Source organism: Macaca fascicularis, chromosome 16 (genome assembly GCF_037993035.2).
Source record: "Macaca fascicularis isolate 582-1 chromosome 16, T2T-MFA8v1.1".
In the NCBI taxonomy this organism is placed as follows: domain Eukaryota; kingdom Metazoa; phylum Chordata; class Mammalia; order Primates; family Cercopithecidae; genus Macaca; species Macaca fascicularis.
In genome coordinates this window covers 87,925,663-88,196,579 of record NC_088390.1, presented here as the reverse complement: position 1 = coordinate 88,196,579, position 270,917 = coordinate 87,925,663, and the positions used below count along the sequence as shown (strand labels likewise).

Sequence of the window (270,917 nt, the reverse complement as noted above, 5' to 3'; positions counted from 1 at the left end):
TCCCCTGGGCTGAGAGGATGTAAATGGGCAGCAGCCCAGGGTCCTGGTCACAGGTCAGGCCCGGCAGCTTCCTCCAGGGTCACCCCCTCTGCCCACCAGGGGAGTTGGAATTTGGTTCCATCTGCAGGGTGCTGATGTGGTTCATGCTCCAGGGAACCAGGAAGCTGAGTCTGGGTAGGTGCTGTGGAGCTGGGATCACCGTTAGGAAGCTCATCCCCATTTTACGGAAAGGAAATCAAGGCTCAGCGGAAGCTGTGTGCCCAGCCCTGCACCAGGGAGAGCAGGGCCAGTTTCCTCAGGTGCTACAGGCGCTCTGCTGCAGTGAGAAGCAGCCAGACATCAGAGATGCTGACGGTCCCACCAGCCCATGGCGGGAGGGGCTGTGGCCACGGTGCTCCCGGTGCTGGGGCTGAGGCCTCCACATCTTGCAGAGCTCAGGCTGCTGAGTGGGCTTGATTGCTTCAAGTCGTGTGTGTGTCTGGCTGGCTCTGGCCAGCTCCCTGATAGCTCCTGGGGTTGCCTGGAGCCCACTGGCTGCCCATGGCTGGACCCCAGCCTGTGGGGGACCCCCTGGTAGGCAGGGAGACTATGCACTTTGTTCACATCTGAAGGGAGGAGGCAGGTGTACCCTGTGCCTCCCCCTCCTCCCATGCTGGAGAGGGTGGCCCTGCGTCCCACTCCTGCGCTGGCTTCTGTTTCAGAGGCTGAGGGGATCTGGCAGTGGAGCGCTAGGATCAGACGCCCCCGCAATGACCAGGTGGGTCTCAGGCAGGTGGGGTGGTCTCCACCGGGGCAGGGGTGTGGGTTCCCACCCTGCTGCGTGCCCTGCCTCATGCGCCAGGCTCCCCCAGCTCCCCCGTCTCCAGAGTCGTGTACAACGGCAAGAGGACCAGCAGCCCCCGCTCCCCACCCAGCAGCAGCGAGATCTTCACCCCAGCCCACGAGGAGAACGTCCGCTTCATTTACGAAGGTGGGTGCGCCTGCCACACCCAGCTCCTGCCCTGTCCTTGACAGAGTCAGCTCTGCCCCCAGCCCAGGACCCAGGTTTCTGAGGAATCTCCTGCAGCCCCTGCCCCTGCTCCTCCATCACTGTGTCCACAGCCTTCAGGGCCCAGGCGGGTGGGGGTGGCCGAGGGGACCCTGTGTGGAGAGGAGACCTGCTTCTGATCATGGGGGAACCCAGGAGGAGGGGCCGGGAGTGGGCCTTGCCCCAGATAGAGGCCGCGTTGGGAGCCAGTCATCCATGCTAGCAGTGCTAAAGGAGCTTGCTGGAGAAAGGGAGGGGCCTTTGAAGACAGATAGGCACGCACCCAGCCATGAATGGGCCAGGAGGTGGTTGTCTGGGATTAGGGGAGTGTGTGATGTGTTGGGGCTGGCGAGGTGTGTGGATGAGGTGGGAAAGGTAGAGGCCTAGCTGAGGAGGTTGTGCTGCCCCCGAGGCGCAGGGAAGCCTGGGGTAGGGTCATAGGGGTCCCTTCGATCACAGTCCTGGTCATCTTGTGGGGAAGGGACAGGCCTGCCGGAGGAGCAGGGATGGGGTCTACAGGTGAGTGAGGCTGGGGTGGGCAGAGGGCTGTGGGGGAGCATGGAGGACACTTCTGAGGGAGAGAAGGGTCTGGGAGGGCAGGAGCTGAGGGTAGGCACTCTCCTGATGTGGACGCCACCCCCTGGGGCAGGGGACTCTGAGCACACTGCCCTCTGCCTCTGCAGCCTGGCAGGGCGTGGAGCGAGACCTGCGAAGCCAGGTGCCGGGCGGCGAGCGGGGTCTGGTGGAGGAGTATGTGGAGAAGGTCCCTAACCCCAGCCTGAAGAGTGAGTGGGGGCTGACCTGGGGGCAGGGCTGGGCTGGCAGGCTGGGCCTCACAGGCAGGGGGGGCCTGTGCCTACCACCTACCGCGTTGTTCCCTGGCAGCCTTCAAGCCCATCGACCTGAGTGACCTGAAGCGCCGGAGCACGCAGGATGCCAAGAAGTCCTAGAGCGCCCAGCGCCCCTCCCCGGCCTCTAGAAGATCAGGGTGCGAGGTGTCGGCTCCCTCCTGTCCTGTGGCCCTGCTCCTGGGATGGGGGTGTCTTGCTCCAGCGGGCTGCAGACCGCAGCACCGGTGTGACTGACGGCTGAGGCCTCCCTCTCCTTCCCAAGTCCCCTCCTTCCTCCTTGGGGGTCTCAGGCTGCCCCCATCATGGGGGTCTGGGCCCTCCCCACCCTCCTGCCCTCCCCCAGCCACCTGGCTGTGTTTTTGAAGCTGCCTGGCCCCCAGGGACCCTGGCCTGCCCTCTTTCCTCTCCCCTCACCCTCCTGTCCTTGGCCACTGCAGAATCAGGAGGGGAGCAGAAGGAGCCTCTGCTGCCCCCCAGGCTGCTGGGACTGGGCTGGTTTTGTCCTTGAAATGGCCAGGATACAGGACAAGGGCAGCCCCACCCCATCCAACCTGGGACCCCCCCACAGACCCTTGCTGCTCCTGTGGCCTGGACACGCTGGGGAGCTTCTCACACCTACCCCTACTGTCCAGCCTGGCCCGTTCCCTGAATCAGCTTCAAGATGGCACCAGCTCTTTGGGCCTAGGATACTGCCGGGCCCCCCAAAGGGGGTCCCCAGCAGCCAGGCCTGGCCTCCTGGTATCTGTGGTCATAGTGGCCCATGGGTAGGGGCACCCAGGCTGACCCTGAGGTGCTGCTGCTGGGTCTGTCTTGGCTCTGGGGTATGCTGGGAGGGTCACCAGGTCCCTTTTTCTTCCTGTGCCCTCTGAAAGCCAAGTGTCTGTGTGGCTGTGGAGCTCCAGGGTCTGTTAATAAAGGCAGCGGCACTGGGCGTGGCCTCTTGGCAGTCTGTCAGGCCTCTGCCCTGCAGCACGCATGCACAGCCAGCTCCTGGGCAGGGCTGGAACCCAGATCATGGTGACGTTCCTCAAGCCCAGAAATTCTCAGTCTAAGCCACTGGGGGTGGTCAGGCCTCCTAGGGCAGGTGGTGGCGGGGAGGGCATTCTGGAGGGAGAGACTGGGCTGCCTGATACCCCCACCCTTGTTCTGCTACAGGGGCTCCCCAGGGGGCCGCAGAGGTAGTAGGCGCCACCCTGAACCCACTCTCTAGGGTACTGTGGGCCCTCCAGGAGCCGGCTCCTCCCCTGACCAGATGAAGGGGGTGCCGCTGGGCTCCTCCCCTGACCAGGTGAAGGGGGTGCCGCTGGGCTCCTCCCCTGACCAGGTGAAGGGGGTGCCTCCCCTGACCAGGTGAAGGGGGTGCCGCTGGGCTCCTCCCCTGACCAGGTGAAGGGGGTGCCGCTGGGCTCCTCCCCTGACCAGGTGAAGGGGGTGCCGCTGGGCTCCTCCCCTGACCAGGTGAAGGGGGTGCCACTGGGCTCCTCCCCTGACCAGGTGAAGGGGGTGCCACGGCCCAGGAGAGAGCTGTGTGCACTTGACCTTCAAACCTGGAAGCCGCCCTGGCAGGCCAGACAGGGAACTCGATTCCTGCTCCTGTTGGAAGCCAAACCAGAATTTATTCCAGGAACACCCTTTCCCAGAAGAGTGTTCGGGGCTTGAGTGGCCCCACAGTCGCCTCCTGGTGGGTGGGCTGGTGCAGGAGATGCTGGCGCAGGGCCGGCCTCCCTGGGGAGGAGGAGCTGGGAAGGGTGTTCCAGTAATAAACCAACCCAGCTTCTGCCGGGCAGCCAGTGTGCACAGCAGTACCCAGCCCCGAGCCAACTCCCTGTAAACACATGGCCTTACCTATCCCCTGTGGGCCTGTGAGTCCTTTGAGGAGCGTTTCCAGTGCCCACCAGGCTAGGGTGACCCAAGCTGCCCACTACTGTCGAGCTGATGCAGCTTGGGGGCCACTACCACGGGGATGAGGGCGGGCAGCTCACAACGGTCCTCATGCCATGTGCCCTCCACTCACTGAGCGTCCTAGGGACCAGGCCCTCCCTGTACGCCTTCTGCACAGTAGCAGCTGCCACGGCCAGCAGGGGTCCCGCAGAGGGGCCCATTCAAACATGGGGTTCCTAGATTCCAGGAGGCTGCCACGGCCAGCAGGGGTCCCGCAGAGGGACCCATTCAAACATGGGGTTCCTAGATTCCAGGAGGCTGCCACGGCCAGCAGGGGTCCCGCAGAGGGACCCATTCAAACATGGGGTTCCTAGATTCCAGGAGGCTGCCACGGCCAGCAGGGGTCCCGCAGAGGGGCCCATTCAAACATGGGGTTCCTAGATTCCAGGAGGCTGCCACGGCCAGCAGGGGTCCCGCAGAGGGGCCCATTCAAACATGGGGTTCCTAGATTCCAGGAGGCTGCCACGGCCAGCAGGGGTCCCGCAGAGGGGCCCATTCAAACATGGGGTTCCTAGATTCCAGGAGGCTGCCACGGCCAGCAGGGGTCCCGCAGAGGGGCCCATTCAAACATGGGGTTCCTAGATTCCAGGAGGCTGCCACGGCCAGCAGGGGTCCCGCAGAGGGGCCCATTCAAACATGGGGTTCCTAGATTCCAGGAGGCTGCCACGGCCAGCAGGGGTCCCGCAGAGGGGCCCATTCAAACATGGGGTTCCTAGATTCCAGGAGGCTGCCACGGCCAGCAGGGGTCCCGCAGAGGGGCCCATTCAAACATGGGGTTCCTAGATTCCAGGAGGCTGCCACGGCCAGCAGGGGTCCCGCAGAGGGGCCCATTCAAACATGGGGTTCCTAGATTCCAGGAGGCTGCCACGGCCAGCAGGGATCCCGCAGAGGGGCCCATTCAAACATGGGGTTCCTAGATTCCAGGAGGCTGCCACGGCCAGCAGGGGTCCCGCAGAGGGGCCCATTCAAACATGGGGTTCCTAGATTCCAGGAGGCTGCCACGGCCAGCAGGGGTCCCGCAGAGGGGCCCATTCAAACATGGGGTTCCTAGATTCCAGGAGGCTGCCACGGCCAGCAGGGGTCCCGCAGAGGGGCCCATTCAAACATGGGGTTCCTAGATTCCAGGAGGCTGCCACGGCCAGCAGGGGTCCCGCAGAGGGGCCCATTCAAACATGGGGTTCCTAGATTCCAGGAGGCTGCCACGGCCAGCAGGGGTCCCGCAGAGGGGCCCATTCAAACATGGGGTTCCTAGATTCCAGGAGGAGGAGGGTGGGCTTGAGCCCTGGCCAGGACATTGCTACGCCATGGCCATGAGCAGGTTGGAGTCTCGGCCTCGGTTTCTTCAGGTGGTGATGACTACCTACATCCTGGGTGACCCGGTGCTCGGTGCTTCTATCCCCGTGAGTCACCTTGTGGGCGCACTTGACAAGGTGCTCAGCCCCACACAGCAAGCGTGACCCTCAGCCTTCGAGTGGGGGAGCCTGGGCTCTGCAGTCCGGGGCCTGGCACGCAGCCAGCCTGCCACAGTTTACCCCTCTGGGTTTTCTGTTTTTTTTATTTTTTTTGTTTTGTTTTTGGGATGGAGTCTTGCTCTGTCACCCAGGCTGGAGTGCAACGGCGTGATCTTGGCTCACTGCAACCTCCACCTCCCAAGTTCAATGATTCTCCTGCGTCAGCCTCCCGAGGAGCTGAGACTGCAGGTGATCGCCACCACGCCCGGCTAATTTTTTGTATTTTTGGTAGAGACGGGGTTTTGCCGTATTAGCCAGGATGGTTGCAAACTTCTGACCTCGTGATCCACCCACCTCAGCCTCCCAAAGTGCTGGGATTATAGACGTGAGCCACTGCGCCTGGCCTTTGGGTTCTTTTTCTTTTTTTTTTTTAAAGCAAGTTTATTAAAGAAAAGGCCAGGCGCGGTGGCTAACGCCTGTAATTCCAGCACTTTGGGAGGCTGTGACGAGTGGATCACAAGGTCAGGAGATTGTGACTATCCTGGCTAACAGTGAAACCCTGTCTCTACTAAAAACACAAAAATTAGCCGGGTGTGGTGGTGGGCGCCTATAATCCCAGCTACTCAGGAGGCTGAGGCAGGAGAATCGCTTGAACCTGGGAGGCAGAGGTTGCAGTGAGCCAAGATTGAGCCACTGCACTCCAGCCTGGGCAACAGAGCAAGACCCCGTCTCAAAAAAAAAAAGGGGGCCGGGCGCGGTGGCTCAAGCCTGTAATCCCAGCACTTTGGGAGGCCGAGACGGGCGGATCACGAGGTCAGGAGATCGAGACCATCCTGGCTAACACGGTGAAACCCCGTCTCTACTAAAAAATACAAAAAACTAGCCGGGCGAGGTGGCGGGCGCCTGTAGTCCCAGCTACTCGGGAGGCTGAGGCAGGAGAACGGGCGTGAACCCGGGAGGCGGAGCTTGCAGTGAGCTGAGATCTGGCCACTGCACTCCAGCCTGGGCGACAGAGCGGGACTCCGTCTCAAAAAAAAAAAAAAGGGCTGGGTGCGGTGGCTCACGCCTGTAATCCCAGCACTTTGGGAGGCCGAGACGGGCGAATCACAAGGTCAGGAGATTGAGACCATCCTGGTTAATACGGTGAAACCCCGTCTCTACTGAAAAGTACACAAAACTAGCCGGGCGAGGTGGCGGGCGCCTGTAGTCCCAGCTACTTGGGAGGCTGAGGCAGGAGAATGGCGTGAACCTGGGAGGCGGAGCTTGCAGTGAGCTGAGATCTGGCCACTGCACTCCGGCCTGGGCGACAGAGTGAGACTCCGTCTCAAAAAATAAAAAAAAACAAAAAAAACAATTTCCTAATAGCCGATATATCCAGCTCACATTTCCCAAATGACTAAATTAGCACGTTCCCGGTGGGTTGTTGACAGCATGGGAAGGCAGAGCCCATGTGTCCCGAGCCTCCATCCATAACATGCCTCTCCTTTTCCGCCATTCGTCTAAGGACCCCTGGGCGTTTGACAGTTGTGTATCCTACATTCTGCCCTTGGCCGGCTGCATCCTTGTGGTGTCAACAAAACCCTGTTTCCCCTGTACTTCTGTAAAGTGAGGTGTGGTGCAAAGGCCTGATTGGATTCCTAGGAGATTTCAGGTGACAAAGCATCTGGCCGCTGTGTGGGTCCGGGGTAGAAGCAGGGGTCCTGTTAGGAGGCTTCTGCAGAGGACAGTGGGAGGAGGAAGCTGGGGGGAGGGTGAGCAGCTCGGTGTGGACGTCCAGCTGGACCTGCCAAGCTGCAAACTGGGTCTAAAGCGTGGATTCAGCAGGACCACAGGCCGGGGAGAAAGAGTTTGCTGAGCACTGCTGATTTTTAAAAATTGATCAAGAAGAAATGAGGGTGGTGCCTGGTTCCTGGACACAACAGGGAGAGGAGAAGGAAAAGGAACAGCGGAGGGCAAGGCCAGAGAAACAGCAGGCAGGGGGAGGACCCGGGGCTGAGTGAATGCAGGGAGAGGACCCGGGGCTGAGTGCTGCCAGGACGTCTAGGGGTACTAGAGATGAGCACTTTGAACTCTACACCTCATTCTTTTTTTTTTTTTTTTTTTTTTTTTTTTTTTTTTGAGACGGAGTCTTGCTCTGTCACCCAGCCTGGAGTGCAGTGGCGCGATCTCGGCTCACTGCAAGCTCCGCCTCCCAGGTTCACGCCATTCTCCTGCCTCAGCCTCCGAGTAGCTGGGACTACAGGCGCCCGCCACCACGCCCGGCTAGTTTTTTGTATTTTTAGTAGAGACGGGGTTTCACCATGTTAGCCAGGATGGTCTCGATTTCCTGACCTCGTGATCCGCCCGCCTCGGCCTCCCAAAGTGCTGGGATTACAGGCTTGAGCCACCGCGTCCGGCTTACACCTCATTCTTTATTTTTAAATTTTGCTCTGTATTTTTATTTCTAACGTGAATTATTCTTGATTTTTCCCATGTTGTTGTCTCCCCCACCCCCAGTACATACGTGATATTCCCGTCTACCACCCTGGCTTGAGTGCAGTGGCGTGATTTTGGCTCACTGCAACCTCTGACTCCCAGGTTCAAGCAACTCTCCTGCCTCAGCCTCCTGAGTAACTGGGATTACAGGTGCCCACCACCATGCCCGGCTAATTTTTGTATTTTTAGTAGAGACGAGGTTTCACCATGTTGGCCAGGCTGGTCTTGAACTCCTGACCTCAGGTGATCTGCCCGCCTTGGCCTCCCAAAGTGCTGGGATGAGCCACCGTGCCCGGCCTCATGTATTTAGTTTTCTATGTACTAGTCACTAATTAAGTCCTGAACTCTCTCCTCTAAATCTTAGTGCATTCAATCACTTTCATCCCCTTGAGGGTCTCTCTCCTGAGCCTTCTGCCTGGCTCAAGTTCCCCTATTCCTGTGACACACCCCTGGCTCTCTTAGATTTGATCCTTGATGTGGTTTATGTCTTCCTTTTTCCTGGTCTCCACTCTCATTTTAGTAGTATTTGTGTGTCCACATACACCAGATTCCAGGAGGTCAAAGTCATCTCCCTCCCAGCCATGCACACACAGCATATAACTTTTGCAGATACTCCTTTGGGACGCCGGGCATCATATACCTGCCCCACTGTGCACACACAGGTGTGTATTTCCCTTCCTCCACATTCACACAGCCTTTCCCATGCAGCATGCTCACACACACACACACACACCCTGCTAGCAACACCCATACATTCCTGTGGGAGAAGGGGCTGAGGCACAGGAGGTAGAGGTGGGAGGGGAGGCAGAGATGGGGAAGGGTCAAAGGGCCCAAGTTGGAGGGAGATGCTGTGTGGAGTGACTTAAAAAAATGGGTCCCGGCTGGGTGTGGTGGCTCATGCCTGTAATCCCAGCATTTTGGGAGGCCAAGGTGGGCAGATCACTTGAGGCCAGGAGTTCAAGACCGGCCTGGCCAACATGGTGAAACCCCATCTCTACTAAAAGTACAAAAATTAGCCGGGCATGGTGGCAGGCGCCTATAATCCCAGCTACTCGGGAGGCTGAGGCAGAGAATCGCTTGAACCTAGGAGGTGGAGTGTGCAGTGAGCCAAGATCATGCCACTGCACTCCAGCCTGGGCAACAGAGTGAGACTCCATCTCCAAAAAAGAAAAAAACAGTCCCTCCACCTACCTGCCTGCAGGGCTGCCTGGTTAGGGCCAGTGTTTATTGCCTGGGTGAGTCCACCCCCTGCAAGTCCCCAACTCCGCCCAACTCCACCAGCCACTCCAGTTCCCTTAGGGATGAGGGCGGGGCAGGGGTGAAAGAGGACAAGGGCAGAGGGACTCGGGAATGGGGAGGGCTGTCAGGAGGCCCCAGGTGAGGGGCATTTCCCTAGGGCAGTCATCGACCCTGAGCTCAGCTGGCGTGAAGGAGAATGTCCACCTCCCTTGTGCTGACTTGGAGCAGCCTTGTGCCCACGCAGGCACCTGGGCATCCAGGGCTCAGAGGAGAGCCAGGACCTGAGGCCGGAGGGCGTAGAGCTGGCCTGAAGTCTTAAGGTCTGAGACCACAGGCCTCCAGCAGGTGCAGCTCAGGGGACTGTCTCCTGGCCTTGCAGCCCCAATCACAGCAACCCCAGGGCCCCAGAAGGGTCCAGCCTTGCCTAATTAGCTGGCTTCCCTCCCTGCTGTCCACAGGCCCTGTGGTGAGTGGCAGGGTGAGGGCCCCCCCAGGAGGGCCCCAGTGCCTGGTGGGTGAGTAATTCTATTTACCTTTCCTCAGAGGCCTCCTGTCCCCTCATTTGCCCCAATTAGTCCGGCTCTGCCTGAGCGGCTCCAGCCCACGTGGCCCAGGCGGGGCCTGTGAGCACCCCTTCCCCCAGGGTCCAGCGGCACCTCCCAGCAGCTCCTCAGAGCAGGGGCACCTGGCTGGCTCCTTCCCCAGCCCATGCACACACCTCAGCCGGTCTCACAGCACCTACCATAGGGACCACCCCGAGGACTGACCACAGGCCCCTCATGGGCTTCCACCCTGGACTTGTCTCCACCCCTGCTGTGTGGTCCCTGGGCCCTTAGATTCAGGGTGTGCCCCAGACAATGGGAGACCCCACCCTCAAGCACCTCCTGTGTCCAACATGCAGGAGGCAGCTCTTTCCTGGTGCTCCCTGGCTGGCAAGCAGGGCACCTACCCACCATGCAGTGGCAGGAGGACTGGCGTAGGCTGGACCTCTCTGTGTGGCACGCCGTGGGTCCTGTGCAGAGTTTGGGCAACTTGCACTGCTTCGTCACCTGGACCCGTGGCAATGTTCAGGCCCATTTCTTCCTGCTTCAGTCTGCTACGTGGCCTGCAAATTGCCCGAGGGGGCTGGAGCTGAGATGAAGCGGAGGCCAGGAGGCTCAGAGGAAGGGCGGGCTGGTGAGCCAGGTACCAGTGTCCTCACGGCCTCCAGGGAGGAGACACCCTCTGGGTGAATCCAGTGCTGATGGGGTGGGTTGGGGGACTGTGATGCCTCATGCTCCCTTAGCCACTGTGCCCCTCACATTTCTGCTGGTGAATGGTGACCCTCTGGTGGCCAAAGCGTCTAGGGGGATGCCCGCCAGAACCAGGATGGGAAGGTGGCCAGGGCCTGCTCAGATGGGCACAGGCTGGCTGCCTTCGGGATCCTCTGGGGTTCCAGTGCCAACTCTCTGTGAACTGGGACAGCAGGGGTCTTTCAACGACCCGCACTGGCGCTGACCACCCACTGCTGTTCCATCCCCACTGCTTCGGCCCGGCATTTCCAGCCCTGCTTTCCAGGACATGCGCGGTGACCACTTGAGCTCTTTATTGTTGGAGGACATCTCCACGCATGTAGCACGTGCCAACATCCATGGGGACACTGGTGAGCAGTTCGCAGCACAGCCCCTACCTCTGCCCTGGACTCCTCAGCTCGCCCCCGCACCAGGGACAGGGCAGGTGCAGGGAGAGGAGGCCCCATCTCTCGGACTGCCACACTGGGGGTAGGGGATAGGCGGGGGCTGCTTTTGGCTCCCCTGCCCCCAGCCTCAGCTGGGCGTCTGGTTCTGGGTTGTCCAGCGATGCCCTCTAGGTGCCTGAGTCCAGCCCTAGCTGGGGTCCCAGCAGAGTTGAGAAGGGGCTCTCAGCCAACCTAGGGAGGCCACCAGCCAAGGGGATCTCCGCAGATGAGTCCTGGCTGCCACCATCCCTCCCAGACTGCAGCTTCTTGCCAGAAAGGCCTTGGCCAGGCGCAGATGGGGCCTTGTGGTTGCTGGTGCCCCGCTCCTCCTGCAGCACTTTGCCCAGGCGCCAGCGGTGCCAATGCCGCCGAAGTTCCGACTGCACCTGGGGCGGGGGGTGGGGCAGGCCAGTCCTGGGGTCTGCCTGTCCTCTCCGCCCCACCGGGACCTGCTGTGGGCCCCGTCAGAGATGCCCGGTCTCCACTCTGAGGGGTGCAGAGCGACACAAGCTCCCTGCTGGGCACAGCTATGCCACCCAGCATCGCCACGGAAAGCACAGTCTGCAGACATCTGGGGACCCCCGCTGTGGACACCCTAGCAATGGGGCTGAGGCCAACCTGTCTTGGGGGCCTGACAGCCAGCGCCACGGCAACGGCACCCCGTAAGAGCATGTGGAGGGAAAGGCTTGGGCCACATGTGTTCCAACCCCTGAGCAGGGGTGGGGCTGGCATCCCTGTGCCACTCTCTGCCCCTGACCCTGACGGCCAGGGCTGATGGTCTCAGATGCCCCCACTGCCACCTACCTCCTTGTTGAGGAAGCAGTAGAGGACAGCCACCAGCAGGCCCTGGAGAGAGACGGTGGTCAGGGGTGGCATGCTGCGCCCCGGGTGGGGGAGCCGCGGGCGGGCAGGCACCTGGAAGGAGCTGAGGAAGAGGTCGAAGAAGAGCTTGGCGAAGCGCAGGGTGCCCTGGGCGTGCTCGTCCGTCACGAAGGCGAAGACCACTTCGTGGACACCCAGCAGGGGGATGAGGGTCAGTGTGGACTTGGCCAGTCTACAGAGGCAGAGCCCGAGTCACACACCACCCTCGCCCTCGGCCCGCACCATCCACGTGGAGCTTGGAGTCCCCCCACCCAGCTGCCCTCTGGCCCTGAGGGTCTCCAGATCCCGAGGCGCCAGCCCGCCGTGGCACCCACCGGAACTTGTAGTCTGTGTGGTGCATCTCCCGCGCCCGCAGCTTGGCCACAAGCAGGTGAACAATGCGGATGAAGATGAAGAAGTTGATCTATGTGAGAAGGGCACGAGTCAGGGGCACCCAGAGCCCCAGGGGACAGCTCTGTGCCCTTGGAAGGCCCCACCTGACCCTCCTGCAGGTGGGTCTGGCAGCCAGATAGGCCCTGGCACAGAGCCCTGGGGCTGTGGGCACCCAGCCAGGGAGGAGCAGCCTGGCTCAGTGCCCAGGGTGCTGGCCAGTGTCCTGGTGTCCTGTCTGGGTGCCAGCTCCCTCCTGGCCCTCCCAGACAGGATGCTGCCTCCTGGGGCAGCCTCAGGACGCCAAGGGAGGAGGGCCCTGGCGTGCGGTCCTTGCTCTTCATTTCCTCACCAGGATGGCCAGGAAGACGGGGAACCGCAGGATCCACCAGAAGCCCATGTTGTCATTGCTGGTCCAGCACCTGCGAGGCCGGGCCACTCACAAACTGGGGCACAGCCCCCGGCCCCTCAGCCCTCAGCACCCCCGTCCCGATCTTGCCAGTATCTAATTCAGGCCTCAGGAAACGAAGGGAGAAGGTCACGAATGACCACCCTCCCCAGGCACCAGGCTCATCCCTGGCCCCTCGCTGCCTCGGGCCAGAGCTCCACACCCCAGCCCCCCAGCCCCTTCCCCGGGCCGTCCAGCCGCTCCTACTCACTGGATGTTCTCGAACAGACACCTGACCACCACCCAGGGGATGATGAACAGCATGGGGGCACCTGTGGGGGGCAGCAGCTGTGGTCTCAAGGCTTGGCCAGCCTGCCCCGACCCCTTCCCGTGCCGGCCCACTCACCCCAGCCGATGCCCAGGTAGAGGCTGAAGAAGCTCCTCTCAGGGAGGGTGGCCAGGCCCAGCAGGTTGTGCAGGTACAGGCCCTCCACCAGCAGCCAGCAGTAGTTGGCCACGACGCCATATTGCATGAACACAGCGGCCACACGGCAGCCGGCCACCGCCTGGCACAGGTGCAGTGTGAGCGTGGCCACGTGGCCACCTGCCTGGCTGCCCGCCCACCCGCCTGTGTGGGGCCGCCTACGGGGGCTCACTCCATCACTGAGCCAGATGCTGACACTGAGGTCGTCGCCAATCTTCTGGCTGTAGCGGGTCCTGAGCAGCCCATCGATGACCAGCACGGAGCTGGCCTTCAGCACGAAGGACACAAACAGGTTCGCGTGGATGGCGTTGCGGGTGCAGTGCAGCTTGCTGTGGGGACAGCCAGTCAGCGACTGCCCTCCTCCCTGCCCTCTGCGGCCGCCCCGGGCACTGGCGGGATCCTACCTGATGCCCCCCAGGATGGCCAAGGCGAGGAGCAGGGCCCCCAGGGACAGGCTGTAGCCCACCGTGTACATCACCTGGAAGCTGCTGTACATCTTAGCCACCTCCTTCTGCGAGTTACAGTGGCCTGTGAGGGCCGGGCGGGGACCCCCGTGCCCATTCCCATCCAGCCCCACCGCGCCCGCCTGCCGCCGGCTGACCTGGACCTCAAGCTCCTCGCCGTCCATCTGGCACTGAGAGGCGTCACGCCAAGGCTGCCCCCGGGGTCCACGCACCCACTGACCATCGGGCCCGCATCTCTTGAACACGAAGCGGTGTTGCACTGCGTGTGTTGGGGGAGGCTGGGGTCAGCGCCACCCCTGGGCCCGCCCCTCCCACTGTTCCTTCCCTCTATGGGTACCTTTGTGGTGCCAAGGCAGGTACCAGGGGCAGGAGATGTTGGCCGTGGTATTGGCGGGGGTGTCTGGCCAGCAGGAATACTTGTCGAAGGTTCTGTTACAGACCAGCTCTGCAGGGCAGGGTGGGAGAAGGGGCTCCCTCAGCAGGCCTCTTACCTCTCTCTGGAGGCCTGAGCTCAGCTGTCACCTCCCCCAGGACATGACCTGGGCTGCTTCCTCCCCCACCTGACCTCCACCTCCCCAATCTGACCTCCACCTTCCTCACCTGACCATCCATCTCCCCTGGGCCAGCCTCCCCTAGCACTCCCAGCCCATCCCTGAGTTCCAGCTCTGCAGGACACCTTCACTCGGAGAACCCCCATCTCAGATGTCCCCCAAACCCACACTGGGGTCCCCCATTCTCCGTGACTTTCTCGCAGTACCTCCCTCTCTGGGGGCTGAACCCCAATGCCATTTTCATCCATCCCAGGTGCACTGCCAAACCTGTGGCTGCCATACCCGCTCCCCTCTGCCCAGTGGAGGCTGCCTCCCTCGTCTGAACCGTGGCACTGCCTCCCAGGTAAGTCCTCCAGCCCTAGCCTCGCCCTGCACCCCAAGTGTCCAGGCCATGATATGCACTCTCCACCCAAGCCTTCCCAGGCCTGTGTCCTCTGCTGACCCTCTGGGTCCCACCTCCCACGCCCTGGCACTGTCTGCCCACTGAAAACTCCATGGGGCTATAGGCGGTATTACGCATCTGGGCCTGGGGGCACGCAGCAATTCCACTGTTCTGTTATTTCTGGCTCTGCAGCCTTAGGCAAGTCCCCAGCTCTGTGGCTCAGCTACCTGGTTACGTCACCTGCCCATGGTGGTGGGGCCTGAGGTGGTGGGGCCCCTTGGCGGGATCCTCAAGGGCTGCATAAGCACCCAGGAACCTTCCCATGAAGAGCTCAGGAAATGCTGAGGCCAGGCACAGGCTGAAAGGCTCTGGGTGGGGGCTCACCCGTGGGAGGGGGCAGCAGGCTCAGGTTGTGGTGACACTGGTCACCGTAGAGTTTCCACTTCTCAAACAGGAAGTCCATCACCTGAGCGGAGGGGGCCTGTGGCTGGGGGACACATGCACAAGCAACCATACAGACAGGCAGGCAGATGGACAGACAGATAGGCAGACAGGCAGATGGACAGACAGACAGACAAGCAGGCAGGCAGACAGGTAGGCAGACAGGCAGACAGATAGGCAGAGAAATAGGCAGACAGGCAGACAGACAGACAAATAGGCAGACAGGCAGACAGGCGGAAAGACAGATAGGCAGACAGACAGGCAGAAAGACAGACAGATAGGCAGACAGACAGGCAGACAGACGGACAGCCAGGCAGGCAGGCAGACAGGCAGACAGATAGGCAGACAGACGGACAGATAGGCAGGCAGGCAGACAGGCAGACAGGCAGACAGACGGACAGATAGGCAGGCAGGCAGACAGGCAGGCAGACAGACAGATAGGCAGACAGACAGATGGACAGGCAGGCAGATGGACAGATAGGCAGACGGACAGCCAGGCAGGCAGGCAGGCAGGCAGAGAACCATCAGTGTGCAGTCCTCAGGAGGGCCCCTGGGTGCTGAGGGTGCTGTGAGTCCTCACCTGGCAGGCCAGCAGCAGCAGCAACAGTAGCAGGGGTCGACGTGGCTGACAGGGGGGCATGCCTCTGGGCAGCTAGCTGCCTCCCACATCTGGCAGGGGCTGCACGGCTGGGGCAATGCAGTTCTGATGGGTGTGCGCGCTCCTCCGAGGGCAGCTGAGTGGCAGAGCAGCAGAGCCTGGGGAGCCCTGGCCAGTGGGGGGGCCCTCCCCTTAAGCTGCCCCTCTCAGCCTCAGAGTCCTACGGATAAAGAGGGAGCTGGGGGCTGGGCATGGTGGCTCACGCCTATAATCCCAGAACTTTGGGAGGTCAAGGCAGGCAGATCACAAGGTCAGGAGATCGAGACCATCCTGGCTAAGATAGTTGAAACCATGTCTCTACTAAAAATAAAAAAATTAGCCGGGCATGGTAGTGGGCGCCTGTAGTCCCAGTTACTCGGGAGTCTGAGGCAGGAGAATGGCGTGAACCCGGGAGGCAGAGCTTGTAATGAGCCAAGACGGAGCCACTGCACTCCAGACTGGCAGACAGAGAGAGACTGTCTCAAAAAAAAAAAAAAAAAAAGAGGGAGCTGGGAGGGAGGAGACCCCAGCAGGAGTCACTCTTTGCCAGTAGGAAGTGGAGCTGGCTTTCCTGCCACCCAGCGCTGGCTGGCTGGCAGCTCTGAGGGTCCCAGAGCCCCTTGTCTCAGTGCTGTTGGCAGCCACCCTCCTGCCGGGTGACCCAATGCTCTTGGCAGGGGACCAGCCTCCCCAGATGCTGACCTCCTCCCTCAGTTGACAGCCCCCGTCGGTTCCGGTCCTCACCCATTCTTAGCCCCTGGGAAAGTTGGCTTGCCAGGCTGACCTGAGCCAACGTGCCGAGCCTGAGGGTGGCGGTGCCCAGACCTTCCATCACTTGGCCCCAGTGCCACGGTGAGCAAAGTGGCTGGGCTGGCTTGCAGCTGTGCCAGGCCAAGTGTGTGGGACCCACACCCGGGGATCTGTGTCACATGCATGCCCCTGCCCAGCACTGTGGTGCCTAGGTGCCCCATGGGTGCCATGCAAGGCTCAGTTGGGCTTCCTGGGTCCCATGGGACACTACAGGCTGGCTGCACATTCCTTTGAGATTAGCACTGCCAGCGCCGGCTCGGAGGAGGAGCTGGCCTAGAGTGGGGGCACAGGGTGGGGAGGACAGCCCCTGTGGTGTCTGCCAGGGCTGCGGGAGTCACAGCACCTGGTCCCAGGCCAGAGCCAGCATCTGAGCTGGGAGTTTGGGGCGGGAACAGCTCCACAAATTGGCCTTTCATTGCTGCAGAGCCTAGTTTCTGCACCAACTGAATTCTGTGGGAGAAGCAGGGAGGGTCTTCCTGTGGGGCCCGTGTGCAAGTGCCGGGGCCCGCGAGTGGCTGGCTGTGAGCCCCCAGGCTGCGATGAGCTCTTCTTTGGGGCACCCTCAAACGGAATAAGAGGTGTGGATGGAGGGCTGGGCAGATGGAGGGCCGGCCAGCTGGAAGGCAGTGCCAGGAAGAAGCCGGGGAGAGGGGCGAGGAGAAGGGCGAAGGCTGCCGCTGGAGCGGAGGATTTCCAGGCCGGGCTGGACAGCTGGCTGCCATGGGACAGCCTGGATTTTAGCTTCCTCCAGGCAGCTGCTGGGTGAGCCTGCGTGGGGCCAGCACCACCTCGGGCTCCTCCTGCTAACAGGGCCTGAGATGCACCAAACAGGGTGACAGCTGAATGATAGGGACAGGCACCTGCGTCACAGCCTGCTAAGGGGCTCCCAACCGCAGCCCTTGGACCCTGGGCTCAGGTAGGGGCCGATGGGAGGCAGGACCCATGCATCACTGATCCCCAGTCCCTGAGCCAGGTGAGCAGCCATGCAGGCTTAGCACTGGGGCGAAGGACCCACGGAGTAGGGAGGGGGCTCTCCCTGGGGAGGAGGAGCAGTTTTGGCGTCCCCAGCTCTGGGGTCACCCAAGGGGCCTTATTTTTCCTGATTCTGATCAAACAGCCCCATCTGCTGCCACTGCCCTGGGCGGCTCTGGCCACTGAGCTGGGCTGGGTGAGGAGCAGCAGGAGCCGCCTCTCCCTGCTGTGTGCACCCCCAACCCCGAGGGGCCCTGGAGGAGGGGCCCTGGAGGAGGGGCACTGCTAGGTGGGCAGGCTCAGGGGTGCAGGGGAGGCCTGGGGCTCTGGGCAGGGGACGGGGAGAAAGACAAACGGCAGCTGGAGCAGGGCGGATGGTGGAGATGCAGGCAGGGGCCAAGGAGGAAGGACACTGGCTGATAAGCTGTTCCCTGCCTGGGGGCCCTGCAGTGGGGGTTAGGGGCATGCGTGCTCACCCTGGGGAGAGGACAGCCCAGCCAGGAGCTCCCTGGGCAAAATGACAGCCCCTTAGAGCCCAGCGTGGCCAAGCCTGGCTCTGCCCCAACTCTGCCAGAGAAACAGGAGCCATTCAATGACTGCCATGTTGACCCGAGAGCCACTGGGAGCACCCCCAAGCCAGTGCGAGAGGAGATGGCGCCTCCACACACAAGGTCCTCGAGTGCCGGGGCCCCACCTTCCAGCCGTGCATGCAGTCTGGAGACCCCAGTGAGCTGAGGGAGGGGCGGGCTGCCCAGTCCCCCAGGCCTTTCTTTGAAGCAGTCAGGGCCCAGGAGTGGGGAGGAAGAGGGAGTGGGGCTCTCTGTGTCCCCCCCAACCTCAACAGAAGGTTGGGAAAGTGGGGCTGGGGATCCTGGAGGATTCCCCTAACAGCTCAGCATCCACAGGCCACAGGTGGGCTCCCCATCAGGGCACCCCTAGTCCTGGATCCTTAGGGGTCAGGGCCTCTGAATACAAGAGGTGGGGTGGGGGGCAATTCTCCACTGGGTCTCTGATAGTGAGGCAGGAGGTGTAGAAGTGTGGGGGTCCTCCGTTCCCTGCGGGCGGTGGGTCCCATGTGGGTAGCGAGACTCCAGCCCCTCATCCCAGCAGGGGTGGGTGAAGCCGGGGGGATGGGCCAATTTCCAGCTGAGCACCCAGGAGACAGCCTGGCCTAGAGAGCAGGGCTGAGACCGCTGTGGTCCTGGGACGGGGATGATGATTTAACTTCCCAAATAGGGACCCTGCCCCGTCACTGAAGGTGACACCAGCCTGAAGGGAAGAAGGGAGGCTCCTCTGATGATCTCACCCAGCCCTCTCCCCTGACAGGAGACACTGACAACCCCGGGCCCCCGTCAGCCCGGGATCAATGTCTGTTGACTGAAGAAGTGGACAGAAACTCCCAGCTGTGGAGGTGCCACCCGGGGCTCCCCATGGCCGCAGTGCCCCTTATTACCCTGCTGGCGACGCTGCTGGTAGGTGGGGCCACCCACCAGAGACCCCACCCTCGGCCTTCACAGTCCAGGTGACCAAGCTCCTTCTCAGGCCTTGGAGTCATAAGAATTAGGGGAGGGGTTCCCGAGGTGCCCAATGCGGGGGGGGGGGTTCCCGAGGTGCCCAATGCGGGGGGGGTTCCCGAGGTGCCCAATGCGGGGGGGGTTCCCGAGGTGCCCAATGCGGGGGGGGGTTCCCGAGGTGCCCAATGCGGGGGGGGTTCCCGAGGTGCCCAATGCGGGGGGTTCCCGAGGTGCCCAATGCCGGGGGGGTTCCCGAGGTGCCCAATGAGGGGGTCTCCTGAGGTGCCCTGCCCGCCTTTCCTAGCCCCTCCACCGCACACCACCCCCTTCCTCCCTCCCACAGCCGCCTGCCGGGCCACACCAGCCACCACCAGGCCTTGGGGCCACCTGAGCTCCACTGCCCTGGCCCCTTTGCAGGGCTGGCACCCCCTGTCCTGTCCCATGTCCGCCCTGGCAGAACACGTGACTCTTGTGTGCTCATGGCTCCCTCAGGCTCCACCAATTCCCACTGGGGGTGGCTGAGGGACTCGCAGACCTGGAGCTGGGCCCCCAGGATGGGTGCAGCGGCCACTGGTTCAGGAAGGCAGCGGGGCTCCCAGGGCGTCCGCAAGGGGCCTCTCAGAAGCTTTGAGGAGCTCCGGCATCGGAGCCGGGATGTTTTTGTGAAACCAGAGAAGGCAGCGGAAGGTCAGGGCACCAGGGCGGGATCAGGGGCCACAGGCTGTTGACAAAGCCCTGAGCCCTCACCCCGTGGGGGCGGGGCAGGCCTGGGTGCCGGCCTGGGTGCGCCCCGACCCCCCAACCCTCATGCGCCCAATAGCAAGGGCAGAAAGCAGCCCTGGCCGGTCCTTGGAGGATGCGGGCGCCGAGAGGGCTGGGTCGGTCGGTTCGGAGTAGGAGCACAAGCCCGGTGGCCGAGTCGGGCCGGTGGTGGGGGCGCCGCAGAGGCCGGAGCCTGGCAGGGCAGTGACCCGCTTGCTGGGGTCAAAGTCGCCAGTGTGGGCCGCGGCAGAGGAGCGGCCAGGTGGGGCGCAGACACCCCTCACCCCATCCCGGGCCGCGTCGGTGCCACCGGGCAGTCCTGGGGGCAGGAGCCCGCCGAGGGGAGCGAGAGCTGGTGAGACCCCGCGCCTCGGGGGCGCGTCCGCGGCGCTTTGTGTGCTCCCAGGGCGGCGGGCCCGGGGCCCAGAGCGGGGAGTGTGGCCGCCGCAGGGCGCCAGGCAGCCAGCGACATCCCCGCCCCCAGCCGCGCCCCCGGGACCAGAGAACGGGGGAGGGGCTGAGACCCCTGGACCTGCCCGACGGTGCGAGACCGGGTGGTGTCCGAGCCGGGGTTGGGAACGGGGGTGTCCGACGGGACCGAGGACCGCACCAGCCCAGGCCCCGGAGACCGCCCGGCCGGCTCCCTCCTCCCCGCGCCCCCCAGCCCCGCCGCGCCAGCCCCGCAGTCTCTGCCCCCACTGGCTCGGCTCCCGAACGTCCCCTCGGGGCCGCGGCCCAGGTGCTCACCGCGAGGCGCTGCTGGGGGCTTGGCTCGGCTCCCCGCCGTCCTCCGGGCGCGCTCGGGTCGGGCGCCGGTGACCGCTCGTCTCCGCGGCGCTGCCGGATCGGGGTCGGTGCAAACTTTCCGGCTGCGACGCAGGGCGAGGGCGGCGGCGGAGGGCGGGCGCGGGGGCGGCCCCGCGGGGGGGGGAGCGATAGCCGAGGGTCCCCGCCCGCCCTCCGCGCAGCCTCCCGGCGAGCTTCGGTCCTGCCCACCCTGCGCGGGGAGCCCGGTGAGCGCCCGATACCCGCGGAGCGGACCCCGCCCCTGGCCATCCGCAGACCCGGCGCCCTGAATTCCACCCCGCGGACCTGCGCCCCACAGACCTTTGTCCCACGGGTCCTGGTTCCGCAGACCCCAATCCTGCAGATCCCGGACCCCGCGGACCCTGGCCCGGCGGGTGGTGGTCGCGATGGGTCCCGGCTCCCGGCGGGGACACCCTGGGACGTGGAGGGGCGCGGCGGGGCGTGGGGGCGGTGGCTCAGCGCCCCTTCCTCTCGCTCCCTCCGCGTCCCTGGGCGCCCCCTCGCCCGCTTTCCCTCGCGGCCCCAGGTTCTCGCTGCTTCTTTCCTACTGCCTTCCTAATTTTCTGGAAGAACCGACACCCCCGCTCGCCCCCACCGCGGCTCCGGGTTCCTTTCCCTGCAGAGCAATGGGGGCTGGAGGGGGGCCGACATGGGTGACATGGGTGGACCGGCAGGGCGGTCCCTGGGGTGCCCTTTAACTTTTTTTGTGCCACATTCCCCGGTCTCTGGCCAGTCCTGTCGCTCTAAGGCACCTCCAGCAGCGCTGACCCTGGTCCCCCACCTGCTGGTCCTGCGGCCGCGGGGCTCTCTCCTCCGTCCCACCCCCTCCTTCCACACCACCTCCTTTCCTGGGAGTGGAGAAGCCCCAGCCAGAACCCCTGCCTTCCCCAAGAGGCACGCTAAGGGGGACATTCTCCCCTTCCTCATTCCTCCTAAAGCCAACCTCACAGCTGGCTTTGGAGCCGCTAGAACCTCAGCCCGCGTCCCTCCCCTTCTACCTCCAGCCGTCCCTGCTCTGTGCCCAGTGATCTTGGGGTCACCACAACCCCATGGACGCCTTGAGACCTCACGTTTCCTGGCCTCTCAGTATCCTGGGACACTGATGGTCATGCCTTCCTTCTGGAAAGTTCTTCCCGAGGCTGTGGGTTCCAGGATGAGCACTCTCCTCCTCCCACTCCACTTCCTCCCCTTCTCCTTCCCCCTCCTCCCTTCTCCCTGGAGAGATCTTCCTCCAAGTCCCAGTCTTCTTCCCCACCCAGAGCCCCTCCCGCTGACACTTGTCTTCAGTGCCTGTCTCTGTCCGGATGGTGCCTCCGCCCCCACTGAGAAGCCTCCCTCTGGCATCTCCACTCCATCTCCGGGTCCCGCTGCTCCTATATTTCCCTGGATCTGTCCTGGCCACCCTCGTCCTGGGACATGCCCTGCCCATGGAGGGCTCCTTTCATAGATGCTGTCCTTGGTCTTGGGGGTCCTTTCTCCTTAATTCTGCTTCTGTTTTTTTTTTTTTTTTTTTTTTTTTTTTTTTTTTTTGAGACGGAGTCTCGCTCTGTCTCCCAGGCTGGAGTGCAGTGGCCGGATCTCAGCTCACTGCAAGCTCCGCCTCCCGGGTTCGGGCCATTCTCCTGCCTCAGCCTCCTGAGTAGCTGGGACTACAGGCGCCCGCCACCTCGCCCGGCTAGTTTTTTGTATTTTTTAGTAGAGACGGGGTTTCACCGTGTTAGCCAGGATGGTCTCGATCTCCTGACCTAGTGATCCGCCCGTCTCGGCCTCCCAAAGTGCTGGGATTACAGGCTTGAGCCACCGCGCCCGGCCCTGCTTCTGTTTTAGGGGGCTTTGGAACCCAGGGTCTTAACCCCAGCCATTCCGCCTCCCAGGGGCCACTTCCCTCTGAAGCTTAGCCCAGCTCTGTGACCCCCACAGGCCTGCCCCCACCTGGTCCTCACTCCCCTACATAGCCACACTGTGGGGGCTCCGTGCTTCCCAGCCCATAGGAAGCCCTGTTCCCGGAGAGGCGCATTCTGTTGTGGTCCGAGCAGTGGCCAGAGGCAAAAGTCAGAAGGCAAAGGTCATAAAAGTCTATCTCTACCTGCCAGCATCTGCCCTTGCTGCCGCATCCTCTCCCCTCTCCACCCAAACCGTCCCTCAGCTCCTGCCCCCACCTCTCCAGAGGCACAGACAACAGGGTTCTGATCTTGGGTAATGGTACGTCCCCCACCAGCCTCAGTCTGAGACCTCTGTGAATGGGGGTGATGGGATGATGGGGACCACCTCCTGGTGGCTGCAGGGACTGGGGTGAGGGTGCTGCAGGCTCTGCCTAAGTCAAGTGCCGTGGGGCTGAGGAGACAGTGCCCTGGCCCTGGAGAGGAGTCCTCCCTGCCCTCCTGTGTCCAGCTTTGTTTCCTGGAGGACAGGTCCCTGCGGGGCAGAGGCCCAGCAGTCCCAGGTAAGCGCTGGGTGGCTGGAGTCTGGTACCCACAGGAAGAGAAGTAGAAGAATAAATTTGGAGTGTGTGAAGGGGGCAAAACTTGAAAGGTTTGGACTCAGTGTGGGGAAGGAGAGGGAACAGATAGGGTGTGGACCCTCCCCTGGGCTGGATGAGCCTAATTTATATGACTGAATCTATGACAAGATTCTTTGCTTGACCAAACTGTAGTCTGGCTTCAGAACCTTCTCGCAGGCTCATCTGCATTCTGCCTTGTAAAATCCAGATTTAGCAAGAACTCTGCTAAGTCAGTTTGGCAAGAAGCCTCCATCCCCCATATCTGATGGGGTCCTCAGCCTCCACCACCCCCAGGCGACGTCTGCTCACCCTGGCTGCCTTCAGCAGGCTTCCTGTTACCTGGGTAGGGTCCTCAGCCTCTGTCACCCCCAGACGATGTCTGCTCACCCTGCCTGCCTCCAGCAAGCTTCCTGTTACCTGGTAGGGTCCTCAGCCTCTGCCACCCCCAGAATCCTCCAGACAGGTGTTTCATCCCAGTAATTTTCCACCCACTGACCCCACCCTGCTCCTGGGATTTAAATCCCACTCGCCCATGCCACATTCAGACTTGAGCCCAGGTCTATACTAAAATCTTTTCTCCCTTATTACAATACTCCTGAACAAAATATGTTTTTCAACTGCTATCCAGTTCTGGTTTCCCTTACATTGGTGAGACATATAAACAGAGGGCAGCTGGGAATGGAGGGGGCGGGGCCTTCCCACGCAGCAGTGGGAGTGGGGGGACCTGCCCTCCATCCAATCCCTAGGGCCCTCCTTATTGCAGGGGGCCCTCTTGGAGGTGTGCTTGGTCCTGTGCTGCCGGGCGCGCTGCAGCAGGACTGGGGGCTGGTCTGCACCCCCAATCCCTGAGATGTGGGTTTGTCTGTCTGCTGGGGATTCTGGAGACGGCACCTGCAGAGCTTAATTTTGGCGTTCAGCGAGACTTCTGGAGCCCATACTGCCTGCAAGGCTCGGTGCCTGCCAGCGAGACTCAGAAGCCCCACCCTGGAGTTCTGAAAGAGGCTGAGGAGGAGGGACGAAAGGGGCAGCCGGAAGCCAGGGCGGAGGGACCAGGGGTGGGAGGGGAGGCTGCATCTGGGTCCAGAAAACGTGGAAATGCAGGAAGGGAAACAGGAGCGTGGTGGGGCCGCCCCTCAGAGAGAACCTCTGTGAGCATTAAAGGGCATTTTCCCCCAGGTGTCTTCACTGTGCATTAATATATTTTTACTTTGATATAGTTTTGTAACCAGTGTTTCTCCCCACAACCTATAACACAAGGCACAAATCTTATGACAAAGTGAATGGACCTGCAGACTGCATCCTAGCACCTTTTGCTCTTAGAAGTGAATGCAAAGCAAGACCTCCAGGTATATGAGAGAGACCAATCATTTGGAAAAGAGGAAATTGGAGGAAACAGAGCTACTGCAGAGAACAGAAGAAAACTTCAAGAATATTTTAACCACTCTGATTATCCTTAGAGATATGAAAGGATGATGACCCCATAAACACTGAACAGAATGCTTTGGAAAACAAGCAGAGGACAGGAGAAGCCCTTGCCAGCTACAAATAGAATATCTGGAATTTTAAAAATTTAGTAGAAAGAGGCCGGGCGCGGTGGCTCACGCCTGTAATCCCAGCACTTTGGGAGGCCGAGGTGGGCGGATCACAAGGTCAGGAGATCGAGACCACGGTGAAACCCCGTCTCTACTAAAATACAAAAAAATTAGCCGGGCGCGGTTGTGGGCGCCTGTAGTCCCAGCTACTCGGGAGGCTGAGGCAGGAGAATGGCGTGAACCCGGGAGGCGGAGCTTGCAGTGAGCCGAGATCGCGCCACTGCACTCCAGCCTGGGCGACAGAGCGAGACTCCGTCTCAAAAAAAAAAAAAAAAAAAAAAAAAAAAAAAAAAAAAAAAAATTTAGTAGAAAGATTGAAAAATTGAGTTGAAGAAATCTCTTGGAAGAAACAACAAAAAGGCCGGGCGCGGTGGCTCACACCTGTAATCCCAGCACTTTGGGAGGCTGAGGCGGGCTGATCACCTGAGGTCAGGAGTTCAAGACCAGCCTGACCAACATGGAGACACTCCATCTCTACTAAAAATACAAAATTCACCAGGCGTAATGGTGCATGCCTGTAATCCCAGCTACTCGGGAGGCTGAGGCAGGAGAATTGCTTGAACCCAGGAGGCGGAGGTTGCAGTGAGCCAAGATCACACCATCGCACCATTGCCTGGGCAACAAGAATGAAACTCCGTCTTAAAAAAAAAAAAGAGAAACAAGAAAAATCCAAGAGTGGAGGGTTCACTAGAAAGTTGAGGCTGGCCGGGCGCGGTGACTCAAGCCTGTAATCCCAGCACTTTGGGAGGCCGAGACGGGCGGATCACAAGGTCAGGAGATCGAGACCACAGTGAAACCCCGTCTCTACTAAAAATACAAAAAATTAGCCGGGCGCGGTGGCGGGCGCCTGTAGTCCCAGCTACTCAGGAGGCTGAGGCAGGAGAATGGCGGGAACCCGGGAGGCAGAGCTTGCAGTGAGCCGAGATCGCGCCACTGCACTCCAGCCTGGGCAACAGCGTAAGACTCCGTCTAAAAAAAAAAAAAAGAAAGTTGAGGCTGGGTGTGGTGGCTCACGCCTGTAATCCCAACACTTTGGGAGGCTGAGGCGGGTGGATCACTTCAGGTCAGGAGTTCGAGACCAGCCCGGCCAACATGGTGAAACCCCATCTCTACTAAAAATACAAAAATTTGCCTGGTGTGGTGGTGGGCTCCTGTAGTCCCAGCTACTTGGGAGGCTGAGGCAGGAGAATCACTTGAATATGGAAGATGGAGGTTGCAGTGAGCTGAGATCGTGGCACTGCACTCCAGCCTGGGCAACAGAGCAACAGCCTTCCAAAATGCTGGGATTACAGGCATGAGCCTTGCACCTGGCTGGTTTGTTTGATGTTTTTTTTGTTTGTTTGAGACGAAGTCCCCCTCTGTGGCCCAGGCTGGAGTACAATGGTGTGATCTTGGCTCACTGCAACCTCCACCTCCCAGGTTCAAGTGATTCTTGTGCCTCAGCCTTCCGAGTAGCTGGGATTACAGGTGTGCACCACCATGTCCAGTTATTTTTGTACTTTTAGTAGAGACGGGGTTTCACCATGTTGGCCAGGCTGGTCTCGAACTCCTGACCCCATTATATGCCCACCTGGGCCTCCCAAACTGCTGGGATTACACGTGTGAGCCACTGCACCCAGCCAGGTAATTTAAACATTCTAGAGAGTCTTTACCAGATTTTTTTTTTTTTTTTGAGACAGAGTTCTGCTATTGTTGCCTAGGCTGGAGTGCAATGGCATGATCTCAGTTCACTGCAACCTCCGCCTCCCGGGTTCAAGCAATTCTCCTGCTTCAGCCTTCTGAGTAGCTGGTATTATAGGCATGCACCACCATGCCTGGCTAATTTTGTATTTTTAGTAGAGACAGCAGGGTTTCTCCATGTTGATCAGGCTGGTCTTGAACTCCCGACCTCAGGTGATCCGCCCGCCTCGGCCTCCCAAAGTGCTTGGATTACAAGCATGAGCCACTATGCCAGGCCTTTTTTTTTTTTTTTTTTTTTTTTTGAGACGGAGTCTCACTGTGTCGCCCAGGCTGGAGTGCAGTGGCCGGATCTCAGCTCACTGCAAGCTCCGCCTCCCGGGTTCACGCCATTCTCCTGCCTCAGCCTCCCGAGTAGCTGGGACTACAGGCGCCCGCCACCTCGCCCGGCTAGTTTTTTGTACTTTTTAGTAGAGACGGGGTTTCACCGTGTTAGCCAGGATGGTCTCGATCTCCCGACCTCGTGATCCGCCCGTCTCGGCCTCCCAAAGTGCTGGGATTACAGGCTTGAGCCACCGCGCCCGGCCTACCAGGCCTGTCTTTTACCAGATATTTGTTTCATAAATATTTTCTTCGGCTCAATGGCTTGCTCTTTTCTTTTTTTGAAACGGAGTCTTGCTCTGTCGCCCAGGCTGGAGTGCAGTGGCACAATCTCGGCTCACTGCCTCAAGTAGCTGGGACTACAGGCGCCCGCCACCACGCCCAGCTAATTTTTTGTATTTTTTTAGTAGAAATGGGGTTTCACCGTGTTAGCCAGGATGGTCTCGATCTCCTGACCTCGTGATCCACCTACCTCGGCCTCCCAAAGTGCTGGGATTACAGGCGTGAGCCACCGTGCCCGGCCCCCCTTTTTTTTTTTTTTTTAAGACTGAGTTTCGCTCTTGTTGTGAAACTCCACACCTGGCCATTCTTTCATTTTCTGAATCATTTTACACAGGGAAGTTTTTAATTTTGATAAAGCCCAAATATAAAATTTTTTCTCGGCCAGGTGCAGTGGCTCATGCCTGTAATCCCAGCACTTTGGGAGGCCGAGGCAGGCGGATCACAAGGTCAGGAGTGCGAGACCAGCCTGGCCAATATGGTGAAACCCTCTCTCTACTAAAAAAAAATATAAAAATTAGCCAGGCATGGTGGTGCATGCCTGTAATCCTGGCTACTAGGGAGGCTGAGGCACAAGAATCACTAGAACCCAGGAGGCAGAGGCTGTAGTGAGCCAAGATTGTGCCATTGCACTCCAGCCTAGGTGACAGAGGGAGACTCCGTCTCAAAAAAAAAAAAAAAAAAAAAGATTTCAATTGAGATTCAGTTGAATCTATAGGTGAGTTTAGAAAGCACGAACGTCTTCACAACACTGAATCTTCCAGTCCATGAGCGTGATATATCTCTCAATTTATTTGGATCTTCTTTAATTTCAGCAATGTTTTCTAGTTTTCAGTAAGCCAAACTTGTACATTTCTTGTTAGATTCTTCCCTTAATATTTTAGGATGTTTAAAGCTATTATAAATTTTAATTTTGGCCAGGTGTGGGGGCTCGTGCTTGTAATCCCAGCACTTTGGGAGGCCGAGACAGGCAGATCACGAGGTCAGGAGATCGAGACCATCCTGGCTAACATGGTGAAACCCCGTCTCTACTAAAAAAATACAAAAAACTAGCTGGGCGAGGTGGCGAGTGCCTATAGTCCCAGCTACTTGGGAGGCTGAGGCAGGAGAATGGCGTAAACCCGGGAGGTGGAGCTTGCAGTGAGCTGAGATCTGGCCACTGCACTCCAGCCTGGGCGACAGAGCGAGACTCCGTCTCAAAAAAAAAAAAAAAAAAATTTAGTAAGGTGTGATGGCATGTGCCTGTGGTCCCAGCTACTTGGGAGGCTGAGCTAGGAGGATCCCTGAGCCTGGGAGGTCGAGGCTGCAGTGAGCTATGATCACACCACTGCACTCCAGCCTGGGTGACAGAGAGAGAACCTGTCTTCAAAAAAAAAAAAAAAAAGAAGTGAAAAGAAAAGGAAGAGAGACGAGGACACAGAAGATACACACAGAGGGATGCCCCTGTGTGGGACTCAGGAGAAGGGGGCCATCTACAAGCCAGGGAGAGAGGCCTCAGGAGGAACCAACTCTGCAGACACCTCGGTCTCGAACTTCCAGCCTCCAGGCCTGTGGGAGAATGGGCTCCTGCTGTTGGAGCCCTGTTCTGCGGCACCTTGTTACAGAAGCGCCAGAAACGAATGCAGCACCCCAGCAGCATGGACAGCGAGCCTCGTTCCCAAAGCCAGAGTGCAGACGGGGCCAACACTCGGGCCCAAGCTTTGATCCCAGGGTGATGGAGCCTGGTCTGCCTCCCGTGTTGGAGTCAGGGCCCTGGTGGCAGCGAGTGGGTGGGATGCTATGACCTGGTGTTGGGTAGAAGCCTCTTAGATCCCTGCCCTCTGTTCCCTCCGAAGTGGCGGGAGTGGTTCCCACTGCCAGGACCTTGCAAAGGTCTCCCCCAAGGCAGGTGTCCTCCTTAGGGTCTGCCCTGTCTCCCGCAAAATTCTAGGCCAGTAACTAGGACGTTCTGTCCCTGTGACTGGAGGGTGTGGGTCATTCTGCAAGGAGCCGCAGCCTGGCAGGACGGGGCGGACCGGTGGAAATGGAAATGGAGGATGGTGGAGGGGAGGGTGGCAGAAGGCCCGAGTGGGGCCTTTATTGATTGATAGGAGCATTTTCCAAATCCTGGTAAGGATGCTGGGAACCAGGCTGAATCCACTGCCAGGTCAGCTCCTGGGAGCTTGGGGCAGGTGCACAGGCTGCCTCGGCCCAGTGTCGAGGGAAGGCCGGGAGACGGAGGAACAGGAGTGCTGGGTTGGGTGTTTTTGAGCTGGGAGGTGCTAGTATTGGAAGAGGACCTGGAGGACACTCTGGTCGCCAGGCAATAAGGAACCACTGGCCCTCAGCATCAAGGAGGAGCTCAGTGTTCCCCTGAGCCAGGATTGATGGCAGGAGAGCCTCCCTTGGAACTGGCTCCCAGTGTATTGGGGTGAGGGGACCCCGGAATGGCAGCAACAAGGAACGCGTGGCCCTTCAACAGGCGGCAAGTCAGGCGTGGCTCCCAGGGTCTTGGGCCCGCAAGAGATGAGGACTTGGTATCCTAAGGGCAGGCATTAGCTATCTACTGCCCATAACAAATCACTCAACACTCAGTGCCGTAGAAGAGTACGCATTTATTTATTTATTTATTTTGAGACAGAGTCTTGCTTTGTCGCCCAGACTGGAGTGCAGTGGTGCGATCTCGGCTCACTGCAAGCTCCGCCTCCCGGGTTCACGCCATTCTCCTGCCTCAGCCTCCCGAGTAGCTGGGACTACAGGCGCCGCCACCACGCCCAGCTAATTTTTTGTATTTTTAGTAGAGACGGGGTTTCACCGTGTTAGCCAGGATGGTCTCGATCTCCTGACCTCAGAGCACACATTTATTATCTCCAAGTTACTGTGGGACAGAAGTCTGGGTCCCCTGCTCAGGGACTTTCACAAGGCTGCAGCCGAGGTGTTGGCCGGGCCTGTGGGCATCTCAAGGCCCGACTGTGGGGTCCCTTTCCAAGCTCACCTTCTGCCATCTCAGGTCTCGGGTCCCTGACTGCTGGCTGGAGACATCAGTTTCTTGCCATGGGGGCTTTTTCTCGGGGCAGCTCGGTACCTGGCAGCCGGCTCTGCTCGGAACGTGTAAGACAGACAGAGAGGAAAACAGAAGCCCAGTGCTGGCGTGACCTCCCCTTGGAAGGGAAGCCTGTCACTTTGGCCACATCCTATTCATAGAAGCGAGCCTGCTCCCACTCACGCTCAAGGTGGGGGCAACTCACTGGGGCACCAACACGAGTGGGCTCATGGGGCCACCCTAGAGGCCGTGATGGATACAGGAAGCGATGGATGGGCAGCTGGGAGTGCCACAAAAGAGACAAGAGTGGGTGACCTGCCGGGCACAGCAGCTCATACCTGTAATCCCAGCACTTTGGGAGGCTGAGGCGGGTAGATCACCTGAGGCTGAGAGTTCGAGACCAGCCTGACCAACATGGAGAAACCCGTCTCTACTAAAACACAAAATTAGCTGGGCATGGTGGCGCACGCCTGTAATCCCATCTACTTGGGAGGCTGAGGCAGGAGAATCAGATTAACTCGGTAGGCAGTGGTTGTGGTGAGCCGAGATTGCACCATTGCACTCCAGTCTGGGTGACAAGAGCAAAACTCCATCTCAAAAGAAGAAGAAGAAGAAGAGCGGGTGGCCCCTTGCTGACATTCCAGACCTGAGCCACACAAGGAGAGAGGAATCCACACGGGTCACTTGTGAGCTGCGATTATAGGCCCGGCACAGCGGCTCGCATGTGCTATCCCAGCACTTTGGGAGGCCAAAACAGGAGGACAGCTTGAGACCAGGAGTTTGAGACCAGCCTGGGCAACATAGTGAGACTCTGTCTCTACAAAAAAATTTTAAAATTAGGCCAAGGTGTGGTGGCTCACGCCTATAATCCCAGTACTTTGGGAGGTCGAGGCGGGCGGATCATGAGGTCAGGAGATCAAGACCATCCTGGTTAACATGGTGAAACCCCGTCTCTACTAAAAAATAGAAAAAATTAGCCGGGCATGGTGGCAGGCGCCTGTAGTCCCAGCTACTCAGGAGGCTGAGGCAGGAGAATGGCGTCAACCCGGGAGGCAGAGCTTGCAGTGAGCTGAGATCACATCATTGCACTCCAGCCTGGGCGACAGAGCGAGACTCGTTTCAAAAAAAATAAAAAATAAAAAATTAGTCAGGTGCAGTGGCACATGCTTGTGGTCCCAGCTACTCAGGATGCTGAGGTGGGAGAATCGTTTGAACCTGGGAGGCGAAGGTTGCAGCAAGCCGTGATCGCGCCACTGCACTCCAGCCTGGGCAACAAAGCGAGACTCCATCTCTAAAAAAGTATTAAACATAGGCCAGGTGTGGTGGCTCACACCTGTAATCTCTGCACTTTGGGAGGCTGAGGTGGGTGGATCACCTGAGGTCAGGAGTTCAAGACCAGCCTGGCTAAGATGGTGAAACCCCGTCTCTACTAAAAATACAAAAATTAGCCGAGCGTGGTGGTGGGTGCCTGTAATCCCAGCTACTCAGGAGGCTGAGACAGGAGAATCGCTTGAACCCGGGAGGCAGAGGTTGCAGTGAGCCAAACTCGCACCACTGCACTCCAGCCTGGGCGACAGAGTGAGACTCCATGTCAAAAAAAAAAAAAAAAAAGGCCGGGCACGGTGGCTCAAGCCTGTAATCCCAGCACTTTGGGAGGCCGAGATGGGCGGATCGCTAGGTCAGGAGATCAAGACCATCCTGGCTAACACGGTGAAACCCCGTCTCTACTAAAAAATACAAAAAAAAAAAAACTAGCCGGGCGCGGTGGTGGGCACCTGTAGTCCCAGCTACTCGGGAGGCTGAGGCAGGAGAATGGCGTGAACCCAGGAGGCAGAGCTTGCAGTGAGCTGAGATCCGGCCACTGCACTCCAGCCTGGGTGACAGAGCCAGACTCCGTCTCAAAAAAAAAAAAAAAAAAAAAAGACAAGACGGCAGTGCCCATCTTATCCCTGTTAAATTCATGGGCACGATTCCCACAAAAACCAGATGGGCCCTGGCAGATGCCATGGACGACCATAAACTCAATAGAGCAGCAGCCACACAGCAGTGGCTGAGTCAACTTGCTGTCTCCCCTGGAGTGAGCCCCACAGCGCTGGCCCACGGTACGTGGAGACGGACCTAGTGAGCGTGTCCGTCCTGGCCCGGCTCAGCAGGGAGGCAGCTTGCATTCCCCTGGAGCCCGCTCAGTCCGCAGTCCCTGTCCCGCCCCAGAGCGTGTTAACGCTCCTGCCGTCACCAGCAATTCTAGTGCTTGAAAAGCCCAAATGTCAGTTGAGACATTGTTGGTTGTAAGTCCCTGGAAACTCAACTGAAATGGGCTGGAAGGACAAACAGTCACATCACCAGATGATGTGGGGAGCACCCCCAGGAGCAGCTGACTCGGGGCCGGCTCCCTCTCCGGAGTTCCCTGTGCTCCGCCCACCGCTGCGTTGGTTTCAGCCCCAGGCAATGGCCACTGTCTTGTCATCTGCACCTCCTGCCACTCACACCCCTGGAAGTTAGGAAAGCCTCCCCCCCACCAACCGTCAAACCAAAGTCCCCAGTTGCCAAAGCCCAGCTCAGCCCAGGTCACGCACCCTCTGCGGCTCAGCCTGTGTGACCGAGAAGTCCCAGGAGGAGGAAGGGGAAGTGACTGTCTCCAGGCATCACGAAACCTGCTCTGCGGGGCTGCGTGTGTGGACACAGGCTGCTGGAACGCCTTGCCGGAGAGCGGGGTGGATCCAGGGAGGTTCCCAGGTCCCGGCCGCACTCCTGGCTGGAGAAGCTAGGAAGATGCCCTCCTGCCTGCAGGGTGGCGGGCGTGACTCAGCAGGGACAGAGCTGCCTTTCCGGGTGCCTGGTCCCACAGGGAAAGCCCCGGAGTCTCCCCGGGGAAGGGACTGCAGCGAGGTGCCAGTAAAGCTCAGACCCCTTGGGAAGCAGTGAGCCTTCCCAGCAGGGTGAGCGTGCCCTCTGCGTCACACAGGGAACTCCCCCAGGAGGTCCTGAGCCATCAGGAGGGGACGGTGGGCCCTGGGTTCTGCCTGACCTGGACCGGGGGCTGAAAAGGTGGCCTGCAGAGCCCCCAGTGACCGGGACTCTGGAGACTGCAGGGGCTGGGGCTGAGCTGCAGCCGAGAGACCTGCTGTGGGAGGTGGGACCCCTTGCAGAGGACGCATCAGCACCTCGTTCCTGCCTCCAGGTGCAGCCTCGGTGTTGCTCCTGGGTTGGGGGCGGTGGTGACCGCTGCATCAGCTCCCTCACTGGGGGATCTTGGGGTTGGGCGCTGGGATAAAGGCAGGCCCCGAGCTTCCGGGATCATGGGTCTGGAATTGTCCCTGGAAAACACAGCTAGACTCCGTTTGTGCCCTGAGGGCAGGTGACCACACATGGTCACAGGACAGGAGAGTAGATTGCAAGCTGGAGTGGGTTGGAGAGACCCTGGGGTCCCACGCGGGAAACTCAGCTGGGCCTCCTCTGCAACCTGCCTGCAGCTGCTTCCCCTGCAGTGCCCACCCCCGAGCCCTGCCAAGTCCCAACCCAGCCCCACAATCATGCCCCCAAGTGACTCACCTCAGGCAGCCAGAATCTCCCCTCCACACTCGGAGATGCCGGGGTCTCCCTGCTGCAGACTCTCCCCCAGCAGGGACCCAGACAGACAGACACTGGTGGCTGGACAGATGGGCTCCCAGGTCTAGGATGACCAGCCCAGCCCCTCTGTCTGCAGCGTGGAGTCAGACCCCGGGGAAGGATGCTGTGGCTGCCATCCTCTGTTGCCAGACCATTCATGTCCCAAGCAAACTGGAAAACACCACCTTTGCCAGCTCCTCCGCAGACGGCCTGCAGCAGGCTGGGGTGGGGTGAGGAGGACCCTCCGCCAGGACAGGCCGCCCCCGCAAGCTGAGCCTGATCACCCTGAGCCTGTTTCACCCTCAGTCAGCAAGTTGAGGCCTCACCCAGGGCCGGCTGGGCATAAAGGAGCCCCCATCACAGTCCTGCTGTCCAGCACCCCATCTGTCCAGGCAGCACTGGGCGCTGCCACCCTCCTCACCCTGCCTGGCTGGTCCAGTCCCAGCCCCATCCCAGCCCCACTCCAGCCCCATCCCAGCCCCACTCCAGCCCCAAGCCCTCCTGAGCCAACAGCGCCACGTGGCTGCCACCCAGAGGTCACTCAGGGAGTGACAGGCCGCTGGCCAGCTGGGTGGACCACCCGCCCCACTGCCTCTGCCGGCTTCTCACTCACCTGTTCACACGCTTATTCATTTGCTCAATGATTCGTTCATCCATCCTTCACAAGGCTGGGTCCTTGGCAGGCTTGGCACAGAGGAAGAACAGGCCTCGTGGCTGCAGGGACACAGCCAGAGAAGACACAGCCAGCCCTGCTCCTCTCTGGCTTGCTAGTGGGGACACAGCCGATGGCTGTAGTTCTTTTGGTTTTTTTGGTTTTTTTGAGACGGAGTCTCGCTCTGTCGCCCAGGCTGGAGTGCACTGGCATGATCTAGGCTCACTGCAACCTCCACCTCCCAGGTGCAAGCGATTCTTGTGCTTCATTTCAGCCTCCCGCGTAGCTGAGGTTACAGGCTCGCACCGTCACGGCCAGCTAACGTTTTGTATTTTTGGTAGAGATAGGGTTTCATCATGTTGGCCAGGCTGGTTTCGAACTCCTGAGCTCAAGTGATCGATCTGCCCGCCTCGGCCTCCCAAAGTGCTGGGATTACAGGCCTGGGCCAGTGCGCCCGGCTTAGATGCCTGAAGTTTGTAAAAACAGATGTCACAGAGAGGGGAGGTCAATGGAGGAAGCAAACTGCCCCTGGATGTGTGGGGGGCCAGGGCAGACAGGAGGGGCCATGAGGGGCAGGAGGAGGGAAGAGCGTGGGACCCTGAGCAAGGCAAGGGCCGACGGGCAGGGGCAGGTGGAGATGCACAGAGCGATTTCACATCCACTTCGCAGGTGGAGGGCTGGGGGCTGGGTAGAAGGTGGAGCCTGCATCTTCAGAGACCTCCTGGGCTGCAAGGAGGAGGGGCAACAGGTGAGGATGTGGGCGTGGCCCGGGCAACAGGTGAGGGTGTGGTATGGCCTGAGTGGCAGGTGAGGTGTAGCCCTGGCCTGGGTGGCAGATGACAGGTGCGGCATGGCCTGGGAGGAGGGTGACGGGGCAAGGCGCTCTGCACATCTTTCCTGGGTTCACCCAGCCTTCCCCTGCCCCATGACCCGGCCCCAGGGTTCCCAGGAGTCTCTGGAACTCACGCAGGAGACTCAGGACTCTGGCTTTTCCAGGCAGGCTCCCATCCTCTGAGGGCTTCCCAGGGGAGGGGCAACTGGTGTTACCGGAGGGAAGGGCGCCACTGCGAGTTGTTCAGGTTCTTGTGCGCAGAACAAAGAACTGAACAGGCACAAAGAAAGCAACAAAAGAATGAAGCAACAAAAGGCAAACAAAACAACCAAAAAACGGAGTAACGAAGGCGCAGAGTCACTGAAGACAACAAAGTGCAATTCACAGAGAGGCAGTGGGCGGAGCAGGCGGCTCCAGAGCGCTCCCCGGGGTTTTTAGGAAGCCGGGAGAATTTGGTAACACCCCAGGTGCCCTTTAGAGGCCTCCAATTGGTGACTCCTTATGAAGGATTGGCTCACAGCCAATCAGAGGCTGAAGTGGAAACTCTTGTTACCACGGGAGTGAGGCCCAGCCTTACCCAGAACCGGCTGCCCCTGCCGTTCTCTTGCTCACGTCTCAACCCTGAGTCACCCCAATTATTCCCTCCTCTCCTGCCTCACTGCGAGAGAACAAATCAGCCAATGCTTCAAACTGCGTCTCCCCTGCAGAGGGCTCCCCAAGGCGCTCATCCTTCCCGGCAGCCCTGCCCTCTTGTCCTGCCTGGCTCCGACCGCGCCCCAGTGCACCCCCGAACCCCCATGTTCTCCTTTGTCTCCTGGGTCTGGGCCCATGGGGAGCGCCCGGGCAGCCGGCAGGTTGCGGGGAGGGCGCGATTCTGCGTCAGGCCCCGCGGATTCTCCTCTGCCCCAGCGGGCGCACATTTGGGCACCAAGACCCTAATTCCGCGGGGCGTGGATCCCCCGGGGAGGGCACGTGTCTCTGTAGGCCTCAAATCCAGGCCAGGAGCAGGGGGTGGCTGGGCTGGGAGGGGGGAGCACCGCCCGGGGCACCAGCAGACAGTGGGCGTCCCCAACTGTCACCCCTCCCTCCATTGCCTACTTGGTTGACCGGGTGTTTTGTTTTTCTTGTTGTTGTTGTTGTTTGTTTTGAGACGACGTCTCACTCTGTCGCCCAGGATGGAGTGCAGAGGCGCGATCTCGGCTCACTGCAACCTCCCGTTCCCAGGTTCAAGCAATTCTCCTGCCTCAGCCTCCCCAGTAGCCAGGATTAAAGGTGCCCACCACCACGCCCGGCTAATTTTTGTATTTTAGTAGAGACGGGGTTACACCATGTTGGCCAGGCTGGTCTCCAACTCCTGACCTCAGGTGATCTCCCCGCCTTCGCCTCCCAAAGTGCTGGGATTACAGGCGTGAGCCACTGCGCCCGGCCCCTGGGTGTTTTTTTTTAACGGCTTTACTGAGACATAATTCACATACCACACAATTCAGAATGCGTCCAGCTCAGCCAGTTTCTGCGTCTTCTGCCACAGGCGGTTTTAGATCATTTCCTCATCTCAGAAAGAGCCCTCCACCCTCCAGCTCCCGCCCCCTTCCCACATCCCTCCCTCCCCAGCCCTAAGACCTGCTGATGTGCTTCTGTCTCCATAAACTTGCTCCGTAAAAATGCCCCTGTAAGTGCTGCCACACAGCGTCTGTCCTTCCGTGCCTGCTTATTTCACGCAGCACAGTGCCCAAGGTCCGTCGGTGCCGCCGCATGGATCAGAACGTCATTCTTTTTTTTTTTTTTTTTTTTTTGAGACGGAGTCTCGCTCTGTCACCCAGGCTGGAGTGCAGTGGCCGGATCTCAGCTCACTGCAAGCTCCGCCTCCCGGGTTTACGCCATTCTCCTGCCTCAGCCTCCCGAGCAGCTGGGACTACAGGCGCCCGCCACCTCGCCCGGCTAAGTTTTTTTGTATTTTTAGTAGAGACGGGGTTTCTTTTTTTTTTTTTTTTTTTTTTGAGACGGAGTCTCACGCTGTCGCCCAGGCTGGAGTGCAGTGGCGCGATCTCGGCTCACTGCAAGCTCCGCCTCCCGGGTTCCCGCCATTCTCCTGCCTCAGCCTCCTGAGTAGCTGGGACTACAGGCGCCCGCCACCGCGCCCGGCTAATTTTTTGTATTTTTAGTAGAGACGGGGTTTCACTGTGGTCTCGATCTCCTGACCTTGTGATCCGCCCGCCTCGGCCTCCCAAAGTGCTGGGATTACAGGCTTGAGCCACCGCGCCCGGCGAGACGGGGTTTCACTGTGTTAGCCAGAATGGTCTCGATCTCCTGACCTCGTGATCCACCCGTCTCGGCCTCCCAAAGTGCTGGGATTACAGGCGTGAGCCACCGCGCCCGGCCAGAACGTCATTCTAAGGCCAAAGAGTCCACTGCATGGACACAGGACACCCTGTGTGGCCATCCTCTGTTGATGGACACAGCTGTTTCCGCCTCTCTGTGATTGTGGATGTGCTGGTATGCACAGGCGCACACAACATTTTATGTAGACTTGTTTTTTTTTTTTGATACAGAGTCTCACTCTGTCACCCAAGCTGGAGTGCAGTGGCATGATCTTGGCTCACTGCCACCTCTGCTTCAGTGGGCACAAATGATTCTCCAATCTCAGCCTCCAGAATAGCTGAGACCGCAGGCACAAGACAACGCCCAGCTAATTTTTTTTTTTTTTTTTGAGACAAAGTTTCGTCTTGTCGCCCACGCTAGAGTGCGACGGCGAGATCTCGGCTCACTGCAACCTCCGCTCCCAGGTTCAAGTGCTTCTCCTGCCTCAGCCTCCTGAGTAGCTGGGATTACAGGCATTAGTCACCACGCCCACCTAATTTTTGTATTTTTAGTAGAGACGGGGTTTCACCATGTTCGTCAGGCTCGTCTCAAACTACTGACCTCAGGTGATCCGCCCGCCTCGGCCTCCCAAAATGCTGGGATTACAGGCATGAGCCACCACGCCTGGCAATTTTTGTATTTTTTAAAGAGACAGGGTCTCCCTGTGTTGCCCAGGCTGATCTTTAACTCCTGAGCTCGAAGTGATCCATCTGTCTCAGGCTCCCAAAGTGCTGGGATTACAGGTGTGAGCCAATGCGCCTGGCGGGACGTCTTCATTTCTCTTGGGTACTCACCTGGGAGTGGCATTCCCAGGTCGCATGGCCACTCTCCGTTTAATTGTTTGAAGAACCACCAGCTGGGACGTCTTCTTTATGCCCAAACCTGACCCACTGCTGCCCTGTCAAGGCCCCTCCCAGCTCCTCACTGCGTGACCTGGCTCTGCCAAGGACTTAGACATGGCCCCGGCCGATACCCCCCACCATGGCTTCCATCGTGTATATTTGTTTATAGAGTTTTGTGCCGTGCATATTTTTAAAAATATTATATAATCAAATGTATATCTTTTCTATAATTCATGGGTTTTTAATTGTGCTATATCTTGTTAAGGAAATGCTCTTCATCAGATCAAGGAATTGTTCTTCTACTCCCAGGTTGCAAAGCGATTTTTAAAAATTGCAAATAAGGCTGGGCACGGTGGCTCACTCCTGTAACCCCAGCACTTTGGGAGGCCGAGGTGGGTGGATCACGAGGTCAGGAGTTCGAGACCAGTCTGGCCAACATGGTGAATCCCCGTCTCTCCTAAAAATACAAAAACAAAATTAGCCGAGCATGGTAGCGGACACCTGTAGTCCCAGCTACTCAGGAGGCTGAGACGGAAGAATGGCCTGAACCCGGGAGGTGGAGCTTGCAGTGAGCTGAGATTATACCACTGCACTCCAGCCTGGGCAACAGAGCGAGACTCTGTCTCAAAAAAAAAAAAAAAAAAAAGGCACTATTTCATTATTTAGTTAGGCCGGTTACAGTGACTCACACCTGTAATCCCAGCACTTTGGGAGGCTAAGGCAGGCGGATCACAAGGTCAGGAGTTCAAGACCAGCCTGGCCAACATGGCAAAACCTCGTCTCTACTGAAAGTATAAAAATCCACCCTGGCAGGCGCCTGTGCCTGCAGTCCCAGCTACTCGGGAGGCTGAGGCAGAAGAATCACTTGAACCCCGGTGGCAGAGGTTGCACTGAGCCAAGATCAGGTCACTGCACTCCGGCCTGGGTGACAGTGTGAGACTCTGTCCCCGCCAAAAACAAAGGAAAAAAAGAAAAAATCGCAGACACCCAAGAGTCAACAAACCCAGGAGCAAAACCAGCTCCACAAAACAGGCACACACAATACATCCAGGAAGTAAAACTCGGGCCCAAAGCCAGCAGAGCAAGCAAGAGAAGATACCAGGAAGAGTATCATGAACCCGGTCTCCAGAGAGGCGGCAGCATGTCACCGCTGATACACACCAACGATCAGCTCTTTCTCCCTCTCCTCATTATCTTCCTGTCGTCGGCTTCGGCCGAGGCTGACTTGCCTCATGGTCACAAAATGGCTGCCAGCAGCCTCCAAGGCCATTTGCTATGTGGTTCACACATGACAGGAGCAGAGCTTCCACCGGTAGGGCTGGGACTGTCGTCCTTGCCCAACCGACAGCTGAGAAGCTTGCATCCCAGAAGCTACAATAAACATCTTCTTACATATCATTGGCCCAGCTTGGGTGACAGGCCCATGCCTAAACCAATCACTGTGGGCCATGCCGACTGGTTTAAACCAACCCCATTCATGCTGGGAGCTGGGGTCGGGCCCTGGTGTCCCTGAGGCCCAAGGACTGGGGTGGGGTGGTGACTGCTCCAACAAAATAGCAGGCATTTTACTAAGTGGGGGGGACAGGACGTCAAATGGCCTAAAGCATCATATGACTATTTATTTTATTATTTTATTTATTATGTATTTATTTTTGAGATGGAGTTTAGCTCTGTAGCCCAGGCTGGAATACAGTGGCGCAATCTTGGCTCACTGCAGTCTCAGCCTCCCGAGTAGCTGGGACTACAGGTGCGCGTCACCACACACAGCTAATTTTTGATTTTTTAGGAGAGATGGGGTTTCACCATGTTGGCCAGGCTGGTCTTGAACTCCTGACCTCAAGTGATCCACCTGCTTCGGCCCCCCAAAGTGCTGGGATTACAGGTGTGAGCCACTGCGTTCAGCCTGAATCGCCACATGAGTATTTATGCACACCCAAACCAAAATGACCCAGAAAGGCAGAGCACAAGGCAGCAGGTGCGGTGATATTAACATCAGACAAAATAGAAGTGAAGACAACGATGATTACATAGGACCTAGAAAGAATATTCCATTACTGAAAAAAAGAACGGTCTGCCTTATGTAACTGTGTGACCATCAGAAGTGTGTCCACAGAGCCTCAATTGCATCGGGGCTCCCAAGGCACCTCCCCTCATGTCTTGCCATCAGAACTGGGTCACATGGAGGCTGGGCACGGTGACCCATACCTGTAATCCCAGCACTTTGGGAGGCCGAGGTGGGCAGATCATTTGAGGCCAGGAGTTCAAGACCAGCCTGGCCAACATGGTGAAATGCCATCTCTACTAAAAATACAAAATTAGCCGGGCATGGTGGTGCATGCCTGTAATCCCAGCTACTTGGGAGGCTGAGGCGGGAGAATCATTTGAACCAGGAGGTGGAGATTGCAGTGAGTCAAGATGATGCCACTGCACTCCAGCCTGGGCAGCAGGAGCGAAACTCCATCTCAAGAAAAAAGAAAAAAAAAGAACTGGGTCACATGGTTTGCCACCACTCACCCACCTCTCCCGTCTGGGCAGACTGGTGGGCTCTGTGTCACTAAGATGTTTACCTGAGACTAAAGCAGCAAGCGTAGACACGGGGCTGGATCACGTCAGGAAGGACTGAGGTACACAGAGGTTGGACAGATCCAGAAATACAGGGAGAGACCTTCACATGCAATCTCAGAATTTACAAGGTTGGCTCAACACAACCAAACAAGGACATATAAGATTTAAACATTACGGCTGGGCCCGGTGGTTCATGCCTGTCATCCCAGCACTCTGGGAGGCCAAGGCAGGCAGATCACCTGAGGTCAGGAGTTCGAGACCAGCTGGCCAACACAGTGAAACCCTGTCTCTACTAAAAATACAAAAATTAGCCAGGCGTGGTGGTGGGTGCCTGTAATCCCAGCTACACGGGAGGCTGAGGCAGGAGAGTCACTTGAACCTGGGAGGCGGAGGCTGCAGTGAGCCTAGACTGAGCCATTGCACTCCAGCCTGGGCAACAAGAGTGAAAACTTGTCTCAAAAAAAAAAAAAAAAAAAAAAAAAAAGATTTGCACATTACAATTAGCATGCCTCATCAAAAAGTCATGAATACCTAAATTAAACTGTGTAACCGAGAGGCAACACGTGTTCTCAGACGTTCATGCAGCGGTTCACAAAAGTGCAGCAGTTATGAGACTGCAATAGAAATCTCCATAACTTCAGAAAACTAGCTGGGCCGTGGCTCATGCCTGCTGCCCCAGGGCTATGGGAGGCCAAGGCCAGAGGATCACTTGAGCCTAGAAGTTCCAGCTGCAGGGAGCTATTATTGTGCCATCTCACTCCAGCCTGGGTAACAAAGTGAGACCCCATCTCAAAAAAAATTATTATTATTATTTTTTGTTGTTGTTTTTGAGATGGAGTTTCGCTCTTGTTCCCTAGGCTGGAGTGCAGTAGCGTGATCTTGGCTCACTGTAACCTCCGCCTCCTGAGTTCAAGTGATTCTCCTGCCTCAGCCTCCCAAGTAGCTGGGATTACAGGCACGCACCACCACACCCAGCTAATTTTGTATTTTTAGTAGAGACAAGGTTTCTCCATGTTGGTCAGGTTGGTCTCGAACTTCTGACCTCAGGTGATCCGCCCGAAGCAGCCTCCCAAAGTGCTGGGATTACAGGCGTGAGTTACTGCACCAGTCACACACAAAAAATAGTTTTAAGGTATGAGGTTCAGGCCGGGCGCAGTGGCTCACACCTATAATCCCAGCACTTTGGGAGGCCAAGGCAGGTCGATCACCTGAGGTCAGGAGTTCGAGACCAGCCTGGCCAACATGGCAAAACCCTGTCTCTACTAAAAATACAAAAATTAGCTGGGCGTGGTGGCAGGCGCCTATAATCCCAGTTACTCGGGAGGCTGAGGCAAGAGAATTGCTTGGACCCGGGAGGCGAAGGTTGCAGTGAGCCGAGATCGCACCACTGCACTCCAGCCTGGGCAACAAGAGTGAAACTTCTTCTCAAAAAAAAAAAAAAAGGAAATACGGAGAGTCAAGTGATTGGTGATGCCCAGGCCATGGTGGGGAGCAGAGCCAGATTCCAGAAGCTTTCAGAAACCACTGGTGCCACCTCCCAGTTACAGGTTTTCCAGCCCACACCCTCTGACTTTATGGGAATTTTTCCGCCTTTTTTGTTTTACCACCTCAGTATGTGTCCTAAACGCTACATTTTCTTTTTTTTTTTTTTTTTGGAGATGGAGTCTCGCACTGTCACCCAGGCTAAACTGCAGTGGTGCGATCTTGGCTCACTGTAACCTCCGCCTCCCGGGTTCAAGCGATTCTCCCGCCTCAGCCTTAGCTGGGATTACAGGTGCCCACTACCACACCCAGCTAATTTTTTGTGTTTTTAGTAGAGACAAGGTTTCACCATGTTGGTCAGGCTGGTCTTGAACTCCTAACCTCAGGATTCGCCCGCTTCAGGCTCCCAAAATGCTGGGATTACAGGTGTGAGCCACTGCGCCCGACCCTATAGTTTCATTGTGCTTCTTTGTTTATTTATTTATTTATTTTGAGACGGAGTCTTGCTCTGTCGCCCAGGCTGGAGTGCAGTGGCCGGATCTCAGCTCACTGTAAGCTCCGCCTCCCGGGTTCACGCCATTCTCCTGCCTCCGTCTCCCGAGTAGCTGGGACTACAGGCGCCCGCCACCTTGCCCGGCTAGTTTTTTTTTTTAATTTTTTTTTTTTTTTTGAGACGGAGTCTCACTCTGTTGCCCAGGCTGGAGTGCGGTGGCGCGATCTCGGCTCACTGCAAGCTCCGCCTCCCGGGTTCACGCCATTCTCCTGCCTCAGCCTCCCGAGTAGCTGGGACTACAGGCGCCCACAACCGCGCCCGGCTAATTTTTTGTATTTTTAGTAGAGACGGGGTTTCACCGTGTTAGCCAGGATGGTCTCGATCTCCTGACCTTGTGATCCGCCCGCCTCGGCCTCCCAAAGTGCTGGGATTACAGGCGTGAGCCACCGCGCCCGGCTTTTTTTAAATTTTTTTAGTAGAGACGGGGTTTCACCGTGTTAGCCAGGATGGTCTCGATCTCCTGACCTCGTGATCCGCCCGTCTCGGCCTCCCAAAGTGCTGGGATTACAGGCTTGAGCCACTGCGTCCGGCCTCTTCTTTGTTTATTGAGACAGAGTCTCACTCTGCTGCCCAGGCTGGAGTGCAGTGGTGCAATCTCAGCTCATTGCAGCCTCCACCTTCCGGGCTCAAGCGATCCTCCCACCTCAGCCTCCCAAACAGCACAGGCGTGTGCTTCCACGCCCAGCTAATTTTTAAAAAAATTGTTGTAGAGATGGAGTCTCACTAACTTGCCCAGGCTAGTCTTGAACTACTGGGCTCAAGCGATCTTTCCACCTTAGACTCCCGGCTAGCTGGGGCTACATGCACGCACCGCTACGCCCATCTCCATTGGTGTCCAAGTTTCTATAAATACATTTTCTTTCCTCTTTGTACATACAGAGACATGGAATTATTGGGTTAGATGGCAACTCTATGTTTAACGCTTTGAAGAACTGCCAAATTCTTTTCCACAGCGGCCACACCACCTTCCATTCCCAGCAGTGCTGGATGGTTCCAATTTCTCCACAGCCTCACTAACACTTGCCAACGTCTGTCCTTTTGATTTTAGCCTAGTGGATGTTACGGCATCTCATGGTGGTTTTGATTTGCATTCCCTTAATAACTGATAATGCTGAGTGGTTTCTCATGTGTTTATTGGCCATTTGTATACCTTCGTTCCCATCCTGTGTCAATAACAAAATTCTTTCTTGTAAGAGTTTTCTTAAATATTCTAGACCATAGTCCCTTATCTGATATGATTTACAGAGATTTCCTCCCATTACGCAGGCTGTCTCCCTCTTTCCTGATAGTGTCCTTTAAAGTTTTTTTTTTTTTTTTTTTTTTTTGAGACAGTTTTGCTCTCGTTGCCCAGGGCTGGAGTGCAGTGGTGCAATCTTGATTCACTGCAACCTCTGCCTTGCGGGTTCAAGCGATTCTCCTGCCTCAGCCTCCCGAGTAGCTGGGACTGGTGTGCTCCACCATGCTTGGGCAATTTTTTGCTATTTTTAGTAGAGACGGGTGTTCACCATGTTGGCCAGGCTGGTCTCAAACTCCCGACCTTAGATGATCCACCTGCCTCGGACTCCCAAAGTGCTGGGATTACAGGCGTGAGCCCCTGCACTGGGAGAAGAGACTTTTCTTTCCCCACTGAATTGTCTTGGCATCCTTGTTGAAATTTTTTGACAATAAATGATTATTGTGTAACTTTCTGTAAACTAGGAAGTCACTTAAAAAAAAATGCATGGAGGCCGGGTGTGGTGGCTCATGCCTGTAATCCCAGCACTTTTGGGGAGGCTGAGGGGGGCGGATAACTTGAGGTCAGGAGCTCGAGACCAGCCTGGCCAACATGGTGAAACCTTGTCTCTACTAACAATACAAAAAGGAGCCAGGCTTGGTGGTGTGCACCTGTAGTCCCAGCTAGTCAAGAGGCTGAGAAATGAAAATCACCTGAACCCGGTAGGTGGAGGTTGCAGTGAGCCGAGACCTCACCACTGCACTCCAGCCTGGGCGACAAAGCAAAACTCCATCCAAAAGGAGGAAAGGAAAAAAAAAAAAAAAAAGGCACAGAGGTGACTGCTGACTCAGCAGGTGACTGCTGAAATGCTGACTCAGCAGGTGACTGCTGAAATGCTGACTCAGCTGGGTCCAGCTCTGTCCCTGGCGCCCAAGCGTGAAACTGACCGGCTTCTGGCCTTCGCACCAGGTAGTCTGCAGGGCCTGTGGGGTAAGGGCCGTGAAACCCCAGGACTGACATTCCCTCTGACCTACCCCTACCCTGGGCCTGTACCCTGGCCCTGGGGAGCTGGGGCTTCTGTGGAGGGTGGGTAGGGAGCTCTGCCCACTGGCCTTCTCTCCCGCCCCACCCTCTGCACCCTGCCCTGCGGTGGTCCACTGCCAGGCCTGGCCCTGCCAAACCAGACTGGGAACTTTCATCCCCTGACTGGCACTGTCCCAGTGGGGCTGACAGCAGGGAAGGGCTGCGGGTGATGCCAGCCTCCGGGGTGACCCTGGTAGGACGGCCACTTCCTCCAGTGCTCCCATCAAAGCAGCTCTGAGAATGTGGTCCCTGCATCTGCAGTTTTTGGCATTTGCTGGCCAGAGCTGCCTTTCTGAACCACCTGGTTTCTCAGGAAGCAGCAGCCGTCCCCCTGAACCTACCCACCCCGTCCCTGGCTGTGAATTTCCAACCTGGGCACTGGGTACCATGTACAAACCTCAGACCTCCCGCTGATCTCCAGTTCAAACAAAACCAGCTCTTCACAAAATGCACATGGCGGTCAGAGAAATTTGAGCACTGAATGGGTATTTGGGAATATCAAAGTTTTTTTTTTTTTTCTGAGACAGGGTCTTGCTCTGTTGTCCAGGCTGGAGTGCAGTGGCACAATCATGGCTGACTGTGGCCTAAATCTCCTGGGCTCAAGTAATCCTCTCACCTCAGCCTCTCAAGTAGCTGGGACTACAAGTGCGTGCCATGACGCCCAGCTAAGTTTTAAATTTTCTGTACAGATGGGGGTCTCACCATATTGTCCAAGCTAGTCTCGAATTCCTGGGCTCAAGAGATCTTGCCTCAGCCTCCCACAGTGCTGGGATTACAAGTCTGAGAGACCACACCCAGCCCACCATTACATTCTTTTTTTGAAATGGGGTCTCATTCTGTCACCCAGGTTGGAGTGCGGTGCTGCGATCACAGCTCACTGCAGCCTTGAACCTGCAGGCTTAAGCGATCCCACCTCAGCCTTCCAAGTAGCTGGGACTACAGGCTATTTGCACCACTGCACTCCAGCCTGAGCAACACAGTAAGACCCTGTCTTAAAAAAAAAAGGGCATCTTTGGGAGGCCCAGGTAGGCAGATCCCCTGAGCTCAGGAGTTTGGGATCAGCCTGGGTAACACAGTGAGACCCCAATTCTACAAAAACATACAAAAATTAGCCACGTGTGGTGGCACACACCCATAGCACCACCTATTTAGAAGGCTGAGGTAGAAGACTGGTTTGAGCCCAGGGGGCCCAGGTTAGTAAGCCAAGATTGTGCCACTGCACTGCAGCCTGAATGACAGAGCCAGATCCTGTCTCAAAAAAACAATTAGTGCTTGCTGTTGGTGGGGTGGCCCCATGCAGTCCAGTCTCTACACTGCCTGAGACCCCTCAACCCCAGACTCCTTGTCTCGTTCCCTTCCCCCCAACACCAGTTTTGGTTCCTCCTACTTAAACAATTCCTTCGCCCAAAGGCCTCCCAAATGCACAGCGAGGACCCTGGCTCCTCCCCAAAAGGCCGTGGCCTTGTCCTCCTTACGGGGTGCAGGGGGTCCTGCTGGTCTGGACAGCAAGGCAGCCGGCAGGCGGGCGGGGCAGGCAGGAACAGACGCGGCAGCTCCCGGCATTTATTGACTGCAGCCCCCCCCAGAGCACACTGCCCTTCCCAGGTGGGGCGAAGCCCAGCGACTAGGGAAGCAGAGAATGCAGCAGCCACCCGGGGGACTCCTTGTCGGGAGAAGACCCTGAGGAGGAACTGCAGCCCGCCTGGGCCATTCCCCCAGGGAGCCAAGCGGGACACCGGCACAATCCCTGAAGACGAGACCGCCTGCTGGTGAGTGGAGAGGCTTTGGCAAAACTGTTAAAGCCACTGTGGGGTGGATGGGGGTGCGCGGGACCTCGGTGGCCCTTCACCCTCACCCGTGATGGCTCCAAAACCTCTCTGGGCCCCTCCCTCCCAGGCACTCGCTCGTGGTCTGCGTTGTTTGTTCCTCCCACCCAGCCGCGGGGTCTTGGGGGGAGTTGCAGCTGCCCGAGGACACGGAAGGTCTGGTCGCTCTCAGCGGACACAAAGTGCACAGCTAGCGCTTGGGTGAGCAACAGCCAGGCTGCACCCACACTCTGCCACCCGAGTCCTCGATGGAAAGTGCTGGAAGATGCTGCTTTGGGCCTCAGAGGCAGGAGGCAGGGAAAATACCCTCCCCCGGCCCAGGAGAGGGGAGAAATGAGCCTCTGGTGGCCCCTGTTCCCCTGAGGAGCTGCCAGCGGGAGGGGCAAGGCCACGCAGCGCCCAGCCGGGAGAGCCTGGGAGCCAGAGCAGGGGTGGGGGTGCAGCTACAGCTGAGAGGGGACGAGGCCAGGAGGAGCTCAGCCAGCAGGTGGGGGGACAGCAGGGGCCTGCTGGGGAGGACGGGTGGCCATGGCCAGCGAGGTTGTGGCCCCAGAAGCAGGTGCTGGGCTTGGGACTCTTTGGAAGAACTTAGCGCAGCTGGCCTGGCAGCCCAGCCATTCCCACGGCCGGTCAGGATGGCACTTTGATGCCAAAGTTTTTGCGTAGCTGTTCCAGAAACACAAAAGTGAGCACGGTGTGGGGGATGAGGCGGATGCCAGCTGGGACGAGGCCCTGGAGGGAGACAGGGAAAGTGAGAGACAGAGTCCGAAGGGACTGGCTCCCCATTGCCCGAGCCGCCACCGCCGCCACCACTGCACCTTGTAAAAGGCCAGAGGCCCGAGCTTCGCTGTCTCCACGGCGCAGTGGAAAACGCCCTGCAGAAAACGCAGTGAAACAATCAAAAAGGCTGCTTCTCACCCACAAGGCAATGAAAATCCCCTCCCAGGCACCAGCCAGGCACGGTGGCCTGGGGACTCTCAACGTGGGTTGTGGGTGTGAGTGGCAGCTGCTGGCTGGTAACAGGTAACCACAGGTCTGCAGGCACTGGCCAGGTCAATGGCCGCCCTGCTTGCTTATGCAGTACAACCAGGGCCCAAGGGTGCAGCCCAGGGTCCAGCGGGCGGAGGGGGCTGTGAACAGAACCATGAGAACCAGGGACGCAGCACGGCAGGGTCAAGGAGAAGAGCAGGGACAGAGCCATGGGCTCTGCAAACGTGGAAGCCCCATGGAGCTGGCGGGGGCCCGAGGGAGGAGAACCAGAGCATTGACGAGGCACAAACTGCCATGAGCAGCACCACCTCCGTTAATCTGTGAAAGAAATGCTTTGGCTGGGCAGAGTGGCTCACGCCTGTAATCCCAGCACTGTGGGAGGCTGAGGCGGGCGGATCACTTCAGGCCAGGAGTTCAAAACCAGCCTGGCAAACATGGCGAAACCTTGTCTCTACTAAAAATAGAAAACTTCACCGGGCACCGTGCCATGTGCCTTTAATCCCAGCTACTCGGGAGGCTGAGGCAGGAGAATCATCTTGATCCCAGGAGGCAGAGGTTGCAGTGAGGGGGAAAAAAAAAAGAAAAGAAAGGGTTTTTTTTGTTGTTGTTTTGAGACAGAGTCTCGCTCTGTCGCCTAGGCTGGAGTGCAGTGGCGCAATCTCGGCTCACTGCAACCTTCGCCTCCCAAGTTCAAGCAATTCTCCTGCCTCAGCCTCCCGAGTAGCTGGGACTACAGGCGCCTGCCACCTTGCCCGGCTAATTTTTGTATTTTTAGTAGAGACAGGGTTTCACCATGTTGGTCAGGCTGGTCTCCAACTCCTGACCTTGTGATCTGCCCGCCTCGGCCTCCCAAAGTGTTAGGATTACAGGCATAAGCCACCATGCCTGGCCAAAAATAAACGTTTTACAACAGAGTCTCACTCTGTCACCCAGGCTGGAATGCAGTGGTACAATCTTGGCTCACTGTCACCTGGACCTCCTGGGCTCAAGGGATTATCCCACTTCAGCCTCCTGTGTAGCTGGGAGGCACATGCCACCGAGCCTGACTAATTTTTGTTTGTTTGTTTTTGAGACGGAGTTTCATTCTTGTTGCCCAGGCTGGGGTGCAATGGTGTGATCTCAGCTCACTGCAACCTCCGCCTCCCAGGTTCAAGCGATTCTTCTGCCTCGGCCTCCTGAGTAGCTGGGATTACAGGCGCCCAACACCACGCCCAGCTAATTTTTTGTATTTTTAGTAGAGATGGGATTTCACCATGTTGGCCAGGCTGGTCTTGAACTCCTGACCTCAGGTGATCCACTCGCCTCGGCCTCCCAAAGTGCTGGGATTATAAGCGTGAGCCACCACACCGGGCCCCTAATTTTTGTATTTTTGGTAGAGATGGGGTTTCAGTATATTGCCCAGGTGGGTCTTGAACTCCTAGACTCAAGTGGTCTGCCCGCGTCAGGCTCCCAAAGTGTGGGGTTACAGGCGTGAGCCACTGCGCTGGGCCAAGAAATCTTCAAAAACAAAAACAAGGCAAAGGCACTCAAAGGCGCGACTCCTCTTCCGAGGCCTAGTGCTGTGCAGAGATAGGCAACTGGAAGCGAGGGGGACCCTCCCTGGGTTCCCAGTGCGAGTGTCCGCGTCCCGGAGAGGTGAGGGGCCTCGCTGGGCTGCACAGCCTGACTGCACAGGCCCCACTCACCTGATACTCCCCCTTGGAGTTCATCAGACGGGTCTTCAGCACATCCAGGGGCTGACACAGGAACGTGGCACATCCACCCTGGGGAGAGGGCTCGTCACCAGCGGCCTGCCAGGTACCCCTGGCACCACTGCCGAATCCCACCCGCATGCCAGTCCAGAAAGAGCCCCTCAACCTGACTCCCGGGGAGGCCAGGAGCATGCTGGCGGGGGCACCCGGCTGACCCATGAGCTCTGAAAGCCCCAGCACCCACTTATGAGCCCCAGGGGGGGACTGCCAGATGCCCGAGGCCCCCGCCTCCCCCAGCGCTCGCCCCATCCTGGGTGCCCTCAGCTCCCAAGGCCGGCCCAGGGACACCCACCCTAGCCACGCCAGCCACTTACCGCAATAAAGCTGGCAACAAAGTGAGTAAAGATGTTGTCAGACAGGTAGCCGGTGCTAAGGACCAGCTGCTTGGCCTGGTCGTAGCAGGACAGCTGCAGGGGAACAAGGGCGGTCAGGGCTGCAGCGGGGGGCCCAGCTCAGGGAAAGCACACAGTGCCCCAAGCAACACCACCTGGCAATGGCCAAGCACCTGCTCCGTCCATCCGTGAGGCCCAGAAAGGGGAGGCACCTGCCCGAGGTCCTTCACAGGCTGCAGCCCTGACCCACCCATGCCCCCAATCCCGCCCCACCAAGGCCACAGCTGGTGGTTCCCCAGGAGGGTCTTGGTGCCCAGTGCCTTGTTCTATGGCCTCTCTCAAGATGGAGGTCAGAGGTCGCAGGCACTGCCCACACCCACCCCACGCAGGAGGCCTACCTGGCCCACGGTGACTAAGGCCCCTCGGCTGGACGCCATGGTCGCACCTGAGAACAGTCTCCTCAAACCCTCTGCACAAGCAAGGCGTGAGGCAAGGGGTGAGGCCAGGCACCTGGCCCAAATCCCTCGGTGCCCAGCGCTGCCCACCCTGCCTGCAACCCCAGACCCTCGCCTGTGCGCAGCACCTGCCCCTCACCTTCACGAGCCACGCGGTACAGGCCATCCAGCGCGTGGGCGTAGCTGCCGGGGACACGGAATGACCACATGAGACTCCCCCGGCCACTGGCTCCCACAGAGGGTCCTCCCAGGCCCTGTTGCAGGCCGGGGGTTCTTGAGGAAGCAGAGGCCTCATGGGCCTGAAGGTCTCTCCCTGGGAACATCTGAGGCTGGTCCTACCGTCCCACAGCCACTCCGTCCACCCCGCCTGGCCCTCAGGGAGGAGGTTCCGTCTTTTCCAACAGAGCCCCTGGATGGGCACCGCTCCTCAAACACAGGCCTCCTGCCTGCCAGCCCCCGGGAGTCCTGAGGGAACACAGTCTGTGTGCAGAGCTAGAAGCCAGAACTCCCCAGGGGTCCTCGGAAGCGGCGGGGAAATGGCTCACGCTACAGTTGGAGCGGACCCCAGGCCCTAGAAAGGCCCCGGGCCATGGCAGGAGGGTACCGCTGCCCTGAGCTGGGCAGGGAGGCAGTGCCTCCTTCAGGTGTTTCTGTTGCATGAGCTCTGTCCATACCTGCGGCCTTCACCTCCGCACTCAACGCCCTAGGTGCAAGCAGGCCCAGCCCGCAATCCAACCAGGCTCTCCCCGCAGGAAGAACCCAAAGGTCCTGGGGGGCGGAGTGACACCCCTGAGTCCAGAACAGCCGTCAGGACCCTCCATGGACCACACAGGCACCACAGCCTGCTGGAGTCCTGGCTAGGTCACGGCACAGCAGCTGGGGGTCTGCTCCCGCCCAAGCCTCCTGCACCCCAACCACCCCGAGAAGGCAGGGCTGCCCATGACTCACTTGCGTCGCTGACCCTGGGGCAGCTTCACGTCATTCTGCATCCTGAAACAGAAGCAGGTGGCGGGAGGGGCAGGCAGGCTGAGGGGCCTGGGCAGCCCTGGCAGAGCCCCACGGGCAGCAGGGGAGCTTATGTTGGTCAGCGGGGCCCACAGGACAAGGCACGCCAGGGCTCAGGGACACCCACCCTCCTATGCCCAGGACACCAGGGTCTGAGTGGCTTGTTCCAGGCTGACCCCACCCTGCGAGCAGCCCTGGCAGGCCCTAGCCTTGCAGGTAGGGTGGAGGGGACACCAACCTGACGTTGACCAAGTCCGCGGGCGTCCCCACGAAGCCTCCAGCTAAACCTGCGGTGACACAAACCCCAGAGACGAGCAGAATGACACGTGGCATCCTCAGCCCACCTGGCCGCCCCGTGCCCCTCCCACCCGGCAGCTCACCGCTGATGGAGCCCAGCAACACCTTCTGGTGGAAGGGGAGGGGCCCCTGGCTGCCCTTGGCCACGCGGTCCCGCACAGTCTCGTAGATGGCGAACCGAGTCAGGGAGTAGGTCATCTGGGAGAGAAGGGCCCAGCTTGGAGGGGTAGGCACGCCCCACACCCCTCAGCCTCACCACCCTGGCCCAGCCAGGCCCCCCTCAGCCCAAGGGTCCACAGGGACCCTGAGGGGCCATTGGGCCAGCATGCAGCTGAGCCAGTTCACAAATCTAGAGCTGCACCCTGCTTTCTCCCTCCCTGGGCCTCAGTTTCCCCACCGGTAAGTGACGGCCTCAGGCCCAGCCCTGAGAACTGGGTGGCTGCCCATGGAAGGCCCACCCTGGGGTCACCAACTCTCGGCCTGGTAGGTCCTTCCTTGCACAAAGTCTTGAAACAGAGATGGAAACAGCTTGGATGCCCACTGCAGGACTGAGCCCGTATGGGAGCCCCGAGGGGTCGTGGGGAGTCCGAGACTGGCACCCACCGCACACCTGTCTGCACAGCGAGGCGCTCAGGCCGCTGTAGAGCGCCAGGATGCCGTCGGTGCGCACCACCCTCAGTGCCATGCCCGTCATGCGCAGCTTCACCTCCTGCTGCGTCTGCAGATGCACCTGTGGGAGCGAGTGTTCTCAGACCCCACAGCGACCCCAAGGGATCGGTGCCAGGTCCATCCAGAGAGGCGGAAAGTGAGGCAGGAGACAGTGATAAGGCCGCCCACGGCCCTGCCCAGGGACTCCACACCCCCGCTTGGAACCAGCTCACACCATTGCTTTCCAACAGCAACCACATCAGCGGACATGGAGCCAGAGGCCATGGAACTGAGAGTGCCCGTGAGCCCCGCGGGCGCCCGCACTGCACCTGAGTCCTGGCTGCACTGGCCTCAGGGGCTTGCCATTCTCCTTCTGCAGATGAGGAAACTGAGGCACGGAGCGGTAACGCACTCGCTGGCGCCATCAGGATTTGGGCCCAGCGAGGAGACCCCAGAGCCCTCCTTTTTATCCACCACACCATGTCTCAAGAGGGACAAACGTTTACGGGGACTCAGAAACGGCCAGGGAGCCTGCAGGACCATGGGAGACTGAGGAGGTAGCCAGAAGGCCTTGAAAGGCAGCAAGAGCTCAGCAGCGGACAAGGGGATGATGCAGCTGGCCGCAGGGCATAGCAGCCTCCTCCGCAAAGCACCTAGGAGCTGCGGGCAGGCACTCGGGGGCCATCAGCCTGACAACCTCCCATTCCGTTGGCCTCCACCACTCATAGGACCTCTGCCTCCTGGCCTGGCCAGCTGAGAGCTCCAGGCAGAAGCGGGGTGGGCCAGGGCCAGAAAGGAAGGCCAGCATCTGGCCCAGGATCCCAGCTCCTGGGTCCCACTCCCAGCACTGACCCCAAAGAAACCCATCCACTGCTCAGTGTGACCTGCACACACGCGGCCCCTGTCACGCACACCCAGGGGGGCGGCAAAATGGGTGGGGACAGAGATGGGCCTCCCGTTGTGCTAGCCCAGCAGAACAGAGGGACTGGGCCACACAGGCAGTAGCCCCTGTCCAGGCCAGATGCCACAGTAGGGATTGTAGGGACATGGGACAGAGTGATCAAGAAGCTTTAAAACGATCTTTCCGCAGCCAGAGAGCCCTGGTGAGCAGTCCTCAGGGGCACACCCTGACCACAGCCCCATATGCTGCCAGCAGCTGGCTTCTTCCACCCTCCCAGGCCAGAGGGCAGTCCCGCCTCCACACGGGCTGCCTTCCCTGCCTCCCCCAGAGTGTTCTGCAGCCAAAGAGTGCCTGATGGGGCGGGGCCAAGAGGCAGTGAGGCTCAGAGGGCCTTCAACACCCAGAGGGCCCGTGGGAGAGGCCCTGGGGGGAGGGGCACCTGTGCGGCACCCAGGAGGAAAGGAAGAGCCAGATGCCAAGGAGGGGCTCCTCCTGCCCACGCCAGTGCCTTCCTGTCGCTGGGACTGCATCTCACTGGCCCTGGCTGCCTGTGGCCTGGGAGTTCTGCAGGCCTCTCCCAGGACCAGCGAGGTCTCAGGTACCCCAAGACGCCCACATCTGCTCACCTGGCCTTCACACAGTGGCCAGCAATGTTGCTCGTTAGTAAAGCCAGTCCCCTCAAAAGCTGCTGGAATACAAGTCCCCTGGGCAGGCTGCTAAAATAAAGGTCCCCCAGACGGGTGGCTGCCCAGTGACCACAGCCAGGTTCACAGGGCAGGGCCCGCTGGGCAGACTGTGCAATGCCTTAGGCCCTTTCTTCTTTGTTCTCTGTGGCAAGACAGGGTCAGAAAACAACGCCCCTTGGCTGTCCCTGGGAAACAAGGAGAGCTCTGTCTTATTTTGCCCCATAAGCTTTAAAAAAAAAAAAAAAGTAAAAGAACTGTGGCTGCTTCTCGTGCTGAGAAATGCCCACTCTCATAGAGCCAGGACCACACGCATGCGGTGTCTCCCGCATCTCTCCTGGGGGTGTGCTGGTCCTAACATTGCTTCCAGTGCCCACCCAGCTTTCTCCGGAGGAAGCAGCCCAAAGCCGGGGCGCAGGGTCACCCCACTTGCCCAGGGCCACGTCCGGCGGTGTGCTAAGCACCCCTGGGTGGGGGGCGGCTTGGCCCATGCCCTGGGTCTGCTACAGCCAGCACGCCTCCAGATGCCAACACCTGTGCACCTCACAGAACTCCCCCCACAACTTCCAACTGGGCGGAAAGAGTGTTCTTCAATGTATGGGGGTGGGTAGCTCAGACAGGCCAAGTGACTTGCCGAAGGTCACCAGATATTAAAGTGCAGAGCCGGGGCTGGATCGTCACCTGCTGAGAATTGGGAAGCCGGCCGGGAAGCTGGGGAGCCCGGCTGCGCCCTGCAGACCTCGAGCTCGGCGGCCAACAGCCGAGGGACACCCGGGATCGGCCACCCGGGCGTCGGGGGCCTCCTCGGTGTCTCCAGGAGGGGGCCCCGGGCGCAGCGATCCGCGGGTGCGTGGGGCCGGGCTGCTGCCGTTGCAGGCGTCTGGGCGGCGCCAAGGTCCCATCCTCCCCGCGTTCCGGGGCCCGGCCTCACCTTGAGCAGGTCCAGCGGGTGCGTGCAGCAGGCGGCCCCGCAGGAGGCCAGCCCCCCGAAGTACCAGCGCGACACGCGCGCCTCGGCCGCCATGGCCCAGAAGAGCCCAACTCCAGCCCGACCCCGGCCCGACCCCGGCGTGTACTGACCCGCAGCGCCCCGCGCCCCGCGCGCGGTTCAAAGCGCCGCCCGCGCGCCCGCACCCCGCACAGCCAATGCGCGCGCGCGCCCCGGGGGCGGGACCTCTAGGCCACGCCCCCAGCGATGGAGGCGTGCCCGGCGCCTTAAAGCGGCCGCAGAGGGGCGCCGAGCGCGGTGGGCCCAGCCTGGGGACGCGCGGGTGCTCTGGGGCTGCTGCGTGGCGTCCTCCCCTCCCCGGGCTGGAGCGCGGCGCTGAAGGCCACCGCCCGGGAACCGGCCCCAGGCTCACGGGACCGCGGCGGGCGCCCTGCCAATCCCCAAGAGGCCCGGCCCCTGGCCCTGAACCTGCCCCCCGCCGTGGCCAACCCGCCGCGCAGGCGCTGGCTCGTGAGTCATCCGGCGGGGGCCACGTGTGTGCGGCGTGAGCCCTGCGTCCACTGGTCTGCAACCCCTGCCCCCACGAGGGCTCAGCCCCGGCCCAACTGCAAGAGAGCAGAAAACCGGCTTCGGGAGCCGGGCGCGGTGGCTCACTGCTGCAATCCCAGCTACTCAGGAAGCTCAAGCAGTAGAATCGCTTGAATCCGGGAGAGGAGGTTGCAGTAAGCTGAGATCGCGCCACTGCACTCCAGCCTGGGCGACAGAGCGAGACTCCATCTCGGAAAAAAAGAACCTGCTTGGGGCCAGATTGAATGAAAACTGGGAGAAAATGGCGGTTACGAAGGACTTGCCTCCTTTCCCACACACAGATGACCGGGAGCTCCCGCTCAGTTCTGGTCTGGCTCTGACCAGACGCCCCAGGGAACCACCCTGGAAGTGGGGCCCCGGGGTGGGTCCTGGGGCTCCCGTTCCCAGGAGATGCCTGCCTGCATCTGGGCCCCTGCTTGGATTCTATTTCCCTGCGAAGAACAAGGAGGTACTGGTGTGTTCTTGGCCCAGGTGCACCTGCTGGGGAAAATGAAATTTAAGTCCCCAAGGCTGCTTTGGGGCTGGGCCACAGGGATGAAGAAGCTGCAGCTCCAGCTTAGTCACTGCTGTCTGGCTTCCCCCACCCTCCAGGGCGAAAGGTGAGGGGCACTGGAAAAACCCCTCAAGCACCAGAACGTGTCCAGCTCTGTATCCGCGCATCCAGCGATGCCCTGGATGCCCTGGCTGTGTCGGAGGCGCAAGACACATAGGATTTTCAGCTTGGCTGTGGGTTTATTGGGCCGTAACCCCGACATAGGCAGGCAGGCTCTGTATTTGTCTTCATTGGCCAACTGGAGGAGACTGTTTTCTAGACCCTTAGGTGGCCTCTGACCCCGTAAGTCATCAGCGGAAGATTTGGGCTGGCGAGTGAGCAGCTGACCAGAGGCGGTCCCCCTGCCCGGAAGTGTGCTGTGGTCCTTGGTTTGGTTGTGACCCTCAGGTGTCGCCCACACAGACCGTAACTACCTGGCGATGGGGAAGGGTGCCAGGTGGACACGGGTGAAAACACAGCCACACCTGGTGGGGAAGCAGGTGGAGGTGCTCAGGAGGCAGCCAGGAGAGTGTGGCATAGCGCTGCCCACACCAAGCCTGGGCTGGGGCTCCACATGTGGAGATGGCGCAAATGCACTGCAGGGACTCAGAGGGATCACGCCAGGCTTAAAAGGCCCAGAGCAAACAGACTCAACAGTTAGGAAGTGGCCTGATCTCAGTGTAAACCATGATGAGTTGCATCCGTCGGCTCCCAATTACTAAGAATCAGAGGCGATGGAAACCTTGAGGGAAGCAGGGCCTGGAGGGCCAGTGTCCCCTGAGTCTGAGACACTCCAGGAAGGAGCGGGGCGGGCCTGGGCTGCAACCTGTCCCTCCCAAGGCCACCTGCAAGACAGGGCTGGAACAGGCTGCGGGCAGAGACCCCCAACGCACAGAACACTGGCTCCCGGCTGGAGCAGGAACCGCTCCAAAGCAGAAAGAGCAGGGCCCTGAGGCTAAGGAGCGGGAACTGAAGAGATTTTTTTTTTTTTTTTTTTGAGACGGAGTCTCGCTCTGTCGCCCGGGCTAGAGTGCAGTGGCCGGATCTCAGCTCACTGCAAGCTCCGCCTCCCAGGTTTACGCCATTCTCCTGCCTCAGCCTCCCGAGTAGCTGGGACTACAGGCGCCCGCCACCTCGCCCGGCTAGTTTTTTGTATTTTTTATTAGAGACGGGGTTTCCCGGTGTTAGCCAGGATGGTCTCGATCTCCTGACCTCGTGATCCGCCCGTCTCGGCCTCCCAAAGTGCTGGGATTACAGGCTTGAGCCACCACGCCCGGCCAGAGATTTACAAAGAACAAAAAAGGCTGGGCATGGCAGCTCTCACCTGTAATCCCAGCACTTTGGGAGGCCAAGGTGGGAGGATCTCTTGAGGCCAGGAGTTTCAGAGCAGACTGGGCAACACAGTGAGACCCCATCTCCACAAAAAATCAAAAGATTAGCCAGGCATGATGGCATGTGCCTGTAGTCCCAGCTACCTGGGAGGCTGAGGTGGAAGGATTGCTTGCACACAGGAGGCCGAGGCTGCAGTGAGCCTTGATCAAGCCACTGCACTCCAGCTCGGGTGACAGAGTGAGATTCTATCTATATTAAAAAACAAAAATAGGCTGGATGTGGTGGCTCATGCCTGTAATCCCAGCACTTTGGGAGGCTGAAGTGGGCAGATCACCTGAGGTTAGGAATTCGAGACCAGCCTGGTCAACGTGGTGAAACCCCCCCTCTACTAAAAATAGAAAAATTAACTGGATGTGGTGGTGGGCGCCTGTAATCCCAGCTACTTGGGAGGCTAAGGCAGGAGAAACGCTTGAACCCGGGAGGTGAAGGTTGCAGTGAGCCGAGATCGTGCCATTGCACTCCAGCCTGGGTGACAAGTGCAAAACTCGGTCTCAAAAAAAAAAAAAGAAATTAAAAAAAATTAAAATAAGGCTGGGCACATTGGCACACACCTGTAATCTCAGCACTTTGGGAGGCCAAGACAGGTGATTGTTTGAGGGAGTTCAAGACCAGCCTCGCCAACATGGTGAAACCCTGTCTCTAATAAAAACACAAAATTAGCTAGGCGTGGTGGCGCATGCCTATAATTCCAGCTTCTTGGGAAATTGAGGCAGGAGAATTGCTTGAACCCGGCAGGTGGAGGCTGCAGTGAGCCAAGACTGCACCACCAGCCCGGGTGACAGAGTGAGACCCTGTTTCAAAACAATCAATCAATAAATAAGTAAACAAATAAAACATTAAAAAAATAGAACAAAAGCGCAAGGAGCTGCAGGGGACTGAAGTTTGTGAACTCTGTGAGCTGGAGATGCCAGGAGGGCAGTCAGAAGGTGAGGAATCCTGGAAAACAGGAAATGCATCCAAGGCCAGACTTTTCCAAACGGTGAATTTAGAACTGTAGGGCAGGGACTCACGAAGATCCCTGGTTGATTCTCAGACGGATCGTAAGTTATATCAGTAGGCCCAAGGGGGTGGTTGGGGCAGACCGAGCTAGTTCATGGGACAGGGCTTCCCGTCTAGCCTCCGACTGTGGCCTGGCATCCACGGGTTACCTTGGGGGTCCCCCGGCAGGGAAGACAGCCTCTCGGTGGCTCCTGCGAGTGACCTGGCAGATGCCTGAGCCAGGGCAGGCAGTGAGGAGTCACCAGCGGAGGCTTTGCTGGTCTATCTGATCTGGTTGCAGCCTGGATGAACACAGCATGCCTGTCTGACCCCAAGCAGGGCTCGTCCGAGCTCAGATATTTGCTGCCTTCCAGACGGGAAAGGCAGTTGGGGTCAGGTCAGCAGGGCACCAGGCAGAATGCACCCAGCCCCAGGTGGCAGTGTCACCTCCTGAGGGAAGAATCGTTAACCCCTCAAAACAGCTACCATGGGCAATAGGGACTTCCAGGCTTGGGACACAGCCTTTCCTGGGGACAGCAGGTTAGTCAGACAAACTCTACCAGAAGGCCCTGGAAGAGGACCTGGGCCAGGCAGGGCATGTGCGCCCAGTGAGCCTAAAACTCCCTGCTGCTCCCGCTCCCCCAGGAGTCCCAGTCAGTGGGCAGCTCCCAGATGCACAGTGCCCCTTTCTGGTCCCATGCCAAGGCATCCTTCCAGCAGGAACACTGAGGCCGGAGGGCACGCAGCCCACGGGGCCGCCACACAGGGCATGTTTCCCGAAGCAGGTGCGGAACGTGCCGTGTCTGGCCTCACGGTGGGCCCACAGCCTGGGGCTGGCCTTGGTCATGGGCCAGCTGAGACAGAAATCCTGATTCTCTCCCAGGTTTGGCTGAAAACAGGCGTGCCCAAGAAAAGGAGGCCACGGGTCCTCAGAGTAAGGCCCTGGCCGTTCCAGCCAGTTTATGGGGCCACACCCCCTGCACTCAGCAGTGGCACCAAGGGGTCTGCAGCCTGAGGGTGGCTGCCAAGGGCTGCCCAGCACTGGGCCACACCTCACCAAGAGCAGTGACCAGTGCTCCAAGCTGGCCCCGGCACTCCCAGTCCCCAGGTCCACAAGCCCCTCCTGCCACTCTGCCCAGGTCCCAGGATACCCCACTTAAGAACCCCAGAGGAACAGCTGACACCCCAACCCTGCAGATGCCAGGTGCATCCCACACCCCTCCCCACTACCCCCGACGCAGCCCCCTGGCCGGGCTTAGGTTCAGGGGTACTTGCAACGTGAGCCAGGGGTGGCATTGCTGGCTCCAAGGCTCCCTCGGTTTCTCATGCAAGTGCTGAATTTCCTGCTGTCTTAAAAGAGGGCCAACACTGAAAACGGGCAGGGTTCACACTCCAAACCCACCCCTCTAAACAGGACGGGCCCCAGTCCTCCATACCACTGCCGTCCACCAGGCCTGGTGTGGGGTCTCAGGACAGGGCCCTGCACCCAGGGGACCCGCTGAATGTCTGTAGACTCTCAGATGTCTGCTGAGGGGGCAGAACAAGCCTCCCATCCCATCCCAACCCGGATCCCCACACTGGCTCCGCAGCCCGGCCTGCGCACGACACTCCACACGCTGCCTGGATCCCCCCGCTGGCCCCGCAGCCCGGCCTGAGCACGACACTCCACACACTGCCCGGATCCCCGCGCTGGCCCCGCAGCCCGGCCTGTGCACGACACTCCACACGCTGCCTGGATCCCCCCGCTGGCCCTGCAGCCCGGCCTGCGCACGACACTCCACACGCTGCCTGGATCCCCCCGCTGGCCCCGCAGCCCGGCCTGCTCACGACACTCCACACACTGAACTGCACAGTGTATTTTTCTCAGCAGCCACCAGAGGCACATTCACTGGTGGCACGTCCTGGTGGGCCTCCTGGTGCCGTCACCAGGCAGCAGCCGCCCCTCCCGCCCGCCACAGTAGGTCTGTGCGGCCTGTCTGGCCCTGCTGCATGGCGCAGGAGGTTCTCCCAAACGGCTCCAGTGGGCGCCTGGTGCTGGGGGTGGTGCCAGTGGCCACAGGAGGGCGGGACCTCGCCAGGGTCCCAGGGACCCCTGAATACAAGTCCTCTGAGCTGGAGCTACTCCAGAACCACCGTGCCGCCCACCGCTTCCAGGGCCGCCTTGATCTTCTCTGCCTCGGCTTTGGCGACATTGGCTTTGATTTCCTGGGGCAGGGACTCCACCAGCTTCTTTGCCTGCCAGAGAGAGCCAAGTCAGGGACTGGGGGCCCTGGGCCGCCACAACGGAACCTGCCTCAGAACCCCCAACGCGGTGCAGACCTGGACGAGGTTGATGCCCTGGACGTAGTTCTTGATTTCCTTGATCAGCTTCACTTTGTCCACGGGGTTCGCCTCAGTCAGGCGGACGGTGAAATGTGTCCGTTCTTTCGCTCTGGGGATCTCTTCTTCCACCACCTTCGGGAGCAGGAAAGAAGGAGGGCTAGGTGAGAAAGGATTGGGGGGAGCTAGCCCCTCCACTGCTGGGCCACCCCATTCTAAAGCCCCAAAGGGAGGTGCAGGGGAGGCCCCAGCAAAGCCTGGAGTTAGAAGTCATGTCTCCCAACTCGTCAATCTTTTTTTTTTTTTTTTTTTTTGAGACAGAGTCTCGCTCTGCCGCCCAGGCTGGAGTGCAGTGGCCGGATCTCAGCTCACTGCAAGCTCCGCCTCCCGGGTTCACGCCATTCTCCTGCCTCAGCCTCCCAAGTAGCTGGGACTACAGGCGCCCGCCACCGCGCCCGGCTAGTTTTTTGTATTTTTTTAGTAGAGACGGGGTTTCACCGTGTTAGCCAGGATGGTCTCGATCTCCTGACCTCATGATCCGCCCGTCTCGGCCTCCCAAAGTGCTGGGATTACAGGCTTGAGCCACCGCGCCCGGCCCCAACTCGTCAATCTTTAACCAGCTGGTGCTTTTTCTTTTCTTTTTTTTTTTGGACGGAGTATCACTCTGTCATCCAGGCTGGAGTGCAGTGGTGCCACCTCAGCTCACGGCAACCTCCACCTCCCGGGTTCAAGCGAGTCTCCTGCCTCAGCCTCCCAAGTCCAGCTGGTGCTCTTCTCTTTCTCATAGCTAGTCAGAGGCAGATCTGCCCAATAACACTTTGTAAACATGCCTCGGCCGGGAGTGGTGGCTCACGCTTGTAATCCTAGCGCTTTGGGAGGCCAAGGCGGGTGGATACTTGAGGTCGAGTTTGAAACCAGCTTGGCCAACGTGGTGAAACCCTGTCTCTAGTGGTGGGCGCCTGTAATCCCAGCTACTCAGGAGGCTGAGGCATGAGAATTGCTTGAACCTGGGAGGCGGGGGCTGCCGTGAGCCGAGATTGCGCCATTGCACTCCAGCCTGGGTGATAGAGTGGGACTCAGTTTCATGAATAAATAAATAAAAACATGCTTCACAGTCCTTCCCTCAATACTCTACTCCTGTCTCCCTTAGAAAGCATAACTTATGAGACAGGAAAAAATGACATCAAAGTGCTTTGTAGATAAAAGGAGCGTCACTCCTTTCTCAGCCACGCCACAGTGCACATGTAACGACAAACTGACAACCCGCCATGGACTGATGGGCACACTGCACTTCTGACATGGCGCATGGAGACCCAGCACCACCCGGGGATGGGGGGGCTGCGTGTCCCCATGGCCTGAGAAGGCTATTATAACATCTCCTCCATCCTCAAAAGCAATCCAGTTTATACAATAGGCTCTACAGTAATCCCAGCTATTCTTACCCAAACGCTCGGCCTGAATCTAATCGGCCTTTAAACTACCTTCCAGTTCTCAGGCATGAGAGTGATGATGCCCCATGGGCACCCCACGCATCTGGAACGTGGGACACTCTACAGGACACGACCTGGTTCCCCAGTGGGGGAAAGGGGCTGAGAGGAGGGCTCTGGCGGAGAGGTTTACACAACCCAATGACCAAATGCAATGGGTGGCTTCAAGTTCACTGGTTTCCCTGCAGAGACTCAAGGACAGAGCTGCCTATTACACCCCTTCGCCTGCGCCAGCCCCTACCCTGCTGCTGCTCCCTGAACTGTCACACACCCTCTTGCCTGGTGGCCCTGGTGCCACCCCTTCCTCTCCCAGGAAGGCCGTGCTCTCTTCTGCAATGTCTGCCTCCTCTTTGAAGCCCACCTTGAACTTGGAACTCTCCCTCCCACTTGAGCTTCTTTGTGGAGAAAGGGTTGGGGGGGAGCTAGCACCTCCACTGCTGGCCCACCCCATTCTAAAGCCCCAAAGGGAGGTGCAGGGGAGGCCCCTCCTTTTCTCCACAATGCTTTCAACGTTCTATTTGGTATAGTTTCTTCCTTTTTCCTTTTTTTGTTTTTTGAGACAGGGTCTTGCTCTGTTGCCAAGTTGGAGTGCAGTAGTGTGATCTTGGCTCACTGCAACCTCTGCCTCCCTGGTTCAAACAATTCTCTTGACTCAGCCTCCTAAGTAGCTGGGATTACAGGCGCCTGCCACCACACCCAGCTAATTTTTGTATTCTTATTTGCTTATTTATATTTATTTATTTAGTTTGTTCGTTTGAGACAGTCTCCTGGGTTCAAGCTATTCTCCTGCCTCAGCCTCCTGAGTAGCTGGGATTACAGGCACATGCCACCAGGCCCAGCTACTTTTTTTATTTTGCATTTTTAGTAGAGACGGGGTCTCACCATGTTGGCCAGGCTGGCCTCGAACTCCTGACCTCAAGTGAATCCACCCATTTCGGCCTCCCAAAGCGCTGGGATTACAGGCGTGAGCCACCACGCCCAGCCTTTTTCCTCTCTTAGCTTAGTGTCTGTTTCCCTCCATTAGAAACATGGCCTCCACATGCAAAGACTTGTACATCCATGGAAGGGGGTAGGTCCCAGGAGGCTGCAGGAGGCCGGCACAGGTGTGCAGGCTGCAGACAATGACGGCAGCTGCAGAACCTGAGATACCGAACCATGGCACATGAGGCCATAGGCGAACTAGGCACCACAGAAATGCCTCTTTCTGCCCAGGACTCACCTCCTGGGCTGCTGCAGCAGGGACAGCCCCAGGCATCACACCACCCATCGGCACAAGCCCAACATCCTGGATCTTCAACGTTTTCTGCAGAGATAGAGAACAGTGTCCACAGCTGGCCCTCACACCAGCCGGAACCTACTGAGGAGGGGCAACTAGCCTGGTATGGACCTTGCACCTGGACAAACACACTTCTGACAATTTGCTAAACTCCCAAAATACACCAGGAACAAAACACAGGGGCTCCCAAACTTCCAGCCCCTGGGTCTGTGCCACCCTCTCATGATACCTTCAGGAGCTCGTTGAGGTCTGAGATTTCCAGGAGAGTGAGGCTGGCGATGTCCTGGACCAGTTGCTGAATCTTGGGGGGGTACTCCTTGGGGGCGTTATCCAGGGGTGCACCAGCAAGGGCCTCACACCTCCGATGGCCGCTACTCCTCATATGTCGCATGGCACAGACGCATGGCACCTGTCGCCTAGCCCCCACCCCCAATTCAAACAGACCTGTCAGTCCTGGAATGGAAGGGGCTGCAGAGACCAGGGGGACAGGACAGAACTGGGGGACTGATGGGTGCCATAAGCTCAGGCTGATAATCACTAGGGCCAGAAATTACCTAGCTCCTTGGTCCCAGTCCAGGGTTCTCAGATCTCAAGGGGTCCGTATTGGTAAGATTTGCAAGTTACTTTAAATTCTTCAAAGAGCCTTAGAAAGCCACGTGTTTACTTGCAGCTATACCACTCAAACCTCAAGCTTCTGGTGTGAATGAACTACATCAACCCAGCGGTGGTGAAACTATTACTTAGGTGCATCTTCCTGAGCAAAGCCTCCCAAAACGTGGGGCCCCCTGGCCGCAAAACGCCGCACCCATGGATGGGCCTTTGCTGCGGAGATGGCTGAGGCCGGGGGAGGAGCAGGGAATCGTCCAAGGTCATCTGGGGCCGACCCTGGCGCTTTCCACGGCCCAGGAAGGAAGGGACTTGCGCACCGGGAGGCCTCCTCCCCAGCCCCCAGTAGGACCCCCAAGCCCGGCCTGGCCGCTGTAGGGAGGCCGGCCCCGCTGCCCGCCTCCGCCCGGATCGACCCCTCAGTGCCCGCCCGTCCCCTACCCTGCCCACCGGCCCAGTCCTGGCGCCCCAGGATCCCGCGTACCTAGCAAGGCGGAACGCAGCAGCCCGAAGCCCAAGGCAAGGCCCCCACAGGGGGCGAGCGGCCGCCGGCAGCATCGGTCCGCGGGTTGGAAGGTCACACGCGGTTCCCCGGGAGGAGGCGACGCTCTAGCCGCCTCGGCCGCCGGGGATTCGAGCTGAGGAGCGACGCTCTAGCCGCCACAGCCGCCGGGCATTCGAACTGGGGAGGGACGCTCTAGCCGCCACAGCCGCTGGGCATTCGAGCCGGCAATGGCGCTCTAGCCGCACCTCGCGCTAGCCTCGTCTCATCCTGAGATTACCCACAAGGCGGCGCGCCGCGCAGACGCAAAATCGTCGTTTGTCGCGGCAGGTGGGCAGCGGGCTGCTCTCTTCCTGTCGGGTTTTGGGGTCGCGCAAAGGAGCGACGGGGACTGGGGGCTGCGGGTTCACGTGTTCTTTCTCCAGGGCTCACGGGTTTCTGTCCGTGCGCGATACGAGCGAACGTCGCGGCCGAGGCTGGGCCCCGAAGCCGGCAGTAACCCGCGTCTCCAGCCCGCTCGGGGCCACCAGTGCCGCCGTCGCGGGCGGAGGCGCGAGCTCTGGGCCTTGGCGCCTTCGCAGCCGCAAGCGACGTCTTCTTTCCTAGCTAAAGCCCCAAACGCCCAGGTGGCTTCCTGGGAGAGCGCGGCTGAGCCTCCGCCTTCACATCAGAACAGGCGGAGCCTCCAGAGGCGGCCTGGGCCCAGTGCCTGCTTATCCTGCCGGCCTCTCCACACCTCCGCTTTCCCTCTCCGTTCGAGTCCATTCCTTCCTGGAAAAGCCAAAGCCGCGCCCCCCTAAGAGGCCCGGATGTGAAGGTGCGTGAGACGCCCTGGCCTCTGGGTGCAAAGGCCGGCGCCTGCCGCTTTCAACACTCGGGAGGCGGGTTTCAGCCCTGCCAGCCCCCGGCCGCGGACTCGGAGCGCTGAGCCCCCACCCTTCCCATTATCCGGCTCCCTTCCCAGGAATGAGGAGCACTCGGGAAGCTTCAGCCACTATACGGAGGCGGCGCCAAGCCCAAACTCCTCACCAGCCACCGGCGGTGTAGAGCCGCGCAGGGCACAGGTGACCCCTGGCACGCAGCCTCAGGGAGGGACAGGCTGGACAGGACCCTGCCCGCAGCTGGGCCGTCAGCCGGACCACCCGCCCCCTGAGCAAACGCTGATGCAGGCCGGGCGCAGTGGCTCACGCCTGTAATCCCAGAGGCAGGTGGATCACCTGAGGTTAGGCGTTCACGACCAGCCTGGCCAACATGGTGAAACACCGTCGCTACTAAAAAATACAAAAACTAGACAGGCATGGTAATGGAGTGCACCTGTAGTCCCAGCTACTTGGGAGGCTGAGGCTCAAGAATCGCTTGAATCCGGGAGGCAGAGCTTGCAGTGAGTGGAGATCACCACCTCACTCCAGCCTGGGTGACAGAGTGAGACTCCATCTCAAAAAAATTAGTAAAAAAAAAAAAAAAAAAAAACGCTGATGCTTTCTGAAATAGATTTTATTATCGCTGTACCATTCTGGGGCACTGGAGATGACAGCTGAGAAGCAGAGAAGCTGGAGACCTGAAGCCTCCACCCTTGGCTGTGGCTGCCGAGAGGCCCCTGGAGAGGGAGCCCCAGGCCACACCCAGACACCACAGCCAGCTCACAGTGGGGCCAGAGGGCACAGGCTGCTCGGGGTGAGGGTCCCCATTCCTGCCACTTCTCACAGACCATAACCCACAGGGCTGGGGGCTTCCCCTGGGAGAAGGTCCTTCCCTCCCACCTTCCCTCCCCGTGGCCCAGCCTTGGGGAAAGAAAGCAGAGACCAACTCAGGGACTGCAGCGGGCTGAGGACAAGAAGGAAGGTGGGCTTGGGGTGAAAGCCCCCCCTCACTCGCAGAGAAGGGACACTACCAGCAGTAGAGGACAGGGAGGCGGGATGATGGCAGTTAGAGACGAGGCGTTTCGGGTGAACTGTAGTGTTACTCCGGACGTGAGCACGGCCTGGGTCAGTCGAATGAGATGAGCTGGGCCTCGCTGCCCTGTGCCGGCGGCCCCTGCGCCTGCGGCTGCTGGGCCACAGGGGGCTGCTGCTGGGGGGGACCGCCAGAGGATGCCATCTGTGCAGGAGGAAAGCAGGAATGGCCCTGGGAGGAAGGCTTTTGTCCCAGCAGAGCCACAGACCCACAAGAGCTGCTAATCCATGTCCACCGAGTGCAGCTTACATGGCCTTTGGCTTTCGAGTAAATTAACGGTTTTTCTGTCTACACTTGTGGACATGCATGTCTGCCCTAAGACTTGCGTCCTCGTTCTGTCTGCTGAGAAGGGGCCTTGGGTATGCGTCTCCCCATGTGAGCAGGCGCACAGGACAATCCCCACTGGGGCCAGAGGACCCATGCTAAACCACGAAGGCGGAGGCTGCCCCGTGGGTGCTGCTGTGAGGCCCCGGGCATGGCTCACCTGCTGGTACATGGGCTGCTGCCCTGCGATGTAGGGCTGCTGGGGTGGCAGAGACGCGTCCTGGCTCGGGAGGGTGGTCATGAGATTCTGTCGCGAGAGGATGCCAGATGTGAGAAAGCGGCCCTGTGGCCAGGCAGGCAGGGGTGCTTCTGGCTTGCAGCAATCCAGAGGTGACCACAAGGAGCGCCCAGAGTGGAGGGCGAGGAGCAGAAGGAGTGGAGCCCACCCAGTGCCCGCCAGCCTCACCAAGGGACCCTCAGCATCATCAACTGCTCCCCCACCCCAGCCCCAGCAGAGCCTGGAGGCCGCTGTACCTGCATGTTGTAAGGCTGGTAGCCCATGGAGACCGACTGGCTCCCCATGTAGCCCATGGTGCTGGACTGCGGAGGCTGAGAGATGGTGGGGAGGCTCTGCGGGGCCTGGGAGGCCACGTTCTGCGGAGGGAAGGGGTGCCGTGGGAGAAGGGGCTGGCGCTGGGGCTGGCCCTGGCAGGAGGGAAGAGGCCTTCCTGTATACCTGGTAGCCCGCTGTGGGAGTAGGCTGGTAGGACGAGTAGGCGGGGCTGGCGGTGGGTCCGGCCTGGGCCTGGGGAGCCGCCTGCGCCCCAGTGGCCCCTGCTGGGTACATGTAGGCGCTCACCATGCTGGGATCTGTGACAAACAAGACAGGGGAGATGGTTCAGCCAGGGCAATGCGGAGGGGAGTAAGGGACGCCCTACTCTTCAGTTTTACTTTTTTTTTTGAGAGTCTCCCTCTGTTGTGCAAGCTGGAGTGCAGTGGCGTGATCTTGGCTCACTGTAACCTCTGCCTCCTGGGTTGAAGCGATTCTCCTGCCTCCGCCTCCCAAGCAGCTGGGAATACAGGTGTACACCACCACACCCGGCTAAGTTTTTGTATTTTTAGGAGAGACGGGGTTTCGCCATGTTTGTCAGGCTAGTGTCGAACTCCTGACCTCAAGATGATTGGCCTGCCGTGGCTTCCCAAAGTGCTAGGATTACAGGCATGAGCCACCGCCCAGCCAGGAGTTTTCCTTTTTGTTGTGACTTTTGGAACCAAGTTCAGATTTCATGTTTTTAAAAAAAGGAACATCGGCCGGGTGTGGTGGCTCATACTTGTACTTCCAGCACTTTGGGAGGCCGAGGTGGGCAGATCACGAGGGCAGAAGTTCAAGACCAGCCTGTCTAACACAGTAAAACCCTGTCTCTAAAAAAAATACAAAAACTAGCTGGGCATGGTGGCGAGTGCCTGTAATCCCAGCTATGCAGAAGGCTGATGCAGGAGAACTGCTTGAACCTGGGAGGCAGAGGTTACAGTGAGCTGAGATAGCACCATTGCACTCCAGCCTGGGCAACAGAGCAAGACTTGGTCTCAAAAAAAATAAAACCAACAAGGATGGGAGAAAAATCCTAGAATGGAATGAAATCAGAAGAAACGAACCAAACTGTATTTGAAATAAGTGACATGGTCTGACCGATAGGATGGGAGAGTGAATCCTAGTAACTTCTGAACCGAGAATCTGGACTCCACGGCCTCAGGCTACAAATGACAGGAACTACACAGAAATGTTACACTCCAGTTATGAGGCATCGTCAGGCCGGGTTGGCATTCTTTTTTTTTTTTTTTTTTTTTTGAGACGGAGTCTCGCTCTGTCACCCAGGCTGGAGTGCAGTGGCCGGATCTCAGCTCACTGCAAGCTCCGCCTCCCGGGTTTACGCCATTCTCCTGCCTCAGCCTCCCGAGTAGCTGGGACTACAGGCGCCCGCCACCTCGCCCGGCTAGTTTTTTGTATTTTTTAGTAGAGACGGGGTTTCACCGTGTTAGCCACAATGGTCTCGATCTCCTGACCTCGTGATCCGCCCGTCTCGGCCTCCCAAAGTGCTGGGATTACAGGCTTGAGCCACCGCGCCCGGCCCAGGTTGGCATTCTTAAAACCACTTTTTGTGTACTCTAGGGCTGAGCAAGTAAGTATATTGAAAACAATGCAAAAGAAAACTGTGCTATTGGATTAAAATTGCAAGTACTGGAATTAACTCATGGATTTATTTATTTTTTTTTTTGAGACGGAGTCTTGCTCTGTTGCCCAGGCTGGAGGGCAATGGCATGATCTTGGCTCACTGCAACCTCCGCCTCCCAGGTTCCAGTGATTCTCCTGTCTCAGCCTCCCAAGTAGCTGGGGCTATAGGTGTGCACCACCACGCCCGGCTAACTTTGTATTTTTAGTAGAGATGGAGTTTCACCATGTTGGTCAGGCTGGTCTTGAACTCCTGATCTCTGCCTCAGCCTCCCAAAGCGTTGGGATTACAAGCATGAGCCACTGCACCTGGCTGCACTCATGGTTTTTATAATACACAAAGATGCATGTATTCACACATGCACAGACACACCCATGACTGTGCACTTGGATAAATATACACACTTTCCAGCTCTGCTAACAACCTAGAGCTGTGGGCACACCCAGAATATCGATCTTGGCTTCTAACCAAGATCCAGACCACCCTCCACTAAAGGGAACTAGGGCTCCTTGAAGAACTGGCTGGGTCCAGGGCTGGGCATGTACAAGACGAACACAGAGTATCTAGCAACAGAAACTCGGAAGCATCTGAAACTGAAGGCCCTACGCAACAGAGAGCCACTGACGCCTCCCATGGCCACACCTGGGACACTTTGAGCATCAAAGTACCGGGGCTGGACACGGTGGCTCATGCCTGTAATCCTAGCACTTTGGGAGGCCGAGAAGGGCGGATCACTCGAGGTCAGGAGTTTGAGGTCAGCTTGGGCAACACAGAAAGCCCTCATTTCTACATTTTTTTTTGAGACAGAGTTTCTGTTGCTCAGGCTGGAGTGCAGAGGATAATCTCAGCTCACTGCAACCTCTGCCTCCCGGGTTCAACTGACTCTCTGCCTCTGCCTCCAGAATAGCTGGGATTACAGACACCTGCCACCATGCCCACCTAACGTTTGTATGTTTAGTGGAGACGAGGTTTCACCCTCTTGGCAGGCTGGTCTTGAACTCCTGACCTCATGATCTACCCGCCTCAGCCTCCCAACGTGCTGGGACAACAGGCATGAGCCACCACACCCAGCCTTTTTTTTTTTTTTTTTTTTTTTTTTTTTTTTTTTGAGACGGAGTCTCGCTCTGTCGCCCAGGCTGGAGTGCAGTGGCCGGATCTCAGCTCACTGCAAGCTCCACCTCCCAGGTTTACACCATTCTCCTGCCTCAGCCTCCCGAGTAGCTGGGACTACAGGCGCCCGCCACCTCGCCCGGCTAGTTTTTTCTATTTTTTAGTAGAGACGGGGTTTCACCGTGTTAGCCAGGATGGTCTCGATCTCCTGACCTCATGATCCGCCCGTCTCGGCCTCCCAAAGTGCTGGGATTACAGGCTTGAGCCACCGCGCCCGCCCTTTTTTTTTTTTTAATTAGCCAGGCATGGTGACGTAATCCTGTAGTCCCAGCTACTCAAGAGGCTGAGGCGGGAGGATTGCTTGAGCCCAGGCGGTGGAGGCTGCAGTGAACCAGGATCGTGGCACTGCATTCCAGCCTGGGTGACAGCAAGACTCTAAGAATAAACAGTGATGACAGAGGAGCGTCACCTTTGAAAGAAAAAACAAACACATCTCCATGCTGCTGTGACTGACAATAAGTAGGAGAGCGGGCAGAGCACCTCCCGCCAGTGGAAAGACAACAGCAGAATTAGAAAGCGCTATTTGGCAAACACTGTCATAAACACAGGCAACATTAGCAAAACAATGCTAGACGTTGAGGAGTCCCAGAGTATTTGAAAAGCCTCCCCAAAGAGAGATCTGATTACAAAGGGCAAGACAGTCACTTCACAGTGAAAATCCCTGGCAGACTCCGTCTCAGCCGAATGGCCAAGAACGGGACTGACAGGACGCATGTCACCTTCTGTGCCACTCTGAGGAAAAGCACAGCCTTACGGTCACCGCATGGAGACACCAGACAAACCTAAGCTGAGGACAGTCTGCCGAACGACAGGCCAGTGCTCTTGGGACAGTCGATGTCACAAAACACAAAGGCTGACTGGGAAACACTCTAGATTAAAGGCAAGTGGACGGAGGGCTGAATCCACGCAGCAGCGGGCGTGCTGTTTACAGGACACCACTGGGACAGTCCGTGAGGGCTGAGCCTGCTATGGACGAGGATCTTCCTGCTGGTTTCAGGAAATGCTCGCTGTCGCATTCAGGGGAGAGGGCAGCACCTGCCATGCATGGACTGAAACACGGCTCCAGCAGGAAAGCCTGTGTGAGTGCATTTGCGTGAAAACAGGAGAAAGCAGGGATAACATTCACATCGGGGCAATTGGGAAAACCCTTTGCACCATTCTTACTGCTTTTCTGTAAATTCATTTAAAATAAAGACGAGAGAAAAAAGCGTGCTCTCTGCCCCGACCCGTCCTTACCAGCTGCGGTGCCCGGCATGCTGGCGTAGGGGCCTGCGGCAGGGGCCGGCTGGCTCATGTACACGCCATGCATGGGGGAGCCCTCCACCGAGCCAGCGGGGCTGAAGGTGCTGGGGAAGCTGGCTGGTCCCGAGGGCTGGTAGAGCACGCCTCCGGCCGCGGGCATGGCCTGGAGCTGGGGACGAAGGAGACAGTGGTGAGAGCTGGTCCTCAGCCCACAAGCCCCTGGGTGGAAAGAGGATGGCACCTACCTGGGCGTAGGGCAGGGGGAAGGCGGGCATCTGCGCACGCATCTGGACCGTCTGCTTCTGCTGCTCCAGCCGCAGCTGCCGCTCCTTCTCCTGCTCCTGCAGGCGCTGGATGGCCAGCTGCCTCTGCACCTCCAGGTACTCCTGTGCGGCAGAAAGGCGGTGGTTACGCTGGGGGCTCCCCAGCCCACCCCGGCCCGTGGCTGGGCAGCCACTGCACCTGCTTCTTCTGCCGCATTATCTCCAGCTTCTGGGCTAGCTGGATCTGGCGCTGGCGCTCTGCCTCCTCGGCTGCCCGGCGAAGCTTCTCCCGGTGCTCTTCGCGCAGGGCACTCAGCGCCCCCCGGGCATCACGGATCTGTGCCAGCTTGTCCTGCAGCCCCTCATAGTACACTGTGGGCAGACGACAGAGCAACCCTGACCGCTCCGGCACAGTGCCGAGAAGCTCCTGGGTGGAACAGACACGCAGACAGGCTGCCCTGTGCCCAATCTTCTGCAGAGGGCTCTGAAGGCACTGGGCTCTAGGGGAGGCAGGCAGAGGGTTCTGGGCAGGGCAGGGCACGGCATGGTCATCACTGAGACCACCTCCCACTGAGACCCTCAGAGGAGGCCACAGCCCCAGTGAAGGACTCACAAGAGCCCAGCGTCCTCCGGGGAGGCCCTGGCCCAGGACGGCACTCACAACACCCGCTGCCCCCCAGCCAAGGACCCGTGGCACGGGCACCTACGCCTGCGCTCGTCCAGCTGGTTGAGCAACTCCAGCAGCTGCGGGTGCATGCCGTTGATGGACTGGAAGAGCGAGAGCACCGCCGAGTCGTTGGTGATGCTGCGGCCCCGCATGTGGTTACTCTTCATGCGGTTCACGAAGGTGGTGACGGCGTTCTGCAGCGCCTTCAGGAACTGCTCGTGGCTCTCCTCGGACTCGCCGTTGTGGAACGGTGGCTGTGGGCAGGGCAGGGTTCTGGATGAGTGCGGCCACGCCCGAGCCAGCCTCCCCGGTGGGGCCTGGGACGGAGGCGCCTGCTGCACGCAGGCCTGGAGCACAGTCCATCTGCTCCTTATGGAAGCAACCCCTTCTGCAGCCGAGGAAGGCGAGGCCCCGGAGGCAGGCCCTTGTCCAGCAGCAGGCCCTGCTCAGGACGGAGCGGGCTCAGGGCCCCATGCCAGCTGCCTCCCTCTCCAAGGCCCTGTGCTCTGACAGCCAGCCAGCCCAGAAGCCCCAGGTAAGGCCAAGGCCTCATCTGGTGGTTCTAGACTGCTCTGGAATATTCAGGTCCACGTTAGGTCCACAGAGTGGCCCCAGCTCTGGACCACAGCCTGGTGCAGTTTCCATTGGGAAAGGCCACTAAGGGCGGGGCTGGGGCAGACACCCTTGCTCTGGCACAGCCCTCTGGTTAGGGCAGGCACCTGTGCCATGTGCCTGGTGCTATGGGGCCTGGAGGCCGTATTTTGCCCTGGCCCGTGGAGGGAGCCACAGCTTACCTCACTAAAGGGGCCACCAGAGGGAGGAATGGGCTGAGAGTCTGTCTCCGGGAGGGGGTTCTGGAAGAGAGAGAATGAGTGGGGCCTCCGACCTGTCCCACATCCACCCCTTCCAAGGGACCCTGCCACTAGGAACGCCGGGAGCAGCCCCTCACCTCCACCACAGTGGCGGGGGCTGCGTGCCCCTCCCCAGGCTGTGCAGCCGGCTCTGTCAGGGGCACAGGCGCTGACGGCGTGGGGCTCTTACGAGCCTCCTCCTGCTTCTTCTCCCAGTAGTTCCGGTTGAGATACCGCGCGAGCTGCAGGCAACAAGGGGGTCACTCCCAAGGCCAGAAACCGTGAGAGGACACACCTCACACCGGGCCTTACCTCAGGGTCGATGTCCTCAGCCAGAGGCGCCGACGAGTTCTGGGGAGAAAGGGGCATCTGAGTGTCACAGGCGACAGGACAGTTGCTCGGGCAGGGACAGGGATGGCCCCAGTGCGGCAGATCCTGGAGACCGGAGCTGCAGCCTGGGCCCTCCCTCCGTGCCCTCCTCTGATTCCTGGCATCTCAGTGGCCATCTTTTCTCCTCTTCCAGATGCTCAGAACTCCACAGAGGCAGGCAGCACTGCCGTCCTATGAGACTCCTAACCTTGCTATGGGAGGAACAGGGCAGCACCAGGCCAGCCCTGGGGCCTCAAGGTGGACACTGGACAGCCCCCATGGTCCTGCATGTGGGGCCCCGGCCAACAGCCTGGGAAGGAGGGGAAGAAGGGAAGGGGTGGCTCACCGGGGCAGAGCTGTTCTGAGCCCCTGGGCCTGCAGCGGCCTGGCCACTCCACAGAACCTACAAAATTACTTTCTCAACCTGCTGTCCCTGACCCAACCCCCTGCAACACAGGCGGCCTCTTCACCCCCCACTGAGAGCAGGGCTGAGGCCAGGGAGAGGCCATGTGGATGCCCAGAAAGCAAGTCTTCCAGTTCCTGTGGGGCGGGAGGGTGTGGAAGAGATGGCGTCTCACCAGCAAGGCGCCCTCCCCACAGCCTGTCCCATGTCCTCAGTCCCAAGGGCCAGACCAGGGACCCAGAGGAACGGGGGCCTGGAGCCCTGGGGCTCTGCCCTGATGTCTGTCCGTGTGCTAGGGCTGTCCTCTCTGGGAAGCCCGGGGACCCGCATCCCCCGCCAGCTCCACTGTATCAGCCCGGGGACCCGCGTCCCCTATCAACCCTACTGCCTTCCGGGAGAGGCAGCTCCAGCCCGAGGGCCACTCACCACAGGTGAAGAGTACAGGCTGCTGGCGGGGGGCGCAGAGGAGGCCGAGGGCGTGGGCTCTGCCTTGGGGTACGAAGTGTACGTGGACTTCTGTCTCTGAGCCAGAATTAGGAGGGGCATCACTCGGGTGTACGAGATGCCCCTCTGGTCCCACCGCAGCACATCCAGGGCAGCTGGGCCCTTCCTGAGGCTGCCCCGCCCCACCCGGCTTACCAGCCTCTCCTTCTCCTCTGCCTCCGACTGTGACAGCGCCAGGGCCAGCTGCAGCTCCTCCTCCTCCTGCAGGGCCGTCTCATCCCTCTTGGGAGGCAGCTGAGGACAAGTGGGGAGGGTGAGGGGGGCCCCAGGGAAGATGTGCCCACGGGACGGACGGGGTTGAGTACCTGGGACTGCTGAGACAGGGGGCTGGTCAGGTACTCGGGGGGCAGCTCAGTGGTGGATGTGGCCTTTCCTTCCGCTTTCCTGTGGGCACAAGGGATGCTGCAGGTGACCATGCGCTGACGCCACCCTGCCCCCGCCAAAGCTCTCAACTGCACTCCATGGGCTCCTCTAAGTGTCCCCACAGAGCGATGACAGTGGTCAAACAGTCACAGAGTCCCAATGGCCACATGCTAGAGCAGAGCAGGGCAGGACTCGAGGGCATCACAGCAGCCACAAGGGCTTGGGGGAGTCCCTCAGGGTAAGCCCCAGTTCCTCTCCTGAAAATGGACATTCGGGACACCAGCCAGGCCTGCGAAGACCTTCCTACGGCGCTCGGGAAACCAAACACAGCACTGCCACTGTGGGATGGGCCCCACCCAAGAAGGGGCAGACAGGGCAGCACCTGTCATGCCCAGTAAGCTCTTCTGGGGCACCCCAGGCAGTCCAGGGACCACAGGCTCACAGCATGGTCGCCAATTTCAAAGCACGCACGCTGACCTTCGATCTAGGGCTCTTTTCTTTTTTATTTTGTTTTTTGAGGTAGTCTTGCTCCGTCGCCCAGGATGGAGTGCAGTGACGCGATCTCGGCTCACTGTAACCTCCACCTCCTGAGTTCAAGCAATTCTCCTGCCTCAGCCTCCCGCGCAGCTGGGACTATAGGCGCCCGCCACCACACCCAACTAATTTTTGTATTTTAAGTAGAGACAGGATTTCACCATGTTGGCCAGGATGGTTTTGATCTCTTGGTCTCATGATCTGCCCACCTCGGCCTCCCAAAGTGCTGGGATTTACGGGCGTGAGCCACCGCGCCTGGCCGGCCTGGGGCTCTCTTCTAAAAGAAAAGTCCGCGTGAGGCAGACTCGCACAGCCCCCGGGCAGGGACACACCGGCCAGTGTGTGTGTGTGAAGGCAGCAGTGGCGCTGGGATACCCTGCCATGGAGCCGCTGGGTCAAAGCAGACTCACGCATGTGCGCAGTGGCTGCAACAGACGGGACACTGATGTGGCTCAAGGCAAGTTCGTTCGTTCTTTTTTTTTTTTTTTGAGACGGAGTCTTGCTCTGTCACCCAGGCTGGAGCGCAGTGGCGCGATCTCAGCTCACCGCAAGCTCAGTGGCGCGATCTCAGCTCACCGCAAGCTCCGCCTCCTGGGTTTACGCCATTCTCCTGCCTCAGCCTCCCGAGGAGCTGGGACTACAAGTGCTCGCCACCACGCCCGGCTAATTTTTTTTGTATTTTTAGTAGAGATGGGGTTTCACCGTGTTAGCGAGGATGGTCTTGATCTCCTGACCTTGTGATCCACCTGCCTCGGCCTCCCAAAGTGCTGGGATTACAGGCGTGAGCCACCGCGCCCGGCCAAGTTCTTCTTAGTTACAGGAAGAAAAAGGAAGTTGGCCGGGCGCGGTGGCTCAAGCCTGTAATCCCAGCACTTTGGGAGGCCGAGACGGGTGGATCACGAGGTCAGGAGATCGAGACCATCCTGGCTAACACGGTGAAACCCCGTCTCTACTAAAAAAATACAAAAAAACTAGCCGGGCGCGGTGGCGGGCGCCTGTAGTCCCAGCTACTCGGGAGGCTGAGGCAGGAGAATGGCGTGAACCCGGGAGGCGGAGCTTGCAGTGAGCTGAGATCCGGCCACTGCACTCCAGCCTGGGCGGCAGAGCAAGACTCCGTCTCAAAAAAAAAAAAAAAAAAAAAAAAGAAAAAAAAAAAAAAAAGAAAAAGGAAGTTCTCGGGCAGCAGCAGCTCATCACCAGACATGGCTGGCTGGGATGGGACGCTATGAGAGGGGCATGGCCTCACTCCTGGGCTTCCCGAACCTAAGCAGGTGGAAGCCTCAGACCTGAACAGAGGGCCAAGGGGCCACGGCCTGACTTTCCAGAAATGTCCACAGCACGACACAGGGAGGTAATGACATGGTCCAGAAAAAGGGAACTAAGGAGGGAGTGCAGCCCACACAAAAAACACACGCGACCCAGCGATGCTGCTGGGACCATGGCAGAAATGGAACGTGGCCCACAGAGCAGAAGCCAATGCTGGGGGCAGCACAGTCCTGAGCAACCACTGTGGCCATGAGAGCACTGTCCCTCTCAGGGATCGCCACGTGAAGATCTGGGTGCCAAGGGGCATGACGTCTGCACTCATGCAAATTCAGGATAAAACTTGTGTGAAAGGCCGGGCGCGGTGGCTCAAGCCTGTAATCCCAGCACTTTGGGAGGCTGAGACGGGCGGATCACGAGGTCAGGAGATCGAGACCATCCTGGCTGACATGGTGAAACCCCGTCTCTACTAAAAAGAATACAAAAAACTAGCCGGGCGCGGTGGCGGGTGCCTGTAGTCCCAGCTACTCGGGAGGCTGAGGCAGGAGAATGGCGTGAACCAGGGAGGCGGAGGTTGCAGTGAGCCCAGATTGCGCCACTGCACTCCAGCCTGGGTGACAGAGCGAGACTCCGTCTCAAAAAAAACACAAAAAAACAAAAAACCTGTGTGAACACGCGCACACGCAGGAGAGGGGAGGCAGAGCAAACTCTGCCGCAAAACACCGACTGCTGAGGCACTGGCCACGGCCCCGCAGCTTCTCTGTGCTACTCTTGCAACTTTTCTGTAAGTTTTATTCCAAACGTTGAAATGCAAACGAATCCAAACCCGAACCCAAGCAACAGGTCTGTCGGGGCAGCCTTGGTCCCTGGAGCCGCAGCGCCCAGTCTCGCACACCCACCTGCCCTAGTGTGGGGCAGGGTCCGAGGGCATGCGGCCGCCCTGGGTTTCCCTTGACCTTCCAGCTGCTGTGCTGTGAGGGCCCTCTGGGGTCTGCAGGCCTCGGGCACCATGGCCAAGAGGGACAGGAAGGCCAGCCTGGAGATCCTGCCCTGCCTGCAGCCCAAGCGGGGGCGGGGACCCACCTGTTCAGCTGCTCGTAGCAGGGCTCACACACGCGCACCTCCTTCTCGATGCCGAACTTGGGGATGGTGGAGTACTTGGAGGAACACTTTCCACAGAAGATCTGGCCACACGCCCGGCAGTGGTGCTGCAAGATGGGGGGGCTGGTCACAGGCACTGGGGACCCTGATGTGCCACCCGGCCCAGAACTGCTCCGTACACCGCTGAAGCTGAGCCTCACAGGTCGGGGAAGGCGGGGGACAAGCAGAACAATGCCTGGGAGGACACTAAGGCCAAGGAACCTGGACATGCTCCCAGGAATCTCAACACCAGCCACCGTTTTGGGGAAATATAAGTTAAAAAGAAAAGCAAAAACAAAATATATATCAATTGTGCTGACAAAACAAGAGCTTTTGTGAATGCAGTGGGTGCTGGAAGCTGCTGACACCCCAAACCCCAAGCATTCCCGGTTGCCATCCTGGAGGGGGCTTTGGTGTGAAGATGGCTCGAGGGGTCAGAATCCAGATGGGCTACGCCACACAGAGAAGGGGACCACATGGCCCTGGCAAGCAGGAGAGTGACTGTGGCAAGGCCTGTAGTCCTTGTTTTAAGACATTATAATTCCAGAGTGAGGCTGGGCCTGGCCCAGGCAGCGGCATCAGGCCCTCATGTGGGCCTCACTGTCCCCTCCTGACACCCCACTGCCACCCATGCGAGCTGCACTCGCCTCCTGAACCACCCACCAGGAAGGAAAGGCCCAGCCGGGACGGTGGCCTTGCACATGGCAGGGGACCTGGTGTCTGGCCGGGGCTGTAGACAGAGCCCCCCAGGTGGGAACTCACCTTACGGGTCATCACCCCGAACTGCACCCTGCAGCGGTGGCATTCCTCAGCGTCCACCCAGTCCGGAGCCTGAGGAGGGGAGGCAGTCAGGACCACACGCTCCCCTCCCCACCAGCTCCAGAGGCACAGAGTCCCCTGCCCCAAAGAAGGGAACGGACCCAGAGAGGATCCTAGCACGAGCGAGAGCAATGCCCCGGGCCACCCTTCCCGGAGGCGTGGCCTGGGGTGAAGCTGCTAAGGCCTGAGGAAGGGACTTCCTCATCAAAGGTGCTTGTTTTTCTTTCCTGAGCCCCCCAGCCACGCTAAAGGCCCTCAAGCCACATCTCCACCTCGCCCTCCAGAGACGGCTGCTACGCCTCGGCCCAGGACACACAGGCATCCTCAGCTCCCAGACAGATGGGAGCTCAGCCACCAACCCGGGTACAAGCAAGCCGGACTCCCAGCGCTCCCCACTTCACGCTTCCTGAGCAGCCCAACTCCAGGACCCCCAGCGGCCGCCCACACTCACTCTCTCGGCAGCAAACATGGCATCGCTCTCTTTGAATTCCGGGAAGACGTGTCCTGGAGAGAGGAGGCATAGTCACCGTCCGCGCCTGCCTGGCCTGCAAGACCTCCCGAAGCCCCTTCCTCACTCCTGGCAGCTGTGACATAGCAGTGACTGTGCACCCAAGTGAGGGCGTCTGGGGGCACCGAGACAGCCTCCTGCCCGCAAGGCTGGTGTCTCCACGGAGCCTCCGTCCTTGCTGTGGCGGCACACGAGAGCCAGGCCCTGCTGCCCCGTCCTGAGACACCGCTCCCACCCCATCAGGGCATCAGGCCCCTGCGCGGCCCCGCCTGCTGAGTGGCTCCCTTACCCTCTGCTCTCTGGCCAGGGCTCCCACTGTTCCTGAGGACAAGGCCTCGAGCTATTCTTTTTTTTCTGAGACAGAGTCTCGCTCTGTCGCCCAGGCTGGAGTGCAGTGGCGCGATCTCGGCTCACTGCAAGTTCCGCTTCCTGGGTTCAAGAAATTCTCCTGCCAAGAATGGCATGAACCCGGGAGGCGGAGCTTGCAGTGAGCCGAGATCGTGCCACTGCACTCCAGCCTGGGTGACAGAGCGAGACTCCGTCTCGGAAAAAAAAAAAAAGAAATTCTCCTGCCTCAGCCTCCCGAGTAGCTGGGACTACAGGTGCCCACCACCACGCCTGGTTAATTTTTGTATTTTTAGTAGAGACGGCGTTTCACCATGTTGGCCAGGCTGGTCTCGATCTCCTGACCTCAAGTGATCCGCCTGCCTCTGCCTCCCAAAGTTCTGGGATTACAGGCGTGAGCCACCGCGCCCGGCCGGCCTCGAGCTATTCTTGAGACACAAGACCCCAGAGAAAATCCAGGAAAGCTCCCACCCCAGGAAGGAGACATGAGCACAGACCACCAGCGTCCACTACCCCGAAGTTGAGAGCCCAAGACAGCTCGTGCAGCGCCCCCTGCATTGTCCACACTGGTCCTGCCCACCCTGCAGCCACAGGGCAAGCATCCAACTCCTGCAGAGGGGACACACCAGCCCTGGAGCCCGCCCCATTCCCCACACTCCCGGCCTCGTCTTCAGCAGAGCTCAGGGCCACACAGGGCCTGCACGGACGGGAGCAGCCATGCCCACCTCTCTCTCACTGAGCGGGCCCCGAGCACCCGCCAAGACCTCCAAATGCATCCTGAAACCCCCACCTCTCTCCGCACAATCCCCGGTTCTCCGCAGCCACAGCGGCCCCGAGGGACCCTCGAGAAACACACCTCGGTCGCCACAGCCGAGACAAAACCACCAGAGGCCTCCTGCTGCGCCGAGAGCAACGCTGAGCTCCAGCCCACAGCCCGGAGCCCATCACTGTGCAGGCCCGGCCGCGCTCTCCTCTGGGCACCTGGCCACCTTTCTGCCCCGGGGCCTCAACCCTGAGTGTCCGCCCACGTGTGCTGTCTGCCCGCTCATGCCAGCTCTGACTTCTGTTCCAGTCTCGACACTCGGGACAGCTCTTCCAGAGGCCTTCCCTGACAGCACAGCCAACCCGGCGCCAGGAGTCCTGCCCCTCTGAAACAGACTGTCCGCTGCCTTTCCACCTGCGTGCTGTCTAACATCACTGCCTGCCTCTGCCCGTGGGTCATGGGTCCAGAAAGGCAGGAGCCGGTCTGAGCCCGCCCTCACACACACGGTCTTTCTTCCCTGGCTCCAGACCACAGCCCTCCTCCCTCCCACCACGGGGAGCAGCCCATCTTCCCAGGCTCCTCGCCACTGTGCCCGTTGGGCCTGACTGTCCAACAGTTCCAAGCCTTGGCCTGGTCCCAACCTCGGTCCTGACTCACCCTCCACCTTCATGATCTGGTAGGTGTCCTGGACCACCTTGTACTTAGGCTCATTCCGGAAGGCATGCGCCCAGGCCTGGATCAGGTACAGGATCTTGTTACGGACGTTTACCTCCACTTGTCTCTGCAGGCAGGGAAGAGGGGGTGAGGGTCGCAGGAGACTCCAGGCGCCAGAGGCCTCGGTGTGAGGAAGCAGCTGGCAGACCTCAGCCTCTGAGGAGACGGAGCTGACATGGAGGCCAGGGAGGGCCCCCCGAGTGGGGCGTGGGGGCCATGCACCAACCTGTTCCCAGACCCTGACTTCAAACCTCATGCCTGCTTCTACTTGCTCAAGACTATGGCTCTTCGGCCGGGCGCGGTGGCTCAAGCCTGTAATCCCAGCACTTTGGGAGGCCGAGACGGGCAGATCATGAGGTCAGGAGTTCGAGACCATCCTGGCTAACACGGTGAAACCCCGTCTCTACTAAAAAATACAAAAAAAAAAACTAGCCGGGCGAGGTGGCGGGCGCCTGTAGTCCCGGCTACTCGGGAGGCTGAGGCAGGAGAATGGCGTAAAAACCCGGGAGGCAGAGCTTGCAGTGAGCTGAGATCCGGCCACTGCACTCCAGCCTGGGCGACACAGCGAGACTCCGTCTCAAAAAAAAAAAAAAAAAAAAAAAAAAAAAAAAGACTATGGCTCTTCTCTAACCACTGCCAAAAACCAGGAGGCTCACTGGAGTCAAACGATACCGCGTCTCTGCGCTCCTGACCATCTGTCTCTCCCTTTCCCCGCGGGACCCGCCCAGCCCACGATCCCCGGTTCCCGTCAGGCTCCAACAGGCAGGGCCCAGCAGGCCTGACGGTGGCAGCATGGTGCTGGGGCTGAGAACACAGGGGCACTGCGGGACTCCGGCTATGCCCCTCCTTCCAGTCACAGCCGGGGAGACGCCAGGGGGCAACTGCTCCAGAAACACCCCCAAGTTCAGAGCGGGCTCCGAGCCCCCTGCTGCCACCCTTCCCCCAGGTTAAAGCGCACCCTGGCCTTGCACCTAAGGCCCTCTCAAGGACGCCGTCCCAGTGTGACGTGCAGAATGGCGTGCGATCAGAGGCTGCTTCAAGGAAGCTCTGGGGCACCTGCACCGCGGCCTGAGCTCCTTTCCAGAACCTCTCGGCATCCTCAGCGGCGCCTCCCTCCACAGCTCTGCCCCACCCCATAGAGGAGTGAACCAGCTCAGGATCTGCAGCCTGACTGAAGGAGCTCGGGGGCACCAGGGTCAGGCAGGGCCAGACTCTGGCACCTTCTGCCTCTCAGCCAGGACAGGACGGGACAGGAAGCCAGCCAAGGTGGCCAGTGAGGGCTTTGGGAGGCCTGGCTGTTCACTGGGATCCCGGGCAGGTTCTCAGCTGTGTGGGTCCAGGGAGTCCCCTATGAGACACAGGCCCGGCCCACAGGTCGGGACGGAGTGGGATCAGCCTGACCACACGGGACACCCTTTCTCCCCGACACCGGCGGCAGCACCCCCACTGCATCACAGTCCACATCACAATCCCTGCAAGTGTCCCCGGCACAATCTCCTGGGGATCTGGAGGGCTTTTCCTCCTCCGCCCAGGAAAGCATGAAGCCCCCACTCTCCAAAACAGCTCCTACCCCCGCCAGACACATCCGATCTTACAAGCCGCCACTCACAGCCCTCCCAGGCTGGCCTGTGGGATGTGGCCAGCCTGCCCTCCAGACCACAGCCACTCACACAGGATAGCCAGCGACTGCCCTGCCCACCCAGCAGCATCTACTCACCTTCCTGAGGACAGCAGGTGCCCCAGCCCTGCCTCCCAGAAGCTTCCCCCAGGCCTCAGGGTTGCTGTCACCTCGGTGCTCCAGACACAGCACCCCAGGCCGGCTCCTGCTAAACCTGGGCCTCCCAGTTGTGAGTGCGAGCTTGTGCAGCGCAGGGACCACCGATCCGCACCTGCACATTTTCCGCCACACCTGGTGCTGTTCTGTCATCGGTGCCCGGTAAACACCCGGAGAAGCAAAGGTGCCAGCCTGGGTGATCACCCACTTGCCCCCGTCTCACCCACCTTCAGCAGGTCCTTCAGCTCCTCCATGGTCTGCTTGTTGGCCACCTCGTCATGAACTGTCTGGCCACAGTTCTTCACCACAGACTCCATGACCTGCAGATGCCCAGGAAGGGAAGGGTGGGGCCAGTGATCAGGGCAGGGGCCCCTCGTCCTCCTCGACGGACCCACCTCCCTGTGGGACAGCAGAGCCCTTCAACAGGCCCATCAGGCCACTGGGCCGGTGGGGAACCTGGTGGGACAGCAGAGCCCTTCAACAGGCCCGACAGGCCACTGGGCCAGTGGGGAACCCCAAGCAGCAGCATCTGAGACTCAGTGGCCTGCACGGCACCGCTCCCTGTGATGCCAAGTCTCACTGCCAAGCACAGCGACAAGATCCGCCTTCTGGTGTTTAGTGTTTACTCACGCAGGACCGGCTGAAGAAGTGGTGCTCACTCCCTCCCCCATCTCCCATCTGTCCCTCAGCGTGACCCCTCCTAGGTGGCACTGTTCACACAGGCACTCAAGGATGAGTGGTAACTCTCCTGCTTGATGTATGCCCAGGGAGGTGGGCAAGGCCACAGGACAAACTCTTCTCATGCTGTCCTGACTAGTGGGGGGTGGGGGGTGAGGGGTGGGGCCCCTGGGGGCCACTGAGGCAAGGCAGTCTACTTACCTCCAGGGCATACAAGGCCACGTGTGGGTTCTTGTCATTGACTTTCTTCTTGATGGAATTCACAGCATATTTTGCTCTGGAAGGGAAATGACGTTGGTAAAAGCAGAGAGAAAGGGGAAGAAAATAGTCTCAGCAACCAAGATGAGAAAAGTTCATCTGCTGCCAGGTGCAGCGGCTCACGCCTGTAATCCCAGTGCTTTGGGAGGCCAAGGCAGCAGGACTGCTTGAGCCTAAGAGTCTGAGACCAGCCTGTGCATTATGGCAAAAACCCATTTCTACCAAAATACAAAAAATTAGCCGGGTGTGATGGTGAACGCCTGTAGTCCCATCTACTCGGGAGGCTGAGGTGGGAGGATCGCTTGAGCTTGGGAGGCAGGGGCTGCAGTGAGCTGAGATCATGCCACTGCACTTCAGCCTGGGTGACAAAGAAAGGCCCTGTCTCAAAAAAAAAAAAAAAAGTCTGTCTACCGTCTTAAGTCTTTGAGAACCCCAAAGCAAATACAAACATAACCAGGTCATCTGCAAGCTATGCAGAGAAAACCCCTTAATTGTCCAAGATATCAAAAAATCCTAGCACGTAGACCATGCAGTTCTCTACAAAACAACCTAACATGGTCAGCTACATTGTGGAGAATCAACGGGAACCAAGCAAGCCCAGCTTAGTGCACGGCCGCTCCCCTGCTTCGCGACACAGGTCCCGCGAACTCACTGTGTGTCCCCTTGGCGGATCAGGTCGCAGATCTGCAGAATGGACTCCCAATCCGTCTCTAGCAGGAGCTGGCTGGTCGCCTTGTCTGAGTGAGAAAATGCCATGAGAGGGGGGGTCATCCTGCTGGACTCCCCACACAGCACCCCAGCTTGGCAGCAGCATGGGGGACTCCCTACTTCCCCTTTAGACATTTGGACCACATGAAAAACCAGGAGAGAATCCTCCTGAGCACGCTGATGGGAAGGGAAGTGCCATCAGTCTCAGGGAAACAGCAAACAGCGTGAGAACAGCACACCAGGTGCTGGTCCAAGCCCTCCCACAACCTGTGAGCGAGGTAAAGACACTCAGCAGAGAGGCGAGGGCACTGCCATGAGTCACACAGCTCACCAGAGACACAGACTGATTCACTCTTAAACATCAGGCTCAGCTGCTTCTCAACAAAGAACTCTATCACCCGTCCCTTGGAGTTGCCATTTGCCCAGATGCTCCCCATTTCAATGGGATCTTAGCTTGGGCAAGAGCTAGAGAAGCCTGCAGGGTAGACTCCAGGCCCCTCGCTCCAAGTGCTTTGGGAATAAGGGCAGAACGGCGCTCCAAGGAAGACTAGCCAGCTAATACCTGTCATCATACCACATCACTGCTGTCTCCAACAACTGGTCCCTCTGAGGAGCAGCTCCAGCTCTGCCCACACCGCCTTCCCCGGATACAGAAACGATCTAACAAATCAAGCCACGTCCACTTTCTATACTGATTCAGTAGTTAACCTCTGGATTTATCCCTGAAGCACTGAACTACCTGTGTGGCTGAGATACTCAGTCTGCTTGCAGGTTCCCTGGGCAAGGAAGGTGTCTCATTTGAAGTCTCCTTGAAAACCATACTTAACAAAAAGGCAGGCTTGGGGCAGCCCATCTGAGCACCCAAGGGCCTAACCTGAAACACAAGACTCATTTTCCCTACAGGGCACGTGCACATCAACATTCCTTTTCCCTCCTAAAACGTGTCACCTCCAGGAGGCTCAGATAGGATTAGCTTTCACCTCCAAAAACGTGAGAAAACGCCTTCCTAAACCATTAGGAGCTTCCCGAAGCCAGTGTGGGAACAAAAAGTGGGTCTGGGACTCACAGCCCCCAAGAGAGCTCGAAGGTCCCAGAGAGGACACTGCTGGCTCTACCATTCGAGACCCAATGTTTTGGGTCAGAAGCCCAAGTGCGAGCCTAACATCCGACTGAGTCACCCACTTTCATGACTCAGGCCTTGTGGCCCACTCGGCCGGGTGCTCGTCGGTCAAGGGGAAATCGGCCAAATGTCCGGGCCCGCAAAGGAGCGAGAACGCCGAGCGCCGCCGGCGCCCTGCGCGGACCCTCACAGAGCCCAGGTTCGCCAACGCCCGACGGACGTAGACCCCACAGTTGCGCCGAGGGTCCACGATCGGCCTCTCCGCGCCCAGGAGGACAGTGGGCCGGGGACAGGCGGGTAGGGCGGCCGGTCCGCGCCCCTCGGGCCCTCGGGGCCGCGCTGACTCAGCGCCGGGCGGGGGCTACGGGCTGACAATGGTCGGGCCGTCGGGTGGGGATGCGTTACCTAGAAGACGCTCGAAGGTGCCGCTACCTCGCCCCATGGCGACCTCCAGCACAGACCCGTCGCCGCGGGCGCTCCCCTGATCCCAGCTGGCGCGCCCCCCGACTTCCGCTTCCGCCTTTTCCCTCCAGTGCGCGCACGCGCACGTCACCGCGCCGTTCCTAGAGCCGCGAGGAGGCGGAGTCTTCCGCTCTCCCGCTAACGCTGCCCGCTAATTGGGCTCACCCTTAGAACCTGATCCCTAAGAACCAATGAGTAGTCCGGGGGTGAGAACTATCCAATGAGAGTGGGCGGTGGGCGGGCCTTGCTCCGCGGGCCGAGCTACGGGTGCCGGGTGGAGCGAAGCACGGAATGTGTCTCCTGCTGGGGGCCACGGGCGTCGGGAAGACGCTGCTGGTGAAACGACTGCAGGATATCCTTCCGCGCGGGGACGGGACCGGGGTGCGGGGGTCACCGGACGGGGGCGGGTACTCACCCCTTAACTGCTCGGATCCTTGACCGCTCTGTACAGGTGAGCTCCCGGGATGGGAAGGGCGACCTGGGGGAGCCGCCCCCGACACGGCCCACGGTAGGTGTCCGCTCCCGCGGGTGGAGTTGCGCGGGGTCCGCTCTGCGCTTGGTGAAGACCTCCGGGCTCCTCTAAGTGCACGCCGAGGCGCAGCGGGTCAGGTCTTGACTTAAGGCCAGCCTGCGGGAGCGTGGAGGAGGCCCGAGCTGAGGATACCTGGCGCGGGATGCGGGGGCCTGCCGCCCTCCACGGGCACTTCCTCTCCCCTCGCAACGGGCTCCTGTGGCTGGTCACCCCCACAGCGAATGCAACTACTGATGGGCGTCGGTCCCTGCTCGCCGTTACTGCTTTAGGGACTGAGCCCTTGGAGAATGGGTCTGCGGGGTTCAGGCCACCGCGTTAGGTGTGGGCACGGTGCTCTTCAGGACTTCACAACGGTACAGTGCTTGTATTGTCTGCATCGTGGTTTTTCCTATAGGTGGGCACCAATCTTACTGACATCGTGGCACAGAGAAAGATCACCATCCGGGAGCTGGGGGGGTGCATGGGCCCCATCTGGTCCAGTTACTATGGAAACTGCCGTTCTCTCCTGGTAGGTTCTCTCCTGGGCTTTCTTTAGGGACCTGTGTCTACATTTCTGTGATGTCCAGTCCCCAACCTTGCTGTGTGTAGAACGGGGTTTGGGTTACTTAGTGACTATACTGGTCATGGAAACAGGTCCTAACGGTAGTGTTGTTTCCTGCTGGGCACCACGTCTGGTTTCTGGTGCTTGCGCTCCCGGGCCCGGGTAGGAGTTCACAGAGGCCTTGCTGAGGGCAGGGCTGCTGCTCCGCAGAGAACAGACTTAACCCTCTGTGTCGCTCCCTGGTACGTCTGTGTTTATGTTGGAGTTATACGTGCCTCTGGTTGGTCCCAATTGAACAAGGCCTGTGCCCCAGATTCCAGTATGGAGAACTGATGGCCACATGAGGACAGACGAGTGTCACCAGATCATCCTCATAAAACTCGATTCCCTCTGCTTCTGCCTGTTCCCAAAGCTTTGTTTAAAGCTGTTTTGGGCTGGCCGCAGTGGCTTACTCCTATAATCCTAGCACTTTGGGAGGCCGAGGTGGGCGAATCACAAGGTCAGGAGATGGAGCCATCCTGGCTAATATAGTGAAACACCGTCTCTACTAAAAGTACAAAAAATTAGCCGGGCATGGTGGCAGGTGTCTGTAGTCCCAGCTACTGGGGAGGCTGAGGCAGGAGAATCACTTGAACACAGGAGGCGGAGGTTTCAGTGAGCCGAGATGGTGCTCCGTCTCAAAAACAAACAAACAAAAAAATGCAGTTTTGCTCTCCCAGTGCCAGGTCTGTGAGGCCCAGGGGAGGAAGTTTGGCAGCAGGGCGTTGCTGCCATCTGTTTCTTTTTCCCCAGTTCATGATGGACGCCTCTGACCCCACCCAGCTCTCCGCATCCTGTGTGCAGCTCTTAGGTCTCCTTTCTTCAGAACAGCTCGCAGAAGCATCGGTGCTGATACTCTTCAATAAAATGTACGCGTCCCTGAGCTGAGAGGCAGCACAGCAGGGGCAGGGGCTCCCTGGGAGTACAGCCGGGAGCATGGCTGGGTAGGGAGGTGGTGCGGCTGGGGGTCCGGGGCAGGTGTCCCTGAGCTGAGAGGCAGCACAGCAGGGGCAGGGGCTCCCGGGGACTACAGCCGGGAGCATGGCTGGGTAGGGAGGTGGTGCGGCTGGGGGTCCGGGGCAGGTGTCCCTGATCTGAGAGGCAGCACAGCAGGGGCAGGGGCTCCCGGGGACTACAGCCAGGAGCATGGCTGGGTAGGGAGGTGGTGCGGCTGGGGGTCCGGGGCAGGTGTGTGGCAGCCACTACTCTGATGGGCTGCTTCTTTCACTCCAGCGACCTACCCTGTTACATGGCCATGGAGGAGATGAAGTCATTAATCAGGCTTCCAGACATCATTGCTTGTGCCAAGCAGGACATCACCACGGCAGAAATCAGCGCCCGTGAAGGCACTGGCTTGGCAGAGGTGCTGGCCTGGCTCCAGGCCACCCACAGAGCCAACGGTTGACTGCACCGCAGAGGCGCGGCTGACCTGCGCTGGGGAGAGGTGGCAGGGGCAGTATGGCTTCGCTGCCAATAGTTTCTTCTCACGGGCAGAATAACCCGAAGTAACTCTACATGATGGGGCTCTGTGCCGAGATGCAATGATGGGAAAACTGAGGCATGCGGAGATGGAAGTTGACATCTGGCCTCTGAAAAAACTGTCTCCAGGGGCCAGGCATGGTGGCTCATGCCTGTAATCCCAGCACTTTGGTAGGCCAAGGCGGGCTGATCATCTGAAGTTAGGAGTTCGAGACCAGCCTGACCAACATGGAGAAACCGTCTCTACTAAAAATACAAAATTAGCTGGGTGTGGTGGCACATGCCTGTAATCCCACCTACTTGGGAGGCTGAGGCAGGAGAATCCCTTGAACCCGGGAGGCGGAGGTTGCAGTGAGCCGAGATCACGCCATTGCACTCCAGCCTGGGCAACAAGATGAAACTCCGTCTTAAATAAGAAATAAAAATATAAAAGCCTGTCCCCAGACTGGGTGAGCAGGGCCTGCACGTGGCCAAGTGTTCTGTGTCCTGGAGTGGTGCTATAGGGGTTGGCTGCCCTCCTTCCTAGAGACCTGCTGGACTGCCCCCGAGGCGTATGGAATGCACAGTGCCACTGAGACCTGGCCTCTTGCTGTAGCACAAGCTTCAACCTGCTGAGCCACTGGCACCCTGACCCCACGTCCATCACAGACAGCATGAGGCCAGTGAACTGAGTGTGGTCGTAAGAGCCAGGCCTCGAGTTAGAAATGAGCTTGTGGCCGGGCGCGGCACTTTGGGAGGCTGAGGCAGGCAGATCACGAGGTCCGGAGTTCGAGACCAGCCTGGCCAACATGGTGAAACTCTGTCTCTACTAAAGATACAAAAAATTAGCTGGGCATGGTGGCTTTTGCCTGTAATCTCAGCTACTCAGGAGGCTGAGGCAGGAGAATCGCTTAAACCTAGGAGACAGAGGTTGCAGTGAGCCTAGATCGCACCACTGCGCTCCAGCCTGGCTGAGGAGCGAAACAGTCTCGGAAAGAAAAAAACAAAACGAACCAAGAGCCAGCATTCTCACTTGTTCAGTAAACAGGTATTGCCCTGAAATGCCCACAGGTGTGCCAGGAGGGGCTCAGATGAAGCACAGAAAGTGGCCATGCCACCTGCGGTTCCGCAGCGGCCTGCCTTGACTGGTTCTCAGCTGTGGCCGCATGTGGGAGTGTTGATTTGACGGGTCAGTGTCCTGCGGCTGCTGAAACAACAGAAATTTGCTCTCGTGGTTCCGGAGGCTTTCACCAGGGTGGTTTCCTTCCAGAGGCTCCGAGGGAGCATCTGTGCCTTGCCTGTGTAGCGGCTGCAGTGCTCCTCGGCATGCCTGGGCTGTGGCCTGCAGAGCCTGTTTTCGCCCCCATCTTCACGCAGCTTCTCTCCTGTGCCTCTGTTCTCTCCTCTTACAAGGACATCTGTCATTGGAAATCCAGGATGATTCCTCATTATATCTGTAAATGCTCTTCCAAACAAGGTCACCCTTACTTGTTCCAGGGGTTATAACTTGGACACACCTTTTGGGGACCATCATTTGACTACAACGATTGAATAAGAAACCCTATAGTCCTGAGAATACATGGAAATTTTCTACAAATGTTTTTGCAGCTGGAAGCCTAGGCTCCTTCGATCATGGAAGGAGCTTCGCACCCACCACCCTCCTCCATGTCACAAACCTGCTGTACTTTGCTTGTGGGGAAAGGGGTCTTTATTCCCATGGAGGGCTGTGTGCGATGCCTGGGAAAAGCTCAGCACGGCGTGCTTCAGGGTGGCTCAGGCTCCAATCTCTGCTTTCCAGTGTGTCATGGGCTCTCAACTGTACACAGACTGTGCCCTGTTGGATGCCACCTTTTTTTTTTTTTTGGAGACGAGTATCGCCCAGGTTGGAGTGCAGTGGTGCAATCTCGGTGGCTCACTGTAACCTCTGCCTCCCAGATTCAAGCAATTCTCCTGCCTCAGCCTCCTGAGTAGCTGGGATTACAGGCACCCGCCACCACGCCCAGCTAATTTTTGTATTTTTAGTAGAGATGAGGTTTCACCATCTTGGCCAGGCTGGTCTTGAACTCCTGACCTTGTGATCACCCGCCTCGGCCTCCCAAAGTGCTGAGATTACAGGCATGAGCCACTGTGCCTGGCCTTCATGCCACCTTCTTAGACACCACGTGAATCTCCATGCACTGCTCCCCCTGCCCCTTACCACCACCAAGCAGCTACTGGACACCTGAAGTATCTGTCCTGTTAGTACTGTGGGGTGGAAAGATATACCTTTTATCACCCATAAGGGTGACAGCCAACACTTCTAACAAAATACAGGTGAGCAAGAGAAAAGCATTAACAAATTTACTTAATTATTTGAGATAAGCTCTCTGTCTCTGAGACTAGAGCACAGTGGTGGGATCACAGCTCACTACAGCCTCAAACTCCCAAGCTCGGTCAGTCTTCCCACCTCAGCCTCCTGGGTAGCTGGGATTACAGGCTAATTTTTTGTATTTTTGGTAGAGACGGGGTCTTGCTGTGTTGCCCAGGCTGGTCTTGAGCTTCTGGCCTCAAGTGATCCTTCTGCCTCAGCCTCCCAAAATGCTGGGATTACAGGCATGAGCCACCATGCCTGGCCTAAAAGCATAACAAATGCATTAGTTTGACATGACAGCCGGGCACAGTGGCTCACACCTGTAATCCTAACAACTTGGGCGGCCAAGGTGGGCAGATAGCTTGAGGCCAGAAGATTGAGAGAGACCAGCCTGAGCAACATGGTGAAACCCCTTCTTGACTAAAAATACAGAAATTAACCCAGCGTGTTGGCGCCTGCCTGTAATCCCAGCTACTTGGGAGGCTGAGGCAGGAAAATCGCTTCAGCCCAGAAGGTGGAGGTTGCAGTGAGCTAAGATCACGCCACTGCACTCCAGCCTGGGTGACAGATTGAGGCTCCATCTAAAAAAAATAAGTAAATAAAGTTTTACATGACACAGGAGCCTTCATCTATAAAGACCCAGGAAAACCTTTATTTACTTATTTTTGAGATCGAGGCTCCCTCTGTCATCCAGGCTGGAGTGTAGTGGCACAATCTTTGCTCACTGTAACCTCCGCCTCCCAGGTTCAAGCGATTCTCCTGCCTCAGCCTCCCAAGTAGCTGGGATTACACGTGTGTGCCACTACGCCGGGCTAATTTTAGTATTTTTAGTAGAGACAGGGTTTCACATGTTGGCCAGGCTGGTCACGAACCCTTGACCTCAAGTGATCCGCCCGCCTGGGCCTCCCAAAGTGCTGAGATTATAGGCGTGAGCCACTGTGCCTGGCATGAAAATCTTGATATTTAGGTTTGACGAATGAGCAGGCATGCAGAAATGTGATTGGACACACAGGATCTGGCGTAACATCCGTTTAACTGGGGAAACCCAGCAAGGCCGCACTGTACAATTCCCCTTCCCCTGGGGATGGGGCAGGAACCCTCGGGAATGAGGATCTTCCAGGGAGAACGGAGAGAGCGACCTTGCTAGGTTTTATGGCTGGCTTTGGGGGAGAGGAGTTCTAGTTTCTATGACCTGCCGTGGGGAAAAAGAATGGTGGTTTCTGGGACTCACTTTGGGGGAGAAAAATGGGCAGGAACCAGGAGGGAAAGACAAAGACCTGGCTTCTGAGGCCTTCCAGTCTCCTCTGGGTCAGAGCACTCTGCATGCCAAGGTGCCATACTTTGGGGTTTAATGAGCCCTAACAGCAGGTCCTTGCAGATGTCACAGGCAACTTGTGATCCAAGTAATTGCCTTTCAGTCCCCCAATTTTAGAGGACTTTAGCAAAGTCTGGTTGAAACGGCCAAGTGTTGGCCAGGCGCTGTGGCTCAAGCCTGTAATCCCAGCACTTTGGGAGGCCGAGGTGGGTGGATCACGAGGTCAGCAGATCGAGACCATCTTGGCTAACACGGTGAAACCCCGTCTCTACTAAAAATACCAAAAATTAGCTGGGCGTGGTGGTGGGCACCTGTGGTCCCAGCTACGCGGGAGGCTGAGGCAGGAGAATGATGTAAAACCGGGAGGCAGAGCTTGCAGTGAGCTGAGATTGCACCACTGCACTCCAGCCTGGGCGACAGAGTGAGACTCCATCTCAAAAAAAAAAAAAAGAAAAAGAAGGCCGGGTGCGGTGGCTCACGCCTGTAATCCCAGCACTTTGGGAGGCGGAGACAGGCGGATCACAAGGTCAGGACATCAAGACCATCCTGGCTAACACAGTGAAACCCCGTCTCTACTAAAAATACAAAAAATTAGCCGGGTGTGGTGGTGGGTGCCTGTAGTCCAGCAACTCGGGAGGCTGAGCTTGCAGTGAACCAAGATCGCGCCACTGCACTCAAGCATGGGCGACAGAGTGAGACTCCATCTCAAAAAAAAGAAAAAGAAATGGCCAAGTGTTAGAAGAACCTCTTCAAAGCTGAAATTCATTGAGTTCTTCAGCTGAGGGTGTAAGAATCCCAGATGTAAGGTTAGCAAGAGTTAGGAGTTCTGGAGTCTTCCCTGAACGCCCAGGCTCTTGACCATCAACAGCCAGATGCTCACAGTATCTGCTCCTCCTGTGGCTCAGCAGGGCTGTGTGTTAGAGCAGCATGTTCAGAATGAAACCGGCGCACTTCCGCCTCGAGGACCTTTGGAAGTCGTGTGGCCCACGTGGCCTTGCGGGAACACAGATGCTCTGGCACCCGATGTGTTCAGGACTGGGTGGGGGAAGCTTCAACCCTGGAAACATCCCCCTGCTGTGTAGACCAGCCTGCCCCGTGGCCAAGGGCAGGCAGCGAGAACCCCGACCACCCCTCGGGTTGCACGACTGTCTGTGCTAGAATTTTGCCCTTCCTGGGCAGAAAAGCTCAACATTTGGCTCAGGGCATAACTGGGAAGAAATATCCACCAAGGGGCCGGGCACAGTGGCTCATGCCTGTAATCCCAGCACTTTGGGAGGCCGAGGTGGGTGGATCATGAGGTCAGGCAATCGAGACCTGGCTAACACGGTGAAACCCCGTCTCTACTAAAAATACAAAAGAATTAGCCGGACATGGTGGTGGGCGCCTGTAGTCCCAGCTACTCGGGAGGCTGAGGCAGCAGAATGGCGTGAACCCAGGAGGCGGAGCTTGCAGTGAGCTGAGATAGAGCCACTGCACTCCAGCCTGGGCGACAGAGCGAGACTCAGTCGCTAAAAAAAAAAATTGAAAAGAAATAACCCACCGTGATTTTTGCTGTGAGGCATGAAAACACAAGGTGGCAGCCTGAGGTGCTTGTGGCCACCCAGCTGGAGGCCGGTGGGCTGCGCTTCCCAGCTTGCTTGGAGGAACGTTGTTAGTTGGGAGGAGGTACCTTTTCTGAAGAAATCCTTGGTGCTGGACATGCTGATCCTGAATGAGTCCTAAGGGTACAGATTTCCAAGACCCGGAGGAGACCACAAGCCTATGTTCCCAGCCAGCGCTGGTGGTAGCTGGGTTCCAGGCAGGTGGAGCCAACGTGGTCTGGAGCTGGCAGCCACACTCTGGCACCTCCTCAGGTGGTTTTCAAGGGTGGGTTCCAGCCAGGGAGCCCTACGCAGGCGTGGCATGACGCCACGGGAGGACAGTCTCGGGATGGGCGGATAAGGACCCTCCTTGCCTGCTCCTGGCAGGCCGGGTGCTGCAGGCCACTTTGAATGACCCACGTTCCCAAAACCATCAGGTCCCCACTTTGCTGGCACACAGTGTCAATTGGGGTGTCCTGTGGGGTGGATGAGGGGTGCTGGGGACTCCCCTGGCCTTGTCACCCAGACCCCCACCCGACTTTAGGGTCCCTGCACTCAGCAGCTGTTCTGGGCCCAGGCACGCTGGACCCCCCATCAGTGCACATGCCGAGCCCACTTCACTCCTGAGTCTGGGAAAACTGATGCTGTTGAGGACCCCACTGTTGTGAGTCATCTCTGCCTGTGGGCTCTTCTCAGCACAGATGTAGCACCTGCATATGAATTGTTTTTCTTTTCTGTTTTAGAGTTGGGGGTCTTGCTCTGTTACAGCCCAGGCTGGAGTGCAGAGGTACAATCACAGCTCACAGGCCCATACGGTGCAGCGGCCAGGCAGAGGCACTCCTCCCTTCCCAGACGGTGGGGTGGCCTTGACCTCTCAGGTTTGAATGATCCTCTCATTTCAGCCTCCCGAGTAGCTGGGACCACAGGCACGGTGCCACCACAGCTGGCCTGAATTGTCTTTAACGGTTTGGAGTTCCCATGAAACTAAATGCTAATCAAAGGATAGCTGTGGGGAAAAGAGATCAGACTGTTACTGTGTCTATGCAGAAAGTAGACATAAGAAACTCCATTTTGTTCTGTACTAAGAGAAATTCTTCTGCCTTGAGATGCCGTTAATCTGTAACCCTAGCCCCAACCCTGTGCTTGCAGACACATGCTGTGTTGACTCAGGGTTTAATGGATTTAGGGCTGTGCAGGATGTGCTTTGTGTTTTTTTTGTTTTTTTGTTTTTTGAGACAGAGTCTCGCTCTGTCACCCAGGCTGGATGGAGTGCAGTGGCCAGATCTCAGCTCACTACAAGCTCCGCCTCCCGGGTTTACGCCATTCTCCTGCCTCAGCCTCCCGAGTAGCTGGGACTACAGGTGCCCGCCACCTCGCCCGGCTAGTTTTTTTGTATTTTTTTTTTTTTTTTGAGATGGAGTCTGGCTCTGTCGCCCAGGCTGGAGTGCAGTGGCGCGATCTCAGCTCACTGCAAGCTCTGCCTCCCGGGTTCCCGCCATTCTCCTGCCTCAGCCTCCCGAGTAGCTGGGACTACAGGCGCCCGCCACCTCGCCCGGCTAGTTTTTTTGTATTTTTTAGTAGAGACGGGGTTTCACCGTGTTCACCAGGATGGTCTCGATCTCCTGACCTCGTGATCCGCCCGTCTCGGCCTCCCAAAGTGCTGGGATTACAGGCTTGAGCCACCGCGCCCGGCTAGGATGTGCTTTGTTAAAAAAGTGCTTGAAGGCCGTATGCTTGCTCAAAGTCATTGCCATTCTCTAAACTCAGTACCCAGAGACACAATGCACTGCGGAAGGAAGGCCGCAGGGACCTCTGCCCAGGAAAGCCGGGTATTGTCCCAGATTTCTCCCCATATGATAGCCTGAGATATGGCCTCGTGGGAAGGGAAAGACCTGACCGTCCCCCAGCCCGACACCCATAAAGGGTCTGTGCTGAGGAGGATGAGTGAAAGAGGAAGGCATCTGTCTCCTGCTCATCCCTGGGAATGGAATGTCTTGGTGTAAAACCCGATTGTATGTTCTATTTACTGAGATATGAGAAAACTGCCTTACGGCTGGAGGTGAGACATGCTAGCGGCAATACTGCTCTTTAATGCACCAAGATGTTTGTGTACCTGCACATCAAAGCACAGCACTTTTCCTTAAACTTATTTATGACACAGAGATCTTTGCTCACATGTTTTCCTGCTGACCCTCTCCCCACTATTACCCTATTGTCCTGCCACATCCCCCTCTCTGAGATGGTAAAGAGAGTGATCAATAAATACTGAGGGAACTCAGAGACCAGTGCCAGCACTGTCCTCTGTCCTCCATATGCTGAGTGCCGTTCCCCTGGGCCCACTGTTCTTTCTCTATACTTTGTCTCTGTCTCTTATTTATTTTCTCAATCTCTCGTCCCACCTGACAAGAAACACCCACAGGTGTGGAGGGGCTGGCCCCCTTCAGATAGTATTATATAGTATGTGAAATTACATCATTAATATTTTTTCCTCAAAAAAAAATCACATTAATAAATGTGTGATAAGGTTGGCTGCTGGGAAGCAGAGGTTGTGGTGAGCCAAGATCGTGCCATTGCACTCCCACCTGGGCAACAAGAACAAAACTCCATCTCAAAAAAAAAAAAGAAAAGCAGGAGGGGTGAGCTGGCCTCTCCTGAAACCCCAGCACTGACGGAAGTCAAGGCAGGCTAACCTCTTAAGCCCAGGACTTTGAGACCAGCATGCCACTGCATTCCTGCCAAGGTGACAGCAAGGCCCTGCCTCAAAAAAAAAAAAAAAAAGAAAAAAAAAACGCCAAGTACAGTGGCTCACGCCTGTAACCCCAGCACTTTGGGCAGCCAAACCAGGTGGATCCCTTGAGTCCATAAGTTCGAGACCAGCCTGGGCAATGTGCCAAAACCCCATCTATACAAAAAGCACAAAAAATTATTTGGGTGTTTTGGTAAGTACCTGTTGTCCCAAGTACTTGGGAGGCTGAGGTGGGAGGATCACCTGAGCCCCGGCTTGAGACTGCAGTGTGCTTATGCCACTGCACCCCAGCCTGGGCAACAAAGAGGCCCTAAAAACCACCAGGGGTTTCCCTCCCAGCAGCTGAAATCTGAGAATCGTGGATGCAGTGGAGAGCATGAGCGCTCTCCCAGCCCTGTGGGACGCCTTCACTTAGCCACACAGGGGCCGACACACGCCCAAAACCAAACGCACCGAGCGAGTGGGAGTGCCGCCCGCTGCCGCCCCAGCCCTTTCCCAGGGAAAGGCCACCCCCTTCCAGCTGCTGCATGTGCTCTAGGGCTGAGTTCTGGCTGCTGCAAAACCAACATGCCAACGCCAGGGCTGGGGCCACCCGGTACATCACAAGGTGGGAAAACCATTCATCCGACAGAAACACGTCCATAAGAGGAAAACAGCCCTGACTTTAAATATCTATTCTCCACATTAAAACTAACTAAAAGGTAAACTTTAATGTCGAAAATGCAAACTTGGGGAAGACAGAAAAGATCACATACAAGGCTGTCACTTCACAGTTGGAAGGTTGCACAGCGGCCGGGCAGAGGCGCTCCTCACTTCCCAGACAGTGGGGCAGCAGCCGGGCAGAGGCGCTCCTCACTTCCCAGACAGTTGGCGGCCGGGCAGAGGCGCTCCTCATTTCCCAGACAGTTGGTGGCCGGGCAGAGGCGCTCCTCATTTCCCAGACAGTTGGTGGCCGGGCAGAGGCACTCCTCATTTCCCAGACAGTTGGTGGCCGGGCAGAGGCACTCCTCATTTCCCAGACAGTTGGTGGCCGGGCAGAGGCGCTCCTCACTTCCCAGACAGTTGGTGGCCGGGCAGAGGTGCTCCTCATTTCCCAGACAGTTGGCGGCCCGGCAGAGGCACTCCTCATTTCCCAGATGGTTGGCGGTGGATGGACCCAGGCAATCCTCACTTCCCAGATGGTTGGCTGACAGCCAGGCAGAGGCGCTCCTCACTCCCTAGACGGTGCTGGGCAGTCGGACTCCATTGCTGGATGTGTGACTTGGGTTTAAGCCTCTCCCTTCTGCCCTCATCTGGAAATGCTGACAGCCTGGGCCTCCCTCCTTTGGCACTGGATGGAGACTGAAGCCTGGCAAGGCCCTGCCCTCAGCAGGAACTCCCCTGGGCCCCACTCTGTGACCCCGAGCTCAGGCCAGGATTTTTCCTTTACTTTCTCCAGCCACTTTGGGCCTCCCGGCTCTCTGAGCCCTCTGAGGTAGGTGACAGCCCTGTTCCCACTGTTTGTTTTTTTTTTCTCTTTTCGTGTATTTTTAGTAGAGATGTGGTTTCACCGTGTTGGCCAGGCTGGTTTGAACTCCTGACCTCAGGTGATCCACTTGCCTCGGCTGCCCAAAGTGCTGGGATTATAGGTGTGAGCCACCGTGCCCAGTCCCCAGGTCCCACCTTAGTGTATGTGTTGTCATCACGTTTCACCCCAAGCAGACCTTGGGTGGGCAGCCTCTGTGGGGACCACTCACAACTGACCTGTAGTCATGGTCGCCTGCAGAGCCCTTGCAGGTGGTCCAGATGTGCCCAGTGGCCCTGCCCCGAAGCGTCTTCCCTGCCCGTGGCCTGCTCTGCCTGATGTGCACTGTGCGCTCGGCTCTGCTGACTCCCAGGGCCTCCGTCACACACCGAGCCAGCCTCATCAGCTGTCTCACTAGTTGGTGTTCAGGGACAGGGACCCAGCCCTTCCTAAGGTGCACCTGGGCTGAGACTCAGAATGGACGTTCAAAACAAAGACATGGCGCTGTGAGTGACACCGGGCCCCACGGGCCGTCTGTCAACCAGGCCTTGGCCCTCGTCCATTGGACACTCACCCCTTGCAGGATGTGGACCCGCTAGTGCCCAACGTATAAACAAGTAGCTGGAGGCCCCACCCCACACTGCTGGCATGGCCTGCCTCTCCCCTACCCAGGTGTGGCAGCTCCTGGTGCCAGTTTCCCAGGAGCATGGCCAGGCCCCGGGTGTCTCTCCATCACGGCCGCGGCTCTGGCTTCTTCCGGGAAGTGAGGTGGGGTCGCTCCCCGTGCAGCAGCCGCCGCCGCTGCTTCAACACCCTGTAGGCCTGCACGGCCCGCTCTCTTTCCTCCCCCACAATCCGCTGGCGGGCCAAGGAGGCGGTCAGGGGCTGGGACACACCGCTGGGGCTCAGAAGCATCCTCAGCATCTGCGATCTCCTGCCAGGCTGCGGGAAAGAGGGGAGGGTGAGGCACAGGCTGGGAAAGGAGGGGACGCCACAGAAAGCCTCACAGCACCAACAGCTCTCTGGCCAGCGAGAATGCTGCACTCTCAGGCCACACACCAGACAGCGCACACGGTGGCTGAGGATTTTTTTTTTTTTCTTGACAAAGGATCTCACTATGTTGTCCAGGCTGGTATCAACTCCTGGGCTCAAGCGATCCACCTGCCTTGGCCTCCCAATGTGCTGGGATTACAGGTGTGACCCACTGTATCCAGCCTGTCCAAGGCTTCTGTTCCCTGGCAGCACTGGGGGACAGACTCAGTTGTCCCCATGCCCCACTTACCTGGTCCTTGCTTACACTCCTCCGGGGCCTGACAGTCAGCTCTGGGGGCTGCAGGACAACCTCTCCAAACGTCACCGTGTCTGGAAGGGCAGAGTACAACTGAGGACCACTGCCCACAGCCACTGCACCCGACACCCAGTGCCACCACCCGCCCACCTCCCTCCCATAGGGCTGGGACAGAACACCAACTCATCCAGTGGTCTAATGGCTGTGGACCCCAGGTGCAGCCAGGGCTGGTGGGGAACAGAAGGCCTGTGCCCAGGCCCTGCCCGGACCACTGCTGACACCATCGCTTTGGGAGGAGCTACCTCGGAGCAACTCCTGCTCCAGCCTGTCGGCCGCCTTTTCCTCCTTCTTCCGTTGGACTTTATCTAGTCGCCGCTTCTGGAACCTGAGGAAGAAAGCACATGTCACTCGGATTCCTAAATTCTCTTTCCACCCAGGGAGGAGGCAGAGGCCGCCCCACCCACAAGGATCCTCTGTGGCAGAGCAGGGACCCGAGAACAGGCGGCTGCCTCCAAGTCCCTGCTCCCCTCACTGCCCCAAACCCACTCCAAGTCCCGGCTCCCCTGACTGCCCCCACCCACTCCAAGTCCCCGCTCCCCTCACTGCCCCAAACCATAGCTGCCACCAAAGGAGGCTCTGAGCCCAGCAGGCCCCTCAGGGGTCCCCTCAGTGATTCTCAGCCGGGGACGGCTGCCTCCCAGGGAGCATCTGACAATGTGTGCAGACACGCAGGCGGTCTCATGGGCAGGGGCTACTGGCACCTGGTGCGTGAAGGCTGGGAATGCTGCCAAAGACCCCCTACAGAGACTCATCCAGCCCACCCGGTGCTGCTGTGTCTAAAGGGCCTGACACGTATCGTGTGTCACATCTCCCTCACTGTGAATCTGGAAGCTTCACCTTCAGCGACAGCTCTGGAGATCACTGTGGTGCTAAGCTGTGTCTGGGACACGTTCTCTGGGATGAACTTTCATTGGCTAAGGTAATTGTAAGTAATACAACAGCCCAGAAACAGGGAATCTACAGAGCTGAAAGCAACCTCTCTAAACTTCAAAGTTTTTTTTTTTCCTTTTTTTTTTTTTTTGAGATGGAGTCTCGTGCTCTGTCACCAGACTGGAGCACGGTGGCGCGATCTCAGCTCACTGCAACCTCTACCTCCTGGATTCAAGCGATTCCCCTGCCTCAGGCTCCCAGGTAGCTGGAATTACAGGCACGCACCACCACATCTGGCTAATTTTTGTGTGTGTGTTTTAGTAGAGACAGGGTTTCATCATGTTGGCCAGGATGGTTTCGATCTCCTGACCTTGTGATCCACCTGCCTCGGCCTCCCAAAGTGCTGGGATTACAGGTGTGAGCTACTGCACTTGGTCAAAGCATTTAGAGAATTAGAAAGGTGTGGCCAGGCGCACCTTTTGTTTCAACAAAGCTTTTGTTGAAACTGCCTCCCCATCCTGCCTACAGGGATGGGCAGAGGAGCTAATGCTTGTGGTGGGCTTACTACTCCTGCCAGCCACCATCCTTAGGAACGGAATGAGAAATCCATCTGAACCTTGTGGCCACTCTACAGTCGAGGAAGGCCAGGCTGAGGAGATGCCACAGAGCGGCAGGGACAGCAGAGCCAGTACAGCCAGAGCTCTCGAGTCTCTTGGACCAGGAAGGGCCCCAATGGAAACAGAACCCCCGGGCACGTCGCCCTCAGACCGACCCCCCAAGGGCGGATTTCCACAGGGCCAGGGCTTTCTGGAGCTTTTCCTGTGAAAAGCAAGGACCAAGCGAGGTCTCCGCAGAGTCCTCAGTTCCACAGCCTCCTGGAGGCCACACCCTCGCTAGCTCCCAGCTGGACGATCTGACTCGCCAACTCCCAGGGCTCCAGCTTGGTTTCCCTGAATCCGGGCTGCCCCATAGCTACGAAACAGGGTCCCTGCAGGGGGCCATCATGGGAACCCAATGTCCTCCCGCCGGCTCCGGGGGCAGGCCCCGACCCCTCCTGCCTCCACTCACGCTTTTTTTGCTTTTTTCTGCTCAGACCTCTCCGTGGGAGCCGCCTGTACCTCTGGCTGCCGGGGGACCTGGTTCTTGCTGAGGAACAGCACGTGCTGGGCCTCTTGATGCATGCGCTGCATATAGGCCCCATCGGACTCCCCCTTCCTCTGTTTGAACTTGGGGACGGCAATGTCGGGCTCCACTCCCTTTGCCTCCTTCTCCAATGTCTTTCTGAAGGTCACCTGGGCTGAGGACAAAGGGAGGCCTCAGAGGAGACACGAGGCAGACAGTGGCAGGCAGGTGGCCCATGCTCATTTCCCCTCCCGAAGCCTAAAGAAGGGAAGACCAGGTTGGCTGGAAGCAGCCCAACGATAGCAGCTGAAGAGGACCTAGAATGTCCAGCCTGGCATCCCCAGGGATGCACAGCTGTGCTGAAAAAGGAAAGCAGAAACAACCTAAATGTCCACCCCTAGGTGGCTGGTTGAATGAATTCTCCTCTGAGCACCCACAGACTCCACCACACAGCTGCTGAAGGAAGCCCAGCGGAGCTACACATAGAAACGTGGGCAGACCTACGACACCACTGTGAACACAAGCGCAGGACCCGAGGCGAGTGTAGAACACAGGAGTGGACAGTGCCGTGTAGAACAGGACAGGCGAGTGTAGAACACAGGAGTGGACAGTGCCGTGTAGAACGGGCCAGGCGAGTGTAGAACACAGGAGTGGACAGTGCCGTGTAGAACGGGCCAGGCGAGTGTAGAACACAGGAGTGGACAGTGCCGTGTAGAACGGGCCAGGCGAGTGTAGAACACAGGAGTGGACAGTGCCGTGTAGAACGGGCCAGGCGAGTGTAGAACACAGGAGTGGACAGTGCCGTGTAGAACGGGCCAGGAGAGTGTAGAACACAGGAGTGGACAATGCCAGGCAGGGGGTTGTGTTCATAAATATATGAAGACATGCATATTACCGGGCATAGTGGTTCACACCTATAATCCCAGCACTTTGGAAGGCTGAGGTGGACGGATCACTTGAGGCCAGAGTTTGAAACCAGACTGGCCAACATGGCAAAACTCAGCCTTTACTAAAAATACAAAAACTAGCCAGGTGTGGTGGCACAGGCCTGTAATCCCAGCTACTCGGGGCGCTGAGGCACAAGACTCACTTGAACTCGGGAGGTGGAGGTTGCAGTGAGCCAAGATTCTGTCTCCCAAAAAAAAAAAAGGCCAGGCACAGTGGCTCACGCGTGTAATCCCAGCACTTTGGGAGGCTGAGGTGGGGAAATCACTTGAGGTCAGGAATTCAAAACCAGCCTAGCTAACATGGTGAAACCCCGTCTCTACTACAAATACAAAAATTAGATGGGCTTGGTGGTGTGTGCCTGTAATCCCAGCTACTTGGGAGGTTGAGGCAGGAGAATTGCTTGAACTGGGATCTCGAAGGCAGAGGTAGCAGCGAGCTGAGATTGTGCCACTGCACTCCAGCCTGAGCTAGACCAAGACTCTGTCTAAAAAAAAAAAGAAAAAAAAAACACGCAAAAAAATGTAGCCAGGTGTGGTGGTGCGCAGCTGTAATCCCAGCTACTCAGGCAGCTGAGGCACGAGAGTTGCTTAAACCCAGGAGGTGGAGGTTGCAGTGAGCCCAGATCATGCTACTGTACTCCAGCCTGGGCGACAAAGCAAGACTCCATCTCAATAAATAAATAAATAAACAAAGGTGCCAGTGCAACGCAGCACGGTTCAGAATATGCCATCTGCTACCCAGGCCAGTGCGCCTCCTCCCTGCACCTTCCTCACCTCTATCTCACCATCCCGTTGGCAGCCATATAACCCCCAACGAGAAGCCTACAGTTTATACACAAATTATAAAACAGCTTTGCTGTAAAATCAGTCCCACGTCTGGGAAGAGAAATGTGTCTATATCCAAAATATACACACAATGGACACCGTTTCCCAACGTGCCCAGAGTGGTTACCTCTGGGTTGCAATGGTGGGACATGTGGCCACCCTACCCAGACTTGGGGGAGGAAGGCAGACTTCTCAGAGGGGCCTGATCGAATTTCCTCCTTCGGCTCCAGACTCCACCCACTTCTCTCTACCATGGCTTCAGCACTCTTGTCCGAAGAACCATGGCTTCTCCCTGGCAGCAGTGCTGACACCTGCCAAGTCCACTCTTGCTCGCTGCATCGCCACTCGGTGACCTTGTTTTGCTTACAGTAAACATGAATTGGCCATGCCCTGCTAAAAACTCTGATGGATCTTCGCAACTTTTGGGGGGAAAAAAACGCCACTCCTTAGCCTGGCTCCTGAGGCCCCGTAACGGGTGCTCCCCGCCCACCCCACAGCCTCCTTCCAAGCCTCCTCTGGAACCACAGCGCCACCCGCTGCCAGCCACTACTTTGGTTTTGTCCACACTCCCCCCACCTTCTGAGCACTGGGTCTTGGCATATTTCCTCTGCCTGAAACGTTCTGAAGTATTTGGGCGATTGGGCGGGTTGAGACACACAAAGCTTCACTGCCGCCCAGTATGGGCCTGCACACACCTGCTTTCTTCCTCTTCTTGTTACTGATCGGGTTTTTCATCTCCTGGCGGCTCCTCATAATCTCCCGGAGACGGAAAGGGATCTCCTGTTCATCCTGGTTCTTGGGCTTGCAGTTCACTTTCTTCTTCTCTTTGCTGGGAGGAAGAACACGTGAGTGAGACCCGTTGCAAGTAAAGCATAAGCAGAATCAATAAGAGAAACAATAATTGGGTCTGGCAATAGAATTTACAGGGGTGGGCGGGGCGTGGTGGCTCACGCCTGTAATCCCAGCACTTTGGGAGGCCGAGGCGGGCGGATCACGAGGTCAGGAGATCGAGACCATCCTGGCTAACGCAGTAAAACCCCATCTGTACTAAAAATACAAAAAAATTAGCCGGACGTGGTGGCGGGTGACTGTAGTCCCAGCTACTCGGGAGGCTGAGGCAGGAGAATGGCGCGAACCCAGAAGGCGGAGCTTGCAGTGAGCTGAGATGGCGCCATTGCACTCCAGCCTGGGGGACAGAGCGAGACTCCTGTCTCAAAAAAAAAAAAAGGAATCTACAAGGCCACATCTGGCTTCTGTGGTGCGAGCCAGTCCAGGGAGCAGGGATCTTTCCTCTCGGTCTCACTCAGTGGCTGTCCCTGAACCGCTTCCTCACAGGACGCGAGGCTGAAAGGCACTCCGAAAGCCCAGGAGGCCTTTCTGCCCTGACCTCTGTCAGGCCTCTGAGCCCAAGCCAAGTCACTGTATCACCTGTGACCTGCACGTATCCATCTGGATGGCCTGAAGTAACTGAAGAATCACAAAACAAATGAAATTTAAATGGCCTGTTCCTGCCTTAGCTGATGACATTCCACCACAAAAGAGGTGAAAATGGCCGGTCCTTGCCTTAACTGTTGACATTACCTTGTGAAATTCCTTCTCCTGGCTCAAAAAGCTCCCCCACTGAGCACCTTGTGACCCCCAGCCCTGCCCGCCAGAGGACAACTCCCTTTGACTATAATTTTCCTTTAGCTACCCAAATCCTATAAAACGGTCCCACCCCTATCTTCCTTCGCTGACTCTCTTTTCGGACTCAGCCCGCCTGCACCCAGGTGATAAAAAGCTTTATTTCTCACACAAAGCCTGTTTGGTGGTCTCTTCATACGGACACGCGTGAAAACCTCGTCCAGAACCGCAAAGACGGGACAGTGGGACGCGGTAAAGGCAAAACCTGGGACTCCCTCGCGCCTCCATTCATTCAACCGATCCTGGTGGGGCGCGGGCGCAGAGGACAGCACTGAGCCCCGCCTGGGAAAGGCGTCAGAGCGAATGCTCCCTAGGGTGTCCGGGAGGGAGCCTTCTAGGCGTCTCCTTCCTAGGGGAAGTGCAGCGGCCTCGCGGGGCAGCGCACTCACCTGCGAAGCCCGGGCCACGGGGCTGGGCGCTGCTTCCCCAGCGGCTGCACTTGCTGCCGCCGCCGTGCCCGCCGGGGACTCCCAGGACCCGCCTGCGCCCTGGGCACCGCTGCACCGCGTCCAGCTCGCGCCATCTCCACTCCGGGAACTTCCCTAGGGAAGCCACTTCCGCCTTCCTGCACGGTTCCGCCACCGATGGGCACTTCCGCTTCCTGCGCTCAGCCCCTCGCTCGCTGGAGCGGCGCGACTTCCTGAAGGTCCGGGATTGGCTGGAACGCCCGCCGCTCACTGTCAGGGCGATGCTGCTGCGGAGCGTAGTCCGGGGAGGCCGGGCGGTAGCCGCCGCGGCCCGTGGCTCGGCAAGTACCGGGAGGGGTCCGGGGAGCACTGAAGGGTACATCCAAGAGGCCGCTGTCCAGCGGCCCGCACGTGCTGGAAGGAGCCCCCCTCCCTTCCCCTCCCCTCCGCTGCCCTTCCCTCCCCTCCGCTGCCCTTCCCTCCCCTCCGCTGCCCTTCCCTCCCCTCCGCTGCCCTTCCCTCCCCTCCGCTGCCCTTCCCTCCCCTCCGCTGCCCTTCCCTCCCCTCCCCTGCCCTTCCCTCCCCTCCCCTGCCCTTCCCTCCCCTCCCCTCATCTGTGGAGGGGCCGCTTAGTCCCGGGAGGGGAAGCAGCCCGGTGAACGGCCACTTTCCTGTTTATCAGTATCTGCCGAGCTCCTACTGTGTGCGAGTCCTGGGCTGTGGGGACTGGCCGTGGACACGGAGCTGATGATGCTCCTCGCAGGACTAGTTAGAGAAATAAGTGAAGTTGGTAGCGTGTCGGTCCGTGATCCTGGGTAGACAGAGCAGGGGAGCGAGGGAAGGCTGCCTATAGGACCTTCACGCTGGGATGACAGGGACCTGAGAGGCCTGGGCTTTGTGACAGGGAAACTTGGATAAAGGGTGGTGTGATTCTTCTGGTTGGTCTCTCAGAGGAGGGTGGCGGGGCTTGATTATACTGGTAGAGAGGTGCTGGGCTGGCCAGGAGCTTACAGGGTTATACCTCCCCCGTGCTCCTGTCCACAGAGCAGTCGTCTTAGCTGGAGGTGGCAAGTGCCTCCCCCACCCCCACCATCTGCTGGAGTGCACACCCGGCGCCGTGCCCTGATCCTGGCACTTCTTGTAAATCACACCGTGCCATATCCATTGCACAGCAGGGAAACTGAGTCTGGAGAGGTGAAATAACATGTCTAAAGTCACAGAAAGTGAAAAAGCTGAGGACCTGGAGCCACTTGCCCAATGACAGGAGAGCTGAAATGTCCTCTCTGCTAGGGGTAGACCAGGCCTCACCAGCTTCCTGGAGAGTCACATGTTTGTCTGCATCCTTAGGGGGCTCCCCCGCTCTCCAGCCCAGACTGCAGCAAGAGGCTTCCTGGAGGTGGCAGCTTTCTTCAGAGGCACCATCCCGGAGTGCAAGCCCCTGATGGGCGCAGAAAATTCGGGAAAGACCACATAGAGGTGGGCTCCCAAGCAGGTGCAGACAGCACCAGGCCACCCAAGGCCTCGCTGCCCAGCGAGGGCCCTTCAGAACCTCAGTACCCTCTGCCACCTGAGCTCCAGCCACCCACAAACTGCTGCATGAGTGGTTGCCCCAACTGTGTGTGGGTGGAGTATGCGGACAGGCTCCTGCAGCACTTCCAGGACGGTGGGGAGCGGGCCCTGGCTGCCCTGGAGGAGCACGTGGCTGACGAGAACCTCAAGGCCTTCCTCAGGATGGAGATCCGACTTCACACTAGGTGTGGAGGCTGAGCCAGCCCTGCTGGACTCCCTCCCCCAGGAAAGAGTCCGGGACATAGCCGCAGCCTCCTTCCTTCACACCCCCTCACAGACTCCTTGTATCCAATGGGAATGGGAAGAATTATTTATTGACTTCACCTGAGAAAAAAATAAATTCTCTACGGTGGTTTCACAGGAGGCTTTTGTTTTGGGGGTAGTTTTTTTGGCAGTGTGTCTGCCAACCAGAACTGCCACTGCTCCAGCCTCCACAGGAGGCTTTTGTGTAGTTGTCTGTAAGGCCTGTGTTGCATCTTGAAAGCGAGCAGGTCCAGGTCAGTATTATGCATCTCCGGAGCCCTTGCAGCCATCACTCTGCTATGAGGGTAAAATAAGACCCCCGGCTGGGCACGGTGGCTCACACCTATAATCCCAGCACGTTGGGAGGCCTAGGTGGGCAGATCACGAGGTCAAGAGTTCGAGACCAGCCTGACCAACATGGTGAAATCCCGTCTCTACTAAAAATACAAAAATTAACCAAGTGTGGTGGCAGACGCCTGTAATCCCAGCTAGTCAGGAAGCTGAGGAACCCAGGAGGCAGTGGTTGCAGTGAGCTGAGATTGTGCTACTGCACTCTAGCCTGGGTGACAGAGCAACACTCTGACTCAAAAAAATAAATAAATAAGACCCTTTTTCCTTGAACGGTCAAATGACAGTGACCCCAGCGCCCCTTCCAGGCCAGGTCCTAGCTTCCCCCAAGTCCTGGCAAAGGCCTTCTCTGCTTGCTGTCAGTGTGCAGCAAAAGGAAGGCCATCTGATCTCATGGAGTCGCTGTGGCAAAGCCTTTGACAGTCACAGAAGCCCACAGGCAGCCTGGAAGTGCCCGTCTGTCCAGGTACATCAGTCCCTGGCAGGCGTCCTCGGGTGCCCTTCCACCAGCCTGGCAGAGGCTGCAGATCAGCCCTCAGTGGCCCAAGCACTACCTGGAACCAGTTCTTCTGGCTCGTTCAGCCGCAGCTCCCAAGGGAGTTGGTAAGAGCAGCAGGATGTGGCCAGGCATGGTGACTCACGCCTGTAATCCCAGCATTTTGGGAGGCCTAGGTGGGCAGATCACCTGAGATCAGGAGTTTGAGACCAGCTTGGCCAAACATGAGAAAACCCCTTCTCTACTAAAATTACAAAAATTAGCTGGGCACAGTGGCGGGTGCCTGTAATCCCACCTACTTGGGAGCAGGAGGATTGCTTGAACCTGGGAGGCAGAGGTTGCAGTGAGCCGAGACCACACCACTGCACTCCAGCCTGGGCAACAGTGAGCAAGACTCCATCTCAAAAAAAAAATACAAAAGTTAGTGGGGCATGGTGGCACACACCTGTAGTCCCAGATACTCCAGAGGCTGAGGAGGAATTGCTTGAAGCTGGGAGGCGGAGGTTGCAGTCAGCTGAGATTGCGCCACTGCACTCCAGCCTGGGTGACAGAGCGAGACTCCATCTCCAAAAAAAAAAAAAAAACCAGCCAGGCGCGGTGACTCAAGCCTGTAATCCCAGCACTTTGGGAGGCTGAGGCGGGCAGATCACGAGGTCAGGAGATCGAGACCATCCTGGCTAATATGGTGAAACCCTGTCTACTAAAAATTCAAAAATTAGCCGGGCATGGTGGTGGGCGCCTAGGCAGGAGAATGGTGTGAACCCGGGAGACGGAGCTTGTAGTGAGCTGAGATCGTACCACTGCACTCCAGCCTGGGTGACAGATAGAGACTCCATCTCAAAAAAAAAAAAAAAACCAAAAATAAGAAATCTAAGAAAACAAGGAAGGAAAACAGTCCTCAGTGACAGAGAAACCTGCCTTAACCAAGTGACCTGTTCTCTAATTTCACCTAGATGAGTTTTTAATATTTGCAGATATATTTGTGTAAGTACAGGATGTGGGATTTGCAACCTTATACGTTCCTCCCTGCTCAGCTAAGATGTAATCTATGGCTACCCTATTATCTAAGACAACTTGAGCCAGTGAATGAATTCCTTTCTGCTGGGCTGCCTTGCTGACACACTTTTCTCAGCAAGAATTCCCGAAGTAAGATTCCTCATCCTGTGCTCACGGGATGCCACTCCCCACCAAGTCGCCCAAAGACCCAGGTACATGTTTTTGGTGTCCGTGGACTGCTTAGTTCTGCAGCCTCCGCCTCCCGGGTTCAAGCGATTCTCTTGTCTCAGCCACACAAGTAGCTGGGACTACAAGCGCACACCACCACATCCAGCTAATTTTTTGTATTTTTACTAGAGATGGGGTTTCACCACGTCACCCAGCTGCTCTTGAACTCCTGGGCTCAGGTAATCCACTTTCCTTGGCCTCGCAAAGTGCTGGGATTGCAGGTGTGAGCCACTGTGCCCGGCCAACTGCTTCGTTTTCATGAGTTGTTTAGTTGGTAAGAGCTATGAACAAAAAGTATCTGAGGCCGGGCGCGGTGGCTCCAGCCTGGGTGACAGAGCGAGACTCTGTCTCAAAAAAAAAAAAAAAGTATCTGAGACAGGCCTCAATCAATCTATTTATTTATTTATTTATTTATTTGAGACGAAGTTTTGTTCTGTGGCCCAGGCTGCAGTGCAGTGGCCTGATCTCAGCTCACCACAACCTCCACCTCCTGGGTTCAAGCGATTCTCCTGCCTCAGTCTCCCAAGGAGCTGGGACTACAGGCACGCCCCACCACGTCTGGCTGTTTTGTATTTTCAGTAGAGACGTGGTTTTGCCACGTTGGTCAGGCTGGTCTCAAACTCCTGACCTCAAGTCATCTGCCCACCTCAGCCTCCCAAAGTTCTGGGATTACAGGTGTGAGCTACCACGCCCAGCCAATTTATTTATTTTTTATTTCAATAGTTTTTGGGGAACAGGCAGGTTTTGGTTCCAGGGATGAGTTCTTTAGCGGTCAATAAGTTTAGAAAGGTTCAAGCAATTCTGTCTCAGTCTGTAGACTGGGAATTTTTAAGAAAGGAGATTTAGGCCGGGCGCGGTGGCTCAAGCCTGTAATCCCAGCACTTTGGGAGGCCGAGACGGGCGGATCACGAGGTCAGGAGATCGAGACCATCCTGGCTAACAGGGTGAAACCCCGTCTCTACTAAAAAATACAAAAAAAAAAACTAGCCGGGCGCGGTGGCGGGCGCCTGTAGTCCCAGCTACTCGGGAGGCTGAGGCAGGAGAATGGCGTGAACCCGGGAGGCGGAGCTTGCAGTGAGCTGAGATCTGGCCACTGCACTCCCGCCTGGGCGACAGAGCGAGGCTCCGTCTCAAAAAAAAAAAAAAGAAATTAGCCTGGCATGGTGGCTTGTGTCCGCAATCCCAGCTACTCTGGAGGCTGAGGCAGGATAATTGCTTAAACCCAGAAGACAGAGGTTGCAGTGAGCCAAGATCATGCCACTGCCCTCCAGTCTAGGTGACTGAGTGAAATTCTGTCTCAAAACGAAAAAGACATAGGGGCATGGTGGCTCATACCTGTAATCCCAGCACTTTGGGAGGCCGAGGAGGGTGGATCACAAGGTCCGGAGTTCAAGGTCCAGAGTTCAGCCTGGCCAACATGGTGAAACCACCTCTCTACTAAAAATACAAAAAAAATTAGCCAAAAAGAGGCTGAGCATAGTGGCTCATGCCTGTAATTCCACTTTGGGAGGCTGAGGCGGGTGGATCACAAGGTCAGGAGTTCAAGACCAGTCTGGCCAACATGGTGAAACCCTGTCTCTACTAAAAATACAAAAAAAGTAGCCGGGTGTGGTGGCGGGCGCACACCTGTAATCCCAGCTACTTGGGAGGCTAAAGCAAGAGAATCGCTTGAGCCCAGGAGGCAGAGTTTGCAGTGATTCGGATCGCACCACTGCACTCCAGCCAAACAACCAGTGTGAGACCGTCTCAAAGAAAGAGAGAGAGAGACAGAGAGAGAGAAAGAGAGAAAGGAGAGGAAGGAAGGAAGGAAGGAAGAAAAAAAAAGAAAGAAAGAAAGAAAGGGAGAAAGAAACAGTCTTGATTCTGGAAAATAAAAAGAAAATCAGTAATATTTCAAACAAAAAGTCAAAAATATTTACTATAGTCATTTATTAGTTTATTTCCATTCCCATGTAATTAACTTTTTTTTTTTTTGAGACAGAGTCTCACTCTGTTGTCCAGGCTGCAGGCTGGAATGCAGGGTCGTGATCTCAGCCCACTGCAACCTCCGCCTCCGGGGTTCCCGCCATTCTCCTGCCTCAGCCTCCTGAGTAGCTGGGACTACAGGCACACGCCACGATGCCCAGCTAATTTTTGTAGTTTTAGTAGAGACGGAGTTTCACCATATTGACCAGGGCAGTCTCAAACTCCTGACCTCAGGTGGTCCACCCCCCTCGGCCTCCAAAAGCACAGGGATGAGCCACCATGCCTGGCCTATTTTACTATTTTAGAGTTGAGGTCTCACTCTGTCACCTAGGTTAGAGTGCAGTGGTACAATAATAGCTCTCGGCAACCTTGAATTCCTGCAACCACCAATATTTCACTACTGCATTCCAGCCTGGGCGACAGAGCCAGATCCTGTCTCAAAAAAAAAAAAAAAAAAAAAGTTGGATTGCAATCTTGTTTCCTCTGGGGATGAGTGAGGGATTGAGTCATGTGGGATAAGAGGTTTTTGACTTATTCCATTTATTGTGGCATAACTCGAATCCAGCTGTCCTTTCTGGACTAGCGATTTTTGCCAGTCTCATGGCTAGAGTTTTAAAATCAAGGCTATAGGGTCTTTGTTTAGGTCTGTTTGGAGCTTTATGTATTTTCATGTGTTTGTATGTTGTCCATGATACATGATACCAAGAAAGGAGTACTCATACATTTTATTTTATTTTACTATTTATATTTGTATTATTATTTTTTGAGACGAAGTCTCACTGTTGCTCAGGCTGGAGTGCAGTGGTACGACCTCGGCTCACTGCAACCTCTGCCTCCTGGGTTCAAGCGATTCTCCTGCCTCAGCCTCCTGAGTAGCTGGGATTACAGGCGCCCGCCACCACGCCCAGCTAATTTTTGTATTTTTAGTAGAGATGGGGTTTCACCATGTTGGCCAGGCTCGTCTTGAACTCCTGATCTCAGGTGATCCACCTGCCTCAGCCTCCCAAAGTGCTGGGATTACAGGCGGGAGACACTGTGCCCGGCCAGGTTTTTTTTTTTTTTTTTTTTTTTTTGAGACGGAGTCTCGCTCTGTCGCCCAGGCTGGAGTGCAGTGGCCGGATCTCAGCTCACTGCAAGCTCCGCCTCCCGGGTTCACGCCATTCTCCTGTCTCAGCCTCCTGAGTAGCTGGGACTACAGGCGCCCGCCACCTCGCCCGGCTAGTTTTTTGTATTTTTTTAGTAGAGACGGGGTTTCACCGTGTTAGCCAGGATGGTCTCGATCTCCTGACCTAGTGATCCGCCCGTCTCGGCCTCCCAAAGTGCTGGGATTACAGGCTTGAGCCACCGCGCCCGGCCTGTTTTTAATTTTTCAAAATTTTCATATTTCTTCAGAGATGGAGCCTTGCTCTGTCCCCCAGGCTGGAGTGGTTTGACCACGGCTCACTGCAGCCTCAAGTTCCTAGGCTCAAGGGATCCTCCTGCCTCGCCTCCCAAGTAGCTGGGTCTATAGAAGTGAGCCACTGTGGCCGGGCACGGTGGCTCACATCTGTAATCCCAGCACTTTGGGAGGCTGAGGCAGGCAGATCACGACGTCAGAAGATTGAAACCATCCTGGCTAACGTGGTGAAACCCTGTCTCTACTAAAAATATAAAAAATTAGCCGGGTGTGGTGGCACCCACCTGTAATCCCAGCTACTCAGGAGGCTGAGGCAGGAGAATTGCTTGAACCCAGGAGGTGGAGGTTGCAGTGAGCTGAGATCATACCGCTGCACTCCAGCCTGGGCAACAGAGCAAGACTCTGTCTCAAAAATAATATAAATAAATTAAATAGGAAGTGAGTCACTGCACCCAGCTAATTTTTTTGTAGAGATAGGGATCTCACTATGTTGTCCAGGCTGGTCCTGAACTCCTGGCCTCAAGTGATCCTCCCATCTCAGCCTCCCAAAGTGCTGTTTGAGAGCCACTCCTCCCGGCCGAGTTATGGGTTTTTATTTATTTATTTATTTATTTATTTATTTATTTTGAGACGGAGTTTCACTCTGTCACCCAGACTTGAGTGCAGTGGCATGATCTCGGCTCACTGCAAACTCTGCCTCCCAGGTTCACGCCATTCTCCTGCCTCAGCCTCCTGAGTAGCTGGGACTACAGGTGCCCACCACCACACCTGGCTAATTTTTTTGTGTTTCTAGTAGAGTCAGGGTTTCACCATGTTAGCCAGGATGGTCTAGATCTTCTGACCTCATGATCTGCCCACCTCAGCCTCCCAAAATGCTGGGATTATTACGGCCAGCCTGAGTTACGGGTTTTTAAAGGTGCAGAGGCAGAGGTCACAGGCAAAGTCATAAATCAGTACACAGAGGCTGTACACTGGTTTTGGCATAAATAGCAAGGAGATCTTGAAGTTGGGGCCCACGAGTCAGAGGTGGATTCAAAGGTTTTCTGATTTGGTGTGGAGGCAAAGCTTTGTCTAAAACTTTGGGATCCGCAGGAAAGAATGTTAGCTCTGGGTTTTGGGCATGGCCTCTTCCAGGCCCCTCAGGAAGAAATTTAGGTAAGAGAAGGGCTGTCAGAGGCCAGTCCTCAGCTCCTGCTCATCTGAGGTCTGTGTGCCGTGACCTTCCTGCGGATTGGCTGCTCATTTGTTTCTCAGGGATGGCTGGGGGCCTGGATTGCCCTTGAAGGAACTCAACATTGTCCTTGCTTCTGTGCTTGGGGAGACCCACAGGCCCCTAAGAGGGGTCCTTGTTTGGTTTCAGGAGCAGCAGGTGCAAAGGCCCTGGGGTGGGAGGGGCGCGATGTGAGGCCACAGCAGTGGGTGAGGGCCAGGCTGCCGAGGGCTTTGGGGACCACGAAGGTGGGCTCTTCAGAGGTCAGGCAGGGTCAGGAAAGGCAGTGAGGAGGCCCCAGACAGCGGCCACTGTGGGTGCTGCCATCTGGAAGATAGGCAGCTGCAGGATCCTGGCTGTTCAGGGTCACACTTCTCTCCCTGTCCCGGCCCCATCTGCCAGGTGTCCTTCCTTGGAGCCCTTGACGGCACCTGAGCCCCTCCTCCCCATCCCCAGAAACTTTGGTGGTTGTGTCCCCCCTTGGGGCCCAACAATCTCATTAGCGTGGCACTGAGACGCCTAATCAGCTCACGAAGCAGCAAGATAAATGCCCGGGCTGGCACCCTGCGGAGGAAGGCCCAGCACTCATAGCATGGACCCCTGAGACCTGCCCTGCACTTGGTGAGTAGTGGCCAACCCCGCTGTCTTTCCTCGCAGCCACCTCCCCCAGGGAGTTAGTGGGGGTCTGCCCATCGCCCACAGGGCAGGGAGCTGACAGGCTTTTACCACGGTGGCTGAGGTCCGGGTCTGCAGAAGCCTACCCACCACCCTGTTATTCAGAGAGGACTCCCAGCCAACCACCTCCTCTGCTCCCCCATGGTAACCAGTGCTGCTGCCATCCCCAAGCCAGTGATGGTCTGGGAACCTCAGGCCACATGGGCTCAGCTGACCTGAGTGGATGCCAGTCACAGGCTGGGTCAGGCCCGGGCAGTGCAGGCAGCGGTTTCCACGTGGATGGCATCTGATGGTTGGAGCTCCATCAGCGCTGAGAGCTGCCCAGGACCGCCCATGTCCTGGGGCTGGGGAAGCAGCTGGATGGGGCCTGTGCTGTCTAGGATATGAGGATTGGGTGCCGTGGGATCTGAGCAGCTAGGACCACCAGGCTCCTGAGTCCTGGTTTTGCGCAGGCTGGTGCTGGTCCCGGTCCCGGGGACAGAGGCTGAACCTTACTGAGGGAAGGCGCCATGGCAGGGTCTACCCCAATCTCAGGTGCCCAGCACCCCTTGCAGAGCCCTCCTCCCCGGAATGGGCCACCTGCCCTTGCTTTCTGGTCACTCCCACGCCTGAAGCTCAGCAAACAACTGGTGGTAGCCCAGGCCTGGAGTCAGGAATCCCAGTGAAAAAGACCAGGGGCAGGAAAGGGGACCCTAAGAGGTGGTCCCTGGGGCATTGAGTGCGGGCAAGCAGCCTCTCCTGTCATGTGCCTCCTTCCAGAACCTTCTGGCAGCATGTGCGTCTGGCAGCAGCTCGCCAGGAGATTAGGAATCCCCCTCTGCTGTTAATAGGCTTAGGGGAAGCTGGACTGCCCTTGGCCCAGGTCACTGGGGCTTAGGGCATCTGGGGAGAGGCTCTAGGGAGAGGAGGAGGAGAGGTCACCCTGTGCAGTGGTGCAAGGACACTGGCCTTGTCCAGAGCAGCCGAGGCCACTCAGCCACGCCATGCCAGGTGGGTGACCCTGCTCCCCAAGCTGGCTCCAGGAACAGAGGGCCTGGGGATTCCCCAGGAGGGGAGACAGACGCCCAGCACCCTCCCTCCCTGAGCCTCAGCTTGTCCCTCTGTGAAGTGGGGTTGGGAGACACAGGACTTCACAGCTCAGCCCCGAGTCTCTGAGACAGGCCCCTTTCCCAGGGTCGCCCTGCCCGGCAACCCTGCCCCTCATTTTGTGCGTCATTTTCCATCCGCACTGCGGAGTGCCCGTCATGGTGCCGAGGGGCTCAGGGATCCCTCCATGAGTGGGTGAAGGGAACTGACAGCACCCCAACCGCAAAGCACAGACAAGAGGCAGAAAGCAATAAACCCATCAATAAGAATCAGAGGGCAACAGCCCGGGGAGATGCCCACCAGCCCAGAATGAGGGCTAACACGACACGTGATGAGAAGAAGCAAATCAGAACCTGAGGACACAGGGGTTGCAGGGCGGCAGTTCAGGGGAGGCCTCCCTGAGCGGGGACCTGAGATGGAGGGAGCCCACCCCACTAACCATCAGGAAGGGCCGTTCGAGGCTCATCTGCAGGGCCGGGCAGGCAGGGGAGGGGCCACTTGGGTCTCATCCCAATCCCAGCAGGAGCCCCAGAGGACTTTCAACAGAGTAGCAGCTGGGCCGGGTGCGGTGGCTCACGCCTGTAATATCAGCACTTTGGGAGGCTGAGGCGGGTGGATCACGAGGTCAGGAGTTTGAGACCAGCCTGGTCAACATGGTGAAACCCCGTCTCTACTAAAAATGCAAAAATGCAAAAATTAGGCCGGGCGCGGTGGCTCAAGCCTGTAATCCCAGCACTTTGGGAGGCCGAGACGGGCGGATCACGAGGTCAGGAGATCGAGACCATCCTGGCTAACAGGGTGAAACCCCGTCTCTACTAAAAAAAAAAATACAAAAAGCTAGCCGGGCGAGGTGGCGGGCGCCTGTAGTCTCAGCTACTCGGGAGGCTGAGGCAGGAGAATGGCGTGAACCCGGGAGGCGGAGCTTGCAGTGAGCTGAGATCCTGCCACTGCACTCCAGCCTGGGCGACAGAGCGAGACTCCGCCTCAAAAAAAAAAAAAAAAAGCAAAAATTATCCAGGCGTGGTGGCGGGCACCTGTAATCCCAACTGCTCAGGAGGCTGAGGCAGGAGAATCACTTGAACCTGGGAGGCGGAGGTTGTAGTGAGCCAAGATTGTGCTGCTGCACTCCAGCCCGGGCGACAAGAGCAAAACTCTGTCTCAAAAAACAAACAAACAAACAAACAAGAGTAGCAGTTGAATGCTCCCCAGTCACGCTCCCCTGGGGTGGGGAATGCGGGGGAAGGGGCAGGAGGTTGTCAGTGGTCACCCACAGGGAGGCGGTGAGGACTCCAGGCTCAGGACCTGCCCCAGGCTGGGAGGCTAGGTTTGCTGTGGATTGTGGGGTGGGGTGAGGGAGGCCAGGACGCAGGGGAGAGGCCGGAGCTGTGTGTGGCCAGCGTTGCTGGGGGGGCATCCACTAGGCAAGGGGAATAGGAGTGCGCCAGTGGACGGTGGGCGGCCCGAGCAGGGCTGGCAGGCTAGCTGCCCCAGGACAGATTGCAGGGGCTGTCGTCTGGATGACGCTGGGGCTGGTGGGGCTGGGTCTCAGCCCCTCCACCGGTGGGTTGAGACCCCCACAAGGGTTGGAAGCAGGAGGGCTGACTGAGACCCGGGCCCGGTCTGTCCCCAGATTGCAGCAGGAGGGAGTCCAGGAGCCAGGGTTGCCACGGTGTCTCCATCAGCCTCGCCATGAACCTGGAGCCGCCCAAGGCTGAGTTCCGGTCAGCCACCAGGGTGGTCGGGGGACCTGTCACCCCCAGGAAAGGACCCCCTAAATTTAAGCAGCGACAAACCAGGCAGTTCAAGAGCAAGCCCCCAAAGAAAGGCGTCCAAGGGTAAGCAGAGTTGGGGGCTGGGGCCTCTGAAAGCTGCACAGGAAGGGGAGGCGCGGCAGGGCCTTGGGCCACTTTACTGGGTGAGTGATCCCAGCCTCACAGCTGGGGTAGGTAGGGCGGTGCCTGAGGGCCTGAGCAGGGATGGAGGAGGGGGAAGGGGAACTGGGGGCTCCTGTCACCTGCTCCAGATGCTACTGCCAACCATGCTTGAAAATATAGCCACTGCCGGCCAGACGCCGTGGCTCACATCTATAATCCCAGCACTTTGGGAGGCTGAGGCGGGCAGATCACCTGAGGTCGCAAGTTTGAGACCAGCTTGACAAACATGGTGAAACCCTGTCTCTACTAAAAATGCAAATTTAGCCAGGTGTGGTGGTGCACGCCTGTAATCCCAGCTACTCGGGAGGCTGAGGCAGGAGAATTGCTTGAATCCGGGAGGCAGAGGTTGCGGTGAGCCGAGATCACACCATTGCACTCCAGCCTGGGCAACAAGAAACTCCGTCTCAAAAAAACAAAACCACCAGGCACAGTGGCTCACGCCTGTAATCCCAGCACTTTGGGAGGCTGAGGTGGGCAGATCACGAGGTCAAGAGATTGAGACCATCCTGGCTAACACGGTGAAACCTGTCTCTACTGAAAAATACAAAAAATTAGCCGGGCATGGTGGCAGGCGCCTGTAGTCCCAGCTATTCGGTAGGCTGAGGCAGGAGAATGGTGTGAACCCAGGAGGCAGAGCTTGCAGTGAGCTGAGATCACACCACTGCACTCCAGCCTGGGCGGCAGAGTGAGACTCCATCTCAAAAAAAAAAAAAAAAAAAAAAATACAGCCACTGCCACCCAGGGACAGCCACGGCACAATGCACCAAGGAGTGTCCACTTACACGTGGGTGCACACACAGGCATGACACTCTCATGTGTGTGCACAAACATGCTCATACCGCCACATGTGCACACGTGAGGCACACTCACAGACAAGCCACCTTCACAAATCTACACTCAAACCGTACACCAACCACGCACCCCCTCCGTACTCCCTCAGGGCACGCACCTGCCTAGCACCCTGGGGCTTGCACCTCCTTTTCTGGGCCTCAGCCCCATGATGCTCGGGGTAGCAGACTCACTGTGGGTCTGTGAAGGACGCCCCCTCAGGCCCACCAAGCCCCAGGAGGTTGGGGAGGAGGCAGGTCTCTGCCCACTGGGCTCCCAGACAAACGCCTCATCTCCTAGGAAGGCTAGAGATGACCTCAGGCCTCAGGCTGACTGAGCCAGGGCTGGGCCCCGCCATGTCCCTGACTGCTCTGTCCTTGCAGGTTTGGGGATGACATCCCTGGAATGGAAGGCCTGGGAACAGGTACGACGGCTGTCAGTGCCAACCTGAGGTCTGCCCAGGTCCCCCCAGGCACACCGAGCACGCCCAGGGCCCAATGCAGCCCACCTCGGCCCCCACCTCCCCTGCTTTTCACTTAGAGACCCCCAGCCTGTCCATCACTTCTTCCCCCAACACTGAGCTCCAGATCCACTGGATCTGGAAGGTGAGGCTGTTCCCATTTGGGACACTTGCACCAGGTGAGGGGAGGGGTCTGGGAAAGAACAGAACCCCTTGCTGCCTCCTCCCCCTTCAGCAAGCCCCACCCTCCTCTGGTTCCCTCCCCTGGACCTGCCGCACCCTCCTTCCCCTACAGCCAGTGTGTCCCCAGAGGAGGGCCCCACGCCAGGGTCTGCACACCCCAACTCAGCACACTGTAGGGCTACACCTGGGCTGTGGGAAACAGGGCCACAGGGTTGGGGGTCCCTGGGCCATGGGATCCTCTCTGATCCAGGCCCCTTTCTCCCACAGACATCACGGTCATCTGCCCTTGGGAGGCCTTCAACCACCTGGAGCTGCACGAGCTGGCCCAATATGGCATCATCTAGCACCAGGCCCTGCTGAGGTCCAGACCCTCCCCCTCCTGCCCTCTCTGCTCTAAACCCTGCTCAGGATTCCTGTTGAGAAGTCCCCCTAGCCCAGATGGCACCTGGACACCAGTGTGGGATTGTGTCCTCAGGTCCCCCCCTACATATTAATACTAGTCACCAGGAGCCCATCACCTCCCTCCAGGACGCCCCCTCAGGGGCTGGCCAGGCCCTGCTCAACACTGGGCCCACCCCTCAGTCCTGCCTGCAGAGAGGCTTGGCGAGTCTCCCCTCCCAGGGAGAACGGGAAGTGGACCCCAGCCCGGGAGCCTGCTGGACCCCAGGTCATCCCCTCCTCCCAGCTGGAAAGCCAGGGCAGGGTGTCCCCAGAGTGCCTCTGCACCCCAGCCCCCTGTCCTGCCTCTATGGGGGTGCAGAGGAGCTCCCTCTCTCTGCATCCCTTCCCAGGTGGGTGCCCTTGGTTTGGAAACGCTGGGTAGCAGGACTCCAGGTGTGTACAGTGAGCAGATGAGGCCCCACGCTCATCACGGCAGGGGGCCATCCTTCTCAATACAGCCCGCCCTTGCAGTCCCTATTTCAAAATAAAATTAGTGTGCCCTCGCCTGTCTGTGGCATATTTGTGCATGGGACAGGACCTGTGGTGGGGTCACTTGAGCAGGAGCACGTGGGTGAAGGGGTGGGCAGTGGGCAGTGGTGCAGGAGAGGCTGGCCTGACTGAGCGGGAAGACAGCCCTTGGGCTCACACCCTCACTGAGCCTTGCTGGTGGCCCTGAGACACACAATGTCAGGCCATGGCTGGGTCAAGGCAGAAGGCCTTGGTGCACTCCCAGGGACCATAGTCAATGAAGCATGCACGTGGCTGGAGCAGGCCTCACAGAGAATTTGAGATGGGACACGGCTCATGCCACATGCCGTGAGGCTGGAGCTCCTACTCCCACCTCACAAGAGAGAAACTGAGGCACAGTGACACTAGCAACTCCCCCAGAGCACCCAGCCAGCTTGTCCTTAGACAGCGCCCACTAAAACTGGCTGTAGCTGGGCATAGTGGCTCATGCCTATAATCTCAGCACTTTAGGAGACCAAGGTGGGAGGATCACTGCAGCCCAGGAGTTCAACACCAGCCTGGGCAACATAGCAAGACCCTTTCTGTATTTGAAAATAACAATAATGAGGCTGGGCATCGTGGCTCACACCTGTAATCCCAGCACTTTGGGAGGCCAAAGTGGGCAGATCATTTGAGCTCAGGAGTTCAAGACCAGCCTGACCAACATGGAGGAACCATCTCTACTAAAAATACAAATTAGCCAGGCATGGTGGCTCATGCCTGTAATCCCAGCTACTTGGGATGCTAAGGCAGGAGAATCGCTTGAACTGGGAGGCAGAGGGTGTGGTGAGCCAAGATCACACCATTGCACTTCAGCCTGGGCAACAAGAGCAAAACTCCATCTCAAAAAAAAAAAAAAAAAAAAATTTGTCTGAGCGTGGTGGTAGGCACCTGTAGTTCTAGCTACTCAGGAGGCTAAGGTGGGAGGATTGCTTGAGCTAAGGAGGCAGAGGCTGCAGTGAGCTGAGACCCTGCCACTGCACTTCAGCCTAGGTGACAGAGTGAGACCCTGTCTGAAAACAAAACTACAAAAATAAAACATGCCCATTTGTGACAGAGATCCCACTCCTGACACCACATCCAGGGGAAGCAAGAGCTCTGCAAGCTGGCCCAGCAGCAGGCGCCCTCACAGTAGCCCCCTGTTCATATGGACCAGTCCATTCACAGAAAGGGCCAGATCTGACTCTGGACAGACCCTCTGGGATTCCACTTACAGTGAAAGCCCAAAACAGGCCCCGCTGGCCCTGGCAATGAAGTCAGAGCAGGGCTGGCTTGCGGTTGAGTGCGCCGGCAAGGGCTGGAACTCCCCGCTCGGACCTGTGGTGGATTCACAGGCTTAGATGGGTAAGAATTTCCCCACGCTGCCTCGAAGACTGGTGTCTTTACTGTGTGAATTATACACCCCAATAAAACATTTACTCTCTCCCCAAAAATGCACTCGGCAGGGAGAGGCTTGGACCTTAGCTCCACCACCACGAGCCCAGAAGGGGTGGCAGCCCCAGGGGAGGGAGGTGCCAGGAGGTGGGAACTGTGCGGCTGGGGTGGGAGTGGGGGTTTGGAGATGAGGGTCAGCTCCAGGATTTCCTCCGGCCCCTCGTGCTCCTCACGCCAACCCCGTGGGTTTGCCGGGCGCCCTCCGTTGGCGGCTGGCGTGGGGGACGCAGAGTGCGCGGCGTGGGCAAGCTAGGGAGGTCCCACGGCGAAGTCTCCGGAAGCCCGAGCGAAATCAGGCGGCGGCGGCGGCGCAGGCAGCGCGTTTTAGCCGGACGGGGGTGCCCCCTGTATCCCTGTGCGTGGCAGCCTCGGACTCCAGGGCATGCGCTCAGCCCCGGGCGGGGTCGGCAGCCGGCGGGGCGCCGGGGCCGGGGCTCTGGGGGCCAGCGCGGTCCTCCCCGCGCGCTCTGGGGCCCGACGCCGCGCCCCTGCGGGCAGCGAGTACCCCGAGCAGCCGGGCGACCAGCAGGAGCTCTGCGCCCTGCAGCAGCACCACCGCGATTGCGTAGCCGCCCGAGGCCGCCAGGTTTGCGCGCAGCCACCGCCGCAGCGGCGGGCCGCAGCCCTCCAGGTGCACCACTCTCTGAGCTGCGTCCGCATCCAGGCCCAGGACCCCGAAGCCGCACTGGTCGTTGACAGAGGCTCCATCTTCTCGGGGGTCGATGCAGCAGGAGGCAGGAAGGCTGCAGGCCTGCACCCCGGGGGAGCTGCAGTTAAAGTACCTGCAAAGCGCACGGAGGCGTCAGTTCTGGCGGGGAGGGCCCGCTCTTCTGGGACCAGGCACAGAAGTGAATGTTGCCTACCCACCTTCACCCTTCCATGGCCACACAGGCACATGCACACACGTGCATACATCCGCATATTCGCACACGCGCCTGCACACACGGACACACACAGCACCTGGCTCTCTATAGCGTATCCCTGTGCATGGCAGTCCTCTGCACTTGCAGGTAGGGGTGGTGGCTGTGTTGACTAGCAGGAGGATATTTAATGAGACGGTTGAACGGGAAACAGACAAGCATTGATGAGAGGACCTCCCTCCGCAGAGGCTGCTGAGTTCATTGAGAAGGTAGAGTTGGAGCGGGGGAGGGTGGATGAAACTCTGGCAGAGGCTTCTGGAATAGTCCACAGGTCTTACTGGGAAGAGCAAGGGCTTGAGAGGCAGTACCCGGCAGTGACAGAACGCAGGGGCAGGGGAGGAGCTCCCAGGGTGGCTGGGGAGAGTTGATGTCATCACAGCCCAGGTCAGGCAGTCCCCAGGTGCCCTAGGCATCCACTGGTGTCCGGGGCTCTGCACACAGGCCCAGCAGACCTGCAGGCTCATCCCCATGCCCTCTCCACTCTAGAAGAGCATTCTCCACTTAGGCAGGGGAGGGGGTCGAGGCCAGCAGCAGACGTGGCATCACGACACTCTAGGGGAGCTGCCACCAACCCAGTCACATGTGGCCAAAAAGCAACCTATGTGATGCTTCGCAGAGTCTGGAAGGACCCCACCTGTTAGCCACTGCTGGGTCCCGATGGCCAGTTTTCAGGGTCGCCTATGACTTCATCTGTTGTGTTCAGCTGCCCCTGATACCTGCACCAAGAAGGCTTGGGGGACAGAGTGCATATCCTCTGTCCTGGGTGTGGCATGGAGAGTACGTGCTGCTCGGGGTGTGCATGTGCTGAGGATAGCTAATGAAACAGACAGCTACCCTCCCTGCAGTGAGCCGAGATCGAGCCACTGCACTCCAGCCTGGACAACAGAGCGAGACTCCATCAAAAAACAAAAACAAAACCAAAAACAGACAGCTACCCTCAAGCAGAACATAAGAAAATCCTGCACTGGATCCTAAATGGACAGCGTTTATTCACACTCACGGTGGAGGGAAACTTTGGAGTCAGATTCCAGAATAATGTCCAGAATTCATCTAAGAGTCATTTTATTTCTTTCTTTTTTTTTTCGAGATGGAGTCCAGCACAGGCTGGAGTGCAGTGGCATGATCTTGGCTCACTGTGAGCTCCTCCTCCTGGGTTCACACCATTCTCCTGCCTCAGCCTCCCGAGTAGCTAGGACTACAGGCGCCCGCCACCACGCCTGGCTAATTTTTCTATTTTTTAGTAGAGATGGGGTTTCACCATGTTAGCCAGGATGGTCCCAATCTCCTGACCTCGTGATTCGCCCGCCTCGGCCTCCCCAAGTGCTGGGATTATAGGTGAGAGTCACCATGCCCGGCCTTTTTTTTTTTTTTTTGAGATGGAGAATCGCTCTGTTGCCTACGCTGGAGTGCAGTGGTGCGGTTTTGCCTGCAACCGCCACCTCCTGGGTTCAAGTGATTCTCCTGCCTCAGCCTCCTGAGTAGCTGGGATTACAGGTGCCTACCACCACTCCTGGCTAATTTTTGTGTTTTTAGTAGAGAGGGGGCTTCACCATGTTGGCCAGGCTGGTCTCGAACTCCTGACCTCAGGTGATCCGCCTGCCTTGGCCTCCCAAAGTGCTGGGATTACAGGTGTGAGCCATCGTGCCCAGCAGAAAAATGACTTTCTAAGTCTGTGGGTTCAGCTTCTCCACTAAGATCCTGAGTAGTCCTCCTGGCCCTGGCAGGGGGAACAGAAACACACTGGAGGCTGTGGGGGCCGCAGGGCTGATTGGGGCCCTGAGCCCAAGGAACAAGGAGAGGCAAGCACCCCTGTACCTTGTGTGCATGACGTGTGTGTATGAACATGTTTCAGTTTGAGTGTGTGCCTGAGTGTGAGGCTGTTTTGTGTGTGCACATGAGAACATGTTCATGTCAGTGTAGAGGAGTGTGTAGGTGTGTGTCCACACGCGTGAAACCTGTGAGCACGAGACGTGTCAGCGTGGATATGTGTGTACATGTAGGTATACGTGTGCATGCATGTGGGCATGCACGAATTGAGTGTGTACATGTGAGTGACTGTGTGTACACACACGAGGGTGTGTGGCCTCTGGGATCCTGTGGCAGCCCTGTCCCTCGCCCACTCCAAGACTCACAGGTTCTGCTGCCAGTCCTGGTAGGAGGCAGCCCCGCAGCACTTCAGCCCGAGCTGGACTTGGTCGAGAAGGAAGCGCAGGTCTGCGTCGTCCTGGTAGTGAACGATGGCCACACGCAGGGTGTGCTCCAGGCTGTCTTGCAGCGGGCCCCAGAGGGCCACCACCAGGGCCCCCGCCAGGGCCTCAAGCACCAGGAAGGCAAGGATGCCCCCGGAGAAGCCATGTAACAGGCAGCTGTTCTCACAGAGGGCGCCCAGGCAGCCTGCTAGGCTCACTGTGCTGACTACCAGCCCCCCCAGTGTCAGCCCCAGCATGGGGTCTACGGGCAGGGGCCCCCCCAGATCACTTCCCAGAGACCCCTTGACGGCCAGGCCCCAGAGCCCGATGGCCAGGGCCAGCAGCCCCAGCAGGGAGAAGAGGAAGTTGGAGAAGAAGATCAGATACTTGATACAGCTGCTCCCTGTGGACAGGGAAGGGGCTGGTCCTTTCCCGGGGGTGCCCCTCAAGGCCTGGCGCTTGGTCTCCGGGGGACAGCAGCTGCAGCCCCAGGCGTCCACCTGGTCCTCCCAGGGCGCTGGATCTAGACAGCCTGCGGTGGGTGGACTGTGCACCGAGAGGGGCTTCTGGCCTGCAGTTTCCTGCAGAGGGAAGAGTAACAGGGTGAGACCGCATTCACCCAGACTCTGTGACAACTGGTGAGGGGTCAGGGAAGAGCTCAGTGGCAGAGCCTTCAAGGGATGGGAGGATGCCGGATGGTAGAACTGGAGCTCAGAGATGTGGACAGCCAGGGGCAGGGGGCCCTCAGGGCTGTCCTGCTTGGCTGGGCAGCAGAAGGGACCATGAGGGCCCCAACTCTGCTGCCTACTGGTGTGTGGGCCCCCACCTTTAGAACAGGGTGATGGGCAGCCCCTGAAAGGCTGTGGTGAAGACCAGGCAGGGTGGCGCTCAGTGAACACACCCACTCTCTCCCGTCCTGCATGTGGGTGGCTGCGGCCTCCCCGGGTCAGGGCCACCCTGGCTTTCCTGCAGTGCACAGGCAGCGCTGCTTCCCCAGCGTTTGAAACAGCGTCTGTCTGGATCAGTCTGTATGTGCCTGCAGCATGGACCTTGTGTAAAGGGGCTTCCTCACCAGCCAGAGGGGCTGGCCCACATGGCTTTCCTTTCCCTTCCCCTCTGAAACTAGTCCTCACATCCCAGCACCCCCTCATTCAGCCCCACCAACAGCCCACACCGAGTGTGGACATGGCACTGAGCCCTGCTGCCAAGGACAGGACGGTCCCCTGCCCAACAGGCTCCCAGGACAGGGAGGACGGTGCCCAGGAGCTCAGGGAGACCATCTGAGGGCTTGCAGGGCCTTCAGAGGGGACCCCCTGGCCCACTGGCAGGAAAGGCCTGCTGGTCTCTCTCTGTAGGGAAAGAGGCAGCCCTGCAGGTGGCCAGTTCTGCTGGGAACAGAGGTTTTTTAAAAAGGAGAATGAGCCATGGCTGGGCTGGACGCTGTGGCTCACGCCTGTAATCCCAACACTTTGGGAGACTGAGGCAGGTGGGTCACCTGAGGTCAGGAATTCAAGACCAGCCTGACCAACACGGAGAAACCTCATCTCTACTTAAAAAAAAAAAAAAGAAAAATTAGCCGGGCGCGGTGGCACACGCCTGTAATCCCAGCTACTCGGGAGGCTGAGGCAGGAGAATTGCTTGAACCCAGGAGGCAGGGTTGCATGAGCAGAGATCGCACAACTGCACTTCAGCCTGGGTGACAGAGCAGGACTCCATCTGAAAAAATAAATAAATAAAAATAAAAAGAAGCCATGGCTGTGCGCTGGGCAAGGATCCCATTCCGACCCAGTTTCACCAGGAAGAAGCTGATTGCAGCATCAGGCTCTCGGCTCACTGCAGCCTCAGACTTCCAGGCTCAAGCCATCCTTCCTCTTCAGCCTCCTGAGTAGCTGGGACTACAAGCACTGCCACCATGTCCCGGTAATTTTTTAAAATTATTTTTTGTAGGTTGGGCATGGTGGCTCATGCCTGTAATCCCAGCACTTTAGGAGGCCAAGGCGGGTGGATCACGAGGTCAGGAGATCGAGACCATCCTGGCCAACGTGGTAAAAACCCGTCTCTACTAAAAAAATCAGCTGGGTGTGGTGGCGTGTGCCTGTAATCCCAGCTACTCCGGAGGCTGAGGCATGTGAATTGCTTGAACCCAGGAGGTGGACATTGCAGTGAGCCAAGGTTGTGCCCCTGTACTCCAGCCTGGTGACAGAGCGAGACTGCATCTAAAATATATATATATATAACATTTTTTGTAGAGACAGGGTCTCGCTACATTGCCTAAGCTGGTCCTGAACTCCTGGGCTCACGCAATCCTCCCTCCTCAGTCTTCCAAAGTGCTGGGATTACAGGGGTGAGCCACCGTGCCCGGCCCCAGAGGAGGGTTATTTATCACCCCCAAGACCTCAACAAGTCACTTGAAGCAAAAGGACAGGCTGCCAGTGCCTGGTTGGCCAGACTGGGGCTGCTGGAGGCCAGAAGCCGTTGGAGGCTGGCTGCAAGGGATGCTTGCCTTCACCCCCTCCTGCACCCTGAGCCAAAGGTTGCCCCCAAGGCCCTTAGGGAGACCTGGCAGATCCCCTGACTAGAGGCCAGCATGGGGCTGAGAGAACTGTAGCAGTGGGGAAGCGGGAGGGGGCTGCCTAGAACCACCCCCCAACCCAATCTCAGCATTGAGGTGTGGGGTGGCACCAGGGGCGGGGGTGGGTGTGAACCCAGCCCAGGGACTTCCCTTGGGACCTCAGGGCTGGGGACATCTCCAGCCTCAGGGCAAGGCCACTTGACACTGCTCACCTGGGACAGTAAGGGGCTCCTCTCCCCTTCCTCCATCCTTGATGCTAGAACAGAAAGCCCCCAGCACAGGCGCCAGGAGAGGTTCGCTGGCTCCTCTGTGGCTGGGCTGCTGGGCTGGTCCTGACCGTGGCCTTGGGCTGGTCTGTGAACGGTGCAGCCCTGGGCATGGAAATGGAGGAGCTGTGAGCCCCACCCAGATGCCGGAGTCACAGTTGAGTCATGTGAAGAATCACATTTTAGAGCTTAAGGCGGCCTCTGCTTATGGAGACACATTTCTCCCCAGCCCTGGCTCTGTGGATCCGTTAAGCTCTGCGCAGGTGCGATGTTTGGGGGCCAGCCTTGTGGCTGTCACTGCAGGGCCCCCAGGCGGACTTCAGCTCTGCAGGGTCGCAGCTGCTCCATCAGCTCCCAACCAGGGAATCAGACCCCGGCAAATTGGTTCACAACCCCAATCCCAAGAGACCCATCAGCAGCCCCAGTGCCAATCTATCCCCCGGGTTTGTTCACTGCACGAATGAAGCAGCGTCCACCCACCAGATCACCTCCTTCCTGGTTTTTGTTTTTGTTTTTGAGACTGAGTTTTGCTCTTGTTGCCCAGGCTAGAGTGCAATGGCGTGATCTCGACTCACTGCAACCTCTGCCTCCCGGGTTTAAGTGATTCTTCTGCCTCAGCCTCCCTAGTAGCTGAGATTACAGGCATGTGCCACTGCGCCCAGCTAATTTTCTGTATTTTTAGTAGAGATGGGTTTCTCCATGTTGGTCAGGCTGGTCTCGAACTCCCAACCTCAGGTGATCCGCCCACCTTGGCCTCCCAAAGTGCTGGGATTACAGGCACTGTGCCCAGCCCTCCTTCCTGGTTTTAAGGTACTGGGCTTGGGGCTCCCCCACCCCCTGAGCCTCTCAGGAGCAGGAATGTGCTGTGGTCACTACTCTGTGCTTATGCCTGGACTAGGGTGCTCCGGGATCTCTAACGTGGGATGCCACCTGCCACCAATTCTGTGCCACCTTGGGCATGCCCCCTCCCCAGCCTTGCTGGTTCCATGTGGGATGTGTGAGGTGTAGATATGTCTGTCAAAGGTGCTGGGAGCTCATGAGACCTCTGGAGGTCTCGGGCAGAGGAGACTTCAAGGAGAGTCTCTGCTTCAAGGAGAGCCTCTGCACATGTTTTCATGGCAAGAGAAAGAGTGAACACCTGGGATCCGCCGCACACCACATGCTGTTTCCACCGTCACCTTGCCCCTATGCGGGTGTGTCAGCTTCTTTTGTTTGACTCTCTCCTGAGCTGTATCCACCGCTGATCTTGCTCACCACTTGACGATCCAGCCAAACGGGCGGCTTGCTGGTCCCGGGCCTGGCATCCATGTGTCCCTGACCTTTGCTGTTCCCTGAAATCTCCTCACTGTGCCATCCCTGTAATCTGGAACCCTCCCTGTCTCCCCAGCCAGCTTCAGACCATCTCCTCCACAAAGGCGTCTTCTCCAGCCCGGGGAGCTGTAGCCCACCCTCTCCTGGGCTTCTGGAACACCTTTTTCCTTTTACAGTATCACAAGGTGCTTGACTTTGCTTCACTTGGTAGTTGTTTGTGTTCTTGCTTCATGTCTCCCTACTAGCTTCCCACAGAACAATATGATTTGGGCATAAAAGAATGAAGTTCTTTTTTTTGAGATGGAATCTCGCTCTGTCACCCAGGCTGGAGTGCAGTGGCACGATCTTGGCTCACTGCAACCTCTGCCTCCTGGGTTCAAGTGATTCTCCTGCCTCAGCCTCCTGAGTAGCTTGGATTACAGGTGCCTGCCACCACACCCAGCTAATTTTTTGTATTTTTAGTGGAGATGGGGTTTTGCCATGTTGGCCAGGCTGGTCTTGAACTCCTGATCTCAGGTGATCCACTTACTTCGGCCTCCCAAAGTGCTGGGATTACAGACATGAGCCACTGTGCCCGGCCACATTTTTGTGTATTTTTTAATGTTATTATTAATTAGTTAATTAATTAAATTTTTTTTTTTTTTTTTTGAGACGGAGTCTCGCTCTGGCACCCAGGCTGGAGTGCAGTGGCCGGATCTCAGCTCACTGCAAGCTCCGCCTCCCGGGTTCACGCCATTCTCCTGCCTCAGCCTCCGGAGTAGCTGGGACTACAGGCGCCCGCCACCTCGCCCGGCTAGTTTTTTGTATTTTTTTAGTAGAGACGGGGTTTCACCATGTTAGCTAGGATGGTCTTGATCTTGTGACCTCGTGATCCGCCCGTCTCGGCCTCCCAAAGTGCTGGGATTACAGGCTTGAGCCACCGCGCCCGGCCTAGTTAATTAATTTTTCTGAGACAGAGTTTTGCCCTGTCGCCAAAGCTGGAGTGCAGTGGTGCGATCTCAGCTCACTGCAACCTCTGCCTCCCAGGTTCAAGCGATTCTCCTGCCTCAGCCTCCTTAGTAGCTGGGATTACAGGCACGTAATGGTAAGACGGGGTTTTACCATGTTGGTCAGGGTGGTCTCAAACTCCTGACCTCACGATTCACCTGCCTGGGCCTCCCAAAGTGCTGGGATTACAGGCAAGAGGCACCACGCCCGGCCTTTATTTTATTTTTTTTAGACAAACAGCTGTATTTGAAAGATGGGGATGGCTGGGCACAGTGGCTCACGCCTGTAATCCCAGCACTTTGGGAGGCCAAGGTGGGCGGATCATGGGGTTAGGAGTTCAAGACCAGCCTGACCAATATAGTGAAACCCTGTCTCTACTAAAAATACAAAAATTAGCCAGGCGTGGTGGCTCATGCCTTGTAGTCCCAGTTAGTCGGGAGGCTTAGGCAGGAGAATGGCGTGAACCCGGGAGGCGGAGCTTGCAGTGAGTTGAGATCGCGCCACTGCACTCCAGCCTGGGTGACAGAGTGAGACTGTGTTTCAAAAAAAAAAAAAAAAAAAGAGAAACCACGTCTACTGACACCTCCATCTGGGATTCTAGCTTCCAGGACTGTCAGCAAGTAATTCCAGGCCAGGTATGGTGGCTCACGCCTATAATCCCAGCACTTTGGGAGGCTGAGGCGGGTGGATCACGAAGTCAGGAGATTGAGACCATCCTGGCTAACACGGTGAAACCCCGTCTCTACTAAAAATACAAAAAATTAGCCGGGCGTGGTGGCGGGCGCCTGTAGTCCCAGCTACTTGGGAGGCTGAGGCAGGAGAATGGCGTTAACCCAGGAGGTGGAGCTTGCAGTGAGCCGAGATAGTGCCACTGCACTCCAGCCTGGGCGACAGAGCGAGATTCCATCTCAAAAAAAAAAAAAGAAGATTAGAAATTATGGTTTAGGAGTCATGTAGCTGGAGGCTACAAGATTCTAAACCTGCCAAATTGCTCCTTAGGATAACATAGCTATTATAAAACAGATCAGTGCTTGAGATATTTTGCAGACTCTGCACTCCATGGATCAGCTGGCACCACCCAGACTGATAAACTGGCTCATATATTGTGGCCCCCACCCAGGAACTAACTCAGCGCAAGAGGACAGTTTTGACTCCCTATCATTTCATCTCTGACCCAACCAATCAACACTCCCTCCTTTCTGACCCCATACCCACCAAATTATCCTTAAAAATGCCAATCCCCAGCTGGGCACAGTGACTCACACCTGTAGTCCCAGCCCTTTGGGGAGGCCCAGGAGGGCGGATCACCTGAGGTTGGGAGTTCGAGACCAGCCTGACCAACATTGAGAAACCCCATCTCTACTAAAAATACAAAATTAGCCAGGCATGGTGGTGTGCGCCTGTAGTCCCAGTTACCCGGGAGGCTGAGGCAGAAGAATCGCTGGAACCCAGGAGGTGGAGGTTGCAGTGAGCTGAGATCGCACCACTACACTCCAGCCTGGGTGACAGAGTGATTCAGTCTCAAAAAAAAAAAACAAAAAAACGCCGGGCACGGTGGCTCAAGCCTGTAATCCCAGCACTTTGGGAGGCCGAGACGGGCAGATCACGAGGTCAGGAGATCGAGACCATCCTGGCTAACACGGTGAAACCCCGTCTCTACTAAAAAAATACAAAAAACTAGCCGGGCGAGGTGGCGGGCGCCTGTAGTCCCAGCTACTTGGGAGGCTGAGGCAGGAGAATGGTGTGAACCCGGGAGGCGGAGCTTGCAGTGAGCTGAGATCCAGCCACTGCACTCCAGCCTGGGCGACAGAGCGAGACTCCGTCTCAAAACAAAAAAACAAAAAAACAAAAAAACAAAAAACAAAAAACAAAAAAACAAAAAAAACAAGCAAAACTCGAATCCCCAAATTCTTGAGGATGCTGATTTTTTTGAGTAGTAATAAAACCTCAGTAACCCGTACAAGCCGGCTCTGTGTGAATTAAACTCTTTATTGCAATTCCCCTGTCTTGATAAAGTCTAGGCAGTGGGCAAGGACAACCTGTTGGGCAGTTACAATGGCACCCTTAGCAAACTAATACAATTACTAACACAATTTAATCAATTAACTTTTTTTTTTTTTTGAGACGGTGTCTCGCTCTGTTGCTCAGGCTGGAGTGCAGTGCAGTGGCGCTATCTTGGCTCACTGCAAGCTCTGCCCCACGGGTTCACACCCTTCTGCCTCAGCCTTCCGAGTAGCTGGGACTACAGGCATCTGCCACCATGCCTGGCTAATTTTTTTTGTATTTTTTCAGTAGAGATGGGGTTTCACAGTGTTAGCCAGGATGGTCTAGATCTCCTGACCTTGTGATCTTCCCTCCTCGGCCTCCCAAAGTGAGCCACCGTGCCCGGCCTCAATTAACATAATTTAACATAGTTTAAAAAAACCCTCACGGTAATTGTGATGTTGTGAAATAGGTATATATTTGTTCTTTCGGTTTCCTGGCATCCAATTCCTAAAATCCTTAGAATCTGTGAAGTGATGTTTCTGTTTGTTTATTTGTTTGTTTGTTTTTTTTGAGATGAAGTCTCACTCTGTCGACCAGGCTGGAGTGCAGTGGCACCAACTTGGCTCATTCCAACCTCCGCCTCTCGGCTTCAAGAGATTGTCCGGCCTTAGACTCCTGAGTAGCTGGGACTACAGGCACGTGCCACCACGCCCGGTTAATTTTTGTATTTTTAGTAGAGACGGGGTTTCACCATATTGGTCAGGCTGGTCTTGAACTCCTGACCTTAGGTGATCCACCAGCCTTGGCCTCCCAAAGTGCTGGGATTACAGGCGTGAGCCACCGCGTATGGCCTAATCTTGTGTTTTGAGTAGGGACGGGGTTTTCACTATTTTGGCCAGGCTGGTCTCCAACTTTTGACCTCTGGTGATCCGTCCACCTTGGCCTCCTAAAATGCTGGGATTACAGGCATGAGCCACCGCGCCCGGCCTGAAATGCAGTTTAAACTCACTTGTTTTTCTTATGTTAAATTTAAAAAATACTTTAAAAAATAACATGAAGGTGTGATCCTCCCTTCCTGAAATTGTTTCTCTACTTACTTGTGCATGGAGAGAAGTTCGGAATGCTGTTTCCCCAATTATAATACGCTACAATACGCAGCAGTAGTTATTTTTGGGTGAGATTTCGGATGCTCGTCTTTGCCTCCTTTTTGGGCTTTTCGGTACCGCTTGGGTTTCCGAGGACGAGCTTAAGTCATCGCAGAGGCATCTTTCCAAAATCCCCTCCTCTAGTTACAAGGATGCGGGGCGGGTCAGCGGCGCCGCTCTGCGCATGCGTTGAGCAGTTGGTGGGGCCGGAACCTGGTTTCCCGGCCGCGCGCCCGCGGGGAGCGTATTGAGCGAGGCACGGGGACGTCGGCGGCTGGTGGAGCCGGGCGGGCGAAGCTGGAGCGGCGGTGGCGGCGGCGTAGAGAGGCCGGGGCCGGGGCTGAGGCCGCGGCCGGGTCTGCGAGGCCCTTGGGGCGGCAGGCGGCGGCGGCCCGGGGCTCCAGCCCGGAGGCAGGAGCGGCCGCCATGGCCGAGAGCATCGTGAGTGCGGCGGTCGGGCGGGAGCGGGGACGCCGGGATGAGGCAGCAGATTTGCCGGCCGCGGCCTGTGGGGGAGGCGGGCCTGCCGGCCCCGCGACTCGGCCCCTTTCCCTTCTTTCGCCGGGGCTTTCTCTGCAGTGGCTGGGCCCCTCTCGGGGACTTTCACCCCCTCGGCTTCTTCCCGTCCCTGTCCGTCCCCGGAGGACTTGCGACCCCGGTTCCCTGCCCTGGGCAGGGAAAGGCCGAGCCTTTCTGCAGGGAGAATGGACTGTGGCGACGAGAAACCGCCCTCCTTCCCCTCGCGTTTTCCGGCTCCAGGAGACTTCCTGGTCTAATTCCAGGGACCCGCAGCCAGTCCTGCCCCTCTCAGAGCCAGGGACACCTCTTACCCTAATCTCCCTCTGATTCTCTCCTCCTGCTCTCCCACTTCCCAGCAAGTGCCTTGTCATGAGTCACTGAAGAGAGCAGCTCTGCAGACGGGGACGTTACAGAGCTCCCTCAGCACCAGAGGACCTGGGAAAATGAAAACAGTAACTTGCCGGCTTTGCTCCTTGCTTGGAAGGAAAAGTTGACAATTCCTCTTTAAGAGGAATGTTGTAAATGATGTTGATTTCACTTTTTACCTGAAATTAAAATTGTCGGCCGGGCGCAGTGGCTCACGCCTGTCATCTCAGCACTTTGGGAGGCCGAGGCGGGTGGATCACCTGAGGTCAGGAGTTCAAGACCAATACTAAAAATACAAAAATTAGCAGGGCGTCATGGCGAACGCCTGCAATCCCAGCTACTTGGGAGGCTGAGGCAGGAGAATCGCTTGAACCCGGGAGGTGGAGGTTGCAGTGAGCTGAGATCCCTCCATTGCACTCCAGCCTGGGCTATACAGCGAGACTGTGTCTCAAAAAAATAAAAAATAAAAATAAATAAATTGTCACTCACCCCCCCCTTAAGGTAAAAAAAATCAGTGACAAATCAGAGAAAACCAGGCCCTCGTTAAGTTGTGAGAAGTTTCTCCCCAAAAGTAAATGTGATGGGGAAAAAAACCTGACCATTGGACAGGAGCATTTTGGTTAATATTAAGGAAGATTTGGGATTTCTGGGGGAAGCAGGATTGACTGAGGAGTCATGTTCATACTGTAGCATTGTAACAGTCTCTGCAGTTTTGCCAGGTGTCAAGAATAGGTCTCCAGGCCCAGCGCGGTGACTCACACCTGTAATCCCAGCACTTTGGGAGACCGAGGTGGGTGGATCACCTGAGGTCAGGAGTTCAAGACCAGCCCGGCCAACATGGTGAGCCGAGGTGGCGTCACTGGACTCTGGCCTGGGTGACAGAATGAGACTCCGTCTCACGCAGACAGATGGGTCTCCAGGATAACCTAACACTTGCGCACAAGGCTCTTCTCTGGTGGTCCCGTCAGCTCTCTATTCAGGGGCCCTCCTGGTGCCTCTGTGTTTCCCGACCTGGAGATGAGTGGAATGAATATAGGGTCCAGGAGAAACTTAGGAAACGCTGACTCCTGGTCAAACGTTGCACAGGCTGGTCTCTGAGCTCGAGGGATCCTCTGGCCTTGGGGTCCCAAATTGTTAGGATTACAGCCCTGAGCTACCTTGCCTGGCCAAGAAACCTTTGACTCCTTTGAAGAATAAAATGTGGCCACGCAGTGGCTCACGCCTGTAATCCCAGCACTTTGGGAGGCCCAGGCGGGTGAATCACAAGGTCAGGAGTTCAAGACTAGCCTGACCAACATGGTAAAACACTCTCTCTACTAAAAATACCAAAATTAGCCGGGTGTGGTGGCGTGCGCCTGTTATCGCAGCTACTCTGGAGGCTGAGGGAGGGGAATCACTCAAACCGGGAGATGGAGGTTGCAGCAAGCCCAGATTGCGCGCCTGGACTCCAGCCTGGGTGACAGAGCGAGACTGTCTCAAAAAAAAAAAAAAAAAAAAAAAGTGTTAATCATTGGTGACTCTGCCTAGAAATAGGTTAGGAATTAGCACTCAAACCTTCTTTCAAACTACCTTTGTAGTTTTAACTGAGTTAAAGTAACCATTGACAAGTGAAAGGTGTTTCAGACAAGGCCATTTTTTTTTCCCCACTAGCGTATATAAGGTTAGGCTCTCATTGACAGCATTAGATCTCGTTGAATTTCTCAGATTGTTGAATATCTCTTCTTCAAAAGAAGAGGAATTAAAACACTCTTCTTTTGAAATTGATTTAAGAAGTTATTTTGAATTTAAGAAAAGGTCTTTAAAAGTTTCTGGGCTGGGCGCAGTGGCTCACACCTGTAATCCCAGTGCTTTGAGAGGCCGAGGCGGGGTATCATGAGGTCAGGAGTTCGAGATCAGCCTGGCCAACATGGTGAAACCACGTCTTTACTAAAAATACAAAAATTGGGGCATAGTGGCTCACGCTTGTAATCCTAGCACTTTGTGAGGCCAAGGCAGGTGGATTACCTGAGCTCAGGAGTTTGAGACCAGCCTGGGCAACAGGGTGAAACCTTGTGTCTACTAAAAAAAAAAATACAGAAAGTTAACTGGGCATGGCGGCGTGTGCCTGTAGTCCCAGCCACTCGGGAGGCTGAGGCAGGAGAATTACTAGAACCCGGGAGGCGGAGGTTACAGTAAGCCAAGATCACACCACTCCACTCCAGCCTGGGTGACAAGAGACTCTTGTCTATTAAAAAAAAAAACAAAAAAACAAAAATTAGCTGGACGCAGTGGCGGGCGCCTATAATCCCAGTTACCTGGGAAGCTGAGGCAGGAGAATTGCTTGAACTCGGCAGGTGGAGGTTGCAGTGAACTGAGATCATGTCATTGCACTCCAGCTCTGGGCGACAGAGCAAGACTCCGTCTTGAGGGGAAAAAAGAGTTTCTGTGGATATAACTGTATCTCACCAGTTTTTCAACTTCCCCAAGAAGCGTTCTGGTCTTACTTTCTTATAAATAGGGAAACCTAAGTTACCAAGAGGCTATGTGTTCATGTTGTCAGGTCTGTCTCTTCCTGTGCATTTCATTTTGTAGTCCATGTCAGAGGCTAGGCCAGAACTTTCCTTGGTACAAATTATGTTTGTCTCTTGTTAAATACTGGAGTTGGCCTTGGAAACCTGGACTCCCATCTTCTGTGGTAGAGGATCAAGTAGGATGACTTCTTCACCTTAGAATTCTGCAGCCTGAACCATTTAGCTCTGTAAAGAGTGGCGGTGACATGCTCTTGTTCTAGAGTCATCATTTGAAGGAACATTCGCACTATCCCCTTCTTTAGAACAGAACTTTCCTTTTTAAGATAGCTAAATGTTGGGAGACAGATTTTAGAAACAAATAAGTGGAAGTATTTACGTAATGCTATGTATTGTGAAAAAGTTATTCTTGGGTATTGAATCTAGAATGAAGTATAGTAGACGTTAGAAGTAAAAAGAATTGTATTTCTAGTTATATCTTTTTATATTCTCTTAACAATTGGGATATTCAGAGATTTTTCAAAACAAAATCTTTTTTTTTTTTTTTTTTTTAAATACAGATGGAGTTGCCCAGACTGGTCTCCTGAGCTCAAGTGATCCGTCTACCGCAGCCTCCCAGAGTGCTGGGATTACAGGCCTGAGTCACCGTGCCCAGCCTGAAAACAAAATCTTAAAAGTTGAGAACATGTCGGGTGGAGCCTTTTCTGCCAAGTGAAAGTTATGGGAAAATGCAGGACAGGGTTACCCTATTTCAGGAAAATCTAGATTAGGCTTAGTTACTTTAATAAAAGTGGACACATTCCAGTAGACTCTAAGCCTTTATGGTGTGTTTTGTCCTGTACTCAGGGGAAATCTTTTTTAGACAATGGCTTGTGACACTTTTCATGTGCATAGTGGTTGAAGAGGATGTTTAACACCCGTGGTAACCTCACAGAAAATAGTTACAGAATTTATAAAAAAGGAAATAAGGGAGGCCGGGTGCTGTGGCGCATGCCTATAATCCCAGCACTTTGGGAGGCCGAGGCGGGTGGATCACTTGAGGTCAGGAGTTCGAGACCAGCCTGGCCAACATGGTAAAACTCTGTCTCTACTAAAAATACTAAAAATTAGCCAGGCGTGGTGGCGGGCACCTGTAATCCCAGTTACTCAGGAGGCTGAGACAGGAGAATCGCTTGAACTCGGGAGGTGGAGGTGGCAGTGAGCCAAGATCATACCATTGCACTCCAGCCTGGGTGACAAGAGCGAGAGTCCATCTGAAGAAGAAGAAAAAAAAGGAAACAAGGGAATTGAAATGTTTCACTACAAAAAATCCACTAGGCCAGGCTTGGTGGCTCATGCCTGTAATCCCAGCACTTTGAGAGGCTGAGGCAGGTGGATCACCTGAGGTAGAAGTTTAAGACCAGATTGACTAACATGTTGAAACCCCGTCTCTACTAAAAATACAAAAATTAGCTGGGCGTGGTGGCTCATGTCTGTAATCCCAGATACTCAGGAGGCTGAGACAGGAGAATCGCCTGAACCTGGGAGGTGGAGGTTGCAGTGAGCCGAGATTGCACCACTGCACTCCAGCCTGGGCGACGGAAAAAGACTCTGTCTCAAAAAAAAAAAAATTATCTGGGTGTGGTGGTGGGCACCTGTGATTCCAGCTACTCAGGAGGCTGAGGCAGGAGAATCACTTGAACTCAAGAGGCAGAGATTGCAGTGAGCCAAGATCGCACCATTGCACTCTAGCCTGGGCCACAAGATTGAAACTTCGTCTCGGGGAAAAAAAAATGAGCTAAATACAAGAGACGTTAATGCAGGAAATGAGAGAGAAATAAACTATAGAATGCACCGTCAGTCTTTGCTAACAGAAGCTGAGACAATTATGGGCATGTTCCTGTCTGCCTTCCTTCCTGTACCGCAGGTGGTTGGAGCAGGTCTTTGTTTGCTGCAGAACATGCCATTTCATCCTCCCTGTCTAAAGCAGGGACCTGTGCTGTCGGCTAGGCATGATAACTCACCTTCACAATGGCTTTCATCAGCATAAAAATCAAGTCGTCTTAGAAAGTAATGCCCTTTGTCCAGTAGTCTTCCAGATCTGCCAACTTTTTTAGGCTTGCCATGGGGAAAAAAAAAAAAAAAAAAAAAATATATATATATATATATATATATATATATACGTATATATACGCACACACTTTAATATACACATGTGCACACACGTACACACACGTTACTACATTAGGATGGGGTCTTGCTGTATTGGCCAGGCTGATCTTGAACTCCTGGGCTAAAGAAATCCTCCTGCCTTGGCCTCCTGAAGTGCTGGGATTATAGGCATGAGCCACTGCGCCCAGCTGAAAATATTTTTTCAAAACCCTACTAAATTTTACCATTAAAGACCTTTATTGCTTTTAATTTTAATCTCTTTTTTAAATTTAAATTTAAGTTTAAATTTTTTTTTGAGACGAAGTCTTGCTGCGCATCATGCTGTGGCATGATCTTGGTTCACTGCAACCTCCGCCTCCTGGGTTTAAGCAATTCTCCTGCCTCAGCCTCCCAAGTAGCTAGGATTACAGGTGCCTGCCACCATGCCCAGCTAATTTTTGTATTTTTAGTAGAGATGGGGTTTCACCATGTTGGCTAGTCTCGAACTCCTGACCTCAGGTGATCTGCCCGCCTCGGCCTCCCAAAGTGCTGAGATTACAGACATGAGCCGTTGCGCCTGGCCTAATCTCTTTTTTTGAGACAGGGTCTCACTTTGTCACCAATGCTGGAGTGCAGTGGCACCATCTGGGCTCAATGTAGCCTCAGCCTCCCTGGTTCAAGTGATCCTCGTGCCTCAGCTCTCCAAGTAGCTGAGACCATAGGCATTTGCCACCATGCCTGGCTGACTTTTGTATTTTTAGTAGAGATGGGGTTTCCCCATGTTGCCCACTGGTCTTGAACTTCTGAGCTCAAGTTATCCACCGCCTTGGCCTCCCAGAGTGCTACGATTACAGATGTCAGCCACCGCGCCTGGCCATTTAAAAATCTTTTTTAGGAAAGTAATAGCTGGGCGTGGTGGCTCACACCCGTAATCCCAGCACAGGGGCAGGATCACTTGAGCCCAGGAGCTTGAGACCAGCCTGGGCAGTATGGTGACACTCCATCACTACAAAAAAAAATTAACCTGGTGAGGTGGTGCAAGCCTGTGGTCCCAGCTCTTGGGAGGCTGAGGTCAGAGGATCACTTGAATCTTGGAGGTCAAGGCTGCAGTAAGCTGTGATTTTGCCACTGCACTCCAGTCTGGGTGACAGCAAGACCCTGTCTCAAAAAAGTAAAAAAAAGTAACAATTAGAAAATTTCCTGTGATTCTTTTAAATTGTAGGACTCTAATGTTTGTATATAGATCCTGGAACAAAGTAACATCTTTTGTTTTTTTCCCCCCCAAAGACATCTTTTTTAAAGAACACCATTCATTCATGGTTCATGGTGGGTTTTTTCTGTTTAAGTTTGAAGAGACGAAAAGTGTTTTACATATACTCTATAAATAGTGATTAGGAATTAAAGTTGTTTTCTGAGTGAAACTAAGAGTGGAGAGGACAGTGCTCTTAAAATACCTCCCCATATGCGGGTGAATCTCGCCCCGCGGCATCATCTTCTAGAAGGATTGAGCTGGGTATTGAAAGGTGAAGAGTGAGGTTTGGCTTTAGGTTTCAGTGACCCAGATGTTCAAAGACCACAGATGGAAGCCATGGTAGTAGATCAGGACCTCACTAGGCTGTGCAGTAACCATCATGTTTTGTTTGCAACAGATAATTCGTGTCCAGTCCCCAGATGGAGTGAAGCGGATCACAGCAACAAAGAGAGAAACAGCAGCAACATTTTTGAAAAAGGTATCTGTGGCCTGGGTGTTGACCCTCAGGATCTTTTTCATCCTCTGCTGTTACTCCCATCGATACCTTTTCTCTTTTCCTCATTTTCTTATTTTCCCTATTCCCAAATTGCCTCTTGCATTGCTTTTCTCTGTAATAGTTGGGTTGGATGAGATGTTTGTCACAGCTGATAACTGCTCAAAATTATAGGAACAAGAGCCCAAAGGTAAGTGTAAAAGTATTTCACGGCTGGTCACAGTGGCTCACACCTGTAATCCCAGCACTTTGGGAGGCTGAGGTGGGTGGATCGTGAGGTCAGGAGTTTAAGACCAGCCTGACCAAGATGGTGAAACCCCATCTCTACTAAAAATACAAAAATTAGCTGGGCGTGGTTACAGGTGCCTGTAATCCCAGTTACTTGGGAAGCAGAGGCAAGAGAATTGCTTGAACTTGGAAGGCAGAGGTTGCAGTGAGCCGAGATCAGGTCACTGCACTCCAGCCTGGGCAACAGAGTGAGACTCCATCTCAAAAAAAAAAAAAAAACGTATTTCACAAGAGTGGCTGGGCACGGTGGCTCATGCCTGTAATCACAGCACTTTGGGAGACCAAAACAGGTGGATCATGAGGTCAGGAGATCGAGACCATCCTGGCTAACATGGTGAAACCCCATCTCTACTAAAAATACAAAAAATTAGCCGGGCGTGGTGGCGGGCACCGATAGTCCCAGCTACTCTGGAGGCTGAGGCAGGAGAATGGTGGGAACCCGGGAGGCAGAGCTTGCAGTGAGCAGACATCACACCACTGCACTCCAGCCTGGGCAACAAAGCGAGACTCTGTCTCAAAAAAAAAAAAAAAAGAAAAAAGTATTAATTGAGTATGAATTGTAGATATGACTACAGTTGATTCAAAGAATCATCCCTGGCTCTTCCCTGGTCTCCTGACCTGCGTTGTGTCCAGGATTCCCATGACAGTTTTTCTTTTTTTAACCAATCACAAAATATTTCATTTACTATGATAGTTGCATATTATGTACTTCTTAGCTTATCTTCACCGTTTCTTCCTTATTTACTTTTCCCATGGATTTCCTCAGACTATTTCTGTCTGGTGTTATTTCTCTTCAGACTGAAAAACATCCAGGCCGGGCGTGGTGGTTCGTGCCTGTAATCCCAGAACTTTGGGGGGCCGAGGAGGGTGGATCACGAGATCAGGAGCTCAAGACCATCCTGGCTAACATGGTGAAACCCCATCTCTACTAAACATACAAAAAATTAGCCAGGCGTGGTGGTGGGCGCCTGTAGTCCCAGCTACTTGGGAGGCTGAGGCAGGAGAATGGTGTGAACCTGGGAGGCGGGGCTTACAGTGAGCCCAGTGAGCCACTGCATTCCAGCCTGGGTGACAGAGTGAGACTCCATCTCAAAAAAAAAATCCTTTAGCCTTTGTTGCAGGTAGGTTTGTTGGTCACAGACCCTTGGGTTTTTTTTGACCTGAAAATGTTTTAGTTTTACCCTGTGTTTATATGAAGGATATTTTCTTTTTTTTGAGATGGCATCTCGCTCTGTTCCCAGGCTGGAGTAGTGGCACGATCTCGGCTCACTGCAACCTCCGCCTCCTAGGTTCAAGCAATTCTCTGCCTCAGACTCCTGAGTAGCTGCGATTATAGGTGCCCGCCACCACACCCCGCTAATTTTTTGTGTTTTTAGTAGAAACGGGGTTTCACCATCTTCATCAGGTTGGTTGAACTCTTGACCTTGTGATCCACCTGCTTTGGCGTGAGCCACCGCGCCCGGCCATGAAGGGTATTTTCTTTTTATTCTTTTTTTTTTTTTTGAGAGGGAGTCTTGCTCTGTCGCCCAGGCTGGAGTGCAGTGGCGCTATCTCGGCTCATGCAAGCTCCGCCTGCCAGGTTCACGCCATTCTCCTGCCTCAGCCTCCCGAGTAGCTGGGACTACAGGCGCCTGCCACCACTTCCGGCTAATTTTTTGTATTGTTAGTAGAGACGGAGTTTCACTGTGTTAGCCAGGATGGTCTCGATCTGACCTTGTGATCCACCCGCCTCGGCCTCCCAAAGTGCTGGCAGGATATTTTCTTTTTCTTTTTTTTTTTTTGAGACGGAGTCTCGCTCTGTCGCCCAGGCTGGAGTGCGGTGGCCGGATCTCAGCTCACTGCAAGCTCCGCCTCCCGGGTTTACACCATTCTCCTGCCTCAGCCTCCCGAGTAGCTGGGACTACAGGCGCCTGCCACCTCGCCCGGCTAGTTTTTTTGTTTTTTTTTTGTTTTTGTTTTTGTTTTTTTTGAGACGGAGTCTCGCTCTGTCGCCCAGGCTGGAGTGCAGTGGCGCAATCTCGGCTCACTGCAAGCTCCGCCTCCCGGGTTCACGCCATTCTCCTGCCTCAGCCTCCCGAGTAGCTGGGACTACAGGCGCCCACAACCGCGCCCGGCTAATTTTTTGTATTTTTAGTTGAGACGGGGTTTCACCGTGGTCTCGATCTCCTGACCTTGTGATCCGCCCGCCTCGGCCTCCCAAAGCGCTGGGATTACAGGCGTGAGCCACCGCGCCCGGCCCGTTTTTTTGTATTTTTTAGTAGAGACGGGGTTTCACTGTGTTAGCCAGGATGGTCTCGATCTCCTGACCTCGTGATCCGCCTGCCTTGGCCTCCCAAAGTGTTGGGATTACAGGCTTGAGCCACCGCGCCTGGCCAGATATTTTCATTCAGTACGAAGTTCTTTCTTTTTTTGAGATGGAGTCTTTTTCTGTCGCCCAGATTGGAGTGCAGTGGCGTGATCGCGGCTCAGTGCAACCTCTGCCTCCTAGGTTCCAGTGATTGTCCTGCCTCAGCCTCCCAAGTGGCTGGGATTCCAGGCGCGCACCACCATACCCAGCTAATTTTTGTTTTATTTTTTGAGACGGAGTTTCGCTCTTGTTGCCCAGGCTGGAGTGCAATGGTGTGATCTTGGCTCATTGCATATTCTGTCTCCTGGGTTCAAGCGATTCTCCTGCCTCAGCCTCCCGAGTAGCTAGGATTACAGGCATGCGCCACCAAGTCCGGCTAATTTTGTCTTTTTAATAGAGACCGAGTTTCACCATGTTGGTCAGGCTGGTCTCGAACTCCTCACCTCAGGTGATCCACCCGCCTCGGCCTCCCAAAGTGGTGGGATTACAGGCGTGAGCCACTGTGCCCGGCCTCGAAACAGATTTCTAAGTTGACATTTCTTTTTTGTTCCCCACCATGCACTAATTTTTTTTTTTTTTTTTTTTTGAGACAGAGTCTTGCTCTGTCACCCAGGCTGGAGTACAGTAGTGTGATCTCGGCTCACTGCAAGCTCTACCTCCCAGGTTCACGCCATTCTCTTGCCTCAGCCTCCCAAGTAGCTGGGACTACAGGCGCCTGCCACCACGTCTGGCTGATTTTTTGTATTTTTAGTAGAGATGGGGTTTCACCGTGTTAGCCAGGATGGTCTTGATCTCCTGACCTCGTGGTCTGCATGCCTCGACCTCCCAAAGTGTTGGGATTACAGGTGTGAGCCACCGCGCCTGGCCTTTTTTTTGAGACGAAGTCTCATTGTATCGCCCAAGCTGGAGTGCAGTGGCATAATCTTGCCTCACTGCAACCTCCGCCTCCCATGTTCAAGTGATTCTCTTGCCCCAGCCTCCCCAGTAGCTGGGACTACAGGCTCCTGCCACTATGTCCAACTAATTTTTGTATTTTTAGTAGAGATGGGGTTTCACTATGTTGGCCAGTCTGGTCTTGAACTCCTGACCTCAGGTGATCTGCCCGCCTCAGCCTCCCAGAGTGCTGGGATTACAGGTGTGATCCACCTTGCTCGGTCCTTTTTTTTTGCCTAGGTTCGAGTGCACTGGCACAGTCACAGCTCACTGCAGCCTTGACTTCTCGGGCTCAAGCGATCCTCCCACCTCAGCCTCCCAGCTGATTGCTTAATTTTTTGGTAGAGATGGGGGTTTCACCACGTTGTCTAGGCTGTCCTTGATCAAGTGATCCTCCCCGCCCTGCCTCCCAGAGTGCTGGGATTCCAGGCGGGAGCTGTGGTGCCTGGTCCTGTTAAGCATTTGAAGCTGTTATTCCACCATCTTCTTATCTTCGTTTATCTCTGGCTTTCAGCAGTGTGACTCTGGTGTGCCTCGCAGTGGTGTTCTTTGTCTGTATCCTAACTTGAGAGAGTTTGCTGAACTTCCTGGATTTGTTATTTGATGTTTTTCATTAAATTTTGGGGTTTTGGCCACTCTTTAAATTTTTCTGTTCTATCTTCGTTCTTTTCTGTCTTTTTTTTTTTGAGACAGAGTCTTGCACTGTCACCCAGGGTGGAGTGCAGTGGCGCAGTCTCGACTCACTGTGAACTCCACCTCCCAGGTTCAGGCCATTCTCCTGCCTCAGCCTCCCGAGTACCTGGGACTACAGGTGCCTGCCACCACGCCCGGCTAATTTTTTTTAGTTTTAGTAGATTCGGGGTTTCACCTTGTTAGCCAGGATGATCTTGATCTCCTGACCTCGTGATTCACCCGTCTTGGTCTCCCAAAGTGGCCTTCCAAAGTGGCCTTCCAAAGTGCTAGGATTACAGGCGCGAGCCACTGCGCCTGGCCTGTTTGTTTTTTTCAGTGAGACGGAGTCTCACTCTGTCGCCCAGGCTGGAGTTCAGTGGCGCGATCTCTGCTCACTGCAAGCTCCGCCTCCCAGGTTCATGCCATTCTCCTGCATCAGCCTCCTGAGTAGCTGGTACTACAGGCACCCACCACCATGCATGGCTGATTTTTTTGTATTTTTAGTAGAGATGGGATTTCACGGCATTTGCCAGGATGGTTTCGGTCTCCTGACCTTGTGATCCGCCTGCCTCGGTCTCCCAAAGTGCTGGGATTACAGGTGTGAGCCACCGTGCTTGCCCATTTTTTTTTTTTTTTTTGAGATGAAGTCTCACTCTGTCGCTCAGGCTGGAGTACAGTGGCATGATCTCTGCTCACTGCAACCTCTGCCTCCAAGGTTCAAGTGATTCTTCTCTCTCAGCTTCCTGAGTAGCTGGGATTACATGGGTGCGCCACCACGCCTGGCTAATCTTTGTATATTTAGTAGAGGTGGGGTTTCACCATGTTGGCCAGGCTAGTCTCGAACTCCTGACCTCAGGTAGTCTGCCCAACTCGGCCTCCCAAAGTGCTGGGATTACAGGCTTGAGCCTTTGCGCCCGACCCTCATGTTTTCTAGTGAGGAGCATTTGATGCTGTACCATGGGTTCCTAAGGCTCTGTTTTTTTTGTTTTTTTTTTTGTTTTTTTCCAAATCTCTGCCTTCAGATTGTATACCTGTTATTTTTATTGATTCATTTCTGTTTTTCTCTTTAGAGTTGGTTGGATTCTCACTCTGTCGCTCAAGCTGGAGTGCAGTGGTGTGATCATATCTCATTGTAGCCTTGAATTTCTGGGCTCAAGCAGTGCTCCCACCTCATTCTCCCGAGTTGCTGGGACCACAAGCTATTCACCTATGTCTTCTGCCCTCTCCCTTCTGCTGATAAGTCCATTCAGTGAATTTTTTATTTTTGTTTTTGTGTTTTTCAGTTCTAGAATTTCCATTTGATTGTTCTTATATGATTTGTTTCTCTACCGAGATTCACGTTCCTTTCATTTGGGTATGTCTACTCTGATGACCCCTCAGTGTAGAGCTCTAGCTCTGGCCCTTTGCCTGGACTCAGACACAGATGCATACCTGCCTGCTGGATGGCTTCACGGGAGTGTGTCTGGTTGTCACCTCCAATCTCAGTGTCAAATGGAGGTCCTGATTTTCCCTCTAGTCTTCTTTTTTTTTTTTCGTTGAGACAGAGTCTCACTTTGTCGCCCAGACTGGAGTGCAGTGGCTGGATCTCAGCTCACTGCAAGCTTCGCCTCCCGGGTTCACGCCATTCTCCTGCCTCAGCCTCCCGAGTAGCTGGGACTACAGACGCCCGCCACCTCGCCCGGCTAGGTTTTTGTATTTTTTAGTAGAGACGGGGTTTCACCGTGTTAGCCAGGATGGTCTCGATCTCCTGACCTTGTGATCCGCCCGTCTCGGCCTCCCAAAGTGCTGGGATTACAGGCTTGAGCCACCGCGCCCGGCCGGTCTTCTACCTTTTTTAGCCTTTCCTTTCATAGTTCCCTCACAGGTGTTACTTCCACATAGTTTCTCAATCTGGAATTCTCAGCTTTACTCTGACCTCCTTCCTTTCTCATTGCATTCCTGCCCCTGGTCTTATTTGTCAGCAGGGCCTGGCGATGACCACTGCTGGAAGGTGTGCTCTTGCCTTCATCCCCACCATCCTGTCCCATCTCATCCCCTGTCTCAGCCCGTCTCTCTTGTCTCTAGGATTGGAACTCTAGCTTCCTGTTCAGTGTGGTGTTGAGAAACAGATTTTGTGGATGATGATTCCCCCTGCCTTTAGACTGTGTGGCTTCCCACCGCCCTGTCTGCCTCACCAGCCTCATCCCTTTCCATCTTCCTTATTGTTTATTGGGCTCTAGCCTCCGTGTTTCCAACGCCCTTCCTGCCTCCTGGTCTTTGTGCTTGCTCCTGCTCCCTGCAGCCTTTTCTCCCAGCTCGCGTGTGGCAGGCTTACCCGCCGCTAAGTGGGCCATGCTTAGTTGAACCTCTTCAGAGAGACCTTTAGCCTCCCATTTGAGGTTTCTTTTCCTTTTCTGTCATAGTGCTTATTTCGACCTTTGTTGACTTTGTCTCCCCTATTTGATGGTAAACTGCTTGACCGCAGGAACCTTTTTTTTTTTTTTTTCTTTTTTTGAGACGGAGTCTTGTTCTGTTGCCCAGACTGGAGTGCAATGGCATGGATCTCGGCTCACTGCAGCTCCGCTTCTCAGGTTCAAGTTATTCTCCTGTCTCAGCCCACTGACTAGCTGGGACTATAGGTAGGCGTGCACCACTATGCTGGGCTAATTTTTGTGTTTTTTTTTTTTTTTCTGAGACGGAGTTTCACTCTCGTCGCCCAGTCTGGAATGCAATGGCGCGATCTTGGCTCACTGCAACCTCTGCTTTCCGGTTTCAAGCGATTCTCTTGCCTCAGCCTCCCGAATAGCTGGGATAACAGGTGCCCACCACCACGCCCAGCTAATTTTTGTCTTTTAGTAGAGACAGGGTTTCCTCAAGTTGGCCAGGCTGGTCTTGATCTCCTGACCTCATGATCCGCCTTCCTCGGCCTCTGAAAGTGCTGGGATTACAGACGTGAGTCACTGCACCTGGCCAAATTTTTTTTTTTTTTTTTGAGATGGAGTCTCACTCTGTCACTCAGGCTGGAGTGCAGTGGTGTGATCTCGGCTCACTGCAAGCTCCGCCTCCTGGGTTCACACCGTTCTCCTGCCTCAGCCTCCCAAGTAGCTGGGACTACAGGTGCCTGCCACAATGCCCGGCTAATTTTTTGTATTTTTAGTTGAGATGGGGTTTCACCATGTTGGCCAGGATGGTCTCGATCTCCTGACCTTGTGATCCACCCGTCTCGGCCTCCCAAAGTGTTGGGATTATAGGCGTGAGCCACCGCATCCAGCCTAATTTTTGTATTTTTAGGAGAAATGGGGTTTCACCATGTTGGTCAGGCTGGTCTTGAATTCCTGACTTCAGGTGATCCGCTCACCTCGGCCTCCTGAAGTGCTGGGATTACAAATAAGAGCCCCCACGCCTGGCCAGAAACCGTGTCTTTTCTAGTTCATTTTTGTGGTCTGAACACCCAGAATGGAGCTGAGCACATAGAACTGCTTAATGTTTGTTGAAGGAATGAGTGAATATTCCCAGTATCTAGCAAAGAGCCCTGCACAGTGGACATTTTATGATTGAACTAGTGGCATCATTCTGTGTTAGGTTTCAGAATTAGAATTGAAGTTTTTTTGTTTTTTTTTTGAGACGGAGTCTCGCTGTGTCGCCCAGGCTGGAGTACAGGGGCGCGATCTTGGCTCACTATAAGCTCCGTGTCCCGGGTTTACGCCATTCTCCTGCCTCAGCCTCCCGAGTAGCTGGGACTACAGGTGCCCGCCACCTCGCTCGGCTAGATTTTTATTTATTTATTTATTTATTTATTTATTTATTTTTTAGTAGAGACGGGGTTTCACCGTGTTAGCCAGGATGGTCTGGATCTCCTGACCTCATGATCCACCCGTCTCGGCCTCCCAAAGTGCTGGAATTACAGGCTTGAGCCACCGCGCCCGGCCTCGGCTAGTTTTTCATATTTTTTAGTAGAGATGGGGTTTCACTGTGTTAGCCAGGATGGTCTCGATCTCCTGACCTCGTGATCCGCCCATCATGGCCTCCCAGAGTGCTGGGATTACAGGCTTGAGCCACCACGCCCGGCTGAGTATTTTTTTTTTGAGACAGAGTTTTGCTTTTTTTTGAGGCGGAGTCTGACTCTGTCGCCCAGGCTGGAGTGCAGTGGTGCGATCTCGGCTCACTTTAAGCTCCGCCTCCTGGGTTCACCCCATTCTTCTGCCTCAGCCTCCCGAGTAGCTGGGACCACAGGCGCCCGCCACCATGCCTGGCTAATTTTTTTTTTTTTTTTTTTTTTTTTGTATTTTTAGTAGAGACGGGGTTTCACCGTGTTAGCCAGGATGGTCTCGATCGCCTGACCTCGTGATCCGCCCGCCTCGGCCTCCCAAAGTGCTAGGATTTCAGGCATGAGCCACCGTGCCCGGCCCTTTTTTTTTTTTTTTGAAACAAAGTCTTCCTCTGTCACCCAGGCTGAAGTGCAGTGGCATGATCTTGGCTCACTACAGCCTCCACCTTCCGGGTTCAAGCAGTTCTACCTCAACCTCCTGGGTAGCTGGGATTACAGGTGTGCGCCAGCATGCCTGGCTAATTTTTGTATTTTTGGTAGAGACGGTTTCACTATGTTGACCGGGCTTGTCTCAAACTCCTGACCTCGCGATCTTCCCGCCTTGGCCTCCCATAGTGCTGAGATTACAGGCGTGAGCCTCCACACCCAGCTTGAGTTTTGTTCTTGTTGCCCAAGCTGGAGTGGAATAGCGCGATCTCAGCTCCCTGCAACCTCTACCTCCCAGCTTCAAGTGATTCTCCTGCTTCAGCCTCCCAAGTAGCTGGGATTACAGGCATGTGCCACCACGCCCAGCTAATTTTGTAGTTTCAGTAAAGATGGGGATTTACCATGTTGGTCAGGCTGGTCTCGAACTCCTAACCTCAGATGATCCTCTCATCTCATCCTCCCAAAGTGCTGGGATTACAGGCATGAATCACCGCGCCTGGCCTGGAATTGGGTTTTTACAATTGATTTCAAAAGTAGAAATTGAACTTTTCAAACATAGCCATTGGCCGGGCATGGTGGCTCATGCCTGTAATTCCAGCACTTTGGGAGGCTGAGGTGGGTGGATCACCTGAGGTCAGGAGTTTGAGACCACCCTGGCCAACATGGCGAAACCCTGTCTCTACTAAAAATACAAAAATCAGCCGGGCATGGTGGCAGGCGCCTGTAATCCCAGCTACTTGGGAGGCTGAGGCAGGAGAATCACGGGAACCCAGGAGGTGAAGGTGCAGTAAGCCACGATCACGCCACTGCACTCCAGCCTGGGCAACAGAGCGAGACTCTGAAAACAAAACAAAGATAGCCCTAACTCTTGTTTGCTTCAAAGTCTTAAATGTGTTATAAAGTTTCATCTTTGACAAGACTGTTGCTTTTTTGGCCACTTTATTCGTTTTAATGACAAGACTGTTGCTTTTTTGGCCACTTTATTCGTTTTAATAGATACCTTTGTGAGCAGTACAAATTTCTTTATCAGAGCAGAATAGCAAGAGGAATTTGGTAAATGATGAGCACCTTCCAAATTTGTGAATACTCTTCTAGTAATGTCTGATGTGTGTATGGTATGTGTAGTGATATTTAGCATTTTATTAAATTTCTGTTCTTTTGGCCTTGTTTTAGGTAGCAAAGGAGTTTGGCTTCCAAAATAATGGCTTCTCAGTTTACATCAATAGAAACAAGACCGGAGAGATAACAGCCTCCTCCAACAAATCCCTCAACTTGCTAAAAATCAAGTAAGTGTCCTCTGAGGAGGAAGCAGGGTATGGGGGGAAATGAGGTCCCCATGATCTGTCCGAGGTTGCCCAGTTTTATCCTCTTTCCTCTTCACACCACTCATTATGGTCTTATCAACTGACCAGAATACACGTGACTGTGTTGCTTGCCAGGGATTCAGTAATTATCCTGAATCTGCCGTTGCTATTGAGCAGATTTAATTGACTTTGCAGAATTCTGGAGTTTGTGTCACTGAGGAGAAAGTTATTGTCTCTGTCCATGTATGGCGTGGAGTGAGCTGCATACTCAGCCGCTTGTCTGGAGTGAAATACCTTGAATGCAGCTGTGTGCAGGGAAATCACGTTAGCCCTGCTGGCTTGGGTAGGAGTGCCGGCAGTGCAGTGGCCCATGCCACTCCGTAGAGTTGGTCATTCAGGACCGTCAGGACTCAGAGACCTCTTATCACAGCCTGGCTGCTGCCTGGTTTTGTAAAGTGTTACTGGAACACAGCCAGGTCGTGTTGTTGGTGCCAGTTTTCATGTTACAAGGGCAGAGTTGAGTAGTTGTGGTAGACCGTGAGGCCTGCAAAGCTGAAAGTATTGACTGGCCCTTTACAGAACACGTGTGCTGGCTCCCATCGAAACTGTTTGGGCACTTGCTCACATATCCCTTAGATCAGTTCAGTCGTTAGGGAGCGAGTGGTCAGTTTTCCTCTCGACGCTGCAGGTTGCATGTGCTGTGGCCACTGGCTCAGTGGTGGGCCTGGGACCTGCTGGCAGTTGGCTGTGGGTCTGTTTACCAGCCAGAATGATAGGCTGGTTTTGCACTTTGGTCACTTTTAGATTCACAGATTAATATATCTAGGGACACAATATGCAATCGTAGCATTTATTTGTTCTTAACAAAGATTTATTTGGCACCTACTGTTTGCCTACCCCTGTGATGAGGTGAAACAGAACCTCTTGTTATTGTTCATTGCCAGAGTGACCCTTCCTTTGAGCTTATGAAGGGTTTTGCATCTTGATAATTCTTTTTTCTCTCTTCTCTTCTCTTCTCTTGTCTTCTCTTGTCTTCTCTTCTCTTCTCTTCTCTTCTCTTTTCTTTCTTTCTTGAAGGGTTTTGCATCTTGATAATCCTTCCTTCCTTCCTTCCTTTTCCTTTTCCTTTTCTTGAGACAGAATCTCGCCCTGTCACCCAGGCTGGAGTGCGGTGGTGCGATCATAACTCACTACAGCCTCGACCTTCTGGGCTCAAGTGATACTCCTGCCTCAGCCTCCTGAGTAGCTGGGATTACAGGCACATTTTTCATTTTTAAATCAAATCTGGCTGGTAATTTTTTTTTTAAGTTTAAATCTGGAACACGTAACCGTATCTAAAGGTAAAGAGAATGTGAATGCACACCCTCTGTCCCAGCCAGAGGAACTCTCAGCTCATGACCATGCTTGTGTCCCGCTGCTCTTGCCCTCCTTCCTTCTCTCCTGTTGCTTGGCCTTTTTTTCTCTCTCCCCTTTTTAATTATTAAACAAAATGCGTACTGAACACCTCAGAGAACAGTGTATGCCTTGATGGGTGAACCTTATGTGTCACCATTGCAAGCACCAAGCAGGTCCGGGGATAAGGCATTGGCAGCCACCCCGGAAATTTCCCTAACGGTGTCTGCTGTTCTTTTTTTCTTTCTTTCTTTTTTTTTTTTTTTTTTTGAGATGGAGTCTCGCTCTGTCGCCCAGGCTGGAGTGCAATGGCGTGATCCCAGCTCACTGCAACCTCCGCCTCCTGGGTTCAAGCATTTCTCCTGCCTCAGCCTCCCAAGTAGCTGGGACTACTTATATAGAGATGGGGTTTCACTGTGTTGGCCAAGCTGGTCTCAAACTCCTGACCTCGTGATCTGCCTGCCTTGGCCTTCCAAAGTGCTAGGATTACAGATGTGAGCCCCAGTGCCCAGCTCTTTATTCTTTCATTACTTGAGTATCTGTCCCTAGACACTGCCAGTTAGTCTTGCTTTCTTTTTTTTTTTTTTTTTTGAGACGGAGTCTCGCTCTGTCGCCCAGGTTGGAGTGCAGTGGCCGGATCTCAGCTCACTGCAAGCTCCACCTCCCAGGTTTATGCCATTCTCCTGCCTCAGCCTCCTGAGTAGCTGGGACTACAGGCGCCCGCCACCTTGCCCGGCTAGTTTTTTGTATTTTTAGTAGAGACGGGGTTTCACCGTCTTAGCCAGGATGGTCTCGATCTCCTGACCTCATGATCCGCCCGTCTCGGCCTCCCAAAGTGCTGGGATTACAGGCTTGAGCCACCGCGCCCGGCCTAGTCTTGCTTTCTAAGGAAATTTGTATGTCTTACATCTTGTAATCTTCAGGTTCACCTTCTATCTCTTTCCTTTTCTTAAAATTTATCTGTTGAGGAACTTGGTTCCTTGACCTGTAGGGTTTCCCACTCTGAGGTCTTGCTGATTTCATGTTCACAAGACACTTCAGCGTTACCCTCTGTGTCCTGGATTTCCTGCCGATCCACAGTGGTTTACAGAGGCCTGACAGGCCATTCCCTCAGCAGGACCATGGGGTGCTGTACACCTACCTTTTTTTTTTTTTTTTTTTTTGAGACAGAGTCTCAATCTTGCTCAGGCTGGAGTGCAGTGGTGCGATCTCAGCTCACTGCAGCCTCTGTCTCCCCGGTTTGAGCGATTCTCCTGCCTCAGCCTCCTGAGTAGCTGGGACTACAGGTGCCCACCACCATACCCAGGTAATTTTTGTATTTTTAGTAGAGACGGGATTTCACCATGTTGGCCAGGCTGGTCTCAATCTCTTGACCTCAAGTGATTCACCTGCCTCAGCCTCCCAAAGTGTTGGCATTACAGACGTGAGCCACCACGCCTGGCCCCCTGCCTTTGTCCTTTTTCTTTTCTTTCTTTCTTTTTTTTATTTTTTTCTTGAGATAGAGTTTCATTCTTGTTGCCCAGGCTGGAGTGCAGTGGAATGATCTCAGCTCATTGGCAACCTCCGCGCCCCCGGGTTCAAGTGATTCTCCTGCCTCAGCCTCCTGAGTAACTGGGATTACAGGCATGTGCCACCAAGCCTGGCTCACTTTTTCTTTTTTTGAGACGGAGTCTCGCTCTGTCGCCCAGGCTGGAGTGCAGTGGCGTGATCTTGGCTCACTGCAAGCTCCACCTCCCAAGTTCATGCCATCCTCCTGCCTCAGCCTCCCGAATAGCTGGGACTATAGGTGCCCGCCAACATCCTGGCTAATTTTTTGTATTTTTTGTAGAGGTGGGGTCTCACCATGTTAGCCAGGGTGGTCTTGGTCTCCTGACTTCGTGATCCACCTGCCTTGGCCTCCCAAAGTGCTGTGCGTTAGCCACTGCGCCCGGCCTAATTTTGTATTTTTTTTTTTTTTTTTGAGATGGAGTCTTGCTCTGTCGCCCAGGCTGGAGTGCAGTGGCTGAATCTCAGCTCACTGCAGGCTCCGCCTCCCGGCTTTATGCCATTCTCTTGCCTCAGCCTCCCGAGTAGCTGGGACTACAGGCGCCCGCCACCTCACGTGGCTAGTTTTTTGTATTTTTTAGTAGAGACGGGGTTTCACCATGTTAGCCAGGATGGTCTCGGTCTCCTGACCTTGTGATCCGCCCGTCTCAGCCTCCCAAAGTGCTGGGATTACAGGCTTGAGCCACCACACCTGGCCTAATTTTGTATTTTTAAGTAGAGATGGGGTTTCTCCATGTTGGTCAGGCTGGTCTCAAACTCCCAACCTCAGGTGATCCGCTGGCCTCAGTCTCCAGAAGTGCTGGGATTACAGGAGTGAGCCATCACACCTGGCCCCCTCTTTTTTTTTCTTTAGAGACAGGGTCTTTGTCGACACCATTGTGAGCTATGATTGTGCCACTGCACTGCAGCTGGGCAACAGAGCAAGACCCTGTCTCAAAAGTATATAAATAAATAAATACTCTGATTATTTTTCCCCCTAAATCTGGCTGTTGGCTTCAAGTCCTCACAGGTGCCATGTTGCTCCTGGTTTCTCCTAGTTTCTGCTCTGCTGCCACGTTGGCCCACTGGCCTCCAGTGAAGACCACTGGGTGGCTGAGTGCTCCCCATCTGGGCTGTGAGACATGGGAGCCTGCCTCTTGGGTCTTGTGACTGTTGGTATCTGTCTGCCCCCACTTGTATCCCTGCCCCTACATTGCTGTAGATGCATCGGTGGGACCTGGCATGCGGTCTAGCTGTCTGCAGGAGGGAGATTTGGGAAGAGCCACTGACTTTGGCACCTGCCGCCTCCATGTCCTAGAATCCCGCCTGGTCATTTTGGATCGCCTCTATCACTAACCCTCTTCTTCCATTTCGTTGTTCATTTAATATCCCATGTAAAGGTTGATATTCTGTCTCAGAATTTCTGTCTCTGAGTCTTTGCTAGTCTAACTCTTGGTTAATTATGTCTCTACCCAGTCTTACTTGCGTGGTAGTGTGTTACTCTTCTTTTTTTTTTTTTTTTTTTTTGAGACGGAGTCTCACGCTGTTGCCCAGGCTGGAGTGCAGTGGCGCGATCTCAGCTCACTGCAAGCTCCGCCTCCCGGGTTCCCGCCATTCTCCTGCCTCAGCCTCCTGAGTAGCTGGGACTACAGGCGCCCGCCACCGCGCCCGGCTAATTTTTTTTTGTATTTTTAGTAGAGACGGGGTTTCACTGTGGTCTCGATCTGCTGACCTTGTGATCCGCCCGCCTCGGCCTCCCAAAGTGCTGGGATTACAGGCTTGAGCCACCGCGCCCGGCCTCTTTTTTTTTTTTGAGATGGAGTCTCGCTCTGTCGCCCAGGCTGGAGTGCAGTGGCGCGATCTCGGCTCACTGCAAGCTCCACCTCCTGGGTTCATGCCATTTTCCTGCCTCAGCCTTCTGAGTAGCTGGGACTACAGGTGCCTGCCACCACCACCCCTGGCTAATTTTTTTTGTATTTTTAGCAGAGATGAGGTTTCACTGTGTTAGCCAGGATGGTCTCAATCTCCTGACCTCGTGATCTTCCCACCTCGGCCTCCCAAAGTGCTGGGATTACAGGTGTGAGCCACTGTGCCCGGTCCAGATTTAGCAGCTTTTCTACAGAGAAGGTTTGCATTTGCTTTTGTTGGCACAGGGGGGTGTGATGGACCTACAACTCCTTCAAGTTAATTTCTGTCTTTGGACTTTCTGAACCAGATGTCATCATCCCTGGTTCTGCCGCAGATTCATGGCCCAGCAGGCCTTTAGTTACAGTCTCAGAGGTGACTTTTTTTTTTGCTCTATACTAGATAGAGGCAGATGGGCTTCCTCCTTGGTTCCTATTTTCAGCTGGTAGGTTTTTCACAGCTGTTGAGGCATTCTTTGGTTATCTGCATTTATGTGGAAGTTTCAGACTCAGTTGCCCCCTCTGGGCAGGGAAGCTCAAGTCCTTGTCTCCCAGTGCTCAGCAAACTGCTGTAGGCCCAAAGTTGTGAGTGAATTACTGAGAGTGGCCTTGGCCCCGTAAGCAGCTCTGAGCTCTGTGTTGCTGGCTGCTGTCTTGAGTGCACTGCTGGGTTTGTCCTCTGAGGATTTCCTCCACTTTCTTTAGAGCTCAGCAGTTGATTTTAGAGTATATTTGTTGAAATTGATCTAGTGTGTAAGTCAAGTTTTTTGTATTAGTAGTTAGAGGGTGTTTAGGAATATGTAATCTGCTATTAGAAACAGACGTCTTGACTGGATGTGGTGGCTCACGCCTGTAATCCTAGTACTTTGGGAGCCTGAGGCAGGCGGATCACCTGAGGTCAGGAGTTTGAGACCAGCCTGTCCAACGTGGAGGAACCTCGTCTCTACTGAAAATACACTAAGTATCTGGGCGTGGTGGCAGGCACATGCCTGTAATCCCAGCTACTTGGGAGGCTGAGGCAGGAGAATCGCTTAAACCCGGGAGATGCAGGTTCCTGTGTGCCAAGATTGCGCCACTGCACTCCAGCCTGGGTGACAGAGCAAGACTCTGTCTCAAAAAAAAAAAGAGAAAGAAACAGACATCTCTGACTTCGTAATGTTCGGTAATGTTCGTCACCCCCGAATGAGGGAAGAAGAAGGGGAGGTAAGAAATTAGTTGAAGAGCTGCCCTGAGGCCCGGTGTCCGTGTGTCCTTGAGGCCTCTGTTCTTCCTTCACACTGTGTTGGTTTGGAGCTGTGGATCCTGCCCTCTCAGTCTGTGTCCTGTGTGTGTGTCTTGTTGGCAGCAGTTAAATATCCATCAGAGGACATGCTGCAGCCTTTCTTCCGAGGCTGGCCTGGAGGGTTAGTGTTGGCAGCCATCTCTGGTCACTTGGGACCCCAGGCGGCTTCTGTGGACTGTGAGTGGAGATGCTTGTTGGTCTCTGAGGTCAGCAGTTTGCCATGGCAGTCAAGCCTGGCACCAAGTTGGCAGCGTGACTCTTTAGACTGAAACTGATGGAAAACCAAATGTGACTTGTGGCAGCCTTTTTGGAAAGCCGTATGTCAGCAGCTTCAGAGACAAACAGAAACCCTTAAGCATGACTCTTGGGAGTTTGCCCTTTAGAAGGAAAACTGCAGGGACGTCTGTCCGTGGGTGTTTTTGGGTGGTGTTGATGGTGGCAGAAACTGGCAGACAGTGTGCATACTCGTCAGTGTGGGAGTGGCTGAGGAGTGGTTAAGCAGCCTCACTGGGGAACGTGCAGCCATTGTCATAGCAATTAGACGCAGACCCCTTATATTTGGAGGATTTTATGAGGGGTCGTTGAAGTAGAAAAGTATGTCTCTGCTAATCTCACTTTTTTGTGTGTGTGTGATGGAGTCTTGCTCTGTCACCAGGCTGGAGTGCAGTGGCATGATCTCAGCTCACTGTAACCTCCGCCTCCTGGGTTCAAGTGATTCTCCTGCCTCAGCCTCCCGAGTAGCTGGGACTACAGGCATGCGCCACCATGCCCAGCTAATTTTTTTGTATTTTTAATAGAGATGGGGTTTCACCATGTTGGTCAGGATGGTCTCGATCTCTTGACCTCGTGATCCACCTGCCTTGGCCTCCCAAAGTGCTGGGATTTTTTTTTTTTTTTTTTTTTTTTTTTTTTTTTTTTGAGACGGAGTCTCGCTCTGTCGCCCAGGCTGGAGTGCAGTGGCCGGATCTCAGCTCACTGCAAGCTCCGCCTCCCGGGTTCACGCCATTCTCCTGCCTCAGCCTCCCGAGTAGCTGGGACTACAGGCGCCCGCCACCTCGCCCGGCTAGTTTTTTGTATTTTTTAGTAGAGACGGGGTTTCACCGTGTTAGCCAGGATGGTCTTGATCTTGTGACCTCGTGATCTGCCCGTCTCGGCCTCCCAAAGTGCTGGGATTACAGGCTTGAGCCACCACGCCCGGCCAAGTGCTGGGATTACAGACATGAGCCACCGAGCCCGGCCAATCCCACTTTTTAAAAGTAGTGACAGCTCCCATGTGTGTCTGTGCTTCCGTGTGTATGTGAACGCCAATAAAGCAGTGGAGATACATGCAGCCAGCACATGCAGTGTTGGGGGAGGAGGGAGCCTCCCAGAGGCCAGAGGAATGGCTGAGGGAGGTGGGGGCCAAGCAGAGGGTGAGAGGTGGGAGGAGAGGCCCTGATGCCCAGCAGGTCCATTGTGGCTGTGTGTACATGAAAAATCATTTAGGTGTATGGAGGCTTCACAGACTTTAAGGTAAAATTGTAAGAAAAATTAAATTCCAGAGACCTGCATACTGGTCTTTATAATGCCAAGAAACATAGGGGAGATGTTAGAAGAGAATTGTGGTCTTAAAATTAGAAACCTCATTATTTAGGCCTACAGGGGTGGTTGTTGGCATTTGCTTTTTGCAGATATCCGAGTTGGGGTTCCATGAAGCTCAGGTGGTAAGGGAAGGCATTGGCCTCTGTTTGTCATTTGAACAGGCATGGCGATTTGTTGTTCCTGTTTCCCTCGAGCCTTGCTGGGCCCTCATCTGAAATGGAGACGTCAGCTCCACCGGGCTTCAGGGTCTTTGGCGCTCCCAACGTGGTGGAGGATGAGATTGATCAGTACCTCAGCAAACAGGATGGGAAGATTTACCGAAGCCGAGACCCACAGCTGTAAGTGATCCATGGGATTCTAGGGTCCTACATGTGGTGATCTTAATGGGTGAATAAAGGAAAATATTTATAACATGTCCTGTTTTAATAAGTATCTGATGAAGAAATGTAAGTCTTAAGTTTTACTATTTTCAGGTTAAACTTTACTTCCAAGTTATCTTGTTAGCTTTTTATCAGTTTTTTTTTTGTTGTTGTTTTTTAGCTTTTTATCAGTTTCAATGTCAAAATATGTTCCCATAAGAAGTTTTGAAGCATTGGGTACAAAGAGACTGGAAAGGTATTGGGGGAGTTGGGGGCCTCACACCAAGTCTTTACTGTGATATTCTCTGGAGATGCTGACTTCCATGCAGAGTGGGACGTTAGTCAGCAGCTGCAGGGGAGGGAAGAGGGAAGGGGCAGGTAGTTGTGTGTGTGCACCCGTGTGAGGTGCGTGCTGTGTCTCTCATTTCGTAGTGGTTGGATGATTTTGACCTGCCACACTAGTGTGCGCTCTCCATCCCTGCAGCGAGCATTTCACTTGCAGAAGATGCTGTGCTTTGGAATATTCCCTCCTCACCTGGGGCTATATGAAGTGTTTATGTATATATATATTTGTTTTAGATTTTTTGCAATTCCTTTTAAATAAACCAGTGAGAAGGATCTGAGTTTACACTTGGCCATGTGAAATTATCTGAGCGAAGGTTGTCTCTGCAGTGGGGTCGTTTTCAAAATGCATCACTCTGTAGATGTGACGGGGTGCTGACTTTGAGATACTGGGATTCCAAATGCTGCATTAGCAACTTTTATGTCTTAGCTCAGAGAACCATAAATGGCACTCGGCTGCCATTGGCATGGAGCCACTTTGTAGCCATAGCCATTAGCCGGCATGCCTTTTCCATTTGTGTTTCCTCCCAGGGGCCTGGTGCTGGCTTGCTTGCATGATCTGTTTTCATTGCTTCATTAGCAACTTTTGAGAGAGAGAGCGCGCGCACGCGCGTGTGTGTGTGTGTGTGTGTGTGTGTGTGTGTGTGTGTGTGTGTTCTGACCCGTCATCAGGTAGAGCCTGCCTGTTTATTAGGAAGTACAGAGACCACCTCTGTTTCGAAACACAGAGCCTGTATGCATCTAAGAATTCTGACTCCATTTAGAAAGGGATCTGATGGAGTCCCAGAGGGACTGCCACCGGCGTCTCACCACGCCACCACTGCCTTCACGTTGTGTGTGTTGTGCTCCCAAGGCTTCTGTGACTGAAAATGTCAGAAACCCATGGGACAAGTGTTTTTTGTTTTTTGTTTTTTTGTTATTTCCCAAAATGCACATGAAGTAGGTATTTTCCAAACTTGGATTATTTATGCACGGCTCTCAGGCCCTTTGCCATGTTCACGTACCAGCTTTGTTATTATTTATTTAACGCTTTTTCTTTAAATGGACTTGGCCGGACACAGTTGCTCATGCCTGTAATCCCAGCACTTTGGGAGGCTGAGGCAGGTGGATCACCTGAGGTCAGGAGTTCAAGACCAGCCTGACCAATATGGTGAAACCCCGTCTCTACTAAAAATACAAAAATTAGCCAGGTATGGTGCTGTGTGCCTGTAATCCCAGCTACTTGGGAGGCTGAGATAGGAGAATCACTTGAACCCAGGAGGTGGAGGTTGCAGTGAGCTGAGATCGCACCACTGCACTCCAGCCTGGGTGACAGAGTAAAACTCCGTCTCAAAAGAAAAAAAAAAAAAAAACCAAAAAACTATTTTATTTATTTTTTTGAGTTGGAATTTCACTCTTGTTGTCCAGGCTGGAGTGCAGTGGCACAATCTCAGCTCATTGCAACCTTCTCCTCTCAGGTTCAAGTGATTCTCCTGCCTCAGCCTCCCTAGTAGCTGGCATTACAGGCACTTGCCACCATGCCCAGCTAATTTTTGTATTTTCAGTAGAGACGGGGTTTCACCGTGTTGGCCAGGCTTGTCTTTAACTCCTGACCTCAGGTGATCCACCCATCTCAGCCTCCCAAAGTGTTGGGATTAGAGATATGAGCCACCACCTTTGGCCAAAAAACTACTTAAATTGACTTTGAGTTCGTTCACTTTTATCTTTGGTTTTTGTTATTTTAAGCAGTTGATCCTCATGAAGTCACAGGTTTGATGTGCAGGTCTGTTTTTTCTCATTCATATCAACATAAATAGTAAACTGCTGGGTGTGGTGCTACACACCTGGAGTCCCAGATACTCGGGAGGCTGAGGTGGGAGTGCTTGAGCCCAGGAATTCAAGGCTGCAGTGAGTCATGATCACCACTGCACTCCAGCCTGGGTGATAGAGTGAGAGCCTGTCTTTAAACAAAACAAAACAACAATTAAAATATAAACGTTCATCCATGTGCCATCTGGAATATAACTCCATGTGGGCACGGAAACACTGTTAAAGTAGGACGTACGTGTGAGATGGCAGCAGTGGAACACAGACATCCTCACTGCTCTGCCTTTTTCTGCCTTGTTACTCTCCTCAGATGCCGCCACGGCCCGTTGGGGAAATGCGTGCACTGCGTCCCTCTAGAGGTGAGAGTCTCTGCGGAGTAAGTTCTGGGCCGGTGTGGGGGGCTGCGGGTAGACAGCTGTCTTAAGTGCTTTCCCTGAGTCCATGCACTTGGTTGTAGTGGTTCAAAGAACTTATCTATTTATTGCCCTGGGCCTCATATTCCCCCTAGTGCAAGCTGCACACAAGACGAGCCTTTATTTATGGGAGTGACCTTCTCGCTTGATTATGAATGGCTGAAGCATTTGTGTGGCTGTGATAAAGGGGCAGCATTTACAGCAGACTCCCTGGACAATCCTTTTCAGATCTGACACAAAGCTGAGTCTGTCGGCTTCCGTGCTTATCGTTGTTTCGATTTACTTTGCCTTGAATCTCACATCTCTTGTACTGGTTTGTCCTGGTGAGATTGAGAGTCACCGTAATGATGCTGACTGGAGCTGTTAATGCTGGATTTACAGCAGGAAGGCCAACCTGGTTTTCTTCATGAGGCATCTCTTGCCTCATCTTGTGGCATTTCTTTTTGCAAAATTTTCCTGAAACTCATTTGACTTAGAATGTTTTGTTTTTAATAGAGATTCATTTTAATCTTGAAAAGATAACTGGCCCACAAAGTTATGGCCCACCCATAAACTTGCTTCTGGCTATGTGCTGTTCACACCTGTAGTCCCAACACTTTGGGAGGCCAGGGTGAGAGGATCACTTGAACCTAGGAGTTGTTGAGCCTGGGCAACTCTTTTTTTGTATACCCTGTCTCTACAAAAAATTTTAAAAATTAGCTGGGTGTGATGGTTCACGCCTGTAGTCCCAGCTACTCGGGAAGCTGAGGCAAGAGAATCACTTGAGGCTGGGAGGTCAAGGTTGCAGTGAGCCGTGATTGTACCACTGTACTCCAGCCTGGGCAACAGCGTGAGACCCCATCTCTAAAACAATTAAATTGGCCGGACTCAGTGGCTCACGCTGTAATCCTAGCACTTTGGGGGGCGGGGCGGTTGGATCACGAGGTCAGGAGTTTGAGACCAGCCTGGCCAATATGCTGAAACCCCGTCTCTACTAAAAATACAAAAATTAGCCAGGCGTGGTGGCGCGTGCCTATAGTCCCAGCTACTTGGGAGGCAGAGTCAGAAGAATCGCTTGAACTCAGAGGTGGAGGTTGCAGTGAGCAGAGATTGTGCCGCTGTGCCATTGTACTCCAGCCTGGGCGACAGAGTGAGACTCTGTCTCAAATAAACAAACAAAACACACAAAAACAACAATAACGAAAATCAATTAATTTAAAAAAGAAAAACTTGGTTCTGACCTAGAGTGGTAAGGGAGACCCCAGTACCTGCTTTGGCTGTGGGCCTTGACTTGCCGAGGCCATGCTGCCTGGCCTCTGTGCACAACGGAGGCTCAGCGCCTGGAGCACCCAGCAGGTGTGACTGCACTTGCTTACTCTGTGTCTTGGCAGCCATTCGATGAGGACTATCTAAACCATCTCGAGCCTCCTGTGAAGCACATGTCCTTCCATGCCTACATCCGGAAGCTGACTGGAGGGGCTGACAAGTAAGCAGCTTGCTATGACCTGGTTGTGCGTAAATTCCTTTTTGTGTATCTGGCAGTTGTTGCTTATAGCCACTGAACGTGTGAATGAGAGAAGTAAAGATGAGAAGGGGCCACACGCCTTTGAATGTTACCCTGGTTCTATATTTATTTATATTTTATGTACACATATATGTTTTGTTTTTTGTTTTTTGTTTTTTGTTTTTTTTTGAGACGGAGTCTGGCTCTGTCGCCCAGGCTGGAGTGCAGTGGCGCAATCTTGGCTCACTGCAAGCTCCGCCTCCTGGGTTCACACCATTCTCCTGCCTTAGCCTCCCGAGTAGCTGGGACTACAGGTGCCTACCACCATGCCTCTCTAATTTTTTGTATTTTTAGTAGAGGCGGGGTTTCACTGTGTTAGCCAGGATGGTCTAGATCTCCTGACCTCGTAATCCGCCCGCCTCGACCTCCCACAGTGCTGGGATTACATACGTGAGCCACCGTGCCCGGCCCACATACATGTTTTTAAGAGATGGGGTCTCGCTATGTTGCCCAGGCTGGTCTGGAACTCCTTGGCTCAAGTGATCCTCCTGCCTTGGTTTCCCCAAAGTGCTGGATTACAGGTGTGAGCCCCCTCACCTGGCCAACCTGGTTCTAGAAGGGAGCTAGCAAGGCAGTGACTGTGCAGGCATCTGGTTGTGTAGCCACAGTGCAGTGTCGGACAGAGGCTGTCCCCACACACACCGCCCCGGCAAGATAGCATCTGTGATGGTGGCCTCTTGTATCTGTGATCTGAGTTCATTCTCTGCTTTTCAGAAAAACAACTACCCTGTGATAATCTCAGCTCCCCCACTTCAGTGCCTGGCAATCCTTTCCCTAGAGCCCGGCCTCTGAGTCAGCTTGGTTTTCAGCCACAGCAGGGGCTGCAGCCACTTGTCCTCAGGGCACCACAGTAGTTGCCCATAGGCTCAGCCAGGTAGGCACAGGTGGTAACAGTGGCCAGAGAGGGGTGAACTGAGCATTTTGATTTCTTTTAAGCCGTGGCAAGTCCTTGCCTGTACGACTTTCTCCTGTTGGCTCTCTGTACACCCTACCAGAAAGTAACAGGCTTCAGCTATTATTTTGTAATTCCTGTCAGTGCGACAAGAGGAGATGGTGGCTGAACTGAAGTCAGCAACATTTTGTGAAGGATGTCATATTCGCCTGATTGTAGCTTTTCTCTGACAACCCGCTGACATCCTAAAATGACTTTTTAAAAATGTTAGACCAGAAGAAGAAACCTACTAGAAACCCACTATTGCTTGTCAGTGGGAAAAGCTATGGAACTCTCTGGACTAAGGAGTGGGTGCAGATTGATTGTAGTGAAAGAGACTTGGTCAGCCTTTTGTCAGTCTAGGTCAAGGATCACAGTCCCTAGTGGGGGCATGTTTGTGGCTGCCATTAACATGCAGATTTGGTGACGAGTCATTTCTTCCTAGATGCTATGATACCAAAAATGGCTCACCACAAAAAATGATCAGTATGTGAGGTAATGCATATGTTAATTAGCTTAATTTAGCCATTCCACAGTGTGGACATGTTTCAGAATATCATTTCTTACACTGTAAGTATATAGTTTTTATCTGAAAAACAAAACCTCACGTCCACCTTAAAGATAAAATTTTTTTTTTTTTTTTTTGTCAATTATGTTTCAATAAAGCTGGAGAAAAAGAAGAAGTTCAGAGTAGGGTCCAGGACTTTCTCATTGACAATCTTCAACAGTAGTTTTTATTTTAGCCTAAAGCAGTGAAGTTGCCTTAATTATATATCCTAATCAGATTTTTCACATGAATAATAATTTTTTACAAATATCTTAAGTACTGGGCTAATGTCAACGTTGCTGATAATGTAATGAAACCTGTACCAGCCTCATGTCCGCTCAGTGGCACAGGTGACGTCAATAGATATTCTGCAATATTCTTGCAAACTTTCTTGCATGTTAGTGATAGATAGTAAAAAAACACCACAGTTTGGTAGGAAAGTAGTTGTGTGTTTCTGTGTGGTTGCAGTATATGGGACAAGCTAGGATTCGGAATGTGCTGGAACTGCAAGTAGAGCTTCCATTAGAAACATCCTTAGCACATCTTCCCTGCTGCTGCCACGTGCTTAGCTCCTGAGATGCTGTTCAGGAAGTGTAAGATACTTAACATGTAGCTTCCAGCCTCTTGCTCAACTTTTCACCAATGTGATGTTTAAGTAAGTTGCTTCTCTTCTACGTAGGGGGAAATTTGTTGCCCTGGAGAACATCAGCTGCAAGATTAAGTCAGGGTGCGAGGGGCACCTCCCGTGGCCGAACGGCATCTGTACTAAGTGCCAGCCGAGCGCCATCACGCTGAACAGACAGGTGAGCTGTTCCCTGTCTGTCTAGATTTGTCTTCATGGCTGAGAAACGAGTATTTCCAGAAGAGCCGCTTGGAGTGGAATGCCATTAGCACCTCCGCGGCGGGTTTTCAGTACTGTCTGATGGATTGAATGACGCTTTTGTGGAAGTGGTGCGCTGAATATGTCATTTTTAAGGCTTGTTGCTCTTGGAGGTATGGAGTATGAGCCCTCAGTTCTCTTTTTTGCTGGCTCATATGGAGGCAGAATGTTCCTGGTGATTATTTAAAATCCTCAGTGGTTGTGAGGAAACTGTCTCTGAAGGTTGGTAAAGGGGCACCCCTTGGACCAGCTCTGAGCACCCGTCCAGGCTGACTTAAGGAGAGAATGTGGCTCAGGAAGGAGGGGGCGTTCCGGCCTTTCTGGATGTTCTGCTCTCGTTGTCCCGCCTCTGAGAGTAGCCTACCTCGCCTTCCTGCTGCCACTGTGCCCTTAGAGAAAACGGCTCCTTAGAGAGAATTCCGTGGCCTCCTTGACTTTTTTGGAAATCTCCTGTGTTCTCCATTCCTTTTTTCTTCTTGAAAACTACTTTATTTTGGCCGGGCATGGTGGCTCACACCTGTAATCCCAGCACTTTGGGAGGCTGAGGCGGGTGGATCACCTGAGGTCAGGAGTTCGAGACCAGCCTGGCCAATATGGTGAAATCCCATCTCTACTAAAAATACAAAAATTAACCGGGCGTGGTGGCAGGCGCCTGTTGTCCCAGTTGCTAAGGAGGCTGAGGCAGGAGAATCACTTGAGCCCGGGAGGCGGAGGTTGCAGTGAGCCGAGATCACGCCATTGTACTCCAGCCTGGGTGACAGAGCGAGACTCCGTCTCAAAAAAAAAAAAGAAAACTCATTTGTTTTTTGCCCTAGAGATTGTGAAAACCTGTATTTTAGGTTAAATCACAATGGAATTATTTTGAATTTATTGATAGATGAAAGCCATCTCCATCCTCCTATACCTCCCCACCCCACCCCGCCACTGGACTCTGAAGTGGTCTAAAGGGCAGAGCGTTTTTGTTTTGTTTCGTTTTTTTGTTTTTTGTTTTTGTTTTTTTGAGACAATGTCTCACTCTGTAGCCCAGGCTGAATTGCAGTTGGTGCAGTCTCGGCTCACTGCAACCTCCGCCTCCCAGATGCAAGCGATTCTATTGCCTCAGCCTCCCGAGTAGCTGGGATTATAGGCATGAGCCACCACACCTGGCTAATTTTTGTTTTTGTTTTTTTTTTTGAGATGGAGTCTCGCTCTGTCGCCCAGGCTGGAGTGCTAGTGGCCGGATCTCAGCTCACTGCAAGCTCCGCCTCCCGGGTTTACGCCATTCTCCTGCCTCAGCCTCCTGAGTAGCTGGGACTACAGGTGCCCGCCACCTCGCCCGGCTAGTTTTTTGTATTTTTTTTTTTTTTTTTTTTTTTTTTGAGACGGAGTCTTGCTTTGTCGCCCAGGCTGGAGTGCAGTGGTCGGATCTCAGCTCACTGCAAGCTCCGCCTCCCGGGTTTACGCCATTCTCCTGCCTCAGCCTCCCGAGTAGCTGGGACTACAGGCGCCCACCACCTCGCCCGGCTAGTTTTTTGTATTTTTAGTAGAGACGGGGTTTCACCATATTAGCCAGGATGGTCTCGATCTCCTGACCTCGTGATCCGCCCGTCTCGGCCTCCCAAAGTGCTGGGATTACAGGCTTGAGCCACCGCGCCCGGCCGTTTTTTGTATTTTTTTTTAGTAGAGACGGGGTTTCACCGTGTTAGCCAGGATGGTCTCGATCTCCTGACCTCGTGATCCGCCTGTCTCGGCCTCCCAAAGTGCTGGGATTACAGGCTTGAGCCACTGCGCCTGGCCAATTTTTGTATTTTTAGTAGAGACAGGGTTTCACTGTGTTGAATAATTTTTGAGGTTTAATTCCTGGCCTCAAGAGATCTGCCTGCCTCGGCCTCCCAAAGTGCTGGCATTACAGGAATAAACCACCACACCTGACTGGTTTTTTTCTTTAGTAATGTTTATTGTTTTTATTTTTTTAAATAGAATAGCAGATTATTATTTTTTTATTTTTCTATTTTTTGAGATGGTGTCTTGCTGTTGCCTGGAGTGCAGTGGTGCCATCTTGGCTCACTGCAAGCTCCGCCTCCCAGGTTCACACCATTATCCTGCCTCAGCCTCCCCAGTAGCTGGGACTACAGGCGCCTGCCACCACGCCTGGCTAATTTTTTGTATTTTTAGTAGAGATGGGGTTTCATTGTGTTAGTCAGGATGGTCTCGATCTCCTGACCTTGTGATCCACCCGTCTCAGCCTCCCAAAGTGCTGGGATTACAGGCATGAGCCACTGCACCCGGCCCAGATGATTATTTTTTAAGATACAGGGGTCTCATTCTGTCGCCCCGGCTGGACTTGAACTCCAGGGCTCAAGCGATCCTCTAGCCTCGGCCTCTTGAGTATCTGGGACCACAGACATGCACCAGCACACCCTATTGGTTTGTTTTTAAAGAACTAGGTAAAATATATTTATGAATGGTTTGTGCTAGAAAAACAAGTGATTTATTTTTGATGGCATATTTTCATCAGCCCACTCTTGTTAACTCTACAGAAGTACAGGCATGTGGACAATATCATGTTTGAGAATCACACCGTCGCTGACCGCTTTCTTGACTTCTGGAGAAAAACAGGGAACCAGCATTTCGGGTACTTATATGGACGGTACACGGAGCACAAAGACATTCCCCTTGGCATCAGGGCTGAAGTGGCTGCGATTTATGAGCCACCTCAGGTAAACACGATGGGATTCAAGTTCCTGAGTTTCTGTGTTTGGAGGCTGTGGGGGACGCCCTTTAGGAGAGGCCTTGCCCTGTTCGCTCTGTTGTTTGTGCCCCTTCTGTCACACGCCGGTGCATGTGCACAACATTTTCTGAGTTATTGGAGAGTGAGAGCATGGCTCCTAAAACCTTCAGTATATTGGATAGTTACTTCAGTTACTAAGGATAAGGGTATTTTCTTACACACCCGGTACATTTGCCACTATTGATCCGGTGTTTTCATCTCGTCTGCTGTCTGTGTCCAGGGACGCTCATTGCCTCCATAGTGTCCAGGTGCTCAGTCCTCCTTGTGTCACTCTGGGTCTCTTCCACTGTGCAGCGGTCGCTGTCGTAGGGACCGTGGAGAAGGCCACAGACACACCTCAGCACCAGTCACCAGAGTGTCACCGGAATAACAACACTGCCACCAAATAGGGCTGAAAACAACTTCAGATTTGTTTGGAGGAGAAAGAAGTGTCCTGAGGGTGTATCCGTAGGGTGTGTACACAGCTAGTCACTGTGCTTGGAAGGCCCTCTCAGTATGATTATGCCACCAACCAGTTACACATTGTATTTCCGGTTTTTAGGAACTGGGCTGTGTGTGTATGTTTATATAAATTTTAATTTGTTTTGTAATTATGTATACTATTTATATAGTGTGTTTTACATACATTTTATTGCAAAAGTAAAAACTAAACATACTGAATGCTAGTTAATGATACGCATGCTGTACCATTTAGGGAGAAGTACATTTATGTCTGTAACTTATTTGAAATCCAATAGAAAAATGGATTGATGGGTGACTAGAGGGACAGATAGTGCATAGGAAATGTTCATGCTGAATCTAGTGGTGGGTATATGAGTATTCATTGTAAAATTCTTTACATTAGCTGTTATGTTAGAAATTTTTAATTTTTATTTATTTATTTTTTAGAGATGAGTCTTGCTCTGTTGCCCAGACTGGAGTGCAGTTGTGCAATCATGGCTTACTGCAGCCTTGACCTCCTGGGCTCAAGCGATCTTCCTGCCTCAGACTTCTGAGTAGCTGGGACTACAGGTGCATGCCACCATGCAAGCTAATTTTTAAATTTTTGGTAGAGTCAGGGTCTCGCTATATTGCCCAGGTTGGTGTTGATCTACTGGTCTCAAGTGATCCTCACATCTTGGCCTCCTGAAGTGTTGGGATTACAGGTATGAGCCACTGTGCCCAGCCAGAAGTATTTTTAAAAGTTGGAAAAGAAAAAAAATGTGCACATTTCCAAAGTCATATTTACAAACAAGGCTTATTCATTTCCCTTTACCCTGCTTTCCTCTAGAGGTAGCCCCTAGAATTTAAAACCTGTTTTCTTTTTGAGACAGCGTCTCACTCTGTTGCCCAGGCTGGAGTGCAGTAGTCATATCACGGCTCAGTGCAGCCTCAATTGCAGCCCTCCTGGGCTCAAGCAGTCCTCCTGCCTCAGCCTCCCAAGTATCTGGGACTACAGGCGTGCACCACCACACCTGACATATATATCATATATATGTGTGTTTGTGTGTGTGTGTGTATATATATGTAGTGTGTGTGTGTGTGTGTGTGTGTGTGTGTGTGTGTGTAATCAGATCTCGTCATGTTGCCCAGGCTGGTTTGGAACTCCTGGGCTCACACAGTCCACTCGCCTCAGCCTACCAAAATTCTGGGATTACAAGTGTGAGCCACCATGCTCAGCCTAAAATCTTTTTAGTTGGACTTCCCGAAGTTTGATTTTTTTTTTTTTTTAGTTTTGAGACAGAGTTTTACTCTGTTGCCCAGGCTGGAGTACGGTGGCGCGATCTCCACTCACTTCAACCTCCACTTCCCGGTTCAAGTCATTCTCCTGCCTCAGCCTCCTGAATAGCTGGGATTACAGGCGCTGCCACCATGCCTGGCTAATTTTTGTATTTTTAGTAGAGACGGGGTTTCACCATGTTGGTCAGGCTGGTCTCAAACTCCTGACCTTGTGATCCACCCGCCTCAGCCTCCCAAAGTGCTGGGATTATAGGCGTAAGCCACTGCGCCCGGCCTGATTTTTTTAATTTCTTTTTTAATTTTTTTATTTTTATTTTTATCTTTATTTTTTTTTTGAGACGGAGTCTTTGCTCTGCCCAGGCTGGAGTGCAGTGGCGCGAACTCGGCTCACTACAAGCTCCGCCTCCTGGGTTTACGCCATTCTCCTGCCTCAGCCTCCCGAGTAGCTGGGACTACAGGCGCCCGCCACCTCGCCTGGCTAATTTTTTTTTTTTTTTTTTTGAGACGGAGTCTCGCTCTGTCGCCCAGGCTGGAGTGCAGTGGCCGGATCTCAGCTCACTGCAAGCTCCGCCTCCCGGGTTTACGCCATTCTCCTGCCTCAGCCTCCCGAGTAGCTGGGACTACAGGCGCCCGCCACCTCACCCGGCTAGTTTTTTGTATTTTTAGTAGAGACGGGGTTTCACCGTGTTAGCCAGGATGTTCTCGATCTCCTGACCTCGTGATCCGCCCGACTCGGCCTCCCAAAGTGCTGGGATTACAGGCTTGAGCCACCGCGCCCGGCCGCTAATTTTTTGTACTTTTAGGAGAGACGGGGTTTCACCGTGTTAGCCAGGATGGTCTCGATCTCCTGACCTTGTGGTCCGCCCGTCTCGGCCTCCCAAAGTGCTGGGATTACAGGCGTGAGCCACCGTGCCCGGCCTATTTTTTTATTTTTAAATACAGAGAGGGTCTCTGTGTTGCCCATGCTGGTCTCAAACTCCTGACCTCAAGTGATCCTACTGCCTTGGCCTCCTAAAGTACTAGAATTACCAGCATGAGCCATTGTGCCTGTTTTGTTTTGTTTTGTAAGGGATCTCCTGAGCGAGATCCTCTTATCTTTCTCTCAAGTAGCTGGGACTGTCAGTGTATGCCACTGAGCCTGGCTAGTTTTGTCTTCTTTGTATGTGTGACATTTTTGGTGTAAGCAGATACACACACATATGCATGCACACACAATCATACTATCCCCCTTCTTTGTTTCTTTGTGCGTATACTATATTATGTGCACTTTTTCCACCTAACACTGTCTTGTGGAGATCACTGGATGACTGGCTTCCTATTTAAATAACCTGACTGGGAGGCAGGCTGGGGTGCCCTGCAGCTGCTCTCAGAGGTTGCTGATTAGAGTCTGAAACTGCAGGTTGTGCATGGGTGATAGCTGGTGTACAGGCTTGCTATTGGCCCCTGCACGAAATGTGTGTCTTTCTTAGCTGTATTTATATGGATTTTCAGTGACAGTTTTGGTATCTTTGCGTAACAATAGATGTAGTGTTTCATGAGGCCTTTGCCATGGTTCTTTTAAAAAGAGACACTAGATGGCAGTAGAGACCCCGCCAGTGAAGTCTCAACCCTTAGGTCACTGTGCTGTACTCAGTATGCTGCTCTTCCAAGCACAAAGTATTCAGATTCAGTTTTTTTAAGGGGTCTCTTTCATGGAGAGCTCAATGGTTCTATTAAAAGTATAATTGAGGCCGGGCGCGGTGGCTCACGCCTGTAATCCCAGCACTTTGTAGGGGCGAGGCAGATCACTTGAGGCCAGGAGTTCAAGACCAGCCTGACTGACACAGCAAAACCCCATTTCTACTAAAAATACACACACAAAAATTTGCTTATGTTGCCACATGTCATTAAACAACTCCTTTTCCTTAGATTTTTCTCTGAGTTTGTGGTTTAACCTGTGTTCTGGAGGTATTAATGACCTCATATGGGTAATACCCAGCAAACGTAAACTTCTTTGTGGTTTTGCCAGATTTTGACTAATTTGCAAGGATATGCCCAGTTATTGCAACTCAATTTGGGATTACCTTTACCTTTCCTATTCTTATTGCTGGGGTTTCTGCATGAAATGACACCTATTAATGACCCGCAGGCTACATTTAAGTGAACATTAACGATTTTGGTAAGCTTGGTCCACTCTGGGAAGTCATGTGCCGTGGCTGGTTTCATTTGCATGGGAGCCAGTCGAAGCCACAGCTCATCGACTGCCCTGTGCCAGATGGAAGGAGGTGGTGATTTTCGAATGCCTTTTCCCTTCCTTAGGGTTGGTGAGCTCATCGCTCTCTGTGGAGTTCATAGTGTCTCTCCAATTCAGTACCTTAGCTGTGAAGCCAAGCGCATTGTCTCTGCGGAGCGGCACGCAGATTGTCCAGGCCTGTTTTCTGGGAATAGATGTTATCTTACAGTTTGAGTCTTGCCTAATTTAGCCAAAGCTGTTTGGAGTGAAGCTACTTATCCAAGGAAGTTTGAAAATAACTTCATTTCCTGATGAAGGAACTTTTAAAACAGGCAGGAGTATAGACCTTCCCTTAGTCCTGAGTGCTCCTGATGCAGAGCCGTGCCACACACATCAGCTGGGCCCTGTGTGCCACATGTTTTGCAGTCCTGGTAAAAGGCACAGCGCAACCTTAGAAGGAGAGAAGCCGGGAGGCGTGTCGCATGTGTTTTATCTGTGGCTGTAGTTCTCCTTTCTGACAAGAAGGCCCCCAGCACTCCTTGTGACCTGGAGCTGGAATTGGGAGGGCTTGGAGTGCTGCATCCTGAGCCCTCTGCTCTAAGTCCGTCTTCTCCCTTTGATTCCCTGCAGATTGGTACACAGAACAGCTTGGAGCTTCTTGAGGATCCAAAAGCTGAAGTGGTCGATGAAATTGCTGCCAAACTTGGCCTGCGGAAGGTACTGAGGCATCTGGCAGCCAAGCAGGGGGAGTGGCCAGGCTCTGTTGAGCATCCAGGCCAGGGAGAGTTGGGGGAGTGGCCGGGCTGTGTCAGGGACTGGCTCTCCCCAGCTGCACAAGGTCAGGTGCAGGCACCATACGTTTTGAAACTTCACGTGTGTTTATTGGGCACCAATAACTTTTATGTTCCTCTGACTTAAACTAAAATGAGAACGTTTTCTTGAGCATAAAAAAAAAAAAAAATCCCAGTGCGGATCTGGCTGTTGTATTTCAGCCTTCCAGCCACACTTGTTGAGGACTGCTTCAAGTGGGAAATAGAAGCAGGAGTCAGACCCCAGCTGCACCCCTGCTGGCTCCCCTGTGCATGTGTGTCCCTTCTGCCTGAGCCGTCCCTTCATGTAGCTTGGAAGCCGAGGACAGTCAAGGCTGGCGTTCCGTTGACAACATTCATGTTCCGTGTCGTGCACTTGGAGCTTCTGCTGTTCCGTCATCAATCATCGTTTCATTTCCTGTTGATAATTTAGCTCTCTGAGCCTACAGTTCTTCCTAGTTTCATGGAACAGTTAGAAAATGAGACAAGAATTTCCTTTTTTATTCTGTTGATCTGGTTTATCTGACATCATTGATAAAGTTCCCAGGAACGATTTTTATAAATTCATGTAGAGCCATGAATTTGAACATATCTTACAAGTTTAATATTAGTAAGTATGTTTTATCCTTTATTTCCTAATCATCTCAGACTGTGAAAAATAATCTCTAGATTATTTCATCCTCTCTACAGATGAAGGGGGTGAGACTGCAAATGTGACTTAAAACCTAGTGTCAGTGAGCAGTCCATACGCAGTTTTACTCTCTTATGAAAGAAACATCCTGTTTCTAACAAGGAGTCAGCATCTTCATTTAGGGTCATATTTTGGTTCAAATTCTGGAAATTCTCTTGTTGAAAAGAGATTGGTCCAATTTTTTGGCCTAATTTGTTGTAGTCTTACAGTTCATAATCTTGAAATTACTTAAATACTTTTCTTCAAAACCTGAGTTTCTCTCTCTATTTTATTTTATTTTATTTTTAGGAGTCTTGCTCTGTCACCCAGTCTGGAGTGCAGTGGCACGATCTTGGCTCACTGCAACCTCTGCCTCCCGGGTTCAAGTGATTCTCCTGCCTCAGTCTCCTGAGTAGCTGGGATTATAGGCGCCCACCACAACGCCCAGTTAATTTTTTTTTTTTTTTTGAGACGGAGTCTCACGCTGTTGCCCAGGCTGGAGTGCAGTGGCGCGATCTCGGCTCACTGCAAGCTCCGCCTCCCGGGTTCCCGCCATTCTCCTGCCTCAGCCTCCTGAGTAGCTGGGACTACAGGTGCCCGCCACCGCGCCCGGCTAATTTTTTGTATTTTTAGTAGAGACGGGGTTTCACTGTGGTCTCGATCTCCTGACCTTGTGATCCGCCCGCCTTGGCCTCCCAAAGTGCTGGGATTACAGGCTTGAGCCACTGCGCCCGGCCAATTTTTGTATTTTTAATAGAGATGGGGTTTCACCATGTTGGCCAGGCTGGTCTTGAACTCCCGACGTCAGGTGATCCACCCACCTTGGTCTCCCAAAGTTCTGGGATTATAGGTGTGAGCCACCATGTCTGGCCCAAAATATGAGTTTCTAAGCCCTTCTATTTCTCAGTTTGATTTTGATTCTGCTTTATTTACTACTTAATTACATTAATCCTTTAAGTCTCATTTTCTCTGTTGCCATCACCTTGGGTTTTCATTCATTGGGGCATCTTTAAAGACAGTGAAAGTCTCCCAGTGTGCTGGTCATATCTGCTGGGGACGGATGGGAAGAGTTGTGTGTCAGGTAGTGCTGGGGAGAGTCATGGGCCACAGATCCTTCCCGAGGACAGAAGTGACAACTGCCGGGACCCAAGTGCTTCTCCTGCGGCCTTGCGACAGGCTTCTGGTGCAAGAATTCACAGGCAGAGGCGGGCCTGAGGATCCCACAGCACACAGGCACTGCCACACTGAATGTGCAGGGGGTGCTGGGTCGCAGGTTTCAGATCCCGATACCCTCAGATGCTTCCTTCTGACCTTGAACTGGAGCTCCCAGGAGCAACTATGTGAAGTCTGCATTATATTTCCCCTTTTATCTTAAGTGCCTTTCTCTAGGAATCCTTTTTCTTAGCTTGTTGGGAAAGACCTATTCTGTGAAATGTTTATTTGCTTGCCTGTTGTCTGTCTTCCTCTTGGGAGTTTAAGTGCCTTTTTCACCCACCTTCTGTTGGTCTTACTCACTGCTGTGTCTCTTGCATCCACATGGTGCTGGGCAGAGTTGGGGCTGAAGAAACTCATCTTTAAGCCAGCAGCACCAGAGGGAGGGTGGCCAGTTTCTACTGAACAGAGATGGAGATCCCTGGGTGTGGCCTGGCATCTTACTTGAGGAACCCATTGATGTAGATTAACCTGGCTCACAAAAAGGAGCTTCTGACTGAGAACATTCTTTTTGAGCTCTCTGGGCAAAAGCCAGAAAACATTCATCATCTATCTTTTTTTGAGACGGAGTCTCGCTCTGTCGCCCAGGCTGGAGTGCAGTGGCCGGATCTCAGCTCACTGTAAGCTCCGCCTCCCGGGCTTATGCCATTCTCCTGCCTCAGCCTCCCGAGTAGCTGGGACTACAGGCGCCCACCACCTCGCCCGGCTAGTGTTTTGTATTTTTTAGTAGAGACGGGGTTTCACCGTGTTAGCCAGGATGGTCTCGATCTCCTGACCTCGTGATCCGCCCGTCTCGGCCTCCCAAAGTGCTGGGATTACAGGCTTGAGCCACCATGCCCGGCCTATCTTTTTTTTTTTTTTAAGATGGAGTCTCAATCCCAGCACTTTGGGAGGCCGAGACGGGTGGATCACGAGGTCAGGAGATCGAGACCATCCTGGCTAACACGGTGAAACCCCGTCTCTACTAAAAAATACAAAAAACTAGCCGGGCGAGGTGGCGGGCACCTGTAGTCCCAGCTACTCGGGAGGCTGAGGCAGGAGAATGGCGTAAGCTCGGGAGGCGGAGCTTACAGTGAGCTGAGATCGGGCCACTGCACTCCAGCCTAGGCGACAGAGCGAGACTCTGTCTCAAACAAACAAACAAACAAACAAAAAAAAGATGGAGTCTCACTCTGTTACCCAGGCTGGAGTGCAGTGACGCGATCTCGGCTCACTGCAAGTTCCGCCTCCCGGATTCACACCATTCTCCTGCCTCAGCCTCCTGAGTAGCTGGGACTACAGGCACCTGCCATCTCGGCCGGCTAATTTTTTTGTATTTTTAGTAGAGATGGGGTTCACCGTGTTAGCCAGGATGGTCTTGATCTCGTGACCTCGTGATCCGCCCTCTTGACCTCCTGAAGTATTGGGATTGCAGGCGTGAGCCACCGCGCCCGGCCATGCCCAGCTAATTTTTTTTTTTTTTTTTTTTTTTGAGACAGAGTTTCGCTCTTGTTGCCCAGGCTGGAGTGCAATGGTACAATCTCGGCTCACCGCAACCTCTGCCTCCCGGATTCAAGTGATTCTCCTGCCTCAGCCTCCTGAGTAGCTGGGATTACAGACATGTGCCACCACCCTGGCTAATTTTGTATTTTTAGCAGAGACAGGGTTTCTCCATGTTGGTCAGGCTGGTCTCGAACTCCTGATCTCAGGTGATCCACCCGCCTCGACCTCCCAAAGTGCTGGGATCATAGGCATGAGCCACCGCACTCTAATTTCTGTATTTTTAGTAGAGACGGGGTTTCACCATGTTGGCGAGGGTGGTCTCGATCTCTTGACCTCATGATTCTCCTGCCTCAGCTTCCCAAAGTGCTGAGAGTACAGGCGTAGTCACCACACCCAACCATTCATCATCTATCTTAAAGAGATGTTTAAAAGATACTTTCCTTTTTATTAAGGTTGGCTGGATATTTACAGACCTCGTCTCAGAAGATACCCGAAAGGGTACAGTCCGCTACAGTCGAAATAAGGTGAGGTGGAGATAGGAATGTGCATGTGGCCCTGTGGCTTGGTTACAGATGGCACTGGCCTGCATTCTCAGGGTCTCTTTGCACCGCTGGTTCTAGCTTTCAGGCCCCATTATCATCATCATTATTATTATTATTATTTTTTTTTTTTTTGAGATGGAGTCTCGCTCTGTTGCCCAGGCTGGAGTACAGTGGTGCAATCTCAGCTCATTGCAAGCTCCGCCTCCCGGGTTCATGCCATTCTCCTGCCTCAGCCTCCCGAGAAGCTGGGACTACAGGCACCCGCCACCATGCCTGGCTAATTTTTTTGTATTTTTAGTGAAGACAGGGTTTCACCATGTTAGCCAGGATGGTCTTGATCTTGACCTCGTGATCTGCCCACCTCGGCCTCCCAGAGTGCTGGGATTACAGGCGTGAGCCACTGCACCCAGCCCTCAGGCCCCATTATTTTTCAAGAAGGTCTTCTTGATCAATGAAGGCCGGATCTCCTGGTCTCATAGAGCTAAACCCATCTTACCTTTACAAAACAGTGACTTTCAGGGCTCAGCCCGTGGCGGGTGGTTTGCATAGTGCTTCTGGCCTTCGTAGTCGTGGGTGGTTTTAGATGAGGAATTGGTAATGGTTAGGAATTGTAGATAGTTGCTTCAAAGTGGTTTTGAGTTTTATTTTTTTTGTCTTTTTTTTTTTTTTCCTTTTTGTGGAGAACGGGGTCTCCCTATATTACCCAGGCAGGTCTTGAACTCCTGGGCTCAAGCTATCCTCCCGCCTCTGCCTCCCTGAGAGCTGGGATTACAGGCGTGACCCACCGCGCCTGGCGGTTTTGAGTTTTATAGTTTGGTTCTTATTTTTTATTTTTTTTGAGACAGTCTTGCTCTGTCGTACAGGTTGGAGTGCAGTGGCACAGTCTCGGCTCACTACAGCTTCCTCCTGGGTTCAGGTGTGTGCCACCATACCCAGGTAATTTTTTTATTTTTAATAGAGACCAGGTTTTGCTGTGTTGGCCAGGCTGGTCTCGAACTCTTGTCCTCAAGTGGGCCTTCCACCTCCACCTCTCAAAGTGCTGGAATTAGAGGTGTGAGCCACTGCACCTGACTTAGTTCTCATTTTTTAATGAAGAAATAGAAACATATTTGGCATGATGCTGTAAAATTGATAGGCTGCTTCTCTTGTCTTAGGACACCTATTTCCTAAGTTCAGAAGAGTGCATCACTGCAGGAGACTTCCAGAACAAGCATCCCAACATGTGCCGGCTCTCTCCCGATGGACATTTTGGATCCAAGTTTGTTACTGCAGTGGCTACAGGTATAACAGGGACAGTTGTAATGTAAATATTACCATCTCGTTAATATATTTTGTTCCTCTTTTTGGTAGCCTTTTATCCTTAACTTAGTTATAGTGGACTTTCTTACTGGGCTTGTGGGATGTAAATTCCTCCTTTCTTTTTATGGTAAAAATTCTGAACTTAACAGCATAAAACTATAAACACAAACCCCAAACCTCACAACAGAATCAGGACCTCCACAGAGCTCTCCTTTAGGCCAGTGCTGTCCTTGAAAGTCCACTATTTTGGCTGGGTGTGGTGCCTCACGCCTGTAATCCCAGCACTTTGGGAGGCCAAGGTGGGTGGATCGCTTGAGGTCCAGGAGTCCTGAGACCAGCCTGGCCAGCAGAGTGAAACACCATCTCTATTATAAATACAAAAATTAGCTGGGTGTGGTGGTGGGCACCTGTAATCCCAGCTACTCAAGGAGCTGAGGCAGGAGAATCACTTGAACCCAGCAGGCGGAGATTGCAGTGAACTGAGTTTGTGCCAGTGCACTCCAGCCTGGGTGACAGGGCAAGACTCAAAAAAAGAAAAGAAAAAAAAATATATATATATGTATGTATATATGTGTATGTATATATGGACAAGGATGTTCCCCTGGGCAACAGAGTGAAACTCCATCTCAAAAAGGAAAAAGCGGGTTTTTTTTTTTTTTGACAGTCTCACTCTGTCATTTAGGCTAGAGTGCAGTGGCGCAATCTCAGCTCACTGCAACGTCCGCCTCCTGGGTTCAAGCGATTTTCATGCCCCAGCCTACAGCTGGAATTGTAAGTGCACATCACCACAGCCGGCTAATTTTTGTATTTTTAGTAGAGACAGGGTTTTGCCTTGTTGACCAGGCTGATCTTGAACTCCTGACCTCAGGTGTTCTCCCTCATTGGCCTCTCAGAGTGCTGGGATTACAACATCTGTAATCGTAGCATTTTGGGAGGTTGAGCCAGGAGGATCCCTTGAGACTGGGAGTTTGAGATCAGCCTGGGCAACATGGCAAGACCCCATCTCTACAAAAAATAAATAAAACATATTTTAAAAAAAGAAAGAAAAGTGTTCAAGCTGACTGCAGAAGTTTTTGCACTTTGCTGCATATTCTTGAGCTTGCCAGGTTTTTGTGTCTTTTTGTTTGTTTGTTTTTTTGAGACAGGTTCTTGCTCTGTCACCCAGGCTGGAGCGCAGTGGTGTAGTCACACAGCTCACTGGTGTGACTCCTGGACTCTTGTGATCCGCCCCCATCAGCCTTCCGTGTAGTTGGGACTACATGTGTGCGCCACCATGCCCGGCTAATTTTAAAATTTTTTTTTTTTTTTTCCCCAGAGACAGTCTCTCTCTGTTGCCCAGGCTGGAGTGCAGTGGTGCAATCTCAATTCACTGCAAGCTCCACCTCCTGGGTTCATGCCATTCTCCTGCCCCAGCCTCCCAAGTAGCTGGGACTACAGGCGCCCGCCAGCACACCTAGATAATTTTTTGTATTTTTAGTAGAGACAGGGTTTCACCATGTTAACCAGGATGGTCTCAATCTCCTGACTCGTGATCCGCCCGCCTCGGCCTCCCAGAGTGCTGGGATTACAGGTGTGAGCCACCGTGCCTGGCCTAATTTTTAAATTTTTAACAGAAACGAAGTCTTGCTGTGTTGCCTAGCCTGCAGTTAGTTCCTTGATGTAAGGTGCATTTAGATGGATTTTCAAAATGAATATACTTTTTGAATAGTGATAGGCATCTTTCACATGTTAATTATTTTAATAATTAATACATGTTAACTATTTCACATGTGAATTAGTTGAGTCAGATTTATTTTCCTAAATTGTTGCTTGGGTTGAGCGCTTAAGGGAAGGGTTGGGAATTTGGGCTAGGATTGAAGGAGGGTCTGGGAATTCTGCGTTACAGAACCCGTTAGTGAGGGCACCCTGGGGAGGGGTGCTTTCATGGTGGGAGACTCAGGGCAGCTGGAGAGTAGCTGGGGCGTCAGGCAGAGGGCACTGGGCACCCAGGAGGGGAGCAGAGAACAAAGGCGCTCATGTCATTTAGAATTCTGCCGGGCTAGCATTGTATTTACAGACGGGGAGAAAGGTATCGTCATACTCTTCTCGGTGTCACATCCCCACACCCCTGCCACACGTAGGCTGATATCTGGGTGCAGTAGTGTAGGCTGGTAGTTTCCAAGCCTATCAGACTCAACTCCTGTTTTTAGAACACTTTGTGATACCCCTTTACTATGCAGAAATAAAATTCATGGGTAATACAGCTAATGTAGGCTGCCGACACACAGAATTCTGAAATAGAAGGCAGAGTAATTGTAACATCAAGGGAAAGTGATAGGAAAGAAACAGAATAAAGTCGAACGTTTAGGTGTGTCAGTGCTTCTGGACTGACCCGTGAGGACAGCACAGTGGGATCCGTGCTGGCCTGTGTGGGCAAGGGCTGAGCACAGGGCTGAGTCCAGGCCTCTTAGCTGGCCTTGCTGTCAGCAACATGGCTTCCTGAGAGGCTCAACAGCTCTCCACCCAGTTCCAGGCAGAAGAGTGTGCCCTTACCTCAGCTTACACTATTATAGTCCCAGAGAATTCAGTGTGCATTGAAACTGTGCCTGTCTGTTTTGTGGCTCTTTATAAAATAGAATTGCTTCTAATCTCACATGATTGTAAATAGTGCTTTTGTCTACACAGGTGTGTAGTGGGCATTCTGAGTTATGTGGGATATGGAACAGTTCCATAGTATTTCAGTGTGGTTTTAATTTCTATTTTATTCTGAGTGAAATCAAGGATCTTTTATTTTTATTTTTAATTTTTTTGAGACAGTCTTGTTCTGTCACCTAGGCTGGAGTGCAGTGGCACGATCTTGGCTCACTGCAACCTCTGCCTCCTGGGTTCAAGTGATTCTTGTGCCTCAACCTCCCAAGTAGCTGGGATTACAGGCGCATGCCAACACACCCAGCCAATTTTTGTAATTTTTTTTTTTTTAGAATTTTATTTTCTTTTTTGCAATTTTTTGCACTCCAGCCTGGGCGCTGTGTCGCCCAGGCTGGAGTGCAGTGGCGCGATCTCTGCTCGCTGCAAGCTCCGCCGCCTCCCGGGTTCACGCCATTCTCCTGCCTCAGCCTCCCTAGAAGCTGGGACTACAGGTGCCCGCCACCACGCCCGGCTAATTTTTTTTTTTTTTTTTTTTTTTTTTTTTTAGTAGAGACAGGGTTTCGCTGTGTTCGCCAGGATGGTCTCGATCTCTTAACCTCGTGATCCACCCTCCTCGGCCTCCCAAAGTGCTAGGATTACAGGCGTGAGCCACCGCACCTGGCTAGTTTTTGTATTTTTTATAGAGACGGGTTCACCATGTTGACCAGGCTGGTCTCGAACTTCTGGCCTCAAGTGATCTGCCTGCCTTGGCCTCACAAAGTCCTGAGATTACAGGTGTGAGCCACTGTGCCCCGTCTAATTACTGTTTCTTTTTTTTTTTTTTTTTTTGAGACGGAGTCTCGCTCTGTCGCCCGGGCTGGAGTGCAGTGGCCAGATCTCAGCTCACTGCAAGCTCCGCCTCCCGGGTTTACGCCATTCTCCTGCCTCAGCCTCCCAAGTAACTGGGACTACAGGCGCCCGCCACCTCGCCCGGCTAGTTTTTTGTATTTTTTAGTAGAGACGGGGTTTCTTTTTTTTTTTTTGAGACGGAGTCTCACGCTGTTGCCCAGGCTGAAGTGCAGTGGCGCGATCTCGGCTCACTGCAAGCTCCGCCTCCCGGGTTCCCGCCATTCTCCTGCCTCAGCCTCCTGAGTAGCTGGGACTACAGGCGCCCGCCACCGCGCCCGGCTAATTTTTTGTATTTTTAGTAGAGACGGGGTTTCACTGTGGCCTCGATCTCCTGACCTTGTGATCCGCCCACCTCGGCCTCCCAAAGTGCTGGGATTACAGGCTTGAGCCACCGCGCCCAGCCGAGACGGGGTTTCACCGTGTTAGCCAGGATGGTCTCGATCTCCTGACCTCATGATCCACCCGTCTCGGCCTCCCAAAGTGCTGGGATTACAGGCTTGAGCCACCGCGCCCGGCCTTTACTGTTTCTATGGAGAAATTATTCCATGGGCCAGAAGAACTGGCACATTTTTAGAATTATAGTTTCTAACTTGGGGGCTACCACCTTCAATTTGAGTCATACCTCTTGTTGAGAGTTGAGAGATTATATAGATCATCCTTGGGCTTTTTTCGCCTCTGGAATTGGCATTTACTGAAAGATGTTAGAACTGAGAGACAATAAATAACCTAATTTATAAGCAGATAGGCAGTGACAGCCCCTTCGTGTCTGTGTGAATCACCCCTCTTGGTGCTCAGACTTGCCGTGTCTCCCTTTCCTGGTGGCCGACTGAGGAGTGCTCCTCCTCCTGCGTGTCTTTAATGGCTACAGCCCGGGTGAAGGTTTTCTAACGCAAGTAAAGTGTGCTCTTCCCTGGGTTAGGGTCTTTTGGTCGTGGCCATGTGGGGACCCCGTGGCGCTGTTGGAAATTGTACTTGCTGCATTCCTGTCCCACGTCCCTCCTTAGACAGGAAGGTGCAGACCAGGCCTGGCACGGTGGCTCATGCCTGTAATCCAGCACTTTTGGAGGCCGAGGTGGGCGGATCACGAGGTCAGGAGTTCGAGACCAGCCTGGCCAACATGGTGAAACCCCACCTCTACTAAGATATAAAAATTAGCTGGGTGTGGTAGTGCGTGCCTGTAGTCTCAGCTATTCGGGAGGCTGAGGCAGGACAATTGCTTGAACCTGGTAGGTGGAGGTTGCAGTGAGTCGAGATCATGCCATTGCACTCCAGCCTGGGCGACAGGGCAAGACTCTTAGAAAAAAAAAAAAAAAAAAAAAAGGAAGGTGCAGACTGAACCATGTGGCACAGGGCGCGTGGTACTCCTGCCAGCAGCACTCAGGTCCTGGCTGGGATGTGGAGGCCTCGCCCCTCCCTCTGCATCTGTCCTTCCTCCCCTTTCCCCTTTCATTGTACACAGATATTCTCTGGCATGAGACTTTAGAGTGTAAGGGCCCCGATGAAGTGTGCACTTTGCTCGAGTGACCCTGAGGGGCCTGTGGAAGGACAGTGCAGAGCTTACGCCCCTCACTGGGCTGGGCGTCTGTGTCCTCATAGTCTGGCATACTCTAAATTTACAGGCTGTGAAAATTACTTCCTGAGGATCTGGTTTAAAAAACCAGAAATGCATCTCAGATTCAATAGCAGCTGGAGTTTTTCTGTCACTGCCTGTTTGTAGGCCCTGTGATCCTTCCCACGTAAGGATTTCCTGACTGGCTGATTTGTGAAGGGAGTGATAGTTAACTTGTCCTGCCAACCGTTCCGGCAGGGTTACACAAACCCATCAGGACACGTATTTCCTGCTGCTCCACATGAGAAGGGGAGTTTGCAGTTCATCTCAGTGAATTTACCCTTGAAGATTATCCATATGGCCAATTTTGCTGTTTATAAACAGCCTTCAGTTTTATAAATACTGCTTTCCATTTTTCTCTTATTCTCAACTGCTAGATTTTTCTTTCTTGAATGACCTGTCATGTTAATGATCAATCTAAACACCAGTGCAGGTTTTTTGTTTTTTTGTTTGTTTGTTTTGTTCTGGAGACAGAGTCTTGTTCCATTGCCCAGGCTGGAGTACAGTGGCGTGATCTCAGCTCGTCGCAGCCTCCGCTTCTCGGGGCCAAGCAATTCTCCTGCCTCAGCCTCCTGAATAGCTGGGATTACAGGTGCATGCCACCATGCCTGGCTAATATTTATATTTTTAGTAGAGACAGGGTTTCACTGTGTTTTCCAGGCTGGTTTTGAACTCCTGACCTCAGGTGATCTGCCTGCCTTGGCCTCCCAAAGTGCTGGAATTACAGGTATGAGCCACCGTGCCAAGCCCAGTCCAGGTTTTCACAGTGTCCTAACCAGATGTCTGCACTGTGGCTCCCTGGCGCTCTGTCCAGCCTTTGCCTCAGCTCTCTGTGAGCCCTGCATTCTTTTAGTGCCATTTATGCCACCAGGCACACGGGCAAGTGAGGTGCCTGTGTCTTTGCTGAGATATTAGTGGTCGTTTGCGCAGGGTTGGCTACCTCCTGAGCATTTGAGTTTGGGGCAGGGAGAATATCCTATGCTAGTGAACTGTGCCTTTGGAGCAAGTTTGACTCAGGGTTTTGAAGCCATCCATCACCTGCCTCCTATGTGCATTGAGAGCTTCGTGGCAGCCAGCTCTATCTCTTCCCTCACCTTTTTTGATTTTGTGGCCGTCAGGTTTGCTTTCTGATGTGTGTTTGAAAGCCACGTGCACTATGTTTCTGTTTTCTGATCATAAATAATTGTTTTTGTCAAAGGAACTGAGATAGAGGTATTGAGGGTTTTTTTTCTTCCAAAGCTATAACATGATGAGAGCCAGGCACAGTGGCTCACACATGTAATTCCAGCACTTTGGGAAGCTGAGGCGGAAGGATCACATGGGGCCAGGAGTTGGAGACCAGCCTGGGTAACATAGTAAGACCTTACTTGTAAAATGATAAATAAATGCCTAAAAAATAATGAGATTATAGTCAGTGGTAACTTCAGTTCTGGAAGCACACCCCGCGGTGGTGGGCATCTCCCCCATGCCTGCCTCCTCCAAAGGCTCAGGCTGCCCCCATGGCATCATCTGGCCAACTCACTTCAGGGACCTGGTCTAACTGGACCACACTGCCGCCTCTCAGCCGTGATCTGTAGTCCCCTTGTCCCCACTTGAAGTCAATCTGGAGGTTTTGATGGAGTGGAGACTGGGAGAGAAGAATGGGGTGGGCAGTGTGGAGGGTGAAACCGTGGAGGATCTGGGCTCCCAGGTCTGCCCACGGCCGTGGAGTGGCACCTGCAGCTCCACACTGTGTGATGACACCTGGTGGCATCGACTCTGCGTGGTGGCCGTGCAGGCTTTTGTAAGACAGAGGCTACTGTGTATACAATATAATGACTGGATTTGTATTAAAAATAGTTTCCATCTTGCTCTTCTCCAACCCCCTCCCCCATCTCTCTGCCTCCAGATGAATTTATCCACCCATCCTTACCGTGAACCTAGGGATCTATCTGCCATTTACACCCCTGGTGTTACTATGAACCAGGAGCCCAAGTGCTGATGACACTAAGCCTCGCTTTATTGGCCGATGTTAGACAATGTTTAATCACCTTTTCTTTTTTTTTTTTAAATTGGAAAAATAGGGTCTCAGTATTTTGCCCAGACTGGTCTCAAACTCCTGGGCTCAAGCAGTCCTCCCACCCTGCCCTCTCAGAGTGCTCAGATTCCAGGCGTGAGCCACTGCACCCAGCATTTTCTTTTCTTTTTTTTTCTTTTATTCAAAAGTTTAACAATCTTGATTTTCTGATTCTGATAGAGCATGTCCGTGGTGGCACCTGTTTGTGGAGCCAAATGTGTGTGGAGCTGCAGGGTGTCCTGACATGCATGTCTAGGTCTTGTGTTGTGGCCACCCATCCGTTGACTACTGAACTTTTTTTTGTTGTTTTGAGATGGAGTCTCGCACTGTCACCCATGCTGGAGTGCAGTGGTGCAATCTCGGCTCACTTCAAGCTCCGCCTCCCAGATTCACGCCATTCTCCTGTCTCAGCCTCCCAAGTAGCTGAGACTACAGGCTCCTGCCACCACACTCAGCTAATTTTTTGTATTTTTCGTAGAGATGGAGTTTCACTGAGTTAGCCAGGATGGTCTCAATCTCCTGACCTCATTATCCACCCACCTCGGCCTCCCAAAGTGCTGGGATTACAGGTGTGAGCCGCTGCACCCGCTGACTACTGAACACTTTTTAACTCTTACCCCGACAAACTCTTGAGGGTTCATTTTTTCTGTTGATCAGAGGTGAAGAGTTAACAGATGTGGACTGGGTTTGAATGCTGGGTTTGTAGGCTCTTTTTGAAGGTCTCTCTCTTGCAGGTGGTCCTGACAATCAAGTCCACTTTGAAGGGTACCAGGTGTCCAATCAGTGTATGGCGCTCGTCCGTGATGAGTGTTTGCTACCATGCAAGGACGCCCCGGAGCTTGGCTACGCCAAGGAGTCTAGCAGTGAGCAGTACGTGCCTGATGTGTTTTATAAGGTAAAAGTATGGTAAGAAAAAGAATTCTGTATAAAAAGAAAATTCTGTACAAAATAATAATAATAATAATAATGGTGTCAGCCTGTCTTGAACCTTTCTAATTTGGGTGCATTCTGTCTATAGCAGCCATTCGTCAGCTGTGGTTGAACCCTCCTTGTCACTAAAGGCTTCTGTCACGTTTCTGGGGCTGGATATTAGCTACTCATGCTTCCATGGCATTAGGGCTTCTCACCAGAAGTGGAGCTACGTGCACTAGGTTTGAGATCAGTAAGACCAAATCCGACCATTGCAACACAGACAGTCTCAGTTTCTTTTTTTTTTTTTTTTGAGACGGAGTCTTGCTGTGTCACCCAGGCTGGAGTGCAATGGCCAGATCTCGGCTCACTGCAAGCTCCGCCTCCCGGGTTCACGCCATTCTCCTGCCTCAGCCTCCCGAGTAGCTGGGACTACAGGCACCCGCCACCTCGCCCGGCTAGTTTTTTTTTTGTATATTTTATTAGAGACGGGGTTTCACCGTGTTAGCCAGGATGGTCTCGATCTCCTGACCTCGTGATCCGCCCATCTCGGCCTCCCAAAGTGCTGGGATTATAGGCTTGAGCCACCGCGCCCGGTTGACAGTCAGTTTCTAAAGGAGAAGATGGGGCCTGGCCATGGTGGCTCATGCCTGTAATCCCAGCATTTTGGGAGGCCAAGGCAGGAGGATCGCTTGAGCCCAGGACCTCAAGACCAGCCTGGGCAACATAGCGAGACCCTGTTTCTACAAAAAATAGATGTGGTGGCATGAACTGTTGTCCCAGCTACTTAGGAGGCTGAGGTAGGAGGATCACCTGAGTCTGCAGAGGTCAAGGCTGCCCTTAGCCATGATCGTGCCACTGCATTACATGTAGGCCTGGGTGACAGAGTGAGACCCTGTCTCAAGGATGGGGGTGGAGATGAGAAGACAGTGGGAAATGGTTAGGGACCTTTTTTTAGAGTCCTGTCAGTTGCAGCTATTCAACGTTTTTTCTTTTTGGCAGTTCCTGCTCCTTTGGGAGCTCCAGTCGCACATATATTTGACTGCCTGGAGTTTTCCCACAGTTTATTGATACTCTCTTCATTTTGTTTCAGTCTTTTTCAGTGTTTCATTTTGGATGGTTTCTATTATGTCTTAACATTCATTGATCTTGACTTCTACAGTGTCTGATCTGCAGTTAGTCTCATCCAGCATATTGTTAATCTCAGACGTTGTAGTTTTCATTCTAGAAGTTTAAGTTGTTAATTGCTTCCCATGTTTCTACTTAACTCTTTGAACATAGAAGATACAGTTATATTAACTTTTTTCTTTCTTTCTTTTTTCCTTTTTTTTTTTTTTTTTTTTTTTTAGAGACAGGATCTCACTATGTTGGCCAGGTTATCTTGAACTCCTGGCCTCCAGCAGTCCTCCCGCCTCAGCCTCCCAAAGTGTTGGGGTTACAGGCGTGAGCCACTGCGCCCAGCCCGTATTAACTTTTAATGTTCTTATATACTAACTTATGTCACCTGCTATTTCTGCGTCAGTTTTAATTGATTTTTTTTTCTAATTATGGGTTAGCGTATGTAGGTCTACAGCTGCAGTGTGTTTTCTGTGGACCATCTGTCTGTCCGTCCTTGTTACTGGGGTGCTGAGTGTGTGCGGTGTGGTGCTCGTTGTGTATCACGAGCCAGAGACTCCAGCAGGGTGTCTTCTAGAGAGGGCTTTCCCTTCCTCCATGGGAAGCGTGGTGGTGGTGAGCTGTCCATCTCCATCCAGGCGGCAAGTGGCAGGTCAGAGCTGACTTGCATTTTGATGAGTTGATCCTACTGTTTTTCTACAGTGTAGCCCCTTAGGGGTGCCATCTGAGAGCCTGGTAGTGCTCTTTGTGAGGTGACAGTCTTCCTTAAATCTTTGTCTCACTGGCCCCGAAAGGCTGGGAGATACAGTCTGTCCAGAAGTTTCTCGTGTTTCTCATGCCTCATACACTTAATTATGTAGGTATCCCATGTACCTTAAAACTTTTACAAGCATTTTTTTTTTTTTTTTTTTTTTTTTTGAGACAGTCTTGCTCTGTTACCCAGGCTGGAGTGCAGTGGCGTGATCTCAGCGCACTGCAGCCTCCGCCCTCGGAGTTCAAGCAATTCTTGTGCCTCAGCCTCCTGAATAGTTGGGACTACAGACATGTGCCACCAGACCCAGCTAATTTTTTGTATTTTTTGTAGAGACTGTGTTTTACCGTGTTAGCCAGGCCGGTCTTGGAACTCCTGGCCTTAAGCAATTTGCCCACCTGGGCCACCCAAAGTGCTGGGATTACAGGTGTGAGGCCACCCACAGTGCTGGGATTATACCACACCCAGCTGCAAACATCTTGAGCGGGGAGAATGGCTACATGTTTGAAATTCCTGTGTCTCTAGGGTCTCTGCCCGACTCTTGTCTCCCAGCACTCACTTCCTGCAGGAGGAGGGAGGGGGCTTTCTGTCTCAGTGCCACAGTCCCCTTTGCTGGGGGTCTTCTTATCTGGTTTGGATTCAGGCCCCTGCCTCCTCTTCCTCCCTCCTACCCAGTTGGGCAGGCTGGTCTCGAACTCCTGATCTCAAGTGATCTGCCTGCCTCAGCCTCCCAGAGTGCTGGGATTACATGCATGAGACACTGTGCCTGACCTATATCTTTCTTTTGAAATAGCATCTCGCTCTGTCACCCAGGCTGGAGTACAGGCTGGCGTGATCTCAGCTCATTGCAACTTCTGCCTCCTGGGCTCATGTGATCCTTCTGCCTCAGCCTCCCATGTAGCTGGGACTACAGGCACACACTACCATGCCCACCGAACTCTTTTGTATTTTTAGTAGAATCAGGGTTTCACCATGTTGCCGAGGCTGGTCTTGAACTCCTGGGCTCAAGCAATCTGCCTGCCTTGGCCTCCCACAGTGCTGGGATTACAGATGCTGGGTTTACAGATGTGAGCCACTGCACCCGGCCTCTGATTTCTTTCTTTCTTTTTTTTTTTTTTTTCCCTGAAACGGAGTCTTCCTCTGTCTCCCAGGCTGGAGTGCAGTGACCTGATCTCAGCTCACTGCAACCTCTGCCACCTGGGTTCAGCGATTCTTCTGCCTCAGCCTCCCGAGTAGCTGGGATTACAGATGTGCACCACCACGCCTGGCTAATTTTTATATTTTTAGTAGAGATTGGGTTTCACCATCTTGGCCAGGATGGTCTCGAACTCCTGACCTCATGATCCGCCTACTTTGGCCTCCCAAAGTGCTGGGATTACAGGCGTGAGCCACCTCACCCGTCCTTGATTTCTTTCTTAACGTTGTGGATAATCAGCTATATGAGCACGGTTTTGGGAATAAAAACAAACTTTTGTTTCCCTGTTAATCTTTGATGCTTCTCTGTCGTCAGTCGTCTCCCTGAATCATGGAGAATCATGGATGTTTCTGGACTCTCTTCTGTTCCATTGGCCAATTTTCCTAAACCAGAACTAATACTATATTCTTGTTTTTTTTTTTTTTTTTTGAAACAGAGTCCCTCTCTCTCTCGCCCAGGCTGGAGTGTAATGGCGCAGTCTTGGCTCACTGCAGCCTCTGCCTTCTGGGTTCAAGCAATTCTCCTGCCTCAGTCTCCCGAGTAGCTGGGACTGGGACTACAGGCCCACGCCCCCACGCCTGGCTAATTTTTTGTATTTTAGTAGAAACAGGGTTTCACCATGTTGCCCAGGCTAGTTTCGAACTCCTGAGCTCAGCAGGTAATCCGCCCGCCTCGGCCTCCCAAAGTGGTAGAATTACAGGCGTGAGCCACCGTGCCCGGCCTCATTCCCATGTTCTTTAACGTCTCTTAGAAAGGTTTTCAATTTTCTCTGTGGAGGTCTTACCTATCACTTACTAGATTATTCCTAGGTACTTTAATTTATTTTTAACCTATTACAAAATAGCACTGTCTTAAAATTATATTTTTAAACTGTTGCTGTTCGAAACAGGTAAATTTTTGTATCCAGCAACTGCTATCTGTTCCTCAATATTGTTATTTGTAAGTTTAGTCTTTCGCATTTCCTACACGTATTATCCTTTCCATCATCAGCCTTTCTCATTCCCTGGGCTTATCCCGATTTTGCCTGGGATCTCCCACACAGCACTGATGGCAGTGAAAGTCTCTGGCACCTTTGTCTTGCTTTTAATCGTAAAGCAAGTGCTTGTAGGATTTTATCATCAACTGTGAGTTTTCTGTAGGATTATTTTTAAATACCCTTTTCGGGTTGGAAATTTGCTTTTTTATTTCCATGTGTTATTATAAGTTTCTTGCACTTAGGAATGGAGCTCCCTTTTGTCATGAAATATGTGACATTTCCTTAATCATTCTGTTTTCATAGAGGGCTTATCTGCCCGCTGTTAGTGAGAATAGGCTAGAAATACGTCCCAAAATTGTTTATAGCCCTGTAGGATTTGAGACAGATTTCTCATGTTTCAGGAAAATACCAGTTGGAGCAAAGAGAATTGTAAAAGCCAACATTAAAGTCATCCTTTTAGTCTTCCCATGGACTTTGAGGTTGAAGGTAAAATATGCCTTGTAAACAAAACTTGCACCAATATTTGTCTAAGGCTGTTGTTCATCATATTGTTGTCTCTGGCAATAAAAATTGGAAACAATTGAACAGCCCCATCCCAAGGGGATATTAAGTTACAGCTGGACTCTGGGATAGCATGTGGTTACTAAAGGTATGCGTTTACAAATCATTGAAAGATAAGGGATAAAACTTAGAAAGTAAAATTAAAAGTGCATCTGTACCTACAGTATAATACCAAATTTTTTTTGTTGTTTTTTGAAGACACATATAGGCATTTGCACATGTATGTGGGCATACATTTACATGCACTCACACACGGGGTGGGAGCAGAAGCTTCCTGACTGTCCCTCAGGAGGGAGAAGAATCTGCAGCTTTGCCCTGTCCCGTATGCAGCCAGTAAGAGAATGAGGAAGAGCTTTGTGGACAGATGAGGGGAGCTGTGCAGATACTGACCTTGGAGGAAGTGATTTGAAGGCACATCTGTGTCATCATTCACGTGTAGTTTTTTTTAGAAAGCATGGGTGTAAACATAGTCCTGTGAGGACCAGGAGCTTCCCAAGGGACTAGGGCCAGCCAGCCACACTTGTCTATGGGGCAGTCAGGGGCAGGAAGTGGGGCTTTTCTCTTTCACCTTTCTTGTGAAAGGGAACGCTTGTCCCTTGCAGAGAACATGAAGAAAACATATTTAATGATAACTACTCTTTGCATCTGGTAGAGTTGTTTCCTTTTCTGTTCTTTTAACTTCAAAGACTTGTAATTATGGAGAATAAATGAGTGCATTTATTGACTACATGGGCAGATCAGAATGTATTTAATTGGTGTTGTGTTGATGGCCTTTGGTTCTTCCTGGTTATTACAGAAAGTGCCACATTTAACACCCTCATACATCCTCATGTGACATCTTTCTTTTTTTTTTCTTGAGACGGAGTCTGGCTCTGTCACCCAGGCTGGAGTGCAGTGACCTGATCTCGGCTCACTGCAAGCTCCACCTCCGGGGTTCACGCCATTCGCCTGCCTCAGTCTCCCAAGTAGCTGGGACTACAGGCACCCGCCACCACTTCTGGCTAATTTTTTGTATTTTTAGTAGAGACGGGGTTTCACCGTGTTAGCCAGGATGGTCTCGATCTCCTGACCTTGTGATCTGCCCGCCTCAGCCTCCCAAAGTGCTGGGATCACAGGCGTGAGCCACCGCGCCCAGCCGTGGCATCTTTGTATATCTTCAAAATAGAACTGCTGGGGAGGAAGGTTTTTTGAGTTTTGATAGATATTTCCAACTCGCTCTCTAAAAAAGTCATACTAATGTCTCTCTTGATAATTAGGAAGAAGAGTTTAAAATAACTTTCCAGCCGTGAATGTACATGGGTGTGTCACGTGCGCGCTGCATCATGAGGCAGTAGCTGCTGGTGCTTTTGCACATGGGTGCTGAGTCATGAGTGCGCAGGCGCAGTGCCGCAGGGAGGAGGCCTAGCCCTGGCGGGGAGGCTCCTTGGGCTTCTGTGTTTCTTCAGATCAGGAGGCTGGCTGTGGCTCATTGTCCATCCGCCTCGAGTCTGCAGCTGTGGAGCCGTATGTGCAGCCCCAGAGCCCAGCTGGTGGGGGTTTTGTTTGGGCAGGCTGGGACCTCCTGCCTATCACACAGTGACAAGACTCATACTCATAGATGGTTGTACAGCCAGGAGGCGCTTGACTGTCTCCTGTTTTTTCCTTTAAAAAGAACACTGATAGACTAGGTGTGGTGGCTTTCACTTGTAATCCCAGCACTTTGGGAGGCCAAGGCGGGAGGATTGCTTGAGCTCAGGATGTCACGGCCAGTCTGTGCAACATAGCAAGACCTCATTTCTGCAAAAAAAGAAAAAAAAAAAATTAGTCGGGTGCTGTGGCATGAGCCTGTGGTCCCAGCTACTCAGGAGGCTGAGTCAAAAGGATCCCTTTAGCCCAGGAGTTCATGGCTGCAGTGAGCTATGATTGTACCACTGTACTGCAGCCTGGGCAACAGAACAAGACTCCTCCAAAAACATGCATACATACATACACACACAGAGCACCGTTAGATGCTTAGGTGTTCAGTTGCTTCCCACTGAAGGTGAAACTCAGGTCCATGCCCCTCATCGTGCATCATGTCTGAAAACCTCCTGGTATGGATCTGACGTGCAGGCATCTCCAGCTTGCCCTTTCATGCCCGTCATGCCACAGCTCGCTTACCTCATGGCCCTCCTGGCTGTGCTGCTGCAGCCTGCGGGACAACCACTGGGCCTCAGCTTAGGCTGCTAGAACCGTAAGTTCCCTGGAAATGTTCCCTGAGTAAGACTTCCGACTGGCTCCGTCTATGCTCTGTGTTTTCTGGTGATTCACTGTGGTGTCTGGGCCCCTCGGTGGGCCCCTCGGGTGTTCTTTGGTACAGAGGAGCCCTCCTCATGTTCCCTCTCTGACACCAGGGTGCGGTGGGTCCGCCACGGAAGCATGTCTCTGCTCTCAGCACATCCTAGAGACATTTTGAGATGGTGTGGGACTCCATCCAGGGTATAGCAAAGCTACTAGCTCTGCCCAGAAGGCGTAAGTTATCCGTGCACCTCTGCTTTCAGGAATGTTCTTTCCTGCTGCCCGTGTGATGTGTGAGGATGTGGCAGGCTACGACCCTTCTGCCACAGAGATCACACAGCCTCCAGTCCTTGTATTCCCACTCCTCTGGACATGGGACAGTGACTCCAGTGTCTGGAATCTGACTTGGCTTTGTAGCTGTGCCCTTACCACCTTGCTGGCTGGCAACCCGGGAATATACTGTCTTCCCATGGACTGCCTTCACCGGCTGATTTCTGTAGTCGCCGTCGGGGAGTGAGGAGAGGTGGCCTTGGCTTTCTGGAGGACTGGCTGCTCCTCTCGCTGGAGCCAGTTGTCTTCTCACTGTCTGTACCTGTGCTAAGGGTCTGGTGTCCATGGGCTTATTCTTCTGGGGCAGGGAGAATTGGTTGATTGGGTTTCAGGGAGCCTCTTGAGGACAAGTAACAATTAGGCACTTTGACAAGGGGCTGGCTTCCAGTTCTTTTGTGACATGGTGATTTTATTAACTAACTTTTTTTTTGAGATGGAGTCTGACTCTCTTGCCCAGTCTGGAGTGCGGTGGTGAAATCTCAGCTCACTACAACCTCTGCCTCCCAGGTTCAAGCAATCCTGCCTCAGCCTCCCAAGTAGCTGGCATTGCAGGCACCCACCACCATGCCTGCCTGATTCTTTTGTATTTTTAGTAGCAACGGGGTTTCACCATGTTGGCCAGGCTGGTCTCAAACTCCTGACCTCAGGTCATCTGCCCACCTTGGCCTCCCAAAGTGCTGGGATTAAAGTGTGAGTCACCACTTCCAGCCTTACTCTGTTTTAAAATCTCAATTTTCTTCTCCTTCGGCCACAAGGAAACAGTCTGACGGGCGTGAGCCCAGGGATGGACTGGCCCAGGTCCGCTGGGGATTTTGTACTTCCACACCATGTCGTGTCTCTGCCAGGCCCCTAGCTCTGGCCCTGGGCTTCTGAGCCTCCATCAGGCGCCGGCCCTGCTTGGGCATGGGAGTCTGGCCCTGGGCCTTTTGGAGCTGCGCAGGGTCTTCTCCCTGCTCCTCACCACTGGGGAGCAAAAGCTATTGTGTTTGGGTGGTCAAGCCCTTGGTAGCACTGACCTGATTCACCGTGCAGTGCTCTCCCAGCATCCGTTCTGCAGTGTTCAGAGAACACCTGTAAATTGCCAGGCCCTGGGGTTCACGGAGAATGGAGTAGGGCCCCCTGCACTGGGGACACTGCTGCAGCAGGGGAGGTGGGCCGCTGCTGCGGAACAGGTAGAGAAGCTTGGAGTGCCCTGGAGGGTCAAGTCCTGAGAGGGGAGAGAAGGTGTTGATTGACAGAGCAGCTCTGGGGATGTCTGGAGGAGATTGTTCAGACAAAGGCAGCAGCCTGTTCCCAGCACAGAGAGTGATAAGTAGGGTGGCCTGCTAGGGTAGAGGTGGGAGGGTCCCCTGGAAGCTGAATCTATGGTTGGAAGTGAGATGGGGGCTCCTGAAAGGTGCTGAAGGGAGATGGCTGTGTCCGGGCTGTGAGACGATCACTCTGGCTGCTGGGCTGAGAGCTGGAAAAGGAGACAAGGGTAGAGAGTAGAGATGGCCGTGCAGTAGTGAGGAGGCTGAGTGTGTGGTGTGATTGAGAGAAGAGGCAGGCAGACTCAAGGGTGTCCAGGCCAGGCTGGAAGGCCAGGGATCTGTTGGTGATGTGCCAGTGCAGGGGCACCAACCACCCAAGGTGAGCGTATTGCTCGGGAGAGGCACATGGCACAGATGGTGTTGGGGTAGTGCTCAGGATCTGGTGAGAGGCCGAGTCGTCCATCCTGAAGGGAATGGTTGAGGAGAACCCCTCCTTGGGGGAAGGAGGTGGAGAGCACCAGGAGGCAGGAGCTGGGGGGCAGAAGCATAGCGCCCTGGAAGGCAGGCGAGAAAGGAGCTCCCTGGTGAGTCGGGAGAGGAGGCTTTGCCTTCAGCAGCTCAGGGATGTTGGGAGCTTTGATGAGCCTGGCTGAGTAGAGGACGAGCGGCTGCCGAGAGTGAGCTCACAGAGGAGGATGGGGGTGAGCTCACCTCAGCAAGCTGCATGATTCTTTCAGGGGGTTTCACTGCAAGGGAAAGAGCAAAGGACAGTCACTAGGGTGGGAAGTGGGATTGAGAAGTTTTCTTGTTTGTGTTTTTATTAACGTAAGGGAAATACTGGCATGGGCATATACTGCTTCCTGGTGTCCAACAAAGGAGCTAATTGGCACACAGAGAGGAAGGGGCATGGTCTGTGTGTCAGGGACAACTTTGGGGCATCTGGAGACAGGTCAGTACAATGAGGATGGGAGGCAGAGGTGGGCGGAGCTGGCAGGAACGATGGGATGCAGGTTTGGGGATCACCTTGCTCACAGGAAGCCATAGGGTCAGCTGAAGCGGGAGGCTGGAGTGGAGACCACCTTTTAGACCAAGAACTTGTGAAGGGGGTGTTGTCCAGGCAGGAGGGAGAGGCTGGCAACAGGAGGGTCTCACATCTAAAGATGCACTTGCATCAGACTGCTTGAATGCTCTTTACTTTTTTTTTTTTTTTTTTTGAGACAGAGTCTCGCTCTGTCGCCCAGGCTAGAGTGCAGTGGCGCGATCTCAACTCACTGCAAGCTCCACCTGCCGGGTTCACGCCATTCTCCTGCCTCAGCCTTCCATGTAGCTGGGACTGCAGGTGCCCGCCGCCACACCCGGCTAATTTTTTGTATTTTTAGTAGAGACGGGGTTTCACCGTGTTAGCCAGGATGGTCTCAATCTCCTGACCTCGTGATCTGCCCGTCTCGGCCTCCCAAAGTGCTGGGATTACAGGCGTGAGCCACCGTGCCCTGCCTCTTTACTTATTTTTGAGATGGAGTCTCGCTGTGTCACCTAGGCTGGTAGAGAGGGGTTTTGCCATGTTGGCCAGGCTGGTCTCAAACTCTTGACCTCAAGTAATCTACCTGCCTTGCCTCCCAAAGTGCTAGAATTACAGGTGTGAGCCATCACACTAAACAGTAATGTATGCAGTCTATGCTGTGTGCACCTGTGGCCCCAGCTACTCAGGAGGCTGAGGCAGGAGGATTGCTTGAGCCCAGGAGTTCGAGGCTGCAGTGAGCTTTGATTGCACCACTATACTCCAGCCTGGGCAACATGTTGAGACCCTGTCTCTAAATAAATAAAGATGGAACATTTTAAATATGAAATGAAATGTATGTTTATTATGAAAAAATTAAATATTGTAGATTGGTAAGAAGAAAATGGACGCCTCTAGCACCCTTAGTGATATGGATAGGCTTTGTGTCTGCACCCAAACCTCATCTTGACTTGTAATCCCCAGGTGTCAAGGAGAGATGAGGTGGAGATGATTGAATCATAGGGGTGGTTCCCCCATCCTGTTCTTGATGATAGTGAGTGCATTCTCACAAGATCTGTTGGATTTATAAGGGGCTCTTCCCGCTTTGCCCGGCACTTCTCCTTCCTGCCGCCTTGTGAAGAAGGTGCCTTGCTTCCCCTTCCCCTCCTGCCAGGATTGTAAGTTTCCTGAGGCCTCCGCAGCCATGCTGAACTATGAGTCAATTAAACCTCTTATAAATTACCCAGTCTTGGGCAGTTCATTATAGCAGTGAGAAAACGGACCAGTCACACCATTCATCTGCTGAGCGCGTCCCGTGGATCAGGTGTTAGGCCTCGGACCTGGGGCTCCATGGTGAGCAGGTCCCTCCTGGTCCCTCTTCTTGCAGACTCTGTGGAGGTGTCTTGTTGGGAAACAGGGCCCGCCGAGGTGGCCATTCACAGCACTGAGACTGGAGTGTGTGAGAGGAAGCCAGGTGGAGTGGAATCTGCTGAAGCCATGTACCTGGAGAGCACAGCATGCACCTGGGGGGCCAGTCTAGCTGGAGTGACCTGTGGTGGACAGTGGGAGGCCATGGAAAGAGATACGGAAAGTGGGTTCTGGAATGTTCCTACTGGAGGTGTCAGGAGGGGTAGTCTGGAGGCGGGAAGCTTTTGAACAGTCCAGGCATTGGATGCCAGTAGCCTGAGTCAGGAGAAGGCAGCAAGGTTAGAGGAGTGAGTGGGGCTGAAATCCAGGTAGGAGAGGCAGTGGACAGGTGCTGACAGCCGGATGGGGTGGGCAGGGGAGGTCCCCACTGTAGAAGACCCATCCTGCGCTGCAGTGGGGGGAACGGGTTGGGGTTGGGGAGCCCAGTGAGAAGCTGGTGATGTTGGTAATCCAGGCCACATGTCAATTCCCTGTGGCCTTGGGGATGAGGACGGTGTGTTGGGACTGAGAGCTTCGGAGGCCTGGCAGGCATGCAGAGAGGAGCACAGTCTCAAGCCAAGTTCCTGGTTTGGGGGAGTAGGGTTGCCACTGGTGCCAGAGTAGAGCCATGGGTCTGTGGGAGAGGATGGTGAGTCCAGGTGCCAACATGCGGAGTTTGAAGATGTAGCAGGACAGACATTTGCCAGGACTCAGGTCTGGAAGCTCAGGCAAGAGATACAGCCAATAATGTCCTTTTCAGACTATCTGCGGAGAAAGCCTAAATTAACCCAGAAGTAGACAAGCCAAGCCGTGGTTCAGAGGGAGAAAAGAAGAGGGCGTTGGCCGGGCGCGGTGGCTCACGCCTGTAATCCCAGCACTTTGGGAGGCCGAGGCAGGTGGATCAGGAGGTCAGGAGATCGAGACCACCCTGGCTAACACGGTGAAACCCCGTCTCTACTAAAAATACAAAAAATTAGCCGGGCGTGGTGGTGGGCGCCTGTAGTCCCAACTACTCGGGAGGCTGAGGCAGGAGAATGGCGTGAATCTGGGAGACGGAGCTTGCAGTGAGCCGAGATCGCACCACTGCACTCCAGCCTGGGCGACATAGTGAGACTCTGTCTCAAAAAAAAAAAAAAAGAAGGCCGGGCGCGGTGGCTCAAGCCTGTAATCCCAGCACTTTGGGAGGCCGAGACGGGCGGATCACGAGGTTAGGAGATCGAGACCATCCTGGCTAACCCGGTGAAACCCCGTCTCTACTAAAAAATACGAAAAACTAGCCGGGCGAGGTGGCGGGCGCCTGTAGTCCCAGCTACTCGGGAGGCTGAGGCAGGAGAATGGCGTAAACCCGGGAGGCGGAGCTTGCAGTGAGCTGAGATCCGGCCACTGCACTCCAGCCTGGGCGACAGAGCGAGACTCCGTCTCAAAAAAAAAAAAAAAAAAGAAGAGGGCGTTGAGCTAACCTGGAGTAGATGAGCCAAGCTGTGGTTCAGTGGGAGAAAAGAAGAGGGTGTTGAGCAACTCCAAGGATTGCTGCTCTAAAGAGGTCAAGGAGAAGGGTCTGGGAGAGGTGGGAGGGTGATGTCCTGGTGCCAAGGGACAGTGCTGGGGTCCCCCACCTGGAGAGCTGTGAGGACAGGCAGTCTGGCGAGGACCACACAGTGCTGGGGTGGGGCAGGTCAGAGTGCCGTGGGGGGGCAGGTCAGAGTGCCGTGGGGGGGCAGGTCAGAGTGCCGTGGGGGGTCGAGGGGGCATAGAAGCAGCAAGAAGGACAGCGTTCCTTCAAGGAGCTGGCTGTGGAGGGTCCAGAGGGCATCTTGGAGGAAGCCACTGCCCCTTGCTGTGGCCAGGCATTGCTTACTCAGCAGGCCATGGGGCTTGTTAGCATCTGGTGCTGTGAACAGCACTTGGTGGACCCTGTAACTCATTCTTAGTGCATGCTTTAAATTGCTTGGGATGAATTCCCAGAACTAGGATTTTGTTGCCGAAGCTTACTGTGTACTCGAAGGGTCTGTGTGTCCTCCCACATTTCCTCTGGGAAGGTGTCAGGGTGGACACTTGTGGGTGGTGCTGCAGACCAGCCTGGCCCTCGTGCCTGTGACGCTGGCGAGAACCAAGCAGGCCCAGGACCCCTCTCTCTCTGCTGCTTTGGCCACAGGGAGTCTCCTGTGTTTACCGACTGTTTTCTTTGTGAGTCGCCTCTTTGTGTGCTTAGGTATTTATAAGGTGATTCATCATTTTTGGCATTCATTCGTGAGGTCTTTGTATATTAACCCTTTGTCATATGTTGCAAACCAGGGTTTTTTTTGTTTTGTTTTGTTTTTTGAGACGGGGTGTCGCTCTGTCGCCCAGGCTGGAGTGCAGTGGCCAGATCTCCGCTCACTGCAAGCTCCTCCTCCTGGGTTTACACCATTCTCCTGCCTCAGCCTCCCAAGTAGCTGGGACTACAGCCGCCTGCCACCTCGCCCAGCTAGTTTTTTGTATTTTTTAGTAGAGACGGGGTTTCACCGTGTTAGCCAGGATGGTCTCGATCTCCTGACCTCGTGATCTGCCCGTCTCAGCCTCCCAAAGGGCTTGAGCCACCGCGCCTGGCCAACAAACCAGGTTTTCATTCTTTGTCTTTTATACAAAGAAGCTGAAGTATTTTCTGATTTCAAAGATACCTTAACTCTTTTTCTTGTAATTTCTGCCTTGTCGTCGAACTTTGGAAGTACAACTATCCCTCAGTTGACACAGAGGATCGGTTCCAGGACCTCCATATACACCTGAGTCCACTTGTACTCACGCCCCAAAGTGGGCCCTTCCAGGCTGCTTGTGTGTGAAGCTGGATCTCTGCATACAGGAGTTGCCAGCCCTTGAATGCTGTGTTTTCAATCCGTGTTCGGTTGAAAAAAGTCTGCCTATAGGTGGACCTGCTCAGTTCAAACCTGTGTTGTGCAACGGCCAACTGTAATTCTTTTTTTTTTTGAGAGGGAGTCTCGCTCTGTCGCCCAGGCTGGAGTGCAATGGCGTGATCTCCGCTCACTGCAAGCTCCACCTCCAGGGTTCATGCCATTCTCCTGCCTCAGCCTCCCGAGTAACTGGGACTACAGGCGCCCGCCACCATGCCTGGCTAATTTTTTTGTAGTTTTAGTAGAGACGGGGTTTCACTGTGTTAGCCAGGATGGTCTTAATCTCCTGACATTGTGATCCGCCCGTCTCAGCCTCCCAAAATGCTGAGATTACAGGTGTGAGCCACCACACCCATCCCCAGCCAACTGTAATTCTTTACCCCAGAACTATGCATCTGCCTACATACTCTTTCCGTGCTTTTAGGATTTATTTTTACTTTGAGATCCTTAATCCATTTATGCATGATATTGGTAGAGGTAGGAATCTAGCTTTGTGCTTCTCCAGATGTTCGCCTGGTTGACCTAGTCCCACTGTTTGTTGTAAACCAAGGTATCTGTGTCTCCTCGTGTCTTACTTCTGGGCATCGTCCTCTACCACTTACCTGCAATGTACTCCTTGTTGTTACCAAACCGCTCTGTTCGCTATAGCCCCGTAACCCACTTTTGTATTTGTTGGGACAAGACCCAGCAGCACACAGCTTTTTAAAATAAGCGTTTTCACCCATAGGAGACTGTGTTTGCTTCCAGCATTTTTCAGGACAGTTTATCAATTAAGAAACTGCCAAGAGAAGAGATGCTGAATCACTTCTTATAGTATATTCCCAGTCTAAGAGAAAATTTTGCATCTTCCCTTGCAGTGGAGGTGGAGAGAGTCTTACTCAGTGTGAGACCACTGTTGGGGTCCGAGCCTCAACTTCAAGGTTCCCCAAAGGCAGGAGGGAGGTCTGCGTGTGCCCTGGCCCTGCAGCACCAGCACTGACTTGGGAGGTGGGGAGCCTGTGCACATGGTGTGGGGGGCCAGTATCTACACAGCTGTCCAACTGTCCTCGCCAATCGCTTTAGGAGGTTCATTCATCTTTGTAACCCTTCCTGTCTTGCTGTGTGTCAGGGATAGCAGTAGTGCCTGTGACTGGTGTGGTTGTGAGAACCAAGTAGCTCTGTGCACACAGCTGGCCCGAGAAATACCAGCTGCCGGTTCTGTGTGCAGCTGACAGGTGCTGTGTTGTTGCACATGGACTGGACTGTTTTCTAAGCAGTGGTGCTTTTAAGAAACCGAGTGTCAGCCAGGCGTGGTGGCTCACGCCTGTAATCCCAGCACTTTGGGAGGCCGAGGCAGGTGGATCATGAAGTCAGGAGATCGAGACCATCCTAGCTAACACGGTGAAACCTCGTCTCTACTAAAAATACAAAAAATTGCAGGGCGTGGTGGCTGAGGCACAAGAATCACTTGAACCCTGGAGGCAGAGGTTGCAGTGAGCCGAGATCGCACTACTGCACTCCAGCCTGGGTGACAGAACAAGACTTTCTCAAACCAAACACACACACACACACACACACACACAAAAGCATGTGGGCTTTGTGCCAGGACAACAGTGAATTCCATTGATTGAATGGCATCAACCCTGCTTTAGAAAAGGTAAATGAGGCCGGGCGCGGTGGCTCAAGCCTGTAATCCCAGCACTTTGGGAGGCCGAGACAGGCGGATCACGAGGTCAGGAGACCGAGACCATCCTGGCTAACACGGTGAAACCCCGTCTCTACTAAAAAATACAAAAAAAAACTAGCCGGGCGAGGTGGCGGGCGCCTGTAGTCGCAGCTACTCGGGAGGCTGAGGCAGGAGAATGGCGTGAACCCGGGAAGCAGAGCTTGCAGTGAGCCGAGATCCGGCCACTGCACTCCAGCCTGGGCGACAGAGCGAGACTCCGTCTCAAAAAAAAAAAAAAAGAAAAGGTAAATGAAATCCTGAATGTGTTGCTTTTCTAAGAACTGGCAAGAAGAGGCACAAATGATAGCAGGATCTGAGCCGCCACAGGATATCTCAGAAAAACAAAGCTTTCAGACACTCGTTTTCTTTTTTCTTTTCTTTTTTTTTTTTTTTTGAGACAGTCTCGCTCTGTGGCCCAGGCTGGAGTGCAGTGCCGCAATCTCAGCTCACTGCAAGCTCCACCTCCCGGGTTCACGCCATTCTCCTGCCTCAGCTTCCTGAGTAGCTGGGATTATAGGAGTGCGCCACCACACCGAGCTCGTTTTTGTGTTTTTGGTAGAGACGGAGTTTCGCCATGTTGTCCAGTCTCGTCTCAAACTCCTGACCTCAAGCCATCCGCCCACCTGGGCCTCTGAAAGCCCTGGGATTACAGGCATGAGCCATCGTACCCCGGGCATCCCCAATGCTTTTGAGCTAACAAAGACATCGATTCCTGGATTTCTCTTGGTGTCAAGACCTTGGCGCTAGTACTTCCAGAAGTGGCCTCTGGCGGGTGGTGAGGCGTTGGGGCCACAACCTCTGACCTCCTGGTGCCTCACTCCAGGTGGAGATAAAGCTGCTGACACTTTGACGGCTGCCAAACTTAGAATTAAGACATCCTCCTCCCAGCACATTCCAACTGACATTTGCTGAGGCCCATAAAAAGTAATTGCCTTTTAAAATGGTGTGCAGGCCTAGGGATTGGCTGGTGAAAACATCTGAGTGAAGGCTTGGGGGAGAGGTAGAAGTTACCTGTTTCCCCAGGGAGGAAAGGGGGATACAACACCTTTATTTTCTTGGGGACTGGAAAAGGTACAGTTGGATAGTTAAGTTTGAAAGAGAATAGCATGACACAAAAAAGAGAGAGGGACATTTAACAAGAAAAATCCCTAGAGGGGGAGATTAAAGTGAACAGGTGCTGGAAAAATGTTTCTGCATATTAGAGCTTAATTAGATTTGAAGATGAATTCCAGATGGGCTAATTATGTGTGAGTTGTTGCAGGTTATTTCTTGTAGGGGCAAGCGTGTATTTTTGGAAATGGTGATTTAGTTTGATTGGATTTGATTTTTGCCTCCTACCAAATCTCCATTGAAAAACCACCTCTTTTGAGGCCCCAGGACTCAAGCAGTAGTCCCCGTGTCTTTAGTGTCCCCATCACAGCCAGCAGAGCCCGGAATGTGGAAGCTGTCCTTACCGTGGCAGCCACTCGTCACGTGGAAGGAGGACACACGACCCTCACCCACGTCAGTGGAAAGTCATTTCAGTGTCCAAGGAAGGCAAACAGAGCAGAACTGTGTATTTGCAGGAACGTAGCCTCTGATGGGGCGGGGAGCAATACGTGAAATGGAAATAGAGTACAGGTTCGTTCTCCTGCCCTCCTGGAAAGATTGGTTGGATATATTTGGACCATTTTTCTCTGGGAGGGTAGAGGCAAGTTCTTGTTGGCCGCTCTCTAGCTGTGAGTAGAGAAAAGGTGTGAGGGTATGGAGACTGAGATACATTTCAGGCCAGACATTGAATTTAAAAAATTTTTATTATTTTTTAAGACTAGTCAAGTACAGTAGTGAGAAAGGGGGAGAGAGTAGAACAAGGAGTTGGATATGTCACTGACTGTGAACAATCAACTGAGATAACTCATCACCTTCAGACCAGCCAGAAACTTAATTTTCAAGCAAGGAGCAGGGCCAAGGGCCACATGGGGCCTGGGGCTTCTCATTAGGATAATGGACTTGGTTTGACTTGGGAACAGCTTGTGATGAGTGTCTCAGAAGACAGCAGGGCTCCCTGACGTCCCCAGGAAGGTGTGGTTGTGCTAGGGGTGGCCTCCCGTCAACCCTGCACACCTCAGGGAGATTTGCTTGGCAATCATTTTGGGTCTGAGAGCTCCAATAAACGTAAACTTTTATGTAAGGCCCTATAATTGGAAATTATGGATGTATAATTTACGTATGACTTAATGAATGATTTATATAATGTTAAGTGATGATTTAGATAGAAAATATGACCCCCTCTTGCAGAATCTTTAATGAAAAGCTTTGGTTCTTATGAATTTATGTCTGGAGCTCTGTTTGAACTCAGCATGTTTGACATAAATCAGATCTAATTGTCATTTTATGATTAATGAACATATGCTGGCCGTTTTTCCCCATAATTAAACTTTATGTTCCGTGCATCTGACAAAGCAAAACAAGTTGAGACTTTGACAGATTGGTGTGGGGCTCCCGTGTCTTTGTGTGTGTGTGCGCTCATTTGTGCATGCCTTTACTCTGTTCATGTCCAAGTACTCGGTTTCTGGAAAGTCGGGTTTTCAGAGGTGTGAGCGAGATTCTAAGAGTTAGCATTCAGACTGTGAGGCTTCATGTGCTTTTGGAGGATGGACAGGGCACGGGTCCAGCCTGAGGGGAACACGGACCCTTCTGCCTGTCGCAGATCGCACCTGAGTGCCAGGCCAAGCACCGTGGGTGGAGGGGGAGGCATTTGATGTGCTCTCCCGGTGGGGAGTCCTAGTGCCCGAGAGCTTGACCGCTTTCTCAGGCTGTGGTTATAATAAGGAGCCCCAAGAAATGGTGGAAGGTGGTTTCACTGCAAAAATACGCATGTTTTCCTTTGTGCTATCCATACACTTCAATAAGATTTGTAGTAATTTAAAAAGTGAAGGCCGGGCGCGGTGACTCAGACCTGTAATCCCAGCACTTTGGGAGGCTGAGGCGGGCAGATCACGAGTTCAGGAGATTGAGACCATCCTGGCAAACACGGTGAAACCCCGTCTCTACTAAAAAATACAAAAAAAATTAGCCGGGTGTGGTGGCAGGCGCCTGTAGTCCCAGCTACTTGGGAGTCTGAGGCAGGAGAATGGTGTGAACCTGGGAGGCAGAGCTTGCAGTGAGTGGAGATTGCGCCACTGCACTCCAGCCTGGGAGACGGAGCAAGACTCTGTCTCAAAAAATAAATAAATAAAAATAAAGGGTGAGACAAACATGCGAAAGGAAAATCATCACCACTGATCGCCTTTGCTCACTGCTGTTCCCCTCTGACTATTGCAGGACGTAGACAAGTTTGGCAACGAGATCACCCAGCTGGCCCGGCCCTTACCTGTGGAGTATCTCATCATAGATGTAAGTGCCCCCCATGCACAGCCTGGGCAGACAGACCCATCAGGCGCCTTGGAGGTGGGACTGCTGGGTGGTGGCTGCTCAAGGGAGGAGGCTGCAATTTAAGGCACCCTCTGCCTTGTGCTGTGCCCACCCCATAACAGGCACCCAGGAGTGGTTGTAGAGTCACTGAGCGTGCGGTGTTGCTGTAGAGTCACTGAGCGTGCGGTGTTGCTGAAGTGCTCACAGCTTTAATGGCTTTTTGTTGTAGTTTCAGGTTTTTATTTCCTTGACATCAGCCTAGGGGTTAACTGTCCCCATACTAAAGTACAAAGGACCACCGACCCCAGGCTAGGGAGCCTCTGGAAGGCAGCGAACCGCCAATGCTTGGGTCTCCAGTCACCGGAGCATCAAGCAGTCTTGTCCAGATGTGCTGTGCTTGGTGTGTGGCTGTCAGCTGTCCTGCACGTGCAGGTGCTGCCCTGGCCCCAGCACAGCTGCCACAGCCCACAGTGCGTCCGGGCCACTTCGTCCAGAGTGGGCCCCAGGGGACGCACCTGTGACTCAGTGTTCTTGAGTGAGGGATCAGCGTGGTTTACTGGGTGGAATTCCAGGAGCCACAAATGCCCCTGGCTCTTCCACATCTTCCGAGTGTCTCAGCTCCTCTCTGGAGGCATTTTATGGTCATGGAGATACGGCTGTGCCATTGGCCACAGGGCAGCAAGGATGGCAAGATGAGTCTTTGCATCAGCCCCACCAGAGCTCTGTCCGGAGTGGACGGGAGGCAGCTCATTTGCTATGCTGCTGCCGTGCCAGGATCTATTCAGGCTGCATTTGAGCTCGAATGGGCATGTGATTCAGGCAGTAAAATATCATTGCATTCGGAGCAGCAGGTCCCCACGAGCCAAGCCCATCGATGCACCATTCCAACTGACAGCTCCCGAGAACATATTTATTACGTAGGCCGTGGAGGCCTCTGGTTTTTAGACTACCTGGGGTGTAATTAAGATGAAAACAGATTGATGGAGCATACACCCAGGAGGAGCCGGCATGATTTAAAACCAGCTTTCTCAGGTCTTCTACCCCGAGCGGCCTCCCCACTCGTTTCCTCTTCTTTTATAAAGGAAGTTAACTTTTTGCCTTAGTGCAGTTTTTCAGAAGTTCTTGTTTTTGGGAGAGCATTTTGCTCTGTGATGCCCAAACTCCTTGACCCTGTGGAAGTGAGGCATGAGGAGTCCTTGAGAGCAGCTGCCCAGAGAGGTGTGTCAAGCTCCATGCCCAGCCCCGGGTCACAGGCACTGGCCTGGGTCAGGGTTCTTAAACCTTGGGATGGGATGGCTGGGCAGGCAGGAAAAGGCACCAGCCAGTGTTCCTGGGGCTTCTTTGTGGGTTCTGGGGGCATCATCTGGCTGATAGACGATGGGTAGGGTAGGGAAATGGCTTCAGTGTGTAAGATGGGAACTGATGCCCTGCCTGGGACATCTGGGATGGGCTGTGTGGACTTCGGTTCTGTTACCCTCCAAGGGCCAGTTACAAGGCCAGCAAGACCCCGGTGGTCCCACTAGCTCGCTCACTAGCACGTGTTCTGGGGGTGCCGCACTCCCCATTTCTAGGCCTTCCCAAAGGAGACGCCTGAGTAGGCCAGGCTTTGTCTCTGCAGGAGGTCAGCACCTCCCCTGTCTTCACCTGGTACCCGGCACTGTGTGTGCCAACGCTGTGTGTACCAACACTGTGTGTACCAACGCTGTGTGTACCAACACTGTGTGTGCCAACGCTGTGTGTACCAACGCTGTGTGTGCCAACACTGTGTGTACCAACGCTGTGTGTACCAACGCTGTGTGTACCAACGCTGTGTGTACCAACGCTGTGTGTACCAGCCCCGTGGTACCCGGCACTGTGTGTGCCAACGCTGTGTGTGCCAGCCCCGTGGTACCCGGCACTGTGTGTGCCAACGCTGTGTGTACCAACGCTGTGTGTGCCAACACTGTGTGTGCCAACGCTGTGTGTACCAACGCTGTGTGTACCAACACTGTGTGTGCCAACGCTGTGTGTACCAGCCCCGTGGTACCCGGCACTGTGTGTGCCAACGCTGTGTGTACCAGCCCCGTGGTACCCGGCACTGTGTGTGCCAACGCTGTGTGTGCCAGCCCCGTGGTACCCGGCACTGTGTGTGCCAACGCTGTGTGTGCCAGCCCCGTGGTACCCGGCACTGTGTGTGCCAACGCTGTGTGTACCAACGCTGTGTGTACCAACACTGTGTGTGCCAACGCTGTGTGTACCAGCCCCGTGGTACCCGGCACTGTGTGTGCCAACGCTGTGTGTACCAGCCCCGTGGTACCCGGCACTGTGTGTGCCAACGCTGTGTGTGCCAGCCCCGTGGTACCCGGCACTGTGTGTGCCAACGCTGTGTGTGCCAGCCCCGTGGTACCCGGCACTGTGTGTGCCAACGCTGTGTGTGCCAGCCCCGTGGTACCCGGCACTGTGTGTGCCAACGCTGTGTGTACCAGCCCCGTGGTACCCGGCACTGTGTGTGCCAACGCTGTGTGTGCCAGCCCCGTGGTACCCGGCACTGTGTGTGCCAACGCTGTGTGTGCCAGCCCCGTGGTACCCGGCACTGTGTGTGCCAACGCTGTGTGTACCAGCCCCGTGGTACCCGGCACTGTGTGTGCCAACGCTGTGTGTGCCAGCCCCGTGGTACCCGGCACTGTGTGTGCCAACGCTGTGTGTGCCAGCCCCGTGGTACCCGGCACTGTGTGTGCCAACGCTGTGTGTGCCAGCCCCGTGGTACCCGGCACTGTGTGTGCCAACGCTGTGTGTACCAGCCCCGTGGTACCCGGCACTGTGTGTGCCAACGCTGTGTGTACCAGCCCCGTGGTACCCGGCACTGTGTGTGCCAACGCTGTGTGTACCAGCCCCGTGCTGGGCACCCAGGAGGCGAGTACTCCGATCATCTTCATCTCGAGGAAGAGTAAAGTGAGGCCCAGGATCCCTCACTGACGAGGCCATGTAGCCGACATGTGGCACTGCGGCCCGAGTCTTCATGCCCCGCCCCACCGCTTGCCCATGAAGGGCCAGCTCAGGCCAGAGATGCTGCCGGTGGCTCAGCTGTCCTTCCAGAGCGGCTCGTGCTGGCACAGCAAATCCCGGGCCAGCCAGCTCAACAACAACTCACTGCCTTTGCTGATGCAGAAAACAGACCAGAACCGCACTCATTCTTTAGAAACAGTCCCAAAGGAACCAGAATAGTTCCCCGAAATCTGGAAGAGGTGTGACTCGGCTGCTGCTGTTCTGTTGCAGAGAAAAGCAGCATCAACTCAGCTTGGGTGCTTCACGAAGAATGAAAGTTGTATTTCTATTGATATTCTTGCACATTTAACCACTGTCCGTGTAGCTTCTATTGATTATATGTTAGGTACAAAATGCCCTCTGTTGTCATTAAGGCCTGTCTGAGCCCCTGAAGTACTTAGCTGGCCTTTGGGTATCAGCTGTGAGGGAGAGAGAAGAGCTGAGCCGTGTGTTCCTCAAGGGCCTTATATTCACCCCTGCCTGGAAAAGCCCACAGCTCCATGGAGTGGCCCCCAGCATTCAGAAGGGGCTTAGCAAGCTGCTGGAGGGTGCTTTGTTTCTTGGCTGGCTGATTTCCTCATGTGCCCTCCAAATCCAGGGACACGAATTTCTCTTCAGCAAAGTCAGCTCCTGACAGCCTCCTGGCCCCTTCCATTCCCTTCTTGTCACCTGGACAAGGGGTCAAACCTGCCTTTAGTTCCTCCATAGCAGAGGGAGAGAACCTGCGTGAAGGGAAGCTGTGCCGCGGGGGGAGTCCCAGTGCCCTTTTTGTAGGATGTCGAGGCCAGTGCACAGGCCAGAGGCTGCCCGGATATGGTGTAGCTTGCCTCCAACATGGCAGAGTTTCAAAGTGTTTGTTTAGAGATGACACTAATAGATAACGGTTCCCTTCGACGGAGAGCTTGTAGAACTCTCTCAGAATTGCTGGGAGTCGTTAACTCGGGCTCTGGGAGATGCTTTGGGCTGGCTGGGAGTTGGCCACACCATTTTCAGCCTCATTTATCATGGGTTTATGTTTTTCTTCATTAGATCACAACAACTTTCCCCAAGGATCCAGTTTACACTTTTTCTATTTCGCAAAATCCATTTCCTATTGAAAACCGGGATGTATTGGGTGAGACACAGGTGAGCTCTTTGTCTTTAGAAACATAATTTAAGGTAACTGCTGATTGCTTATCTAGTGTCAGTATTGTTTTTCCAGAAAACATCAAGCTTTCAAACGCTCCCGATGCATTCTCGTGACAGGTCAGCTGGGGCCTGCTGTGGGGCACTGTTGGTCAGGTGGACGCCCTTCCTGTGGCTGGGTGATGGACAGCCACAAAGGCTAAGCCCCTGACGTCCTCAGACTGGTCCCATCCTCAGTGGACCTCGTAATTTTCCCAAATGTGTCACTTTGTGTCTTCTGCCAGCAGCCTCGTCACTGTTGGTTTGGCCTGGCCCTTGCCTGGTCACCTGCTCAGGCACCTTGGGACTGTGTCGCCCCTCGTCCTGGCCTCGGCTTTCCCATGTGTAGTGTTGATCTGCTGTTTAGCGTGGCTCACGTGTTGGCCTCTGCTCTCACCGGCAGATCAGGCCAGGTCCGATTTGCTGTCATGCCTTCTGCATACTGTGTAGACAGGCTACGTACACACGATTGTTCTTAAATCATAACTTGCTAACAGACATTTCCGAAGAATGTCTATAATGAGGTTTTCTTCAGTGGCTGACAAAGCTTCTGTGCTTTGGTCCCCTCAGTGCCCATCCGCCCAGGGAACTTGGGGTGCTCGTAGAGGCGCAAAGCCGATTATTAGGGTGCACTCTTGAAGCTCTGTGTGTGGTTCTGCTGACGATGTCTGTGCCGCATCACGGCTGCCCTGCACATTCCTCCCTCCTGCCACCCTGTATGGAGAATACAGTTCGACAGGAAAAGCCAGACGCATCTCCCTGCCCTGAAGGGGGCCCCAGGCCCCTCCCACAGCCCACTCTTCACCTGGGGGCCAGCGTGCATTGCCCTCTGTTTGACTGTGTCTCTGTCTGAGTCACCTTTTTTTTTTCTTCTTCTTCTTTTTGAGACAGAGTCTCACTCTATCACCCAGGCTAGAGTGCAGTGGTGCGATCTTGGATCACTACAACCTCCACCTCCCGGGTTCAAGCGATTCTTCTGCTTCAGTCTCCCAAGTAGCTGGGATTATAGGCACACACCACCAAGCCTGGCTAATTTTTTTTTATATTTTTAGTAGAGACGGGGTTTCACCATGTTGGCCAGGCTGGTCTTGAACTCCTGACCACCTGCCTGCCTCTGCCTCCCAAAGTGCTGGAATTACAGCGTTAGCCTCCGTACCTGGCCAGTCTGAGTCAGCTTTAGAAGTGTGTCTTCTTGCACATCTGGGTAGTCAGGTGTGCTGAGAGCATCTTCTTGGGAGAAGAGGGCAAGAGCTTGCTTTGCAGCTGCCTGCTCCTCTTTCTTGGACCCTGTTTGTGGTTGCAGAGGCAGAGGGAGAGGTGCCTCTCAGCATTCAGTGTATTGAGTTGCATCTTAGTAGGAAACGGCTCTGTTTCGGGGTCTGGCACTGGGGGACTGTGTGGAACATTCATGTTTATTCCTGTCCCTCTAGGACTTCCATAGCTTGGCCACCTATTTGTCCCAGAATACCTCATCCGTGTTCTTGGATACCATCTCAGATTTCCACCTCCTGCTGTTCCTGGTCACCAATGAAGTTATGCCTCTGCAGGTGCGTGCCCAAGTGTGGTGTCTGCCTGAGCAAGTGGGCTTTGCCCGCCAGGAGATGCCTGTGTCTTGCTTTCTTTCCTCACAGACCAGAGCGTGACTGGGAAACTGGGTCAAAGCTTGGGGTCACATGTTGTCCCCCTCATTTGTCCTGTGGGCAGAGTGTAGGCAGCAGCTTTTCACAAGAAGCTTGTTGATAGAAAGATGAATTTTTTCACCTTTAGCATTTTCATTGAGTGTCTGCACCTCTGTGAGGAAGTACGGTTTCATCTGTTACAATTGGATGGCAGGCAGAGGTGATTTAGCTCTGCCTCCAGCGTTAGAGTTAGACAGTTTAAAAAATTCCTGTTCTAACAGTTTCAGAGTCACAGCCTCTGCTTTTTACTCATATCTCCCCTCCTCCCGAATCAGCTCTGGTTTTATTGCCTTGGCCCAGAAGGCTTGGCCAGCTTCCAGACCCCAAGCTCACAGCTGCACAGTTGGCATTTTTAAGAGGCACTGTTGGGGGAGAAGAGGGCGAGTGCTTTGCAGAAGCGGCTGCTCTGGGTAGTCGGAGGGCAGTGGGCAGCTGCTCCCAGGAGGTTCTTGCATGTGCCATGTGTGGGGGTCCAACTTTGGCTTTTTCTTCACTATTCAAGCCGACAGGAAATGCCAAAGAGAAAGGAGCAAATTCTTTCTGAGCTGCTCCGCCACTGACTCAGGACCTTTCCCTGAAGGAGACAGAATGGAGAGGCTCCTCCTCCCCCAACCTTTCTCTGTCAGGAAGCCTATAGCTGTTCTTGTATCCTGCTAGTTTATTTTGTGTCTGTATTTTGTCTCAAAACCACTCACTCGGGTATTTGACATCAGGCACCGTGTGCCTCTTGCCTGCCTGTGCCTTCCCTAGTCAGCCCAGGGAGCTGCACCTCCTGCTCTCAGGTTCAGCTGCTGCCCATCTGTCTGGACAGGTGGTGAAAGGTGAGGCTCCTCTGCACCAGAGCCACCTTGCTAGTATACTGCACTATTTTTGCAGTCATCTGTTGGAAGACATTCTCTGGAGGTACTGAGAGCTCCTGAAGGCTTTATCCGTTTCTCATATATGATTTTTTTTTTTTTTTTTTTAAGACGGAGTCTTGCTTTGTTGCCCAGACCGGAGTGCACTGGCACAATCTTGGCTCACTGCAACTTCTGCCTACCGGGTTCAAGTGATTCTCCTGCCTCAGCCTCCCGAGTAGCTGAGATTACAGGTGCCCGCAACCACGCCCGTCTAATTTTTGTATTTTTAGTAGAGACGGGGTTTCACCGTGTTTGCCAGGCTGGTCTCAAACTCCTGACCTCGTGATCCGTCTGCCTCCGCCTCCCAGTGTTGGGATTACAGGCGTGAGCCACCGTGCCCATCCTTAATGCATTAATCCCCTGCACTTTGACCCGGAAGGCTAGGATAGAGAGTGCCTTTTTCCAGACACGATGGAGAAGAGAAAGAGGCAGGGGGATGAAATGTAAGGGAAGAGGACACGTCTCACAGCCAGGGTTCCACCCTTCATCCCAGCCTCCAGGACGAGAGGCATGAGCTCCTATCGTCTGGGCTGTTGAGCACTGTCAGTGCACGGCAGAGGCACAGATGCCTGCTTGGGCCTATTTGGGAAGAATTTAAATTCTAGTTCAATTTAGCACTTGAGTTTATAGATGTAAGTTGTGGCAGTTTACGTTTTATAGTGATATCCTGCAAGATTTTTTAAATGTCCTCGGAAATATGTCTTAGTGTTGGGGAAAAAGAAACCTGTCCCAGCAGGAAGCTGCACAGCAAAGTGGAACTTTCCTTTTGGCTTCTTGTAGGACAGCATCAGCTTGCTGCTGGAGGCTGTGCGGACCAGAAATGAGGAGCTCGCCCAGACATGGAAGAGGTCTGAGCAGTGGGCCACCATCGAGCAGCTGTGCAGTGAGTACCCCCACCCCCTGCCCTGGTACCCCGTGGTTGCGGCTGGAGAGCAGTCCACTCTGCACAGCTCCCCACTGCCTGTCGTGCCCTGGATTCTGTACCCCAGCTGCATCCTGGCAGCTGCTGTGGGCAATGAGACTAGAGACTCGACCTCCCTGCCAGGCACGTGGCAGTTTCCAGTGATGTAACATACATGTTGTCCAGGCCATGCATCTTAGGTGCACAGCCCTGTAAATTTTATAAATCTATACATCAGAGATACTAATCTCCAGGCATCCGAGGAGCACTTTCAGCATCATTGTCTTAAGAGAATCAGAAACTCTGTGGAAGCGCAGGACCTTTTGGTCTCCTTGGGAATTTCCCTTTAGTGCTTAAAGCTGTAAGGAGGAGAAGCCTACAGCGTGCGTGTTCTTCCTGGCGGGCTCTCTCCAGAATGAACCGCAGGCATTGCGTGTCTTCAGGACCCTCAGCCACCAAGTCCCGAACAGCTCCCCACCCGCGAGAACCTGTGGCAGCATTGCTGCAGGGACTCCTCACACACCGTGGTGCCCTGTGCAGCCTGACTGCCTGTCCTGAGTCTGTCAAGCTGAGAATACCAAAGTGCCCAACAGCTGCTACAGCCTTGGACAAACACTAGAATCCCTCTATTAACAGAGCCTTCAAAATAACATATCAAACACCTTTATACCATTTTCTCTTTTTTTTTTTTTGAGACAGAGTTTGGCTCTTGTCGCCCAGGCTGGAGTGCAGTGGCATGATCTCGCCTCACTGCAACCTCCACCTCCTGGGTTTAAGCGATTCTCCTGCCTCAGCCTCCCGAGTAGCTGGGACTACGGGCGGCACCACGCCAGGCTAATTTTTGTATTCTTAGTAGAGACAGGGTTCCACCATGTTGGCCAGGCTGTTCTCAAACTCCTGACCTTGTGATCTGCCCACCTCTGCCTCCCAAAGTGCTGCTGGGATTACAGGCGTGAGCCACCACGCCCAGCCAAGGTTTTCTTTTCATACAATTCTTTATTATTTTTATTTTTGTAGAGACAGAGTCTCACTCTGTTGCTCAGGCTGGAGTGCAGTGGCACAATCATAGCTCCCTGCAGCCTCAGACTCCAGGCTCAAGTGATCTTTCTGCTTCAGCCTTCAGAGTAACTGGGACCACAGGCTCACACCACCACCCCCAGCTAATTCTTGGGGTTTTGTTGTTGTTTTTTGTTTGTTTCTTAAAAATAATTTTAACTTTTATTTTAGATTCACAGGGTACATGTGCAGGTTCGTCACCTGGGTATATTGCCTGATGCTGAGGTTTGGGTATGATTGATCCCATCACCCAGGTACTAAACATAGTACCTAATAGTTTTTCAGCCTTTTTTTTTTTTCTTGTTTTTGAGATGGAGCCTCACTCTGTCTCGCAGGCTGGAGTGCAGTGGCGCAATCTTGGCTCACTGCAACCTCTGCCTCCTGGCTCGAAGCAATTCCCCTCCCTCAACCTCCCGAGTAGCTGGGATTACAGATGTGCGCCACCACACCTGGCACTGCCATCATTATGCACATGAGTACCCACATTTAGCTCCCACTTATAAATGAAAACATGGTATTTGGTTTGCTGTTCCTGCATTAATTTGCTTCAGATAATGGCCTTCAACTGCATCCAATTGCTGCAAAGGACATGATTTCATTCCTTTTTATGGCTGCAAAAGTTTTTAATTTTTTTGTATCAATGAGGGCTCACTGTGTTGCCCGGACTGGTCTCAAACTTTCTGGCCTCAAGCATTCCTTACACCTCAGTCTCCCAAAGCCCTGAGATTATACCTGGGAGTCACGGCACCCAACCCTTTTATGCGATTCTAACAATGACACCAGAGTCTTTTTTTTTTCTTTTTTGTTTCCCTTTTAGAGACAGGATTTCACTCTGTTGCCCAGGCTGGAGTGCAGTGGAGTGATCATCGCTCACTGCAGCCTTCAATTCCTGGGCTCAAACGATCCTCCTGCTTCAGCTTTCTGAGTAGCTAGGACTATTAGCATAAGCCACTACACCCAACTAATGGTGTTTTTGTTTTGTTTTTGTTTTTGTTTTTTTTTGAGACGGAGTCTTGCTCTGTCGCCCAGGCTGGAGTGCAGTGGCCGGATCTCAGCTCACTGCAAGCTCCACCTCCCAAGTTTACGCCATTCTCCTGCCTCAGCCCTCCTGAGTAGCTGGGACTACAGCCACCCGCCACCTTGCCCGGCTAGTTTTTTGTATTTTTTTTAGTAGAGACGGGGTTTCACCGTGTTTGCCAGGATGGTCTCGATCTCCTGACCTCGTGATCCGCCCGCCTCGGTCTCCCAAAGTGCTGGGATTACGTTGTTTTTTTTTTTTTTTTTTCTTTTTTTCTTTTTTTTAAGAGATGGGGTTGGCTGGGCGCGGTGGCTCACACCTGTAATCCCAACACTTTGGGAGGCTGAGGCAGGTGGATCACGAGGTCAAGGGATTGAGACCATCCTGGCCAACATGGTGAAACCCCATCTCTTACTAAAAATACAAAAATCAGCTGGGCATGGTGGTGAGCGCCTGTAATCCCAGCCACTCGGGAGGCTGAGGTAGGATAATCGCTTGAACCCGGGAAGCGGAGGTTGCAGTGAACTAAGATAGTGAGACTGACCTCAAGTGCCACTGCACTTCAGCTTGGGTGACAGAGTGAGACCCGCTCTCAAAAAAACAAGGAGGGCCGGGCGCGGTGGCTCACACCTGTAATCTCAGCACTTTGGGAGCCAAGGCAGGAAGATCACTTGAGCCTAGGAGTTTGAGACCAGCCTGGGCAACATGGCAAGACCCCATCTTTTTTTTTGTTTGAGATGGAGTCTCACTCTGTCGCCCAGGCTGGAGTGCAGTGGCACTTGAGGTCAGTGTCGCCTTGACCTCCCCAGGCTCAAACAATCCTCCCGCCTCAGCCTTCTGAGCAGCTGGGACTACAAGCATGTGCCACCATGCCTGGCTGATTTTTTTTTTTTTTTTTTTGAAATGGAGTCTTGCTCTGTAGCCCGGGCTGGAGTGCAGTGGCTGGATCTCAGCTCACTGCAAGCTCCGCCTCCCGGGTTTGCGCCATTCTCCTGCCTCAGCCTCCTGAGTAGCTGGGACTACAGGCGCCCGCCACCTCGCCCGGCTAGTTTTTTGTATTTTTAGTAGAGACGGGGTTTCACCGTGTTAGCCAGGATGGTCTCGATCTCCTGACCTCGTGATCCGCCCGTCTTGGCCTCCCAAAGTGCTGGGATTACAGGCTTGAGCCACCGCGCCCGGCCAGCCTGGCTGATTTTTTAAATTTGTTGTAGAGATGAGGTCTCACTGTATTGCCCAGGCTGGTCTTGAACTCTTGGGCTCAAGCGATTCTCCCGCCTCAGTGCTGAGATTGCAGGGGTAAGCCGCCATGTCCAGCCAACTCTTTTATAATAGGCAGTTCTGACTGGTGTAAGATAGTATCTCACTGTGGTTTTAATTTGCATCTCTGATGATTAGTGATGTTAGGCATTTTTTCATGGGTTTTTTGTTTGTTTTGAGACAGTCTCATTCTGTCGCCCAGGCTGGAGTGCAGTAGCGTGATCTCAGCTCACTGCAGCCTCTACCTCCCGGGTTCAAGCAATTCTCCTGCCTCAGCCTCGTAAGTAGGTGGAATTACAGGTGGCCACCACCACACCCAGCTAATTTTTTTAGTTTTAGTGGAGACGGTTTCTCCATGTTGGCCAGGCTGGTCTCGAACTCTTGACCTCAAGTGATCCGCCCACCTCAGCCTCCCAAAGTGCTGGGATTATAGGCATGAGCCACCACACCCGGCCCTCATGGGTGGTTTGGTTTGGTTTTGAGATGGAATCTTACCCTGTCAGCCAGGCTGCAGTGCAGTGGCGTGATCTCGGCTTACGACAACCTCCACCGCCTGGGTTCAAGTGATACTCCTGCCTCAGCTTCCCAAGTAGCTGGGACTACAGGTGTGCGCCACCATGCCTGGCTAATTTTTATATTTTCAGTAGAGATGGGGTTTCACCATGTTGGTCAGACTGGTCACGAACTCCTGACCTCAGGTGATCCACCCGCCTTGGCCTCCCAAAGTGCTGGGATTACAGACATGTATACATCAGACACAAAGATCAGCTCAGGATGGGTCATAGGCCTAATGGTAAAAGGTAAAACTATGAAGCAGGCTGGGCACGATGTCTCAACTGTCATCCTAACACTCTGGGAGGCCAAAGCTGGAGGACACTGGAGCCCGGAAGTTCGAGAGCAGCCTACACAACACGGAAGCCCCGTCTGTACAAAATATATATAAACAAAAGAATTAGCTGGGCATGGTGAGTGGTCCACACCTGTAATCCCAGCTTCTGGGGAGGCTGAAATGGGAGGATCCCATGAGTCCGGGAGGTCGAGGTCACAGTGAGCCATGATTGTACCACTCCAGCCTGAATGACAGAGCGATACCCTGTCTTAAAAAAATAAAAACTATAAAACAGTTATTATTAAGTTGAATCTCTTCAGGGCCTTGGAGTACACAAAGATTCTTTTCGGCAGGAGGCAGGACCTTGGGGTAGCACACAGAAAAACACGGGCATAAAAAAGGTAAATTGATAAATGTATGTTACGTAAACAAAACACTTGTGCTCACCAGCACTGTTAGAAACATGGAAAGGCACCGATGGGGGATGCAGTATTAGCGATACATACACACAACATGACTTCTATCTGAAACTTAAAAAGAACTCTGCTTGTTGATAATCATGCAGAAAGAGCAAAAGAATTCTGCCTGTTGATAACCAAACAGAAAGAGCATAAGAAGCTGGGCAGAGGGTGAAACGTTTCACAATAGGAAATGCAGGCCGGGCGCGGTGGCACACACCTGTAATCCCTGCACTTGGTGGATCACTTGAAGTCAGGAGTTTGAGACCAGCCAGGCCAATATGGTGAAACCCCATCTCTACTAAAAATACAAAAATTAGCCAGGTGTGGTGGCGCGTGCTTGTAATCCCAGCTACTTGGGAGGCTGAGGCAGGAGAATCGCTTGAACCAGGAGGGTTCCAGCGGCTTCACATCTTCACTCACACTTGACATGGTTGGTTTTTTTCATTTCAGCCACACTGATGGATGTGTAATGGTTTATCATGTTTTAATTTGCATTTCCCTGATGACTAATCATAGTGACTGTTCCTGCATCTCCTTTTTTTTGTTGTTGTTGCCCAGGCTGGAGTGCAATGGCACAATCTTGGCTCACAAAGAGCCGCTGCACCCAGCCTCACTCTTTGTTTTTATCCAAGAGAAATAAAAACACAGATCCACAAAGAAATTGTATAAGAATGATCCGCCGGGCGCGGTGGCTCACGCCTGTAATCCCAGCACTTTGGGAGGCCGAGGCGGGCGGATCACAAGGTCAGGAGATCGAGACCACGGTGAAACCCCCCGTCTCTACTAAAAATACAAAAAATTAGCCGGGCGCGGTTGTGGGCGCCTGTAGTCCCAGCTACTCGGGAGGCTGAGGCAGGAGAATGGCGTGAACCCGGGAGGCGGAGCTTGCAGTGAGCCGAGATCTCGCCACTGCACTCCAGCCTGGGCGACAGAGCGAGACTCCGTCTCAAAAAAAAAAAAAAAAAAAAAAAAGAATGATCTTGGCAACTTTGTTCATATTAGCTCAAAACTGGAGGCTGGGCACAGTGGCTCACACCTGTAATCCTAGCACTTTGGGAGGCCAAGGCAGGCGGATCACCTGAGGTCAGGAGTTTGAGACTAGCTTGGCCAAAATGATGAAACCCTAGCTCTACCAAAAAATAGATAAAATTAGCCAAGCATTGTGGTCTGCGCCTGTGGTCCCAGCTACTTGGGAGGCGGAGGCAGGAGAACCGCTTAAACCTGGGAGGCAGAGTTTGCAGTGAGCCGAGATTGCGCAACTGCACTCCAGCCTGAGTGACAGAGTAAGAGCCTATCTCAGGGGAAAAAAAAAAAAAAGCTGGAAATAACCCAAATGCATATCTCCCAGGGAATTATTATTCACAAGGAGAGGCACCCTCTGCAACAAAAAGGAACCAGCAAGCACAGGCTCCCTGTTAATCCCCGTGGTGCAGGAGGCATTTTTCTGAGTCTGTCACAGCCAAGGGCATTAAGGACTTCAAAACGTGTCTGTGGTGGGAGTGCTGCGTGGGCAGGACCAGCACGGGGTGGGAGGTGGAGGGTGGGGAGCTCTCAGCTGCCTGCCCCTGTCCCTGTGCCCACACTCTGGAGGTCTCTGGTGGGCCAGAAACGATGAGTGCTCATTTCTCTCCCACCCTGCAGGCACAGTTGGCGTGCAGCTCCCAGGTCTCCACGAGTACGGCGCCGTCGGGGGCTCCACACACACGGCCACTGCGGCCATGTGGGCCTGTCAGCACTGCACGTTCATGAACCAGCCAGGCACGGGCCACTGCGAGATGTGCAGCCTCCCCAGGACCTAGGGTGCCTGCCCTCTGCTGGCTAGGACCGGGCCCAGCCCAGCCCTTCCTGAAGCCAGAAGCGTTGCTCAGTGTGTTCCCTATAACTGCCCCACAGTGGGCAGCCCTGGAGGGACAAGGGCTGGCTGTCCTGGGCTCCCTGACCCACTGAAGCTTCTCAGCACGTTCCTCCTTGGAGAGCGGGTGCCACGGCTGGTATTCTGCACGCTGAGTGCAGTCCCAGACTGGAAACGCAGAGCGGCCCCTCATGCCTAATCCTGTTGACAAGCCCCCCACTGTGTTGGAAGGACCTCTCACCTCTATACGGCACCTGCAATTGGGGAGCATAGGGAGGGGCTGATGCTGCCACCACCCAGCCTTTTCCTTCCTTTCAATGCTTTTTGTTTGGCCTCCCCGCCCCCCGCGTTTTTCTGGCTGGGAGCTCTTGGTTGCCCCTGGTCGGACTGCTTGGTGGCAGACACCCTGCCTGTGAGGGCCACTTTCCTCTGCCGGGAGCTGTTTGGGGGGGATGCCGTGGCCCTGGACACAGCTCCCCTCTGCAGGTCTGCAGGTCGGTTTGCTGCCTGCCCTCCTCCTCTCACCCGATGTCCAGGTGGGATTTTAAAGTCTGCATTGGTTATAATAACAGTTATCAGTAATTCCTGCCCAGAAGACTTTTATTTATTTTTTTTTAAGATAAAAACTGCACAAAAGGGGAGTGAGAGAGACTAGTTTCCACATCTTTCCCTCCTTTAGTGAAGCCCCCGAGGTTGTGTCCAGGGTGATGAGTGTGGACGGGGGTACCAGTCAGTTCTCCCTTGAAGTAAACCTCAGTGCCTGAGACTTTTCTACCAAGCCACACAGCTGCAGCAGCTGCAGATACTGCGGGCTGAGCAGGAGCAGTGGTGGCGCCTGCCCTGAGGCTGCCCTGCGATGGCCTGGGTGGGAGAGCTGGGTCGCCGGTGTTGATGCTCTGGCCCTCCCCAATACGCTGCTTCATCCCACTGCACTGCCTGGCTGAGGGTGTTAGGGGCTGTGCCTCTTGTGAGGGCCATCTGGGACCTCTCTGGGGCACTGCACAATTGATAGTGTACCAATGGAGGGAGCCTGGGCGATCTGGAACAGCACCTGGTGGGGTCCTGTGTGTGTGCGCTCTGTGGGCTCTGCGATCGTCTGTGGCCAGGCCGGGGCACGGCTCTTACCTGGGGAGTGGTGGGCATCTCGATGCTTCTTTGCCTTAATGATGGCCACATTTGGGTTGCTCTGCACCCACGGGAGAGGCTGGCCCAGCTACAGACTGCTGGACTTCTGTGTCCATCTTGGGGGGTAAGCCCATGTGACCCTCCCACATTCTTGGCACTATGAACAGAGAACACTTGCCTGTTGGCTTCTGAAGTGGTCAGGACTGTGGCTGGCACCTCCAGGTCCGCCTGGCATGGGACACCAAGTGGAAAGCCCAAGCAGCTCATCTGCTCTTGGGACCAGGGGCCAGTTGGGTTGGGTCTGGCATGGCAGAGCTGTCGTGGAGGGTCTGGAGGGGTGGAGAGGAGCCTGGTTGAAGCGGACTGCTGCGGGTGCAACTCCCAGCTTGGCCACTGTGGGCTGTCTGCTCTCCCTCCTAGCAGCTGTCACGCTGAAGTTTTGTCCTCTGCTGTCTCTGGTCCTGAGATCAGCTGTGAGCCTAGGTGGCCAAGGCTTCCTGCATTGCTTCCCTGTGAGTCCAAGGCCGTCCCCACCACTGGGCAGGAGCTGGACAACACGGACTTCTAGAGACAGCCGCGTTGCCAGTTCCTCCTCTCCCACTTGCTCATCCTTATCTGCCATGCTATTCTAGTTTCCATTGTCCTCCACCAGCATTTCCCTCACTCTGAAATTCCGGCATTCACATCATTCATGTTTTCTTTTGTCTTTCAGCTAAAGAAAAAACATTGGCGATTTGTCTGCTTCTGGTTTTGAGTTACTCTTTGTTCAGTAATGCACTTTATTTTATTGTCCAAAGAGAGTCAGAGCTAAGCATACAGGCTTGGGGGTGAGCCCTGCTATAAGAGTTCAGGCCCTGGGAGGCTCAGCCACCTCCCGTTGTGGGAGGGAGGTCTCAGCCCCACCTCGCATCTTCACCTGCCCTTGGTGTGGACACACCCTCTCATGCTACCAGCACCATAACCCAGTGGGGGTGACTGGGTGCACACCTGCCCAGGTGAACACAGCGGCTGCCAGTCTCCTGGCCCAGAGAGGAGGTGGGGCCTGGCCCTGGTCTCTTCTAACCAGGCTGCTCGTGGGGCACAGGTGCTCCTGCTTCGGCTCTGTTTCGGCTCACAGGTGTGCATCACTGGGCTTGGATTTGCATTACATTGACCCCAGCCCTGCAGTGGAACCTAATAAAAGCGCCTGAAGCAACGGCCTGGTCTTAGTGTGTCCTTCCGGCGCACTCAACTGTTGTCTGGCATCTGCTCACTGTGTGGGGATTTGATAACTTGTCCCCAAGATATCACCGTCTTACGCGTGTGTATGTGCATGGACCATTTAAAGATGGGGATTCTACTTCCCCAGCCAGTCCCTCCCAACCTTGACTCCTCGATAAGTTTCTTGAAGTGTTAACATCTAGGAGGAGGAGGAGAGTGCATCAGTGTTTGACAGCCCGGCCGCCCTTGGGTGCCTCTTCTGCATCTGCCCCACCTGTCAGCCCCGCAGCTGCTCCCGAGTCACTGCTTTGTGGACAGGTACATGTGACCAAACAGCAGGTGAAGGACAAAGCCCAGGAAGCCCAGGCTGCACAAGTGCAGCAAGGAGTGAGGCCTGGGGGTGACACGCCTGTGCTGCTTGAGCTGTCTTTCCTGTGACAATAGAAAGCGTCTAGAACAAGTGCTCTCTGAGCCTCAGGTAGGAGCCCTGGCAGCCACCGTTCAGCACCACTTTGTCCTTTGGCCAGTGACTCATTGCTGACTTGAGCAGTTACTAAAACCTATTTTCTGAAGGGGGGTCTTGGGGTGAAGCAGGCCACAGGGCAGTTACCAAGGGGTCCTGGCTTCTGCACTCCAGCAGTGAGAGGGTGGGCCCCCAGCATCCGGCCTCCAATCCTGCACCTTCAACACAGTGCAGTTCACTCAATTCCCCACAGCTCCTGGGATCACTTGGGCCCAGGAGGTCGAGGCTGCAGCGAGCTGTGATCGCAACTCTAGCCTGGGCCACAGGGTGAGACCTTGTCTGAAAAAAAAAAAATGCTGAGGTGGGGAGGCTCGGGGAGGTTGCATCAGAGAAAGCGCAAGTGCAGCAGCAGCCTGGGCCATGCAGGGAGCCAGTACCTGGTCATGGCAGTCTGTGTGAGAGCCAGTGAAAATCCTTGGTGCTTTCATCCTCTCTGGTTCTATGTAAAGATAAACGCTGGGCACAGTGGCTCACACCTGTAATCCCAGCACTCTGGGAGGCCGAGGCGGGTGGATCACCTGAGATCAGGAGTTCTGGCCAACATGGTGAAACCCTGTCTCTCCTAAAAATACAAAAACTGGACATGGTGGTGCACACCTATAATCCCAGCTACTCGGGAGGCCTAGGCTGGAGGATCAGTTGAACCCTGGGGGGCAGAGGTTGCAGTGAGCCGAGATTGTGCCACCGCACACTCCAGCCTGGGCAACAGAGCAAGACTGTCTCAAAAGAAAAAAAAAAAATGCTGGATGCAGCGGTTCATGCCTATAATCCCACCACTTTTGGGAGGCCAAGGCTGGCAGATCACTTGAGGTCGGGAATTCAAGACCAGCCTGGTCAACATGGTGAAACCCCATCTCCACTAAAAATACAAAATATTAGTGTGGTGATGTGTGTGCGCCTGTAATCCCAGCTACTTGGGAGGCCAAGGTAGGAGAATTGCTTGAACCCAGGAGGCAGAGGTTGCAGCGAGCCAAGATTATGCCACTGCTTTCCAACCTGGACAACAGAGTGAGACTCTGTCTCAAAAAATTTAAAAAAATTTAAAAATGGTTCTGGATGCCAATCCCCCACGAAATCAAGCAAATCGTACTGCTTAGAAATAGAAAAGCCCAGGGTTGGAGACCAGCCTGGCCAACATGGCAAAACCCTGTTTCTATTAAACAATAGAAAAAGCCTGGCGTGGTGGTGTGCACCTATAGTCCCAGCTAATCGGGAGGCTGAGGCAGGAGGTTGGCTTGAGCCTGGGGTGTTGAGGCTGCAGTGAGCCGAGATTGCACCACTGCAAAAAAAAAAAAAAAAAAAAAAGGGGCAAACTCAGGTTCCTGGGTCCCTGCTCCACCTCCTGCTGTGTTCTTATTGGGCTGTGCTGCTCTGAGGAGAGGTCCCTCAAAGCCCAGCCCTCCTCACCCTCAGCACAGCCTGAAGCTTCATGGTTTCTCTCTTCTCAGTCTGACCTTCCAAATTGACTCCTTCATATAATTTGTGCTTAGGGAGATGATACCACCTACAGGTTGGGCATAGAGACAGTGTCCAGCGGTGTGCTCTGCTGTGTCAAAGGCTTCCGCTAGGAGTGTGTGTATCTTCCACACCCACAGCAGAGAGGTTGCCTCAGCCCTCATCACCCTTCGCCAAGTATAGGTGGGGCACAGCACAGCCCAGCAGCTGATGGAGAGCCGGCCTTGAGCCCTTTGCTGGTGTCCAACTCACCCCCTTTCCCCTGGGATCCATGCTTAAGGTCCCCCACATGACCATTGATCATAAATCTTGTTGCAGATAGGAGCTGGGCTTGGCGTGGGGCCAAGAGCCTGCCAGCCCCCGGAGCAGAATGGAGTGGGCAGCGGAGTAAACCGCCGGGTGAGGCTGCTGGTTTACCGGGCCTCCTCCCACGTTCTTTCCTCCTCCACGTGATCGTGATCATTTCCTCTAGGACGGTCTTGGCATGTTTCCATCCATATGGAAGAGACGGCCTGGGAGGACTGGATGGGAGTTGGTGTGTGTGAGCGAGCGAGCGACTCAAGAGGCTTCAGAGGGTTAAAACTAGCAGTCAGAAGACCGGCAGAGGCTCCCCTGTGGGGGAAATTCGGTCAGAAGACCGGGGAGGATCCCTGTGAGGAAATTCACAAAACGATGCGGCATCTGCACTTCCTGACTCTGAAGGCCAAATGGGATGCCCCTGGCCCTCCTCTCCCCACTCCCCAGCATCAAAGACAGCATTTCCAGCCCAAACACCTTCAGAGCAGCCCTGGCGACAGAGAGGATCGGGGAACTGACTCCAGGTGCCGCACCTGAGTCTGTCTATCCTAACACCCAGAATCAGACATCCCCGTTGTCCTGGGGTCAGTCCCCACCCCAAACTCAAAGGGGGGGCGGTCAGGACGTCTGCACGTGGTGCTTTGTGCTCCGGCAGATGCACCCGGACTCCACGATGTCTGCCCAACTTCCAAGCCCTGTTTTGCAGCCCTGCCCGTAGACTCTCCCTCAAGAGTGTCTGGCCTTAGCGGTCTTCAGATTGGCTTCTTAAACGGAGGGAGGCGGACCGGGGGTGGGGTTCCTTGGTCATTTACTTGTCAGCGGTGTCCCTGGTTTCCGCTCTCTTCCGGGCGTGGAGGAGGTGTCATCGCAGGCCCCTCCACGGGCGTCCCTCTGGTCAGTACTTCTCTCCTGGAGGAAGTGGAGAGCTGCCCGGAGGGAGAGGGTGGAGGTGTCTTGCCCTGTCTCACAGTCATTTTCTTGTCCTTTGCTCCCAACCCGTGGTGTACTCCCCGTCCCCACGTGTTCAACCACGGAGGGAGGGAACGCACTTCCACCTAAGCAGGCTCACGCCGCTGGGCCCTGAACGTGGGGGCCCCTGGGGGGCGGCTCACGGAGCACAGGGCAGAGATCCATCGCTAGGATGACAAGAGCCGGCGCTGCCCCACCCCGTCCCCGGCTGGAGTGCGCTCCGGCAGGACTCAGGGGCTCTCCGAGAACCCAGAGAATCAAGGGGTTTACGCAAAAGCCAGAGGAGCGCAGCGCGGCCTTTCCCGCCCGCCCCCGGCACCGCCGACCGCTTTACGGCGGAGGTCGCGCCGCACAGCGGGCTGCCGTAAAGCGCTCCGAGGCGGAGCCGCCGCCGCGCGGCCGGGGCTCTTCACCCTGACCGGCCCGCGCTCACGATGGCCAGCGCTGCGCCGCGGGTCCGCTACCTGGCGGGCTTCTGCTGTCCCCTCGGGGGCCTGGCGGCGGGCAAGCCCCGCGTGCTGTACCACGAGGCGGAGGTCTTCCTGTCCACCGGCAGCGAGCTCGTCTACGTGTACGACCAGGAGGGCGGGCTGCTGACCGTGAGCGCCGGCCCGCGGGGGCGGGAGGGGCCGGGCGGGGGCGGCGGTTCCTGTGAAAATGAAGACCGCGGGCCCGCGCGTCGCCTCGGCCTGACCCGCGCCCCGGTCCGCAGGCGGCGTTCCGGTTCCCGGACCAGGTGTGGCACCTGGAGCTGCTGGCGCCGCGCAGGTTGCTGTACGCGCTGTGCGCCCGGAGGGGCCTTTACTGCCTGTCGCTGGACCACCCGGGCAGGAGCAGGTGAGGGCGGGCCCGCGGCCTCCCTCCCGCACGCTCCTGCTGCCCCCGGACTGCTTCAGAGCGAGCAGCCGCACCTCCTCGCTCTTGGGGACCCGGGCTGCCACCAGCTCTGAGCCTTGGCCGCCATCCCCGCCCATATCTGGAGCCCCTGCCCCCAGCACTCTTGCTGCAAGTATCTTGCTCACAGTCCTTAGTAAGTGGGGTTCACATGGTTAAGCCTACTTCGGGGTGCGGGATCCTGTCCTTTGGGCCCTGGTGGCCCGGTGCTGTCTGGTGAGACACGCCCCCGAGGTTGGGTGTTTATTAGAGGGAGGAGACAGCAAAGGCACCGTGACCCGGAGCCAGTGATCGGTGGAAACCATCTGGGTCGGAAGGAAGCGAGCTCCGAGCAGCCAGGCCTGTCTTCAGTGCAGAGCCGGCAGCTGCTGACCGCGGCCCAGGCTGTACAGGGGGGGCAGCCTGTGCACTTTGCAACCCGGACCTCAGCCGGACGGTTCTGTGCTGAGGGGTGTCCGTTCAAGCTGCTTTTGAATGTCTGATACTTCCTGTCAAGCGTGTCCTCCGTGGGGAAGGTGGGAGGCCATGTGGCAGATGGACTGCTGAGGGCCTTGAGGGTCACTGCGGGGACCCCTGAGCCAGACTGCTCCATGCCAGGTTATGGTGAAGAGAACGTGGGAATCCCACCCTGCCCAGGCCTGACCAATGCATCCCTTGTTCTCAAAGGTCTACAAGCCGGGATGACAGGGACAGCGAGGACGGTGACCAGCCTTCCCCTGTGATCCCTGTGGACCCCGATGCCTGCATCCTTCCCGATGCTGCGCTGTGCGCGTTCACCGTGCTGGACAGTGTGCTGGTCACCCTGGTGCAGGGCCCCGCCCGGTGGAAGATGCAGCTGTTTGAGCAGCCCTGTCCTGGGGAGGACCCCCGGCCAGGAGGCCAGATCGGTGAGGTGGAGCTGTCCACCTACGCCCCCCCAGCCGGGGTCCCAGGAAAGCCTGCAGACCCCCACTTCCTTCCAGTGCTATGCTGTGTGTCACCGTCAGGCTCCAGGGTGCCGCGTGACCTCCTTGGGGGCCCTGGGGGCTTCACGCTGGAGGACGCCCTCTTCGGGCTCCTCTTTGGAGCTGATGCCACCCTCCTGCAGTCACCTGTGGTCCTCTGTGGTCTCCCTGATGGCCAGCTCTGCTGTGTGATCCTGAAGGCCCTGGTCACCTCCAGGTCAGCCCCTGGTGACCCAAATGCCCTTGTCAAGATCCTCCATCACCTGGAGGAGCCTGTCATCTTCATAGGGGCCTTGAAGACAGAGCCACAGGCTGCAGAAGCTGCAGAGAATTTTCTGCCTGACGAGGATGTGCACTCTGACTGCCTGGTGGCCCTTGGTCACCATGGCCGGATGCTGGCCATCAAGGCCAGCTGGGATGAGTCTGGGAAGCTGGTGCCCGAGCTGCGGGAGTACTGCCTCCCAGGCCCCGTGCTCTGCGCTGCCTGTGGCGGGGGTGGCCGCGTGTACCACAGCACCCCTTCTGATCTCTGTGTGGTGGATCTGTCTCGGGGAAGCACCCCGCTGGGCCCCGAGCAGCCCGAAGAAGGCCCGGGAGGCCTGCCCCCCATGCTGTGCCCAGCCAGCCTGAACATCTGCAGTGTCGTCTCTCTGTCCGCCTCTCCCAGGACGCATGAAGGTATGAGCTGCTGTCTAAAATGAAAGATGGGAGCCCAGGGTGGAGCGTCCTTTTTGGCTGTCTGCTACTATCAGGCCGCCTTCTTTTCCTGGGCTTGTTCTTTCGCAACGCTGACAGGTGTTGATACAGCCTAGTGGTTAACTCCCTTCTTGTCTCAAGGTCAAGCAGGGGCTGGTGGTGGGTCTATGCATTGTTCTGCCTCTGGGGTCTAGGGTGTGGCCCTGGGCCTGGTAGGATCTGAGTGTGCTGCTTGCTGGCTGTGGACTCGGAGGAAACTCGGGGGTCGGCCACAAGTGCCTCCTCCGCAGGTCTTATGTGGCGAGCCGCCCAGGGAGGTCTGTTCCGGACTCGCCTTTCTTCCAAAGGCTGCAAACGCCTGCTCGTGTCATGGTGTGGCCTGCCCGTGAGTCTGCTCTGGACCGAAGGCAGATGGCACCGTGGAATTCTAGTTTTGTGTGTGTGGCCTGCCCGTGAGTCTGCTCTGGACCGAAGGCAGATGGCATCGTGGAATTCTAGTTTTGTGTTTTCCACAGAAAAAGCCAGAGAGGGTTTTAGCTGTGTGTGCCCAATGTTGGGGTGAGAGAAATAGAGCCACACACCCCCAACCAGTGCATTTCCCTGAGTCTGCTCACATTGTGAGCATGCTAACAAATCTCGCCATGGAAAATACATACACAGCAGGAGAGGAGGGCTTTGAAGGGAAACACCAGACTGTCTCCACTGCGGAAGAGAGGGCTGCAGACGGGGTCAGAGATGGCAAGGCTCGGGGCCACCGACAGAAGCCCGGGGTGGGGATAGCGCCTTTGTCTCGGGACCTTCTCTTCCTCACTGGACACTGGTCTTGTCTTCCGACTTCTTTCCTGGAGCCTGGGGAAACACCTGAGTGTCACGCTGCTTGCCTCTCCCAGTCTGCGGACCAGGCCCCTTGTGTGTCTGTCACCAGGTGGCACCAAGCTCCTGGCCCTGTCCGCCAAAGGCCGCTTGATGACCTGCAGCCTGGACCTAGACTCTGAGATTCCTGGCCCAGCCAGGATGACCACAGAGAGTGCAGGCCGGAAAATTAAGGAGCTGCTGTCTGGAATTGGCGACATCTCTGAGAGGTGAGCAGTTTGGCTTGGGCCGGGCAGAGGCTGGCACTGCCATCCTTGGGAGGTAGTATCTCTGTGTGGGGTCGTCCTGAGTCTGGGTGTCCTCGGGTGGCAATGGTCCAGGAGAGGCCATTACTTGGCCTTTTTTTTTTCTGTTTTTTTTTTTTGAGATGGGGTCTCGCACTGTTGCCCAGGCTGGAGTGCAGTGGCGCAATCTTGGCTCACTGCAAGCTCCGCCTCCTGGGTTCACGCCATTCTCCTGTCTCAGCCTCCCGAGTAGCTGGGACTAGAGGTGCCCGCCACCATGCCCAGCTAATTTTTTTTATTTTTTGGTAGAGACAAGGCTTCACCTTGTTAGCCAGGATGGTCTCGATCTCCTGACCTCGTGATCCGCCTGCCTCAGCCTCCCAAAGTGCTGGAATTATAGGCGTGAGCCACAGCACTCTACTTGGCCTCTTTTTTTGAGAGGGAATTTCACTCAATGTCACCCAGGCTGGAGTGCTGTGGTACGATCACTGTTCACTACAACCTCCGCCTCCCGGGTTCAAGTGATTCTCCTGCCTCAGCCTCCTGAGTGGTTGGGATTATAGGAGTAATCCACCACGCCCAGGTACTTTTTGTATTTTTAGTAGAGATGGGATTTCACCATGTTGCCCAGGCTGGTCTCAAACTCCTGGGCTCAAGTGATTTGCCTGCCTTGGCCTCTCAAAGTGCTGGGATTACAGGCATGAGCCACCGCGCCCGGCCATTACTTGTCCTCTTAAGATATCTTGAGAGCCTCAGGCGTCCCACTGTTTGGTGACAGGCTACCCAGCTGCCTCTGGAAGATGAGCCAGGACTGCCCCCCAGCACCCCACCCTTTCTCCCTAGTGGGCCACAGGAGACATCCCCTGCTGAGTCTTCACCCTCCCTGCTCTCAGCGCAGGATCCAGTGTGCTTTTCCTCCCGCAGCACTGGCCTCGGGACGTTCAGAGAGAACACGCTGCGTGCATGCAGCATCCCCTGCACCTCTCACGTGACCACTGGGGTCCTGAGAGCGAGGGGCCTGTCACCCCAGGTCCCTGTGGTGAGGGCTGTTTCTGTAGTGCCTGCCACCCTCCTGGCTTTCGCTGTAAAGGCTGCAAGGAGAAAAGAGACCCACTAGGGACATTCTGGGGAGCCGAGGCGGGGGTGATGCACCACCTGGCCCCTGAGTGGCCCAAATGTGGGTGGTGGGCTTCTCGCACCTGGCAGATCAGCCTAGGCCCCCCAAACACCAGCTCCATCCTCTGTCCGCTTTCCTCCTGCAGCCCAAGAGGAGAGATGAGGTCAGATGGCTTGAGGCAGCTTCCAGAGAGGCTCAATGTGGGTGGGACCGGGAGAGACATGTTCCTGCAGCAGGAGCCCCCTCTGTGGTGTGGCTCCACCCCCACTGTGTGCTTGTGGAGCCAGGTTTGGTGCCTACTGGGCCTGAGTCAAGATGTGGCACCGGGCGCTGTGGGTGTCCCCCCCTCTCCTGGGGGTCATGTCTGTCTTTCGCAGAGTGTCTTTTCTAAAGAAAGCGGTTGACCAGCGGAACAAGGCCCTGACAAGCCTCAACGAGGCCATGAACGTGAGCTGTGCACTGCTGTCAAGCGGCGCGGGCCCCAGGCCCATCTCCTGCACCACCAGCACCACCTGGAGCCGCCTGCAGACGCAGGACATGCTCATGGCCACCTGCGTGCTAGAGAACAGCAGCAGCTTCAGCCTGGACCAGGGGTGGACCCTGTGCATCCAGGTGCTCACCAGCTCCTGTGCCCTTGACCTGGACTCGGCCTGCTCGGCCATCACCTACACCATCCCCGTGGACCAGCTCGGCCCCGGTGCTCGGCGGGAGGTGACGCTACCCCTGGGCCCTGGTGAGAACGGCGGGCTCGACCTGCCTGTGACCGTGTCCTGCACGCTGTTCTACAGTCTCAGGGAGGTGGTGGGCGGGGCCCTCGCCCCCTCGGACTCTGAGGACCCCTTTCTGGATGAGTGCCCCTCCGACGTCCTGCCTGAGCAAGAGGGCGTTTGCCTGCCCCTGAGCAGGCACACAGTGGACATGCTGCAATGTCTGCGCTTCCCTGGCCTGGCCCCGCCACACACACGGGCCCCCTCCCCACTGGGCCCCACCCGCGACCCCGTGGCCACTTTTCTGGAAACTTGTCGGGAGCCTGGCAGCCAGCCAGCAGGACCCGCCTCCCTGCGGGCCGAGTTCCTGCCCCCATCTGTGGCTTCCATCAAAGTGTCAGCGGAGCTGCTCAGGGCTGCCTTGAAGGACGGCCACTCAGGTTGGTGGCACTGATTGGCTTTGCTCAGCCTTGGGGATTTTTTTTTTTTTCCTTAAAGAGACAGGAACTTGCTGTGTTGCCCAGGCAGGAGTACAGTGGTACAGTCATGGCTCACTGCAGCCTCGAGCTCCTGGCCTCAAGTGATCTTCTCATTTGGGCCTCCCAGAATGCTGGGATTCCCTGCATGAGCCACTCCACCCCACCCACCTCGGGCCTGTGGACATGGGCTGTTCCTCCTTCTCCCAGCTGCTCCTGTGGGGCGGCCTGGCCCCCCAGCCCAGCGAGCTCTGCTCAGGAAATGAGCTTCGCCTGCATCCCGTCCGCTGTTGGGGTCTGGCCTTATGTGGGGCCCTCTCACCATGTATTTCTTTTCAGTTTTGTTTTTTAAACCTATATATGGAAGCGTAACCTACATACAGCAGAGTCACAAAGGAGCCAAACTGTGAGCTTCATATCGCAGGCACCCGGGGAGGGAGTCAGCTGCACTCACCCCAAAGCCCCGGCACCATTCATCAGGCGTTTGTGAGCTCCACGTAATGGAGTGTGCGGTCCCTTCTTCGTGTCTGTCCTTTGCTCCCCCGTGCGTGTGAGACCCTTTGTCACAGGTGCAGATGTCGCCATTCTACCGCAGATGGGTATTTGGATGGTCTCTGGATTTGGGCTTGTGCAGAGAGGGCAGCCGCAGCCATCCCCTGGGGTGTGTCTGCCCGGTGCCGGGGCGGTGCTGCCTGCTCCCAACCTCAGCCCCCAGGAGCATTGCCAGGTCCCCCAAAGTGGGGTTTTCACCTTCCACAGACTGTAACTGCCCCCACCCATCGCAGGACTTGTTCAGCAGAGAGAGTTGAGCAGCGGCCTCCTTCCTTTCTCTAAGTCAGCTGGCCGTGCCGCAGCTTAGGGTGGGGCTGTGGATGGCTGGGATGCTTAGATGGCTCTGGGAAGGGCACTTTGGGGCAGCCGTGCAGATGCCCACCTGGTAGGATCCGCTGAGCTCTTGGCTGGTGCCTCCCCTCCAGGTGTGCCCCTGTGCTGTGCCACCCTGCAGTGGCTCCTTGCTGAGAATGCTGCTGTGGACATCGTGAGGGCTCGAGCGCTGTCTTCCATCCAGGGAGTGGCCCCTGATGGCGCTGACGTTCACCTCATCGTCCGAGAGGCAAGCAGGGGTTCAGGCAAACGAGCCTCGGCACCAGCAGTTCTTGGGGTGGGACCCCTGGCCTGGAGCTCGGGAGGACCCCTCACCCTGGGCGGGGGCCTGGCAGCCTTCTCCCGAGCTCCCCAGAGGACTATGATGTGACAATTTCCCCTCATGCCAAGCAGACGCCACTCAGGCGGGGAGGGCCTTGCAGCTCAGATCCCCGAGGACTGGCCCTGTCCAGCCCTGTCCGCCATGAGGGCCCCCTTCCCCTGTCCAGTACTGAAGTCATAGCAGGTTCCACAGTGCTGCTGGCAACACCCGTACCCCAGGAGCAGCAGCCCCGTTAACCCCCTGCACTGCTAGAGGGCTCCAGACCCGTCGCGGAAGCCGCTGAATGGCGAATGGCACTGCTGGTCTACAGCCCCTGTTGTGCACACCTTTCCAGAGACTCATGACCTCCAGCACACCCTCACGTCCCACCAGCAGAGACTCTTGCAGGGTAGCCCGGGCTGCCAGGACACGTGTGTCCCTGCGGATGGGCAAGGCTGCCTGGGGCTCAGAGTCTGCACTTGGTTTTGGTTTTCGTTTTCGTTTTGTTTTTTTTTTTTTTGAGATGGAGTCTCGCTTTGTCGCCAGGCTGGAGTGCAGTGGCGCGATTTTGATTCACTGCCATCTCCACCTCCTGGGGTCAAGCGATTCTCCTGCCTCAGCCTCCTGAACAGCTGGGATTACAGGCGCCCGCCACCACACCCAGCTAATTTTTGTATTTTTAGTAGAGATGGGGGTGTCACCATGTTGGCCAGGATGGTCTTGATCTCCTGACCTCAGGTGATCTGCCCGTGTCGGCCTCCCAGAGTGCTGGGATTACAGGCGTGAGCCACCACGCCCGGCCCAGAGTCTGCACTTGGAATCGAGCCTCAGCCCTCGGGTGCCTTGACTGCCCACTGCGTGGCCCTTTCAGCCCGGATGCTGGGTCTGCTGGTGGCCCTGCAGGTCGGTGCTAACAGCCCCTGTGGGAGAGCTGCAGGTGACTGTGTCCTTTCTGGGCTCCCGAGGCCCCTGGCGTCTCACCTCCTGTGTGGCGTGTGGAGGATAAGCCTGGTTTCCTGGCTCTTGGCCTGTTCTTGCCATTCTTTGTTGTCCAGCTCAGCTCAGGCCAGCCTCCCTAAGGGACAGGTGGGTGTCCCATAGATAGGCCTAGCAACTCCCAGTGCCCACAGCGATGCCCTAACCCTGCTGCCAGAGGTGATCTGTGATGCCTGGTGTGGGGGGACAGGCCTGGGCCCCCCAAGGGGCATGCAAGATCTACATGTAGGTTGTGCACAAGGCATGTCACTGCAGTGGCCTCCTCCTGGAGCAGGCCCCAGTCTGGCTCAGGGCCCTGCGTGAATTCCACAGGTCTGAGGGACGGGGTCTTCCTGACACATCTGGGTGCAGAGCAGGTTCCTGCCACTGGTTGGTGGCTCATTCTTCAGGTGGAAAAAGTTAAACTAGGGTACTGAGCTCTGCCTCCTTCAGGGTACAGGACAGCCCAGGGCAGGGGGTTGGCCTCACGTGCTGCCAGCTGGGGAGGCTTCTGTGTAGCCTGAGCCCCCCGGGCAGGTGGGGGTGCCACAGGCAGGCAGTGAGGTGGCTCCTGTGTTGCAGGTGGCCATGACCGACCTCTGCCCAGCCGGGCCCATCCAGGCAGTGGAGATCCAAGTGGAAAGCTCCTCTCTGGCCGACATTTGCAGGGCGCACCATGCCATTGTCGGGCGCATGCAGGTATGTCGGCCCGCTCAGGAAGGCGGCCAGGATCTGTGGGTCGCTCGCTAAGGTCCGTGCATGGGACCCTGTAGCTGCTGGCCACGGGGTCTGCAGCTCCCTGCACGGGAGTTGTAGGAAGATCCAAGCCTGCTCTGCCGCTGAGTGCAGTGTTGTGCAGTGGGGCTGTGGGCGATGAGAGGCATGAGGTGGACCCTCTCAGGAGGCCAGTGCTGCTCCCCAGGTGTGCCGTCACCCCCGGGCACCTGTGAGTGCAAGGACTGCCCGGGCTACGAGGCCAGTGGGCTTCTATTTGTGACCTGCGAGGTCAGCCCAGGGTTTCCTCCCTTCTCTGGCTGGGCAGAGGCTGCATAGAGAGGCCGTGGTCTGGGCGTGGATCCTAGAACAAGGTGCTGGGAGCCTCCACGTCTTTGCCAAGAGAGTGGAGTTTGCAGCTCCCCCCACTCACAGCCCCAGGGGTTCCCTGGCACAGGAATAGCTGCTTCCATGCTGTGCCCAGAGCCAGCTTGGGCCAGCGGCTGCCAGATCTGAGAAGAAGCTCTCCAAGTTCCAAGCTAAAGTCTAAACTTGTGCCCTCGGCAGGGCAGCTGTCACACCTATCCACTAGGACTGTAGCACAGCTTTGGCTCACACAGTGGGTCTGCAGCAACCCTAGAAACCGGTTCTGGAGTTTCTTGTTAGGGGTGGTCCCTGCCTCGGCTCCACCTGGGCTTATCAATGTGCATGCCCAGGCCTCCCCAACCCTGAGACCCAGGGCCTGCGGCCTGATGCCAGCTCAACTCCCGTGGGCACTGTGGTGACGCTTGGAGACGAGGCCCCTCTGCGAGCAGTGACTCTGCCCAGCCCCGCCAGGTGGCTCAGATGGCCGATCCCAATGAACACGTCAGCTCACACAGCACCATGACCCAGAGATTTCGTTTGGTGCAAGGACCCTGCACCCTACACTTCCATGACCCTGATGAGCATGTCACGCAGCACTGTGACCCCAGTGATCTCACGGCACCATGATGGGGGGCTGCCTGGGCTTGGGGGTCTTGTCCTGAGTGCTGGGGGCACCACGGGGATCTCCAGAGCTGAGGTGTTGCCTGTCAAAGGAAGCTCTGCCCACTGGGCCATCTGGTCCCCAAGAAAGTCCCGTTCCCTGCCAAGAGCAGAGCTCCAGCCCCTGGGTTTGTGTCTAGATTTTTCTCATCTTACAAGGACACAGTCATGTGGGGTCAAACCCACTCCCGCGATCTCATCTTGGTCATCTGCAGAGACGCCATTTCCAGACGCAGCCACTCTCTGAGTGCTGGCACTGGGGCTTCCGCATGAATCTGGGGGGGCCCACGCACTGCTGCTGCCTCCTGGACACAGATCTCGTATTGGGCTGCAGACCTTAGTGTCCCCCAACAGCTAGGTGCCCACCCCGCAAGCAGGAGTGCTCTCAGGACCCTACCCAGCACACAGCAGCTACCAGCACTTCTGGGACCCCAGGCAGGCCAGTGCTGCCCCTCGGGGTGTCAGGGTCTCTTCTCAGTTGCTTTGCTCCAAGAGCCTGCAGGAACCTCACTGCCCAGGCTCATCTGGAAATTTAGTTGTATTTATTTATCTGTTTGTTTGAGATAGAGCTCCGGCTCTGTCACCCAGGCTGCTAGTCCAGTGGAGGGAGCTCGGCTCACTGCAACCTCTGCCTCCCAGGTTCAAGTGATTCTCCTCCCTCAGCCTCCCGAGTAGCTGGAATTACAGGCTCCTGTCACCAGGCCTGGCTAATTTCTTTTTTTTTTTTTTTTTTTTGAGACGGAGTCTCGCTCTGTGTCGCCCAGGCTGGAGTGCAGTGGCCAATCTCAGCTCACTGCAAGCTCCGCCTCCCGGGTTCCCACCATTCTCCTGCCTCAGCCTCCCGAGTAGCTGGGACTACAGGCGCCCGCCACCTCGCCCGGCTAGTTTTTTGTGTTTTTAGTAGAGATGGGGTTTCACCGTGTTCGCCAGGATGGTCTCGATCTGACCTCGTGATCCACCCGTCTCAGCCTCCCAAAGTGCTGGGATTACAGGCGTGAGCCACCGTGCCCGGCTGATTTCTTTATATTTTTAGTAGAGATGGGGTTTCACCGTGTTGGTCAGGCTGGTCTTGAACTCCTGACCTGAAGTTATCTGCCTGCCTCAGCCTCCTAAAGTGCTGGGATTACAGGCCTGAGCCCATCTGGGAAGTTTAGATCCAAGCCCAGGGAGCCGGTGCCGCAGCCCACACTGGGCTGTGCCGCGTGACTGAGTGAATGGCCAGGCCAGGGTCTCTGCACAAGATGCTAAGGCAGTTCCCTGGCTGGTCTGTGCTCCTGAGCGGCCTGAAGCCCAGGATGGGAGAAGGGGGCAGCAGGCAGGTCTGGATCTGCATAGAGTGTGGCTCTTGGGGACAAGGAAGATCCCACTAGTGGAGAGAAAAGAACCAAACAAGTTCATTTCCAAGAAACTGTCAGGCCAGGGGCTCTGTGCCCTGCTGCTCTGGAGGGCAGGAAGTTGAGGTGAACAGTGGGGTGGAAAACAGCAAAGCGGCTGGGGGGGTGCCAGGCAGGGAGGCGGGGGTGGGGGGGTGCCAGGCAGGGAGGCGGGAGTGGGGGGGTGCCAGGCAGGGAGGCAGCGCTGGGCAGATAGAAGGAGAGGGTCACCCTGCTTCGAGGGGTGTGGGGGCAGGTGCTGGAGCACACCCTCTCCAGCATGTCCCCTGTGTCGCCCCCAGACGATGGTGACAGAGCAGGCCGCCCAGGGCTCCAGCGCTCCTGATCTCCGTGTGCAGTATCTCCGCCAGATCCATGCCAACCACGAGGTGAGCACCCGGTGCCCTGGACAATCCCCTCCACCTGGGTAGCCAGGAGCGCCCGTCGGCAGGCCCTCCTCCAGTCACCCGGAGTCTGCAGAGTCCTCGCAGTGCGTGGGCTTGGCTCCCGTGGGCCTGGGGCAGAGTCCGAGTGACCACAGCCTTTCCTGCCCCTCGTCTTCCTTGAGGGGCCAGGTGTCCCGGCCAGGCTGCGTGTCCCATGTTTTAAGGTTCCAGATGAGTGTTCATCCTTGGACCACCTGTCACTTCCCAAGTATGGTCCTGCGAGTGGTGGGTCCCCCAGAGACATCCAGTGACATCCCCAGGGCCAGGTGGGGGCCTGAGCTGTGTCTGCTCCACCTGCAGACGCTGCTGCGGGAGGTGCAGACCCTGCGCGACCGGCTCTGCACAGAGGACGAGGCCAGCTCCTGCGCCACCGCCCAGAGGCTGCTGCAGGTGTACCGGCAGCTGCGCCACCCCAGCCTCATCCTGCTGTGACCAGGCGGGCCTGCCCTGGCCACGGCTCTGGTCACGCTTCCAGCCTCTGTAACAGCCCCCCCAGGCCTTCGTGGTTTTAGAGGAAAACTGAGTTGGCCTGGTCAGAGCCGTCAGGAAGGTGTGGCCTGGCCACGTGGGAGCAGAACACTCATGAAAGTGCTTGAAGGCCACGAAGCACAAAGCAGATTCTGATTGGGAGCAACCGAGGTGGGCTCTGAACCTGGCCGGTCCAGCTTCGCGTCCTCTGCTGCTCTCTCTCCTCCTCTGACCGCGGCTGCAGCCCCTGCACTCGCCTTCCTCACTGCTGGGCAGCCTTCCCGCCGCAGCAGCAGCCCCTGAGGCCAGGAGGCAGTGCGGTGCATTCTGGACCCTACGGGCCGGAGAAACAGGATTTCTGGGGTTTGGACTTGGGGTGAGTTTGTAACTGTTGCTGCCGCACCACCAGGAGCACCAGCTGCCCCTCTGGGTGGCGCTACCAGGCGCCCCACGGTACCCCTGTCACACTGTTCACACCTGCCCGGCTGCCCACTCTGGGACCCCGAGGTGGGAGGGTGCTCCCTGAGACCAAAGCACAAAACAGCATGCAGGGAGCTCCTGCAAGTGCCCGTGGCCTTGCGCCACACCAAGGAAGGGCCATCGGGTGGCCTGTGGCCGGAATGCTCAACAACTAGGTGCCCCCGGCCGGGGCCGTACCCAGCACTGTGCACTATTTTCAGGGCCACTCGGTGGCACTGTGGCCTGGGGGTGCCCTGAGCCCCAGCCCCCAGCCCCCTCCCTCAGACTGGGCTACGGCCCGCCTCCTGGTGCTGGTGCTTTCATCTGGGGAGGGTGCTCGTGCCTCCCGCTGCAGGCACTGTCCGCGACGAGTGCGGGTAGGAGCCGTGAGGTGCTTCTCTGCTGTGACAAACGACCCTGTCTGTGAAACTTCCGGCCTCGGCTGTGTTTTCTCACCCCTTCCCACCCTCTCACTGGGCTCCCTCCAGAGTCATGGCATTGCTTGGGAGCCCCCAGCACGGGGGTGGCCTCCAAGGAAAAAGTGTTCGCTGTGACCCAGTTACCCCTGAGGAGGGCTCTGCTCCACGGGGGTGTCTGGGAGGCCTGGGGCCACTGCCTGGCTCTCCCGCCTTCCTCTCCGTGGAGTGGGAGGGCCCCGTGGGGTGCTCCGAGTCAGGGTTTGTCTCCCTCAGTGGTCGCCACATCTCAGGGAGCAAGGCCCCCCTGGTGACACTCCAAATCCGGCCTTTTCAGTGGGGCCACGGCCTGTGTTGCTGGGAGAGCGGGGGCCGGGTGAGCCACCCACCAGGGCGGGCCCGCACCCCTTAACGGTCCCATCCGCGCTGTGCTCCCCGGATGTCCTCTGCCCCCCTGGCAGGAGCCTCTGGCTCTGACCTTTGTCCAGCGCTTGTGCCCATGTCTTGCTCTGAGAGTCAGGGGGAGAGCAAGGGGTTGCCAGGGGCTAGGGAGGGTTGAGGACCTAGGCTGGGGAGGGGTGGTGTCCAGTGAGGTCATCTGTGATATGTGTTGCTGGCCTCACCCCACCCAGGCTCAGTCCGCCACCCACCCCCAGCCCCCATCTTCCCCACGTCCTCAAGACCTCCCCTCCGCCCCACCTCCACCGGCCTGGGTCACCCTGCCCTGTCACCCTGCCCATCCACAAGGCCACCTCCTGGGCGCAAGTCCTTGGGCACTGGGAGGTTGTGGGCGCACTCTGGTTTGTGGGGAACTGTGGGCCTCCTCCCCCTACAGCTGCAGGACCCTCAAGCGGCACCCGAAAGCCCACGCGCAGCTGCGGGACAGACACAGTTTAATGCGCGATAGGCTGGTCCGGGCGCGGCCTCAGTACTCCCAAAGCGCGGTCCCGGCTGGTGCGTCGGCGTCGGCGCGCAGCAGGCCCGAGGCGCCGCCGCGCAGGTACTTGCCGCTCCGGGCGCGGATGGCCAGGCGGCCGCGTTCGCGGAACTCGAAGACGAAGTCCTCGGCGCGTTCGCCGTCACTGCACACGCTGCCGTGGCTGCCCGTGTACCAGAATCCGCCGCCGCGGCCTGGGGGACGGGACGGCGTTGGCGGGGTGCCCACCTGCCCGCCGCGACCCGCTCCTGCGTGCCCACCCTGCCCGCCGCGACCCGCTCCTGCGTGCCCACCCTGCCCGCCGCGCACCTCGGATCTGGTAGGCGCCGTCGCTGAAGCTCAGGTGGAAGACGTCGTAGACAGAGCGGTTGGTGTCCAGCTGGTTGGAGCCGCGGCGGTGGCAGACGAAGCCGTCCAGGCCGCGCAGCACCAGGATGGGCCGGTTGATGAGCTTGAGAGTGAACTCCTCGTCTTTGCCTGGCAGGGAGAGCGTCTGCTGCGCTGCCGCCCCCGCCACCTTCCCTGTCCAGGCCGGGGGGGGGGCCTGGGAAGCGCCACACCTGGACTTAGGGGCCCAGGCCTGCCATTGCCTCATGTGCGGCCTTGGCAAGGTTCCCGGCAGCGGAGAAAAGGCCTAGGAGGTTCCCGGCAGCGGAGGAAAGGACACTCCCCTAAGGGCCTAACTGTTTCCCTTGCCAAGACGGTTATCTTGACTAGCAAGTGTGACTCCGTGACAGCAGCCGTTCCACGGGCTAGGGAGGGTCCAGCTCTCGGTGGAGATGGGGTGTCTGGGCAGGTGCTGTCCCTGGGTGGAGACAGCCCCTGCCCCAGTCCCTGGCAGGCAGAGTGCTCACCCACAAAATCGCTGATGGCCGCCAACTGCCCATTCTTCTTCATGCACACGTAGCGCCCATTGCTAGCTTTGAGTGCCACCCGCCGGCCGCGCCACTCCATCTCAAACATGGTGTTGGCGGAACTGGAGGGAGCAGCGAAAGGTCTCCTCAGGACAGCAGGAGATGGGGGTGCAGGGTAACTCTTCCCTATCCTCCTCAGGTTCCAAGGAGTGGAACAGGAGTCTGCCTTACACTGACACACCCGCCACCATCAGGAGCTACCTGGCCCCAGTGGGCTTTCCTCTCTGAGCTGCCACGGCAGTCCTCACGGCCGAAGCAGTGATGGTGGCGGAAGTGATGGTGCAGGTGATGGGAATGGTGATGGGGATACAGATAGGGATGGAGATGGGGATGGAGATGGGGATGGGGATGGAGATGGGGATGATGGTGGAGATGATGGGGATGGGGATGGAGATGGGGATGGAGATGGGGATGATGGTGGAGATGATGGGGATGGGGATGGAGATGGGGATGGTGGTGGGGATGGAGATGGGGATGGTGGTGGGGATGGAGATGGGGATGGTGGTGGGGATGGAGATGGGGATGATGGTGGAGATGATGGGGATGGGGATGGTGGTGGAGATGGTGGATAGTGATGGTAGAGATGGAGATGATGGTCATGGGGATGGCGATGATGGTGGGGATGGTGATGGTGGTAACGGGCATGTTGGAGGAGGGAGGGATGTGTGCACTCACACTTGTGTGGCTGTGGCCTGAATGCCCCCATGGGTGACCAGGGTCCAGTAGCCCCCAGTGCTGGAATAGAAGGTGCACTTCTTTGTCTCCTGGTCAATTTGCATCAGGAAGGTCTCATGGTCTAGTTCATCATCCTGATTGGCTGAGACGTTGACCCCTGGAGGGAGGAGATGGGGAAGCCCCTCACGCCTCTCCTGGGTAGGGAGCAGGGGATGGGGGCATGCTTTTGGGGGCACCCCTGAAGCCAGAGGGGTCTCATCTAGAAATCTCTTGACTTGAGAAGATTTGGAAGGCACCTCTCAGAGAGCCTGGGAACCCTGCCCCAGGGCCATGTGTGCCATCTGTGGACCCTGCACACTGTCCCCAAGGGAGCCGTGACCTCCCTCCACACCCCCAGGAGCCAGGCCCTTCTGCTTGGCACAGCCCCCACTCTCTGCTAATCAGTAATCAGCTGGTAATCTCCTTGCCCTGCTCTCTTGACCCAGGGCTTACACCAGCCTCTATTTATAATTCACCCTAAGCTGCTGGGTGGGCACAGGCAGGACCTAACGATGGGGATGGTGGGGATGGGGATGGTGATGGGGGCACCCCTGGGCACCAGGCAGGGGCTGGTCCCTGTCACCTCTGCAGAAGCCCCAACCATCTGTGCTTGGTCTCCCGGGACCCCTGGGGGAGGACAAGACTGCCCTGGGCTCCATCTGGGGTTCCTGTGAGGGGATGGAGGGGCACCCATGCCCAGCATGGGGACAGCAGACACCAGAGCCTCCCCAGGATCTTCTGTGAACTGAGTCCCTGGCTCCTCCCACAAGCCACCTCCCTGTTTCCATGGCAACTGGCCACTGGGAGTGATGTATCAAATTGCGGAGCCCCCCACGAGGCCCAGGGACTCTGGTGGCCTGTCCAGCTGGGGACTGGGAGGGAGTGGTGGGCAGAGCCCCACAGGGCCTAAGGGTGGGGCCAGATCCCATCCCACTCTGTCCCCAGGGGAGAGGGCACCAGGCTATGACTGTGCCAGAGAGCTTGGGATCTGTTCCCTTCTGAGAGCCCCAAAGCTGCCCCTCACACCCCAGGCTGGGGTCTCTCTCACATTCACCACTGATCAGATGCAGAGGAGCGCCCAGCATGTCCCCTGCACTGTGGCCGAGCATTCGTGCCAGCACCCCACTGCCACCAGCTCTATATCCTGGCAAATACTGAGCTAAGAGCAGCTGTCTGGGCCCAGTGGAGGGCAACACTGACATAGTGCCCAGGGGTAGCAGGACCCCTCAGGAGGAGGGGCCCATGAGGGGCGTGGGAACGCCGTCCCTGCGGGCACTGAAGGAAGAGTAGGGGTAAAGCCACAGCATCGCAGGGCTGCCCCCGCCACCGTGCCTCCCAGACCAGCACTTTGGTGTCCCTAGTGTTGCCCCCACACCTCCTTCAGACAGAATGCTGTCTGGGGCTGCCTTATTCAGCCATCTGCTTCCAGAGAAATGACCTCAAAATAGGAGAGGAGTGCAGCTGGCATTGGCCTGGGCAACACTGGTTTTACCCAACTCCAGAGGGGCTAGTTGAGCAGCTGGGGGACTCAGTTCTGGCCAATGAGCGTGAAGAAGTGTCTCCTAGGACTTAGGGGAGAAGTGTTCTTACTCCTGAGAGGACACAAGCAGAGCCAGTGCCTCTTTTTCCTCTGGACTTGGTCCTGCCTGGATGTGAGGCCTGGAATACCAGCAGCCACATTACGACCGTGAGGGCGTCAGGCTGAGGTCAGAGCTGACCCAGGAGAGTGGTTCAGCAAAGAAGTAAGAACAGAGGACCCCAGGGAAGCTGCTGAGCGGGTGATGGTGGCTGCCTGGGAACCCACCATGCCCAGGGCTCTGGACTCCCGTTTCAGATGATTATGTCACTGCTGGAGCCAGCCTGTGGCCAGTTTTCTGTTACTGGCAGCATCGGACACTGCCTGCCATGCTGTCTGCCGGCAGAAATGAGCAGGCTCTGGCTGATGCGGGGGGGGATACATGCAAGCCTGGGTGCTCACTCCCCTCCCAGGGGGAAGAGAGGCTTAGGGGCCGCCCAGCCAGGGAGATGCCTCGATGAAGGGCCTGCCATGTGGCCGCTCCACAGAGGCCGGGTGGGGGACACTATGGCACCTCCCACGCTGCAGCTGCCTTGGAAGCTGGGGGGTTCCATGCCCCAGGACTGAGATGCCACGTCCCACTCCCCACAGCACTGGCCGCCAATCCAGAGCCTGAAACACCTGGCGGCCATGTCCTCACCCTTGGCCCTGCGGAAGGCAGGGAGGTGAGTGGCGCTGCTTCCTGCTTGTAAAGTGGGAGATGGGAGCCAGTCTTGAGTAGGGGATTCTCCCCTCAAAAGGACAATGGGGTCAGATGCAGGGTGGTTGAGGATCAAGAGACTGAAAAATGGTCCATACAGTCCCCATCCCTCCACCACTCTTACTATCAGCACTTCTCCATCACCATCACCATCATCACCATCACCATCATCACCATTACTATCACCATCACCATCATCACCATCACCACCATCACCATCATCACCATCACCATCATCACCATCACCTTCATCATCACCATCAGCACCATCACCATCATCACCATCACCTTCATCACCATCATCATCACCATGATCACCATCACCATCATCACCATCACCTTCATCATCACCATCACCATCAGCTTCATCACCATCACCATCACCTTCATCACCTTCATCACCATCATCATCACCATCACCTTCATCATCACCATCACCATCATCACCATCACCATTAGCACCATCACCATCACCACCATCATCACCATCACCATCATCACCATCACCTTCATCATTACCATCACCATCAGCACCATCACCATTAGCATCATCACCATCACCACCATCACCATTACCATCATCACCATCACCACCATCACCATTACCATTATCACCATCACCACCATCACCATCATCGTCACCGCTGCCACCACATTGTCACCACCGCCCTCACCTCCACCTCCATGCCACCATCCACATCACACCACCAATGCCATGGCCACTGCCATGGCTGCCGCTTTGAGTCTGCTTCCCAAGCTGTCCACTTACAAATGGCTAAAGGTCCAGTGTCTTTGGCTCCCATGGAGGAAGCATTCTCACTACCACTGTCCCACTTACCCCCTTTAACCTCCTAAGGATGGCCACATGCCCGGGCCTAGGCCCAGGCCAGCAGGCATTGCAGCTGGACTGTGGGCTGTGATGGGAAGGAAGGGCCATGACCATGCATCCACAGTTGAACCCTCACTCCTGGGACCCTGTCACTGCTGGGATAGGCCCGAGGACACTGACTGCAGGTGCAGGACCCCATAGCCATGGCCAGGCTCCCCTCTCAGTGTGCAGGGTGGGGCCTCTGCTGTCTGGCCCCAGAGTATCCGTGTGCCCAGGGGGCCTGGACATTCGTCAGGGCAGGGGCTTGGTGGGCATCTGGGAGCTGCCAGGAGATAGGGGAGCTCTCCTTGCCCAGCTGATGCTGGTCTGGAGGGACCCGAGTTGGGAGAAGGAGCTCCATGCACCCGGCTCTCCCCACCTTGCCTCTTCAGACTACCTCAGATCCACTCTGGGGTGCATGGAGCCAGAAGCCCAGGTGGGTAGTGACTGCCCGGGCCAGGGCGTCTGCCTCAGAGCTCAGCTAGTGGGGAAGGAGGAACTGCTGGGGTTCACCCCACAGGCGGTGGAGGGAGTCACGCAGGGAGGCAACTGGTGACCCAGGAACTGGGGAGAGCCAGGCCATGCCCCACTGGGGGAGGGAGGTGCCTCCCCACCAGGAGCCCAGGCCCCGGGTGAGGCCGCTTGCCCACTGTGTCCTCCAGCACTGGAGCTGACCTTAAGCCCCCCAACTCCTGAGGACATGAGGCTCCACTGGTCAGGCACATGGTGGTGCCATCCCCGCCCTACCCTGGGCCCCTCCCCAACTTCCTTTAAAGTCCAGAAAATGCGGCCGAGTGCAGTGGCTCACGCCTATAATCCCAGCACTTTGGGAGGCCAAGGAGGGCGGATCACGAGATCAGGAGATCGGGATCATCCTAGCTAACATAGTGAAACCCTGTCTCTACTAAAAAATACAAAAAAATTAGCTGGGCGTTGTGCCGGGCGCTTGTAGTCCCAGCTCCTCGGGAGACTGAGACAGGAGAATGGCATGAACCCGGGAGGTGAAGTTTGCAGTGAGCCAAGATCACGCCACTGTGCTCCAGCCTGGGCGACAGAGCAAGACTCCCTCTCAAAAAATAAATAAAGTCCGGAAAATGGGGTGGAGGAAGAGAAGGGGAAATATGGGCCCCCCACAGCCTCCTGCCCACATGCCCCTCACGGCACCAGGTCAGGCCTCCTGCCCCTGCTGGGCACTGCCCATCGCCTGGCCCACACCTCTCCAGTCTCAGACTCTGCAGCTGCCCAGGGCTTGGCTGAGACATTCTCCAGCTATGCTGAGAAAGGCCAGGAACCCTTGCCTCTGACCCTGAAGCCACCACCCCTCAGTGGGGGTCCCCTGGACATGGCCAGAGGCCCACCCACCCGACCCTGAGTGGCCACACATGTCCCACATGGACCCCCAGCCCAGAACAAACATGCGAACACATAGACACGACGCCACTCCCCGTGAGACGCCCACGTCCTCTTTCCCGAAGCAGGGGGGTCCCAGCACCCCTCAGGGGGTCGCCACCTGCGCCCTCCTTACCTTGCCGCACAGAGACGTAGCGGTGGTTGGCAGCCACCAGCACCACCTGAGGGTGACTCTCCTCCAGGTCGAAGAGCTCGTCCTTGCTGGGCCGTGTGTTTCGGCCGGCCTTGAGGGTGCCAGCAGGCCCCACGGGTGCCAGGTAGCGGCCGTCGCAGTCCTTGAAGGCCAGCTTGCCCGCCTTGAACTCCAGCGTATAGCAGGCCCGGGGCTCTGGCTCCCAGACCAGGCGGCCGTCGCTGCGCAGGTAGCGGCTGTCACAGGACTTGAGGCAGTACTGTCGGCTCCGGAAGATGAGGGTGAGGAGGGCGTCCACGCCCCAGGGCTTGTCACCGTCCGCAGCCATCTCGTCCTCCTGTGGGCACAGGTGCACGTAGCGCCGCCGGCTCACGCTCAGCAGGTGGGCCTGCGGGTGGATGGCCAGGTGCACGGTCCACAGCTCGGCCGGGGAGATGGCTGTGGCAAAGCAGGACAGCTGGTCCTCGGTGCCTCCGAAGAAGCGGCCGTGCGGCTCTGACTGCAGCACCCAGCGACCATCTGGCTGCGGCAGGACCAGGAAGCGGCAGTCACGGCCCGGCTGCTCTGCCTCGCAGGCCACGCGCCCATCCTCTTCTGCCGACAGGTAGCGGCCCAGGTGGCTGCTGCGGAGCAGCACAGCCGACCCTTGTCCAGGGTCGGGCTCCAGCACCCAGGTCTGCTTCCTCTTGAGGCTGGGCGCCGAGGCATTGACCTTGAAGCCGAAGCTCTCGGCTGTCAAGTAGCGGTCAGTGTCGTTGACGAGGCCAAACTGGATCTTCAGCACCTGGTGCAGGCCGTTGGTCGGCATCTTCAGGCTGGCCGGGTCCCCGGAAGGGCCTGGGACGCTCCCTCTGAGTGCTCACGGCCCCCGCGGTCCCCCAGAACCCCAGGTCGGCTCAGCTGGCCCACGGCCCCCAGACCCAGCCGGCGTCATGGACCCCCTGTGTGCTCTGACCCGCCTGTGACCTGCGGCAGCAGCCTGGGAAGCTCTTAGAGGGCCCGCGGGCAGCAGAGGGCGGGCGGGGAGAGCGGATCAGAGATGTGCAGCTTAGGAGCAGTCCTTTTCATTACTCTGAGCTTGGATTTCAGCCACTCCTGGATTGCACAGAGTCCACAGCCTGAGGGCCCGCAGGGCTGGAGGGCAGGGTTGACCCCTGTTTCCTCACAGCGTAGGCCCAGCGCCCCTCTTCATGGCCCTGCACCTTTTGGCCTCTCTCGTTCCTGCCCACCTCCTCCAACCCCGTGTGGGCTCCCAGCCTGGGCCAGCCCTTCCCGATGTAGAGCTGCCCGGTGGAACGCTCACGGCTTGGCCGCAACCCGATCGCCGCGTGTACCCTCGGTGGCCGCCAGGCCCTCAGCCGGATCCAGTTACTGCTTCTCTGATTCCTGCTGCCAGGAGCACAGCAAGGACCCCACCCACAACTTACAGCCAGGTCATCTCCACCCCAGGCCAGCCTCTGGCCACGCTGCTCAGGCCCCAGAATGACGCGCACTGGACTGCCGCCCACACTGGAAGGTGGAACACAGTGGCCGTGCAGCCCTACAGGCAAGGGTCAGGGTCAGAGGCCCCAGTCTGGCCTGGCCCCGGCACACTCCTGTGCACTCTGAGCAAGTCGCTGGTCCTGAGGCTGCCCCTTCTTCTGCTGTGAGCTGGAGTGAAGCCAGCCTCACTTCACTTTGGAGTCTTTACGGATGTGCATCCAGGAGGCTGGTGGGATGCTGTCCACCCCATGCTCCCAGCGGTGACCCTTGGAATCTGGGAGAGGATGAAGGCCAGCAGGCTGGGAGAGACTGGAAGTGGTCACACCTGTCCCCAGCCCCTCCCTGCTCTGGGCTGCCTAGCTGCACCCCTTCCCCAGAGCCTGAGGGGCACTGGGCCCTGCTCACCGTGCCTGGCGCCCGCACCTGCCTCAGGGGCTCAGAGCCAAGTAGTGAAACCAGAGCTGCCCACCCTGGGCCAGGGCCAACCTGGTGTCCTCTTCCTCATAACAGCATGTGACCCTCAGATCTCCCTGGGGACTGGGAACAGGGGCCGCAGGGCACTTCCGGTCATGGCCTGGAGTCAATCCCCTGACCTCCTGGGCCCCCCGTCTCCTGAACGGCTATCATGGGGGTCCCCATATGGCAGGAGTCTAGCCAAAAGCAAGGGGCCTGGGCTGGGCACCTGTGGGCCCCAGAGATGGGCGGGGCCATGGTGGCAGACTGTGCACAGACTCAGGGACTCTTCCTCTGTCCTGTAAGCCCTGGATAGTAACCGTGCCAGGCACCTGCAGACACGGGAGGAAAAGGAACCTGTCCTCACTGTCCCCATGCTCAGGGCCCGGGTGGGGGCAGAGAGACTCCCACATTCAAATACCGCCTAGGGCACGGTGCACGCCACGACGCCAGGGCCTGGTCTTGCCTCTCCCTGTGCGCCAGCCTCATCCGCCTCTGTGATTCACACGCTTTTATGAGGCACCAACTATGTGCGAAACCAGGTCATGTGCCAGGCACCATCCTAGGAAGACGCAGTCTGGGGTTACACCCCCTCCCCAGAGACGATGCCCACACACTCTCTCCCACAGTTTCAAGGGAACTGAGGACCCAGGCCTAGCACCGATGCCAGGGAAGTATCTCTGGATTAGGGGCACAAGCTGGGGTGCTGCCTGCACTTCAATTTCCCATTGGATCTTTTTTTAAACTTTTTTTCTTGAAACAGGGTCTCGTTCTTCGCCCAAACTGGAGTCCAGTGGCACAATCTTGGCTCACTGCTACCTTCGAGCTCAAGCAATCCTCCTGCCTCAGCCTCCCAAGTAGCTGGGACTACAGGCACTTGCCACCATGCCCGGCTAATGTTTGTATTTTTAGTAGAGATGGGGTTTCACTATGTTGCCCAGGCTGGTCTCGAACTCCTGAGTTCAAGTGATCTGCCCGCCTCGGCCTCTGAAAGTGTTGGGATTACAGGCATAGCCACTGTGCCCAGCCTCCCGTTGGATTGTGAGGGCACAGCTCAGTTGGTCTGTGAGTCGTAGGGGACACTGGAGGGGCAGCTGTGCTCATGGTCCCCCCGCCTCAGACACAGACACAGACACCGGCTTCACCTCCACTCCCCAACGCCCAGCCAGGCTGTGAAGGAGCCCAGGCGGCCTGTCCCTCTGATTGGCATGACGGCCTCATTAACACTGCCTGGGCTGGCAGGGTGCTTAGGCATCGGGTGCCCAGCGGGAGGACGCCTGGCCGCCAGGTGCTAAGTGGGCCTGGCTCTGGGCAGCCTCTCAGTGGCAGAGCCAGGAATGATGGCGGCCTCTCAGTTCTGGGGCCTCACAGCTCCACCTTGGGTGGGGCTGCCTGGAACTGACCCAGGTGTGTGAGCTCAGGGGGACTTTCAGGCCCCAGGGGAGGGCGACTAAAGGGTGGGTGCCTGGGCTGGGCTTCCTTGGAGGGACACCGTTGGCAAGGATTCCAGCCCCTCCTGCCTCCACCTCAGGACCCCAGACTCTTGCCCAGCCACCTGCTAGGACTGTTTCCTCTGGATCCGCAGCAAGGTTTCTGGCACACAGCAGGTACTTAATAAGTGCCTGAGATTGTTGGATGTGGGGAGTCTGGTTCTTTATTATTATTTTTTCAGACGGAGTCTCACACTGTCACCCAGGCTGGAGTGTAATGGTGCAATCTTGGTTCACTGTAACCTCTGTCTCCCTGGTTCATGCGATTCTCCTGCCTCGGCCTCCCGAGTTGCTGGGATTACAGGCGCCCACCACCATACCCAGCTAATATTTTGTATTTTTCAGTAGAGACGGGGTTTCATTATGTTGGCCAGACTGGTCTCGAACTCCTGACCTCATAATCTGGCCTCCTCAGCCTCCCAAAGTGCTGGGATTACAGCCATGAACCACTGGGGACAGCCTTTTTTTTTTTTTTTTTTCTTTTGAGACGGAGTCTTGCTCTGTCGCCCAGGCTGGAGTGCAGTGGTATGATCTCGGCTCACTGCAAGCTCCGCCTCCTGGGTTCACGCCATTCTCCTGCCTCAGCCTCTGAGTAGCTGGGATTACAGGTGTGTGCCACCATGCCCGGCTAATTTTTGTATTTTTAGTAGAGATGGGGTTTCACCATGTTGGCTAGGCTCATCTTGAACACCTGACCTCAGGTGATCCACCTGCCTCGGCTTCCCAAAGTGCTGGGATTACAGGCGTGAGCCACAGTGCCTGGCTGTCTGGTTCTTTTTTATTTATTTTAGAGACAGGGTTTTGTTCTGTCACCCAGGCTGGAGTGCAGTGGTGCTATCTTGGCCAATGGCAGCCCGACTTCCTCGGCTCAGGGGATCCTCCCACCTTGACCTCCTGAGTAGCTGGGACCCCAGCACAGGGCCGGGTTCTTGTGTGATGGACTGAGCCTCTGCCAATGGGTGCAGCGTCATGCATGTGTACGAGTGTGGTGTGCATGTGTGTGAAGGTGCTCATGGACGAGGGTGGGCAAAGGTTGCCAGCAGGGCCAGCTGCTGGGCCAGCTCTGGACCCTGGGAGTGTCATCCTGGATCCCAGCCTGAGAGCCCACTCAGGGCTGCCCAGCAGGGAGCCCAGGTTGTACACTGCCCAAGGGAGGCTGTTTCCAGGGTCCCACTCATACTCCAGACATACGCAACTCAAAAGAGCATGTGGTGGGCTGGGGCGCTTTAGCCCCCCGCAGCGTTCTCAGGCAACAGGGAGCACCCCTCCCACTGACCCCCACCAAGCCCTGTGGTCACACCTCCAGAGGTGCCATGCAACCACTCACAGGGGGTACACACGCACCTGCCACCCTGACCTGTGCGGGCTGCACTGTGGGGAGAGCTCCACGCCCCACCCTCACCCACCTCGGACGCTGGTGGGTGGAAGCCCACGCCCAGTGAGGCCAAAGCTGAGGTCTGCACCTAGGAGGGGGTGCCTGGTCCTGGTGGCCACTGAGAGGCTGTTTGGGGTAGCAGTACCCCCAATCCCCTGGTCCAGGGAGCAGCCAGCTGTGACAGCCTTCCTGGCCTCGCCTGAGCCCAGAGGACAAGGAGTGCCTCAGCCATCAGAATCCCCCGACAGCCTCCCCTGAGGCCCGAGCCTCAGCCTCCATCCCTCTCAGTGCGAGGCCAGCTAGGGCAGGACCAGGAAGCCATGCGCCCCCACCGGCCCCTGGTGTCCACCCTCAGGTTTCCTGAGAGCCCTCAGGACATCGTTCCCTTTCTGAGGTGCCGGTGGACGGGCAGTCCTGGCGCCGCAGGGTCCCCCTTCCCCTCCCTCTCACCCAGTTGGCCCCTCTGGTGCTACAAGGGGAAGGACCCCAGCCCCTCCCCCCGCCATGCCTAGACCACTGATCCTGGATGCTAGAGCCCAGCCTGGGCTCCTGCTGGCACGCTGTCTGCTGCCATGGTGACCGGGCACGTGCTCCAGGCTGGGTGCCCTGCAGTGCTGGTGCTGGTGGTGTGAGCTGGCACAGGCCTGCCTGTGTGCAGCTGGGGGAGAGGTCGCTCCTCACCCTGCTGGCCTGAAGCCCTGGAAACTGGGACATGGAGCCCTGGGGCAGCCCCACGGCTGCGGACCATGCCTTTCCCGGGCCAGCAGCACCTGCAGCCCTCCCTGCAGGCATCGGAGGAGCCCCTGCCTCAGTGCCAGGCCCTGACTGCTGCCACTCCTGTTGGCATCCCTGTCTCCAGTGATTCCCAGGTACTCCACCCTCCTCCTCGTCCCCGTGCCAAGCCCCTGCCCAGGCTCTGTTGTCCCCTTGGCCCTGCAGCCAGGTGAGGGCCACCCTGTTGGGCACACCGTGCCTTGATGTCCTCACTGCTGGCCCAGCACCCCAAGTCCCAGGGGCCCAGCCCCAGGTGTTGTTCCTGAGAACAGACCTGCAGCCTGGCGACCTCATGATTTTTTCATGGCTGAGCTATCGGCTCTGCTGCAGTTCCACTTACACGGGCAAGGGGGCCGCACTTCTCTTTCTCTGGCCTGGGTTGGTTTACTGAGGCCGGGTTTAGGGTGACAGGCTCCATAGGCAAGGCAGGGGGCAGGGCAGGGCTGGAATGAAGAGCTTGGGGAGGGGCTCTCCAGCGTGGCTGCCTGCCTGCTCCGAGAGAACCCCCCTCCCTCCCCCTCCCCGCAGGCAGCTTCCTGAATTGTAGTTGGGGTTCATGGCTTGGTGCTCTGGAGCCTCCCCTTGGAACCCTCAGGGCGGACAGCCCACGCAGTCTCCTGGCTTTTGTCTTCTGTGAAATCATAAGGTGCTGGTGGGGGGCTGTGCCTGGAAGGGGAGGGGAGGAAGAGCACCTGGCAGGGGACCCTAGGCCTTGCCAGAAAACTCCGGACCCCAGCAAGGACAAAAGTCCCCAAAGGGACCCTGAGGGCAGAAGCAAAGGTGTCTTGACAAGCCCAGATGCCCCACAACCACTGGGGCGATGGAGCCTGCGACCCCTGAGCCCCAGGACCTTTGCACATGCGGGGGTCAGGAGGGGTGTTCATGAAGACCCCATGAGCCCCTGGCTGCTTGGGGCTTAGAGTGACCAACAGATCAACTTTCAGAAAAGAGATGGCTCTTTACAGCCCAGCTGGACTTACACACAGGTGCACACCACGGACATGGACACCTGGCGTGGACGAGCCCACAGCTCTGCAGGTGGCAGCCTTTGCCCAGTCCCTGTCCACCTGCATCTAGACACAGGCCCGCATATGCCCTGCCCACGTGTAATGCCACATCCACCTGCAAGTCCAGTCGTGCAAGAACCCACCATCACAGGCACTCAGGGAGTACCTACTGTGTGCCGGGAACCGTGCTGGAGAAAGGCAAGGAATTAACTCTACCTCTGACTTCTGGGACCAAACAGAAATGGACCATTTATCACTCTACAGTGAGAAGGGCTCTGCACGTGGCCACCATCGTGGTGTCACCCAGCTCACAGAAGAAAACATCCTTGTTCTTAGCAAACACACACTGAAATAGTAAGGGCATCGTGCCTGAAACCTGCTTCCAAAGGGTTCAGAAATAGAAGGAGAATGATCAGCAAATGTGTCAAGATGTTTAAAACTAGTTAAGTTCGAAATTTCAAAACAAAGGCTGGGTGCGGTGGCTCACACTTATAATCCCAGCACTTTGGGAGGCCAAGGCAGGTGAACTGCTTGAGCCCAGGAGTTCAAGGCCAGCTTGGATAACATGGCAAAAATCTATGTCTCTGGGAAGATCGCTTGAGCCTGGGAGGTCAAGGTTACAGTGAGCTGAGACAGTGCCAATGCACTCCAGCCTGGATGACAGAGTAAGACCTTGTCTCAAAAAAACAAACAAAGAAACAAACCAGGCGCGGTAGCTCATGCCTGTAATCCCAGCACTTTGGGAGGCCAAGGCAGGCAGATCACCTGAGGTCGGGAGTTCGAGACCAGCCTGACCAACATGGAGAAACCTCGTCTCTATTAAAAATACAAAAATTAGCTGGGCATGGTGGCACATGCTTGTAATCCCAGCTACTAGAGAGGCTGAGGCAGAAGAATCGCTTGAACCTGGGAGGTGGAGGTTGCAGTGAGCTGAGATCGCGCCATTGCACTCCAGCCTGGGCAACAAGAGGGAAACTCCGTCTCAAAAAAAAAAAAAAAAAAAAAAAAAATCAAAAGGTTAAAAACCATAATAAATAAAATGAAAAATTCCCCTGAAGGCCGGGCGCGGTGGCTCAAGCCTGTAATCCCAGCACTTTGGGAGGCCGAGACGGGCGGATCACGAGGTCAGGAGATCGAGACCATCCTGGCTAACACGGTGAAACCCCGTCTCTACTAAAAAATACAAAAAACTAGCCGGGCGAGGTGGCAGGCGCCTGTAGTCCCAGCTACTCGGGAGGCTGAGGCAGGAGAATGGCGTAAACCCGGGAGGCGGAGCTTGCAGTGAGCCGAGATCGCGCCACTGCACTCCAGCCTGGGTGACAGAGCCAGACTCCGTCTCAAAAAAAAAAAAAAAAAAGAAAAAGAAAAATTCCCCTGACGGGTTAGAAGTCAAGGAAATATCCCAGAAAGTTTAAAAACAGAGACAGAAGAAAAAACTGGAATATTAGAGAATAAATCCAGAAGGTATAACGCCCAATTAACAGAAATCCCAAAACAGAAGAACAGAAAACAAAACAAAGAAATTGTAAAAGAAATAATACAAGAAAATTACCAAGAACAGGGCCTAGGAAGTAGCCAAGACAATGAATGCAAAAGCATCACCAGGGATATTAAGCAATTTTAGATCAGCAAGGAAAAGCCTGAAGGCTCTTAGAGAAACACAAAACCTGGACTCTGGATCAGGAATCCAGTGACATTCATTTCTCATCAGCAGCAGTGCCAGCAAGAGACAGGAGCTAAGCCTTCAAAATCCCAGGCCAGTTCTCAACTTGCAATTCCATCCCTCACCAAACTGCCAGTTCCAGGGGTGTGAGCTCAAAGCACTTGCCGATATGCAAACTCAACACTGACTCGGGGGCTCACCTTCCCAGCTCGGTGATGCCCCCAAAGGATGCCTTGTCCTAAGGACTGGAGGAAATGGGGCCTGCCAAGGTGCTGGACACAGTTAACCTTCAAGAGAGCCCAAGGTGTGTGTGGGTGGGTGGGGGCCAGGCATAGGGGGCTCCCTAGGGTGATTCCCTCCCACAGACCAAGTGGACACATGGGTTGGGCCAACCGCTATCCTTCCCTAGTCATGATGTGACCCCAGCTCGGGCCTCTCCACCTTCAGGGTCACCTCCTGCGTCTGTCTTCTCCCCCCGCCCCTCCCGCAAGACTTCCTGTGTCCCCACGGCTCCAGGGGGAAGTGTGACTGCCCTGGTGAGGCACTGGACATCCCCTATCAGGCAGTGCCCTCTCTTACTTTCCTGAAGCCAGCCCAGCCCCCTTGGGGCACAGCTCTGGGGAGGTCCCTGCCAAGGCCTGGCCCAGTCCTGGGAAAGCAGGAGAAGCCTCTGTCCCCAGCAGGGGTGTGTAGTGAGAGCTCTGAGTCCCCCCGCTCCAGCCCTGGAAGGAGCCACCTTTTTCTGCTGTGTGGCCTCCAACCAGCCTCTCAGCCCCTCCCTTTCCTTTTCTGGAAGTGGTGGTTAGCAGGGGCCATCTGCTGGGGGAGCAGAGCGCCGGATCAACGCCCGCACCCGGGGCCAGGGTCCTCGTGTTGGGGCCCTCTGTGGCTGCCTTCTGTCCCTGGTCACCGGCGGGACCTCGGACATCTGGGGTGGGCAGTGAGTGGAGGCTCGGGCCACCTCCTCATCCACTGCCCTGGGTGACCCCATCCCACCTTTCCGCGTCAGCCCTGGCTGAGGTCACCGGCCGCTCCCCGGGCAGCCCTGCCTCCGTCACCGTCGGGTGTGCGGCGGTGACTCAGCGGCCGGCCCCGCCCAGTGGCCGGAGGGAGGAGCGGGGGTCCCTCCTGGCGCTCTGGGCAAGCGCGGGCTCCGGCAGCGCGGCAGGTGCGGCCTCGCGGCGATAGCGGGACCCACCTGGCGGCCCACGGGGGAACAACACCGGCCCGCCATTCCCGGCCTTCCCGCCGGGCCCACTCCACGGGCGCTATCTCCCGGCCCCGGGCCTCCGAGCGCGTGGTCCTGGGGGTGCGTCCCCGCTGCCAGACAGTGCTCGGCAGGGGAGGTGCGTGCTGAGTGCGGGTCCTGAGCCCACCCGAAGCCCCGGTGCCGCGTCCCCGGCGGAGTGCGCGGAGCTGAGGCCCAGGCCCGCGCCCTGCGAGCACCTGGGGGTCAGGAAAGGCCGACTGTGTGGGGAGGGGACGCAGCAACTGGCGGGCCGGGCGCTGCAAGGGGCGCGAGACGACGTGCAGCCGGGCTGGACCGCCGCGACCCCACACCAAGTTAGGGCATGCAGCCCTGGGCCCGGCCTGAGAGACAGCCCGAGGTTCACCTTGCCCGAACGCAGACCCGCTCAAGTCCCAGCTTCCCGGGCTGGGACGGGCAGGGCGGCCACGCAGTGCCGGCCCCCCAGCCACACCCGCCCTGCTGTGCCGCCCCCGCGGCGCGCTGGGGAAGGAGGACGCGATTAAGGCTCGGATACCCTGACCAGAGTCCGGGCTTGACCCCCGGCACCCTCCATTCTCCGCATACCAAAGGCAGCCCTTGGGACAGAGCGCCCACAGCAGTGGCCTCTTGCCCTTGTCCCGCCCTGACCCGCTTTCCCCCCTTCCGCGTGGCGCCAGCCGTCCCGCGAGTGGGGACACCTGGCGAGGCCCTGACCTAGTCATTGTGCAGAGCTCTTCGGGCGAGCTGCAGGCCAGAGCAGGTGGTGCTGGACGGGTTAAACACGATTCCCCCACCTCGGTGCCTCGTGCACCCTGGTCAAGACAGCCGCTCCCTGGCCTGCTGCCGCGGGGAGAGCTGGAGGAGCTGACCAGCTGGGCGGCAGGGGAGGGTCCGTGGGGAGAGTCAGCAAAAACGACCCCCTCCCTTCCAGCGCTAGAGTCACAGCCCCTTCCACGTTTTTGAGATAAGGAGACAGCTCCGAATGGGCCTGGCCTTCCTCTCCCCCTCCCTCTCTATTTCACCCCTATTTGGGCTTCCTGCACAAGCAGCTGCGGGGCGGGTGCTATGCCAGGTACGGGGGCACCAGCTTCACTGTGGAGGTACAAGGATGCTGTGCCCCGAGAACCAATGCTCTAGGGCAGACGGTGGGTGAAACAAGCTCATAATCAATGGGAGTTGAGAGGTTGTGGGTGGCATGGGGGCCTGCCAGGAGGCAGCCAGTGGGAGAGCTTTGGGGGCAGAGGAACAGCTAGGCGGTGGTCAGGGAGCTGAAGGAGTGGAGGGACAGGCAGTGCCCACTCTGTGGGCCTCCAGCACCAGGGGAAGAGGCTTAGAGCCTACCCGCAGGCAGCAGGTAGCCTTGGGAGCAGCAGGGATTTGGGACATGGGGATTGATTGTGGAAGCTCAGGCCCTGGGGTGGGAAGGGTTGCAGGATGCGCACTGCCAGGGAGCAGGCATGACCACATGAGGCAGGCTGTGGCCTGGGAGGGGGTTTCTGGCTTTAGCCCTGTGAAGAGGGTGGGGGCTTCTTGGTTTCATCTCCGCTTCTGGCTCCTCCCCTGCGATCTGTGACCGCAGCTAGGAACCACCCTGAGGGGAAACACAAACTTCAGGCTGAGGGGGCAGGAGCTCCTGGGGTGGGGCCCACAATGGCCAGGTGGAGAGCAGACCCTCCCCACTCCATGCGTCTCCAGGAGGCCAGAGGGGACTGAGGCCTGGGGAAAGGAGCCTTCTTCTTGGGCCCATCGGAGGGTCACAGCGGGGCCTGGGGCTATGCCCTTAGGAACGGAGGGAGGAGCGGGTGCCCCGTCTCAGGTTTCACACTCGACACACGGAGGCGCTGAGCACGTCTTACTCATCACCAAAAACTGAACCCCTGGGCATCAGGCAAGAAGCCTGGGGGGTTTGCTGGGCTGCCTGACGGCCTCCTGTCCCCAGACTTCTTGTCCACACAGGAGGGCAAGCAGCCTCAGAGCCCCTGATGGGCCACACATCTCACATCGCTGACCCCTCTCCTCTTTTTTTGACAGGAAATGGGGTAGAGAGGTCACATGGCAGGCACAAGGCTGAGCCGGGCCCAGAACCCGGGTGTCCAGCTCCCAGCTCAGGGCTCTTCCAGGGGCCTCCTTGGTTCCTGCTGCACAGCTGGGATGGGGAGCCTCAGGTAAACTGCAGTGGGAATCCTGTCTCCAGAAGGCCTGGAGCAGCAGGGGTGGGGTGGGGCAGGGGGGTAGGGTTGAGGGACTCTAGGCCTGAGTGTCCAGTGACTCTGCAGGGGTGGGGGCGGGGGGACGGCCGGCTGAGCCTTCCGGGCTTCAGTCTGCGCAGTGGGGCAGGAGAACCAAGCCCCAAGCTGGGCACCAGCCAGGAGACGGAAGCGTGGGACCCTGGGCTTGTTCCTTGAGCCAAAACTCAGAGGCAGCCAGGCCGAGCTGCAGGAAACCAGCCTTGCCCTCCGGGACCAGCCTTGGGACCACTGTTCCTGAAGAGGCAGAGCCCACTCCAGGCCTGCCCGAGGGAGCCAGCCAGGCCCTGGAAAGAGCTTCAGGAAACAGGGCCATCATCTTGTACTTGATCTATCCAAAACAGTGCGGGAGAACAGGGAGGTGAGCTGAGAGTAGGTAAGCTTTGCTTGCCTTGGATTCAAGTTAGCTTTTTATTATGGGATAACTTTAGACTTACAGAAAAGTTGCAAAGACAGTAGGAAGGTTCCCCAATGCTCTACTCCCAGTGTCCCCTAACCTGGCATCTTACAGGGTCATAGGACAACTGGCATAACTGAGAGATTAACCTTAATACGACCAAACTCGAGGCTTTGGGTTTTGCTAGTTCTTCCACCACTGTTCCTTTTTCTGTTCAGGGTCCATCGTTTCATTTAGTGGGAGAAGATGACACATTCCAGGCTGGGCAAGGTGGCTCACGCCTGTCATCCCAGCACTTTGGAAGGCCTAGGCGAGTGGATCACTTGAAACCCTGTCTCCACCAAAAATGCAAAAATTAGCCAGGCGTGGTGGTGCATGCCTGTAGTCTCAGCTATTGGGGAGGCTAAGGCCCGAGAATCGCTTGAATCCCGAGACAGAGGTTGCAGGTAGCCAAGATCACGCCACTGCACTCCAGCCTGGGCGACAGAGTGAGACTGTCTCAAAAATAAAATAAAATGGCTGGGCGCGGTGGCTCAAGCCTGTAATCCCAGCACTTTGGGAGGGCGAGACGGGCGGATCACGAGGTCAGGAAATCGAGACCATCCTGGCTAACACGGTGAAACCCCGTCTCTACTAAAAATACAAAAAATTAGCCGGGCGAGGTGGCGAGCGCCTGTAGTCCTAGCTACTCGGGAGGCTGAGGCAGGAGAATGGCGTAAACCCGGGAGGCGGAGCTTGCAGTGAGCCGGCCACTGCACTCCAGCCTGGGCGACAGAGCGAGACTCCGTCTCAAAAATAAATAAATAAATAAAATAAAATGGCGGTGGGGACTGGGGGGCCCTGTCAACAGGTGTGGAGGTGACCCACAGTCCAGGGGCTGAGCTGGTGCAGAGGAAAGAACAGAGCAAGGACCTAGAGGTGGGGCAGTGCAAGCCGTGGGGGGCGCAGGCCCTGGATTAAGTTTCAGCTCTGCCACACCTCCCTGGGCCACTGTTGTCGTATCCACTAAATGGGCCGAAACAAATAAGACACAACAAGTTCATAATAAAAACCACCAAAGCCAGCACTGGACTAGCAAAGAACAATCACATCGCTTCTCTGAGCCCCAAGTCTCCCTTCCGGAAATGCAAAGGACACACCCACCTCTGGCGGAAGTGCAGCTGCTGACTCTCCCGGCTCGGCGGCCGCCCAGCTCCCCCCAGTTCCATCCATGCGGTCCCCTCCCCAGGCCCAGCTGCCCGGCCCTCTCCGGCACTGGTTCCAGAAGGGTGGTGGTGGCCACCCTGCGCCACCGGCTTCCCAGAGCATAGCCCAGGACGGCCCTGGCGCGACCTTGGGCGAGACCCCGCTGCAAAACAGAAAAATCACAGCGCGCGGTCCGGCCCCCTGCGCCCCGTGGGCTCCAGGCCTCGCCCTGCCCGCTCCGGCTGCCCGCCCGCTTCCCAGGGGCAGGCAGCCCCGCATCCCCCGCCGCCCTCGGCCCCGGGTCTCCCCAGGCTCCGAGGCCCCCCACGCCCGGCTCCCGCCCCAACCCCTCGGAGGCGCCCGGCCACTCCAGCGCCCCGGGGCTGCCCCGCCGCCGCCCCTTTGTCCCGCGCGCCAATCGGCGGCCTCCTTGACTAAATAAGGCCAGGAGCGCCGGGCGGGCGCCCCCCGTCCGTTACTTCCGCCCCCCGCCCGCCGTGACTCAGGGCCGGCGGCGGGCGGGGACGGCGCTGCCCCGGGCCGGGCTTCCCGGCGGCGGCGGGCGGGGCTCCGGCGGCGCCGAAATTGCCAAATATGGCCGCGCCGCCGCCCCCCGCCGCACACCTGGGCCGCACCTTGACCCCCGCCGCGTCACGCGGCCGCAGAGGAGGAAGTCGCTCCCCGCCCCCCGCCTGGGGCGGCGCCCCCTCCCCACCCCTCCCTGCGGCTCAGGCCCTGGGGGTGGCGGGGAACCCCGGGGTCTCGAGGCGCCAGCCCCGCCCCCATGACCCTGGCCGCCTCGGGTCCGCAAAGTGGGGTAGAAGGGTGGGGGACGGGGACTCGCGCCCGGGGCCGGCGCCTCCCCGCACTTCCCAGACAAAGGAGCTTCGGAGGAGGCCGGAGGCCGGGAGGGGCAAGCTATTGCCCACCCGCTCCGTGTACCACGATGGGGCACGTCGCATCTTGGGACCCCCCCCAAGTGGAAGTCCCCACCCGGGGATCGAGCAGGCTGTGTGGTTCTGACCAGGGACGCGACTCCGTGTGGGTTTGTTGGAGGCCCAGCCCCGGCTTCGCCACGGGAGGGAACACACCTGACATCCTTGCCCGGGTCCCCGGAGAGTCTGGGCCTGGAGAGCTCAGTACCCGCGGGAGGCCTGGGGCACGGGGACCTTAGGCACGGGGCTCGGCGTCCGGGGTGACTGCAGCCCGCAGGTGGGCTGGGCGGGCCGCCGTGCCTGACTCGCTGTTCTCACTCCCAAACACGGGGTCGCGAGCTAACCTTGCAGGGCTCGGCACTCCGCGTGGGGACCCTGGCCCCGTCCCCCAGCCTGTCGAGTCAAGCTGAACGCCCCGCGACCTCGGGCGAGTCCGTCGCCTCACTGCGCGGCCTGACTGCCACCCCTCCGCGGCCGGCGCTCCAACCCTGAAAATTCCAGCGGTGCACAAGGAAGCTGTAGTGCCGGGCGCCTCTCGGGGTGTGTAACCAAAGCACCGGCGCCGCTCCGGGCAAGGAGTGAGCGCCCCGAACCAGCCAGTGCCTAAACCCACGCAGCCCTGACCCCTGCCCTTAATTAGCATCATAAAAAGACGAGGGGATCCCCCCGACCGTCCGAGACTGCGGAGCCGACCTTCAAGAAAGTCAGGGTTCCCGTTGTCTACCTCAGTTTCCCTATGATGTCTACAGGTGACCAGAATGAAACAAAGGCCTCGCTCCACACCACTTCCTCAACACACAAGGGGGCGGGGTGGCCCCAACCCGGAGCGCGCGCCTGCGGACAATCGGGCCTGTGATTTGAGGAGCAGGAATGAGTCGGGCAGAAAGGGGTCTCGGTCTCCAAAACAACGTAGACCCGGGGCAGGGCGTCCCGTGGAAGGACCTGCATAGTGGTGGCTGCGCTCGGGGACCAGGGCGAAGTGAGGGCTCCCCCGCGCCCAGGAATGCAGAGTGTCGGGGACCCCCGCCGCGCCCCTTCCCCAGCCCGGCACCGGCGCCCGGGCTCCTCGTGGAGCCGGAGGGGACAGGCCGCAGGGACGTCCCAGGGAGCAAAGCCCCGCAGCGTGGCCCAGGCCTTGGGGACCCAACCCAGCTCCGGCGCGGCCCCGCCCCGGCCAGGCAGTTTCGGGGCGCAGCCGCGCCCTCACCACGGCGCGACAGTCCCGGGGCGGGGCCGGGCCCGTCAGCCCTTCGGTCCTCCCGGCGACCCCCGGAGGCCGCCCCGACCCAGCCCCGCCCGATGGCCGACCCGCGCAGGGTCGCGAGCGCGCGGGGGTGGCGCGGGCGGGGCCGTTGGGAGGCGGTGCGGGCTGGGGCCGGGGCCCCACGTGTCTCTGCCGGGCGGGCCAATAGGCGCCCGGCTTTCGGAAAGATCGCCATATATGGACATGTTCTGGGGCCGCGCGCGCCGCCGGGCCGCGCGGGCGCGCCGCTTCCGCTTAAATAGCGGCGGGGGAGGCCGCGAACGGTCTCAGTCGCCGCCGCCAGCTCGCGCATCTTGTTCTTCTGCCGCTCAACTGTCCTAGTCCTCCGCCGGTAAGCGCCCCGCCCCGGGGCCTGAGCTGCATGTCTCAGGCCTGCGCCTCTCGACCCCGGCTGGCCTTGCTTTGAGCTGCGGAGGCCTCGCCGCGCCTTCACCGGGAACAAAAGGCGGGGTGGGCCGGGCCGGGCGGACTGGCGTTGGGCGGGCGCCGGGGGTCCAGGGCGGGGCCCGGCCGCAGTGCAGAGTCCCGAGCCGCGGACGTTACGTAAAAGTTCCGGCCGCTGGTTTTAGGTGGTTGCGGTCTTGGAGGCTTGTGTCTCCGGGGTTGGGGCAGAGCTGCCTCTTCTCCGCGGAGGAACATTAGTGGGCTGTGGGGTTTGTCTTCGAGAGGCGCCCGCCTGAATCCGTCTTTTCCCGGGCAGGTCGCAATGGAAGAAGAGATCGCCGCCCTCGTCATTGACAATGGCTCCGGCATGTGCAAAGCTGGCTTTGCTGGGGACGATGCACCCCGAGCCGTGTTTCCCTCCATCGTCGGGCGCCCCCGACACCAGGTGAGTGGAGGGCACCGCGGGGCTCCTGGGTTCTGCGTTGCGGGGTGGGCTCGGTGCCGCCGACGAGGCTGACGGGTCAATCCCTGCAGGGCGTGATGGTGGGCATGGGCCAGAAGGACTCCTACGTGGGTGACGAGGCCCAGAGCAAGCGCGGCATCTTGACCCTGAAGTACCCTATTGAGCATGGCATTGTCACCAACTGGGACGACATGGAGAAAATCTGGCACCATACTTTCTACAATGAGCTGCGCGTGGCCCCAGAGGAGCACCCGGTGCTGCTGACCGAGGCCCCTCTGAACCCTAAGGCCAACAGAGAGAAGATGACTCAGGTGAGGCTCGGCTGACGCCCGCGCTCCCGTCGTTTCCCTTGTCATTTTTTGCCCAGCTTGATTTCTGACATTTAAGTGTTTCTTTCGCTGTTCCAGGCTCTGTTCCTCTCCCGGCATTTCCTCCCTGAAGTCTCCAGGTTTCTCATTTGGTTTCTGCCTGCGTTCTTTTCTTTTCTTCACACATCACACTGGCATGCGGCATGTTGTGGCGTGTGAGCATGGGGTGGCCGTGGGTCTCTGTCCTTGACTAAGCCGCTCCTTGTTCCTCCTCAGATTATGTTTGAGACCTTCAACACCCCGGCCATGTACGTGGCCATCCAGGCCGTGCTGTCCCTCTACGCCTCTGGGCGCACCACTGGCATTGTCATGGACTCTGGCGACGGGGTCACCCACACGGTGCCCATCTACGAGGGCTACGCCCTCCCCCACGCCATCCTGCGTCTGGACCTGGCTGGCCGGGACCTGACTGACTACCTCATGAAGATCCTCACCGAGCGTGGCTACAGCTTCACCACCACGGCCGAGCGGGAAATTGTGCGCGACATCAAGGAGAAGCTGTGCTACGTCGCCCTGGACTTCGAGCAGGAGATGGCCACCGCCGCATCCTCCTCTTCCCTGGAGAAGAGCTACGAGCTGCCTGATGGCCAGGTCATCACCATCGGCAATGAGCGGTTCCGGTGTCCGGAGGCGCTGTTCCAGCCGTCTTTCCTGGGTAGGTGTTGTGAGCTAAAGTTTTCTCCTCTTTTCATCCTGGGCAACTCAGCACCACTAAGGGAGGGCTTTGTTCCCTAGGCATGGAATCTTGTGGCATCCATGAGACCACCTTCAATTCCATCATGAAGTGTGACGTGGACATCCGCAAAGACCTGTATGCCAACACGGTGCTGTCTGGTGGCACCACCATGTACCCAGGCATTGCCGACAGGATGCAGAAGGAGATCACCGCCCTGGCACCCAGCACCATGAAGATCAAGGTGAGTTGAGGGGTTGGTGGCCTTCTGCCTGGCTCTGGAGGCCTGACTGGGGGCGCTGTGTGAGCTGAAGCCATGCCTGGCTGTCTTTGCAGATCATCGCACCCCCAGAGCGCAAGTACTCAGTGTGGATCGGTGGCTCCATCTTGGCCTCACTGTCCACCTTCCAGCAGATGTGGATTAGCAAGCAGGAGTACGACGAGTCGGGCCCCTCCATCGTCCATCGCAAATGCTTCTAAATGGACTGAGCAGATGCGTAGCATTTGCTGCATGGGTTAATTCAGAAGTATAAATTTGCCCTTGGCAAATGCATACACCTCATGCTAGCCTCACGAAACTGGAATAAGCCTTTGAAAAGAAATTGTCCTTGAAGCTTGTATCTGATATCAGCACTGGATTGTAGAACTTGTTGCTGATTTTGACCGTGTATTCAAGTTAACTGTTCCCCTTGGTGTTTGTTTAATACCCTGTACATATCTTTGAGTTCAACCTTTAGTACATGTGGCTTGGTCGTTTCGTGGCTGAGGTCAGAACGTGCTTGTGGAAGACAAGTCTGGCTTGGTGAGTCTGCATGGCCAGCAGTCTCCGATCTGTGCAGGGTATTCATGTGTCAGGGCTTGAGTGTTCTGGGATTTCTCTAGAGGCTGGCAAGGGCTCCTGAACCAGTTTCTGCCCTGCCAGTCTGTCAGGGTTGGAAAGTCCAAGCCATAGGACCCAGTTTTCTTAGCTGACGTTTTCTGCCAGAACACCGTGGGCTGTTACTTGCCTTGAGTTGGAAGCGGTTTGCATTTACACCTGTAAATGTATTCATCCTTTTAATTTATGTAAGGTTTTTTTGTACGCAATTCTCAATTCTTTAAAGAGATGACAACAAATTTTGGTTTTCTACTGTTATGTGAGAACATTAGGCCCCAGCAACACGTCATTGTGTAAGGAAAAATAAAAGTGCTGCCGTAACAGATGACTGGCTCCTGTTTGGGGAAGTAGCAAGTGGGCTGGGAAAGACAGACTTGGAAAGATTGGGTGGTCTGGTGGGGGGGAAGGTGCTGCTTATCTTGGCTTCATGAACTGATGAGAAAATGGCTTAAAATAATTTGAACAATTCGGTTTCTTCCAAACCGAAAGTGCAAGAACAAAGCGACCCTAGTGAGTTTGGGTGTTGGAAATTACTGAGGTGGCATCGTAAGGCTGGGAAGGAAGTCCTGAGATGGCTTTTCCCATTTTTGGGAAAAACTAGATAACTTAGTGACATTTTGGGTAAATATTTGGCATAAAACTGCTAAGAACCATCTGAATCAGCAGGGGCCTTCCTAGCAGTTTCCCCCCAGCCCTGAGGTGGACATGGGATATGAGAGTTTCATTTTGTGTCAAGAGTGCAGCAGTCATGGAGTTGGCTAATTACTGAATCCTGGAACTCAGTATCTGCCACACCTGGTGTAAGTGGCTCTGCGAGTTCCCTTTGTACTTTCAGCTTTTCTCCCCGCATTGCCAGGGGTGATCCTCTGTAGATGGCATTGGGAGTCCAATGCATAGCTCCTCTATACTGCTTACAGCTGCAGAATAGTCATTTGGAGGTTGGGTCAGGGAAGGGAGATTACGAATTGAAAAATGTTCTTCCAAAACTATTTCATGTTAAGTCGGGTCAAGGGATTATTTCTGCTGTTGGGAGGTAGATTTTACCCAGGCAGAGTTAGTGGTGCTTCCTAGCTCCCCCTCTGATACGGGGTTGGGGGAGAGGAGGCTCTCAAGCTGGGTGGGGGTGGAGGTGGAGGCAAGCATGACAAATTACAAGTTTCCCCAGCTCCAGGCTCCCACCCTACTTGGTTCTGTGACCTCACATCACAGCATGACTTCTCAGCGACTAATACCTGCAAAAAATAGAAATTCTCTTTGTCCTGTGAAGCATTGCACTTACAGGACAAAGAGATGCTCATGGACACTGGGCATCAGCAAATGCACATTAAAACAGATGCCAGTTTATATCAGATGAGCAGAAACCAGGAGATGGGTAGTTGTGAGCATTGGCCAGGGCACAGGGACCAGGGACAGCCACACGCTCTCCAGGCGTTGGAAGCTACAGCTCTTCTGGAGTGCCCAGTGCAGGTTTCCAGCCAAAATGAGAGGATGAGTACATCCTACAGCTCCCAAGCCCCGGTCCTGGGCATACACCCTAGAGGAACCGCAGGGACCACGACATGCAAGCTGCTTGTGAGGGCGGTGGGTAAGTGACGTGGCAGATGTGCACCTGCGGCAGTGACGCGCTGAAGCTGGGTCTCAGTAACACTGTTGAATGAAGGTTATGAACAGAGTGAGCTGTATTTCACAGCTCCATTTATATAAGTAAAAACAGATCCAAAAGATTATGTATAATGCCAGCACTTTGCAAGGCTGAGATGGAAGGATCATCTGAGCCCAAGAGTTTGAGACCAGCCTGGGCAACTTGGCAAGACCTTGTCTCTACAATTTTTCTTTTTTTTTTTTTTTTTTGAGATGGAGTTTCCCTCTGTTGCCCAGGCTGGAGTCCAATGGCGTGATCTTGGCTCACTGCAACCTCTGCCTCCTGGGTTCAAGTGATTCTCTTGCCTCGGCCTCCCGAGTAGCAGGGATTACAGGCATGTGCCACCACGCCCGGCTAATTTTGTATTTTTAGTAGTGGTGGGATTTGTCCATATTGGCCAGGTTGGTCTCCATCTCCCAACCTCAGGTGATTCGCCCGCCTTGGCCTCCCAAAGTGCTGGGATTACAGACATAAGCCACAGTGCCCAGACATATATATATATATATATATTTTTTTTTTTTTTGAGATGGAGTCTCACACTGTCACCCAGCCTGGAGTGCAGGGGTGTGATCTCGGCTCACTGCAAGCTCCGCCTCCCGGGTTCATGCTATTCTCCTGCCTCAGCCTCCTGAGTAGCTGGGACTACAGGCACCTGCCACCACACCCAGCTAATTTTTTGTATTTTTAGTAGAGTCGGGGTTTCACTGTGTTAGCCAGGATGGTCTCGATCTCCTGACCTCGTGATCCGCCCGCCTCAGCCTCCCAAAGTGCTGGGATTACAGGCGTGAGCCACCGCACCCGGCCCAATTTTTTTTTATTAGCTGAGCATGGTGGTGCATGCCTGTAGTCCCAGCTACTCATGAGGCTGAGGAGAAAGGATCACTTGATAGAAGTTTGAGGTTTGAGACTGCAGTGAGCTGTGATCAAGCCACTGCACTCCAGCCTGGGTGACAGAGTGAGACCCTATCTCAAAAACAAAAAAACTCCAAACCCCACAAAATTATGTCTAATAAGGATCTAGTATACACAATATGTAAAGAACTCCTGCAAATCAACAAAAAAGAACCCAATTAAAAAATGGGCAAAGGACCTGAATAGCCATTTTCTCCCAACCAGATATACAAATGGCCAATAGGGAGATAAAAAAGATACTCAACATCATTAGGGGATCATTAGGGAAGTGCAAATCAAAATCACAGTGAGATATCACTTCACATTCAGTAGGATGGCCACAAAAAATAAAAAAATGGAAGATAGTAAGTGATAGTGAGGGCCAGGGATGATGGCTCACGCCTGTAATCCCAACACTTTGGGAGGCTGAGGCAGGCAGATTGCTTGAACCCAGGAGTCCAAGACCAACCTGGGCAACATGGCAAAATCCCACTACAAAAGATACAAAAACGAAAAATTAGCCTGGCTTGGTGGCACATGCTTGTAATAACCCAGCTACTCAGAAGGGTGAGGTGGGAGGATCACTTGAACCTGGGGAAATTGAGGCTGCAGTCAGCTGGGATTGATCCACTGCACTCCAGCCTGGATGACAGACCAAGACCTTGTCTCAAAAAAAATAAATAAAAAGAAAGAAAGAAAGGACCAGTGGACCAGTGAGGATGTGGAGCAATTGGAACTCTGGTACAGTGATGGTGGGAATGTAATATAAAATGGGGCAGCCACTGTGGAAAACAGTTTGGCAGTTCTTCAGCTACACACAGAATTACGATATGATCCAGGAATTCCACTGTTAGGTACATACTCCCAACATTGAAAACTATTATTCGAACAAATACTTGGACATGAATGTTCGTGGCAACACTACAGTCAAAAGGTGGAAAAACCCAATGTCCATCAGTTGATGAATGAATAAACGAAATGCGGTCCATTATGAAATAGAATATTGATCGTCCAGGCACGGTGGCTCACACCTGGAATCCCAGCGCTTTGGGAGGCTGAGGGCGGATCACAAGGTCAGGAGATGGAGACCATCCTGGCTAACACGGTGAAACCCCGTCACTACTAAAAAGTACAAAAAAAAAAAAAACCACACTAGCTGGACGCCTGTAGTCCCAGCTATACTCGGGAGGCTGATGCAGGAGAATGGCGTGAACCCGGCAGGCAGAGCTTGTAGTGAGCCGAGATCACACCACTGCAGTCCAGCCTGGGTGACAGTGTGAGACTCCATCTCAAAAAAAAAAAAAAAAGAAATAGAATATTGATCAGCCACAAAAAGAAAAGGGTGGATCTTGGAAACATCACACTCAGTGGAAGAAGACAGACACACAAGGTCACATACTGTATGACTCCAGTTCTAGAAACTGTCCAGAACAGGCCAATCCATAGGGACAGAGAGTAGAGTATGGGCTAGAGGGGAGGGAAGGAAGACAGGGAGGGACTGCTTAATGTGGCATAGTTTCTGTTTGGGGTGAAGAAATCGGACACAGATGGTGGTTGCACACAACATTGTGAATATGCTTGATACCACTGAATTGATACCACTGAATTGGACTTTTTTTTTTTTTAGATGGAGTCTCACTCTCTCATCCAGGCTGGAGTGCAGTGATGCAAACTCAACTCACTGCAACCTCCGCCTCCCGGGTTCAAGTTCTCCTGCCTCAGCTTCTCGAGTAGCTGGTATTATAGGTGTGCACCATCACGCCCAGCTGATTTTTGTATTTTTAATATAAATGGGATTTCGCTTCTTTGGCCAGGCTGGTCTCGAACTCCTGACCTCAGGTGATCCACCCTCCTTGGCCTCCCGAAATGTTGGGATTACAGGCGTGAGCCACCGCACCCGGCCATTTGTACACTTGTTTTTGAGACGGACTCTTGCTCTGTCGCCAGGCTGGAGTGCAGTGGTGTGACTTGGCTCACTGCAACCTCCGGCCCCTGGGTTCAAGTGATTCTCCTGCCTCAGCCTCCCGATTAGCTGGGACTACGGGCGTGTGCCACCACATCCGGCTAATTTTGATTTTTAGTAGAGACAGGGTTTCACCATGTTGGCCAGAATGGTCTTGATCTCCTGACCTCAGGTGATCTGCCTGCCTCGGCCTCCCAAAGTGCTGGGATTACAGGTGTGGGCCACCACACTTGGCCTGTACACTTTTAAATGATTAAAACGGTAATTTTTATGTTCCATATTTCCTTTTCTTTTCTTTCTTTCCTTTTTTTTTTTTGAGATGGAGTGTCGCTCTTGTTGCCCAGGCTGGAGTGCAATGGCGTGATCTTGGCTCACCACAATCTCCACCTCCTGGGTTCAAGTGATTCTCCTGCCTCAGCCTCCCAAGTAACTGGGATTACAGGCATGCACCATCATGCCTGGCTAATTTTGTATTTTTAGTAGAGATGGGGTTTCTCCATGTTGGTCAGACTGGTCTCAGACTCCTGACCTCGGCCTCCCAAAGTGCTGGGATTACAGGCGTCAGCCACCGTATTTGGCCTACATATTTCTTTTATCACAATGAATGTTTTAGGTTATATGCATGTCTGAGGACATGTAGCAAGCACACAGTTTGTGTCTATGGGGAGAGAATAGGATGGGAGGGAGAATGAACTGTGTGTTGGGGAGGAATAAAATAAGAAAACCAAGAAGGATTGTGCAGAAGCAGCTGTGGTGAACTGTGAGCTGGAGGACCCAGTTTTCCAAGTCTGACATCTGAAAGCAAAGCCAATCAGATCAAATTGTTTCCAGGCTTGGAGCTCTCCCCAGCCTTGGCGGGGTCCCCTGCCCACTCCACCGCAGCCAGCCCTGTTGCAGGCTCTTGACTGGCGAGGACCAGGTCATGCCTTCAGCTCCAGACCAGACCAGGCTCCATGCCAGCCCTCAGGGGAGCTCTGTGGAGTGCAGCAGCCGTTGGAGGGCGTGACCCCCATCCCAGTGCATACCTGGCCTGAGGTCAGCCCCGTGTGTGTTTCCAGGTCACATGAGATGCTAACGGGAAGGCTTTCATTCAGTTTTGTTTAGCAAGCAGTATACATATATATCTATATGTGTGTGTGGGTGTGTGTGTGTGTGTGTGTGTGTGTATATATATATATATATATATATATTTTTTTTTTTTTGAGACAGCATTTTGCTCTTGTTGCCCAGGCTGGAGTGCAATGATACGATCTCAGCTCACTGCAACCTCCGCCATGTGGGTTCAAGCGATTCTCCTGCCTCAGTCTCCCAAGTAGCTGGGATTACAGGCATGTGCCACCACACCCGGCTAATTTTGTATTTTTGGTAGAGAGGGTTTCTCCATGTTGGTCAGGCTGGTCTCGAACTCCTGACCTCAGGTGATCCGTCCGCCTCGGCTTCCCAAAGTGCTGGGATGACAGGCGTGAGCTACTGTGCCCAGCAGCAACAGCAATATATTGACTCAGAGGAGGACAGGTGCTGCTGAAAGCGGCTGAGAGAATCAGATCCTGGCTCAGCACGGCCGGGGATTGGCCTCCGCCCTGGCTTTTTGTTTGTTTTTGTGTTTTGTTTTTTGGAGACAGCATCTCACTGTATTGCCCAGGCTGTTCTCCAACTCCTGGACTCAATAATCCTCCTGCTTAAGGCTCCCTGGGATTACAGGCATGAGCCACTGCACCCAGCCTAAGACTCTTTTCAAAAAACAACCACAAGCCGGGCGCAGTGGCTCACGCCTGTAATCGCAGCACTTTGGGAGGCTGAGACGGGCGGATCACGAGGTCAGAAGTTCGAGACAAGCCTGGCCAATATGGTGAAACCCCGTCTCTACTAAAAATACAAAAATGAGCCAGGCGTGGTGGCGGGCGCCTGTAGTTCCAGCTACTCCAGAGGTTGAGGCAGGAGAATTGCTTGAACCCGGAAGGCAGAGGTTGCAGTGAGTTGAGATTGAGCCACTGCACTCCAGCCTGGGTGACAGAGCAAGACTCTGTCTCAAAAAAAAAAAAGAAAAAAAATCTCAGTATCATCATGCCCCCCACCCACCAATTATTGATTGATACTTGGTATCATCTAATGTCCAAATTTCCTTGGTTGTCTTAAATTTTTTGTTGCGGTTTTGTTTGTCTGTTTTTTTGTGAGGACAGGGTCTTGCTGTGTTGCCCAGGCTGGAGTGCGGTGGCACAATCACAGTTCACTGCAGCCTTGACTTCCTAGGCTCAAACAATCCTCCCACCTCAGCCTCTTGAGTAGCTGGGACTACAGGCATGCACCACCACGCCCAAATACTTTTTAAACTTTTTGTAGAGATGGGGTCTCCCTATGTGGCTTAGGCTAGTCTCAAGCTCCTGGTCTCAAGAAATCCTCCCACCGGCTGGGCACGGTGGCTCACGCCTGTAATCCCAGCACTTTGGGAGGCCGAGGCGGGCAGATCATGAGGTCAGGAGATCGAGACCATCCTGGCTAACACGGTGAAACCCCGTCTCTACTAAAAATACAAAAAAAATTAGCCGGCCGTGGTGGCGGGCGCCTGTAGTCCCAGCTACTCAGGAGGCTGAGGCAGGAGAACGGCGTGAACCCGGGAGGTGGAGCTTGCAGTGAGCTGAGATCTCACCACTGCACTCCAGCCTGGGCAACAGAGCGAGACTCCATCTCAAAAACAAAAAAAAATCCTCCCACCTCGGCCTCCTAAAATGCTGGGATTACAGGTGTGAGCCACCATGCCCAGCCTTACATTTCTTTTAACTGTTGGTTTGTTTCCAATCATTGCATTTGGCCATTATGTCTCTTAAATCTCTTTAAACCGCTGGATTTGCCCTCTTTTATTTTTCTCCTTTCAGCTTATTTGTGGAAGAAGGAAGGTATTTTGTTCCAGAGGGTTCCACCTGTCTGGATTTTGCTGATTTCATCCTTGTGGTTGATGTGACATGTTCCTCAACCCCTTGTATTTCCTATAGTTTGTTAGATCTACGTGTAAATGTCCAAATTGGTCTGTTTAATCTCATTCAGGTTTTTTTTTTTAAGCAAGAAGATGACCATATGGTGGGTGCAACTTCATGGAGACGGGGAGAGTCCCACAGAGCCTGATTTTGTGACGTTAGCAGCTATTGGTAATCCCTGCCAGGACCTGCTATTTCACTAGTGGTTACAAATTATTCTTCCCCTCCTCTGCCCTCCCCCCCCTTTTCTCCTCTCACCCTTTCCCTCCCTCCTTCCTTCCCTCCCTCCCTTCCTTCCTTCCTTTTTGGACGGAGTCTCACTCTCTCGCCCAGGCTGGAGTGCAGCAGCACGATCTCGGCTCACTGCAACCTCTGCCTCCCAGGTTCCAGCAATTCTCCTGCCTCAGCCTCCCGAGTAGCTGGGACTACAGGCGCATGCCACCATGCCTGGCGTGTTTTTTTTTTTTTTTTTTTTTTGTATTTTTTAGTAGAGACGGGGTTTTACCAGGATGGTCTCCTCATGATCTCTATCTCCTGACCTCGTGATCTGCCTGTCTCGGCCTCCCAAAGTGCTGGGATTACAGGTGTGAGCCACTGCACCCGGCCAATCCTATCCTTCCTTCTTTGTTTATATATTTGGAATTCTTATGCAAAGAGAAACCCCTTTATCAACAATTTCGCTCCCCCGAGCTATAGTTTGTGCTGGAAAGGGAAGACACATGGGATCTTCCCTGTGATTTCCGAGTATAGACGAATGAGCTGGTACCCAGCATCTTCCAAAAGTGGCCAGCTATCTTTTATAGTATTATTATGAACTCATTAATTTGCATTTTTTTTCCAGGCAGGATCTCACTCCGTCACCCAGGCTAGAGTGCAGTGGTGCAATCACAGCTCACTGCAGCCTCAAACTCCTGGGCTCAAGTCATCCTCTGGCTTCAACCTTGTGAATAGCTGGAATCGCAGGCATGTGCCACCACGCCTGGCAATTTTTTTTTTTTTAGTAGAGATGGGGTCTCACTATGTTGCCCAGGCTGGTCTTGAACTCCTGAGTTTCTCTCACCTCGGTCTCCCAAGTGCTAGGACTACAGGTGTGAGCCCCACGCCGGGCCGATCTGCACGTATTTCGTGTTTCAATCTGCTACAGTTTTGGCCTTGGTTCTCGAAGCATCCTCCTCCCGTCTGTTGGCGCCTGAGTCTGGCCGGACGATCACCAACAGCGTCGCTGCTCCATGGAGTCGTGTCTGTTTCCCTCTCCAGAGCTGAAACCAGCCACATCCCCAGTGGCCTGGGCCTTTCTTGGGTACTGGTGTTTTAGAGACCACAATCTGAGCACACCTCAAGTTTTCAATGTCTTTTTTTTTTTTTTCCAGATGGAGCCTCGCTGTGTCGCCAGGCTGGAGTGCAGCGGTGCGATCTCGGCTCACTGCAACTTCCGCATCCCGGGATCAACTGATTCTCCTGCCTCAGCCTCCCAAGTAGCTGGAACTACAGGCATGCGCTACC

At 55.4% G+C, this 270,917-nt stretch overlaps 14 protein-coding genes and 1 long non-coding RNA gene across 77 annotated transcripts in view; 8 read left to right on the top strand and 7 right to left on the bottom strand.

Moving 5' to 3' along the window:
* Positions 1 to 2,809, top strand: part of MCRIP1 (MAPK regulated corepressor interacting protein 1) — an 11,236-nt gene extending 8,427 nt beyond the window's left edge. For 10 of the 14 annotated variants that reach the window (XM_045376474.2, XM_065532483.1, XM_065532485.1 and 7 more), the window contains 4 exons: positions 702 to 757; positions 852 to 970; positions 1,711 to 1,812; positions 1,913 to 2,809. In XM_045376474.2, coding sequence (XP_045232409.1) covers positions 750 to 757; positions 852 to 970; positions 1,711 to 1,812; positions 1,913 to 1,977 — 294 coding nt within the window. In that variant the 5' untranslated portion in view covers positions 702 to 749 and the 3' untranslated portion in view covers positions 1,978 to 2,809. The remainder of the gene's footprint in view (positions 1 to 701; positions 758 to 851; positions 971 to 1,710; positions 1,813 to 1,912) is intronic. The other 4 variants (XM_074020945.1, XM_045376475.2, XM_074020944.1 and 1 more) reach the window with 1 other exon arrangement.
* A 7,743-nt stretch (positions 2,810 to 10,552) lies between these two features.
* On the bottom strand, positions 10,553 to 20,792 carry GCGR (glucagon receptor). Of its 25 annotated transcripts, XM_074020928.1 has the most exons (15): positions 19,131 to 20,204; positions 18,535 to 18,625; positions 15,243 to 15,480; positions 14,606 to 14,708; positions 13,626 to 13,733; positions 13,426 to 13,547; positions 13,229 to 13,335; positions 12,997 to 13,153; positions 12,747 to 12,906; positions 12,612 to 12,672; positions 12,305 to 12,374; positions 11,898 to 11,986; positions 11,617 to 11,755; positions 11,506 to 11,547; positions 10,553 to 11,087 (listed from the first exon to the last, which is right to left on the bottom strand). In XM_074020928.1, exons 3-15 carry the CDS (start codon positions 15,300 to 15,302, stop codon positions 10,830 to 10,832), a joined length of 1,476 nt encoding a protein of 491 aa, XP_073877029.1. In that variant the 5' UTR covers positions 15,303 to 15,480; positions 18,535 to 18,625; positions 19,131 to 20,204; the 3' UTR covers positions 10,553 to 10,829. The 25 variants fall into 25 exon arrangements, 21 of the variants coding, with proteins under 21 accessions (XP_073877029.1, XP_073877030.1, XP_073877027.1 ...); XR_012426340.1 differs by lacking the exon at positions 18,535 to 18,625 and having other exon boundaries at positions 12,305 to 12,468; positions 20,105 to 20,204; XM_074020929.1 differs by lacking the exons at positions 18,535 to 18,625; positions 19,131 to 20,204 and adding an exon at positions 20,465 to 20,792.
* A 25,560-nt stretch (positions 20,793 to 46,352) lies between these two features.
* On the bottom strand, positions 46,353 to 54,842 carry SLC25A10 (solute carrier family 25 member 10). 3 transcript variants are annotated; one of them, XM_005585254.5, is made up of 11 exons: positions 54,374 to 54,842; positions 52,071 to 52,190; positions 51,544 to 51,658; positions 51,402 to 51,450; positions 51,107 to 51,148; positions 50,298 to 50,341; positions 50,102 to 50,172; positions 49,686 to 49,778; positions 49,306 to 49,383; positions 47,449 to 47,505; positions 46,353 to 47,362 (listed from the first exon to the last, which is right to left on the bottom strand). In XM_005585254.5, the coding sequence occupies exons 2-11, from the start codon at positions 52,152 to 52,154 to the stop codon at positions 47,261 to 47,263; spliced, it is 735 nt and encodes a 244-aa protein (XP_005585311.1). In that variant the 5' UTR covers positions 52,155 to 52,190; positions 54,374 to 54,842; the 3' UTR covers positions 46,353 to 47,260. The 3 variants fall into 3 exon arrangements, with proteins under 3 accessions (XP_005585311.1, XP_005585310.1, XP_045232420.1); XM_005585253.4 differs by having other exon boundaries at positions 54,624 to 54,842; XM_045376485.3 differs by having other exon boundaries at positions 54,773 to 54,842.
* A 5,127-nt stretch (positions 54,843 to 59,969) lies between these two features.
* MRPL12 (mitochondrial ribosomal protein L12) lies at positions 59,970 to 64,427 on the bottom strand. The gene is made up of 5 exons (XM_005585251.5): positions 64,304 to 64,427; positions 63,443 to 63,629; positions 63,157 to 63,240; positions 60,451 to 60,585; positions 59,970 to 60,366 (listed from the first exon to the last, which is right to left on the bottom strand). The coding sequence occupies exons 1-5, from the start codon at positions 64,375 to 64,377 to the stop codon at positions 60,250 to 60,252; spliced, it is 597 nt and encodes a 198-aa protein (XP_005585308.1). The 5' UTR covers positions 64,378 to 64,427; the 3' UTR covers positions 59,970 to 60,249.
* Positions 64,428 to 65,797: 1,370 nt separating this feature from the next.
* HGS (hepatocyte growth factor-regulated tyrosine kinase substrate) lies at positions 65,798 to 85,730 on the bottom strand. Of its 2 annotated transcripts, XM_005585249.4 has the most exons (22): positions 85,631 to 85,730; positions 84,050 to 84,134; positions 83,341 to 83,416; positions 82,689 to 82,781; positions 80,631 to 80,754; positions 78,809 to 78,861; positions 78,301 to 78,369; positions 77,482 to 77,606; positions 74,544 to 74,622; positions 74,374 to 74,472; positions 74,161 to 74,256; positions 73,275 to 73,313; positions 73,061 to 73,204; positions 72,906 to 72,965; positions 72,152 to 72,365; positions 71,644 to 71,816; positions 71,427 to 71,567; positions 71,176 to 71,350; positions 67,275 to 67,408; positions 67,073 to 67,192; positions 66,759 to 66,845; positions 65,798 to 66,418 (listed from the first exon to the last, which is right to left on the bottom strand). In XM_005585249.4, the coding sequence occupies exons 1-22, from the start codon at positions 85,665 to 85,667 to the stop codon at positions 66,308 to 66,310; spliced, it is 2,334 nt and encodes a 777-aa protein (XP_005585306.1). In that variant the 5' UTR covers positions 85,668 to 85,730; the 3' UTR covers positions 65,798 to 66,307. The 2 variants fall into 2 exon arrangements, with proteins under 2 accessions (XP_005585306.1, XP_045232423.1); XM_045376488.2 differs by lacking the exon at positions 72,906 to 72,965.
* A 238-nt stretch (positions 85,731 to 85,968) lies between these two features.
* ARL16 (ARF like GTPase 16) lies at positions 85,969 to 89,854 on the top strand. Of its 3 annotated transcripts, XM_065532487.2 has the most exons (5): positions 85,969 to 86,040; positions 86,138 to 86,195; positions 86,614 to 86,727; positions 87,553 to 87,668; positions 88,033 to 89,854. In XM_065532487.2, exons 1-5 carry the CDS (start codon positions 85,979 to 85,981, stop codon positions 88,202 to 88,204), a joined length of 522 nt encoding a protein of 173 aa, XP_065388559.1. In that variant the 5' UTR covers positions 85,969 to 85,978; the 3' UTR covers positions 88,205 to 89,854. The 3 variants fall into 3 exon arrangements, with proteins under 3 accessions (XP_065388559.1, XP_073877047.1, XP_045232425.1); XM_074020946.1 differs by lacking the exon at positions 86,614 to 86,727; XM_045376490.3 differs by having other exon boundaries at positions 85,969 to 86,138.
* Positions 89,855 to 96,938: 7,084 nt separating this feature from the next.
* CCDC137 (coiled-coil domain containing 137) lies at positions 96,939 to 105,091 on the bottom strand. 2 transcript variants are annotated; one of them, XM_074020941.1, is made up of 6 exons: positions 104,658 to 105,091; positions 103,560 to 103,693; positions 101,039 to 101,267; positions 99,343 to 99,425; positions 99,035 to 99,114; positions 96,939 to 98,694 (listed from the first exon to the last, which is right to left on the bottom strand). In XM_074020941.1, the coding sequence occupies exons 2-6, from the start codon at positions 103,615 to 103,617 to the stop codon at positions 98,485 to 98,487; spliced, it is 660 nt and encodes a 219-aa protein (XP_073877042.1). In that variant the 5' UTR covers positions 103,618 to 103,693; positions 104,658 to 105,091; the 3' UTR covers positions 96,939 to 98,484. The 2 variants fall into 2 exon arrangements, with proteins under 2 accessions (XP_073877042.1, XP_005585304.3); XM_005585247.4 differs by having other exon boundaries at positions 104,937 to 105,091.
* Positions 105,092 to 105,219: 128 nt separating this feature from the next.
* On the top strand, positions 105,220 to 106,883 carry OXLD1 (oxidoreductase like domain containing 1). Its single transcript, XM_005585248.5, has 2 exons — positions 105,220 to 105,295; positions 106,302 to 106,883. The coding sequence occupies exons 1-2, from the start codon at positions 105,236 to 105,238 to the stop codon at positions 106,719 to 106,721; spliced, it is 480 nt and encodes a 159-aa protein (XP_005585305.1). The 5' UTR covers positions 105,220 to 105,235; the 3' UTR covers positions 106,722 to 106,883.
* A 7,093-nt stretch (positions 106,884 to 113,976) lies between these two features.
* PDE6G (phosphodiesterase 6G) lies at positions 113,977 to 119,518 on the top strand. Its single transcript, XM_065532471.1, has 5 exons — positions 113,977 to 114,026; positions 116,797 to 117,001; positions 118,312 to 118,352; positions 118,839 to 118,932; positions 119,363 to 119,518. Exons 2-4 carry the CDS (start codon positions 116,856 to 116,858, stop codon positions 118,913 to 118,915), a joined length of 264 nt encoding a protein of 87 aa, XP_065388543.1. The 5' UTR covers positions 113,977 to 114,026; positions 116,797 to 116,855; the 3' UTR covers positions 118,916 to 118,932; positions 119,363 to 119,518.
* A 1,366-nt stretch (positions 119,519 to 120,884) lies between these two features.
* On the bottom strand, positions 120,885 to 127,019 carry TSPAN10 (tetraspanin 10). The gene is made up of 3 exons (XM_005585246.5): positions 126,847 to 127,019; positions 124,006 to 124,643; positions 120,885 to 121,735 (listed from the first exon to the last, which is right to left on the bottom strand). The coding sequence occupies exons 1-3, from the start codon at positions 126,880 to 126,882 to the stop codon at positions 121,342 to 121,344; spliced, it is 1,068 nt and encodes a 355-aa protein (XP_005585303.2). The 5' UTR covers positions 126,883 to 127,019; the 3' UTR covers positions 120,885 to 121,341.
* A 5,554-nt stretch (positions 127,020 to 132,573) lies between these two features.
* Positions 132,574 to 220,187, top strand: NPLOC4 (NPL4 homolog, ubiquitin recognition factor). 4 transcript variants are annotated; one of them, XM_074020919.1, is made up of 18 exons: positions 132,574 to 132,770; positions 136,282 to 136,397; positions 139,501 to 139,581; positions 149,463 to 149,575; positions 157,438 to 157,614; positions 160,094 to 160,142; positions 161,567 to 161,661; positions 163,897 to 164,020; positions 166,617 to 166,796; positions 171,429 to 171,515; positions 175,424 to 175,495; positions 176,668 to 176,794; positions 184,728 to 184,888; positions 203,638 to 203,709; positions 207,781 to 207,876; positions 209,346 to 209,462; positions 211,274 to 211,376; positions 217,657 to 220,187. In XM_074020919.1, exons 5-18 carry the CDS (start codon positions 157,493 to 157,495, stop codon positions 217,812 to 217,814), a joined length of 1,563 nt encoding a protein of 520 aa, XP_073877020.1. In that variant the 5' UTR covers positions 132,574 to 132,770; positions 136,282 to 136,397; positions 139,501 to 139,581; positions 149,463 to 149,575; positions 157,438 to 157,492; the 3' UTR covers positions 217,815 to 220,187. The 4 variants fall into 4 exon arrangements, with proteins under 4 accessions (XP_073877020.1, XP_045232427.2, XP_073877021.1 ...); XM_045376492.2 differs by lacking the exon at positions 136,282 to 136,397; XM_074020920.1 differs by lacking the exons at positions 136,282 to 136,397; positions 161,567 to 161,661.
* A 3,625-nt stretch (positions 220,188 to 223,812) lies between these two features.
* On the top strand, positions 223,813 to 236,443 carry FAAP100 (FA core complex associated protein 100). 14 transcript variants are annotated; one of them, XR_012426337.1, is made up of 9 exons: positions 223,813 to 224,035; positions 224,149 to 224,273; positions 224,997 to 225,952; positions 226,896 to 227,052; positions 227,992 to 228,917; positions 230,345 to 230,481; positions 232,111 to 232,227; positions 234,944 to 235,030; positions 235,388 to 236,443. XR_012426337.1 is itself a non-coding variant. In XM_074020916.1 (9 exons), exons 3-9 carry the CDS (start codon positions 225,160 to 225,162, stop codon positions 235,517 to 235,519), a joined length of 1,779 nt encoding a protein of 592 aa, XP_073877017.1. In that variant the 5' UTR covers positions 223,813 to 224,007; positions 224,149 to 224,273; positions 224,997 to 225,159; the 3' UTR covers positions 235,520 to 236,443. The 14 variants fall into 14 exon arrangements, 13 of the variants coding, with proteins under 13 accessions (XP_073877017.1, XP_015294443.3, XP_073877013.1 ...); XM_074020916.1 differs by having other exon boundaries at positions 223,813 to 224,007; positions 228,562 to 228,917; XM_015438957.4 differs by having other exon boundaries at positions 223,813 to 224,007; positions 228,562 to 229,331.
* FSCN2 (fascin actin-bundling protein 2, retinal) lies at positions 233,794 to 258,716 on the bottom strand. 4 transcript variants are annotated; one of them, XM_074020921.1, is made up of 7 exons: positions 258,642 to 258,716; positions 258,262 to 258,405; positions 243,665 to 245,438; positions 238,957 to 239,113; positions 238,222 to 238,343; positions 237,677 to 237,844; positions 233,794 to 237,561 (listed from the first exon to the last, which is right to left on the bottom strand). In XM_074020921.1, exons 3-7 carry the CDS (start codon positions 244,488 to 244,490, stop codon positions 237,356 to 237,358), a joined length of 1,479 nt encoding a protein of 492 aa, XP_073877022.1. In that variant the 5' UTR covers positions 244,491 to 245,438; positions 258,262 to 258,405; positions 258,642 to 258,716; the 3' UTR covers positions 233,794 to 237,355. The 4 variants fall into 4 exon arrangements, 3 of the variants coding, with proteins under 3 accessions (XP_073877022.1, XP_073877023.1, XP_073877024.1); XM_074020922.1 differs by lacking the exons at positions 238,222 to 238,343; positions 258,642 to 258,716 and having other exon boundaries at positions 258,262 to 258,406; XR_012426338.1 differs by lacking the exon at positions 238,957 to 239,113 and having other exon boundaries at positions 237,307 to 237,561; positions 258,262 to 258,716.
* LOC141408869 (uncharacterized) lies at positions 237,863 to 238,087 on the top strand. Its single transcript, XR_012426339.1, has 2 exons — positions 237,863 to 237,978; positions 238,009 to 238,087. It is a non-coding gene; the product is annotated as an uncharacterized lncRNA (long non-coding RNA).
* A 727-nt stretch (positions 258,717 to 259,443) lies between the features above and the next one.
* Positions 259,444 to 262,269, top strand: ACTG1 (actin gamma 1). The gene is made up of 6 exons (XM_045376498.3): positions 259,444 to 259,512; positions 259,882 to 260,010; positions 260,100 to 260,339; positions 260,613 to 261,051; positions 261,132 to 261,313; positions 261,406 to 262,269. The coding sequence occupies exons 2-6, from the start codon at positions 259,888 to 259,890 to the stop codon at positions 261,547 to 261,549; spliced, it is 1,128 nt and encodes a 375-aa protein (XP_045232433.1). The 5' UTR covers positions 259,444 to 259,512; positions 259,882 to 259,887; the 3' UTR covers positions 261,550 to 262,269.
* Positions 262,270 to 270,917: the final 8,648 nt, after the last annotated feature.

What these genes read in the sequence shown, in the direction of transcription:
- NPLOC4 (XM_045376492.2), top strand. An exon ending in TGCACTGCGTCCCTCTAGAG is followed by an intron (nt 160,143 to 161,566) that starts GTGAGAGTCTCT and finishes GTGTCTTGGCAG; the next exon opens with CCATTCGATGAGGACTATCT. An exon ending in ATGTATTGGGTGAGACACAG is followed by an intron (nt 207,877 to 209,345) that starts GTGAGCTCTTTG and finishes CTGTCCCTCTAG; the next exon opens with GACTTCCATAGCTTGGCCAC.
- HGS (XM_005585249.4), bottom strand. Translation starts at nt 85,667, where the DNA reads ATGGGGCGAGGTAGCGGCACCTTCGAGCGTCTTCTAG. An exon ending in TCGGGGTGATGACCCGTAAG is followed by an intron (nt 77,607 to 78,300) that starts GTGAGTTCCCAC and finishes CCCATCTTGCAG; the next exon opens with CACCACTGCCGGGCGTGTGG. An exon ending in TCCCCCTGCCCTACGCCCAG is followed by an intron (nt 71,351 to 71,426) that starts GTAGGTGCCATC and finishes CTTCGTCCCCAG; the next exon opens with CTCCAGGCCATGCCCGCGGC.
- SLC25A10 (XM_005585253.4), bottom strand. Translation starts at nt 54,716, where the DNA reads ATGGCGGCCGAGGCGCGCGTGTCGCGCTGGTACTTCGGGGGGCTGGCC. An exon ending in TTGTTGCCAGCTTTATTGCG is followed by an intron (nt 49,384 to 49,685) that starts GTAAGTGGCTGG and finishes CCCTCTCCCCAG; the next exon opens with GGTGGATGTGCCACGTTCCT. An exon ending in GGCCTCTGGCCTTTTACAAG is followed by an intron (nt 47,363 to 47,448) that starts GTGCAGTGGTGG and finishes GTCTCCCTCCAG; the next exon opens with GGCCTCGTCCCAGCTGGCAT.
- ARL16 (XM_065532487.2), top strand. Translation starts at nt 85,979, where the DNA reads ATGTGTCTCCTGCTGGGGGCCACGGGCGTCGGGAAGACGCTGCTGGTG. An exon ending in CTGGTGAAACGACTGCAGGA is followed by an intron (nt 86,041 to 86,137) that starts TATCCTTCCGCG and finishes CCGCTCTGTACA; the next exon opens with GGTGAGCTCCCGGGATGGGA. An exon ending in GAAACTGCCGTTCTCTCCTG is followed by an intron (nt 86,728 to 87,552) that starts GTAGGTTCTCTC and finishes CTTTTTCCCCAG; the next exon opens with TTCATGATGGACGCCTCTGA.
- FSCN2 (XM_074020921.1), bottom strand. Translation starts at nt 244,490, where the DNA reads ATGCCGACCAACGGCCTGCACCAGGTGCTGAAGATCCAGTTTGGCCTC. An exon ending in CTACGTCTCTGTGCGGCAAG is followed by an intron (nt 239,114 to 243,664) that starts GTAAGGAGGGCG and finishes TCCTCCCTCCAG; the next exon opens with GGGTCAACGTCTCAGCCAAT. An exon ending in GGCCATCAGCGATTTTGTGG is followed by an intron (nt 237,845 to 238,221) that starts GTGAGCACTCTG and finishes TCTCCCTGCCAG; the next exon opens with GCAAAGACGAGGAGTTCACT.
- GCGR (XM_045376480.3), bottom strand. Translation starts at nt 19,038, where the DNA reads ATGGGACAGGACAGGGGGTGCCAGCCCTGCAAAGGGGCCAGGGCAGTG. An exon ending in GCCATCCTGGGGGGCATCAG is followed by an intron (nt 13,154 to 13,228) that starts GTAGGATCCCGC and finishes CTGTCCCCACAG; the next exon opens with CAAGCTGCACTGCACCCGCA. An exon ending in ACTGCTTCCTCAACAAGGAG is followed by an intron (nt 11,088 to 11,505) that starts GTAGGTGGCAGT and finishes CCCCCGCCCCAG; the next exon opens with GTGCAGTCGGAACTTCGGCG.
- CCDC137 (XM_005585247.4), bottom strand. Translation starts at nt 105,070, where the DNA reads ATGGCGCGAGCTGGACGCGGTGCAGCGGTGCCCAGGGCGCAGGCGGGT. An exon ending in CAAGAAGAGGAAGAAAGCAG is followed by an intron (nt 101,268 to 103,559) that starts GTGTGTGCAGGC and finishes CTTTGTCCTCAG; the next exon opens with CCCAGGTGACCTTCAGAAAG. An exon ending in GGAGCAGGAGTTGCTCCGAG is followed by an intron (nt 99,115 to 99,342) that starts GTAGCTCCTCCC and finishes CTGCCCTTCCAG; the next exon opens with ACACGGTGACGTTTGGAGAG.
- FAAP100 (XM_005585240.4), top strand. Translation starts at nt 223,871, where the DNA reads ATGGCCAGCGCTGCGCCGCGGGTCCGCTACCTGGCGGGCTTCTGCTGT. An exon ending in CCATTGTCGGGCGCATGCAG is followed by an intron (nt 232,228 to 234,943) that starts GTATGTCGGCCC and finishes TGTCGCCCCCAG; the next exon opens with ACGATGGTGACAGAGCAGGC. An exon ending in AGATCCATGCCAACCACGAG is followed by an intron (nt 235,031 to 235,387) that starts GTGAGCACCCGG and finishes CTCCACCTGCAG; the next exon opens with ACGCTGCTGCGGGAGGTGCA.
- PDE6G (XM_065532471.1), top strand. Translation starts at nt 116,856, where the DNA reads ATGAACCTGGAGCCGCCCAAGGCTGAGTTCCGGTCAGCCACCAGGGTG. An exon ending in CCAAAGAAAGGCGTCCAAGG is followed by an intron (nt 117,002 to 118,311) that starts GTAAGCAGAGTT and finishes CTGTCCTTGCAG; the next exon opens with GTTTGGGGATGACATCCCTG. An exon ending in AATGGAAGGCCTGGGAACAG is followed by an intron (nt 118,353 to 118,838) that starts GTACGACGGCTG and finishes TTTCTCCCACAG; the next exon opens with ACATCACGGTCATCTGCCCT.
- OXLD1 (XM_005585248.5), top strand. Translation starts at nt 105,236, where the DNA reads ATGCTGCTGCGGAGCGTAGTCCGGGGAGGCCGGGCGGTAGCCGCCGCG. An exon ending in CCGCCGCGGCCCGTGGCTCG is followed by an intron (nt 105,296 to 106,301) that starts GCAAGTACCGGG and finishes CTGCATCCTTAG; the next exon opens with GGGGCTCCCCCGCTCTCCAG.
- ACTG1 (XM_045376498.3), top strand. Translation starts at nt 259,888, where the DNA reads ATGGAAGAAGAGATCGCCGCCCTCGTCATTGACAATGGCTCCGGCATG. An exon ending in ACAGAGAGAAGATGACTCAG is followed by an intron (nt 260,340 to 260,612) that starts GTGAGGCTCGGC and finishes GTTCCTCCTCAG; the next exon opens with ATTATGTTTGAGACCTTCAA. An exon ending in CCAGCACCATGAAGATCAAG is followed by an intron (nt 261,314 to 261,405) that starts GTGAGTTGAGGG and finishes CTGTCTTTGCAG; the next exon opens with ATCATCGCACCCCCAGAGCG.
- MRPL12 (XM_005585251.5), bottom strand. Translation starts at nt 64,377, where the DNA reads ATGCTGCCGGCGGCCGCTCGCCCCCTGTGGGGGCCTTGCCTTGGGCTT. An exon ending in CTGCTGCAGCAGCCCAGGAG is followed by an intron (nt 60,586 to 63,156) that starts GTGAGTCCTGGG and finishes CTGCTCCCGAAG; the next exon opens with GTGGTGGAAGAAGAGATCCC. An exon ending in AGGGCATCAACCTCGTCCAG is followed by an intron (nt 60,367 to 60,450) that starts GTCTGCACCGCG and finishes TCTCTCTGGCAG; the next exon opens with GCAAAGAAGCTGGTGGAGTC.
- TSPAN10 (XM_005585246.5), bottom strand. Translation starts at nt 126,882, where the DNA reads ATGGAGGAAGGGGAGAGGAGCCCCTTACTGTCCCAG. An exon ending in GGAGCCCCTTACTGTCCCAG is followed by an intron (nt 124,644 to 126,846) that starts GTGAGCAGTGTC and finishes TTCCCTCTGCAG; the next exon opens with GAAACTGCAGGCCAGAAGCC. An exon ending in CAGGACTGGCAGCAGAACCT is followed by an intron (nt 121,736 to 124,005) that starts GTGAGTCTTGGA and finishes TGCGCTTTGCAG; the next exon opens with GTACTTTAACTGCAGCTCCC.